Genomic DNA, 288,358 nt, shown 5'->3' on the forward strand with positions numbered 1-288,358 from the left:
ACTTCCTGGCCCATTCAACCAAGTATTTTGAAACAAAGAAGATAATCTAACTGGAAATGTACAAATTTCATGATTCAGGTATATTTATCCTATTGATACACTGGCATATATCTTTACTGGAAAGAGAGGAGAGACCAAGGCAGACAGTGTCTGCTCAAAGGGAATCTATATGTGGTCTCAGACAGGAGTCAGAATGCTGGGAATAGAACACACAGAAATAGAAAATACAACCTGGACAACACTGTAGAGCCTCAATGACATCTATTTCATGCGACAAAGAAGTAACGGAGATGGGATAAAACCTGACTTGTATCACCCTATCTAGACTTTCCTCTGTTGTTAAGGTGACTGAAAATCAGTCTTCCTCTACCCTGTGGAATCCTTCCACTGACATTTCACCAAGTAGATCATTCTATTGTTTGGGTTTTTTTGTTTGTTTGTTTGTTTTGTTTTGTTTTTTTAGCATCTCTGTTTATAGTTATGCCTTGTATGTGCTAATGCCTGCTTGGCTTTTGAAGCTAAAATCTATCTATTTATCTATCTATTAGTATTGCTCAGATGTTTTGGAGCAGCCATACTGAAGCTTCAGTACTCTACTTCCTACATTCTGGATTCCTCCACCTTTTCCTCACATCAAACAATCATGCCATTCTGTCTGTCTCTGCTTTGTCAGTTCCCATCCTGCCTATATAATGGAGATGTCAGTTGAGTACCATGATCCAGATATGCTCTGCCCAATAGAATAAGCAGTGAGTGGACAAATCAAGTCCATTAATTCTTAATCAGATGTAACCTGAAAGTACTCCTGCTTTCTGGCATACAGAATAAGCATCAATCAAGGAAATCTGCAAAACCTATTTCATGTAAATTGTTAAGTTTCCTCAAACCCATGTTTGCTGTCCAGAATGCCATTTTTACTTGATAAATATCATCCTCTTAATTTGTTCCTGTGTTTTCAATCTTCATTTCATCATCCATCAATCGACTACCTTTCCTAGCTTCATATTAAATGCAAAGTTTCTAAAAGTGCCATTGATTCATTAAAAATATTTATTGAACTATAGATATGATAGTAAGATGTTCATAGATTCTACTTTCAAAAAGATTATGCGCGATGGTGGATACACATAGGTTAATAAACTAGACTTAAAATCTCTTCAGTGCTCTACAAAAGGGATTAGATATCTGCTATTCAAGCAGGAAAGAAAGACAAACAAGAGGGGGTATTAGATGGCAGACTTTTATAAATGTTGCTTTCTTAATATATTTATAGTAAAATTTGTAGGAAGGTGTCTTTTTTATAGGAAATATATGAGTATTTATGAGTAAAAGCAAAAGTATTCAGGAGAAATGAAGCATCATATCTGCAACATATTCTTACTTGGTTGAAAAATGACAATGGTATATACATCTATGTACATATGAAGAGAATGATTTTTAAAAATTAACAACTGGGAAACAGGGTGAAGAGTACTAATCTTGCAACTTCTCTGTATGTTCCTCATAAGTTTCAAATTATTTTAAAATAGAGAGTTAAAAAAAAGAAGACATAACTGTTAGTCCAAGATGAAAAATTGGATAAAGATAGCATGTTGTTGCAAATTTAATAGAGTCAAATGTCCACAATTCTGTGCCATTAGCCACCTTTTCAATGAAAATTAATTTATATCACATTCACGTTACATTGTTCTAACATAGGGAAAAATGCCTATAGGAATATTGAAGGATCACTCTTCTTGATTTTTTACAAGATAAAATGAGAAAGTGATATAGAATTTGTCCAGAAATAAAGATTGGTAAAGAGTTAAAATTAGTATTTTGGAATTCAGCTTTGAGGAGAAAAGTAGCCTTTCATTTTCTAATATTGTATAAAAAGCCATCTTTTCTCTTCCCACCCCAAAATTTAAACCCATTTCTGATAGAAACCACAGAATGCTCAATCATATCATTGGATAAACTGTCATGTTTCATTAGATGAAATAATTTGCAGGACATTCTTACAAAATTGGAACATTTAAAAGGTATTTTTGCTCTGGGTGGAGTCATCTCTTTTGATGACTTTTACATCCTTTGAGGTTCTGATCCATTCTAACAAACAGACATATGCACAGAGAATAAACACAGGAAAGAGTAAAGTGGCTTATATTATTAGTATAGCTCACACCCCAAAATCTAATGACCCATGAAGCTGCAATGAATTTGGAGTCCGGAGACACAGAACCCAAGATTGATGCCATGGATGACTATCTGGGTGACTGTGTAGATCATTTCTGCTCTTAAAAGCTCTAGTTTCCCATTTGTAAGAGGAAGGTGCTGGACTTGATTTTCCATCTCTGACATTCTACGGTTCCATGAGCATTTAGCGCTGTTGAATCCTTTTTGTTATGACAGTAATTAGTGGTTCCTTTCCGAATTACTTGGAGCATTTCTGAAAGGTTTATAGCTTATTCCTGATGTAGATAAATGTTTTTAGAATATTTGGTTTTGCCTTTCATGAATAAAAAGGTGACTGAACAAAGCATGCATTCATCATTCCATTTATTGCCCCGAAACAACAAGTGTAATTTATAAACCAATAATACTTTAGGGAGTGTTATACACATGTATGAAAAGAATGCCTTAAATTAATGGGAGGCCAAGAAGACACTAATCCAGCATCCCCTGGAGGAAGAGGTAGGAACTCAACCAGAGAGGAAACTTAGATACATTTTATTAGATAGTATAGGTGGTACTATATTATTTTTACTGGAACACTAATAAAGAAAGAGAAAAGATCGATGACTCTGGGTTGGCCTCATCCCTGTTTTCAAAGATGTGGGAAAATGATCAGGATATCATAACAGTTTCCAGCTGGAACCAAAGCAAATGCTGGAATATATATTAGAGAACACATCTAAATATATATATAAAATCCACTTTTTAGAAACTGTTCACAGAAACATGATTTTTTGTTTGTTAAATTTAATAAAATTCCTGGTAAAGCTTTAGGAATTAGTGAAAACAGAGGAGGTCCATTTTAGAATGACCATGACCCACATGAGAGGACATCCTTTTAGAACTAATGGAGTTAATGAGAATTACTTGGTAACTTTCATCTGTGATTATGCAATGGTTTACTTTGTAAACTTGTTATTTAGTATGTAGCCTCATGAAAATGATTTCTTACTAAGAATGCCCTTCATTCTTGCATTGCACAAGCAAATCTCCAACACCTACTCAAGTGTGATTTATACTCCAACTTCCTCACATTCTTTGTCTCGTCACATAATTTCCCATGTTTATAGGCATAGCTAGAACTCTCTGAATGTCTTACCTCTCTTACTTATCCAGAGCATAAGTAAAAATCTAGTAAGACGCAAAAATTAAGTTTCTGAGCAAATAAAATAAATAAATGGCAGTAAGTTCATACACTGAAGTTTATATACATGGTACAAAAGACAGCCATGTATGATGTTCTGCAGAACCAATTTACTCTTAATTTACAAACATCATAATGAGTTTATAAAGATTAAATGAGCTAATATATGTAAGTTACTAGAATTTGCCTGATACATAGTAAGCATTCAATAATAATAAGTATTATTTATTTTCTATGTCAATAAAATACTAACAATAGCAAATTGAAAGGGACAGAGGAACTGCTATGAGTAGGTACACTCATAATAGAGATAGGTGACATTGTAAAGTAATGGAAAGAGCTATGCAATCAAAATCAGACATAAGAACTCAAAACAAAGCTATCATTATTCATTTGGTACAGATCCAAGCATATCTAAGCAGAGTCAGAGGCATCACTGTGATAGTACATTCTAGCAGTAATAGCTGTTAATAACACTAACTTTGAGTCATCAAGAACTGTTGAAATAATATTCAATATCCTCTGTCTAAGAAAGCATGCAAATCTGCAATAAAAATTTATAGACTTCCATCCAAACCGGTTATGATTTTAATGTTAATGTTTCACCCATAAACTCTCTGTAATCTAGAAAACCTATTTTCTAGACTCTTTGAATAATATATATCCAGAGTAAAGGTGTATGTCAATTATGTTCATTAATCTTAGTAATTTCTGGACATAGTTTTAGTGCCTAAGTAGACACCATATTTCTCAAGGACAAAAAAAAATATCTGGGCATATTATTCTCAAAGTGCATGACAGGAATGGGTGTTTAATTGCTGTTTCTCTCATATATAACAAAAGAGTGGAATCCTTTTCACCTGTTCACTGCTGGGATACTATAAGATCATCTAGGCTAGGAAAGAAAAGTATGGTCAGCATTCACTTTCTTACTTCAGGTTTGCTTCAATAAATGCATCTCTTAAGGGTCAGTTCACAAGAAGACATGCCCAAATGGGGATTCTATTCAAAGAGGTGAGTTGAGAATGGGATCTAAGAGGAAGGTTACAACATAAAAGATAGATATGGAGTAGATATCTAAGTCATGATGTTCTTTTAATGGAGACTGACTTCAGCTTGACTCACATGGAACCCCAGAGGTGGACTATGAAAGCTGGTTACTTTACCACTGTATCAGGCAATCATTACCTGCTGTTAATTGCAGCCTGGCAAGGGTGGGGCTGGGCAGTGACATCCCAGATGACGCTCCCAGGTAAGAGGTGGCTCCCATTCAGCAGAGGAGCAGTTATCAAAAAAAGGATGGAGCTATGAGCAGTGATCAACAGATACTGGAGTTCCTGGGGGATGAAAATACTTGTAGATGGGTACACTGTCAGGTAAAGGCAGTGTTAGTGGGATAAAAGTCCACTTCTTGTACTGCTCACAACAACTTACTTCTCACACTGAGTTCACATTATCCAGACACAACTAATCCAGGATTCTGACTGGTTACAATTTCTGGGAAAATCTATAAAGTGGAAAAAATTGTTAGTCCTAGTTGGCCCTAGGACCCCAAAACACTCATCTCTTCCATCCATCTAGGATGGGTGTGACGTCCTACATCCTCAACCAGCTTTGCTACTGGACTGGATGGGTCGGCTTGGGGTGTGATTCAGAGCCTCACCCTGGAGGGATGTGACTCCTTGATACCACATCCTCTTCATGCTATGGTTAAATACCATCCATTTACAGTACTCAGGAGTACTCAAGAGCACTAACACATGCTCCAGTAGAGTACCTGCATGCCAGGTGTACTTTTCTTCCTCCCATTACTCTACCTCCTCATGATGACTGGGTCAGATATTCCTTTTTGTTCTTGCCAGTCTTAGAGCTGTGGTTGCTTCAAGTTTAATGACATTCTTACTGCACTCTCTGGTGTAAGCATCTTGCCTCTGGATTCTAGGACCAGTAAAGGTAGAGACTTGATGCCTACAATCCCAAAGTGGGTCATTCAAGGTCATAATAAGCAGAGGCACCTTGCTTTCACCTCTTGGTTTCCAGACCAAGTGATTCCACCATTAGGGACATAGCACTGTATTAATAATGGCCATTGATTTCATAGGTGTTCTGGAGAATGGCACCCCATCCTCACAGGGTATCATTTTCAGCTACACTTATGACAGTTTATTCCATGGCTTTATCAAACTGGCAGTTTCTAGATGGTGTGGTATATGCTAGGAGAAATAGATCCAAAGATTGTGGCCTATCACTATACCTCCTTTGCCATTAAGTGGGCCCTTGGTCTGAAGGATTAATATGCAGGATTTCATGTTCTTTAAGTCCTCAGTTAGAGAGGGTAGCTGAAACACTGTGGGCAAGAAAAGTAAACCTATAAGTAACTAACTGTCCAACTTAGCTTGAAACGTTACGCTTTCCAAGCCTGGTTTCCAAGAATGGCTAACCTCCTTAAGGGATGATACCACATCAGAGGGATCTATTCGAGCCTAATTTCAGGTGTATCATTGCTGTTTTTTGCTAAACTTCTGCTGGATCCACCTGAAATAACCAATTTGGGGGTCTGCATGTATCCAGCATGTGGTGGACAATTCTAGTTGCATGGTCACTTGACGTCTCATGTTTAAATGCTCAGTTTCCACCAGGGCCCAGTAGCATACTAAGATCTATTTTTCTAATAGTATATACTTCTCTGCTGCTGATGACATGGCCTTGCTCTAGAATTTAAAGGGTCCATCAATGATTCTACTTTTGAAGCCTACCAGTGGCTTAACCACGCAAATATCTCCACTATAGTCATTTGGGTTCTTCTGGCTTATGGGTCATATAGCTCAAGTGGCAAATTTGCTTTGCAAAGTCTGGATCTACTGCACTATTCTCTTATTCTCTCTTACTCTTTGCTCAAAACTGACAATCTTCCATGCAACTCAATAACAAGATCAGAACGGGATTCCCACGTGTGAAATGTGTTCTTTCAGCACTCTGAGAAGCCTGCCAAATATTATGTGTCTTTCTTGGTACTAAAAGGTATAAGCTGAAAGTTGCCAATACTTTATAAGGGATACCTCAATGTGCCAAATATTACTGCACCCCTAGGAATGTCATTGACATATCAGGCCCCTTGGTAGGGTTTATGTCTCACCATCTGGAGTAAATGTGTCTTTTCCAAAAAAAACTAGCATATTTCTTGCTTCATGTTTGACAGGTTTAATTGACATGGTGTCATTGATACAATGGACTACTGCAACATTCTATAGAATGTCCAGTCAAGTCCTTTTAGATTGTAAAAGAGGGAGGGACAATTTATATCACCCTGGGAAAAGACACTGTCTTTTCTGTCCCATCTGATTACAAACTGCTTCTGATCCTTTTCTGATGAGTATTAAAAAGAACAAAGTCATTATATTCTGTTAAAAATCTTTGTAGATCACTATGGGCCAGGCTCCCTGTTGCCATTCTTCCCTCATCACCCATTACATTTTGCCCATTGGTTCTACTGGTTAATGCTGCCACCTGGTCCTTGCTATTCTAGATTCCTATGGTCTTATTGCTACCATGGAGGTCAATCATTCCTATATTGATTCCAGCCTGACAGAGGACAACATTCATTGAATTTCTCTAGCAGATCTAGAAATGCCCTGATTAGTGCATTTCTCAATCACCTTGGCATACAAAGGGTCCTCTGGCCCTTCAGGGGGATAGTCAACTGCTAGGTCTTCCAGTCTTATATACTAAAACCATTTTAGCATGCCCACTTCTCTGAGAATTAGATTCTTTACTTAGGAGTTTTCCACAGCAGTTCATGCATCTCTTCTGTAATTAATAAGCACCATTTCTTTTCCAAACTTCTCTCAAGGCCCGTGCAAAATGTTAAATCCTGTGCAGTGGGAGTGTATCCCATTTTCTTACACGTCCTGACATTTTTTGTATATCATCCCTTTTCTGCCATAGGAAAACTAGCATTTACCCACTGAATTATACTAAAATTTGATATTACTTCAGTATCTGATGGCCAAGAATAAAGGTAGTAATAAATATTCCTTTCCTCTTGGAAGGCCTGCTTTATTTGAGGCTGCTGCATAGTTCTCAAGCAAGGAGGATAAGGTTGTATATTTCAAAAAGGAGGATTGGTTTCAGGCCTAAGTGTTCAGGGCAATCAGCAGATTTAAGGGTTTTAAGTGCATCTACTTGTATATTTCTATCCTGAGTCTCAGGTTTCCATTTCTTCTCTATGATAGCCTTGATTTTAGTGGAGTTGACCTTCTTACACTGAAAACTCGCCCTTCTCTGAAATTCTGCCACTTGTAAGTCCTTTGCCTGGTCTTTAGCTCTGTCTGCTCTTTGACTTCAGGACAAGAATGTTTCCTTAAATGCTTTAAGTCGCTGTTTATTCAGACTGACTTGGTCATGTTTCTCTCATCAACAAATTAATAGCTCTAACTCAACCATTTCTAGTTTTTATAGTTACTATTTTCCCCTATCAAATGCCAGAGATGCACCAGCTAGTGCAACTTCTTCTACCTGTACCTCCTTCCAGGTCATTGCAGATGAAAATCTTAGCTATCAGATTTCTAAAGAATCCAGCAACTATCGCTATTCCCTGTAGGTCTCTCATTACCATCAGGCCATCAGGCTGATGAGTGATCCATCTCCGAGAACCCATTTTTAATCCTCTTCCCAACACCGTCCTTTGTATTAACTGCCTTAGGTTGAGGTTCCCAGAAAAAGAACCTGGAACATGTGAAATTCTAGTGGAAGTAATTGATCAAGGGTGTAGTCTGAGGAGAAGAGAAAATGAACTAAGCAAGGATGTGATCTTTGCTAGAGTCTAGTTTTAGTTTAATTATACTAGAAGCTCTGGAGTGTGAACTCTGCCGAGTGTGTCCTGCAGTGAGGTAAGGGCAGCCTTTTGCTTCCCATTTAGTCAGTCATTGGCTGCTGGCTGCTCAGAGAGGAGTGGATGTAACCTCTGGGGCAAGGTGTCTCTTGTTTCGACAAGGGCAATTTCTCAAAGAAGGAGTAATCATGACCTATTAACAGGAGATCTGGCAGGGACACTAATGAGACTTGCTACAATGTATAGTAGAAAAGTGGGAACTTGTAGTCTTCAAAAGATTTTTGAAGGCATTTATCCAAAGTTGATTCAGAATGTGTTCAAAGAAAGATTAATATAAAAATAACATTAGGACCTGATAAGCCTTGTATTCACTTTAATACAGATAAGTACAAAGTAGGTAAAAATAATTTTAAAGTATTTATTATTTGGATCAATTGGAGTTACTAACTCATCTATGTTTAGTTTCCATAAATAGGTTGTATTTTTCATATATAAAGCATATGCCAATGCATTGATGTCAACAAATTGTTCATTTAACAAAAGTTTATAGAGTACTTCCTATGTGCGAAGCACTAGTTAAAGAGCTGAATTTTTTTTTTAAGATTTTATTTATTTATTCATGAGAAGCACAGAGAGAGAGAGAGAGAGAGAGAGAGAGAGAGAGGCAGAGACACAGGCAGAGGGAGAAGCAGGCTCCATGCAGGGAGCCCGACGTAGGACTCGATCCCGGGTCTCCAGGATCACACCCTAGGCTGAAGGCAGCACTAAACCACTGAGCCACCTGGGCTGTCCTGAATTTTTTTTTAAGAGCTGAATTGTTAATCAATTTGCCCTTAGTCTTTTAGGAAATACTTTGGCATTTGTATCTATTTCTATGTATCATAAAAATTAGGTTATTTTAAAATTAATAAGTATGTCATAATTTTCATATTTTACCTTATTATGAATGTTTTATCTTTCAATATGTGTTGACTCTTTCAGTTGATCAGAGTAGGGCCAGTATTAACCCAGCAGGTATTAGGGTATAGCAAATTCAACTCTCTTAAAATCCTCTGCACTGAGTTCACCAAATATGAATTAAGTGCTTCTTATATGAAACTCATGTTTTCAGCATTATGAAGGAAGAATATGAATAATTCAGTCTTTCCCTCAAATGGGAGTTATAATCTAGGGATCTTATGGGAATTTTTACATAATCTATGCAAATGTGAATTAGAAAAAAATAAGCATTTCTGGGAAAAGTGATATGTGTCTGTAGGTAAAAATTCAAAACACACATTGCCACGAATATGTATCTGCATGCCTCAGGCCATAAGAGATTTGTTGTTTAGGGATAGAGCATAGAGACATTTGATATAACATCGATGAGTTACCTGAAAACTATAACTTTTAACTATTGGTTTTCTCTTTAATTGAGAAAAAAAAGAAAGAAATCTCTCCCTTTGTTCTTTTTACCAGAAGTTCATGTGATGCTGTTCCATTTTCAAACAGCATATATAGGTTAAGCCACAGACAAGGTAGCCATCACTTGAAAGAGAAGCTGAATAAATAAGTAGCTATAATTATACACATTGACTAAAGCCAGGCTACAAAAAATACTGTGTGGTAAATATGTGTTTTAATTACATGAACCGAAAACACTAACTATAAACCAAACCCCATATTTTGGGTATTAAGTATGTGGGTGAAGAGGGTGTTCTGTGATGTTCTATAGTGTGGGGATGATGTGGGAGCACATCTGAGGAAAGCTGCTACAGAATGTCAAAGAAAAATGGGCTGTAAAGAAAATAAAAGAGCCTTAATTAGGTATTAAGGTCTAAATGGCAACAATGCTGACAGAATCCTGTCAGAGAAAGGTTTCAGTGGGCCTGACAACATGGTGAGAAGTGACAGGCTTACGCACATTTTGGTCTTTCGTGAAACTGCTATTAGAATGGGATTTTATTATTTTATTGGGTGTTTGATCATTTCATTTCCATTATATATTTCTTCTTAACCAGATCATATATTTATCTATTCATGTATTATGCATGTTCTAATTCTTATGTTTAAATATATGTTAGAGAGGACAAATAGTCAGAATTTATATAGTCATATTTCATATATAAATAGTCCATCATTGATTTGTATTTGCTGAAAAAAAATAAACCTCATCTGTGTAATTCTAGCTGTTTAAGTTCTAGGCCACTCAGTACTATCTACTAAGACTCCAGTAATGGGATTACCACTGTGGCAGCTGAAGTGCCAAGGAGCTGGTAACATCATTGGGATCACTACATAGACCTAGTATGACAACATCCCAAGCAGGGCCTGGGATGAGATTTAGGAAGAGAGTTTTGGAATTCAAAATCCAAAGGTAGATTCATCCAATGACTGGCTGCTGTCTAGAACGAGTAGACTGTGTGGAATCCAGGCCACCAGCGGAGGTCACAGAAATGCCAGGTACAAGAGAGAGACAGATGAGGAAAGCTTTGCTCTCTTCACACTCAGTTTGAGGGCTGGCCAGCCACAGAATATGCTTCCTCATAGAAGGCTCTATCTTTGTTTTCACAGGTGCTTGACCCTTAGAAGATTTTAGAATCACCCACAAGTGGTTCTGTGTGAGGTCATTAAAAAATGTAACACCCTACTTTCTGTGTTCCCTAAGTGAGTTAACTTTTTCATTAAGAGAAACACAGTGGCCTGTTTTCATCTATAAAGCATAAGTTTTCTTTGAATATTATTCATAATGAGCATAATCCTTTGTTCATACAAAACCGAACTGCAGGGATTTTAGTTATTATAATATTATAAAATCACGTATGATCTCAGGCCTGTGTATTAAGACAGAAACTTATACCATCAGGGTTCCTTGGCTCTCAGGCCATTGGACTAAGACTGAATTACACCACCATTGACTTCCCTGGTTCTCCAGCTCATAGATAGCACATCTCAGGACTTTTCAGCCTGTATAATTATGAGCCACTCCTGTAATAAATATCTTTCTAGATAGACAAAGATCTCTCTCTCCATATTTATATTCATGAATATATACGTATATATATATGGAATGTATATATATATATATATATGGAATATATTATATATGGGATATATAATATATAATATATAAGGATAATATATAATATATATAATATATATTATATATTATATATATTTATTCCCCTTCTAAAGAGCCCTGACTAAAAAAAATGTCTGAAGAATTAAACATACACTTATTCTATGTCCTGGAAATTTCTCTTCTAGGTATTCATCTTTTAGAACTGACTACATGTTTCCATAAAAACATATCTTGTGTAAAGCATTTACACAAGAATGTTCATAGCAGTTCTATTCATAATATCCCCAAATGGAAACAACCCAAATATCCAAAATCAGAGAGTTAAATAAGCAAAATGTGATATATTCTACAATGAAATACTATGCAGCAATAAAAATGATCAAGATACTACTTCATATAACCACATGATGAATCTTAAAAATATTATGTTGAACAAAAGAATCTAGACACCAAATAAGACATACTGTAGGATTAGTTATTTAATGTTCAAGAATAAGCAAAACCCTGTGGAGTGATAGAGAGTTGAACACGGATGACTTGAGAGTAGGTAAAGATGGGAATGTACATGGAGGAAAGTTCCTGGGGAGCTGGCAATGTTCTATATCTTAATTTGGGTGGTGGTTCTAATTAATTTATTTTGACATTTCACTGTATGAAACAAATTATACCTTAATAAAAACAAATTCATGCCTGCCTCCTGTCAGAGAAATCCACAAATCCTCAGTTCTTAATGACCTCTCAACTTTCAGAGAAATTATAATAGGATTATAGGGTGAGAAAAGGCAGCGTTTTAATACATGACAGACATGTTTCCTAATATCTTTGCCATCCTCTCTTTGACACCTCATGGTAGACTTTCCATTTTCCTCAGAACATCAGGGTCCCTGTGAGTTGTGAATCTTCGGGGAACCAAACTGTCCAGCTCAGGTTAAGGGTTATAGCCCAAAGGGACCAAAAGTAAGGCACAATGTCACTGCCTAGTTCATTCAGAACAAGAAAAATGTGATAGTTATTTCTGAGACACACCTTCATGAAAGGTCATGAGTTACAAACACATCTAGCACAATGAGTACATGGAAGATAGATACGCATGGCATTTAGTCATCAACAAACAAGGTCATCTTGAGAGATGACAATTAAAGGATACTTAGTTTGCCTTGATCTGTGTTCAGGCAAGATTCTCAGTGTGGCTGAAATGGAGCCACAGGGACAGGTTCCAGTGTTTTGCATCATGGTTTCTGGCTTATGGATGCTCTGATATGGTCTAGTGGAGATCCATAGTCACGTTTCTGCTTGTAGGTGAGATCGGTAGGGAGATGGCATTGTTTCCTCGCCCTTAACCAAAGTGGAAGGAGGAACAGCATTGCCTCCTTGCCCTTTTACTAGATCCTGTGAGTGAACCCCTTTCCCCAACTTCTACCACCTTCCAGGATATATTCTTTACTCCAAAAAAACTAGAGCTTTTAGTTAATTGAAACTTAGGGGGGTTATTAATTAATTTGTTAATTAATTAATTAATTAGTTAATTTTGAAACTTAGTGTTTTTTAGATCTTCCTTTTGCCCCATACAGGCTCCTGGGCACAGACAGAGTTGAAGAAAATTTGTCTCACTCTAACTTGCTCTAAAATCTTTTCCTCTTATTTCTTCTAATCAGTTCCCATAATCTAACATGTGTGGTTACTTTATTCTCTCCCTTGTTCTCTCATGATTTTAACAAATACATATTGAGTGCCAACCACATGAAAGGAATTCTGTTGGAAATGCAGTAGAAACAGAATAGGCTACTCCTGTTCTCATGGAGCCCACAATAAGTTTAGACATATAGTTATAAATACACATGTGTCAGGAGGTGTTTAGGACTCTGAAAAAAATGAAAGGGATAGACGGCCAGGATCTAGTCTATTATACCTGGAGTGGTCAGGGAAGGCTCCATGGACTGAAAGAATAAGCCATCTCAACATACAATAGTAAATATGCAATGCCAAGGACAGCTGTTACTCCCCTGAGGCTCCTCCAAGCAGGTCTGGGGTAACTGCACATCCCTAAGGTAGTGTGTCCAGAGTATCCTGCATCTTCTACAGTCCTGTTGTTGAGGATCCCATTCTGAGGGTTTCCCTACATGGATGGTTTTCTTTTAACTGAAGTATAGCCTACCCACATAAAATGTACAGCTCATAAGTATACAGCGGGAGAAATTTTCATTTACATATGTAACTTATAGTCACCAGCCAGATCAAGACACAGAGCATTTCAAATCCCCAGAAAATTCTCTCATTCTCCTTTTCAATCAAAGCCATCCCCCTGAGATAACCACTACTTTGACATTTTTCAACATAGACAGTTTTGACTATTCTTGAATTTCTTACAAATGGTATCTTTCAGTATACACTAATTTGCCTCTGGCTTCTTTTCCTCAACATAATTTTTTTATTTACCTATTGATAATTTGTATCAATAGTATGTTCATTTTTACTAGTGATAGCGTTTCGTTTTGTAAAAATACATCATAATTTGTTTCTCTAATGTACTATTGATAGATATGTAGGTTGTTTCTGGGTTTTGGCTATCACAAATAGTGCTTCAATGAACATTCTTGCAAATATCCAACCATTTCTTATTTTCAGATGCATTATCCTTTTAATAATTTCAGATGCACTCCTTTTAATAATTCCTTTTCTAACCCTTTGATGATTTCTACCATGCACAGTCCACAATTGTCTTATTTATTTTGCTTTCACATTCATTAATTCATTCATATATTCCTCTATTTATTTTATAAATGTTTATGAACACTTCTATATGTCTAGAACTCTGCAGGGCACAAGGGATTCAAAACGAACATGTCACTGCACACAGAAGCCTCAAAATCTAGCAGGGAAACCAATATACAAATGGAATTTGCAAATATGTTACTGGAATAGTTACTAGGAAAATACTAGCACAGAAGACTGTGCATAGGGGGAAGAAAGAGAATGAGCAGGGCCCAGGTCCTGGACATTAACCAGAGAAGACTTGATAGGGAAGGCTTGAAAGAAAGAGGAACATTCCATCCAGGGTTTCCACACTCTGGATGGAGACCGTTTAGCAAACAGCTTCCTAGGCCCCCTCCTCAGGGTTCTCATCTTGTAGGTCAGAACCTGTACTTTAAACAAAGAGATGATGATGCAGGCAGTTTTAGTATCACACCTTAAAGTCAGCTTATGCTTTTATCCTCCATATTAACAGCAAGTGTTTAATGTACAAAGTAAAGGCATCCAATAAAATCTTACAAAATCCTGTTTAAATTCTTTCTTAAAATTGTATTTTTAGCATAAGCTTGGATTTGTAAGCAAAATCTCCACATCAGAATACATTTGGTGTTTGACCCAAGTGTATGAGTTAGAGCCATGGCTCAGGGAATCACTGTAATTAAGTTTTGCTACAGAGAAATGTCCAATCACCCACACTAAAGGATACAAGAAGAAAGGGACTATGTGTTTTTCAGTTTTCTCCCACATGGCCAGAAAAAAAAAAAAACCCTCAGGAGCAACGATTTTTTATGAGAAAACAAGGCTTTGTTATATCTCTCTGATGTGGAAGAAAACAAAGTCTGCATGTATTTCTTTTTCTGCTTTTCCACATGTAGGAACAGCAGTGAAGTTAAGACCAGGAAATAAAAGTAATATATTGTCTTTCCATTTCCCATAACAACCCATTACTAATTTTTCTTCAGTTAATGGGCTAATGGAGTTAATGCAGAGCCAAGAATCCAAACCTTGTCTGTATTTAGGAGGAGAAACTTGGGACTCTATTTTCCAGGGCAGGCATTCTCAAAGAGTGATCCAGATCAGCAACACTGGCATTGACTGGAAACTTATCAAAATTCTGGGTGGGCCCAGCAATCCGTGTTAAACCCTGCTGAAGTTTGCAATCCCGTAAATCGGAATGCTATCAGCACTCATGGAGTATGAATCATTAGAGAAACAAGTGGGGGATATGAGTGTTTCAAACAAGGAAGCATGGATGAAAATTAAAGACTTTTGAAGGCATGAAACTGGAAGTACAAATAAATATAACAGAAAACAAGATGAATAGAAAATTGTTATTTATATGTTTTTCTTCAAACTTTGGTTTCAAAGAGCAACTAATCCAGTTAATATTTATATTACATTGCTGTTTTAATTAAAATAAAGTAAATTTGTATTAAAAATTCTAAAAAGTATGTCCTCTATCTCAAATACATAATAGAAGACGGTGGGTGGTTTTGTTTTGTTTTGTTTGTAATCCCTCAGAATTCCTTCTCTTCTTTTCTTGTTTTCAAAACTGAATTTATACTTACTTATATATTAGCATAATCAGAGATGAAACGGTCTCTATTGGTCTTGTTTAGGCAAGATACATGAATTGACAACTTTGTCCTTCTACCCATTGATCTTTTAGCCCCTTATCTCAAACTTAGCATGCACTTTGATTTCTGCCACTAACTGTTGTATAAAAATTACTGTTTTTTACTTTAGTATCTTTCTCCATAGTTATAAAGTTTGAATTTCACTGTAGTTACTTAGAGTCAAATCCATGATTATATGGCTTTAATGCTCACTCCTGATCTCCTCACACACAAGGTCTTCAATAGTTAGTTTTCCATGTTGAGCTACCTCTTATGACTAAAATTTGCTTATTCAGCTTTATTTTGCCCCTGTTGGGGTCCCTTCTGGCAAATTTCTCAATTCCCAGGTATTAGAAAGTGTGCATGTGTGATAGATATGCCTCCAGGTACTTTCTATATCTGAACATGTCTCTTGCTCTCAAACTAAAATTAAAAATTTTACTAAGGCAGCCCAGGTGGTTCAGCAGTTTAGTACCGCCTTCAGCCCAGGGTATGATCCTGGAGTCCCAGGATCAAGTCCCGCATCGGGCTCCCTGCATGGAGCCTGCTTCTCCCTCTGCCTGTGTCTCTGCTTCTCTGTGTGTGTCTCTCATGAATAAATAAATAAAATCTTTTAAAAAATTAAAATAAAAAAATTAAAAGTTTACTAAGTTAGATTTCTTACCCTTTGTGTGTGTATTGATGCATGTATCTATCCACTTATCATCTATCATCTCTGTATCCACATTTAACATAATCTGTAATTGTATACTAATCTGTGCCATTATTTGTTAAACTGTGCCTTTCCCTTCCTAAATTGTGAAGGCCATAAGGTCAGGTAATGTGCCAGTTTCCACAGAAACTCTTTCAAAGATTTCATCAATAGAGAAGAATAAAGACAATAATAGGAAGGGGACATGAAGCTCAGGAAGATGGTCGATATCATTTACAATTGTTCATCCAATGTACAAAATAAAAATCTGTGGAAAGAAAGCAAAGAGAAAGGAGATGCAGGGCTAAAGGGTTAGTTATAGATGCAAAGTCCCTGAGTAGTCAAGAGAGCTGGAGAAAAATAATGGAAGGATTTTCTGAGGTAGGAGAGTAACTAGCTCATCCACTGAATCAGAAGAGATGGTGTGGCATTGAGACAGGTGAAAGCAGGATGGTAGAATTGTAGGTGGGAAGGTAAAATAGTTCTCTTCTGATTGCTCCCATTTTAATCAATAAAATAAGGCCAAGAGGCAATCAGCGTATTGACTCAGAGGAGGTATATTGAAAACGAGTAAGAAAAAGATGTGAAATAATTACCTGGGGACAAGAAGAATTAGCTGATGGAGGGGGGCATTGGCTATAGCACATTCTGGTAACCCTGAGACCTGCTTTATGTGAGTCATCATTGATTTGTGTCAATCTGACAGAGTTGTCCTGAAGCCACACACCCCTGCACCCTGGGAGGCATGGTAGAGGCAGAGTTGCATTAGTCATGGTTAGAATTGAGTCAGGAGATCATGACAGAAGAAGGAGAAATAAGGAAGCTGGGAATACACAAGGAGTGATTCTAACAATGTACCCTGGAATCGAAGTTAGAATAGGAAATGAATTTAAGAGAGGCCCGATAGAGAAAAAGTGGTTGGGGCAAGAGAAGGCAGGTATCATTGGTTTTGCATTATTAGTGGTAGGACTTGTGAAAGAAAGCTGGGGAGACAGAAGATGGTGATCAGAAGTGCATGCTGAACACTGAAATTCTTTTTTTTTTTTTTAATTTTTATTTTTTTACGATAGTCACAGAGAGAGAGAGAGAGAGAGGCAGAGACACAGGCAGAGGGAGAAGCAGGCTCCATGCACCGGGAGCCTGATGTGGGATTCGACCCCGGGTCTCCAGGATCGCGCCCTGGGCCAAAGGCAGGCGCTAAACCGCTGCGCCACCCAGGGATCCCTGAACACTGAAATTCTGAATGTAGTACAAAGGCTTGAGAGTAGGGCTGGGGTGTATGGGGGTGAAATGGAGAATACCACAGGGGAAGAGAACTCAAGGAACGGAAAGGACATGGTCCATACTTACAGCTTGATCTATTGCTCAAGAGCCTTAACTAATCTCTCCTTTCTGACTGAAACCTCTCTTCTACCATTTTGGATCTATGAACCCATTCAGTATCTGGCTTTGGAAGCCAGTCCTGAACATTGCAGTGGCACGACCACTTTCCCCTTGGTCGGTGGTCCCTTCTGGCAAACTTTGCAAATCCTCAGCTAACTCCAGGATCATCCTCCAGGGGTATTCAAGAACTTCTGAATTGTGTCTAAATACTCCTTGTTATCTGTCATTGCTCTGTTTAGTTTTAAATCATCCTTCTGCAGAAGCATCAGGCTATACAGAAGCCCCAGGATTGGCTGTGCTCTAGGATGACCTACAAAGGAAGCCCATCTATTCTGGGCATTCTCCTCATTCTAACAGTTTTCCAAAAGTCTCCAGAACCTGGGACACTAGGCTTACTTCTTAATATGTTTAAGAAGGAGAAATGAGTTTTGAGAATCCTTTAGTTTCCATAAAGCTTTACTTTCAAGACTATCTTTTACAAAAGAAAGTATAAAAGTCATCTTTGAAAGAAAGTTGATTTGTGGGATTTCTTTGTCCTCTGGGCAACTGGACACCCACATTCTCCTAGTTCCATTAACTTTGAAACTAAGTCTTAGACATAAGAGATAAAAAGAAATTAATGAATTAATTAAAATCTATTGGAGAATATTAGCAAATACTATCCCTGTTTTATTAATATTGAGACATTTTGGCATATTGGAAAGTGAACTGATGTCAAAATACATGACTGTTAGCTAGATTCGGAAAGTGACTTTCTGTATGACCTTGAGTAATTCACTACATTTCTCCCAGGTGCAGGTTCCTCATCTGGAAAATGAGGGTGTTGGCCTAGCTGAACTCTAAGGGACCTTCCAGCTCCAGCAATCTAGACCCTTAAATAAGGCTCAAAGGCAAAGGCAATATCATGATCTATTGATAAGTCAGGTTTTAAAAATGTTTTCACTAATCTTGGCTTTTATGTTATTCAAGGTCATTGGACAAAGAATGCAGTGTGCATAAAGACTGGTATTTCCGTTGCCCTAAAGAAAAGAGATAGATACATGTATCTAATGGGCACTACTGATTCTGAAATAATATAGTCAAAAGTATCATAGACTTTCAAAAACATATGGCTAATATTTTTCAAAGATTAATAAATTGGCCTTTATTTATAGCTTCTCATTAATCAACATTGATTTATATGAATTAAAGAAATCTGAGGGGAAAAAAGTAAAATGTTTAGATACATCTTCTTTCAAGTATTATTCTTAATAGTTTTCTTTTTATTCCCATATGGTGCCAAACTAGAAACCAATGATTTATTGTTTTACTCTTTGCAAAACAATGAAATGAACTTCCTCCATGTATCTAATTTGTGCACTAATTCCTTTTATTGCATTAGCAGAATCGTCAATTAAGGCATTTATCTGTATATCTGTATACTGTAGCACATGGGAAGTAACTTTCCACAGAGCAAAATGATACAGAGGAAGAAACTGAGGAATCGAGGTATCACAGCTCCTTATGACCTCTGCCAATAGTATCTGCGTGTACTTAGGCAAGTCACTGTTCACTCTGGGCCTTGGGTTCCTCATGTGATATCAACAGAGATTTGACTAAGTCCTTTCCCATTGTATTTTGTTGTAGCAACCCTAGTAGACCAATACAAATGCCTAAATCCTACGTGTGTGCAATTGATATGTCATTTTTAAGATACCTATAGATCTGTGTTCCTTTATTGTTTACCAGAGCTTGTTCTGTGTTTTAACTTCAGGGAAAGGAAGACAGTAAATTAAGCTCATCTAGAAGGAGAATAGAATCTGGAAGGAAAAAAAAAAAAAAAAAAGAATCCACTCCTTTCTTGACAAAGAATGACTGAGTTAAGAAAGGAGGAGAATTGGTCACATATGAGCTCAATCTTTCTGTTTTGGGACTTTGAGATAAAAAATTGGGGATGTGTTATTCAGGTTGAGCAAAAACATATAGGACACAGAATTTAACAAAAAAGACCCCAGATAGGGATTTCTAGAACCAACATGGGACATCCCTAATGCAGTTAGAATGAAACTGTGCTGCTTAGGGAATGAGTAGCTAGTTTGTATCCTTGCCTTGCCTCAACTCCCATGTGGCATGGATAGTAACTCGTAAGTCAATGGGTAGGTCATAGAGTCTTTTGTAGGGGTGGGTGGGAGGAGGATATTCAGGGAGATAAGATGAGGAAAGGGGTACATGAACCCCTGCATCGCTTGGGTGGTCTGGGTGTGACATGGAAGGGGATCATAGAACTTCAGAAGGTCTGAGAATTAGCAAAAAGCCAAGGAGAAGCTATATTAGCTGGAAAGAATCACTGGTCCCTACTGGAACAAGAAGGACAGACTCAAAATTCATAATCTTTTAGTGTCTGCAAAGACATAAGTAAGACCCAGAGAAGTTGGACTTCTCATTAAGGTCATGTGGCTATACACTTCTTCCCAGACTCTACCAGGGAAAGGACTGAGACAAAGTCCCAAATGATGTATAATCCATCCAGAAGCTGCTTTAGCTAAAGAAACTCCTAAAACAATGGAGTGGTGTTAAGACACTCAGATTCAAATAAACATTGTTCCCTATATCACCTCACCTACTGAGTGGGCTGGCTGAGGAAGAATACCACTGCAGTTTTAGAGAAATTAGGGCAATATATAGTCCTGTGCTCTTCACAGTTGTGCTGTGGTTAAGTTTACAGACTTGTGTCTATGTTAGCACAGCACATCAAAATCTTCAGGGCGTCGCATGCTTTCCCCATAATAGCACTTAGTGTCTGCTTTGTTTATACCTCTATTACAGGTTAGGGAAAGACAAAAGGAAAGTGGGATGCTGGGGTATAATTTCCATTTTTCAGGTAGAGGCCTAGAGACTTGGGAAACTTGGGGAGTTCCCTATAATTTCCTTGTGGTGACCTAGTAGTAAGTAGTGAATTTGCAATGTGTGCCCATGTGATGTTACCTATGGCAGATTGAGCACAGTGCCTGGGCAAGAGCAAGCCCTTAGGGCACAACAGCTTCATCCAACTTCAGCTCTACAATTTGGATAATGCCATACTGTTGAAAATTTAATGCAACTGTAATAGGTGAAAGGCTCCCCAGATTCTGATGGACCCAGGTTAAAGATGTTGCCATCTGCAAGAAGAATAATACCCCACCTTTTCTAGCTTACAAAGATGTTATGAAAACAAAACTAAACAAAACACCCAAAATATTAAAGTGTTTTAAGTAAGAAATACCACAGAAATTATTGCTAATAATCAAGCTTCGATCATTTTACTTTCAAACATCAGTTTTATTACATCACACATAAATCTAGATTCTCATGTAATTTTTGCTTAGTGTAGGGGACATTGGCAATCTTTAGATAAGATTCTTCCTTTCCTGTGCATTTTGGTCACAGTGAAATATATATAAGGATATATCAAATACTTGGCTAGATGTGTCATGTGATTTTAGGGGCACTTAGAATGTTTTTTTCTCCTCCAAATCTTTTGACAACCTTTATCTATACCCACTGATCCCTGATGTTCCTACAATTAAAAAAATTCCTTTTGAGACAAAATACTGTATAATTATACTTAGGTTAGATACTTAGAGTAGTCAAATTCATAGAGATAATAGATGACTTCCACGGGCTGGGGAAGGGGAGGGGATGAGGAGTTATAATTTATTTTTTTTTGAGGAGTTATAATTTAATGGGTACCTAAAGCAATCTACAAATTCAGTGCAATATCAAATTCCAGTGGCATTTTTCAATGGAAAAATAATTATAAAATTTGTATGGAATCACCAAAAGCCCTAAATAGACAAAGCAATATTGAGAAATAAGAACAAAACTGGAGATATTATACTCTCTGATCTTAAATCATATTATGAATCTATGGTAATTAAAACAGTAGAGTACTGGCTTAAACAGTAAAGTACTGGCTTAAGAATAGAATAGAAAGCCTAGAAGTAAACCCATGCATATGTAGTCAATTAATTTATTCCAAAGGAGCCCAGAATATACAATGAGGAAAGGACAGTTTCTTCAATAGATGCTGTTAGGATAATGGGACAGTTACATGCAAAAGAATGAAGCTTGACCACTATTTTACACAATACACACAAAATAATTCAAAATGAATTAAAGACTTAAACATAAGACCTGTAGCCTTAGAACTCTAGAAGAGAACAGGTGGTAAGCTCCTTCCTTGATATAGGTCTTGGTGATAATTTCTTTTAATCTGACACCAAAAGTAAGAGCAATAAAAGCAAAAGTAAATAAATGGGAGACTACAGCATACTAAAAAGCTTCTGTACAGTAAAAGAAATCATTGACAAAATGAAAAGGCAACCTACTAACTAGGAGAAAATATTTGCAAATCATGTATCTGGCAAGAGGTTAGGCATATATCTGATAAAATACATAAGGAACTCAATAACAAAGAACTAAATAATTCAATTTAAAAATGGGCAGAATATCTGAATAGATTTTTTCCAAAGACATATAGATAGCCAAAAGGTGCATGAAAAGATGCTCAAAATCACTAATCACAGGGTAAATGCAAATCAAAGCCACAATGAGATATCACCTCCTACCTGTTAGAATAGCTATTATCAAAAAGACAAGAAATAACAAGTGTTGGTGAGGATGTGGAGAAAAAGCAACATTTGTGCAGTGTTGGTAGGAATGTAAATTGCTGTAGCCACTAAGGGAAACAGTATGGAGTTGCCACAAAATATTAAAAAATAAAACTATCAGAGGATCCAGCAATTCCACTTTTGGGTGTTTATCCAAAGAAAATTAATATAGTAACTCAAAAAGATGTATATACCCCCATGTTCATTGCAGCATTACTTACAATAGCCAACATATGGAAACAAGCTAAGTGCCCATTGATGGTTGAATGGATAAAGAAATTATGAGTTACACACATACACACACACAGAAATATTATTCAGCCATAAAATAGAATGAAATCTTGCCATTTGTGACAACATGCATGGATCTAGAGGGCATTATTATTCTAAGTGAAATAAGTCAGGCAGAGAAAGACAAATACTGTATGATCTCTTCTTATGGAGAATCTTCAAAAAAAAAAGCTAAGCTCATAGACACAAAGAACAGAATGATCATTGCTAGAGGCAGGGAGTGAGGAAAGCGAGAAATGCCTAGAGGGAATATAAATTTATTACAGATAAGAAGAAAAAAATTCCACAAACATCTGCTTTTAATGTATTAGATTTTCCTTGATATACTGATCCATGGGATTTTAATATGATCCAAAATGTTCTAATTAAAATAAAAATACTTTTTAAATATTATGAATGTATTATAAAAGTAATACTTGATCATTATAGAAAGTAGAAAACAGATGAATAAAAGCAATAAAATCAGTTAATTAATCATAAATTCTATAGCCAGAGAGGACTTGTATCAATATTTTAAAATAAATATTATTTATGAAGCATAAGATCTATAAAAAAGGGGAAATGAATAATTATAAATTAACATATCCATAATCAAGAAATAGAATTTTTGTAATATATCCATGATCAAGAGATAAAAAAAGTAGTTGACAAGGGCTGGGGGGGTGGGAAAAATAGGAAGAGGTTGGTCAAAGGGTATAAACTTTTAGCTATAAGATGAATAAGGTCCAAAGATCTAATGTTAAACATGGTGTCTATAATTGATAACATTATATTATAAAATTGAAACCTGTTAGAGTAGAACTTAAATGTTATCACCTAAATAAATAAGTAAGTAAATGGTCAACGGGTAGAGTTGTGAGATATTTATTTATCTATTTATTTATTTTCAAGATTTTATTTATTCATGAGAGACACAGAGACACAGGCAGAGGGAGCAGCAGGCTCCCTGCAGAGGCCTGATGTGGGACTTGGGATCAAGGCCTGAGCCAAAGGCAGATGCTCAACCACTGAGCCACCCAGGTGTCCCTGGTTGTGGGATATTTAGAGTGTGCCTCCTGGTGATTGGTGAATGTTTGCATTGTAAAAGGATGTGTTAATTAACTAGATGAGAGCAATCCTTTCACAATCTATGTATATTGGGTCACTGCAATCTATGTATATTGGGTACACTTTGCATGTTTTGTGCATACACAATCTATGTATATTGGGTACACTTTGCATGTTTTACAGTTTTGTCAAGAAAAAAATGCTTTAGACAGTAAGCTTTATGTTCTTTGTATTTTACTACAATTAAACATTTTTTTTAAAAAAAGCAATTTCTTTTGCCTTTTTCCCTTGTTTTCTTGGGTAATATTTAAGTCTTACCAATCATTCACAGCTTATGTGAATGAATCATTATAACCTTACATTAGGGCAGAGGAACCCAGAAAGTGTTTATTTTCAGAGGAGGTAGGGGGGAAAGTACAGAGAAAGATGAGAGGAGGAGGAAGAAAATCAGAGAATGCCACAGAGAAAGGGGAGAGGACATAGGGCTGCGATGCTCACAGCTTCTCTGATTTTGCTACATTTATTTAATACATCATTATTGAATATTTTACACGTGCTAGACATTCTTCTGGGCTCTAGAAAAATATCAGTGAATAAAACAGACATAAATTCCTGCCCCTGAGGAGCTTAGGTTCTACTAAGGGGAGATTGACAAGAAGCATACTATACTAGTTAATATTGAAGGTGATAAGAGAAGAAAAAGAGAAAGATAAGGAAGATCAAGTAGATAGGAAGGATGGTCAAGGCAATCTTAGAGCAGTCGGAGTAAACCCTCCTGAGAAGGCAACAGCTGAGGAAAGAATTGAGGAGAATTTTTCTTATATTAGATAAATTACTAAAATCAGGAGAAGTGGGATGAGACTCAATCTCATCTGTGGGATGAGACTGGCTGCTTTGTGTCAGGGACAAATTCTGGTATTCATTTGAAACAATAGCAGCATTGCCACTAATCACTTGTCATGGGGGAATAGGCAAGCTTTTCTACAAAAGGGTGTCAATATGTCAGGTGTGTTTCCTCAGAACCTATGAGCAAGAGTGAGGCACTGGACTTCCAGGTCTGGCCCTCAGGAGATAAAAAACTAAATTAGCCAAAGGAAAAAAGAATGACCAGCCACACCACTGCCTGCTTTGTACAAGGCATTTTTTTTTCCAGAATTAAAAAAAAAATAAAAAATAAATAAAAAAGGAAAAGCAAAGACAAATTTGGGTGTCTGGCCAGCCGGGAGTCTGACATGCTTCTCTTGGGTGGTGCTTTTCCCCGCAGACAGACACTACGTGCAATTTTGTCTCAGCAGACACTGTCGCATAAGCAGAGCTGGCTCTGAGCTGCGGGGCTCGTGGCTCTCAGAGCCTCAGCAGACAAAGGGCAAAATGGGTTTCAAGGGTGGCAGCACATACAAGAGAGCTCTGGTTGCAGACACCAGATCCCAGCACGTCTGTAATCAGCCCTGAGCCTGGCAGTCTAAGGGGGAAAGCACAGTACAGAGAAGGGCAGCCCAGCTGTGGCAGCCAACTGAGGGTGACCACCCCCTGCCCAGCAGCTCACAGATGTGAACAGGTGCTCTCTCCACCAGTGTGTGCTTATTCTGGGCTCCAATTTACTGCCCCCTAACAAACAAGAAATCAATACCCACATCAGCTTCGTGCCATTGGAGTTCTGGAAAGCAATTTAGTTCTAGGAAATCTGAATGGTTTTGTGGCTGTGAATGCCAGCTACAGAGTCACTGTACAAAAAAGATTCAGAGTGTAGGGAGTGGGTCCTGGTAAAGTCAAATCCAGAGGAATAAGAGTCCCCACTGAAGCAAATGTCAGCTTTCTGCCAGGGTGGAAGTGTGATCTCTGAGCCTGCCCAGTGTTAGTAACCTGGGGAGGCTGCCCTGAGATAGTGGCCTAGAGTCAGAGGTGAGCTAGGACCTGGCTCTGAAGTCTAAACACTCAACAGTGAATGTTCCAGAGGAGAGGGAAGGAGCAGAAGAAAGAGGGGCAGGAGAGGGAATTTTGCATTTTCAGACTTGGGGAAAAAAATCAGAAATGGCATTCCCTAAATTTTTAAAAATGGCTAATTTGGGGGGAGGGATCAGATGGATTAAAGGAAATTTTTTTTCATTTATTTTGTATAATTCAAAAAGTAGTAGAAATATGGGTAATTTTTGCTCAGTATTTTTCAAAGAAAGCAACACACACACACATACACACACATACACATTCCTGTATCTTCCTAATCATTAAGTGGTATGTTCATTGTTCATTATGTTCCTAAATTTTAGGCCTATATTTGTAGCTCAAAGTTTGGTTTCTATTTTTAAAGCAAGCTTATTCTCTCTCCAAATAAAGACTAAACTAGGCATTTAGCTGGAATAGTTAGATTGGAATAGTAACAGAGTCAGAGGAGGCAACTAGGAACCTGTGCAAGGCAGGGAGCAAGAGGAGTTATCTGGAGGGAGAGACAGGGCAACTGAAGAGAAGGAGGCAGGGCCAGGAGAACCTAAGACCAACACTATTACTGTTTCTTCCACTCCTTTGCAGGCTAGTCATACCTGCTAAAGATCAGTAACCAAATCTGAAGATAGAATATGATAGGCCTATCTGGTTCCTAGAAACCTGTGTCCATCCTTTAAAATGACTCCATGTGAGGGACAGAAGGAGCTGCCTAACAGACATACTGTTTCATAATATTTCTTTATTGAGCATCTAGTGTGACCTTACTTTTGTGCAAGACACTGCACGGCAGCAAAGATAATAAAGAAGGAAATTCTTGCCCTTGTAAGTTGATTTATAAAAGTGGTACCCGCAAAATATTACTGATAATCACATTAGTAACGTGAAATCAGCCGTAGTGGAAATGTTTACAACCATAGAAATTGGCAAATGCTACAAGTCAGAGCTTGAACTCTTTTGTTGATTGTTGAGACATCAGAAAGTTACAGAGAAAGTGTTAATAATACAGTTAAACTTAAAACTATGTCATGTATGTAGCCATCCCATTGTGAATAGCCCAAAGAAACAGGGGAAACCTTCTTCCAGTATTTGAAAATAATTATACAACTAAACAAAAAGGTCACCCATCTCAAACAAATGAAGTTCCACATGCATCTTAGTTGATTGTCTACTGTCCAACTTAATTGTTACTGTAAAACCTGAGTGGCAAACCACAGCTTCTAGGCCAAATCCAGACCGTGTGGGGATTTTTTTTTTTTTTTTTTTTTTTTTTTGTATACAGCTTGAGAGCTAAGAATGCTTGTTGTTATTTCTGAAAATTAACTTTAAGAAAAGAATATTTCATGGCACACAAAAATTATAAGAAATTGTAATTTCAGCATCCACCCAGAAGATTTTATTGGAGAACCACCATGTGTGTTCATTTATGTATTGTCTATGGCTGCTTTCATGTTCCAGTACTTGTGACAAAGACCGTGCGCCCTGCAAAGCCTATAAGATTTACTATCTGGCCCTTCACAGAAGAAGTTTGCCAACCACTGCTATAAGATGAAAATATCAACACATATTTATGTCAGAACTACATTTAGAGAGCCAGTTGTTAAACATTTACCAGGGCACCACTGGGCCAAATGGTCAATAATCTAAAGATGGTAAAACAGGTCTTCAGGGGAGCAGGAGGAAAGAAGCATGCATGTGGATTGCAGGAATGTGGGTCTCTGCTTCTGTTTGGAACCAGTGGATGGCTGCATCTATTCTCACTACCCTGTACAACCCCACTTACTCCGTTCCCCAAGCAGCATGTGAAATCTGCAAGGCTTGGAACCAAAGTTGTCACTCATTTGCTCAGTATCAGGGACAAAGAGGACCCAAACACAGGCATTAAGCTCTTCTACCATAACCCGTAGCACATTTGGATGGAAAGATTTGCTCTCGTTTTAGTTGCATATTCCAAACAAAGGTGCTTTTTAGCTGGCAGAGGGCTTAACATCCTGTTTCCCAATGTAACGATTTTCATAACTTATGCTTCTATTGTTCTTGGATTAATACTGACCACATTTGAACAGGCAAATGGGTAACCAATTAGCTTGAATTCTTTACAGTCAGGATTTGCTATGTGTCTTGATACGCCTTTCTTAATCTTCCCTTTGAAACATGTTTTCTCATTTAGGCCAGAAGTAAATAGCACAAGTAACAGGCTGGTTTTCTCCCCCCTTCCTCTTTTCTCTCTCCTTGAAAAATAATGCTGAAGGAATTGTTTTGCAGTTGAAAATTAATGTAACCTATTATGTCCAGGAAATTTCTTCAATATATTACTTGCCAAGCCCCTCGGCCGTTGTGAAGAAAATAATTTTAATTTATCTCATTTTTCACCGCTGAGTCAATGATTGTTTAACCTAAAATGCCATTGTGACTAAGTGCTCAAACCCCATGGTCCTTGGCTATTTCGCGGGGACTCAGCTATTACATCCACGAGCCTGGGCCTTAGAAGCACCAAAATTGTCATATTAAAAGGGCCGCTGTCAACTTGCTTTTGTTTTTATTGTTTTTAATTTCTGCTTTTCCATTTTCTCTGCTATTTATAATGTTCTCTTTAAAAGTTCAAAAATAACATCTCTCTCCTTAGCCTCTTGGTTATTTTCCATTAGTGAACATTTCTTTTCCAGCTTCCAGTGCCTTTCCTAGGGCACAGAGCAATGTCATCAGCTTGGGTTAATTTGGCTGCTGTGACTATGATCCCCCTTGTGATTCCTATGCAGTTTTACCCACTAAAATCAGACTAGCATCCCAAGGGAATCCAGAACCATGGTGATCACAAAGAAAAGTCTTTGGAATCATCGTAAGTTTTGCTAGAAGTTTCCACTTCAAATAAAGTTCACTGAAGTTTTCAAATCCTCTTAAGGTGATACTACCTCATGCTTACCTTTTCCAAATCTACCTTTCTAGAAAGAAGCAAATTTGCTATCACTTTACATTTTCTATTAGAGATTTTTTTTTCCTTTGTGCTTGTCTGCCCATGTTGTTAACAATGGGGTTACATCTCAATCTAGGTTCCCCAGAGGGTACAGCCTGCGAAGAAGGCTTGTGTGTAATTATGCTATTTGGGGTATACAGACTCAGGGAAAAATAAGTAAAGGATCAGGACTAATAGAAGAGAGACGTGAAAAAAAAAAAAGAGTCAAATACAAGGATGTCATTGATAGAGACAACGGCTTGCTCAGTTCTGTGAAGGTGTATTTCAGGAACATTTCTGTGGGGGTCAGAGAGGAAGAGGAGTTTTTTGACAGTCCCGGATATATCCTGGTCATAGTGTACCCTGCGGGTTGTGACCCTAACTTCCCTGAACTTCTGGCATATGCATGCCTAGACTGCAAGCTGAGCGAGTTTCTATGGCTTCCCACATGTAGCCAACAGAGACTCTGGGGCCTGAGGCACGGTGGTCAGGTTTACCTCCGGGAAGCTTCTTGGAGATGGCAGATCTGGTCACCACAACACTGGCCAGAAAAAGAGACAGATGAGGCTGAGAGATTCTGAAGTGGTGAATAAGAGGCATCTAAGTACTTTAAATTAGGGAAGGTATTTTTGTCTATTCTTTACAGAAAGAAAAGACAGAGTTCCAGAGGATTGAAGCTGTCTGTCCAGGGACAATTATTGAGAGTGTCCTAGCTCTGCTCAGCTCACATTCTATTAGGCCACAATACATATGCTAGCATTTGTGCTTGATGGTGTCAGGTCCCAGGCTTTTCCTTTCAGCCTATGTAACATTCTAGAACCTGGAGGAAGATCTCCCTGTGTCATTCTGAAAGCCAAGAGGATGTTTGACCCTAAGTCATCCAAAGAGTATATCTCCTGGCCACAGCCTAAACAGAAATACATTTATGTCTCTATTATTCAAGATTCTTCCTAGGCAATAGGAAGTGAGGAAGTTTCAGTGTTTTGGAAAAAGGTCATTTACTTATTCAAGCCACTGGAGGGACTATTGATAAATTGATACTTGATTTCTGTGCAATGTTTCTTTGCGGCTCAAGTCTGCTTCTAAGGCTTGGAAAGGCCTCTTTTATTTACTGGAAGTGGATATTCAGTCAGCCAATATTTAGTGAAGTACACACTGTTTTCAAGGTATTAAGATAGGTTCTCTGGAAAATAACATGGTACTAAACTATCATCTTTCCCTCAGAGGGTTTTTAATCTAATGAAAAAACAAGGACCATAAAGCAAGACAGCTGTTGACTGTAGAAAGCATTCTAGTTAGAGGTAGTAAGTGCTACAGGAATTTGAATAGAGAGTAATTGGCTCTGGCTTGAGTACATAAGAAAGTTTAAGAAGAATGTGGCATGTACATTTGGCCGTGAAGGATGAGGGGCGTTTCAATGGTAAGAGGGCAGTGAGGGATTAATATGGCAGTGAGGGAAAGAAGAGCACCCCACACAAGGAGCTCTGTAATTGCATAAATATAACTAGACAAATTAGAGTACGGGGTGGCTGCAGGGGTAAAGACAAAACTGATACAGAGGTGCGGAAATAGTAAAATAACGAGCAATTGGAAATGTTTTTCTGGGGCCAACCCACATAAAGCTTGAATGCATGTTTTTTAAAATTTTGGGGAGAATTGAGGGATTATTTGTTCTTTGAAAACAACACTGGGATTTTATACCAATGAAAATGGAGGGGAAGCAGGAAAATTATTCATGGCATTTTAGAACTAGATGGAGGGAAGTCAAAGATATTACCTAGATCCTTTTTGTCTGGTGCCTTCTGATCAGAACAGGTGGCTAGAGGCAAACACCTGGGAATGCTCCTAACTGCCTCCCAACCATGTGGGAACATCATACCAGGGCTCACTGTCCCTAAGTAGCTCAGGTGCTCTAGTTCCAAGACTTCCTGCAGGGATGGTCTCATGAGTCTCTCCTATGCAGTAACAATTTAAGGACCAGCCTTTCTTCTTAGCAATTTATGGAAAGAACTCCATTCAAATGTAGATTTTCAGGATTACTACCAGTCTTTCCAGTCCACCATAATAACTTTTGACCTTCTTCACCTCTGCCAGCTGCTTGGATTTCATCCTAAGGTTGAGCAACCAGGAAGCAAATGGACCTTTCCTTTTGGAAGAGCTCTCCTCAAAGACACCAGAAAAAGAAAAAGTTTTGCAAAATTTTATCTAACTACTGAGCAGTGTGGGCCATGGACTGAATGGTATTGAGATATTAGTGAAAATCAGAGACTCTTCACTCAGGAAGAAGTTGATCAAAAGGATTGATGATACATGTAGCTTTGAACACCACAAACAATATGATAAAGTAACAGAGAACCACCCCACCGTAAAAGTGACTATTAGACAAAACTAAAAACTGGGTGAAAGAAGAGCAAGAAAGCAAAACCTGAAAGAATCACTGGAGCTAATTAGTGCAAGGAACCTTGTTTCTGCAGCCTTGGGCTGGACATGCCCTGCTAGTATGAGCAGGAAGACTGACAAAACACTTCAGAAATGCAACCCCATGACTACACCTGGGAATTCTGTGCTGGCCTGCATGGCTCTGCTCCTGGGGTCTCACAGCCCTCACTCCCCAGGTCGGTCACAACTCCCCAACTTTCCTTTTCATCACTTACTCTCATATAACAGTGCTTATAACAGTGCTTCCCCTGAGTGAACCCAATAGTCCCTTACTCATCCTATTTCCCTCTACACCTCATGGCTTCATTTTTCATTTCTTTGCCTGCTGAGCCCAGAAGAAATGAGGAGTAATGTTAACCAATTTATTGCCAGCCCTTCAATTTCTTTTCCTTCTGCAAAACCCAAACCTTGGGTCAATTCAACCATCTGCCTACACAGGAGCTTATGGAGAGCTGCTGGAGGAAATTCTATTCTTGTACAAAAATTATAACACTATAACAATGGTCATTTGGGAGGGGTGGGAGAGGACTATAAGTAAGTTAACTATAGGCTACTTAAAAGCATTTTCTATCTCAAGAATCCAAGTTAGTCTCCCTGGGAATAAATATAGTGAAATCTAGAAGGCAGGAGGCAGGACCTGGAGAGTGGGAGGGAAGAGTTAAGAGTCAACAATCAACTACTCTGAGTCATAAAATCAGAAAGGCATTGAACATTTAGAAGGAGAACTGGCCCCATAAAGAAAACAATGCCTCTTAGTAAGCATATTATCTGCAACAAAGCAAAACAAATTTTCAAGCGTCTTATTGAAACTGCTGGGGAGGGAAATCATGAAAAGTTTCTATTAAGCAAGGGATAGAGAATGGAAATTAATAACACAGTGCCTGTTATTACTAATTTAAGATGTATAGAATGCCACCGATATGACCTTTATTTATGGCAATGTTGTTTTTACTTTCTTTGGAGCAGCATAGCATAGTTGGGAAGCAGAAGAGCATGGTGGTTGAAAGCCGGGGTTTTGCAGCCAGACAGCCTGGGTTGAACTCTCAGCTCTACAGCTCATTAACTGTGTAAGCCCTGGGAAGTTCCTTAATCCCCCTAGACTCCAGTTTTCTCATTTAAGACTAAGAATTTCTGGGGCACCTGAGTGGCTCAGTCAGTTAAGCGTCTGCCTTCAGCTCAGGTCACGATGTCAGGGATGGACTTCTATGTCCAGCTCTCTGCTCAGTGGGGAGTCTGCTTCTACATCTTCCTCTGCCCCTCAGCCCCCACTCTTGCTCTCTCTGTGTCTTGCTCTCTGTCTCAAGTAAATAAATAAAATCTTTTAAGAAAAAAGACTATGAACTTCCATTATGATTCTTCAGCATTTGTATTGAGTTCACTATGAGTCTTGTATGTTCTAAGGATGTTACAAATTTCACATTTAATTTTCATAGCAGCCCTATTAGTTCTATTATTAGAACAGCGCTACTATTTCACAGATGAACAAACTGAGGCACAAGGGATAAAATAACTTGCACAAGGTCACACAGCTACAGAATGGCAGTGTCACATTTACATTTCAATCCACTGTTCCTACCCACTCTGCCTCCTGCAGAGGTCTCCCTGCTCAAAGGGCTACTGGAGAGGAGGATGTTAAATGAGTTCACTACTCACCCTGTGCCATCAGGCCATCACTGCATCATCTCCCCCTTGTCCTCTTAAACACTGTCAGGCTGGGCAGTAACTCTGAGTAGAACCATCCTGTAATGCTCATCTGAAAAGTTTATTGGGAAAATGAATGGGTGAGAGGAAGCAGGCGTGGTGGAAAGTGTGGTATTATTTCATATGTGATAAATCATAAGTATGGTTTTAATTGAGAATAAAGAGCAAGTGGAGACAAGCAGGACTTAACAACCAAGAGGCTAAGGGAGTAATTAATGGGGAAAAGTCCCAGAGGAAGGTGAAAATGTTGATTTAAGAATACACAAAAAAGTAGATAGAGCTCACCCTGTGAAGGTCTGAGAGCACCAAGGATGTGAAAAAATATAGATAAGTTTGGAGAAGAATGGAAGGTAAATTGAGTTATTTCACTCCTATTGACCTTTCATTACTTAGTAAATATTTGTTGAGCCAATGAATAACTTGCATGTTCCTGAAAGGAAAGTCTATGCCTTTTAACTTCTCAAGTATCTTGAACGTAGATTTGACACTTAATTAGTACCTTTGGATAAAGCTGCTGCTGCTTCTATAAATTGTCTCAGCCTAAACAATTAATTTGGTTGATTCCTTTAAAAACCATACTGACCCACAATCTTTAAGCACAAAATGATAGAGCCAGAAGGATCCTCAGAGACCTTCTAATAAGGTAGACACAAATAAGTGATTGTGTCTGCAGACTGCTTTGTTTGTTTTGCAGCCTCTTGTGTTACAAGGTTTTGAAATAGTTTCCACGTTTAAAAAATGAGAGCTTTCCTATGAAAATCTGTACTTCCTGCCTCTGTTGAGAAATTAGATTTTTTTTTTTTTTTGCGGCAATGACCTGAAGCTGAGGGACAACTACCCTTCTATACAGGGTGATTTGCCAGTTTCCTGAACCTCTTCTAAATCTTACACTGTTTCTTGATTATTTTCATCCTTCTGTCCAAACTCTATAGGCATTTGAGTTAGGAAACTGAGGCACAGGCAAGTGATGAAATACAGCTGGAACTTGGGTTTTCCTATTCATTACTGTCACTCTCCCATAGTTGATCCATTCTCTGATTTCTTTTGGGGATAATATTGTAGTGTGGTGATTTCATTAGGCCTGACTGTGACATGGGCAAGCCAGGGAATGTAAAAGAATCATAATCTAAAAGGAAATCTTTGATTATACAATGCATTAGTCAGATCCACACTTAGATGACCATGATCAGTTCTGGTCATTACATTATAAAATAAAATACTGAAACACTTGACAATGCAAAGAGAAAGAGATGAGCTTGATCTTCTGCTGTGATTATATTGTATTAATGACTTCCTATAATATTACTGTTTTTTGTACCCTATTAGAGAAAATAGAATATACTAATATAATGGGAAGGGAGTTAAGAGAGGAGCCATATTACTTTTCTAAATATTTTGAAAGCTAACAAAATGCTTTTCCCCCCACCCCAAAAGTAGGTACTGCCTTCCTAATCAGGGTGAAATGATTTATTAATCAATAAAATTGTAAGTTAGGGAATTATTTATTCAATAGACCAGACAAAATTATATCACTCAAAAATTGAGCTGAAGGCAAAAAAACAGAAAAAGTAATAAAGGAGTTAGTATACTCTTCCAATTGGACATTGTGCCCAATATAATTTCACATAATAACATAGTGTAGAGAGTAACATAGCTACCAAAGACACTAATTCCTCTCACAAAGAAGAAAATTACTAAAGTATGACAAGGACTCTTGTATCACCTCAAATTTTTTATTTTTCCCAGCTCATTAACTGCTGATTGGGATGGTAAATTTAAAATGAGATTCAGATTTTTAAATCTTATGTCTTTTGTTACAAAATGACAAACTGCACTGACCATTGAGCCGCTCTAGTATGATCTTGCCCAGTTTATATTCTATTCCAAATAACATATTTAAATTCAGGCCTCTGCAGATTCCAAATATAGATACTATTAATCCCTCTTAAGGAAAGATGGACATTATTTCACTTACTTTTGTGTTTCAGTCCTGTGCCATCCCCTCCCTAGATGTAGGGATATTGGTCAATTCCAGTCCTTAGATTAGGTGTTAAGTTCAGAAATGTTTCTATTTTATATTGAAAAATGTACAAAAAATATATAAAACTTGCATAAATATTTTCTATACATAAATCATATATAATGAAACTTGGGGACTTGCAGTTTCATCTCAGAGATGTGAAGAATGGGAAAGAGCATCATTTACATGCAACAAAAGAGCTGAAAGAACCACAAATGAATGACTTTTCCTAAACATACTAAAAAACTGAGTTCACAGGTCAAACAACAATCCAAAATTATTGAGAAAGACAGAAATTTGTAAAAAGAAATAGGACACATCCTCAATGGGGAAAAACTGATAGCTTTTTTCCCTAAGGTCAGGAAGAAGTCAGGGATGTCTACTCTCACTACTGTTACTTAACATAGTACTGGAGGTCCCAGGCAGGGCAATCAGACGACAAACAGAAACAAAAGTTATCCAATATAGGAGGGAAGAAATCAAACATTCACTATTTGCAGATGACATGATATTCTTTTTTTTAAAATAAATTTATTTTTTATTGGTGTTCAATTTGCCAACATATAGAATAACACCCAGTGCTCATCCCATCAAGTGCTCCCCTCAGTGCCCGTCACCCAGTCACCCCCCTGCCCCCCACCCACCTCCCTTTCTACCACCCCTATTTTGTTTCCTAGAGTTAGGAGTCTCTCATATTCTGTCTCCCTTTCTGATATTTCCCACTCATTTTTTTCTCCTTTCCCCTTTATTCCCTTTCACTATTTTTTATATTCCCCAAATGAATGAGACCATATAATGTTTGTCCTTCTCCAACTGACTTACTTCACTCAGCATAATACCTTCTAGTTCCATCCACGTCAAAGCAAATTGTGGGTATTTGTCGTTTCTAATGGCTGAGTAATATTCCATTGTATACATAGACCACATCTTCTTTATCCATTCATCTTTCGATGGACACCGAGGCTCCTTCCACAGTTTGGCTATTGTGGACATTGCTGCTATAAACATCGGGGTGCAGGTGTCCCGGCGTTTCATTGCATCTGTATCTTTGGGGTAAATCCCCAGCAGTGCAATTGCTAGGTCGTAGGTCAGATCTATTTTTAACTCTTTGAGGAACCTCCACACAGTTTTCCAGAGGAGCTGCACCCTGGGAAGTTCACATTCCCACCAACAGTGCAGGAGGGTTCCCCTTTCTCCACCTCCTCTCCAACATTTGTGGTTTCCTGTCTTATTAATTTTCTCCATTCTCACTGGTGTGAGGTGGTATCTCATTGTGGTTTTGATTTGTATTTCCCTGATGGCAAGTGATGCGGAGCATTTCCTCATGTGCTTGTTGGCCATGTCTATGTCTTCCTCTGTGAGATTTCTCTTCATGTCTTTTGCCCATTTCATGATTGGATTGTTTCTTTGCTGTTGAGTTTAATAACTTCTTTATAGATCTTGGATACCAGCCCTTTATCTGATAGGTCACTTGCAAGTAACTTCTCCCATTCTGTAGGTTGTCTTTTAGTTTTGTTGACTGTTTCTTTTGCTGTGCAAAAGCTTCTTATCTTGATGAAGTCCCAATAGTTCATTTTTGCTTTTGTTTCTCATGCCTTTGTGGATGTATCTTGCAAGAAGTTACTGTGGTCAAGTTCAAAAAGGGTGTTGCCTGTGTTCTCCTCCAGGATTTTGATGGAATCTTGTCTCACATTTAGATATTTCATCCATTTTGAGTTTATCTTTGTGTATGGTGCAAGAGAGTGGTCTAGTTTCATTCTTCTGCATGTGGATGTCCAGTTTTCCCAGCACCATTTATTGAAGAGACTGTCTTTTTTCCAGTGGATAGTCTTTCCTGCTTTGTCGAATATTAGTTGACCATAAAGTTGAGGGTCCACTTCTGGAGTCTCTATTCTGTTCTGTTGATCTATGTGTCTGTTTTTGTGCCAGTACCACACTGTCTTGATGACCATAGTTTTGTAGTACAACCTGAAATCTGGCATTGTGATGCCCCCAGCTATGGTTTTCTTTTTTAATATTCCCCTGGCTATTCGGAGTCTTTTCTGATTCCACACAAATCTTAAAATAATTTGTTCCAACTATCTGAAGAAAGTCCATGGTATTTTGATAGGGATTGCATTAAACATGTAAATTGCCTGACATGATATTCTATTTAGAAAACCTGAAAGAGTCCACCAAAAAATTACTAAAACTGATAACACAAATACAATAAAGTCTAAGGATACAAAAACAACCTACAGAAATCTGTTGCATTTCTCTATACTAATAATGAAGCAGCAGAAAAAAAAGTCAAGGAATTGATCCCATTTACATTTGGACCCACAACCATATCTAAGAATAAGCCTAATAAAGAGGTAAAAGATCAGTACTCTGAAAACTATAGAACACTTATGAAAGAAACTGAAGATTACACAAAGAAATGGTAAAACATTCCATGCTAATGGGCTGGGAGAACAAATATTGTTAAGATGTGTATGCTACCTAAAGCAATCTATAAACTTAATGCAATCCCTATCAAAATAGGGATTTTTCACAGAGCTAGAACAAATGATCCTCAAGTTTGTATGGAACCACAGAAGACCTTGAATAGCCAAAGCAATGTTGAAAATGAAAAGCAAAGATGAAGGCATCACAATGTAGGACATCAAGCTATGTTACAAAGCTGTAGCCATCAAGATAGTATGGTTCTAGCACAAAACCAGACACATAGATCAGTGAAACAGAATACAAAAACTGGAAATGGACCTACAACTATATGGTTAACTAATCTCTGACAAAGCAGGAAAGAATATCCAGTGGGAAAAAAGTCTCTTCAACAAATGGTTTTTGGCAAACTGGACAGCCACATGCAGAAGAATGAAATTGGGCCACTTTCTTACACCACACACAAAAATAAATTCAAAATGGATGAAAGGCCTAAATATGAGACAGGAAATCATCAAAATCCTAGAGGAGAACACAGGCAGAAATCTCTTTGACCTTGGCCTTAGCAACTTATTAGACATGTTGCCAGAGGCAAGGGAAACAAACAAGGCAAAAATGAACTATTGGGACTTAATCAAGATAAAAAGCTTCTGTATAGTAAAAGAAACAATCAACAAAACTAAAAGGCAACCTTCAGTTGGGAAAAGGTATCTGCAAAAGAAATAACTGATAAAAGTTTAGTATTCAGAATCTGTAAAGAACTTATCAAACTGAACACCCTAAAAACAAATGATCAAGTTAGAAATGGGCAGAAGACACAAATAGACATTTTTCCAAAGTAGACATACTAATGACTAATAGACACATGAAAAGATGTTCAGCATCCCCCATCGTCAGGGAAATGCAAATCAGAACTACAAGGATATACCACCTCAAACTTGTCAAAATGGCTAAAATTAACAACACAGGAAATGACAGATGTTGGCAAGAATGCAGAGAAAGGGTAACCTTATTACACTGTCAGTGGGAATGCAAAATGGTATAGCCATTCTGGAAAATAGTATGGAAGTTCCTCAAATGTTAAAAATAGACCTACCCTACAACCCAGCAATCGCACTATTAGGTATTTACCCAAATGATACAAAAATACTGATTTGAAGGGGCATATGCACCCCAATGTTTATAGCAACTTTACCAACAATAACCAAATTATGTAAAGAACCTAAATGTCCACTGACTGATGAATGGATAAATATATGTATATACATATATGCATACATATGTATATAATGGAATATTACTCAGCCATAAAAAAGAATGAAATCTTTCCATTTGCAAGGACATGGTTGGAGCTAGAGTGTATTATGTCAGTCAGACAAAGACAAATACCATATGATTTCACTCATATGTGGAATTTTAGAAACAGAACAGATGGCATGGGGAAAGAAAGAGACAAACCATAAAGCAGACTCTTAAATACAGAGAACAAACTGGGGGTTGTTGGAGGGGAGGGGGGCAGGGGGATGGGCTAATTGGGTGATAGGTATGAAGGAGGTACTTGTAGTGATAAGCATTGGGTATTATATGTAAATGATGAAACACTAAAGCCTACTCCTTAAACTAACATTATACTCTATGTTAACTAATTAGAATTTAAAAAATAACTTGAAACAAACAAAGAAACAAAAGAAACAGGACCCAAACATTTGCTTACGTGGAGTGTAAACCACCAAATGCCATATAAACTATTAAAAAGATTCAACTAGAAATTTTAATACATTGCTAAAGGTTAGCTGACAATGTAAAATTCCTGATGGAAGAACACATATGAAGGTTTGCACTCTCCTTTAGGCTTTCTTCCAGGAACCCCACCTTCCACTCACAGGTAGAATATGATAAATCCAGAGAAAGCCTTCCTTATGGGGCATTAGAATGGGTGTGTAAAAGAAAAACAAACCAAAAACCAACATACACACACAAAAAAACTATTAACTCAGAATTCTTTACCTAGTGTAACAATACTTTGAAAGAAAAGGAAAAATAAAGATTTCTTAAAAAAGTAGGAATTGCCAACAAAATTATTCTATAAGAAATGTTAAAGGAAGTTCAATAGGCAGGTCAGAAATTGGATCTATGTAAAAAGATGAAAGCATCAGAAATTGAATAAATAAAGAAAAAATAGTTTTATTCTTACTCTAATTACTCTAAAAGGTAATGGACAATTTAAAGTAAAAAATCAGCAACAGTTTATTGTCTATTTATAACACATACAAAAGTAAAATCCTTGATAATAATAACGTGGGGAATAGGGATCTAAGAATTAGAAATAAACAGGTTTAAGGTCCTTATACTATGAATGAAGCTATATTATGATCTAAATATAGATTCAGATTATTTTAAAGTCAATTTTGTAAGCCCATGGGCAATCATTAAAATTGTTTTTTTCTAAATAAAATTTAATAAATAAGTAAATAGAGATAATAGGATTTAAAAAAGCAAAAAGTTCAGTCATTGGGAACAAAAGAAAACAGAAAAAAAGGAACAAAAAGAAATACATAGAAAGATGGTATCCTATAATCCAATGTTATTGATAATCACGTTAAATATAAATTGTCTTCAACACCAGTTAAAAGACAGATATGATCAGTTTAGATCTTTTAAAAAAGCAAGATCTAATTATATGCTTTCTATAAGAAACCCATTTAAAGACATATATAGAGTAAAAGATGGAAAATGGAAAAATACATACAATAAAACACTAATGAAATGAGAAGCATCATATATTGACCAAGGGTTAGTTTTGCAAGAAGAAAAAAATCTGAAATATGCATAAATAAAATTACAGACTAATAAGGGTGCCTGGGTGGCTGAGTCTGTTAAGCATTTGCCTTTGGCTCAGGTCATGATCCCAGAGTCCTGGGATCAAGCCCCATGTTGGGCTCCCTGCTGAGTGGGGAGACTGCTTCTCCTTTTCCCTGCCCCTCACTTATGTTCTCTCTTGCTATCTCTCTTTCTCAATTCAGTCATGCAAGGTTGGTTTAACATCTGAAAATCAATCAATGTGATTCAACATATTAACATACAAAAAGGGAAAGAACATGTTATTATCTCAGTTATGCCAAAAAAGCATTTAACAATAATCAATTCCTGATAAATATACTCAGAAAACTATCAACCAATCAATCAATCCTCTATTTGGCACAGCACTTCTATGAAAGACTGGTATCTAACATCATAATTAATGGTGATAGGCTGTTTTTCTCCTAAGATAAAGAAAAATGCACATATGTCTATCTTTTATTCACCTTTGTGCTGGAGTTGCTATATGGCAAGACAAAGAAATAAGACATATCTAGACTGGATAAAAAGAAGCAAATCTGTATTCATGAGAGACATCATTATCATCTATGTCAAAAGCCTCCTTGAACTAAGGAAAAAAGCTACTAGGATTAATCTGTGAGTTTAGCAAAGTGGTAGAATTGAAAGATGATATTAGGGCACCTGGTTGGGCATCTGCCTTCCACTTGAGTCATGATTCTGGGGTCCTGGGATTAAGGCCCAGGCAGGCTCCCTGCTCAGTGGGGAGTCTGCTTATCCCTCTCCTTTTGCACCTCCCCCCAACTTGAGCTCTCTCTCTTTCTCAAATAAATAAAGTCTTTAAAAAAATTGTAAAACAGAAAGTGATATTCAAAGTGAATTATAATTCTACCTAGTGGCAATGAATAGACAGAAAATGAAATAAAAAACCATATCATAGCATTGAAACATATATAATACTTAGGGATAAATATTATTAGAATATATGAGTCTATACATTTTATTTTTTAATATGGCTAAAATTAAAATTTTAAATGGAGTTATATATCATATTTATGGGTCAGAAAACTCAATAATATTCAGATACCAATTCTCTCCAAAGTAATCTTTTGATTCGATGCAATCCTAATACAACTTTCAGTGGGCTTTTCTAAAGAAATTGGGAAACTGATTCTTGTATTCATATAGAAATACAAGGAACTACACCACCAAGAATATCTCTGAAAAGGAAGAATACTTGATGATGAACTCTGTTTCACAAATTATCCAAAGCTCCAAGAATCAAGGGAGTGTGGTATTGGTGCAATGATAGAAAAGTAAATCAATGGGACAGAATAGAGTCCAGCAAGAGACCAACACACACACGCACACACACACACACACACACACACTTATTTTCAATAAAGGCACAAAGGAAATTCATAAAGAAGGGATGGCCTTTTTAACAAATCAGTCTAGAACAACTGACTATCCATATGCAAAGAAAATGAGCCTTGATTAATACCTCCAACTAAATATAAAACTTCTTAGGTCATTGATATCAATGTAGAACTTACAATTATACAATCTCTAGAAGGAACTTTAGGGCAAAGTTTGTGACCTTGAGTAAGGTAAATATTTCCTTGATATGATACCTAAAGCAAGATCCATTTTTTAAAAAGGTAAAATAGAATTAGTAAAAAAAAAACAAAAAACAAAAAACTTCTCTTCAACAATACTGGGAAGAAAATGAAAAGATAAGTTACAAACTGGACGAAAAAATTTACAAACCATTTATATGATAAACGATTTGTATCCAGAATATTTAAAGAAAACTAAAATATTTACATATCTTCAAAAGATTAGAACAGATATTTATGTCATATGGTGCCAAATAAACTCCTGAAAAGATGTCCAACATCAATGAAAATTTAACTACAATAAGATACCACTGCATACATATTAGAATGGCTAAAATGGAAGACACTGAACATACCAAATGTTGCAAGGCCATGGAGAAATTAGAATTCACATGCTTTGCTCCTGGGAATCTTAAATGGTATAATCACCTTAGAAGGCAGTTTGACAATTACTTAAAATGTTAATCATACAGGTATTATATGATTCAGTCATCCTATTCTTAGGTATTTATGAAAGATAAATGATTACAGTGACCATGCAAAGACTTCTATCAAGAATTTTCAAAATAACTTTTTTGAAATAGCTCTAAACTGGAAATAACTCAAATATCCATTAATAGTTGAATGCAAAAATAAATTGTAGTATACGTATAAAATAGAATGTTACTCAACATTAAAAAGGAGTAAAGCTATTGATATCTGCAGCAAGACTAACTTTTTTTCAAAATGATTATGCAAGAGTAAAAGAAACCAGCCATAAAAGGGAATATATTGTATGATTCCATTTATTTATTTTTGTATGATTCAATTTATATAAAATACATAAAATTTAAATTTATCTATAATAACAGAAAGATGATCAGTGGTTGCATGGGGATGAAGGTTGGGGGAAGAGAAGGGTTAAAGGGACAGATTATAAAGGGTATTTGAGAAAAGTCTTGAGAGTGCTGACATGCTCATTATCTTGATCATGGTGATGTATTCATAGGTGCACATATACTTCAAAATATTAAATTCTATAAATATTTAAATATATACAGTTTACATAAATTATACTACACTAATTTTTTTAAACATTTTAAGTAGTCGTCAAACTGCCTTCAAAGGAATCTCCTGCTACCTATGTGGATGTCCTAGAAAATGAGAGAGAAAACATGAAATATATATTTATGAATATAAATTTATGAAGTATATATTATATAGAGAGATATGAAAATAAAGATGATGCACTCCCCTGTTGTTTCAGAGACCTTTTTGATTCAATGAGATGGAAAAGATGGTTATAAAGTTCATAAAGGTAGCCTATATAAGATCTTTTGAGATTTGCTATTTTTTTTCTCTTTTCATCTTGCTTCAGCCCTAGGGACCATAGACCTTGCACTCATTTTCTTGAAAAAAAATACTCAGGTTCTTTCACTTTCTAAAGATTCTCTCAAATTAGATGATATTGAAGGCTCTACCAAATATAAGAACTACTTTGAACATTTCTGGTAATAATATTATTCTAAAAGATTACTTTCCTCAGTAAGGCTGGTGAGATTGTGAGGTAATAATTCTTACCAATACCACTGATCACCAATAATAATAAAGCCACTGAGGGTGCTGCTGGTAATATTAATTACGCTAGTAATGACAATAATAAGAGTTGCAATTTATTGGAAAGCCAGAGCTGATTTCTAAGCACTTCAAATATGCCATCTGATTTTTATCCTCACAACAAGCTTCATTTGGAGATGAAGAAACCATGGTACCAAGAGATTAACATCTTGTCAAGGGGCACCCAGAGAGTTGTTTGTATCCTTGATGTCAGTTATATGGTAATTGTGTGTCAGTCAGGATATTGACAGGAAGGAGATAACATATCTAACATATTTAATTAAGGAGAAACTATTCATATTATTGTGGTCAGGGTTAAAGAAACCAACTAAGGATGATGAAACTCACAGTCTAGAAAATATGGGAAACTATTAGCCATCATAAATCCTGATGGGAAAAGTCTTTCCAAAGTCTAGAGAAAGCTTGGTGCTATAAGAGAGGGAACAACTAGCAGGCATTGTGACCCTAGACAGCAGCTGCAGCCAGAACCACAGTGAAGTAAGTAGGGAGTCCAAGAGGGGACTTGGTGGGATAAATATTGGGGTCGTTTCTTTTTCTTTCCTTTTATGCTGTGCTCTCCTTTGTGTTCCCCTTGTCAAAATGATCTAGCGGCCAGAGAGAGGGTCAGGCAGTTCAGGTGATGAGATCCTTAGCTATCACTCCCAGGCACAAAACAGGTCAGAGAAGAATGTATCTGGTAGTATCTTCTTCTTCACTTGCAATAGGAAGGCTTTCTCTACAATACAGGTGAATCTCAGAATCCTATGAGCTGCCATTTTTCCTCACATAGGAAACCTAAACTGTAATGTATTTTTCCTAAATGACACATGAAATGGGGGAATTAATTGACTTCCCATAAAGCTGCTACAGCCACCACCCCTGTATATGGCTAAAGGGGATAAGGTGATAATGACTTCCATTCTATGTCCTGTTTACCCTCAGACAGCACCTCAGCTTCTTGACTTTTTTTTTTTTTTTACATTTTTTATTTGATAAAATACCCAAAACTTTCCACATGGCCCAGGTCCCTTATGTTCCTGTGGCTATGGGTTTGTTAGTGTTTCCTCTTGCTTCTGGACATAGAAATGTTATGAGATTTTCTGGTGAATATCCTGGATTCTGGAAATAGTTCTTCTTGTCCAAGCTGTCCAATAGTAAAATGGTAAACAGGATCAATCATGCTAGTAAAATGAATCCATATCCGTCGATCTGTTCTATAATATAGGAAGCCCAAGCATTGAGTAATGTGTAGAATTTTCGAATCACTATGTTGTACACTTAAAACTAATATAACAGTGTATGTCAATTCTACTTCAATAAAAAACAAAGAAGCCCAAAATGTCCAAAGGATACTCTCAGATTCCAGTTTAATAGAAACATGAGGATTTTCCATATCCTGGCAAAATAACTTTTTCCTTGAGTAAAAGGACCCCCAAAGCCACAAGGCACAAGAATTTGCAGATAAAGTACCAAATTTCCTTTAGTGAATGAATAGATACAGTATGAGGGGAGCCAATCACCTTCACATATCTATTCCCGGAGATGCATAATATGGCTATGCAGGAAACGCTACATGTTGCCTTTTCATTGAAGTCATGTATCCTTTGGACAGCACTTAAATCTTACAAAGTGTTGTTTTCCAAATGAGGTGATAACTGAGCCTTCAGAATTTCATTTCATCATTTTATCAAGCCAGATAGCTCTGGGAAATGAGGCACTGCGTTGAGACAAACAGATTTCATGGATAAGTGCCTACTGCCATATTCTTTCCCCCATGAAATTAGTTCCTTGGTCTGACATGATGCTATGTAGATACCATAATGAACCACAAGATATTCTAGAAGTCCAAAAATAGTATTGATGACATAAGCATTGTAAACAGGAAAGACAAACCCGTATTCCAAATATGAATCTCTTCTCATGATGATAACTTGTTACTCAGTCCATGATTAGAAAAATCAATCTGCCACTGGGTGGCTGGCTGGTCCTTTTGTGGGAATGGTTCCATGTCAGGAACTCAGTATCAGTCACTGCTATTGACTCACTAACAATCAGCAATAGTGGCATTCAGATCACCCATATAAGAAAAAAGGCATATTTGGGGTATAAGAATGGACTCTATCCCTGCTGCAATTAGTGTTCTGTACTTTGACCTACTGAACAAATGGGATGGGTTATGGAAAAAACTCATTGACATGCTCAGGATGGATTCTTACATTCATAATTATCAAGAAACTTCTCTGTAATGGAAGCTCTCAGGAGGACATTTACAGAGATATAAGTATCATCATTTTTTCTTTCTAGTTTGCTGTGTTCATCTATTTATGTCTTCCCCGGACTTTTGGATTACTAGTTTTTGAAGCTTGCTCTTTCTAATTCCCTGATGAGCTGGTCAACTCCTTAGTCTCTGTTCATGAATGCGTATGGATCTATACCTCTAACCATCTCTCCTTTCATAAAAAGTGCAGAATCAGGGATCCCTGGGTGGCGCAGCGGTTTGGCGCCTGCCTTTGGCCCAGGGCGTGATCCTGGAGACCCGGGATCGAATCCCACGTCGGGCTCCCAGTGCATGGAGCCTGCTTCTCCCTCTGCCTGTGTCTCTGTGCCTCTCTCTCTCTCTCTCTGTGACTATCATAAATAAATAAAAATTAAAAAAATAAAATAAAATAAAAAGTGCAGAATCAGGTGTATTGTTTGAATAGCTGTCCAAAGGAAGAATTTTCTTCTACCACTGTCTTTCAGAGTCACCCCTTGATTGGAGCTCAAATACAAGAACCACTCACTTGTGCTGGTGACATTATACCATGAGGATCCATCTGTAAATTAGGCCTATGTTTTTTCCTTTTTTGTTAACTGGTCATAAAGGAACTCCCCGATGTGACCACTCGTGTAGTTGAACAGGAGGAGGTAAAGCAGGCAGTGATGTTCTCATCTGTTTTTCTTGGTGATAGCTCTGACCTTTCATCATAAAATGTGGATTGTTTGGTTACTGTAAAAACATGAATTCATAGGAGACTGGAGAAGACATTTTAATATAAAAGGGACTTATCTATGAAAGTCTTTATGAATGTTCCTTTATGCTTCATGAGGGCAACAAGAATTCCTTTGTTACCAAAACCTATATTAGCCTTTGAATTCATTGTATAATCTCAAAGTTTTTAAGGTTAGAAATAGAACAGTGAGCCCCCAGAAACATAACAGAGATCATAGCCCTGAAAATATCAATGCTCTATTTTTACCAAATATGACAAGAGCAAAACATAGATAAGGGTAAAAGCATGGAGAGGACAGTGAGTCCAAAGAGGTAAGCTTTTCCTCAATCAGAAGTTTGGAATCACAATATTCTGGAAAATGAGTTTGTACTTCTAGTGGATGTGCGGGCTAAGTAGACCTAATATTGATTGGATCTTCATTGTCATGGACTTCAATGATTCTTTAGAAATGCTCATGACTTCTATAGAGGCTCAACAAGGTCATTTTTATAACTGATATTTAAAATTATTTATGATCCTGAATAAAGCATTTTAATAAAAATTTAAACAAGGTTATTTGAATATAGATTTAAAGAGTTGAACTCAGAATCAAACTTATTCTGTGCATTGCAAAAAGTGGATGAGATGTAACAGCATTTCATTGTATTGTTAGTGCATTTTCAAAACCTTATTTAAATGTCCGTATGGAAAATGTCATGTCAAGAATATACTCCAACTCTCTCTACTGACTGGAAATATAGTAATTAAAACTTCAATCATTATAAAAATCATATAACTCTTCATGAGCATAACACTAAATTATTGTAACACTATAGAAAATACTTCTATTTCCAGCACCTATGATCATAGTGATGTTATCCTCAGTGACTTCACAAGAGAGGCTAAATTGCTAATGAGACCCAGTTGAGAGCTTTACAATAATCTTATCTGCCTTCTGGATTTTGATCATCTTTTTACCTAAAAATAATTCTTGGTAATAAGAAAGATAATGTGTGAGTATGTATGTATATATGTACAAATTCACCAATGAATTTGTACAAGCATTTACTGAATATCTCTTATTTTCAAGAAGAATTATAACATAGTGCATTCACATTGGTGACTGTGGAATTTCATTTTGAAGGAAATTAGGGGTAGTAACATGGTCAAGGCAGTGATGCATGTCTTTCTATAAGTTACCTTTTAACGGGAACAGCAGAAATTATGCTAAATCTCTAACACAAAGACTTCCTATTTATAATTTGCTGAATATCAGTTAAGAGTAACCATACTATATAACAATGTCAGTAATGGGGTCCATACTGCAATAGAGTTCAACTTTCCCTATGAATTACATTAACTCCATCATACATCCAGGAAATACAATATATCGTATATTTATAATCTGTTTTAAACCCTGTGTGGGAAGCTCCCCAGCATGTGAGTTCAATTTTTAGTGCAGTTTGGAGTTCAAAACTTTTCTTCATGCAAATTTTTATGCTATTTTTCTATCTTTCTTGACTAAATTATATTGAAAAAAATTAACCATTTCTGTGTACCTCAATGTCGTCATGAATACTAGTTATCCAAAAGAATAATGCTTATAGTAATTATATGCTTCCCAACAAAAAGCTCTGAATTACAATATTCTTGTCTGTTGTCTTCTCCCATATCCTCAGTTCTACTTTTTTTAAAAAATATTTTGAAAAAAAAAATTTTGTATCTCTATCTGTCCATTCTGCCTGCAACCTGTAGCTCTTAAAACACTTGGAATTTCTGGTGAAATAGCAAAAGCATGGGTTTGGGTATTGAGCAGCATAACCATTAAGAGGATGGCTTTGAGCAATGTTCTCAAACCTTCACTTCCTCATTTTTTTTAAGTTTCTTAACCTCTTTCACGATCAGCTTATTCATCTGTTAAACAAAATTACAAAACAAAACTTTATGTCACAGGACATTTTTGAGGATAAAATGAGATAACAGATATTAACACGTCTTAAATATGCTTGTGACATGGTAAAAACTTAGGAAACAGTAGCTGACATTGATATTATTATATTGAGACAACAGATATAAACTCCTTGTTATGGAGTAAGTGCTCAATAACTATTAGTTTCCTTTATGTTTTCTCAAAAAAGACTAAAAACAATTTACCTAAGAGTGCTTTACCATTTGTGTATATGGAATGAAGTACATGAGCTTTGTAATTCTCTTTTCCTTACTGATTTCGGGCCATCCTTACTTATTTCTGGGTTCAAAGAAAGTTATGCTTCTATAGTTTAGATGTCTGACGTCTTCCTGTAAGGCAATGGTGCTACTACATTTTATACCTAAGGAAACCAAAGAGTATAATTATCTGCCTCACTTTCCACTGCAGGTCAAGATTTAGTTAATTGACTCCAGTTCATTTTGCCCAGGGCACCTCCTCTGAGACAGACACCATGGTCACTAGTATTAGCTGATAGGAACTGTGGTTCTGTAGAGAGAAAAGAGGGATGAGGCTATCCCAGTCATAGAATTCCCAGTGACCACGAAACAGCCACTGGCTGGTAATAACTTCCTCTCCCCTCTGACTTGGAATGGATTGCAGGCACTGACCTAGAGGGGAAAGGCTTCATCTCCCAACATCAGCCAATCTCATCTCATTGCAAGGGAAAGGCCCCTCGAGACGTGCTCCTATCCATCATGTGGACAGCTTTGGCCAAAGTGCCCACTACATCACTGGCTTTAATAAAAAGTTGCTGGAGGCTGCAGTACTAGTGACAGATGTAAACTGCAGCATGGCCAGAGCCTACGAATTCTCCCAAGGTGGAAGTACACTTGAGGAGGAAGAAGAAGAAAAGGAAAGAGAAGACAAAAAGAGGAGTGAAAAATGATAAGGTAACCACTTTGGAATATCCATTGAAAGTGAATTTAATAAACTGAAGTAGACTCTAAAGGGGAAGGCTTTAGCCTAATAAGACAAAACCTGAGAAGAGAAATGACAAAAGTGTACAAAAGATACAATAAAGAAAGTGAATCAAGAAATCATGAAAATCATGATTTTCTGTTAAATCCAAGAATGTCAGAATTAAGGGAGCTATTGGGTATCCTAAAATTTGAAAGCAATAACTGTAGAAAAAATTTTGAAAAAGTAGTAACTTTGCAATTTGGCCAATTTGTAAATGTAAATATTTCTTAATGCATTTACAGAACTTTAATGTTGTGCACATAGTAACTTTTGAATAAAGTTTTGTTGAGTGAATGACTTATCAATTAGTCAAATGTCTATAAAAATGACAATCATTACTGTTTAAAGCTTGGTCAAGTCTCAAGGGCTCAATTTATACTGTTTTGCACCTGAATATATCTTCAGATTTTTTTCTAATTGATTTAATGTCACTATTTTCAGTAGCACAAATAACCAGGAAGTTTTCTCATGAAATATGTAAGTTGAAAACTAAGAATTTCTCCTAAGACACAACACACATGTGCACAAGTGTGCATGTAGACTCAGATAGCTAAGATACATCCAACCTAAATACAAGTATGCATCACATCTTATGATAGATGCTTCTAGGAGTGTACAAAATTCTTTCTTTTCTAGCATATCCTTGGTTGGGAGTGGATCAGTATGGAATTCACAGGAGACATGGCAACCCTCAAATCCTGGACCCGTGGAGGTCCTATGCAGAATGTTCTTACTGATGGTGAAAGACATCCCCCCATACCTCATTACCTTGCATGCATGAAATTGTACATGCTCAAGGCAAATGTAGGGCAAGAATCATTACTTTTTCTTCTTTTTGCAAATATTGAGTATATGCTGTGTGCTAGGCAAAAGGAATATAAATTTAGAATTATTCACTGTTAGATCCTCAGCACTAGAACAGTGTCTGGCTCATCATAGGTGCTTTATAAATTTTTATTAAATAAATGAATAAGACAATCCTTATCTTCAAAACTATAAAATAGTGTGGAATCTGATGTAATTATAGTTGTACAATGCAACAAAGATGCAAAAAATGTGTGTTTTTAAAAAATTTTCTCTAGCCTATCTAAATTTCCTGCTAAAACTTTACCTCCAGATAGTATGAAGAACAACTAAAACTTATTAATTATCTCAATCACTTCTGGCCTAATCATTCTCTTTCAGATATGGAAAGTCAATGAAATAGCGGACTTTTTTTGGCATCCTAGTACAAAAAAAAATGGTGCCTGTTATGTTTTAGATACTTGACACATGTATCCTGAATGAATGAATGTATCAGTGAATGAATCAGTGAATCAGTAAGTGAATACATAAAATGCAGCTTCGTTTGGAACCATGCTCAGTTTCTATTTATATATTTTCTTTCTCTTTCCCAGTCCTCCCCTAGATGTCATCCAGGTACACAGGAGAGGGGCTTAAGCTTTTGAGCTATGAAGTCTGTGACTTAAACCTCAGGTCCATGATTTCAGTTAATTGAGGGCCTCCTAATCTTATCTCACTACTTTGGTGAAATCTCAGCTCTATCTTAGCTGCAAAGCACTCTGATTCCTAGATTTAACTTCTACTCATATCCTAACCTAGATACCTACCTCTCCTTTACATGCTGGGTCCATTTTGCTTCTTGCTATGTTTGCACCATCAGTATCCTTCTGTGTCCTCTGTAAGATGTACAGGGAACTGTAGATCCTTTATACATCACACACGAGCCAAGAAAGTTTCAGGACATTAGATACTCCTTTCTCAGCCTAGCCATATTCTCCTGCTATTTGCTATTTGTTGGGGCAGTCCTGTTCTGGCAAGGCCTCTTGCACCACATTTTAAATCCTGAATTCCAAGTGATAAATGGAGAACAAATTCTGTCCTTTTAGCTTTTAATGATGTAAGCTAATTGACAAGAAAAAAAAATCATCCTCTTTATAAAAACTTGCCCCATGAAAGCAAAATCTTGAAAAGATGAATTTGCCAAATATACCAAATGGAAAAATTGGTTTCAACAAATTATTACATTTGCATCTTATAATCTTTAATGAAGCTTTTGAATGGCACTTAGGATTTCTTCAAATGTTAAAGAATCTTCAACACTGTGACCTTTCTCTAAGATTTTTAATAGAATCGTGTTCAACTTTAAAATTTTTATTTGATTATATTTAAGTTGACTTAAACATTTTATTTAAATATTTAATATTAACATTTAAATCCAAATGATAAGAATCAGATGTTAAAATTAATCCAATTCAAAGTAACTTTGCCTAATTTTAATAGTGGCTTAAATATATGTTTTTTGCTATTAATAAAATTGATAGCAGAGGTATTAAAAATGATATTAACCCATACAAAGATGACATATGAAAAGAAGATAACAGATGAGAGATATAAATATATATATAATATAAATATATATAAATAAATATATATATACCTGGAGTAGGGAGTCTGGGTTGGTAATCAGTCAACAGGCTAAAAAGTACAAATATTAAGGGAAAATCTATTTCTGGAATGATAAAATCTCCCTGTAAACCTAACAAAGCAGGTCCATTATGCAGGATTTATTATGTTGAAAACTACACATGCTGATAAAACACATAAACAATCTAAATAAATGTAGAAAAATAAATAAATAAATAAATAAATGAATAAATAAATAAAGAGACATACTGTGTTCATGGATTGGAAGACTTAACACAGTATGGACCAATTCTTCCCAGATTGATATAGAAGTTTAATTTAATTCCTACCAAAATTCCAGCAGAATTTTAGAGATATAGGCAAGATATCTAAAATTTATATGGAAAGACAAAGGAAATAGAATGCTATACCAACTTTGAAAAAGAAGGTTTAAAGTGAGAGGAATCAATAAACCTTTTTTCAATAGTTATTATACAGCTACAATAATCAAGACTATGTAGTATTGGTGGAAGGATTGGCACATGGATTAATGAACAAAACAGAGACTAACGCATATATACCCAACTGAGTTCTGACAAACATGAAAAAGCAATTCAGTGGATGAAAGATAGCTTTTCCAACAAATGGTGCAGGAGTGACTGGAGACCCATAGGCAGAAAAGAAAAGAACTTTGATGTAAACACCAGTCATATATAAAAAATAATTAAAAATGAGTGACAGAAAACACAAAACATAAAATAGCAAAATGTTAGAAAATGCATAGTTAGAATCTAGGGCAAATAAAAAGCTTATACATTTGATACCAAGAGAGAGAGACATACCAGAAAAATTGATAAATTGGACTTAACTGAAATACAAATATTAAGCTCTGTAAAGCATCCTAAGAGGATGAAAAAGCAAGTTACAAACTGGGAGAAAATATTTGCAAACCATATATCTGACAAGGGACTACTACAAAGACAAAGACTATTTTGCTGGTAGAAATATAACATGGTACAGCTACTCTGGAAAACAGTTGGGCAGTTTCTAAGACAAAACAAAACAAAGCAAACAAAACAAAACAAAACAAAACAAAACAAAACAAAAAACCAAAAAAACCTAAAAACCATATGTTGCCCAGCAATCGCACTCTTGTAAGATAAGTGAAACTGCATGTTGGCCAAGGACGGAAAGGAAAGTATAAGAATGTTTAGAGTGGCTTTATTTGCAAATCTCAAAAACTAGAAATAACTCAGATATACTTCAACAGGTGAATGTTAAACAATCTGTAACTGTTGTAGCATGGAAAACTACTAGCAATAAAAGGGAATGGAGTCTTGATACACTCCGCAAACTGAATGAGTCTCCAAATTATTATATTTATTGAAAAAGGTCAATTTCAAATGCTGAAATATTGCATGGTTTAATTTATATAATATTCTTGAAATGACAAAATTTTAGAAATGAGAATAAATTAGTGTTGCCAGGGATAAAGGTGGGAGGGGAAGTGGGTGTGGCTATAAAAGAGCATCATGATGGAACCTGCAGTGATGGAAATGTTCTGTATCTTGATTGCATCCAATGTGAATGTCCTGTTTTGATTCAGTACAAAACTTTTGCAAGATGTTACCACTGAGGGAAATAGTGTAAAGGGTACAATGATCTTTCTGGAATTTTTCTTAAAACTGCATGTGAGTTTACAATTATCCCAAATTAATTTTTTAATTGAAAAAATGAACAGAATTGCAGTGACCTGTGGGACAATATCACAATCTATATTGTGTAATAAGGATCTTAGCAAAGGAAGAGAGGGAAAATTGGCAGAAATCAAAAAAATAAAATACCGATGATAAATGAACTTCCAGACTCAACAGATTTTGAATACAAAATTTGCATGCTGCCCCATTCCCCACACACATGCATGCACACTTAGGCACATCATAGTTAAACTGATTTAAATCAAATATGAAGAGCTATCTTTAAAACTAGCCAGAGAAAAATGACATATTACCTATAGAACACTGGTAATTATGATACTTTGCTTCTCATAAAAAATAATGGAAAACACTGGAAAACAGAATGACATCTCTAAGGTATTGAAATGGAGGGGGAAAAACTTAATCTAGAATACTATCTGGAAAGAAAACAAAAATTATTTACAAATAAATGAAAAATAAAGATTTTCATAGAAATGAGTACTCATTGCCACAAATTTATAGTAAAATAAGCAATAAAAGAATGTTGATCACAAAATTAAAAGAAAACAATGTAGTCTGTTAACTAAAAAGAAGAGGAAATTAGAAGACAGAGACCAAAGCAGGGTGGAGGGGAGGGAGAAAAAAAAAAGAAAAAGAAAAGAAAAGCAGAAGGGATAAGTAAAAAAAGAAAGAGCAAAAAGAATACCTAAATAATATTAGGTATGAGTAGACTAAATATTCTACTTAAAAGGCAGAGATTTTCAGGCTGGATTAAAAAGCTGGGTTCAATTTGGCAGTCTAAAAGAGATGAAGATAGGTTGAAGATAAAACAATAAAAACATATAGCCAATGCAAATACTAAGCATAAGGAAGGTAGAATGACTACATAAATATAAGACAAAACAGCTGCTGAATACATATTATAAATAGTGATACTTTTAGTAATAAGAGTAAATTCACTAGGAAGACCACACAGTTAATATATTTATACAAAATAGCAGAGTCTCAAAAGGCATAAAGCAAAAAATAATGGGAGAAATAGACAAACACATGATTATATATGGGGATATCAATACACATTTTTTGGTAACTAGAAGAAAAGGTAAACAAAATATTAGTGGGATAATACATACAAAATGCATAAATACATACAAAAACTGCAAAATACGTATACTATACATACTAGTATACACAGAAGTTTCATCAAAGTAAACCAAATGATGAGTCAGGAAGTAAGTCTTAATCACTTAAAAAATATAAAAAATATTCACAATATATTTTCTGACACCAATGGATTATTAATTACAAACCAGTAATTATGTGGGACATCTGGGTGGCTCAGTGGTTGAGCATCTACCTTCAGCTCAGGGCATGATCCTTGGGTCTTGGGATAGAGTCCTGCATTGGGCTCCCTTTGAGGAGCCTGATTCTCCCTCTGCCTATGTCTCTGCTTTTCTCTCTGTGTCTCTCATGAATAAATAAATAAAATCTTTTTTTAAAAACTAGTAATGATGTAAAAAAAATATTTTAAAAAGTCCTAAAACTTTGGTAATTGGGCAACACTTTAAAGTGAACTATAGGTCAAAGAACAATAGCAAGGACATTTTAAAAATATTTCAAACTCAATTATATGAACAAAGCATATCAGTACGTGTGGTATTTGCTAAAGCAATACTTAGAAGAAAATTTTTAGCACTAAAATGAATATATTTAAATAAAAATGATTTTAAAATTAATAACCTTATTTTCAAATGTATGAAGTTAAAAATGGTAAGCAAATTAAAATTACATTAAGTAGAAGGAAGGACATAATAAAGATAAGGATTGAACAGAAACTAATGAAATAGAAATCAATCAATAAATGATATTAACAAAACTGAGTCAAAAGTTGAGTTTTTAAACAGATTACTGTTTAAAGAGATCAAGAAAATATAAATGACTAATTTCAAAAATTTCAAAAGAAAATATCATAACAGATCCATCTAAAATCAAATGGATGACAAAAAATATTATAAACAATTTTATGTCATAGATAAAAACAAATACAATCCTGAAAAACACAGCATTCCAAAAGTGACTCAGGTGGAAATAGAAAATTTGTCTTATCAAACACTTCCCACAAAACAACAACAACAACAAAAACTACTAGCACAAATGGGTTCACTGGTGAATTCTATCAAACAAGAAAAATAGATACCAATATTACATAAACCCCTTCACAAAAGAGATGGAGGAAAGTCACTTGTTCTGTGAGACCAGAATAATCCTGATACAAAAGCTGAGAGTCATATTACATGAAATGAAATTACAGGCAATATTCCTCATGAACATTGATATAAAAATCCTTAACAAAACATTAAAAATCTGAATCTAACAACAACAAACCATGGCCACAGCATCTAGCCCAGAAACTCAAGGTTTGTTTAATATTCAGAAAGCCATCAATACAGCTCAGAGTAGTAATAGGATAAAGGAGAAACTGTTTCCATTAAAACCCTGTCTCAAGATCTGAGTGGGAACTGAAAATATGATACAATTGAGCAGTAAAGCACAATACACCAGAGCCACCTACTTTGAGAGAGAAAGAGGTAGATCAGGTTTTTGGAGAGCTGGCCTGCCAGTAGCTGGCCAACAGAAGAAAGTCCTAAGGAGTAAAGGATATCCTCATGAGAATATTTAAAGATTGAGAAATCCTGGAAGACCTTTATTACTGTACTGTGTATGTTACACAAGGTAGAATAAGTCTATGAGTTAAGAGTGGGGATTTCCCCTCTTTATTGGCATTTCTTGCTACTACAGTGTAGCCCTTATACCAGTTGCCAGTTGAGGAGTCTGTGCCAGTGGAGAAGTTTCCTCTGGTGAAGATTAGAATCATAAGAGTATGAAATGCCTATAAAACAACCTAGGATTGGGCAGCCCGGGTGGTGCAGCGGTTTGGCGCCGCCTGCAGCCTGGAGTGTGATCCTGGAGACCCGGGATCAATTCCCGCATCGGGCTCTCTGCATGGAGCCTGCTTCTCCCTTTGCCTGTGTCTCTGCCTCAATCTCTCTGTGTCTATGAATAAATAAATAAAATCTTAAAAAAAAAAAAACAATCTCTAGGATTTTGTGCCATGGACCTCTAAACTGAGTTTACTTCATAGACTCTGAAGAACTTAAACCACACCGTCAACATCAAACATATGCAGTTAAACAAGCAATACAAAATAGAAACAAATGAACAAACCATAAAACTGGATATAAAGCTACAGTGCTTTGGGTTTTGTGAAGACCTAGGTTACCACATGGCTCATAACTCATTTGCAGCTGTATACAAAGTTCTCATGAGGAGATCTCAGTGTGTTTCATTAATTGGTATAAACCTCTCCTGCTTAAGAAAATTCAATAGTCCTTCATAGTTTTTTTTCCAAGATCCAATCCCTAACATTCAATATCTTTTTTAAAAAAAATACCCTAAATCCATGTTTCCATTATATTTCAGATTATGATTCTCATGGCTTACAAAATCAAATGCTTAAATGGAATAATCAGATAAAATAAGAGCAAATAGAGATAATTCTGCTTCTAGCCATAATGGAGTAACTGGTACCACACCAGCCCTCCTGCCATGAACATAAAACTGGACATAATACATGTCAATAATTTTCAGGAATTGGACTGCAGTTGATAAAACTCTGTTATCTCTGAGGGGAGGAAAACTTACTAAGTAAGTCCCATGATCACTCCTGCTTTCTACCTGGTGATGGTATCCTGACAGTGATACAGGGACCTGCAGGATGGGATCATTGAACTGTAAAAGTGAAGAGGAAAATTTAGGACTGTGACAGTGGCTAGATTTTAGGTGCCATGGAAAGAAAAATAAGGGAGATTCATGGAGGAGGGAAGAAGTTTAAGTGGAGGCTCCCCCATAAATGTTTGAGTAGGGGTTGGGCTGCACCTGTGTGAGTGGTTAAGAGGACCTAAGAAAATACCAGAGAGAAGCTGCTATGGGTTTAACAGTGGGCACAGGTATCGTAAGTCAAGAAATGGCTGTAAGCCTTTAAATTCTGGCTTTTCCAGAGAAATATTTTAATATCCTAGACATCCAGCTGCAAATTGAAAAATCCACACCTTAGAAGTAAATTCCATATACTCAAGGAGAGTCTGTTTATTCTAGAACTGTCCTAACATAGCTTAAAACCAAACACTAACATGATCTGCACAAAATACTATTTGAAAGTAATGAGCCAGGAACTGAACTGCCTGATAGAAAAGAACAAACACTCTTTAGATAAAGAAAACAAAATCCAGAGTCTCCAAATTGTTTAAGCCATGATATCCAGCATAAAATGAAAAATTATGAAATATGCAAAGAAACAGAAATATGTGAACCAGAGTTTAGGAAAAAATGAAAGCTGTCAGTGGACAGCAATCCCAAGCAGTCAGCTGTCTCAAATGTTGTATTTTGTAGACTGTGATGGTAAAGAGTTATTAGAACGATTATCTAGGACTTGAAGGCAAAGCAGGTCTTAATGAATGGGCACACTGGTAATCTTCGAATAGAAGTGAAAAGTTTAAAAAGAACTATATGATATAGGACAATACCTAAAATGAAGAATTCAGTCTATGGCTTAATAGGTTGGAGATATAATAAGTATAGAACAGTAAACTTGAAGATAGATCAATAGAAATTATTCATTCTAAAGATGAAAGAAAAAAATAAAGTCACCAGAGCTTCCCAAACGGATGGTGCAATACCAAACAATCTAACATGTGTAATTGAAGTCCCAAAAAGGAAAATTGGGAGAATGGAACTGAAAACAATACATTTAACAAAATTATAGCTGATTTTTTTCTGAATTTGATGAAACATATTGACTTCTACATCCAAGAGATGGAGAGGAACCCAAGCAGGATAAATGTAGAGAAAATCACATCTAGGCCTATCATGATCAAACTATTAGACACCAATAATAAAGTAAAAATTTGACTGCAGTATAGGGAAAGAAAGACTCATTACTCACAGAGCTTATAATATGAATTATGGTTCACTTTTTATCTGAAATATAAAACCAGAATTAAATAAAATTATATTTTTAAAGAGCTAAAAAGGAAAAGATAACTGTTCTCTCAGAATTCCTTACACAGCAAAAAATGAGTGAAATAAATACATTTCAAGTAAACAAAAGGCTAAGGTATTTGTTGCTAGCAGACATGAACTGCAGAAAAGGTAATAAATGTTTAAGCTAAATAAAAATGATACCAAATGGAAACTCCCACCTATCTATAGGAAAAAGGAAGAGAATCAGAAATATGAAGTCTGACAATAAATATAAATGCTTTTTATTTTATTCATCACAATTTCCTAAAAATATGTAGAGCAAGAATAATAATATTGTAAAGTATCTGTAACTTATGTAGAAATAAATAATATGACATCAAGAGCATAAAAGGCTACTTGTAAAGTAGGGGGTAAGTAAATGGAAACTTACTGTAGTAAGATTATTACATTCATGAAATGAGATGTTACAAATGGCAGGTGGCAAGTGGAAAGTGTTAAGTATGAAGTGGTACCAATATCGACTATAAATAGCTTTTACAAATTAATGATGCATATTTTTATCACTAGAATTCAGGGCAACAAACTACTGCCCACAGCCCAAATCTGGTTTGCTCCCTGTTTTTGTATGGTCCATAAGCTAAGAATGATATTTCAAATTGTTTTAAGTGGCCAGAAAATAAACCAGAAAACAAATAAAAGGAATGTGCAACAGAGACTGTATGCAGCCTCCAGAAAACTAAAATATTTACTATCCAGCCCTTTGAAGAAAAAGTTTGCAAACCTATGATCTAGAATTAAAAACCAGCTAAAAATTCAACAGAAAAAAACAAAACTGAATACTAGGAGAAAATCACTTAACCATAAAGAATTAACCAGAAATTAATTAGCCAAAAAGAATGAGTAACAGATAATAACAACCATGAAAAAACTCAGAAGGGACATATTGACATAAATTCAAATAATTAATAAGCACATTAAATATAACTATACTAAACACTCTAATAAAAAGGCAGAGACAGTCATATGATAAAAAAATTCAAGACCCAATTACATGCTATCTACAAGAAACCTATTTTAAATGTAAAGGCCCAGTGTATGTTAATAGAGAAAAAAAAAGAAAAACTATATATATCATGAAAATAATGATCATAATAAAGTTGGCATAGCTAAATTAATACCAGGCAAAGTAAACTACAAATCAGACTCTTAGAAATAAGAAGGGATATTTCATAATGATACATGAGACAACTGTTTCATCAGAAAGAAACAGCAATCACAATGTATATGTAACACACTGGGATTTGGATTTGGATGCAAAAATGTTATGATTACTAAGCAAACCAAAGAAGCCACATGTGTGGGTCCAATTTAAGCCACTAGTGACTTCTGTGGTCTACTTATACTGGCATCCTCATTCTTTCACTTTAGTTTATAGATCTCAGAGTTAGTTTTCTTTTCTTTTGGAAAACAATCCCTTTTGGACTACCTGAAGGATCACTCTCATTTAGCTGGTGCCAGACAAAATTCTCAAGATGTCATAAGGGAATAAGAGATTCAGCTATGTGGCTTCCCCCAACTCCAGCCTTTTGGTAGAATATTCTCAAATAATACAGAAAAGTGGAAAGAACAGTATAATTAGTAGGCATATCTACCACTTAAATTATACAGTTATTAATATTTTGACATATCTATGTTTTTTTCTGTTGTTATAAATAATGTTAATGTGTATTTCAAAAATCCTAACACTTTACTAATAAATACTTCGGCATGCCTCTACAAAAACTAAAGACATTCTCCTAAATAATTATAATATTACAATCACTTACCAAAATTAATGATAGTATCCTCATATAGTCTAATACTTAGTTCATATTCAAATTTCCCTTTTCATCACCAAAATATCTTTCTTTAATAGCTGTATCTCTCTTTTTTGTTTGTCAAATCAGAACCAGTCAACAGCTATCTGATCAACTAGATCTTAAAAATAGATCACAACTTACATCTATTTAAACCATTTAAAATAACTGTTACACATGATATGTTACAATATAAAAGAGAATCAAGAGACTTGAAGCCAAGCGAAAGCAGGATGTGGTTAGGTGCAAGGAGAGACCAAGGTAAAACAGTGACAATGAAATGTAAGCCCCACATGAAGATGTGCTACCAGAGCCCCAGCATCCACAACTGGAAATAATACAACTGCAAAACTGAGCTAAGAATAGAATCATTCACAAATACATATTCCATGAAAGTGGCACCAAGGTTACATGTGTAACTGTTTCTCACTTTATTGTCAAGCATTTGAATCTTTCCGAATGAGGACAGACATTTTTATAGCACTTTCTGTTTAGCATTGGACATCTGAAGTGGCACATAATACAAAAAAGGAGACTTTTGGCTATAAATTGTGTTTTGCAAAGCAAAAGCCGCATAATAATATCAAGGGTTTTTTTTTTTTCTTCCTATTTTCATTTTTCTTCTTTGCTCAAGAAAAAAACAAATCATTCTGGGAATGCATTACAAGTCAACAACAAAGTAATAGAAAATGCTGACATGTGGAAATCCTTTCACAGCAAATGAATCTAATTTCTCATATTCTTAGCCAGTTTTAACCTTAGGCTAGGTCTGGACAGGAGAGCTTCCAAGAGTCCATTCCACCTGTAAGAACCTTCAGGGTAGAGAAGGTACATGGCTGTGAAAGAAGTTACCATAACAATTATTTTATTCAGTTTCCTCCCTTGGAAATCTTGTCTCAGAGAGGTAAAATGGCAAGGTCATATCAGCACTTAGGATAGAGTATAAGCTAAGAAATTGCTGACTTATTATGCAGTGTGGGTTTTGGATTCCATTCCTGAAGGCCAGAATTGAGCTCCAGGGTTGGAGAAAGGAATTGTGAAGGCAAGTTCAAAGAGCCCTTTTCATGAATTCATCAAAAACAAACCAACAAGACAAAAAAACCCAGAGTATTTATCTACATTTTGAAACCAGAATCACAATCATGCCACCTTTGCACTGTGAGCACAAAAATACAAAACAGATCAAATAATTGGTTCTGGCCTTCTCTGTAACCTCAAAGATCCCAACACAAATCTCTCTTAAGAGACAAGGCCCCCTAGAAGACAGATAGAACTTCTCAAGTACCTTGAAGCAGACAAAAATGTCTTGATGAAGATGAAAATAAATATCCAATCACGACTTTCCCTTCTTGAATTCAAAGGAGTTGGGAATTGAGGCACAGACGTTATTGACCTAGGAGAAACCAAAAAAGGTGCTGAAAGTATCTAAGAGATTATAAAACCAAATCTTTCAGTCTGATGAATGTTTTCAAACCGTCAGAGACACATGATATCCAGTCTTATTTATGCTGTTTTTGTTTTTATTTAATAAAACATATATTTCATATGGGTACATTGGCAGATGTGTAGTGATTCACTTGTCTGTCCTAGTAGGCAATCATACTTCTCTGGATCACAATAAAGAAGAAAGTAAGAAGTATAATTCACTAAATACATACCAAAAATCATTCACTTACTAAAATTCATTCATTTTACACACAAGAAAGCCATTCAGATCATGAAAATCTTTCACTTAAATTCCCATACCTAAGTTCCTATTTTCTACTGCATCACAAATCAAAATCAAATTAAGATACAGGGCAGTGCCTTAATATTGACAAAAAGTTACAAGTGAGAGCAGACTGCATTATATATTTGAGTAACTCTTGTGGACATCACATTACTACAACATAATACATAATTTATGTTCTTTGTTTAAAAATAATTTTTAAAGAACTAAAATTTTTCTCATACTGCCAGACACTGATTTCAAATGTAAACTTCGATGAGGTGTGATAATTATCACCACAATCAAGATAGGTGAACACTTCCATCATGGGAAACCTTTGCCTTAATTCTTAACACCACAGATTAGGTCAGCCTGTCATGAACTTCCTATGAATAAAATTACATGTATCTATTCTGTTCTTGTCCAGCTTCTTTCATTCAGGTTAATTTGTTTGATGTCATCCATGTTGTTGCAGGTATCACTAATTTACTCTTTCCAATGTTGAGTAATACTTCATTGTGTGAATATATCAGGATATACTTATTGTATCTCCTGTTTATGGGCATTTTAATTGTTTTTGGGTTTTGGCTATGATGAGTAAGCCTCAAATCCATTCATAGGAAAGAAATGTTGTTAAGTTAATGAGCTAAGTGTCCATCTCAATAAATTAGAAAAAGAATGACAACACAACATAAATAAACTCAAGCAAACTAACTGCTAAAACTAATAACAGTTATATGAAATAGAGAGACATCATCATAAAAAAAGACTGAGTTAGCAAAGTAAAAGTTGGATTTTTACAAAAACGTAATTGACAAATACCAAGGGGAAAAAGAAAAAGAAGGGATAAAAATAGATATCAGGACTGAAAAAAAATCACCACAGATGCTGCTGACTATTAAACAAAGAATATTATGAAAAATGCCAACATTTTTAGAAATCCAGTTAAAATGGACAAATTTCTAGAAAAATAAACAGTATAGTGGAACAAAGAGTAGTTCTATGAATAGTCCTATGAGCATTAAAACAACTGACTCAGTAATTAAAAGCATTCTTCCAAAAGAAACTGTCTAGATGGTTTACAAGTAGTTTCCAACAAACATTTAAGAAAAAGTTCCAATCATACACACAATTCTTCAGAATATAGAAAACGATGGAATACTTCCCAACCTATTATAGAAGTCTCACATGACCTTGATGCCAAAATTAGACAGGGGGAATATAAAAGAAGACAATTATAGGAAAATTATATGAATGAAAATTTGTACGCAGAAATTTCAGGTACACTAAGCAAACTAAATGCAGAAAGAGAAACCTTGATACATATCATCACCAATGTGGGTTTAACAAGGAAGTTAATTGTGATTTTAACATTAGATAAGCATTCACCTTTATTAACACGTTATGGGAGAAAAATAAAACAGCTACCTCAATAGATGAAGAAAATGTTTTAAGTACAATTCAACATTCAGTCATGCTTAAAATACATAGGAAACGAGGAGTAGAAAGGAAGAATGAGAATTAACATAGTTTGATAAAGGTTACCTAAAAAACAGTCAACTCTATAACTCCTAGTAAAAGTGTGGAAAGCTTTCCTCTTGACCTTGAAGTTAAGAAAAACATGTCTACTTCTATTGCTTTTGTTCCACGCAAGTCTAGAGAGACCCTAGCCAACACATATGGCATACATTAATGGGTAGATGATAAATTGATGGATGACAGATAGATAAACAGAAAAATGTTATAAAATTGGAATTTGGGGGAAGAGAAAGTTGTCATTATTCACAAATGATATTCACAGATGATATAATGTCACTTGTAGAAAATCCAAAAGAAATTATTGGGATCAATACAATAATATAGCATGGTTAGTGGATATAAACTTACAATACAAAAATCAACTTTTAAAAATATCAATAAAATATTTAGATAAATAAAATTAAATTACTGTCTATACATATATGTCATTTTTATAGATTGAAACTTCAGTTACCTAGGAATAAGTCTAATGAAATATTTACAAGACCATTTATAAGAATACCTTAAAATGAGAGACATTAGCAAAAACGTAGATAAATGGAGAAATATGATATGATCATAGGTTAGAAGACTAATGCTATCTATGTGCTAATTTTATTCAAATTCAGTGCAGTCTCCAATCAAGGTTCCAACATGACTTTATTTTGGGCACATGAAAGGTTGATTTTGACATTTGCATGAAAAATGTAAAGGGCCAAGACATGGCAGAAGAATAATGTAGAAACATTTGATGTATAGTAGTTAAGATAGTGTGGAATTGTTGTATAGACAAATAATATAGCAAGCCCCATAAAAAAACATGCATTTATGACCTTTTGATTTTTGACAAAGTGACATAGTAGAGCAAGAAGAAAAACAGCACTTTCAATAAATATTGCTAGGAAAATTAAATATTTATATATGAAAAAATAAGATTCAGAAACTACTTATATTTCACATCATTAAAAAATAATTTCCATGTAGATTACAGACTTAACCATGTAAACTAAAACAATGAAGCCTTTAGAAAACAACATAAGAAGTCTTTTAGAAAATACTGTAAGATTTATTTATAACTTCAGGATGGAAAAACAGCTTAAAAAAGGATAACCAAATCACTAAAAAATTTGACTACAGGAAAGTTCAGAACTTTAGCTTACCAAAAGACACCTTTAAGAGAGTAAATGTTAAGCTACATAAAGTGAAAGAATATTTGTAATACATATAACTTGCAAAATGCTTACCCAGAATCTAGAAAGAATGTGTACAGATCAATAAAACAGAGATGGACAGACCAATAGAAAAATAGACAAAAGATTTCAAAAGACATTCAACAAATGATCTGAATGATCAATAAATATATGAAAGGGTATTCCAATTAAATAATAATAGAAGTGCAATTTAAATTATGATAAGATACCATTCACATTAGATAAAATGAAGAAATGTGAAAACACCAAGAATTGACTGGAATATATTACAATGGGAGGCTCATACATGGTAATAAGACTGAAAATTGCTATAACCTCTTTGGAAAACCATTTTTCAATATCTAACCTGTAAATCAGCAATTTATTCCACAAGTATACGTACTAGAATAATATGTATGCATGCATACCAGGTACATAAACAAAAATGTTCATTAAGAACAGTATTTTAATAGACAGAACTTGGAAACAATCAAAATGTTGATCAATGGTAATATGTATAAATTGTGATATGTTCATATGATGGAGCACTATACAGCAACAAAAAGAATTAAGTACAATTATATACAACAATAAGAAAAAATTCAAAAATCATAATGCAGACTGAAATTAGGCACAAATAAATCCTTAATCTCTGAACATTTTTATAAAATATTAAAGAAATTGACAAACAATAGCCCGGTTTTTTTTTGTTTTTTTTTTTTTAAGGCACAACTAAGCAGTCAAAATAAAGAAATAACGGTAAGGAAGTGATTACCATACAAGTCACAGTAGAAATTCTTTTCAGGAGGTTTGCTGGCATTGCTCTATGTTCTGAATGGCAGGAAAAGGGGCTTGTTATAGAAGACTGTGGTTATAATATTTTAACAAACTTTACATTTGTATTGTAAGCATTCTATAAATGTTTTATTTCATAACAAAAATGAACGACTAAAAATATAGGAAACATACAGTATGCTATGTAGTATTAGATATTCCCATTCAAATACTTAACTGAGAAAAGCTGTTTGCTTTTTCCAGAACCATTTATCCCATAGCATTATCTTCCTTAATGATAGGAAATAAATGAAGCTCCTCTCTGTTCCATTTTCAGATACACTATATTCTTGTAGATGTTGTGGAAAGAGAAAGGTTTTCATTATTTCTTGGCTTTTATTTGAAAGTTAAGTTGCACATAAAGTAGCCAAGAGACATTTGCAAACTGATCTCAAAAGGTAGGTCATGATTCAGACCCTTGCAGCCTTGATGGCGTGTCTTTAATTAACAAAGCAGAGGCTCTAATGGAGAGGCCTCGGAGTGCCACTGCAGTTAATGGTCTGTTAGCATTTCATTTTAAAGGCCTGGGGATAGAGGGCTTAACCCTGGAAAGGGGCCTTGGAAAACAAATTAGAAAACACCAAATGATTAGGCTCCTTAAAAATAGTTCCATGTAAACCAAAAAAAAAAAAAAGGCAAGAGAAGCTAAAGGTCTTCATTTACTTGTTTTGCATTTAGAAGTATAGCATCCTAATATCATGTTTCCCCCTTTCTAATATGGCCAGGCCTTAAAAATAAAATCTCTAAAACAAATCAGATTTTGGTAATGTGTCGTTATTTCAGCATCTGATAATAATAAACCCCTCTATAAGAATGATACTTAATTCCTTTTGAAGATTCTTATCATCTTTTGATCAAATACCATTTCATTACATTTGTATTTCAATTTACCTTTCCTTTTCAGTTTTAGAGAATTATTTTTGTGGGCACAAAAAAAATTAAAGGCCAGAATGCCATGATTCCCGTGTAGAATAGCCAATAGCTAAGCCACTTTTTCTAATGGAGTGTAATCAATCATCCAAGAAGAAAGCCTCACCAAAACAAAGATTATTTTGTTTCCTAGAGAAATGTTTCTCTCATAAGTTTGCACATATGTCTATGTTTAAGGGGTAAGTATCAAGCCCACCAAAAGCCATTCTTTTCCTTAAAATAAAAACAAGGAGTGATCCCGGAGTTCTGAGATGGGGTCCCATGTCAGGCTCTTTGCTGAGCTGGAGTCTGCTTCTCCCTCTCCCTTTGCCCCTCCTCCTGTTTCTTCTCTTGCTCACTCTCTCAAATAAACAAATAAAATCTTTATAAATTAAAAAAAAAAAAAAGGATAGATGTGGTTTCCAAGCAAAAGACCAGTAGCTATCCTGTACCTATGAAATATACACCTGAACATGTCTTTAGTGATGATATCAGATACCCCTTGGACCTCTTTTTTTTTAAGATTTTATTTGTTTATATATTTATGAGAGAGAGAGAGCACAAGTAGAGGGAGAAGGAGAAACAGCCTCCCTACTGAGCAGGGAACTTGACACAGGGCTCCACCTCAGGACACTAGGATAGTGACCTGAGCGGAAGGTTCCCACTTAACCGACTGAGCCACTCAGGTGCCCCCACACTTTCTATTTACATAGGCTCCACACCCGACCTGGAGCCCAACACCAGGTCTGAACTCACAATCCTGAGACCAAACAAGACTCCAAAACCAAGACATGGTTTGCCCAACGAACTGAGCCACCCAGGAGCCCTCATTTCTATTTCTTCTTTAATCAACTGAACTCTAGAAGAGCTAAAATCCTGGAAGAGACTGCCTGACAAGTCATGTTGACTTTTCAGAAGCAGAGATTTCTCAGGCAGTAAGTATGATTGACAGGACCTGTAGCCACTGGGAGTAATTACTCTATAGTAAGATCTAAATTGTTACCTTTGAATCTCTGGGTTTAGGCCACTTGTACTCCCCATGTTTATTACCTTTACAGCATTCTTTAGTAGTATTTTTGAATACCATAATTTGTCTCATTAGGCAAGGATGAGCCAAGAAAAATTTTGCTTTTTGCTCTGCCTTCCATAATTTGATGTGATGATTTTAGCACTACTTTAAGGTGACATATAGTGAAAACTGCTTCATCCTGTTGCCTTTCCCTACATAAACATACTCTCTATGCAAAACCAGATGATTCTATATTTGGTTCTGATAAGGAATACAAACCCTTTAAAATAGACTTTTTCTAGTTGCATGTTTCATGCAATACCCTGAACATAGTGGGCGACCTATGTCTATTGGTTTGGTGTCATTAGAACCTTTTTTATTATCCAAACCATATCTAAATAATCTAAAATGGAAGGTTTTATGTGTGGTGGTGGTGGTGGTGGGGTTGTTTTGGGAGGGTGTTTGCTTGTGTGTGTGTGTGTGTGTGTGTGTGTGTGGTTTCTCCCCTTCCCCCTGCTGGATTGATTCTTTAGAGTTTCTTGAACCCAACATATTCATTTATCAATGATGTCATAAAACAAACTGGAATATCAAAAAGTGAAGAGTCACAAAGGCAGGAATAGAGAGCAAAACATTAACCTTTGTGGTTGCTCTTAAATTGTACCGTGGCTAGCTGGGGCAGAGGAGACCATGTTCTGGGGAGGGGGGGGAAGTGCTCTCTAGGGCTGATGGATAAATCTCTAGGCTGCAATTTGAAGCCTATGGTGAAACCCTTTATCATGGAGCACCATCACAACAGTGGGTGAAAAAACATTAAGAAAAAAAAGCACAGCAAGGGATGCATATTTACATATTTTAATGAAAACAAATTATCTCTCCTGAAAGTAATTAATTGTGAAATTATTTAATTATGTGGCAGTAGTAAGGGAGAAACAGTGTTGGAGGTTTTCAGTAAATTCCAGTTTATAAGTAAACAGTTATTTGAGTCTGAATTCTTTATTAAGTAATTTTTTATTGAAATCTCAGGATGTCAAGCCATTTTTTTCCACTAGTGCAATACGAAAATGCAGCAATTATGCAATTAGAAAGAAATTGCTTTTGTGGATTTCTTTCGGTTTTGAAATATGCATTTGGAAAGTGGTGGAGAAAGGAGATACAACAGAATACCTGAGAAACATGGGCTTGACTTTGAAATATTTATTCAAGCAAAAACACTCATTGATTGCCATGTCAATTTCTCAGCATGCCTGCATAAAAATAAATATAGAAATATAGAATCTAATATCTGAAAGGAAACCTACAGATTATCTAATCCAGGTTCCTACACAATACTGAAATTTTTCCCACTACAATTCCATCAGTAAGTCACCAGTTTTTACTAACATAAAAATGTGTGGTTCAGAAATCACTGCCTTGTAATAGTTTTGCAAGAGCCCTACTGGTTACATTCTCCTTAAAATTTTGCCCATCAGATTAATTTCTGCTTTCTCACAGCACAGGATGTGTCTAATTACTATTCCACTTTTAGTCTATCAAATATTTGCACATGTTGTTTATTTTTGCCTTTGCATGTCTTTTCTGATTCAGACTCAACATTCCGGTTACTTTCAAGAATCTCAGATAAAGCATAACTCACTTACCAGCCACTTCTCTGGATGCTCTCATCTGAAAGAGCTTCATTGTGTGAATGAATATCTTTTGTGAAGTTTAGTTTTTCAAACTTGACAATATGTTCTAGAATGGAAGTGGCACCACAGATCTTCTCCAAAAAAGTCAACTATTCTTTTTCTTGTGTTCCTATAATATACTGAAGAGCCAACAAAGGATATTGATTAACCACAAGGAAGCCACCACTCAAGTGATCTCATCAGTGGTGTGAATATAGACAAATTACTTGACCTCTGTGTGTCAGTTTCCTCAGTAAAATGAAGGCAATTACAGTACCTACCTTATAAGATTGCACTGAAAATGTAATAAGCTACAGTTTGAAAATGCTTAGAACAATGCCTGACTTAGAGTAAATGTTTTGTAAGTGTCTACTTGTTCCCAAATTGTCCTCTGAACATGGAGGGCAAGGATAGGCCAAAGTAAGCCACAAAACAGCCTGGTAAGTGGTAAGTTAACCTCCTCCAACAGTGTTAATTAAGTATGTGGCTGAATCTAGGTCTTTATAGTTTTATTAAATTTCATAAGTTTGCTTTGGGTCAGTTGTTTTGTCCTTTAATTTTTTAGACATATTTGTTTAGCAGAGTGAGCCCTTTTCTTAGAAGAAATACTGGGCAGCACCACTATATAATAAATAACAGAAGAGCTGCTCTGTATATGACTGGAATAAAAGTTCAGACACCTAGCTGGAACTAAAGTGAACTTCACCCCATACATGCCCTGACAGCCCAGGAAGCATTTCTGGAGATACCGGATTCTGAAGAAACAACGGAGATATACTCTTTTAACTTCTTAATACATTTTGGTCCTAAAATGTTTTCCTGTATATGTGGTAACTGCTATGTTCTCCATAAATTTCATAATCAGAAAGATATCAATCTACCTTAACCACCAAATATAATGTAAGAGGATAAGTTCAAAGTATACAACATTGGCATCTTTCTTGCTTTCCGTTGAACCATTCACATTTTCATCTTTTATGAATCACATAATGAATTCTACTATCATCCAGTTCACCTTCCTGCACTTTTCCTCAAATGATATTGTGACTTTGCCAAATGCCTGCCAGAAATCAAGATATATCCCAACTATAGCCTCCTCTTTACCTGAATGGCTAGTAATCATCTCAAGAAAAAAAGTAAAGCTTATAAATTTTTTATTTACATTTACATTGTTTCCTAGGAATCCTTTTTTTTAAATCTCTGTGCTGAGAATCCTTCTGATAATTTATCCTTTTAAGAGCTTTATCAATGGTCTATGTTCAAATAAAGATTAATAAATTTGACATCATTGCCTGGTAAAAATTAGCTTTATATTCTGGATATCAAGAGATATTTTTTACCCCTTGGTTTAAACTGATACATTACCTGATCTTTAAAACTTTTACAGAAAATCAAAAGTGATTAATGATGTCTTTGAGTATTCCTACCCCCTAAGTTTTATTTTTTTTTTTATTTTTTTTTTTTCCCCCTAAGTTTTAGATATTAAGACCCACATTAGTTTCCTAGGGCTGCCATAACAAATTATCACAAACTTGATGGTTTTATTTTATTTATTTTTATTTATTTATTTATGATAGTCACAGAGAGAGAGAGAGAGGCAGAGACACAGGCAGAGGGAGAAGCAGGCTCCATGCACCGGGAGCCCAATGTGGGATTCGATTCTGGGTCTCCAGGATCGTGCCCTGAGCCAAAGGCGGGTGCTAAACCGCTGCACCACCCAGGGATCCCCAAATTGATGGTTTTAAATATAGATATTTATCCTCTTTTAGAGCCCAAAAGTTGGAAATCAAAGTCTTGGCAAAGTGGTGCTTTCCCAGAGCCCAAGGGAAGAATCTGTTCTTTGCCTTTTCCAGCTCTGGTGGCTCCATATTATTTTTGCTTGTTTGTTGCTGTATTAACTTTAATCTCTGCCTTCATCTTCATATGACTCTTCTTCTTTTGTGTGTATCTTATAAAAACACTTCTCATTGGATTTAAGGCCAATTCAGGCCTAATCCAGGATGGTATCCTTATCTCATGATCTTTAAATTTCATTACATCTACAAAGACCTCTTTTCCATATAAGGTAACATTCACAGATTATGGGGATTAGAATGTCACATATCATTTTATGCCCAAAGGCTTAAATTCATATATAATTGTTAATCTCCGTTATTTTTTTTCTCCTCTACCTAAGAATGGTGGCTTGTACAGAAAATAAGGTTGGAAGTTTAGAGGATGAAGATGAGAGTGATGGGAAGGGCACTTGAAACCATGATGTAAATTCCTCTAAAGGAAATAAAGCTATTTCTTCTGGAGAAGAAAAGACATAATGATGTGGCCGGGGGCAATAATAGTTCTCTTTATATATTTGGAAGGATGGCATGTAGGAGTTGGAATTGACTTCTATACAGTTCCTGAGGATTAGAATTAAAATTGATGTTTGGTTCTTACCAAAAGATAGATTACAGGCTCAAGTCAAGATACATGTTTCTAAAATAACTATCCATAGCTCCAGTGGATTGCCTTAAAAAGGTAGCAAATTTCCTATTACTGAGGCCATTCATGTATAGTCAGATATAAAAAATATAAAATCAATTAAAATTTCTAAATGGTTTTTAAAGTGATTCTTCTGTGATTTTCAAATCAGAATTGTATTAGAGTCATTTGGGAATCTTTTAAAACTTGACATGTTTTCTAAGAGTGAAATCTGAGTATGTGTGCCTAATCCCATATTACTTTTTGGTTTAGATTGATGGATTCCAAAGAGGAATCCCAAACCAGACTGAGAAGCACTGATTTAAATGATCTTTAAAGTCCCTTCCAGTCCTGAGATTTTGATTCCAAGAGATAGAAGAGAAGGACAAGGTATTCAATCAACAATAAATCTAAAACTGAATTGAAAAAATGAACAGAGATTCTTGGGCAAGATTGCCAGCAAATTCCACAGAGGCCATATTGTTCTGTGTATTGTTCTTCTAAGCCTGGATAATCATGCTCAATGATGTATATTCACTTTAAGAGGATTCTTCAAGTGGAAAATGTTCCTGAAAGGTTTAAACACCGTGAATGATCCTAAACTCATCATTGTGTCATGGGAGCAGGGGCCACTAAGAATGCAACTACAGAAGGAAAATAAAATGAGACAAGAGCTTGGGAATTTGATGCAGGTAAGATTGAGGTTATTACAGTCAGAGCTAACAATGTATTCTGGAGGAAAGAAGGACATTTTGTTATAGATCAATGTATGTTACTAACATTTGAGGAATAAACTTTAAAAATTAAATTAAGTAGATAAGGAAAGGGGAAAATGAAGAACATAGATGTAGGAGCCAGGTTCCAGAAAAATAGCAGATGTAGTCATTATCTTTCAGTGAGCATTCTAATATAAATGTGGCATGTCTATCATGTAGAATAGCATGCATTTTGCTATTTTTCTACATGTAGAAAATCATGTGTCCTTTGGATGTGAAAAGTATTACAACTGGTAAACCAGTACATATTTACTGAGTAGATCTTCAGTGGGCAACAACATCTTAAGGTCCTTTTGCTTGCAAGAGAATGAGAACATTAAAACCTTGCACTGATATAAAAACAAAAGAAAATGAAAATAATTTATTGACTGATATATATTGAGGAGTGTCATTATTCAGGTTTCAAGAAAAAGTTGATCTAGAAGCTAATTGATGATGTATCCAAGAAACAAGTCTAAAGTCATTTGTTTTCAATCTCTTTGTTCTGATATTCAAGGTGCTGGCTTCACCTCAAGGCTGGCTCTCCTTGTGGTTGCATCAGAATTTCTTCTACCAAACTAAGCTGCTTTCTTTCATGTTCATGTCAGTGGGAGAAAGGACTTCTCTTTTCCTTACTTGTACTGAAATATTTTAGGTCACATGTCCATCCCTGAACTGACCACCATGGCAAGGAGCATTGGATTGTCTTAGGCTAAGTAGGGCCAATGTTTGGAGTGAGGAGATAATATTCATCTCTCTTCAACCACAGGAAAATTCTTCTGCGGAAGGAGAAGAAAGACATAGAAGCCATGCAGGCAATGGGCAATGGAAAAGTGGCGGGTCAGATGAGAACTTGATAAAAGTTTGGAAATTTTCCTAGAGACATACTATTGATTTTTTTTTTTATTCTTAAAAACACAAAGTTGTACATGATACTCTACCCATAAAATATATTGAGAGTTATCATCTTCACTTACTTTTATTTTTTACTTTCAAAATGAAAACTCAATAGGCAAGAAGGAAAGCCATTTATAATTTATCAAAATGTGAACTCTCAGTGCCTATATTGTGTATAAGTAGTCCAAAGAGAATATAGCTTCTTTGCTGTTAAAAAGAGAGAGAGAGAGAGAGCGAGAGAGAGAGAGAGAGATGGTTACCTCAGAGAACACAGAGTAGAAGGGCATAGGAGGAGCAGGCAGGTTCAGACTCCCACCTATGCAAATCTGAGCAAAAATACACAGCCTCCCTGAGTCTGATTCATCAGCTCATTTAAAGTATGAATTTAAGAAAGTCTAACCATTCTCTCTTCCTTGTCAGTTGACACCATATGATCCTTCTCTTAATTTTACTGAAAAAATGATCTTGCTTTGGGAGCTAAACTTATTGGCAGGCACCTGAGAACCGGAAAAAGATATGTTGGAGGACAGAGTGTTCTAAATAACAAGAGATAATTGTTCAGGCAGCCTCAGAGCATGGACATTCAGTATAAGTGATTTTCTCTGCAGTACCACTTTTCTATCCTCGGTAGCTAGAGTCTCAGAAAAGGCAATCAGTTACCATGTGGTTAGCCAGACAAACCAAAATGTTGATCTTCTTTCAAGACACCATCTCTTTATACAGGCTTATCTTTTATTTGGAGTGGAAGTTGAATGGCACAACAAGGCATGGGCTCTCCCAGCAGAACAAGCTCCTGGAAGGCAGTCTAGCCACCTGTAAGTATGGGAGCATGCTCCACAGGGGTCTCCTTTTGGAGTAGACACTCAGGCTGCTTATCAAAATATCTTTTGATATTTCATTTTAGCTTTTCCCTCATAAATATAATTTTCTCCATTGGTTACATTTATAGTGGTAATTTAGGGCCCTTATGGATAGGCACTTCGGGCAAATGGCCTGATGGCCAGCTCCTTAATCATCGTCTGCAGCTAGCAGTTTTCACGGCACCTGCCTTGGCTTCTTGCCTTGGCTCTGAAATACATTCCTACTAACGTGAGCATGATTTATAAGGGGTCTCTCTTTAATAGGAGGAAGAATGTGGTATAATTGAGAGGACACTGGACTGAGGGTCAAAAGAGGTTGATTTGCTCCCAAACCTGCTACAAATTAGCTTTGTGGGTGTTAGATGAGTTATGATAACCACTGTCAGCCTCAGTTTCCTTATCTGTAAGGTGAGAGGGTTGGATTAGAGCATGAGCTCTAATTTCAATCTTTCCATTTAATTATGCTTCCTCTGCTTATTCATCATGACCCTCCCACTCCCCCCAACCCAAGACCATTATTTCTTACCTGTTAAAAAAAGAGAAGGGAAGACTATGAAAGCTCCTCATCTCCTGACCTAACTCACAGATATTTGTAAAAATAAATGACATATTTTTAAAAACATACACATTTAGAGCCAAGAGAATGTGTGCATATCTTTTTTTTTCTGGTTATTCCTCTCCACTCCCGTGTTGTTTCTACTTATGGATATAAACTTGAGGGGAGAAAAAAGGCATTCTTTTCAGCAAGTGTTCATTCTAGGCTCACATCTTTGCAGCTCTAGAGTTAAATCCTTTGGCAGCAGAAGCCAAATACTTTGGGTATAGTATCAGGCATGACAACACCAATATGATAGCAATAACTACCTGTCAATCTCAGTTTTATAGAGAAAGCATTTATATACAAGTGATTTTTAAACACTCTATTGTTTCTAGAGAGAATTGTGAGGTGTTAAGAATTTATCTTCATATGCATTATAATGAAAATTCCACAAAGGCAAGAATTATTATCTGCTTTGTTGACTGTTGTATCCCCAGCCCCTGGAATAGTGCCTGGCCCATATTCAACAAATATTGCTGAATGTTGGATATAATTCAGCACAGTTTAGAGAAGAGAGAGGTAAGTTTCTGGTAGGTTACCTATTCTTGACCCCACACTCCTTTCTTAGCTCAAAAGCAGCCAGGTTGAAGCTTCCCTAACTTAGCCATCCTAACACCCAAGATGCCCCTTAATAAGGATTAGCAATTTGCAGAAATATTAGATAGACTATTAAATAGACTATCTATTAAACATTAGATAGACTATTAACAGTTGACTATTAAAAACCATCAAACTGGCATATGGATTAGGAAAGAAATGGAACTGACTGGCAGAGCATAAAGAGAAGTTGGGGGAAATAAGAGTTACTTCTACATTGCCTTATGATTATTCTTCCTGGAGATATTTAGACTTTACTTATAAAAGCATTGGGATCTGGTATAAAGGATTAGGAGTGCAATTAAATTATCAAAATTTGAAAGCTCCAACTTCTTTGTACTATACAGGCACTGTTGAAATGTGTGATAGTGCAAATACATTTTTTAAATGTACAAAATGATCCAGATTTTTGTTTTTTGTTTTAGCTTTTGTACTTTTTGTATTGCTTTTCAGAACCATAATGGATGCTATTAAAGATATTAAAAATGCTTTAACTGTATATTTTCATCCTAAATTAAATTTCAGTCTTCTAATCATGAACATAGTTTATAGTAACCTGCATCTATACCACATTAAATTTTTTTCAACACCTGCTTATATGCCAGCCCTTATAGTGTTTGCTTTTCTATGTCTTGTCTACCACAATAATGCTGATAGGGGGCATCTGTCTTAATAGGCAAGAAGAACATCAATCTATGGCCCATCCTTGGGTCTGAAGTATCAGACGGGCTCTCCAGTCTCAGGAGGTTGGGAGGATGCAATATGCTCTTGCAATATGCAGTAAGTGCTCTTATATGATTTCTATCCCTTCAGAGTTCTTCACAGGCAACAGCAGGTCCAGGACTTGAGGTCAGCTCTATATGCATCAGCTCTTGTGAACTCCAACCCAACTCCTCTTTGGTGCCCACTAGACTCGACTTTGTTGATGAGTCTTGGAAGTAGTGTGGTTCATCAGAAGTAGGTTCTGGTACAGTCCCATATCTGCTGTTTCTCTACATAATGTCCCAGGCTTCCTTTAAGATTAGAATCTTCCTCTGAACACTAACCAAAAACTGAGTTCTTTAGAATGTCACCCTGTTCCATCCAGCATTCCTTCCTTAGAGTAGGCTAAGGAGTCATGCACTATGGCTATGAGCATGGGCCCTGGAACACAGTCAAGTGGGAACTTGGTAAGTAACTCATAGTCTCTGTCTTAGTTTCCTTTGTAAAATGGTATAATCAAAGTCTCTCCCCTGTAAGTTTGTAGTGAGGGCTAAGTGAAAATACTCACATGCATGCCATTTTTAAATATTAACAATAAAACATTTTGGGAGAGAGAGCCACTTTGTCCAATGCTTGCAGCAGAAATGAGACTTGTATGATCCTTGAGGGTTATAAGCTGGTTGAGGGATAATAAATGATGCATTATATATTAGAGATAAAAGTCCTCCAAATTACCATTTACTTAGATCACAATTACAATCCTGCCAAATAGAATCTCTCTATAAGTACATGGGAGAGCTATTCTTTTAAAATGACATGTAAAAAATAAATTTAAATAATTAAAATCTCCTGAGAACAACTCAAACCTTTGAGGGTTCAGCAGTCAGTATTTGATGTCCAAGCTACTTTGGGGTCATTATTGTGAATGTTTCATCAAGCACCTTCTTTTACACATGGCATATGTTCAATAAGTATTTGTTGGGAGAATGGCTAAGGTATGAATGGACATCAATAATCATTGTATTACTATAGATGAGTAAAGTGCTAGTAAAGAGAAAGTCAGATACTTCGCTGCCTGGAATACCACCATGAAAAGATTTCTGATCCCAAAGAATACCTTTTCTTTAGAGATGGTGGAGTGATTGCTTGGCAATCCAAAACTAAGACATTGCACAGCAAAGATATGAGCCCTCATGTGCTGCAAAGTAGGACTATCATATAAAACACAGATACCCAATTAAATTTTAATTTCAGATGATCAATGAATATTTTAGGATAAGTATGTGTCAAATATTGGATATTTTTATATAAGCATATTCCAAATATTGACATAGTTATCAAATAGGACACAATTATCCTAAAATGTTATTTACTGTTTATTTAAAATTCAAATTTAACTGAGCATCTTGTAGTTTTATTTGCTAAATCTGGTAACCTGCTCTAAAGCCCAATTACTACCCCATACACTATTTGTGTGGCCTCCCTCTGTGACCTGATATAGTCTGGCATGTTTTTGGATATATTGGGCTGCTAATTCTCTAAGACTTTATGCCTCCTTCTGCTTCCCATGATTGGGAAAGCCCAAATCTCGGCCATGTTTGTCACCTATCTCATTCTTCTTCACCCAGTGCTTATTTATGTCCTGGAAAATCTTTGACTTTCTCCCAAATTCTAGTCCTACAGGTTTACTTGTCATCAGGATGACTCACTGTTACCTCAAACTCATCTCATTTATAAACTAAACTCTTCTTTCTTACAACTCTTGTTCCTCCTCTGAATTCCCTATCTTTAAAAATGCAATAACCAATTCCCCGACAATCAGACTTGCCAAACCACAAAATAACTGCAATCTCTCCCCACCCGTCCTCACTGCAGCTACATCCAATCAATTCCTTGGTCTTGTTGCTTCTTTTTTCAAACATTTCCCTAGCCTATCCTTTGCACTGCCAAGAAGGTTCATACCACCTCATTTTTGAAACAATGTGATTGTTTCCTGATGGAGCCATCTCTCCCTCCTTCAGGCAATTAGGCCAAGCACATGCCCAGGTTAATGTCTCTAAAATACAAGATTTTCTGACAAGAGAAAGACAAATAGCCTGACATAAAATGAACAATGTTTATGCACAAGAAATTGGCAGTAGAGAAATTACAAATGACTGAGAGACATATGAAAAGATGCTCAAATTCACTAATGGTTTGGGGAAATGCAAATTAAACTAATAACAAGATATCACTTTATGACTAGGGAAAAATGGAAAGAACAAAAACAGCTAATGCTGAGAAGGATGAAGGAAAAACCTTTATTTCATATACTGCATATAAAATGTGAATGGGTAGTTTTTGAAACAATCTAGCATAATCCATAAAAATTGAAAATGCACAGATGTTTGAGCCAGGAATACCACTTATAGGAATCTATCTAATAAAATGAAATCCACTAGTACTTAAACACATGTACACACAGGTATTTGCTGTAGACAGCTTTGAAACAGGAAAACAATCCAAGAAACAAAAAATCCTTGAGGGGAAAAAAGGATACCAAGAAATAAGAAATGGTTGAATAACTTAAGGTCTATCCACACCATAGGATATTATACAGCTATTAGAATAAATTAGTGCATTAGCAGTGTAAGAGTTGATTAAGTGGGATTTTCATTAGTGGAAAAAGATACAGAAATACATATATGCAATCTCATTTTTAATAGTGACCCAAACCATTTATGTATTTGTATCTGTATAATGTACACATACATGCATATACACACACATATTCATATGTTCATATGAACAGGGAAGGGTACACCTCTTATGAGTTGTTCACATGAGTTACCTTGGGAGGGGAATAATGGGGTTGGATATGAATTGGCAGGGGCAGGGGCAGATGTGAAACATTAGTTTTATATCTCTTGTCATAATTTTTAATGGTCCTCCATTGCCAATAAAATAGTAAATATTTAGCCTCCACTAGTTGACCTCAGCCTATTTTCCTGGCCTTCTGTAGGACTATTTCTTATAAGGACTTTCCATATCAACCAAACTGATCTTTTTTACTCATCTCTTTCTTGATTCATCACACTCCCCACACTCACCCAGATAATTGACCCTCCTTCTTTTCCATTATTCCTTTAAGGAACCCCTCAAATTTAATTTGCTTTATGAAGAGCTTCCTATTCACTCTGACCTTCTTTTGGGTATCCTTTCCGTGACAATGACACTTCAGTTTTTAATGACCATTCCTTCAATATCTGCCTGAGCATCCCATCAGCTTGCCTGTGCAGGGAGCATACCCTTGACCACTGGGCCTAATGGACCTGCTCCAAGACAGACCAGCAGGACATAGTATCATCAGCCCTGCTCTTCTGACTCGTATTTAAGTCCAGCCTTCTAAGCCCAAAAGCTGTGTTCTTTTTTCTAAAGTATGTTTTCTTTTGTATGTGAAGGAATGTTAGCTACTGTCCCATCCTTCAAAGAGACACTGGTATTACCCTATCCCTGGACTTTGCTTTCTGTGTTTGATTTTCTAGGCTCCTGACCTTAGCTTTCTTCAGCAGTGAATTGGAGGCAGTGTTCTGTAGCTCCTGTGAATTCTTATCTCAACAGGGGTTAGATATATGTCATTGCATTAGTGAGGACCTGTCCCTTGCTGGGCACTGTGCTCAGCACATTATATATAATAATCCTACAAGCAGTGTTGCATTATTGGCTCCTAACAAATAACGTAGAAAGATTAGGTGAATTGTTCTGGGTCTGGTAGGTTAGGGGCAAAGCCAGGACTCTCAGCTTCCAAAATCTGTGCTCCTTTTCATGAGCCTCTACAGAGAAGATTGAGTTTTAGCGTCAGAGTTAGGACTTAGAAAAGGGTTGGAGAACAGGCTAGCATGGAAGAAAGAACCATAGCAAAGCAGAATGAGTACAGGACTCTTGGCAAATACATTCACAGCTGGCAGTAGTTCATACAAGGGCAATGATGGGAGTGAGGAGCCTAAAAATCACTATGGGAGGTTTTCCTTTTGCCCTACAGGTAGCCCACTCTGCAACTGGCTCAATATCCACTTGAAAGATCCATATATGGACATGCTTTATAAATATTTGTCTCCTATCCCTAACCTCCCTTTATGCCTATGTCTTGACACAATCAAATTTCTTTCTGGGTACTGTCTATCCAGCTGCCTCCCAAGTCTAGGTGCTTCCCCTAGAGTGAGAGTAAACTCATCCTGAAGACTATATATTAATGCTTGTCTGGTGCTTCAGATGCATACAAGACTGCTCATCAATCAGGCAAATGAGTGAAAAACAATGCCCTCAGCCAGAAGGGGTACATTCCAACCTGTTTGTAGGGCACCCCTGATTTTAACTCCCCTGGAAATTTCAGAGAGGAAAATTCGCAGCTGTTAGGCCCAGGCTTCCTTTCACTTTCCCGGTAGGTACAGTATCTATGAGCTGTGGTATTCACACATGCCCAGCGTGCTGCCAGCAGGGATCAAAGAAAGAGTCAGAAGAGGCAGAAATAGCAAAAATCCAATTCTGATGCCTTTACAGCTTGCAGTCATTTAGCATTTCATCTCCATGAATTTCCCAGGGTGCATTCCAGAGTTGTGTGTATTTAAGTTTTGACCCTTAGCTGCCCATTGTCCTATTCCCTTTCTGAGTATCCAAAAAGTCACACTATTAGTCAGAGGGGATACACATGGGGTAGTAAGAAGAAAATCAACTCAGTAACCTGACCAAATTGTTTTAAATAATTTCTGACTCAGAATGACCATATCTCTGCCCTTTTGCTGTCTACCCTACTGTACCCTCCACCCCTTTGGCAATTTCTGTTTCCATTCTGTCCTGATGGGGTCAAAATATCATAAAATCATCCATTCTAACAAGAGTTTTATCTGATTTTTCTTTTTTTTGAAATATCAAAGAAGTCAGTATGTGCTCAGAAACACTGTATATCAAGAGACTGGGTTCTCTGGTTCTCATTTGAACTTTCTGAGGTTCCTGCAACAGTAGCTTAAGTTCAGTCAGTTTGATGTTATGACTTTGAGTTTGGCGTTTAAGGCGCTATGAAATAAACATCAATACAATGCTGGTTCTTGTTTCATTTGAACTATTTAGCCCTCTAGGGCAGACTCAGGCAAATCTAGAAATTTGAGTTTCACCGATTACTGAACTTTAAAGAAGGACTGAAGTTATGGATTAAGGGAGTCTGACTTTCAAAAACCACTTCTAACTTAAAGTAAACAGCTCGGGCTCTTCATCAGCTTTTCCTGAGCCATCTCTGGTTAAAAGTTGGCCCCACTGGAAGTCAGTCTATAGCCTTTCTCTATTCTTCCAGAATTACAGGTTGCCATGGTTACAGTGGCTTCTGGAAATGAACTTCATAATTGCTGCATATTGCATATAAACAGCTGGATTCCCTCTTTCAATTTCACTCTGAAACAATGAAGGCCCAAGAAAATGTCCTTGTATTTGAATCATTGACATGCTAAAGATCATTATACCGGTAGTGAAGCATCATGGCATAGGGAAACTTGAAGAAATGATGAAGTCAAATTCCCCAGGCTCTGTACATGTAGATGAATGTAAAATGCATATGTGTGATTCCACATATACAGATTAAGAATCCTTGAAAAGCTGAAAGAGCCCCTCCTTTCAAAGATCCATTAATCCAATTCTTATTTTACAGGGTGTGAGACAGAACCCAGAGACTGAACATTTTCTGTGCCCATTTTCACAGCAAGACAGGTATAGAATGAAATTTACAGAATAGGTTGGTGCTGTGGATATGGCTTCAGTCAGATTCAGAAGGTGGGCTTGAGTTCTGGCTCAGCTACTAATCAGCTGTGTGGTCCACAAGTATCATCGAACCCAGCACTCAGTCTATGTCCTTATTTTAAGAGAGCTGGTTATAAAGTTTTCAAGGCATGTACTTGCTAATGTGGTCCCTCTATCAATAGTTGCTGAGAAGCCAAGGTTAGTGGCTGTATCTACCCTAAATATCTGCTGTACTGGCCCGCCATGGGCTTGTAAGATTCCCATACTGTATTCCCCTTTAGAGAGACACACTGATATGATTTTAAAAATAAAATCACTATGAGGATGGTGAAATATTAATGGTTGTTAATATCCTAGCAAAGATCAGTTGGTGAAGTTAATTAAACACATAGTGCAGTTTTGAGAACATGAGGCCCAGATGATAATGACGAAGGGGTTCTTTCTGGAGAGGAAGGTTGGTTGAAGAAGACAAGTGTCCTAGAGGCTTGTGGGGAACCCAGGTCAATGGAAAGTTCACCTGATTGATAGAGAAGAAAGAGGAGACAGATGGGGTGCAATAAGGAGGTGAAGAGACCTATTCCATAAAAGGAGGGTGTTTTCTATGTCTTAATATCCACTCATGTAGTTGTATCTCTCTGAGAAAGTCTTAAAATGTTCCCAAGGAAAGTTACATAGAGAATAATAATAATGCAGCTACAGTAATAATTCAAAAAAAAAAAAAAAAAGAGCAAATGACCACACACAACTCTTGATAGAGAACGATTTCCAAAAAAAAAAAAAAAAAAAAAAAAAAAGAACTATTTCTCTGTCCTACCTAGAGTTTGCACAGGTAACATCCTGGTTCTAAATGTCAAATCTCAGGGGACAGGCTTGTTACTCTCTAGAGCTGTGCAAACTGCCCTCTCCCTATGCCCTATTAAGGTTTGATCTTCCACAAGATGACCTTAACCACGTATAACAGTCAACAATAAGGAGAAGATTTAGCCCTCTTCTTGGAACTGGACTTTCTTTTCAGGTAAGAACTTGCTCCAGTTTTCTGAGGAGTCCTAAAAAAAAGGAATATGCAATGCTAGGCAGAGACTCCTCTGGATGACTTTGTCTCTTTTACAGAGCCCAAAATGTACTCATTTTAAGAAAACAACAATAAATAACACCAACTACTTAAATGTCCCCCCACTCTGACTCCCTGGCTCACAACTGGGGCTAAGAAAGACCACTGGGGGTCCCTTTACCTCTCCTCAGTTGGAAGCAGTCTTCTTGGTAATGGGTAACATGAGGTATAGCCCAATCCGCCTTTAATCTCACCTGGTTTCTTGAGGATTCAGGCCTTTTCCGAATCCTTATTTGCTATAGGTTTTGTCCTCTGACTTTGTTTTTCCTCTTTCTTCACCTATGTGTTTCCTGCTGTCCTATTACTGATATCTTTTCACTATCAAACCCTCCCCCTAACAGAGGCATGCTTTTTCCTCAGACAAATGTTCCCACATGCTTCGAGGTTCAGCATGTTTCATCAATTTCTTGAATTGTGCCTCCCCGAAAACACAAGATGTTCTTTGAGGGGAGCATCACAAAGGATTAGCACTTAATAACTATTTGTTGATTTTTTGATACTTTGATATTCCTCGGAATTTTGATACTCAGGTTGGCTGAATACAAACCACTCATTCATCAATTTTGTTGAGTATCTACTATGTGTTAGGATTTCTCATAAACAGTACCTTATTTCTTCAAAAGTTCCTTTTTTTCCAAGAATAAAGATTAACAAAAAATGAAAAACAGAAGAGAGAAGATTTTGTTAACAGAGAGAGTCTTAATTTCTACCATTACTGTTTGAGACCTTAGGCTTATGAATTCTCTCTATATTTTATTTCTGTTCATGTGTGGGAAAAGCCAGAGGAAAGTTTCTAGGTTTGTTGGGAGAAAGATGGGGGTTTTGGAGATGTTAAAATGGGTTTTTCTGGCCTCTACTTTCAAGGCTATCCTAAGGACCAGGAAGATCTATGGACATACAGCCTCTGGCTAAAACTGTTTTGCACAGTTTATTTTAGGAAAATAAAACTTGCCTCTGTCCAGAGATAAGTCGGAAAATTGCTGGGTGGGGGTGGATGTGAAGAGGAGTAGTGTTAGCAGAAAGAACTTTCCATGGCAGAACTCTACTTTGTTTTACGCAATCCTTATCCACTCACCCGGGGCTGTCATTCCTGCCTCTGTGCCCTCAAGAGCAACGCAGCCAGCACAGTGACATTTTAATAATAATACTTTGTACTTATACAGCACCTGTCAGCCAATGATCTCAAAGTACTTCTCCTGTGATTAACTCATTAATCCTCACAAGGATAAGTGACTTTCCCAAGGTCACAGAACAGTGAATGTCAGGGGCAGGCATGTGCCTTGAGTTCTCCCGCTCCTGCTCTGAAGACTATCCACCTGCCTGCCTGCCACAAAGCCGCCTGTCACATAATCCAGGTTTACCAAGCCACCACGAGTTTATAATTGCACGCTTGGGTCTTCTACTATATCACTGTGCTCAGTAAGTCTAGTAGTCAGACCATCTCTGTTTAGAAATCCTTCCATCCATGGCCAGAAATGCAGAAGTTCTTGGGTAGGGGTGGAAAGACTGTGATGCACCACCCTGTAGAGTGTTCCCCTTTGTGTCTTGGATTTTGTGGTTAGTGGCACACAGCTTACTCACACTAGTAGAGAGAGGCAGCTGGGGAGTGGCACCTGTGACTAGATCTTCTTAGCAAACAGCATGACAGGTAGGTGGTGAAGAATGAGGGTTAGAACTCAAGGTGTCTACATCCTGTCTTCCAGTGTAGATAACAACCAGCATGAGGGGCTTAGCATGGCATAGAAAGGATGTCCACAGATGGTAAGGGAACAGAAATAAGGGCTTCGGACAGCTGTTGATCTTTGAACACTGGGACAACCCCCCAAGAGGAATGTCTTCTGAGGCAGCACAACCTAGGTCATTGAGCTGGGCTTCACAGGCTGGGAGTTGTTGTAGGAATGTTGTTCTGGGTGCCCAGAACAAAGATTCATGCATATGAGCTTTGACACAAGCATATTTGCAAGAACTGGGGGATACCAAATTTGAAAATTTAAGTTCAAACAAATTGAAAACAGGAGCCTTTGAGAAAAGAGGAAATGCATTGGAGAACATCAGGTTTCTCCTAAGGTTTGATAGCTTAGGTCATAGTTGCAAGAAGCTTACCCAAAAGTACTAGGGACATCTGGGTCATATTAATAGGGAAGATGATTACTGCACGGAGGGTCAGAACATCTTAAGAATTTCCTGAATCACTGGGGACTGGCTCAAGAAAAAATGCAGCATAGCTCCCTTAGGTGGGGTAGGAGGGAAAACAGACACAGGATATAGTTTGTCACTCTCAGTCCTATTGGACATACAGATTATGTCCATGAGAAGGTAATTAATACAAAGAACTAAGTGCCTAGTAAGTGTGTTTAAAAACAGACTAGAAGATTTCAGAAGAAACAAAAGCTAACCAGGGTTAGTGCTATCAGAGAAGTTCTATGCAGTGAGTAAATTCTAAACAGGGCCCTCAAGAATAGATTGGCCGTATTAGAGGGAACGTAAAAGAGTGAAAGCAGAATTATAAATACGATGTATTGAGCTCCTACTATGTAGCAGATACTTAATGTTCATTAGCTTCTGCATCCACACAAAAACCAAATAACAAAGGTATTACTATCCCCTCTTAGAGCTGAGGAAGCAGCCTCAGAAAAACATTAAATAAGGAAATGTTACCGAGCAAGGAAGTAGCAGAAATAGTATTCAAACTCATCTATCCAATGCTGATTGAATAGTCATTCCCTTTTATCATATCTTTTCTCTCTTACTGTGAAATGCTGCGTAAGAGTAGACAGAATGCCAGGTATGCAGTGTGAAGGGAGACCCCGTAGTGCTGCCTAATCAGGGACATATTAAGAGAATAAAGACAATAAAGTTGAGGCTATACAGCATATGACCCTGAGTGCCAAGCCTAGGAATTTGGGCTCCATCTAACAACATACTGGGATCACAGATGGTTTTAAGGAAGGAAGTCTCCCGAGGGCTCTGGTAGAACATTGATCTAGCAGCAGCATGAACTGTAGCTGGGAGGTAGGGAAACCTGTGGGGAGGTTACTGAGCTTGTTTAGGTATGGGGTAGTACTGGACGGAGCCTCAAGCACCCTTGGTAAGAGGAGATAGATGTAAGAATAATTTTTTTAAAACACTAAAGGAAACATTGTAACCATCAAAAGTCACCCTCTGGGACCAAGGGAGGAAGAGATTCATGAGGGAGGGCCTCAGATCATGAAACCCTTAAGATGCCTGACTTGGGCCCCAGTGGCAATAAGCAAGCCTGCACACATGATGATCAGTTTTTCTCTTGAAAATGTCTGACAGCAGGGACCTCATGCCCTCCCTACCTTGGTTGTTCTCCTTAGGACCTGATCCCCATCTGCGGTCAGGAGCATCTACCTCTAACCACAAGTCTTCCCTGCTTTTATTTAAACATTCTTTTCCTCTAGTTAGAAGTTGGTCGATTGGGAGCTTTACTACCATGTTGAGTAATGATTTATAATCCAGTAGTCAGTGACTTATAAAGAAGAGGCTATAAGACCACATGGCCTCAAGGAATCTGCATGTGTCTGTGGAGGATGGATTCAGACCAGAATTGACTGTGGCAAAGAAGGTAGATTTTAGGCAAGGAACCTGAGATGGTATACAGTTATATGACATTTGTCACAAAGGGGCCTGCATATCAATTGTCCTAATTCTATATAAGGTTGACAATCCCTTTTTGTGGGCTATTAACCTGGCTAATTTCTGTCCACTTCTCCTTTGGAGAGAAAATAATGGCAATATTATATGAAAGCCCACTTCTCTGCTCTGTTTTCTCTGGGTTCTTGCAAGGTAGAAGGAATGAGAGCTAACAGGACCAGGGTGTGTGTATGTGTTGTGTTCAGTTCACCCTCCTCCACATACTCCTTTATCACAAGTTTAAACAACGAACTAGTTAATCACCATTATGCAAGCACTGTGGCTGTGGTGTTTCCATACTGGTGAGGGCTGGAATGAAAGATCCAGCTTCAGAGACGACAGCAGTGATGAAGCCACAGGTCCCCACTGTTAGTGGAAGGGGCCTGCCTGAGTTCATGGCCCAGGTGGAGTTTATGTTTGTGTCCTAGCATGAGTCCAGAAAGGATTTGAACTCTGGGTATCGAAGTCCTGACTTCAGCAAGCAACACCTGGCATTAGAATAATGCAGAGGGAATACTGGCAATGTATTGCAGTATTAGGTTGCAAAACTGTTCTCGTGGCCAAAAGAACCCTATTTTTCTTCTTCTATAACCTCTGTCCCCCATCTTCATAGAGAATTGGCAAGTAGGTGGAGCACTAGAAATGTCCCATTAACTACCCTTTATATTTTTTAATGAAAAAGTTCTAGAAATGGTGCTCCCTACAATAAAATCTGCTTAACTTATTATGGAGACAAAAGTTAGGAATGTTAAGCAGTTCTTAGGTCCACGGAAGAAAGATTAAGGAGGCTAGTGAAACTAGGAAGCCCATATCAAATCACAGGATGCATGGTGACGACCTCTCCCCTCTCCCTTCACTAAGACTGCAGCTTCCACTGGGGCTGAGGAGCTGTCACCAAAGTGTGCAATTGCCTCATTACCAGAGAGAGGAGCTGCACCCTGGGAACCTTCCCAGCCCCCTGAGGCACAGAGACCCAGGATAACAGCATGGCAATGCACCCCCTGCTGGCTTTTATTGTATGCTAATGTAATGGGGCCATCCGTCTGAAGGCTGTCTGTGCATAGAAACAGGATTTCTTTTTGTCTAGTTGGAAGTCATTTGAGATTCTAGCAAGCAGAAATGAGTGTGTGTTGCAGGAGGTAGGAAAGGAGAAGGACACAAAGTAGAGAGGAAGGATGTACTGGGAGTGGGTAAAATAAAGATTCTGTGAGGGAACATGAGAAAAACTCAGAGAATTTTCTGCATTAATGAAGTTTAACTTCAAAGTAGAACAAAATGCAGGGTAATGGACCAGCATATACTTCCCAATGCAGATCACCAAAACAAATCCACAGGGCCAGGGTCACACACAGCAGGGAAGCCCAAGGTCACCCTACTTCTGAAGAATGAGAAATTGAGCACAGGCACATCTCCAACCTGTGTTTTTCCTTAGGGAAGAATTTTGCCATTTCTGTGCTGCTTTCCTTCTTTCCAGAAAGGACACAATCGCTTAATGTAATGAAAAAAGGTTTCCATGCTGCCTTTGGAATACCTTTCTTTCACAGAGGCTTCTATTCACAGGAGTGGCATTTTAGACCTGATTGATTGTCAATTATGCAGAAAGAAAGGAACAAAGAGGGAGAGAAGAGGAGGAGAAAGGAATAAAGCAGGAAGGAAGGGATGGAGGGTGGAGGGAAGAAAGAAAGAAGGAAGGAAGGAAAGAAGAGAAGGAGAGAGGGAGGAGGAATACATTAGCCAAGCTGATCGCCACATGCCACACAATAACTGTGGTGTTAGTTTTACTCTTGGCAGTTTTACATAGACTTACCTTATCCCCAGATCATCTTAAGCAGAAGACAACAGAGGGAGTCAAATAAACTCCTCTACGGGAGAGGTTCCATGTCACTCTGTTCATCATTTCTTTTTCCATGGTCCTTTTCAGCTCCCAGACCATGAGGCTCACAGCCAGACTCATCTGCTTCCCAGTAGTTGGGTCCTTCAGATCCTTCTCCAGATGAGCATGGGGTTCTTAAAACAAGAAGCAGAGATTGCATTATCTCTTTCTTTTGTAACTTCATGAGTAACACGATGAAGGCTTGAGAACACGTCAGGTTTTCAGGACATCTCTGTGGAGTGATTATTTCCTCTAATATAGATTTTCTAAAAGACAACTCCATGTAATATCCAAGTTTTAGGTCTATCATAAAAAGTGGTATATAATCTTTATAATGATTGAAAAGTGTTCAGTGGCATTGCATCTTTTCACAGTAACCCCCTTCTGGTGTCAAATAGCATCAAAGCCATTTGATATCAGAGAAAGAGAGCTGGGAGACAGGCCCACCCTTTTACAGGTGAGAAGAGCCATCACCTTTCCTCTTAAAAATCCAACTCCATTCCCTGTGAGTTCACATAACCATTTTTGCTATATTTAGGCTCCAAATTCTTTTCAAACACACTCTTGGATCATCCTCCATGAGGCAGGGGCCACAGGAAAGTGGAATAATGAAACTGTGATACTGATTGGAAGCAGCTCTGGGATGTAGGTCCTGCTACTAAATGTCATCCCTTATCAATGCCTCGGTTTCTATCTGCAAAACAAGGAGGGCAAACTAGGTAAAATCAAATGACTTCCAGCCTTCACACCCTCATTTTAATCATCCAGCCCCACACCAGGAATTGGGTGGAAACTTCAATCCCTAGACACCTCCAGGGGCTTTGTGCATTAGCACCCAAGGTTTCTCTGATTCTCTGAAAGCTACCTTGTTTTACAGAAGATTTTAATCCTAATGTCCAAAAAGGTCAAAGAGAGTCAGTTTCTGAAATGAAAAGATTAATGTTGCCATGGATGGGAGAGAAACCAGAGGGAGATTTCTGCCCGAGCATGAGAATTCTATCTTGTGGGATTTTTTTTCTTCACAGCAAATAAGGTTTATGGATTGCAATGAGGAGTCTGTCGCATTAAAATAAGTCTTTTTACAGTATTTTCCCATTTAAGCCTCACATGGGCAGTATGCTGGATTGGGCCCGGAAAGGCAGACTCACTAGTTTTTCAATTTAGTTTGTTAATAGCCTGCCTTTCATAAAAGCATCAGGCACAATCACACCAATCCCTAAATCAATAGGATGATGCAGCAATGCCTCACAGAAATGATATTTTTGAAATAAATATATACCATTCAGCCAGGCCCGTTTGACATCAAATTTATATACTCAATAAGAAAGCACAATTAATGGTCCCGAACTGTATTTTCCTTCACCTATTTCACATTTCAAGAAGCACAGGATTTCTTAAGGAAAAAAAATAATAATAAAAGAAGAAAGAAAAAGAGCAAAAAAGCATTCCATTCATAAATGGAATGAAGGTATTAAAAAACAATGCTGGCTTGTTGGTGCCTCCCACAACCCATTCATCTTACCACCAATCTCATTTCTCTCTTCATTCTGGTTTTTGCACAGATGTTACTTCTTCAGAGAAAACTCTGACATCCCATTTAAAACAGCACCTCATTCTCTCTCTGTCCATTTACACTGCTTTTCATTGCATTTCATTACATTATATTTGTTAACTGTCATTCCTCCTCCCAACAAATGGAAGCTTCATCGGGGCAGGATCTTTGCTATTTTATTCAGGACTATATCCCTGGTGCCTATAAAAGTATCTGACTTCTGGTAAATTTCTAATGGAATTTCTTAAAGGATGGGTGAATGAATACAAATAAATTGATGAATGAACAAATACCTCATTTCCCTCCTAGGTATATTGATCATGAAACTGTGTGATCACATTCATACAGTTAAACAACCATAGAAGATATGTGTTACTTCCACTTACTCACTAAACCAATCAATCAATAACAACTTCTTAGTTTTGATGATATTTCCCTCTGGCGTGTGCACGGTATGTGTACACATGTTGGGGAGTATTCCATATTATTATAAATAATGCAAAGTAGCAATAAAACTATGCTGATTGGAGAACATTGCCACCATTACCAGGTTTACCTCTATCCTTCTTCTGTGTCCTGACATGCTAGGGAAAATTTTATCTCAACCTTTAGAGGTTTCCCATTTTTCTACCCCTCTAACATTTTTATCATTTATGCAAGTTTACCTGGTAGCAAAATTAGAGGTAAAGGAATTTTATGAAATATTGTTATGGGTTATTATGGGGAAACTTATGGTCTTTGAAATTTTTTTTTTCTTTTATGTGGCTCCTTTATTTTTTTATTTTTATTTTTATTTTTTATAATAAATTTATTTTTTATTGGTGTTCAATTTGCCAACATACAGAATAACACCCAGTGCTCATCCTGTCAAGTGCCCCCCTCAGTGCCCGTCACCCATTCCCCCCCACCCCCCACCCTCCTCCCCTTCCACCACCCCTAGTTCGTTTCCCAGAGTTAGGAGTCTTTATGTTCTGTCTCCCTTTCTGATATTTCCCACACATTTCTTCTCCCTTCCCTTATATTCCCTTTCACTATTATTTATATTCCCCAAATGAATGAGAACATATAATGTTTGTCCTTCTCCAATTGACTTACTTCACTCAGCCTAATACCCTCCAGTTCCATCCATGTCGAAGCAAATGGTGGGTATTCGTCGTTTCTAATGGCTGTGTAATATTCCATTGTATACATAAACATCTTCTTTATCCATTCATCTTTCGATGGACACCGAGGCTCCTTCCACAGTTTGGCTATTGTGGCCATTGCTGCTAGAAACATCGGGGTGCAGGTGTCCTGGCGTTTCATTGCATCTGTATCGTTGGGGTAAATCCCCAACAGTGTAATTGCTGGGTCGTAGGGCAGGTCTATTTTTAACTCTTTGAGGAAACTCCACACCTAATTAAGGACAGAAATCACATTTTAATTACTCTTTGTTGCTGAGTTTTATTTCATTGAATCCAATACATGGTAAGACTGAACTCTATGGGATCACAGACTATAGTTGGGTTTTGTTTGATGACTTCTGTAAAACACTTATTAAGGTGCCAGATCCAAATATATCTCAAGTAGAATTATCTTCCTACACTAGTATCAAGAGTATATTTTTTACCATGAGTGCATAGGTTTACTGTACTTGTATTCTGAAGAAGTTTGAGTTCATCCAACAAAAACCATCATTGTTGGACAGTAACAACTGGAGAAATTACAAAGAATTTCAGACTACAGTATGACAGAACTCCAAATTTGGGGGGGAAACAAATACTGTTCAGGAATAAATGTTTCAGCCAAGAACTAGCCTTAAGAGATTTCAGTAAATTGAAGAAGTCAAAATACTCCCTTAGCAATATTTGAACTGGTTATTAGACATTCTGTCCTAACCCTTATAGACATTCATTTTCTGAAGGAATCAGTCACTCTGAGGCAGGGAGAAGAAATCAGTGTCAAGACTGATCAGATCCAGGGATCCCTGGGTGACTTAGCAGTTTAGCGCCTGCCTTTGGCCAAGGGCATGATCCTGGAGTCCTGGGATCGAATCCTACATCGGGCTCCCTGCATGGAGCCTGTTTCTCCCTCTGCCTGTGTCTCTGCCCCCACCCACCCTCTCCGTGTCTCTCATGAATAAACAAAATATTAAAAAAAAAAAGACTGGTCAGATCCATAGAGAATTTCACTGGCAAATGCACAGATCCTGAGGATTGAGCTATGCCCTGTCCTGGGACTAAAGCCAGCTTTTAAACTTCCGGTGCAGGCTATCTGATTAAAAAAATAAAAATAAATAAATAAAAAATAAATAAAAGATTGAGGTATCTGAAGGAGCCTACCTTTCCCATGTGCCTTTTCCATGTACCACTGAGAAGTTACTGTGCTCGTAACTAAAAGGAAAGGACTGTTAATCATGTTTAGAGCATGCCACTGAAACAGTAGCAGAATAAACAGCTATGGAGGAAAAAATTGATGGCATCCAAGGGAGAATTTAAAGGGCTAATATCTACCTACTTTGTTGCAGGATATTCTGCCAAATTGTGGGGAAAAAAAAAAAAGTACATATGATGGTCTCTTCCTTCTAGGAGGGATCAACTATATGTAAACAAGTGCATCATAAATCAATGTGGAATATCACATTCAGAATTAGGGGAAGCCCAGGTTGTTTGTTCAAACAGGTTACAGAAAAGGGTGAATTTGAGCTGGACTGAAATGTATCATTGCCACAAGTATTTTTGAGTGGAATAAGGCTGATTGCCCTAAAGACAGATATTGGGTTTACTGTGCAACATCAGTCTAGTTCATTAACAATTGGTAGTTAAAAAAAAAATAATTGGCAGTTACTCTTACTGTGCCTATGTTTTGTGCTAGGCCTTGTACTAAGCAATGTAGAGTAATTATCTCATTTAATCATCACAACTTCTCTACAGATGTGGTAAATATCATTATTACTGTTTTCTTATAGATAAGGAAACTGAGGCACAGGAAGGATAATAACTTGTCCATGGTCCCACAGATGACAGAGTCAAGGCTCAAACCACAGTCCATCTGATGCTCAAAACATTGGACTCCAGTCTTCATTGTTAATAAAATCTAAGTCTAACAGAGTATTTATCATGATTTGGGTTATTGTTCTGAGCACTGTGAAAGTACAACTCATTCAAGACCACACTGTCATGCAAGTGCGGTTATTTCCTATTTTGCATATGAAGAATAGAAGCAGAGAGATAGGTAAATTTTACAAGGTCACATGGCTAGGAAGTTACAGAGCTGGGATTACAACCCCAGTAGCTGGTGTGAAGAGCCAAGTTCATAAGCTTTACATTCTAATTCCTCTCTAGTTTTATATTATGCCAAGTGTTCCCCATACATCTGCATATTCTATCCCATAGTCTAGTTTTAAGGTGCAGAGATGATAGTGATGATTAGTTTTTCACCATTCACCTGACTAGTTATTTTCATTTTGGACCAGAATTGTCTCTCTTGAGCATATAGAGAATGATCAGAGTGTCACAAAAGGTTCTCTTGGCTCAAGATCTTCTTTATGGACTCCAGTTAAGGTTTTGAATTTCCAGTCTTTGGATTCAATTTATTCTATAGGTCAGAATTTAAAGAAGAAATGTATTGGGGTGAACAGAGTGAACTTTACCAGAGATAAAACTGGTTGTGGTTAGCTGGAATGACTTTCCTTCAAAGAACGGACCACGTGATTGGTCAGTTAGGACAGAGAGAGGAGAATGAGGAGATGCAAAAGGGAGAATATGAAGTGGGCAGCTAGGCACTTAGCAGACATTAATCTGGGCCCTCAGCTCTGAGGAGAGAAAAAGAATCTACTAAAAGAGAAGAGAGAATCTCTCAGGGGAGAATATATAGAGAATAAAAATCCTTCTTGGCCTCTGCATCATTTCCCTTAGTCTGAACTTTGTTTCAGGAACTGTGGCCTAGACCCATAGGACAACAGAGAAATATCAGCCCTGATGCAGCCACATCCCCATATCTGCAGCAGGTAAAGACACAGAGAGAAGTCACCATTATGTAAAACAGGAGGCTGAAAAAGTGAATGGTACTGGCCAGTACTAATTATTTCTATTTTGGTGTGCAGGCAAATTGCTCCCTTCCCTCTGTGTGGGGTTTTTCTGTTGTGATCACCTCTCCTTTATATGCCTTGCCCACTCAGGGGACCTGATTTTAAGGCTCAGTTTTGTCAATTTTGGGTCATGTGTTCAGGCCAATTCACTTCACCTCCTGGGCCATTGCATCTTTACATACATGCTATTGTTGTAGCTTCTATTTGTCAAGCATGTAAATTATGAGTGCCAAATACACAAAGTACTTTCCCTACTTGGCTCTGGATAACATGCTGATCAACACTATGAGGCAAATGTTCTTAATCCCACTTAATGGGCAGGAAAATGGACATTCGGACACTCTGTAACTTACTTGTGATTAGAGAGCTTAGGGGAGTCAAGCCAGAATTTGAACTCAGGTCTGTTTGATTTCAGAACTGATGCATTTCAGCATACAGACTTCCTGTTTTCTTATATTGTATCTAATCTCTTGTTGCAGAATGAAAAAGCTAAAGGAAAGAAACGAGAAAGAGAATGAGGCAGGAGGAGGAAAGAAAGAAAGAAAGAAAGAAAGAAAGAAAGAAAGAAAGAAAGAAGAAAGAAAGAAAGAAAGAAAGAAAGAAAGAAGAAAGGAAGAAGGGAGGGAGGGAGAAGGAAGGAAGGAAAGAAAGAGGGAAGGAAGGAAGATTTTGTTTTTTTCAAAGGTTTATTTTGGGCATCAGTATGCTGGAGTCCCCAGGCTTTGACACAGACAGAAGTAGGAAAATATCCTTGGCACCAACCTACTAAGCAGATGAGAACAATTTCTACTCCATGGTCCCACATTCCTGATTCTCCCCAAGACCTGAAACTTTGTGTCTCTGATTTTGTTTGCTGGACTGCAGAGGTGAGTGTGGGATGGTGGAGTGGGGGTGGGAAGTAATATAATTTAGTTTAAATTGCAGTTTTAAGCAACACAGACACTTGGATATTATTTTTATGTACTAGAATATGCCACTCAGCATATTCATCTGGGCATACTTAAACCTAAACCCACCTCTTGAGGCTGCACTTGTAGTAAATAGCATTAAAATTTGGGTAGAGGATGGAAATCTGAGATTTGTGAGTTGTGGGTGTTTACTGGAAGACAACAAAGGCCACAGATCAACCCAACATGAATGCCATGTCCACTGCCCAGTGATGCCTGAGAATCAGGGAAACAGTCAAGAGGCCAGCTCATCTACTGGCCACACTAGTCCACCTGCCAACACGCTGCAACACACTCTGTTACCTGGAAATGGAGAAAATCTATAACAGAAAGGAGATGTAATGAGATGTTGGCTTTAATTCTGAAGAGGAGGGAAGCCCTGGTGGCGCAACGGTTTAGTGCCACCTGCAGCCTGGGGTATGATCCTGGGGACCCTGGATCGAGTCCCATGTCAGGCTCCCTGCATGGAGCCTGCTTCTCCCTCTGCCTGTGCCTCTGCCCCTCTCTGTTTCTATGAATAAATAAATAAAATCTTTTAAAAAAATTCTGAAGAGGAATTCAAAACGCATGAATTAAAGTTGCCCATAATTTAATCATAGAAGACATAGGTTCCAAGTCCATTTAGTGGACAAGAAGCTGCACATTCAGAATCACAGTTAATTTTCAGCTGGATTTCTTTCCTCTGTGGATATAGTATCTACCACTGGCATAACTCTTGACTCAAAATCAGCACCTGGAATATCTAAACTAGGTTTCCTACCTCTCTGCCCAATCCAGCCACAGTATGGAAGGAAAAGAGGATAAAAGGAATCTTCTCAATGACTATGGTTCTCTAATCACTGTTTCCAAGTCATTTATTCCAAACATCAGCCACACTGAAGCTGGGATATAGTGCAGTCAATCACCTTAAAGCTTAAGGGTTCCCTTCTATAAACACCTAGTATACAGGCAACGGATGCTCAAACCTTCCATTGGCCTGTACTGATTCTCAGCAGGCTCCCCATACGTGGTTTGTGTGAGTTCATATCAGTATGTAAAAGTTAATTAATAAACTGTCCAGCATCCATTTCTCAGGTTACCTGCTACTTCTCTCATCAAGATAAAGACCTTGTCCAAGTCTCTCAGCTTTGCCACCATATGGACACTCTCACTGGTCCTCATCATTCAATGACTCCTACAAATATCTGTATAGTACTTACACTCCTTAAATGACTTCAACACATAGTATCTGATCTCATCCACACAATATTCTCCCCTTCCTCCAAATCATTACTTTTTTCTCACTTTAGAGTTGAAGAAACAGAGATCCAGAAAGTGATCCAAACAGGAAAAAAGACAGAAAACAAAAAACAAACAAACAAACAAAAAAACCCAGCAGAGCTACAGCTTAAATTTAGGTTTCATGGCAGTGGACCCCTGGCTGTGGCCTATGGATTTAGGTCTGAACACCCAAAACTTTCTTCATCTACATCACTCCTCACTGTGCCACTACTGCATCAGGCAGGCCACTGTAGTCCTATAAGCCTTCCCTTTGAGTGTTCTGTTTAAAGATCTCAGTCAAGTACATTTTTGTTGTTGTATTCTACTTCTCAGTGGAGAAGTCTTTCAACTAACTTTCAGAACCAATAAATAATAAGTTCATTCACACCACAGTGCAATTGATACTATCTAAAATGCATATGACTTTTCAGAATATTTGAATTTTGAGATAAAATTAATTGGAGACTCCAAGAAATTAATTCCCAATAGTGGAATTTTAGACATTACAATAACTGGATTTGGGCTATTTGAGTCTATGAATACCAAGCCTTTTCAAGAACTTCTATCTACCAACCACTTCTTTATTTGTTTTATTATAAATTTATTTTTTATTGGTGTTCAATTTGCCAATGTATAGAATAACACCCAGTGCTCATCCCATCAAGTGCCCACCTCTGTGCCCGTCACCCAGTCACCCCCACCCCCCAACCACTTTCCCTTCCACCACCCCTAGTTCGTTTCCTAGAGTTAGGAGTCTTTCATGTTCTGTCTCCCTTTCTGATATTTTCCACTCATTTTTTCTCCTTTCCCCTTTATTCTCTTTCACTATTTTTTATATTCCCCAAATGAATGAGACCATATAATGTTTGTCCTTCTCCAATTGACTTATTTCACTCAGCATAATACCCTCCAGTTCCATCCACGTCGAAGCAAATGGTGGGTATTTGTCGTTTCTAATGGCTGAGTAATATTCCATTGTATACATAGACCACAGCTTCTTTATCCATTCATGTTTCGATGGACACTGAGGCTCCTTCCACAGTTTGGCTATTGTGGCCATTGCTGCTAGAAACATCGGGGTGCAGGTGTCCTGGCGTTTCATTGCATCTGTATCTTTGGGGTAAATCCCTAGCAGTGCAATTGCTGGGTCATAGGGCAGATCTATTTTTAACTCTTTGAGGAACCTCCACACAGTTTTCCAGAGTGGCTGCACCAGTTCACATTCCCACCAACAGTGCAGGAGGGTTCCCCTCATCCTCTCCAACATTTGTGGTTTCCTGCCTCTTCTTTAGATCTCCTTTTGCCTTAAGGTCATTGCAGCTAAAATTGGGGTTGGAAAACCAACTCTATGATTGGTAAAATGTGGAAGAAAAAGAATGATTTGTAAAAGCATCTTTGAGTTAAAAAGTTTTCTTGTACTACCTATTACAAGGCCTAAAACTCCACAATTAGTCATTTATTCCTTTAGGTCACACATTACTTTCCCCATATATATCTTTTAAAGTCGAAAAAGGTCTGAGAGTAAGACTTCATGAAGTTATTTTCAATGGCTAATACTTCATGATAAATGAGATAATCAGATACCTTCCACCATCACAAGAAAAGCCATAGCACATGCCTGACAAATGGTAAGTACTCAGTGACTGTAACTACTGTCATTTTATTATCAGAGAATTAGGGCCAAGTACCACATCTGCATTTTGGGCTACTATTAATGTAGAGGTATTGACATGTAACTCCTTAATTTTTCCTTCATCTCTGCATGATCAAGGACAAAATACTTAATAGCTCTGAAACTCATTTGCCCCACTTAAAAATGATATTAATAATTTTTACCGGGATCCCTGGGTGGCGCAGCGGTTTAGCGCCTGCCTTTGGCCCAGGGCGCGATCCTGGAGACCCGGGATCGAATCCCACGTCGGGCTCCCGGTGCATGGAGCCTGCTTTTCCCTCTGCCTATGTCTCTGCCTCTCTCTCTGTGACTATCATAAATAAATAAATTAATTAATTAATTAAAAAAAAAGATTTAAAAAAAATAATTTTTACCTCATTGGTAATTATAAAGAATAAGTAAAAAAATTAGTGCATGTAATAAAATATATATTTATCTAAAAATATAAGGATTCATTAAAAGCAAAGGCATCCACTATGCATTCAACGGTACAAACAGTACTGTTTGTACACCCACGTGCCAGCAATACCACAAATTCAGCTTCATCTTGAAAGAAAGAAAAATGATCATTTTCTTTTTTTGTTGTTATTGATCTTTTATATTTTTCAATAAAATATATATATTTAAAGTGTAAAACATGATGATTTGACATATATATATATATAATGAAATGATGACTGTTGTCAAGATACTTAACACATTCATCTCTGGGACAGACTCCTGGGTGGGTCAGCAGTTGAGCATCTGCCTTCTGTCCCGGGGCATGATCCTGGAGTCTCGGGATCCCTGCAAGGAGTCTGCTTCTCCCTCTGCCTATGTCTCTGGCTCTCTCTCTGTGTGTCTCTAGTGAATAAATAAATAAAATCTAAAAACAAACAAATTCATCTCTTCTCATAATTATAATTTTTTCTATCATTTTTTTTCATTTTATATGGCCAGAATATCTGAAACCTATTCTCATCAAATTCCAGTGTTCAACACATTATTATTAAGTGTCATCAGCATGATCTACATTAGGTGTCTATACTTATCTATAAAACTGCAACTTTGTACCCCTTTCCCAGCATTTCCCCCTTTTCCCCACCTCTCTTCCCCTGGTAATCACTTTTCTACTCTTCATCTCTTTGGCAGTAAAAAGTAAAAGGCAGCCTCTCAGGGATCTTTGAACATATAAATAGCTGCAAATGCCATTGTTTATCACTTCTTTGCCCACTGAACTGGATGTAGGTATCTGCCTGGGTGGTATCTCTACATAATCCCTTGAACTAACTTCCTATAAGGCTGTAGGCTGGGATATTTGATGCTTTAATAGTAGTATCTTTTGGCCAACTCTGGGAAATACATGTTGGGTGGAGTTCCTGACTCATGACTTTCCATCAGTAGGGTCTACATAATGCTGAATATAGTGTCAGTTCTAATTCTAGTTCTAAGGGGATAGAGTGGGAACCCCTTTTGTCTATTAAATTATCCCTTAATTTGGGGGATTAATACTTGATAACTATAGGTATTATGATTTTGAAATATTTCACTCTGTCCTAATGCATGTCTTCTGAACACAATAACAAAACCAAAAATGAAAGTTGGAGTGGGTTTGTTTGGACCTTAGAGACATGTGTAATGCTCCTCAAATAAGATTTTTACCTAGAATACTAGTTCTATGTGTCAAAACTGAGGCCTGAATCAGAATTCTGGGAGATACTATGTCTAGGAAAAGATCAACTCCAGAGACTTCTTGAAATTGATCTCAGTGAAAATCTATTCTACTTGAGAATGGGAAACAATTCCCCACTTAGACTGCTTTTGAAGCTTACAAGTATACCAGTAAGGGTGAGTGTATTTAGTGGCAATTGTGGCAAGAACCTCCTTTGCTCTTTAGAATGTGCTTCACATGACTAGACAAATGTGAGGAACCCTGGTCCCTCTTGTCCCAGGGACAAAACCCCAGAGGGCAGTCTCTGGGATGTTCTTGCCTCTAATACCTTCCCCACCAACAGACCAGAGTTGTCTGAGACAAACAATTGTGGCTACATGTGCTTTTGGCCTCTTTGATTTCTCAAGGGTTTTTTAAAAGATTTTATTTCTTTATTCATGAGAGACACACAGAGAGAGGCAAAGACATAGGGAGAGGGAGAAGCACGTTCCTTGAGGGAAGCCTGATGCCGGACTCTATCCCGGGACTCCAGGACCATGCCCTGAGTCAAAGGCAGATGCTCAACCACTGAGCCACCCAGATGTCCCCATTTCTCATGATTTTAAACTCTCTTGCTTTCATGTGACATTCCCAATCTCTATCCATGTTCTTTATAGCTTTTTGCCTTCCTTATCTTTTTTAAGGGTTTATTTATTTATTTAAGAGAGACCACGGGTGGGCAGAGGGGCAGAAGGAGAGGGACAAACAAGGAGGGGCTCGATCCCAGGACCCTGAGATCATGACCTGTGCTGAAGTCAGACACTTAACCAACTAGGTGTCCCATGCCTTATCCTCCTTAAATGATCCTTTCTTCTGGATATTTTTTAATAGATTATAAAAAATATTAAACTAATCTCTGCACCCAATGTAGGGCTAAAACCCACAACCCTGAGATCAAGAGTCACATGCTTTACCAAGTGAGCCAGCTAGGTGACCCATGGAATTCCTGATTAGCTTCAGAGAGCATTATCACTCCTGCCTCTGTCACATGGATTTTGGCCCCACACTCTCTGGCCATAGGGTAACCTATATCCCTACATCACTATCTCAGCCGGACTAGCTCTAAGATAAACACATGACTGCATCTCAAGGTCTCTACTTACCATATTCTTAAATTCCTTTTAAGTTCCCATGGCTTTTCATGAAGATTCTGATTGTTTTTAAAACACACACACACACACACACAACTGGAAAACGTAAATTTTACAAATTATCAAACATACTCATGTCTATAGAAGTAACTTTTTGGGCAGCACCGGTGGTTCAGCGGTTTAGTGCCACCTTCAGCTTGGGGTGTGATCCTGGAGCCCCGGGATCCAGTCCTGCGTCGGGCACCCTGCGTGAAGCCTGCTTCTCCCTCTGCCTGTGTCTCTGCCTCTCTCTCTCCCTGTGTCTCTCATGAATAAATAAATAAAATCTTTGGAAAAAAAAAAGAAGTAACATTTTTACATCTTTTAAAAAAATGTGGTAGGAGTATTGAGGTAGGGTAAAAGAATGAAGATCTCAACCCCCAGGCTTCAACTGAGGTTAAAAAAAAAAGTGCCTCTGAGCAGGAAATGAAGCCTTAGCTCCTAAAGATGAAATTTTCCACTCTCCCAATATTGTGAATAGCTGGCCCTGTGTAACATTTTCCTTCATGAACTAAAACTGCCTGTCACAAAAGTTTTTGATAGGCACTCACCCCTATTTGAATCTGGGCTGTAAATATTTGCCCAGACCCTAAAACTGATGCCCTAACTTTACAATGCACATATTGCATAAATATATGTTGATAAATAAACTTGCAAGCTGGTATATGCGTTGCATGTAAACTCTCTTTTTTTTAAGCAAAGATTTGAATTTTATAGACTGTAAAATATGGATATTGCTCTATTTATCTTGATGTACCTCTATGAAAAGGTGACTGCTGTGATTGGAAAGTCATGCCGTATAACTAAAATAAGGTACTTTATTTAGAATTTTAAGATATCCTCTGCCCAATATGTATAAACATAACTATCTTGAAAAATTAGTTGTTTATTGCATAAATATTTTCAAGTGCTCTAGCTATAATACAGAGTGGTTTATAAGCATTGTGAGATGGGAGATGCTGGTCACTGCTATAAATACAGGTTTCAAGGATTCTAGTTGGCCAGTGTAGGTTAAGAAGTCTAGTAATGAGCTCAGGTGCTATGGGGGAATAATACAATCAAATAGCAACAACAATAATAAACTCGATAAAATGTTAGAAAATTATTTTTATTTTAAGTACTTATACTAAGAAAACTTATTCTTCAAAGCACCAGATTGTGAATATTTTAGGCTTTGTGGCCAGGTGTGGACTTTGTTGCATATAGTTCTCCTTTTATATGTCTGTTATTTTTTTGACACTATACTTTTAAAAAGATAAAAGCCATTCTTAGCTCATAGGTCATGGTTTGCTTACCCTACCTCTAGAGCAAAGGTGTTAAGATTCTTTTAAACACAGAAAACTTTTATTTAACCCTTACGGTAACTACAGTAATCAAAATCAGCCCAAGTGGAGTGGCTGGAAGGCTGTTGGCAGTCCTAGGACTCCACCTACGCTAGTTTCTCTTCTTGGTCTTAGATAGCCCAGAGGCAACCCACACAGAGCATGAGTGCTCTTGGAGACAGCAGCTTAGATATCAGATATCTGTACCTCAGAGAATTCCCAAAACTTTCAGCAGTAACAAAAGTGTGCAAGTATCAAAAAATGCTCAGACCTTATATCAACAAGGAAGGAAGCACATAATAGGTTGACAGGTATCATGTGTACATTTTGTCTATGGAATTACTATGTTCAGTATCGCAAGTAAAAATCACTTTCTTTATCTCTCACAATACATCATGTCTTTAATAGAAATGCCTTTACAGTACTCATTTCCTTTTTTGTCCCAGTTCTACCAGAAGGAGCATACTTTTATCTCCTTACACCCAGAATATCTGTGCAAGACTCTGAATTGATTCCCTTGCAGGTTCCTTATAGACTCTACACTCTTTGCCCTAGCCAGCCTACCCTAGATAGGCTAAGTTTGCAATTACATTGATTTGATTCAGTCTCCCCATTCTTTCAATAACCTACATTCAATTCAATTCACTTGATCACTGATCAGATATTTATGATGCCTTGCATTTAATGTGCTAGAAACTGCAGGATCCTCAGATACATGTTAGAGTGTCTGCCTTCTAATAGAAGAGATAAGACAGTGACAGAATAACTGTGATAGAAGGTGGAATGTGACAAGAACCATTTGAGTAGTGCAAGCAAAGTTCAGTAAAGTGCTACAGAGAATTTCTGGCCAGTGAGATGCAGAAGATTTGAGAAGTCACTGAAGATTTACTAGGAGGTCACTACAGAAAGATGGAAGTGGCAGGAAATTGTGGTGAAGAGAAAGGCATGAGCAAATGCATGGTAGTAGGAAAGCATAGAGATCATTCTGGAAGTTGTGGCCATATAATTTTAGTAGTTAAGTGATGGAACAAACCTGGAGAAGGAGTTAAGCCACATCTGTAGAAAGCCTAGGATGCCAAGCCATGTTGTTTGAGTTGTACTCAGTGGAATTTGGAGAACAGCCTATGTGGTTTGAAGTCCCTATACCCTATGATTAGGTGAATGTATGGTTGGTTTGCATAGCCATGAATAGTGAAAGGGCTCTGAACTGATAGGGAACTCATGGATTTGAATTTCTGTGATAGCTGCCTCTGCTTCATTATTCTAGATTATCAATAAACCAAAGGAAAATAAATGAAATGATCGTTTACATTTCTACTGTGAAATGTGTGTATGGACTATGGAGTGATGGTGCTATATGCAAAGTGAGAAAGGGTTCTAGAAAATGACAAGAATAACTGGGGTGGATTTCCAAGAACAGATGAGATACAGTGGGGTTGTGTTCAGTAAAAATGGAAAATAAAAAAAAAATTTGTCTGTAACCTTTTCAATGTAATACTGCAGATCAAAGCTTCCTGCCACCCTCACATTAGATCATGAAATCCTAAGGGAAGGAAGCATATTTGCTTTGATTCTTGTTTGTATTCCCAGCACATAGCAGAGAGCCTGGCTCGTAACAACCACTCAGTAAATGTTGCTTGAATGAATGATCTCTCCAAACTCCATCAAAACCTCTGCTCCAGAGGAAAATCTGTAACCAAATGCATGCTAACGAATGAATGATTATCCATATGTTAAAAGGAATTTCCCTTGTAAGAAATGAATATGGAATAGCCCATTGCCAAATAAGTTCAATTTTAATGGCAGCACACATAGAAGAGAAAGAATATTTAGAAGAGCAATAATGGTCTACATAGCTGGATTCCCAATGGACTATTTCCCACCTTTTCTACATCTGGGGCCCCTTGATTCCCATCTAAAAGCCTAGATATTACAAGTACAACTGACTTTAACTAAGCTTACTCTGTCTTATGCTGCCACATGGCAAGAAAAGAACGTCTGAATCAGACCCTGTAGATAATCCTAATTTTTTTCCAGATTGTAAAGAAAGCCGTGTGCTACCATCCCCCTGAGGGAGTCACCAGGCTCTAAGTCCAGTGTCCTGATTACTTGGTCTCCCTATCTGCAAAAAACTTCTAACCTTTCATATGGGAATCCTTCCACAGATAAAACACTCACTCTGCTATATCAGGCTGTATTTGTGTTAAATTCTCTTCCTTCAGCATTTAGGAGATTTGACATGCCTTGTATTCATGGTTTCCACCTGGCTTCTCTGATTAATGCCTACTGCATACAGCTTAGACAAAATAATATTGTTGGTCAAAATGGCTATCAGAGTGGGAAGGGTTCTAGAAAATGGCAAGAATATCTTCTCAGAGTGGGAAGATGCTCTAATGGTTCAATTTCAAGTATATAAAACGTCTGTACCTAAATATAGTTTCTGCATTGATGTTAAATGTGTCATCATTGCTTCCACTTGAGCATGGTACACAGTCTCCATGCCACATTCTGAAACATTCTGAGCAGTTTTGAAGAGAAAACAGCAAGAATATAAAAATTGCAATAAATACAAATACCATTTGCTGCTTTAATCCAACTGTATCAACCTGTATACAGAGGCGAAATTTTATCAAAACACTATGAACTAATGAAAGTCTTGTCTATGTTGCATTTTTCACTGGCCACAAATAAATTAACCAACACCTTCCGTTTCTAGTGACAGAAACCCAACTCAAACCAGCATCAGCCAGAATTTTATGAAGAATGAGTTGCCTTTCATAACTGTCAAGTACAGTATGGTGTTGCTTCAGTACAAGCTGGCCAAGCAGCTCAGATAGCATCATCAGGGACCCAAGGCTCCTTCTCCAGTATTCTTAATACCTTCTGTGACACAGACATGTTGGTTTTCAGAACATCAAGATCCTAGCTGAGACACAGCACCTTCCTGGATAGAAGTATTAGTTTCCTATTGTTGCTGTAACAAATTACTATGAACTTGATGACTTAAAACAACACAAATTTATTATCTTTACAGTTCTGGGGGCAGACATCTGCAATAGATCCCATGGGGCTAAAATCAAGGTGCTGACAGGGCTGCATTCCTTTCTGAAGATTCTCAGGACTTTCTTGCCTTTTCCTGCTTCTAGAGGATGCTTGCATTCATTGGCTCACAATCGTATCACTCTGTGCTGTTCTTGTCACATCTTCTCTAACTCTTCTGCCTTCCTCTTTCACTTTTAAGAATGCTTGTGATTATATTAGACCCTCCATAAAATCCCACAGAATCTTCCCATCTTAAGACTTTCAACCTAATTCCATTTGCAAAGTTTCTTTAGCCATGTAAAGTAATATATTTACAGGTTCTGGAGATTCGGAGGGCCATTATTCTGCCTACCACAACAAGTTTGGCAAAAAAAAAAAAAAAAAAAAAATTCCTTGGAAGAACTTTGAGTGATCTGGCTTATTTGATGTGATAACCTCCAATCAACCTCTTTGCCTAGGAGGACTGTATACTCTGATTGGCTAGCTGGAGGTCACATGACACCATGTCTGCTAATGAGGGGCCAGGCTTGATGGTTTGGTTTTGAATCATACCACGTGGAACGGTTTCTCTGTGGGGGAAAAAAGGGAATTTCTTATTAGAGGTTACTTTTTGAGGGCCTCAAAAAGAGAGGTCCCAAAGAGAACACAAAAGGAAGGTAAAAATATAAAGAGTGCTACCGCCCCTCACAACCTCATCATGGGCTAGCTCTGACTCTTCTCATGTCAGCATGTAAATGGACCCTTGGTAAAGGACCTATTTCTCAAATGGGGTCTTTCCTTTCCCATTCATCTAGTCTCCTACTCCTTCCTTAGAACCAGTGACAGCTTTTCCTTCAGAACTCCCATTCCTTGTGCCTGCAAGGTGGCAAGATCTGCTCTGTCTCAGAGGAGAGGCAATTGTTCATGGGCAGAGCTATCCCTCCAAGGGCAGCAGCTCCTCTGCATTTGGGCATTAATTCATAATCAAACATTGATGAATCATCCTATTTTACTGAAAAGTACAGTCCTTAAGTCAACCACCTAATCTAAGGGAAGAAATTAAACTCTAAACCAACATAAACACATTACAAGTCATTAGTGTAATTAAAAAGGAATGTATAATTAAAACATTTGTGTATTTTAGCTCAAATTCATCTGCGGTCGGAAATTTTAATGAACTGTTCATCAAAGAAGTCTCGGGAGTCTGGGGATAAGTTTAGCATAACAAGAAACTGAATGTTTTCTTCCCTCTGCTTCAGGAGCCCCATTCCCTCTGGTTTCTAAAAAGCAACCTGTCATTGGTTCCACCAAACTAATAATGATTCTAAGTGGTTATGATTGCTTCTGTGTTTTAAACTGATGTTATCTTTTTATCCCTTAAGAATCATGTTTTTCATAATTACTTCTCTTTTGTCCTTTCCTTAAGACAAATGATTTTGTAATTAGCGATGAAGGAAGGAGTCGTCACTCCAAGACATCTGTCAAGTTGTCAGGAAGTATGTCTCCCTGTAGCTATATTTAAACTTTCTGTTTAATAGCCTCTTGCTTTATTTCACAAGAACATCTCTGTGGAATCATGCCTAGGATCCCCTAATGATCAGGTTCTATAAAACATAGAGCAATTAGACTGCAAGAAATATTGCTCCCCAGAATGTCCTTCCTATTCATAATGTGCACCTCTCCCTCCTAACACTCCCTTTCTTGGGACTCCCCACCCACATGGATGTTTCCTTCCTCACACTCTGGTGGGCTCTAGTTTTAGGCTCTAGCAGATGAGATGGTGGAGTGTGTCAACAATTAGCCTAACAATTTCTCCAACTTCAGCATTCAGTTGTAACAATGCTCTGTCTCCAAATGAATGGCAAGCCATTGAAAGAAACAAAATACATCTCCCTTGGAGGGAGCAAAGCCTTAACAGTGCTGTGTATTTCCCTGCACCCTACAGAGAAATGACATGCTTGCTCACATGTTTGTAGTTCTTCTGTATCACCTGCAGTAAGAAAGAGCATCCCGGTGACTCCTAAAGCCTCCTTGCTTAGAAACTGAATCCAGACTGACAGAAACATTCTGTGGAGTGCTGAGAAATATGGACAGTTCCTCTTACCATAGGATTCAAGGTTACTGTCAATCTACAATACCCATGCCATTCTGTCAGTAGCTAACACCCTAAATGTCACAGAAATCTCAAGATGCTCTAATCACTCTTTATTTTTCAATAGCCCATTTAACCCATGACTCTTGTTCTTCATAACAGAAAGCTGGTATAGGGAGGGGAGAGATTTTCGGAGAGCCATACACCAAGGATCAGATAGATCCAGAGATAGCAAAACTTAGTGAACTCCTAGACTGATTGTGACTTTTCACCTGGCCTGGACAGAGATGGAGACAGGACTGACCCATATTGAATGAAGGTTTGAATGTTTGGGTACTCTACCAGCCTTTCCCTCTCTCAAGACACCCATACTACTGGCCTGGATCCCAGGGACCTGCCTGCCAAACCCTTGAAATTAGCTGGAAATTATCAGGATAAAGTGGGAAAACTATTGCTTAAGCTACTTTTCCTTACAAGGGCATTTTCATTTAACAGTAGACTCTTAAAGATCAAAAAGGCTCCATGAAACAAAAAAGAACTGTTATAAATTAGAGGCATCAGAGGGGTTAGGGAGTTAAAATATTTGCTTTCTCATGAGGACCAGCATACTGGTCTTGGATCCCTTCTCAGTGCATCATGCAGTGCTTGCTTATTCTTTCAGCATGAGTATAGTCATGAGCATAGTGCAAGTTGTGGGCAGAGATATGACAAACTCTGTAGATGAAAGGATAAGGAAAATAATTAAATCAGTGTGTTTACTTTTCTGGTTAGTTTCCCAACCTATTCCTTCATGGAGCTCATGGATCACAATTATATTGAAGATGAAATAAAATCACAAGATACCTCTGAGCTTCCGATTCTCTTTTTCTATTCCAAATGCCACTCCTTCCTTATAGCTATTTCAATCTTCCTTACATTCTTTTCACTCCTATTTCATCTTTTTAGAAACCATTCTTCACATTAGTGTCAGACCTAAAATACTAGTTGTAGCACTGCTTTGTCTTTCTGCTGTCAAGAGGATAAAAAGGCTCCCCAACACCTATGTGTTAATGCATAGTTTCATGTCAACTGCCCTCACCGCATCCATCCTTGTTGTTCATCATTTCTCAGCAGTGGACTTTCTGATCTCATTAAATTGGGTACCTCCCTTTGCTCCACCCACTTCACCTGACTCCCTGTTGTCTCAACTTATTGGCAATATTGCAGAAAGTAGAAATATTGAGAAGATCTGAAAATACCATGTAGCAGCCACGTCAGCCCTAGTCTCTTACTTCTAGACTTCCACAAGAAAGAAATGAATTTCACCTGTATGACCTGTTAGTTACACATATTCAAGGACAGGTGATCCCTCTCCTTTATTTGTTCCTTGGTTTGTTTATTTATTTATTTGATGATGCAGTGAATACTCTAAAACTCTTTAATTTAAATGATGAAAACTCCCTTGGAGCCCTTATTTGGAAGGTGCTAACTATCCACCACTTCTAATGTTCATCTTTGGACTCCCTTTCCTCTTTGGCAGTGTTTTGCCTAACAAGTGCCTAAAGGGGAAAAATATTATATAAACATAAAATTGTATTCCTATTCCTATTATACCACTCATTTAGTCAGTAATATCTATGGTCCTGGGTGGTGCTTTCTGACTTTTATGTAAACTTGCAAACATTTAGAGGCATAGCTTGAGTGCAGAGAAGTAACCCAAAAAACTTTTCCTTAAATGTTTTTCAGACTATAGCACTCTAAAAGTTGTGGGTGGAATAAATGAATAAATAAACAAATCATAAACAGATAGTGAAAATCCTATATTAAAAAAAGAACAAGGACAGATATGACATATAAGAGAGTGAGCAAGTGAAAAGGTTTTACATAGGAAGCTCTAAAAATCTCACATACATTGACATCATGTGAACCAAAGAATATTTTTATTTATTTATTTTTTTAATTTATTTTTTATTGGTGTTCAATTTACTAACATACAGAATAACCCCCAGTGCCCGTCACCCATTCACTCCCACCCCCCGCCCTCCTCCCCTTCTACCACCCCTAGTTCGTTTCCCAGAGTTAGCAGTCTTTACGTTCTGTCTCCCTTTCTGATATTTCCCACACATTTCTTCCCCCTTCCCTTATATTCCCTTTCACTATTATTTATATTCCCCAAATGAATGAGAACATATAATGTTTGTCCTTCTCCGACTGGCTTACTTCACTCAGCATAATACCCTCCAGTTCCATCCACGTTGAAGCAAATGGTGGGTATTTGTCATTTCTAATAGCTGAGTAATATTCCATTGTATACATAAACCACATCTTCTTTATCCATTCATCTTTCGTTGGACACCGAGGCTCCTTCCACAGTTTGGCTATTGTGGCCACTGCTGCTATAAACATCGGGGTGCAGGTGTCCCGGCGTTTCATTGCATTTGTCTCTTTGGGGTAAATCCCCAACAGTGCAATTGCTGGGTCGTAGGGCAGGTATATTTTTAACTGTTTGAGGAACCTCCACACAGTTTTCCAGAGTGGCTGCACCAGTTCACATTCCCACCAACAGTGTATGAGGGTTCCCTTTTCTCCGCATCCTCTCCAACATTGGTTGTTTCCTGTCTTGTTAATTTTCCCCATTCTCACTGGTGTGAGGTGGTATCTCATTGTGGATTTGATTTGTATTTCCCTGATGGCAAGTGATGCAGAGCATTTTCTCATGTGCATGTTGGCCATGTCTATGTCTTCCTCTGTGAGATTTCTGAACCAAAGAATATTTTCTAAATGTTATAAGATTTTTTTAATTTATGATAGTCACACAGAGAGAGAGAGAGGCAGAGACACAGGCAGAGGGAGAAGCAGGCTCCATGCACCGGGAGCCCGACGTGGGATTCGATCCCGGGTCTCCAGGATCGCGCCCTGGGCCAAAGGCAGGCGCCAAACCGCTGCGCCACCCAGGGATCCCCCTAAATGTTATAAGATTTAAAAAAAATAACCTAGTGTCATCTTTGATCCTTACCACTCCCATTCCTTGAAGCAATATTTATTGATGAATTGGGGGGCTACTAGAGTTCATATTTGAAAAGTTCTACATATTAATGGGAAAATAGAAGAAACTGAGTAAAGGCGGAATTTTAGGGAGCAATACTCCAAAATGGAGGAAGGATCTTGGCCACCAAGAGAAACAAATGATGAGAGCAGAGACATCATGGTTGCAGGAAGAAGATCATGTAATCTGTACCCTATGAAGAAACCTGGCGCATAGTAGATTCTCAAACCATATGTAAGTAAAAGAAGACTAGAGAGAAACAGCCATGGTCAGCTTACTATGACATAGTAGCCAAGAAAAACTTTTCATGACTTAAAAGTGTGTTATGTAGAGAGAATCATTTAGCAGAAGGGAGAGACAGGCCAACAGAGGCCAGGGTCATCTCAGCAGCAACCTAACTGGACCAATGATCACCGACTAGATACAATGTCACCTCTAACACCTTAGCACCACCTAGCTCCTCTTTGGGGAAAAAGGAAACTTTATCATCCCCACTGTACAATGATGCAAAGTGTCCAAGTAACTTTCAAAATAGGGCCAGTCTCCTGTGCAGAAAAAGGAATAGCATCAAGCAAAAGGCTATGGAGGTGTGATGGGTGCCAAAAAAGATGTTTTCAGGTAGTGCCTTTTACACATTATTGCCTATTATGATTTATCTTTTAGATTGGATATGATCCTTATAAGGCTTTTCTTTAGTGTGAACCCCTCTGGGAGAAGTGATATATGAAGTGCCCAACATATTAATATGAAGATGCATATGAGGTCATATTTCCAAGAGGCTGGGAGGATTTTAGAAAAATAAGAATTTGAGGGGCTCAAGACCTAAACAGGTAAAGAGGCTGGGATCTTGCTATAAGATGACAATAGAGTCCATCACAAGTGACGTTCTTTGTTTATATGTCCAGAATCAATGTTAAAACTGCTTTTGCATTATTTTAATATCACTGTCCACAGATCCAACTTATGGCTTAATTTTTCACAATTTTCCTGTAACAAAATGAGAACAATGCACTATATACTCTGTTTCTCTCTGTCTCTCTCTTTCACACATGCACACACGTTCACTGACATACACACATACTTCCACTCACACGTGTACACATACACCAAACTTTGAGGTCTTTACTGGGATGACTGAATATTGAATGAAACCTCAATGAAATATCCTATAATCCAGATGCTAAGTCCTTGATGATCTTGAAATCTTTGATCTCACTGAAGATGCCATCATGGATATATTACTGATACTTGTTTGTTCATAGCCAGATCAATGATTTTTTTGGTGTTAGCATAAAAAGGAAAAGGAGAAAAGAAACTAGGAAAAAGAAAAGAAATATAAAGGTAATCAATATGATCAGATTAAATACAAAAAAGATCTTTCTAACCATTTTAACTATTTAGTAAAGGAAGAAATGGCTTTCAATTTGATGGATGGCCTATCATTTTATAAACACTGGTCATATCAAGGATGCTATAGAAAAGGGGTCCTCTTAAAGTTCCTCAGTTGGATACAGGGACCATGGATTTCTTCAGCCTTTTTCTATCTCCATGATTTTACTCTTCTATCATCCCATGTGAAGGATACTTCCTGATGTGAAAAGCTCTTGTACATATTGCCAGCTCTGCAGCCTCCATAAAACTCATACCTTTTCTGGATATGCATGTTCCCAGTTGTGCACACACATTCAAACTGAGGCTTTCAAAATTGTTGATGTCAGCAAGGTGAGTATTTAGGTGAACTGGATCTGTCAGAGAAAATATTTTCAAGATGTCTCTGGTGACCATGTTTTTCATTAAGGTTTTCAGTTACACTTGGTATAATTAATCCTAAGATTGTAATCTTATTCAGAAAAATAAAGTATCAGAGGATGCTGCTAAATAGATTTCCTGGCTATAAAAATACTACTCCAGAGACTAGGAAGCAAACATGATGGCTACTATTGTCTTTGCAATGACTCTTGAAATATGTTAATAAATACTGGGTTTCACAATCCCCAAGCAAATAAATATTTAATTGTAACAATGGGTATTTATCTAAAACCCCTGGGTCAAATCTCATGTATTATGATTTAGAAAATCATACATGTAATGATTTAACCCTTAAATATCTCCCACAATACATTGCCTTGGGGCCCAGAATGCAACCATTAAAATCCTATCCGGTTGCCAGTTAGACATGGTGAATTAAACAGACACATTTATCTTCTATTTGCTCTTGAAGATTTATATGGGGACATTAGAAGAAATAAGAGAAGAGAAAAGAAAAGAAAAAAGAAAAGAAAAAAGGGGGGAGGGAGGGAACAAAGGAGGGAGGAAGGAACAGAGTGACAAGAGTCAATGAAAGAAGCCAACAAACTTGAGGAACTAGAATGAGATAAGCAGGGGCTTACTGGCTGAACATCTCAGAGGAAGTTGATACCTGAATGTCTGCTAGTCAATAGCCAAATATTAGCAAAACCATTCATGGTATAAGCCTGGAAATGTTTAGAATTTAGATATGCTGGCATTTTGGATGATGAAGTACCAGTTAGGTCTTAAAACTGCACGATACATTGAAAGTCTTTATAGGGGCAATAAAAAAACCTAGGACTTAGATGTTAGTCGTCATCTTGGATAGCCAGGAAATTCAATGTACCAATGGGGTCAGAAGACTGCAAGTTTGTCTTCTGGAACAATGAGACCATAGAAGCTCTGATTTTTAGAAATCATAGCCTTAACTAAACATTGAGGTAAAATGTTGCATCAAAAACAGATTATTAATGAAAGCCTACATAACCAACTAATCACATCCTGGCCTACTCTTCTTTATCATCTTTGAGAATGTTAGGAAATTGAGCTTTTTACTTCTCAAGTCAGTCTGACACTCTGGCCTAGATGGAAATGCTGTCACCCCCTGATAAACCTAGAGTGACATCTGCCATTTGACACTCATTGCTCTTTAAAAAAAAAAAAAAAAAAAAAGATTTTATTTATTTATTCATGAGAGACACACAGAGCGAGGCAGAGACATAGGCAGAGGAAGAAGCAGGCTTCCTGGGGGAGCCCGATGCGATACTAGGTCCTAGGACCCCAGGATCACAACCTAAGCTAAAGGCAGATGCTCAACCACTGAGCCAGCCAGGTGCCCCTGACAGTCCCTGCTCTTGAACTCAGAAATCTAGATCAGAGCTTTATTCTTAATTATGAATATACCAGAAGTGATAACCAGGTGTTTGTGGAAGGTCTGAAAAATAAGAATGAAAGATCAAAAGGAAGAGATTAAATAAGACCAGAAGAAACAGAGACAATGTAAGGAGCAAAAGAAAACCTCCAATAATCTAAAAAGGGTTTTTTTCCTGAAAGAAAAGTGAAGACATCTATGAAATGAAAATTGGTTTCTTCACAAGAGGAATATTCAGAGAAAAATATGGGCTATAGTAAATTAAAAAAATGGAGCAGAAATGTGAACGCTCAACCCAAGGAATAGATATTAAAGAAACCTTCTTAGGGTACCTAGGTGGCTCAGTTGCTTGAGTGTCTGACTCGATTTGGGCTCAGGTCATGATCTCAGGGTCCTAGGATTGAGTTCTGTGTTGGACTCGGCCCTCAGTGGGAAGTCTACTTGAGTTATCTCTCTCTCCCTCTCCCTCTGCTCTTTTCTGCATGCACTCACACACTCTCTTTCTCTCTCAAATAAATAAATAAATCTGTAAAGAAATCTAAAAGGCAAAATAATAAGACAATGGGAAAATAAAAGAGAAAATATAAGAAAACTAAAACATTTGTGAGAGTTACAGTACAAAGAGTAATAGAAGTTATGATAATGGATGAGACAAAACTGAATAGAAATTATCTAAGAAATAATACAAGATAATTTCCCAGATTTAAAAGACATGTTTCCAGCTTAAAAAAAAAAAATGAGGCAACCAGGGGCACTTGGGTGGTTCAGTCCATTAAGCATCCAGCTCCCGATTTTGGCTTAAGTCATGATTTCAGGATCATGAGATGGAGTCTCATATTGGGCTCTGCTCTGCACAGTGGAGCTGGCTTAAGATTCTCCCTTTCCTTCTCTTTCTGCCCCTCTTCACTTCATGCATGCATACACTCTCTTTCCCTGTCTCTAAAAAAACAAAAAATGAGGCTACCAAATATCATGTAAAATGAATGAGAACAGAACCCTCAGCAAAGGGTGTCATTGTGAAAATCCAGAACTGGAGGGTTAAAGAGAAGATCCTAAATGGCTATAGACAATGAAAGGAGAGGGTTTGGAAACAGACTTACATTTCATTTCTAAAGAGGAGATATTTGAAGCTTAAAGAAAATAGAGAAAAGCTTTCAAATTTATAAAGAAGATAATCTTCTACTTAGAATCTAATATCCAGCCAAACAATCAAATATGAAGAGAAAATAAAGACATGTTCAGACATGCTGAGTTTCAAACTCAAAAAAATGTATGTTCTATTTATCCTTTCTTAGAAAGCTGCTATAACAGATTCCTATCTACGTAAGAAAGATGGAAACATATAATTCAGGACATGGGGCTTCACCAAAGGAAGAGGCAATGGAATTCTCCAGATGATGATGAAGGGAAATCCTAACTTTATAGATGTGTCTATCCTAGACTGAAGTAAGGAGAAAGAGGGCTACAGAATAGATGTCTCAAAAAAAAAAAAAAAAAGAAAGAAAGAAAGAAAGAAGAAAGAAAAAAAGAAAGAAAGAAAGAAAGAAAGAAAGAAAGAAAGAAAGAAAGAAAAAAAAAAAGAAAGAAAAAGTTCAACTGATGTTAATTCTAAGATACTTGTAACTATATTAGATATTATGTACTCTATTTGGGGTGAATCAGAAAACTAAACAAAAATAGAGACAATTATTAACTACCGAGAAAAGAAAAAGTTGGATGAAATGTACAGTGTAATCATAGTTCATGATTACAATGTCCATTATAATGTTAATAGACCAGAAGCATATAGCGTGGCTATTGTGCTACATAGGACTGAACGTACTCCGTCCAATCAGTTTGTGTTTATTGTGCTTTATTACTAGATGTCACAAGTATGTCTGTGTGTGTCTAATTCTTGTCTTTCCACTTAAACTAGAAGCTCGTTGGGGAAAAACAGCACCTTCCATTTCTCTAAATGCCCATAGTAGTGGGCCAATGTCTCAGTAAAAAAAAAGGCAAGGCAGTGGCCAAATCTTTAAATTACTAACATCTAGGTGTGAGGAAGAAAACAAGCTTAGAGTCAGTACATAAAAGGACTAAATAATAATCACCACAAATAAGATACTTGCAGTAATAATGTGAATATAAGAATCGGCTCTTTCCTGGGTACTGAAAAGTATTGGTTGCTGTGCTAAGTGCTTTATATGCCTTAACTCATTTAAACTTTAAAACAAAATTACAAGTCAAATATTGTTATGATTTCCATTTTACAGGAGAGAATATTGAATCACGACGAGTTTAAGTGTGACAGGGCCAAATGGGACAGCATATAAGCTCCTCCTTGCCCAACCAGACTGTGTGTCTTGAACTTCACTGGTAACACTGTCCAGAATGTTCTCATTTATCTCCATGTGTAGTCCTCTTCCAGAATCTATACTCAAAGGACAGGTACCTTGTCTCAGACATTCCTTTAACTCACATATTTCTAAGCAGAGCAACTCGCGTGGAGTGAGCTCTCAGCTCTTATGTATGAGCTGAACAAATGAGAAAGCTGTGATGGATGAGGAGGCCTGCTGCGTAGTCTTTGACATAACACAGACAGACGGAGTCGTGGGAGATTGGGGCAGACGTGGCTCCATATACCATTTACCATTAAATGATCCTAAATAACTGTTCCAAAATGCAAATTCTGGTCAAAATGTTTTATGTGATATAGGTGAAAACATATTTGGTACAATTTAAAACTTTTTCCAAAAATGAAATCAAAACAGTATTTACATATCTTTTTGTGTTAATTTATATTGCTAATGGCTTAGCTTTTGAGGATTTGAGTCAGTGTAACTCAGGATGATTTTAATAAGTATTTTTATATTAGGTACAACAAATAAGATGGTTTTGGCTCAGCCTCAAAAAACAAAGAAAACATTGAGGAAAATGCTGCTGTATTCAAACATTTCACATCATTTTGTTAATTTCTTACTTTGCCAATATCTAAAAAGTTGAGGAAAGACAGATTTCTTAAAGAGATAGACTGGATACTAGTTTTCTTAATTCAAGTCAGCAAATGAAACTGCACAGCTGAAAATTCTGGTTTGTTAAATTCTGATTAAATGGAGGTCTGTTTTTATTTTGTTTTGTTTTGTTTGTTTTTCTGTATCAGGACTTCACAAGCTTATCCAACAATCAATACATGCTTTTATTTTTGTCTTAACCAAGCTATGGGACTTTCAAATTATTGTCTGGGTTTTAGTCCCTCAGGTATGAGGCATTTCAGTCTGAAAAGACTTCTGAGCCCTTTGCTGTGTGTGTGTTAATTAGAGTTGGTTTCCTGATCTTTGCTGTCAGTTTCCTCTGCTCCACAATTTGAAAGACAGTGATGCTAAACCAATCCTCAAAGGTCTCTGGAGACCATTTCCAGTTGCATTACTGATTTATTTTTGTCTTGACCAGATGGCTCCAGGTTCCTATGACTGTACGGGAGTCCTTTTGATTACTCTATTTATCTCTCCCGGTGCTCAATTTAAGGGTCAAATCTCATGTAACACATTTGCCAGCAAGATAAACCATTCAAGCCCACTGCTGCTTGGACACCATACTTCTGACATATGCTCTGTGCCTCATTACACACCAAAGTTATTAGATTTAATACATATTTTTATAAACTCCATAACAATAGCAGGCAGCGTTTTTGTTGGTTTGTTTGCTGATCCCTCAGAACATGCAGCCAATGAAAGACCATGAGCCAGGAGGACTTTGCAGGAAGGAGGGGACTCTGTGGGTCCCCCAAGGCTCTCTCACTGAGGCCTTCCTTGCCTTTATGGAGGTGGCCATGAAAAAGATGAGCAGAACATTTTTAATGAAACCAATAAAAATGCAAAGGAAGATTTAATGTTTAAAGAAACAATAAATCAAAACTGACAACTGAAATGCAATATTTCACCATGAGATTGAGGAAATCAATTCATCCAAAGGGCACACTTGGCTTCTGTTAAAAAAAAAATCCCCACATACTCACACAATAAAAGCTATCATATCAGGCGAAGCTAAATAAGCTCTAGTTAATGGATTTTGAAACCTTGAAAAACATGCATGAAGCCAGACAATACAGAGACTCTCATGGCATTTGGATACACACACACACACACCCCCCACAATATGTACAATCCAAGAATCATATATTACTGGACTCCCTCTAAGCGGGGCAGGGAGGATATCAAAAAAGTGCCCTTTGTTCAAGATGCTCTATAGGCTCAGGTTTGCCTAATTGTCAGGTTATTTCCCTTTAAGACTTCTCATACTTTGAAAAATATAAGTGAATCCTAAAAATGGAAATAGTAACCCAGTTTCCATCCTCAGGAAGAAAACAAAGAGAATTAGATGCTTTGGGCCCATCTCATCAAGTTTATGTAAAGAGACCCCTAGGAAAATTAATTTTAACAAAAAGTATTCTTGCCTCATAAGGGTTCACAAGTCAATGAGAAGTGTCACCTGTACTATAAATTATAATACAATGTGGTTTATAACAATAGTGATAACAGAGGTTAAAATATGCAATAAAATGTGCCCAGGCATCTTAGAATGATTTAAAGACATGTGATTGATGTAGACCTTAAAGGATGAGATGGAAGATTGCAAGCTGATAAAATTTGGGGAACAGAAAAGAGAGTTAAGGGTAGAGAATGATTTCAATAGTGCAATTTAAGGGAGTTCTAGTTCAAGATGGCAACACAAGAAGATCCTGGACTTACCTCCTTCCAAGTATACACTGAATCTACAGCTATAGATGGAACAATTTCCTTCAACAAATAAACACACACCATAAAGAGTGGCAGAGCAATCCCTTCACATCAGGCAAGTGAGCAGGAAACCACACTGAAGTCAGTAGGAAAGGCTGAGACACAATCTCACCATAAACCCCATTCTTGTCATAGCAACCCCCACAATCAGGAGGGAACTCAAAACTCAGAACTTTTCCTGAAAGAATGAAAGGTTTATACCCATATTGGGTACCCTGATTTTAAAACTGGCACCTGAGAGACAAGCCCCCAAAACATCTATCTCTCTTTGAAAACTAAAGAGGTTCCATACCCATGAACCTGAAAAACAGACTCATCTGCCCTGGGACCCACAGAAAAGCAGCCCTTTGAAAAGCACCCAGACTTTATGTGAAAGAGACCTGTTTCCTAATTTTATTGCCCTAATTTGAGGGCAGAAGCCTGCTGGGGTAGTTTCCATAGACAAAGGCTGCTGGGTGCCATCTTCCTGCTCTCTATCTGCCTTGCTAAAACCAGTGGGCATCATCTATTTTTTTTTCTATTTTTTTATTTCTTTTTTTTTTCTTTTTCTTCTTTCCTTTTTCAAATTTTCTTCTCTTTTCACTATCTTTCTTTCTTTCTTTCTTTCTTTCTTTCTTTCTTTCTTTCTTTCTCTCTCTCTCTCTTTCTTTCTTTCTTTCTTTCTTTCTTTCTTTCTTTCTTTCTTTCTTTCTCTGCCATCTTTGTACTTTCCCTCCGCCTCCCTCCAGCTAGTAGGTGCCATCTACACACCCTCCCTTTGCTGCACTAGGTATTTTCAAGAAGGGAGCTTCTACAGATGTCTGGTGCCCCAGTTTTTATGTCTGGTGACCTGGTTCTTATGGCTATAACCCAGGGGCCACTAACTGATCACCTGTCTCTGGAGGTCAAGGGGGCTCATGTTTCTGGGTCCTATGGGACAATAACAAACAGAGATTCAGTTCTTGGCAGGTCACTACTCTCAGGGCACTGCACAGACAGGAGAATAAGACACATACTCAGTCTTTCTAAGAAAAAGGCCTATTTCCTTGGCCAGGAGCTTTGGGCTGTGGGGCAGGATCCTGGTTTAGCAAACTTAAAGGGGCCTAAGGAGCTACTCTAAGGGAATAGAGGCTGGTGGATACAGTGTTTGTGCCCTTCCTCTGCTTCTCTCCAATTTACCAGTATCTTCCAAGAAAAAGCTCACACCTTTCTCTGCTACCTTGATTATTGTAGCTGCTGCCAGGGGACACTGCTACACCTCCTGGGTCTGGCGGCCAGTGGCATTTATGCTTGTGGGTCCAAAAGGATTCTAACCAATGGAGAAGCTGTTCTTAAACAGCTACCACTTCCAGGACACAGCAAGAGGCAATAGATCCAGGAGCTCTAACTTTCTGTGAAAAAGGCTTAATTAGCTTATCATCATAGCTATAGTCTGAGGGAAGTCTTCTGATTAAACATACTTCTAAGAACTAACTTTGAACCTTTTCTGTGACCTTGGAGGCCAGGCAGTATCTTTGTACTCTCCCTCTGAAACATTTCAGAGCATCAGCATCTCTTGGAGGGAAGTTCTTATATGTGTCTGGTGCTACAGTTTTCTAATCTAGTGTCCTGTGGGGAGTGTGCGTGTGTGTATGTGTGTGTGTGTGTGTGTGTGTGTGTGTGGCTGATAGGGGATACCACTTGATTTGAAGGCTTTTGTGGCCAAGAGAGCTTGAATTCTTGGTTCCCTCAGGATGGTAACAACTAGAGAGACAGTTTTTGGCAGGCTATCACTCCCGGGCACTGCATAGACAGAAGATTCAAACACCCAGTCTTTCTATGAAAGAGGCTTACTTGCTAGTCTTAGAAACCTGGCCTTATGGGCAAGCTTCAAATTTGCCACACATCTAGAGGCTATGGTACTCTCAGGGAACATAAGCCAGAGGATGCCATCTTTGTGTTCTCCCTCTGCCTTGCAATAGCTTACCAGTATTTCCCAGAGAGGAACCTATACACTTTGTTTGGATCTCTGATTATTGTGACTGCTGCCTAGGGGACACCTCCAGATTGCCTGGCTCTGGTTTATGCTTACAGTCCCACTGGTATGTAGATATTGGCATCCTTTAAAAGCTGCTGCCTGAGGGTCTGGCTTCCTATCAGCCTGAACCTAGGTGCTGACTGAGATCCTCCCCTTTGAGACAATGACTGGTTTTGGCACACCATCAATGACTGGGAGCTATTAAAAATAAAATAGGCTACTTAAACAAACATGAAGGTTTGAGAGACAACCAAGAGCTAGGGAAAAGTTGAATGATAAGTTTTATCTCCTATACAAGGCCAATAGTTCAAGACTGGGAGAGGTAGTTCTTTCATCTAATTCATAGAGACAAATACAGACTCAGGCAAAATGAAGAAACAGAGGAACACATTATAAATTAAAGAATAAAATAAAACCCTAGAAAAAATCCTTAATGAAAGAGATAAATAATTTACCTGATAAAGAATTCAAAGTAATGGTCATAAAGATGCCCAGTGCATTTAGGAGAAGAGTGGATGAGTATAATGAGAACTTCAATAAAAAGAAAATATAAGAAAATATCAAACAGCAGTCTTAGAACAGGATACAAATAACCAAACTCAAAAATACACTAGAGAGGTTCAACAACAGATTAGATGAAGCAGAAGAAAGGACTGGAAACCAAGAAGACAGGACAGTGGAACTTGCCCAATCAGATCATTAAAAAGAAAAAAAAAAAAATGGGCAGAAGTGCAAATGTAGAAGAAAGCTGGGGTGGCTATATTTATATCAGTCAAAAGAGAAAGTAAACAAAGACTATAAGAAACAAAGAAGAGGATTACACAATGAAAAATGGGTCAATCCAACAAGAGGATATAATGTTTGTAAGTATTTACACACCCAGCATAGGAGCACCTAAATATGTAAAGCAAATAACAACAGACTTAAAGGCAGAAATAGCAACACAATAATAATAGGGGGCTTTGGTACTTACTTACATCAATGGATAGATTATCCAGAGAGAAATTATAATTTAAATGAAATTTTAAAATAAAATTGTTAAAAAATAGTTGCAATTAGGTAAAGACAGAAACAAAGCAGTGCAAAGAATATATGAAAGACAGGGGATTTGTGTTCAGAAGGTGATGTGAGAGACTAGAGGACAGAATGGTAGTATCCATAATAGATAATAATGGAACTGATGAAAATGTCTGTGTATGGGCTGTTTAGTCTCAGTACTATGCCAGATGGTTATCATGAATTTCACATACAATCCTCTCCCTCGCTCTTCAAGGCAGGTATTAACTTCATTTTACAGGTGAAGAAGCTGGGGCAATGCAATGTTATATTATTTGCCCAGTGTCCCAGGGTTTGTAAGTGGCAGAGCCAAGATTCCAAACCTCTGTGTGACTCTGTGACATGGGTACACTGTGGATCTCTGTACTGGTGCCAGACAGGACCTGAGCAGGAGGCTTTTGACTGACCAGTCAGCTAGTTTACCGCTGACTCAGCTCACTACCACACTCATGTATTTGCAGTGCCCCCATGTGCCCTCTCCCATATTGTCCAGTACCACTGCTATCACAAAACCTCCCATGATTTGTCCAACCCTTAACCCTGAGTTTTGTTAACTACAGCAATTGCAGTTCCATTTCCATACTCCATTATCTTCTTGCAGTATTCTGAAAGCGTTGGTTCATGTGTGTGTTTTATCTTCCTAAAGAAATGTCTACTTATTGGAGAAGAAATATTTTTCTGCCCTTTACTTATTTTTTTGTCTTCTACAGAATTAAGAAGTTAATTCCCCTATGCTGATTGATCGATTTTTCCTTAACATTCTTCTCAGCCCCACCCTAAATGCTTACCAAATGCCATACTGAATGCTTCCCTCAAAAACTAAGTCCTGGAACACAGGTTTTCTGCATGCAAGCCTGATGTAGACTCTGGAACATAAGTAATCTCACTTTTCACAGATATTACCAGATTCAGTGATATTGGGGAATTTGACAAGAGTCACACAATGCCAGTGTAAAGAGGAGAGGGTTAAGGTTTGAACATGAGTTAGTCCTCTAGAGCTAAGCAAGATCTCTTCCTGTATGGTCCAGTCTCCTCTTAGTACCTATTTCCATTGGATCCCTACTCTACTTGTTTTTTCTTGTACTTTGTAAACTTTTATTATCGCTACATTGCTTGGTTAAAACAAATAAATGAGTGTTTCTTCCAGTGATCTTTAATGTAGGTGCAAAAATGTAAATAGAGGGGATATATATCTTCTAAATATCTTGTTTTTCTGTTTCACAAAAACAAATTTTAACCATTTTGTAGAATACTTTTCAAGAATGCTTATTTTGCATTTTCATAGAGTTCTTGAATACACTTTAAAATATAGGGATCCCTGGGTGGCGCAGTGGTTTAGCGCCTGCCTTTGGCCCAGGGCGCGATCCTGGAGACCCAGGATCGAATCCCACGTCAGGCTCCCAGTGCATGGAGCCTGCTTCTCCCTCTGCCTGTGTCTCTGCCTCTCTCTCTCTCTCTGTGACTATCATAAATAAATAAAAATTAAAAAAAATTAAAAAAAAAATAAAAATAAAATAAAATATATTTTTAGGAGTGCCTGGGGGCTCAGTTGGTAAGTGCCTGCCTTCAGCATAGGTCATGATCTCAGGGTCCTGGGATAGGACTGAGACCTATATCAGGTTCCCTGATCAGTAGGGGGTCTGCTTGTCCCTCTGCCCCTACTCCCTACTAGTTCTCTCTCTTTCTTTTGCTCTATCTCAAATAAATAAATAAATAATCTTTAAAAAATACATTTTTATAGATATCAATTTTGTGCTATGAAGCAATATGTTCATTGTTTTTTACTTTTTTGTTTGTTTCTTCCTTCAATTACATGTCAGCTGTCACATACCCTTCTGTTATCAGAAATATATCTAAAAGCCCACTTCTAGGTCACTGCTTTTAATTCCTGTGGGAAGAGATGCTCGCAAAGCAAGCTTGTTAATGAAATCACAATGCCTGAATGACACCCAAGGGAATAAAATGTATAGGTTTAGTGCCTGGGCTTTGTCACAGCTGTTTTGGGAGCTTAAAGGCCTTTGCGACATCTTCCTTGTCCATGTCTTTGGTGAGCTGGCTGAAGTCAGATTCCTTGGACAGATATTATGGCAAATTCAAGTTCTGTGCAGAGTCTTCTGCAAAGTCTTTTTAGTGATAGCAACAAAGGAACACAAAATTATTTTGATTCTTAAATTCATTATCTAATTTTGGAGACTAAAAATACATAATAGATATATTACCAAAAAAGTAGATAAGCATCAAAAAAGACTTTACGGCCAGTTAAGTATGGAGCTAATGTACCTTTGAAGAAGTGAAAGATATATCTGGAACAGACACTCCTGGCTGGGTGAAACCATGGAGGTAAGAGTACAGAGGTCACACAGGGGTTCGTTAATAACTTAGGTGGGCTTGATGTCTGGCCAGCAGGAGATGTGATGATTTATTTCTGAGGGAGGATAAAAATCTTCAGTGCCCAGAGTTCCCTTGTGTTCGTATGTACTCAGAACGTCTTTGGGATTCTTATCGGCTGCTCCTAATTTAGACCTGTGACTGTCAGCTGTTTTGCAGAGCCAGGGCCTCTCTGAAGTCATCCTTATGAGGCTTTGTGAAAAATTTGGACAGCTTAGGACACACACATGTAGGGAAGGAAAAAAGAGAAAGAGAGAGAGATAAGAAAGTAGGTAGATTTTATTTTATTTTATTTTTTACAGTTGGCCTTTATTTTTTAAATAACCTTGTACTCCTTTTCAATTTCCCCTTAGAACCGTTTCTTCTCTGCTCGCTCCCTTTTTCTTCATTATTTTAATGGCTACATCTTTGCTCTGATGTGTCAATGGGAGTGGAAAATCCTGTGAAGCCAGGGCTTAATGAAACGCCAGCTGGAACAGAGGGATAAAGTTTCTTTGGAGCAGCTTCAAAGGGATGCGGGCTGGGCGAGCTCCGGGACAATGGCGCTCAGGCCAGAGGACGGGGACAGGCGGCCAGCTGGCCCTGGCTGGCCCTAACGAGGCGTAAAGGGATGGGGACCCACGTCACTGAGCCGTCAGGGGTGCAGGATGGGGGATTTCAAGTGTTCTTTCTCACACACAGGCTGTGTCCTTATATTTCACAACAAATGGTATTTTAATGATACGAGGGGCCAAAATGTGACTTCTGCTGGGAGAAACATGAGCTAATTTTGTTCAAATGCCTTGGCTTCCTGAAGCCTGCCGAGGACCTCCCCTCCCTTTCTCCCATTTTGAAATAAATTTTACATTTCTTTTTATAGGAGAATTAACACAGAAACTTTAGTTTTGATAGGGTTTGAGAGAGATTTATGAACACTCATTGGTCATTTTTGGTCAGGTGGCATTTCTCTTTTCTTTTTTTGTGAATAAAGCAGGCAAAGTGACTTGGAAATAGGCTATAAATCTAGAAGGCTCAAATGCCATGTCTAGTTGTGGGCCTCCTTTAGACCTCAGCTTTAGAGGTCCTTGTACCTTGAATGATATCAAATTTAATCAGCTGCAGTTTACACGTAGAAGGGATTTTTTAGAAAACAACAAGGTATCTTAGCCTCTACACAGTTCACTTATGTATATTAACATGCCTAGTATCAACCTGCTTTCTTACTCCTGGAATTTTGCTATTGAGGGCATGTATTTGATCAATTAGGTTGACTAACTTATTGAGTCGCTATTTTCAGAATTCTTAAAACTGTGTTTATAGTGGACTTTGTAAGCTGAGTCTTCCAAATTCTGACATACTTCAAGTCTAGAATAAGAATGGAAAAGATAATTTTCAGCCATTTCCCTTGCTTATGAGAACTTACAACAAGGGTTTGGGTTATGTTTTATGTTCCAAACAACTGAGAAATCAAGATTGATGAAGTCTGTGCTCCTCATGGCTTAGAAAATATACAATGTGATCCTTTGTTCAACTCCATAAGCAGGTATAAATCACCCACCATTTGCAGGTATTCAGCTACCTGCCAAGGAATAAACCCAAATAGGAGATTGCCCTGCCTTCAGGAGACTTTCCTACAGGCAAGAGAGATAGGAGTCTATGTATAAAATTCCATTTTTGCTAGTCAAAACAGCAGAACAGCAGAAACTTCATATGGTCTAATTTAATTTTATGGTAAATTCTTAAAAAGAATTGTGTAGAATACTGTGGCTTTTGGCCAAGGATTCCCAAAGGAGATGATGTTTGAATTTGACAGGTAAAGAGAGAAAGATATTCCAGAGGAAATTCCATAAAGCCTAAAGGAAAGAAGCAACATGGTATGTGAGGAAAACTATAAAAAAACAGCATAATGGCTTTCAATCAGTCAAAGAAGCAAAGAGGTTCTGGGGATGGTGCCAGCAAGATCAGTCAGACAAGAACAAGGAGGACTTTGGTGTCTGGCTTGGGCTTAATTCTATAGATTGGGAGGAAAGGGGATGTTTCAATGACTAAAGTGATCCAGTCAAGTATAGCATGTTGGGTACATCATTCTGCCTCTCCCATGGAAGACAGATTTCCTGAAGTGGTTATCCTCCACTTGCTCCACCCCTCACACACCTGTCCTCTGTACTTTGTCTTGCAGGCTATCACTATGGCCTATACTACCTAGGCCCCTTGCCATCTCAACGTTGGTAGGGGTTTACCCATGGAAAACACTGACAACAGTTTGAGGTCAGTCAGAAGGAGGGATAGTTTGTTATATTTATTCCCCTGGTCCCTCTATGCCTCCTTACATGTTCAGCCATGGTTGTTCTCCTCCATGGTCACACCTATCAGGCAGTCTTTCTTCTTTGGCACTGGCTCTGACCTGACTCCTTTAGGGGTGGTCATGACTTCCTGCTCTTGCTAGTTTGTGTCTTTCACCAAGTTCTTTTGGCTTCTTTACCTCACCACCCCCTTACCATTAAGAATGTTTCCTTTATTAAAGTCAATTAACTCCCCTGAGCTTAGCATCTCATTTATTGCCAGGACATTGATAGAGTGTTAAAGATGTCAATAGAAAGTTTCATTGGGAGAACACTGATAGCTCCCTTGACAGAGATGAGGTGTTAGACTGCACCTGTTTTATTCTAGAGGAATTCAGGACATAAAAATTATTGACCAATCAGTGACCCATCAGTATGAGGTCAATTTTAGAGGGGTAGTCAGAAGACTAGAAAAAGATCCTAAGAGGCAAGCAAAGGTCAATGCCATTGGGGCCACAGGAATGGGGCTAGAGATATTGCAGTGAATGCTGATCCTAACACAAAAATAGTTTGAGTCTGGTCTATTTGAAAGACTTACCATGCTGTGAGTATTCTAAAGTGCTCTACTCAGGTATAGGTCTAATATATAACTGTAATAATTACTACATTTCCTTTGGATATTTTTATGCTTAGATTAGTATGTTTTCATCCTACACAGAAGTAAATCGGATGCTTGTAAGTGGATAAGAGATAGTATATCTCCCAGTTCTTTGGTTTAACTAGAGCCACTCTTTTTTTTAAGACCTTATTTTGGGGTGCCTGGCTGGTTCAGTCAGTTAAACATCTGACTCTTGATTTCTGCTCAGGTCATGATCTTGGTGGTCGTGAGATTGACCCCCATATTTGGCTCTGTGCTTGGCATAGAATCTACTTAAGATTCTTTTTCTCCATTTCCCTCTGCCCCCTTTCTACTCTATTCTCTCTCTCTCTCTCTCTCTCTCTCTCTCAGGAAAAAAATAAAAGACCCTGTTTCTTCTCAAAATGTTCAGTCTTGTGTCTCTATCTACCCACTCTTGGCACTTACTGTTATTTACAGTTAAGGAGGGGAAAATAACACCAACTATACTGCACTATTTTGTCTTTGTTTCTGAGGTAGCTCTGACTTTTAGTGTCTTCTACAGGGTGGATGCTTCTCCTGAGTGATGATGAGGAGGCCATTTGGCAATGTGCTCAGGAGGAGCTGAAGGTAAAAATCAGATAACCTATAAGTAAATATTCCAGTATAATTCTCATCCATCTCATCTTTAATCTAGTATCTGTAATTTATAGAGCAAACAGTTGATGTCTGGATCATCAACCAAGCATTGACTTGACCTCACACTTCTTGGTGAAGCTACCACCATCTTGATTTTTTGTATATTTATACAAAAAATAATCAGATGCCTAAAAGGTCTGTACTTATAAAGGCTTCCTTTTCTTGCCTCAGTTATGGGTACTTTTGTAGGAGTCTATGGCCTACTTCTATGTGCTGGGGCCCTCCTAGGTCTTTATTCAAGCTTGGGATGCTTTGCTTAAGGCCAGAGCACCCAAAAGCAGTTTTCTTCAAGCTGTCATGATAGCAATAGTAGCTTACCCTTGGTCAAAGGTGCCTTAAGCTGTTGTGTCCTGCCAAGGTCAAAATACCTTATGGTTCACTTAAGTCCTTATACCATGTCCAAAGTAATAAAAGCCAATTTCACAACTCGAAATTCTACCTGGCTTAATATGAGCTGTTTAAAACTTTAAGATCAAAATGCCCTGTCTACCTATTCAAAGCTGAGGCTAAAAAGCTACAATCTTGGCCTCACCAGAATTCTCAGCCACTAAATGATTATTTGTTCTACTAGATCCAATTTTTATTACTCAATATTAGCAGACAATGCACAAAGACATCATGATTCTAAACTTAGTTCACTAGAAGTACAGCAATTCCTGTCCTACCACTACTGGCTTAACCAGTAAGTAAAAACTGTCAGAGGTTTCATATTATGTTTTGTGCATATTTCCACCACCATAATTGATATCATTTGTTTGATTATGATGCCATATTCTCATGCCTATGATAAAACAAGGTGACCACAGTAAGAATGTTAGGAATACCTAAGTTTCTGGTGTGAAAAGAAGGCATGTCTGCATTTACATTTATTGGACACTCTTAGTAAACTGCTGATAAAATTGCTAGTGAAAGATAGGCCCCATATCTAAGAGGAGTAAGGTCCACCAGAAATGTCTAATATTGCTCTTTGCATCTTGTGAGACGTCTATATAATATCATTTTTGCAATTGCTAGCATGAAAACTGATTGAACTTTAGAACCAGTTTCCAGCCTTTATTTCTGGGTTAATGTGTACAGGCAGAGGTGCTTTTGACCATGGTTTCACCAAGCTTGATGGAGTTTCATTCCTTCCTCACTGGAAGACTACCTATAGTTCTCAGAGGATACTTCCAATCCATACTATCCATTTTCCCACAGCTTCCTTTAATTTTGTTGGAAATGCGTGCCTTCTTACCTGAAAAATTCATATGGCACATTTTATTTTTATAACTTGTGGTTGTAGTGAAGGGATCCTCTAGGTAGGCGCCTTATATTTCTTTCAAGATGAAAAAGCATGGAGATATTTTCTAGGACTGCCATCTTAGTAGCCTCAACCATTAGGGAGGGAAGTTCTTAAGAAGTGTTTATTGAAACTGAATTCAGCACATACAACATCTCAGAGGCACTTGAGGATATATTTGAACACCAAAGATGTTCAGCCACATAGCAGAAGTGATCATCTGTATGAAATAATAAGCATTGTGCTTTCATAACAGGAAAAAAACCCTATTTCAGCTAGATGTGTTACTTGATGGATTCAGATCTATTTTTATTTGCACAGTCACTCCTGAGTGCCTACAATCTGGCTGGGACTGAGCTACACACACAGGAAAGCAGAGGAACAGTCAACATCCTTAAAATATAATAAACACACACACACTTGAAGCATATGACACAAAATTAGATATAATTAATTATGAAAGCTCCCCAAATGCAATAATAACATAGAATAAAATGATTCTTCATGTAACCAAGTTGCTACATAGGTGGGCTTTCAGGACTTCAGTCTCTTCAGCTGTTTTATGGCACATACCACCTCACGCATCTGACAGAAAACTAAGCTTAACTGTTAGAAACACACTCACATACACAATTGTGCAATCCATATTAGGGGAGGGTGTTATGGATTCCCCATACCACATCTATAAATCTTCCTCCTGCCTGAGAGTCTGTCAAGCCCAGATTAAGATATTTAACATTGCTAGGACTCTGCTCCAAATATAAGAGGCTTTGGTTCCTGTAGTAAGTGTTGGTTTCAGCTTTGGCTGCAACTTTCTCTTACAAGCTTATCTTCTACTAAACTCCATCATGAACCTTCTCCTGTCAGGAAGATAGCCTAGTTTGCTCTTATACATTGTTTTTGTCTTTGCTCTTGCTGTCATCTCTCAATTATGCATTCACACATATTTGCGGTGCCTCAAAAAGGCATAATATGGTGCCTCACACATATGTATGGTGTCCTGGGAAACATCAATGAATAGATGGACCAAAAGCCCTGTCCTTGTGGAGGTTACATTCTACTCTACAGGAATGACTGACTTCTTCTTGCCCTCCCCCATCCTGCCAATTTGTCAGACCAAGGTAGAGTCTTATCTTCTCTGTGAAAGAAAAATTTCTTTCCTCTGATATTTTGTATTTTCTAAAATGTAAATCACCTGTTCAATCTTTAGCAAGTCACTTCCACTGAGTGTGAGCCTTCCTGTATCTAGATATCACATCTACTTAGTTTGATGCAACAACCTAAATTTTCATGACCCTGCCATAATTCTTTGTCTCCTCTGTGTAGTACTTTTTAGGTACTCAGGACATTTTGACTGACTAATAATCATATATGCTATGCTTTCCTGTAATAGCCTATCACAGTTAAGAAACCATCTTAAGAAAAATCTTGTATTAGTATGGCATTTTAACCTTTGTATTAATGTATATTATTCTCGTACATTCTCAGTATAATCTCTTCATTTATAAGGTAAGTAGGGAAAAGGGTATTATTCTAATTTTAAATACAGTAGAGTTAAAGGAAATTCAGTCACTTGCTCAAAGTCACAGAGCAAATTAGTCCCCAAACTAAGAGTAGATTCAAAGTCTCTTGGGTCTTATCTTATGCCTAGTTCCCTCCACATTCCATAGGCCTCCAGTATTATGAAGCAACCTGCTAAGAAGCACAATCAATACTTTAGGCAGAGCAAAATGCAGTGTACAAGAACTTTCAATTACTTGTGAGGGGGGTGGGAGACAGAAGACTGCAACTGAAATCCGCAGGTAATTTAAAGTCTTCCGTGTAGTTCAGCATCCTCCTCCACAAAATGGAGACAAGTGGCTTAATATGACACACTCCTTCCTCTTCTCTCTGATCTTATATTTATGTATTTTTTAAAGATTTTATTTATTCATGAGAGACACAGAGAGAGAGGCAGAGATACAGGCAGAGGGACAAGCAGGCAGTGAGCCTGATGCAGGACTCAATCCCAGGACCCTGGGATCACTACCTGAGCCAAAGGCAGATGCTCAACCACTGAGCCACTCAGGTGCCCCTCTTATATTTATGTTTGTAAGGGACAATTCTAATCCCACTGCCCATTGCTACAGATCCATCTGTATGGAGCAGCTTACTTTGTGATCTTGAGGATGATTATAAAATTGTTTATATGGACTTCAAGTTACCTAAAGGGAAAATATGGCTAATAACTTCTTTCCTAATGCTTCATGAAATAATGGGGTTATACTGAAAATGTATGACATCATATTCATTAACATAAAGTGAAAACCACCATATAAATGAAAGCTCCAATCCAAAAGCCAGTCCCAACAAGGGTTATTTCCAACTACCGATGCAGATATGGATTTTTCTCCTCTAGATTAACAGAGTATAGCATTCATTCTAAGGAACTGGTGCTTATGTAAGCCTTGTACTAAATACAGTCTTGCCTTCCCCCTTAACAGAAAAACTATACAGTAATTCATTCATAAAGCCCTTCAATATTTTTAGTCATTTCTTTTACATGATCTCAGTAAATTCTAAATAAAACCCATTAAATATTAGTCCAGCTGGATACTATCTATAGTTCCCACTCCTCAAGGGCAGTGGTAATTTACCAGTCAGTTAGTAAGAGTCAGGTCAGGAACCTTAGTCCTTCAAACTGGAGGTGCTGACTTCTCTACAGGGCTGCACCTTGTTCATTCTTATGGAAAGTGCACTCCAGTGAGAGCCTATCCTGTGTACATTGTCTTTCTACAGTACACACCATTAACACATAAGGAGCTTCAAAATACTTGATTGAATAGATGAATTCATGATTCCCAATAGCATAATTTATCATTTGATAGAGAAAAATAAGTACTTTAACCTCCGTTGTGTGTTTGTTTTCTAACCATCTACTGTCTGTTTTACCTAAGTGCAAAGTATGAGTTTAAGACATGAAAATATGTGACATTTAGGTAATGGGCATAATAAAAATTCTTTACATGTGATTACCTCATTAGACCATACCTTTACACTATGATTTTGTATACCTCAAAGTGAAGGAATGTGTTATTGTAAAGGTTATTATTCCTATTGAAAGCATAGATGTGTTTAAGCAGCAATAATGGTTTTCTTTAATGTGTTGAGAGGAGGGGTAGCTTGGAGACCTGGAGGCTGTCTCCCAGCTTCACGACTGAGGAGCTGTGTGACATTTGTCAAACCAATTAACCTCTCTGTGTTTGAGAGTTTCCATGTTTTTAGGAGGTTAAAATAATACTTGTTTTCTATAGCTGTCTACACCCACAAAATGAAAGACATGTCTTAAGGGAGCTAAGGCAATTATTCAGATGATTCAGGCTAAAATCAATCCTGCCATGGAAGAAAAGGAAAAAAAAAGTGTGCATTTGGACCTCAGCTGTCCAGATTGCCCGTCGACATCAATCAAATTCAGAGAATAAATGGTTCAACCCTTTGCTTCCCTTAGCTTGTGTTTTAAAAGCACCTTTAGGGGCATATTAGCTTGTTAAGACCAATGAGTGAATCATTAATGGCTTCGGGTCACTTAACATACAACCAAGAATATTTGAAACACAAGAAAGCTCTGGGTTACTGGAATTCCTGGGTTTTAAAGGACAGTCATCTCCTAAAATCACCTTCTAAATTAGCATCAAAGGGGCAGGGGAGGAAAAAAGAACCCAGACACAGTTTTCTGTCTAATTATGTGCTTGACATTATGGCGGGTGTCTCATTCATCTGCTTACTTCATTCAGCTCTCCAAACAACAGTATTACGTAAGGAGTTACAGGAGGAAACTGAGGCTCGAAGAGAGTGAGGAGCCCCAAATCCCACAATCAATAACTGATACCCCGGGGCCTGGTACTTCATTCCCCAGGTGTGGGCCTGATATGATTCAATAAAATTCAGTAAAAATCAGTGAATCCCTGCAAAGTGTCAAGCATGATGCCAGGAGCTGAGCAGAGTAATGTAAATGAAGTATGGTCTTAGTATCATGGACTCTTACCTGCAAAAGGTAAGGGTCAACACACATTAACCTGACTAATATAGTATGAGCCATCAGCATGAAAATGCAAAGAGGCTGAGCCATGGGCTCCTAGAAATACCTCTAAGGAGCACAGTAGAAAAATATTGTCCCCGGGGCCTGGAATCCATTGTCCTCTTGCATTAAATCGAAGGTCAGGAGAAGAGTCTAGCCTAGGTGGTTCATTGTGCACAGCAGATAGAGCCTAACACTTAACAGCAACTTTGTAGTTTGAATACCAACGACACCTTTTACCATGTATTAAACATGGCACAAATTTCTGAACTTCTCTGAGCCCCCAGAGCCTGTCTTGGTAAAAGAGTAAGGGAAAAGGTTGCTTCATTGGACTGTTGTAATTAGACAGAAATCATAAATGGAGAATGCCTAGTATATTACCTAAACATGGATAATACTAAAAAAGATGCCATTATTGGTCTGATTTTTTTCTTCTTAAAAAGAAATCTGATGGGAAGCTAAAAAGTCCATTAAAGTCTATCAGGGATTAAAGAGTGGATTCTTAGTCTCTGTTGGCATTGTTGTTCTTTAATTAAATCATTCATGGAACAAACTACATAGATATTTATATTTTATTATATTTTATATGTAATATATTAATTTATAATTATATATAATAAATAATAAATCAAGTTATATTTAAATTTATTTATGTAATTTATATATATATTAAGTTAATTAAGCATTATGAGTCAGCCCCTGTTCTTGGCATATTGATTATTCATTACCTACCAAACAAATTCTGACATTCAAGATCATTTCTATATTGGTCCTGGTTTCTCCTTCCAAAAGTAAAATGGGTCATGTCAACTCAGCTACCATCTGAATTCCTCCGGGCTAAGGGTCTTCCTTTTGTTATTCTGAAGTTTCTGTGCCCACAAACCTCACTCTGGTGCATAAAGTAGCCTTAAATAATAGTGCTCACCAATTGCTTTTGATCAGCTGATCCCGGCACTTTCCACCCAAAAAAGAATGAGTGGAGTGTCAAGGTCAATTGAAGCCTCTTCCTCATAGACCAGAGTCTCTTCAAGATTTGAGAGCTGGGCCTTTTCCACTTAAAACTCTGACCGGTGCCTGAAATATAGTAAGCACCTCCATGTATTAATGGAGTGAGATGTATACTGGTTGGAAGAATGTCTGAATTCTAATTAAAATAACAATCAAGAGCCTATTTAAATAGGAGCAAAGATGTTAGAAATACAGAAAAACAGAAATAGAGTTGTTAAAGGACATTCCATTGGTTGTCCCTCTGCTTTGAAGTCTTTGTTAGTGGCAGAATTTATAAGTCAAGAAGATGTACATGGTTATCAGTTTCTCCTAAGAATTATTAGCCAGCCACCAGTAGAGCCCAACTGACCCAAGTATAGAATATTGGTATATAAAAGACACATGGCTTCCTTAATTAACAAACTGACCATGCAGATAACCTGGCCTGGCCCCATATATGAGAACCCAATCACAGGAAAGCAAGGCTGGATGTGTCCTGAATCCTCAGTTTAAATGAGACCCCTGGCACAGGAGTCATACTGGTTAAGCACTGTGAAATAAACAGGAAAAGATTTGCATCAGATCTTGGCCAGGATAAGTACAAAACCCTCATGACCTGATAGAGAACACAAATAGAAAGGATATTTTACTGGACAATGGTAAATCTTGGTTGTAGATGAGGAGATATTGATTGGTGATATTCCAGTTGGATATAGAGGCAAAAAGTGTTTGAAAAGTCCCCTCCTACACCATGTTGAAATTGGGGTGGTGACAAGGATCCCAGATTAGAGGCATGCTCCCTAAAGGCCCCAAGCTAAGAATTGCAATCAGAGGACACAGATGCTTAACATGCAGTGCTGCAGCCAGAAAAGAGGCTAATGAGATTCCAGGCTGCTTGTCCACAGGGCCAGCCATCACAGTGTCACCAGGCAGGGAGGCTGCTGTCCCTCTTACAACCACTCTTCTGAAACCACATGTGTGACATGGTATCTGATTCTCAGCAGCTTAATAGTGACATTGTCTACTTAGTCTAGCCAGACTGGAGCAGGGGGACAGGGTGCTGATTAACTGGCTGAAAGGAGATGTCTTCTTGGAAGGAAGCAGAGGGTCTGTGTGTGCATTAGCAAGCCACAGTCACAGGAGGCATGGGAAGGAGGCACATATGCAGGTCTCTGCAGCATGAACCAGGCTACTGAATTTGGACTGATGACAGTACGGTAGATATCTGAATTGTGCCACGCAGATGTTGTCTAAGTTTCACGAAGTGACCTAGCCAAAAAGAATAGCAAAATGTAGAAGATACTGTTCCCTCATTTCCTGGAGAATTGGATTTGGTTGCCATTTGGCTTAATAGTTTCACACACACACACACACACACACACACACACACACAAAAGAATAAGCAGAAAACCTAAATATACATATGTCTATTTCTATGGCTGATGAAAGAAGTTTGTGGTCTTGGCAGGCCACGATATACTGTTGATGGAACAAGATCATGGTCCATTAGGACAAAGAAAATGTGGGGCACCACTGCTCACTATGGAACAAAGACAACCTCTTAATCCTCTGGATTCTGAGTCCCATGATATGTCCTGTGAGCAACATTCACCTTTATGGGGACAGTCGAATGAAACAATAGATGTTAAACTTATTTTAAAACTTACAGATATTAAACACAAATGAGACACCTGTGTGTAAAACATTTGCATTCATTGTTTTGCTGGTCAATAGGTGTTCAAGAGAAGAAACTGATCAAGAACATCGGAGAGGAGGGGAGGCAGTGGTAATAAGTAAATTGTCCTCACAGGAACAACTCTATTCTTGAAAGGATGATTCAAAAATTTCCATAATTATTAGAAAGGAGGTTAGAGGCCTAAAAATTTGGAGAGGGCCTGTTGATATGCCTAGTGTGCACATGTGATTTAGCAAATCTACTTAACTAACCCTCTGTGCTAGTTAAAATTATTCTCTTTCAAAACTGCCAAAGTGTGTGGGCCACCCTTATTTATGCTCACAGAGATCTAAATGGTACAGGTGCATAAGGTGTGCATTAAACAACTTTCCTGCAATATTTACATAGATTTCAATGGAGAACAGCATCCCTTAGAATTGTTAATGTAGAGAATCAAATTCTGAGAATAATTCTAGAAGATTTTTTTCAGAGGTATTTGAAAAAATACAACCTGTATTCAACCCAAGTTGTATTAAAATCAGTTTATTGCAAGTCGGATCGTTTTTGTTTTTTTCTACATGCAACAAATGTGAAAAGTGGTTTACTACAAATCTTTTTCTCTAGAGGAGAGCTACTTGCATCCTCCCATGGAATCAATTTCTTTCTGTGCTTGTATCTCTAACATGGGGTTGGAAGAAGGTACTCTGGTATGCGGAAATTCAAGCTGGTAGCAAATAGGTAAGGGGTTACTTTGAGGGGTGGCTCGTCCTCTCATAGAGTTGTCTTGCAGTATAAAGAAAACCATTTCTAACTTCCAGCTAATAAAATGATTTCAACAGAAGTATTTCATTTTCCTTCAGTGGCCTCTCATCACTAAGCAAAGCTACTGATATTATTACAACACTGATATAGTAGGACCTAATTGAAGGCTGATGACATACATTTTGGCACTATATAAATTATTCTTAGTGAATTATGCGCTTCCCAAAATGCAAACTTAGAAAAATGTATTTGTTTTCATTTCCTATATATATAATACCTGTCAATATATATTCTTAACTGAGCTTTTATATTATGAAGTGTTCTACAGGGTGAGATCTTCCTCCATCTCAATCCCTGTCCGCCTTAAGTGTCCTCAACCTTCCACCGTTGGGAAAGGGGTGGCTGCATGTTATCTGGATGATTTCCACCGAGTGCTACCCAAGCCTCACTTCACTGCCCACTGCCAGTCATTTGTTTGTGGGGAGCAGGCTTGGCCATACTGTTCTTACAGCTAGATTGGAAACTTGAGAAGTAACAACAATGATGGCCTTTACTTTTCTCTACCGAAAGGTACTGCCAGAGAATGCCATTCCCCATATCATAGTTTGCAAAGAAAAGTGAATTAGTAGGTTTAATTTATGATAAAGGACTAACAATATCTTCAAAATTTCTTGGTCATATATATTAGTGAGCTTACTCCCTAAGGATTTCATTTATTTTGTGTGTACATCTCCTATATTCTTTCATCATTATTATACTCTTCTACTCGTTCATTTGCATGCATTTGGAGTTGTGACTTCCTCTCTTTTTTTCAGCTTTCTTCTGTTCTTCAGCTCAGGTTACCCTGCCTGCTAATTTGTAAAATCCCTTAGTGTCTACACAGGACTGAGCAGTAGGCTATAGGAAAACATCAAGGGTCAATTCTCTTTCTCCGTCGGCTATGGAGAAATGGAACTGCTAGAGGCCGTGAGATTTTAAGGAGTGCCCCGTTCACTTGAGCTACATTTCTGTTCTTCACTACAGATTTTATTATGTCAAATGGGAAAATAACTAGCTTGAATTCTTCTTTTCAGACTTTGATTGATTATTGGTAATTATAGTTTATAAAAAGGTTACTTTCTGTTAGATGCCATTTTGAACAGATTTGTACATTTGTGTGTGTGTGACTGTAAGAACCTGGTAGAAGGGAAGGTCAAATAAACATAAGACAAGAGATATAGAATCAGCAGCTTAGTCATGACATTAGGAGACTACATGGTAGGAAATACAGAAATTTATTTTGCAAATAATTTTTAGGAAAGCAATAACTCTGTCTAGATTCAATTTTTTCTGCTTGTTTTTCCTTTTTCTTCTCATCCTCATCTGAGGTTATTTCCCTAGCTCAGTCTATTGGCTGTACATGTATGGCAAGCCTTAATGAGGATGTTAAAGCAAGAACTGATGAGCCACCTTCTTCATTGCCCATCTTCATCATCAATGCTGCTGTCATTCCTCAGTGGGGGATAGTGAGACACAGATGTGTCAGTTATTTTGTTCTATATCAATATTATAAATTTTTCTCTTTTCCTGCTCAACCTACTCATAAATTATATCCCTGTGGTCATTTATGGGGATGAGCAAACAAGGAGATGAACGTATCAGCATAGACATCTTACCTTATGTCTGCATTTAAAACAAGTAAGCTTGATAGAACTGTGCACCAAAAGGAGTGGATTTTACTGTGTATGAGGTATAGCTCAGTTTTTTAAAAAGTAAGTATGTGTTTCTTTTCAATACATGTTAATAGAGGATCTCCTATTTGCTAAGATCTGGGTTCAGTTGTCAGGGTATGAGTTAGTATCTTTGTTCTCCTATGTTTTTACTCTTTATTCCTAATAGCTAGGATTTTCTGAAAGTAATTACTGACACAATGACAGAAATACCATTACTTTCCAATATTCATCAGTATGAACTTGAAACCCTAATGTTTTAGGTTCACCTTAAGTCTGACCTCTACCAATAAGCTTTCCCCGACCAAACTTTCCAAACAATTCTTTAAAGAGGAGGAAATAGTTTATATTTGGGCAGCACCTCCTAGTTAAAAAAATTGAAGTGTCACATGTTACCATAAAATTATTATATCTACTTTCATATGAGGAAAGTCAAAAGCCCAGAAAAGTTAGAGAACTTGTTCTACTATACAGCTCACTAGTAACCCCAATCCAGGGCTTCTACCTCCACTGTTCTACCACATATTATCACCTCCCAGATGTCCTATTCTTAATCTGACTTAGTCTGAGGCACTTGAGGACAGCACAATGTCTTTTCCTCTCACAAGAGAACTTTTATGATTAGAGGGCCTAAGAGTAGTCATTTCCTTTCCACCTATAGTGTGATCTGAATATGAAATGATGGTGGGGCCCCAAAGAAGGGCACTGTGAGATTATGAATATGAGTGTCCCCACACACTGGATATATGAATATAAATGTCTCCATACACTTTCTCTATTTCCTTTGCATATTCACTTAGCTTTTGTTCAGCTTCTTTAAATCAAGCTTTCTCTATTGAACATCCTTACTTCTATTTTTTCCTCTTTTAAGATCATCTTCTGGAAGTCTTCCAGTCTAATCATATCTCTCATTAACGAAAATTTCTCCTCCCCTGAAAAATTGTCTCTAAGGAAATCAGGTGATTGTATCCTGCCCCATCTTTTAATTTCTATTTATCTTTACTCACTCATTGTTTGCTGTTTATTTCATGAAGAGATTTGTGATATCTTTAATGTTATGGTTACATATTTTTCTGTTTCATATACACAATTAAAACTTAAACTCAGGTACTTTTTGATAACTTGATTATCTCTCACTTAGACTTCCCTTTTGTATTGTTCTGTGAAACTTTAAGCCAAATATTCATTTTTAAACAAAATTTCTGCTGAACCTATACATAACTGAGAATCTGTTTTCTTACTTGTAAGAACCTGAGCCCAACTGGATGGGTGATAAAAGCCATGCACTGAATGTTTCCCGACCTATCTAGAGTCAGATATTAATCCATTGATTCCATAAATCCATACTGAGCTCCAAGTTTGTGAAGACCCTGTGCTGGGTCCTGCTGTTATGAAAGATTCAATCCTGCCAAAATACAAGATATCAGTTATAAACACTCGTGATAAACTTTGACCAACTGATTCACAATCTTCCTCACAGAAACTTCCACATCCAGGTGTATATACAAACATTGGCAAATGTGCTATTTAAATAACTTTATCAATTTCTATTTCTTTTCTTAAATTCACATTTTAAAGTATGCTAGAATAATGGTGAAATCAAGGGCAAAACCACATTTTTCCATCCATTTTTAAAAGCATGGGTGTCCTCTGCTCCCCTCTACCAACACACCTTCATTCCAAACAACGCAGTCTGATTGCCTTTCAGTATAAATGCTCACATCCCCAAGGAGCAGGAGGAGCCAGAGAAGCAGCAGAAGAGAGAAGCAGCTGAGAGAAAGGCATTGGTACCCTAAGGGACAATTTTTATCTCAGGAGAACTGACCTTTTAGAGAAAGCAAATTGAATTATCTTTCTCATCCTTTACTTTTGCTGTGACATCATTAAAATGCACGTAACATACCAACACTCGTTGTTTTGTATTCATAACCTTAAACTAAAATTAATCAGTTGTCACAACGACTTAACACATTTGTTAATGGTTCCTAGCCAAAAATCTGTATTGTTACAAGAAAAGCAGCTTTATGTATACACCCTTGAGAAAAACAACAGAGGAGAATTAACTGGTGGACATTGAACATTCTTTTTTTTTTTTTTTTTGAACATTCTTTACTCCTGTTCAGAAAGTAGCCATCATCATTCTCTCCTCTGGTTTTTGAACTAGTGTGTCTGTTTTGATGTTTGACATGAAATTTGGTGCTTTGACAGGAAGAAACTCTTTTTGTTTAAGTCCAATTAAGATAAATTAGATCCTACAAAGTTTTAAAAAAGTACATGAATTTAGCTAATAAGCATTTATTAAAAAAAAAAAAAAAAAAAAAAAGCATTTATTAAGCTCCAGTTAGGAGCCCAGACATTACCATGGATCCATTATTCATGACATACATTGAGAATTTAAGGAACTGGTGAAGATTTATTTATGAATGACTCAAAGCTGCTGCCTTTGAAAAAGTCATATAGTCTTGTCAGGCAAAAGATGAATAAACAGTTAACTCACACCACCATGTTTACTCACACCAAGCTCTATGTTAAGTGCTTTAAACAAGGTAAGTATATTCCCAAAAGATGAGGTTTGGGAAACAAAGAAAGGATATCTCTAGGGACTCATCAAAGCTGGATCTTTCATGGGCCTATGCAGCCTATCTACTGTAAGTGGGAGCTGCCCTGGAGAAGATGATCTGAGAGATCATGCCAGGCAGAGGCAAAAGCAATGCCAAAGCCCCAAGAGGTGTGTTGAGGTGAAATGGCATTTTGCGGATAGTTCAAACCACTGGAGAGTTTTAGACAAGAGCAGGACCTGATCTAATTTCCATTTATAATGCAATCTCGCCATCAGAGAGAAAATTTTTTGGAGCTGAGCAAGACCAAAGAAGAAAAACAAAATTGGTTCATTTCTTTGTGCTCCTCTTGAAAGATGATGGTGATGTGGCTTCTGTGAAAAGAGTGAAGTTGAGGGTAGGAAGAAGTTGTTGAATTCAGCATATGTGAAGGAGGAAGAAGAATCAACATGATTAGCTGGATGACCAAGTATGTGTGAAGGGCATGCAGATGCAAGAAACATGTAGCCTCCACTCTCCAATACTTTATATTCTATTTGAGAAAACATAAAAAAATTTAAGCCTTGATATTTTTAAGCAATTTAGTGTTGTAGAAGTAGCTGTACTTTGTAATGAGCTAATATCCTGCAATACCATTTATTAGCTATAGCCTCGAAATAGTTACTTTCCATGTTATGACCACTAATGTATGTAAAATATGTAGTACAAAGAGATAATCTAAAAATATTAGTAAATATTACCATAAAATGACTGGTATACTATTAGGAAACAAACACTAATTATATGTTAAACAGTTAAAACAAAGTGGTTAATTAATTTAAGACTTTTTTCTTCTTTTATAAGTCTCCAAGGGAGAAAGAAGTCATTCTGTTATGCAATTAGGAAATTGAACAGATGTATTTATGTTTCAGAATATCTCAAGGCAATGGATTGCTCACCTCCCTAATCAATATTTGATTCCTAGGAGTCAATAAGTTCTTTCTTATGTCTGACCGTGATCCCTCCAATTTGTTTAAGCCCTTTTGCTTTCACTGGATTGGCTAAGATTTCTATTTGGTCTACCAAATGCAGTTATACTCTTTGTAGGGAGTGACTTATCAATATTATCTCAGGCATCTTGCTGTGCTGGGACTATGGCTATTTTCCTTTTCATAACTACTTGAAGAACATGCTAGCATATATCCTTAATACTTGTATGTTTTCTAAATATACCTCAGATAGTCACTACTATAGACAAGGAGGAAAAACAAAATAATTTATCTTTATTTTTCTGAAGTTTTCATTTCTGCTTCTAATTTAAAACTTCCTCTCAGAGAAATAGATATGGATGTTTGTTCTAAGCAACACATTCACCACGTAAGAATGAGGTGTTTCTAGTCAAGTTGCTCAATATCCTGAGTACACAGGAAGGTTTGCCTCATGTTCTAGACAGGAACCTGAGGCAAAAGAAAGACCTGACTTGTTTATATCACACAACACTTGGATGCCCATATTTAATTCATCAATTATCCAGAACATGCCTTGCCTAAGGAAATTGTAAGTTCTTTTTTTTTTTTTTTAATTTTTATTGCCTCAGCCTTTTCCTTTAGGGGAGATCTTCAGCTGGCCCACATTTTCTTAAATTTTTCTATTTCTGATCAATTTTTCCCAGGAAGGGATTTTTGTCTAATGTAGGTATGTATTTCAGACTGGGTACTACAACTCTCTGGGAGATTTTATTTTAGGCCCTCTCCATATCTGTGAAATGGAAGGTTGTTCCATTGTGAGGGATCTCAGGCACTAACAAGCAGGCAGTGAAGCTCATCAAGGGAGTAATAGGGGTCCTCCTCCCCACAGCCCTTTAAATGCTGCCATTGAGCCACAGGCTATTCTGTCTCTATATAAAGAAAGTGTACATCTGAATAATGACTCAGTTCTTCCCTCCAGCTGTTAATGTTGGCAACCCACAGAGTCTGAATTTAGAATCCAGTGCAAACTCTGAGGGTATATCCTTTAAGACAGATAACATGAATGCAGCAGCTGATGCTGTATCTGACCATATCTAGACTTGGAACCTGGATTTTGGCCTACTGAAAGCTGGGGGACTTTTGGTAAGCTACTCCGAGCTTTAGTACCCTCTTCTATAGTGTGGGAAGTATAGTCCGTATTTCATAGGGTTGCTGTAAGGATCAGATGAGTGTAGGGATAAAGTTCCCAGTCTAGCACAGTGCCCAGATTATAAGGCCTTATTAAGCCTTCTACTTTACTTCTTCTAAATCAGAATTTGTGAGCTTTGGCTAACTTTTCATTCTAGTTTCTGTCGAGGGTCTTAGTCCCTGAAGCATGGAACAGTACTTTGGGTGTGTGTGTTGGGGGGTGGAGTACGTAACAGAAAGTTATCACGGGTGGCTGCAATTCATCATAAATTCAATATGCCACAGCCTTTCTAGTAACCTGTAATTTATACAGCTGTGATCAATTATCGGGCTGCCTAAAGGAAAGATATTCAGATACCTACAGTTATGAAACATCCAACATAAATGTTTACTAGTGCACTCACATCTGTGTCTTCCTAAATTTTCAGTGGCTTCTAGGGATCCATAAATTCATTTAGTCTGCTCCTCTGGCTCTAGGCAGAGCTTTGCAGGCTTTGACCAATCTTCAGTCTAGATTGCATATGAGAGAGACATTGACTATGATGTATCACATCTGTGAATCTATCTCATGATAGACATGTGTATAAAAACACGGCTCTATAAATATCCCCTCAAAAAGGTCTGGCCCAAAAGCAAAATTAGAAGTATAGTAATGGCATTTGCTCAGAAACAAGATCAAAATGTTATCACAATGCTGAGCAACAGCTGAGACTTTCTTGTTAGACCAGAAGATTCCTTGAAGCTGCTTCAGATAAAATAAAATCAACAATAACTTCTTTTCCATACATCGTAACTATAAAATTAAGTTATAATTGTATTAAGTTATAAAACTAACCATCATGAAGCTTTCATTTCAATTCTCTATATTTGGTGGTTTTTGTCCAGGATTCACAGATACAAGGATTCACAAGTGAAAAGGAATGGTTGAAATATCAGGGGTAAAATACACATGTATTGAAAGTGAAGACATGATAACAAAAAATCTGCTCTTTCACTTCTATAGCTCTATGTTTCTGTCTGCAAGACTCTGGTGTGTGTGTGTGTGTGTAAGAGTGCATGCAATTGTGCACAAGTGTGCGTGGAGTGGCCATCTATTCACAACCACCATCCTGTAAACATTTGCTTTCTTAAGTCCACCCACCTCACTGGAATAAAATTATTTAAATTATTCAGCATCTAAAAGCACTAAAATGCACATGGGCCCAGTTGGCAGTTATTTTATGCCTATTAGGCCCTGCAGCCCACAATAAAGAAGGAGGGAGCTGGGCTTCTTCCAGCATCACAATGACACACTGTTCACACATCAAACATTATACAACAGAGGCAGTTGATGTTTATGGGTTCCTGTTTGCATGATGCCACTTTGGTAGCTCAGCTCTGAGGTTTCCTTTGAAGGGAGAGGGAATGGAATGTGTGGAAATGTTGATAGTAAATTCCACCCTCCCTCCTTAGCAGAACTAAAGGGTATAATTTCTAAAATGGCCTCATCTGAAATTTAGATAACATTTGACTCTTCTCATCCCTCTGTGAGACCTCTGTCCAGAGATAGAGGAATATTCACAGAATTCCCTGCTTTATTTCTCACATAGGGCTCTGAATAATACTCAACCTGAGCATGCTCATGTTTAATGCTTTTTTATGGAAGCAAATTTGCATTGGTAATAACCAGGATATGGATCTGTTATGTAGTTTTCTACTCTCCCTTACCCAAGGACAGATTTCTAAGGTCTCATTGAGAAATAAAGTTTAGAAGGAATGGGTGCAGGAGATGGGGCAATACAGTTTTCTCTGCATTTCTCCTTGGGTAAAGCCAAGGGTACTTGAATGCCTTTAGAGTTTATGCCCTTGGTATTGAATATATTAACGTTCAGTGTGTGTGTGTGTGTATGTGTGTGTGTGTGTGTGTGTGTGTGTGGTGTATATACATACTAAGGATATGGTGAGTATTTACTACCACATAGTCATTGATGCATTACAGTTTATAGAGTCAAACTCATCATTCATACAAGTAATATATTCGTACAAATTGGACAAAGTAAGAAGAGGAGCCACAAAAATGATTGAGGAGATGAATGAAGGCCCTAACATACGAGGTGAGATTAAAAGAATGCAGTGTGTATAGCTCCGTGAAGCTGCTGCTAAGGAACTATGGTATCACAGCCTCTGCCTCAGGGCTGTAAACCCCCAAAGAGGAATTTGCAGGCTAGTAAAAGGGGCATTACTGAGAAGGAAATGAGCAGAGAGGAGTTGTCTGCATATCTGGGAAAAAAGTTTGTTGGAGTAGAAGCTATTAGGCAGCAGAATTACCTCCTCAGGGAGACAGTGGAGTCTGTGACCCCATTATAGGAGACATAAAAGCCTGGTGGGATGGTCCAGTTCCCCAATATGCTGTAGGGAGGGCCTCCTTTCAGCCCCTTGATGACTCCAAAGGGCTGGAGGATGGAGTGCGACTCCTCCATTTCTTACCATTTATGGTTCCAGTTTGGTGCTGAGATGAATACTGAAGGCAGGATGCCCTACTACCCGGATCTGATGCCAAGGTTAGATTTTATAATCCTCTGATACATATTTAGGTATTATCATCAGACTCTTTTCTTAAACCTTTGATATATGTAAATGAAAGAAAACCTCTAGGTTGCTTTGGAAACAGCATCATTTGACGTACACTTTAATCTGGAGGCATTTCCCCAAATATTTTTTAAAATGTGCATGTATGTCCTGTGGGGAGTCGGGTAGAAAATGAACCTGTTTGAACTGCAATTCATCTCAAAGTTAACTGTTTTTATGCAGCCTATGTTCTGTGTGTGCATGCCAAATCTGCAGCCATGCTAATGGAATATTAATATATTCTTACTAGGCGGACAGATCGAGGTTTGAAAGGAAACAAAAAAAATGAAAAGAACAAATGAAAGAAATTGGAGCCAGTTGGATTGTGGGGTCGCAGCCACAACCCCCCAGGGGGAAGGACAGGGGGAAAGAGAGGCAGTGCTTTTCTCTTTATCTTGCGAGCAATTACTGGCAATTTGTTCTGGCCAGTAAAACTTCTGATATTATCATGGTTGCTGAGTAATTTATCATCAAAGTTTAATGTGAAAACAGGTGACTGTGTAATCACCAATCTAGGAACAGAAATAGAATCGTTATTATTTCTGCCTGAAGAGAGAGATTTTTTTTTCTGTCAATTGACTTAACGGCCAAAAGGCTGTTCATCATATCACCATGAATTATAAAACCTCTATTAAATATTCATAAAAGTTTTGAAATGAATGTGTGATAGAGATGAAAGCTGGGCTAATTTAAATACCTACCAGACCTGTCTTAATTACAGAGGTAAAATGAGATATAAAAATTATAGTGGCAAAGAAAAAAAACTTGAAACAGTTCATTCCATACATTATAGAAAATGCCTTCGCAAGCCACCGTACACAAAGCTCACTGGGCAGCACTGATTTCCATTTCCCTTAAAGCATTACTGAAATGCAGTTGGTGATGTCTTTCTTCCACAGGAAATAGAAGAGAAGCTTCTATGAAACTTTAGGCCAAATGATTTGTGCTGGCTCTCCGAAATGTAAATAAAAATCCTAACTGTAGAAGCACATCCATTTGCACCTGCTCAAGTCCTTAGGAGGAAGAAAAATAAAATCATGTGAAGCTGAATAGAAGTCAGGATGTGACCAAAAGAATGCAATAAAAATTTCCTCTAATTTTTCATACTATGATTGTGTGGATTTCATGGACTTGTGGAAATGACACATAATTTGTTTTGTTTTCTTTTGTTTTAAGCTTGGGCTATTATAGCCTCTGCTGCCATCTTAAGAGGGACATTCTCCAGAGGTGGTAGCGGAGTCCTTAGAGAATCATTCAGAAGCCAAGATATATTCATGTTCCCAAATAACCTCAATCATAATTTGCTAAGCAAAGGCATTTCCTGTTCTTCCGCAAATCAGGATAATAGGAATGCAGTTATAATTTTGATCTTCTATCTTCAGGCAAATATCAAACGTGACATTAAAGGCTATATTATTTGTAAATTGATCATTAGAACTAATTTGTAAGTATCTCAAAGTGATCCCATGCTCTCAACCATTTCTTTAACTGAACACAGATGTTTTTATGGGTATAAAGAGGAAAGGAGATGAGAATACTTTGGGGGGCATAGGTCTATGTTATATCATGATGGACTCTCAGTCTAAAAGTCAGGTACCAGCTGGCTTGACCTTGAACAAGATGCTTCACCTTACTGAGTCCCAGTGTTGACATCTGTAAAATGAGGGGATTAATTTGGTGGTGGCTAAAGACCCATCCAACTCTAAAATTCTGTGAGTCTACAATTATAAATAGGATGATAAGATGCTCTCTGGCTCTTAGGCTGCTACCCAGGAGAATGAATTCCAGTTTTAATTTCCTTTTTGGTGATAGGAAATCTGAAGACAGGCAAGGTTAAATGACCCACCCGGAGGCCCAGAGCAATCAGTGATGGAATCACAGCCTCAGCTCGCAGTCCTGGTTCCTGGCTTCCTGTTTTATCAGCTTATTGAGACTGAGTCTTTGAGGATGTTTGTTACCATCTTATTGGCTTATTCATATTGACATCAGGATGATACCTTTGATTCAGTGGAAATTCCTATTTTAAAAAATAATTCATAAGCAGATACTGCCTATTTAATGAAATTTGAGGTTCTTTAGCAAGCATATTATGTGTGAGTGTGTTTGTGTGTGTGTGTGTGTGGTGTGTGTACAACATATATTGCTTTGCATTTATTTAATGTTCTTTAATGCCCTATTACCACAAATAATCTGGAAAGGTTTACATTGAAAACACAGGAACAATATTAGTAAACTCCAAAGAGAACATTTTGGGCTTGGAAGTTGCTGAGAAGCATTAGAAACAGATGGTAAAAATATATATTACTCTCTTCTTTTACCTTCCTTCCTTCCTGTCTTCCTTATATTTTCAAATTTTAACTTAATTTAGTCAATTTCTTTTTTCTATTTTTAAAATTTCTTTCTTATTAGTCTGCCAACAGCCTTCCCAAGCATTGCTTAAGCATGTCTGATCACTTCTCTTAACCAAAGCATTCTATCTCTTGAAGCACCTCAGTAAGCTAGGAGCTGGCATCCAATAGTAGAGATGCCAAAAGTCAACTTGTAATGACAGTCAACTTTTAATGGCTTCCAAAGATAAATAAACCACACTCAGATCAGTCCTGAGCCAGAGTCATATATATATATGATGGAAGATAAGTTTAAGTTCAGCTTGAGGTTGAGATTTAGTTCCTAGGTCAGAGTGTTGTAAGGAAGGGCAGAGGAAGGAAAAGGACCAAAAAGTAGAAGCAGAGAAAAGAGAATGATGTCACTGAGACACAGAGACACATTAGGATAGACTCTGTGATGACAATGACGGCAATTGTGTACCGTGGTTGTAAACCGTGGCCATGGAGGCACCCTCAGTTTCCAAGTCTTATCTTCAGTTGCTCTATATGTCCTCTCATAATTATCAGAAATTTGATCCAATTTTTATTTCAGAAGAATCATCATCCTACACACATTTTCATACCCAGATAATATTTCAGAACCTAAATAAAATGTCTGAGGGTTGCTTGATATAAAGTTTAAGCTATCTATTGCATAAAAAACAACTCCAAAACTTAGCAGCTTGAACAACACATATTTTCTTATTTCTTATGATTTGTTGCTAGACTGAACTCACTTGAGCAGTTCCTCCAATCTCCATGACGTTGTTGATTTTACTGTTATTTGTGGGTTCAATTGTGCTGAATCTTACATGTGTCATGTTCACTACATGACACATGACTGGCAATTGGTGCTAGTTGTCCAGCCAGACAAACAAACAGAACTATGGTTCTCTTCCATACAGACTTTCCATGTAATTTGGCTTCTTACAGCATGGCAATGGGTTGCCAAGAGCATTAAAGCCCAGAAGCTTCTGTCCCTTTTAAGCCTTAAGCTCTGAGTTAGCTCAGTGCCACTTCTACCCCATTCCATTGGTGAAAGCAAGATACAAACTCAGCCCAGGTTCAAGCAGATGTGGGTTCAAGCCCACATCTACAGCATGTTATGCACAGTTCTTTTCTCTACAGTGGGCTCACTGACATAACTGGGGCGGGGGCGGGGGGGGACACCATGAACTTATGAGCTTCTCTATCCCAAGTGTTGGATGGAACCTGAAGAACTCAACTGATTCAACAACCCTCTCCCAGGCAAGATACCCACCAGAAGGCATGCCCATTCTAAAAGCACTCCAGAGCAAATGGGATTCCACTCTCTACAAATATGTTGTATTAACCAAAATAGCATTTAACTCATGGCTCATTTCCATTATTTCTTTCCTTTCTAGGGATGAAAAAAAACGTGGCTAATGCCCTTCTTAAAATGTCCTTCTTGTATTTGAAAACAGGATGGTTCTATATATATAATTTGGCTTAGAAAGATATAAATACTACACTTAGCAACAGGTTGCTAATTATTTTTCAAGTAATGACAACTTCATTTTTGTTTTTTTGTTTTTTTTTCCAAAACTCAACTTTTGGGAAGGCAGTCTCAGATCATGTAAAGATTTGACTTGTTTAACTTCTTCTACTTAAATGTCTATTTAATACTATTCAGTAATGTTTGTCAACTCTGAGTCAATCCTTTATTTTACCCACAAATTTCTAAGACATGTATAAACAACAGGCTGTCCTCTTCCTATAAAAAGTAATTTTTAGGGTCTCCTTTAAAACACTAGTTGGGGTTACTTTATCACAGAAATGATGACACTTAGCTGAGGGCTCAGAACATAAGGGTAGCCAAATTTATAGCCACTCATTTTTAACTACCTACTTCACCCACTGAGGTCTTTTATCAGCATGCTTAAGGTTGGCAGTCCAGCTTTAGCTCTGATGGAACCCACTAGATCCAGGAAATGAGACAGCTGATGTTGAGGAAACTTGATGTGAACATACACTATGTTTTGTGCTTGGATATAATGGCATATTTAAGCTGCAAACCACCATAGTCATATGCCATGTGCAAGCTGCAAATCACCATATTCTTTTACTATGTACAAGCTAAGATGTGAGGGCTTCATGTCCTTGAACTACAAATGACTATTTTTAGATTCTTTTGACCATTAGATTATTTGTTCTAACATTGAGCCCAAATCACTCTTGCTTTTGGTTTCCCTGTATTATCCTTAATTCTACCACTTAGGGAGATAACATTTTATTTTCTCACCTTCATACCTCTAATCTTCTATCTATTCTTACCTCATGATTTTGTCTCATATTTCATAAAGAAATTAGAAAACTTCCAGACAGGAACTTCTTTAGCTATCAAAGGCCAAAGCTTCTACCCAGGTGCAATTAAGTAAACCCATAGTCACTGCCTGCTTCACTGGGTCACTGGCAGTCCCTTGAGCCTGTAGCCCAATCTAGATATTGCCGCTCTTATCTGCTCCCCTTAAAGTAAAACAATTCAATTTTTCTATATCCACAGTACCAGATTCCTCACTTCTCATTCTGTCTTCAATCTATTCCACTCAATCTTTCACTACATCCAAAGTCAACTGTTGATGTTAGTAACATACTCCATCATGATAAATCCAAGGAATGCTTCTCTGTCCTTATTTAGAACTGTAGCAGCCTTTTACATGGTTCCGCACCCTTTCCTTTTTAGAATATTTTTTATAATGGTAGAGAAACTTTAGGGACATCATGTTCTCTTGGACATTTTCCTACTCTCCTGGAAACTACTGCTAGCTCCTGTTTATAGGCTCTTCATTTATTGCCTGACCTCTAAATGCCAGAGTGCTCCAGAGATCAATCCAAGGTCCACTTCTCTTTTAAAATTTAATTTTTATTTCTAGCAAAACATGAAGCTATAAAAAACTCAAATTGTACTATAAAACAACTAAAAGCAACATGTACTATCCCATGCCTCTCCCCAACTCCCAACTGCACTCCCCGGAAACATCTACTTTCAACTTGTAATAGTTTCTTATGGCAATTACTTCCATTTTTTAAACATTTATCTTACAACTTTTGATTTATCAATTTTATATATTATATATTTATATTCCCCCCCATGGAAGATAGTTATTTCACTCTCTTACTCAGTGTCCCTATTTATACTTCCTATCCTTCTCAAGAGTTATATTTAAAGAATGGTTATTTTTATCATTTAATTTGTTGTTGCTATTAAATAGTGTTGAGCCAAGTAGTATGACAGTATTCTATTTTGCTTTGTGTACCATTGCCTTTTCTGGCACCATTCACTTGCTCATTGTTCTATCATTACTTTGGCTTTCTATATCATTTCTCTTAGTTGTCCCCTTTCAAATTCTCCAGTGGGATGAATAAACAATTATTAATATTTCTTCCTTGAGAAGTTGCAGTTACACTTGCAGCCCTTCCCACTTGTAGACAGTGTCTGGTCTCAGCAGGAAATAGAGTAGCAGGGTTCCACACTTCATAAAATTTTACCCCCAACTCATCATGATATTGTAATATTCTTCACAATAGCAGTTGCATTTTGGAGCCCATTAAGACAATCAAATAAGAAATACTTATTATAAGCAATCTCAACTAAAGAGGGCTATATGGATTAGGTGATTGGGTCTATATATCAAGAGAGTCTAAAATTCACTCTATAAAATTTTTCCTTATAGAGCCTACATAAAAGTGGTACTATCCTTGTTTGGATAACTATATCTTTGTGTTTTTCTTTGTAATAAGTTTGAGATAAAAATTTACATGTTAAAATATTCAGAAATTACTTATGGTTTTGGTAGTGAGAACAGTAATGATATTGGACAAAATGAGGAACATTGGGAATCTATGGTTACCACAAAGGTAGGTGAAGTGTGCTTGCATGGCTTTGACTTTCTCAGTTCTCAGTTTAATGTGTAGACTCAGGTAGTTTAGATAAATAAAAAAATTAAAATGTGAATATATGAACAGTTATATGAGCAGATACAACTTGAACACTGGTGCCTTCCAGAAGAAAGAATAATGAGGTCACCATACAGAAGAGAAGGAAACCTGCCATTTTTGCACATGTATTTTGCTTGAAAACAACAACAACTCAGGACTAACACAGACCCTTCTCTTGCCTTTGCTCTACAATCATTATTCTTGCCATCAACCCAAAATGAAGCACTAACTTTATCATGTTTAGTTGTGTCATAAAAAGGACCAGGAGAGTGAAATGATATTTCATAGGAGTTCATTGGAGTCTTTATAATATGCTATTTTTTCTGAATATTTTTAATATGCATATGTAAACCAAGCATCTCTGGGTTCACAGAAAATGAACTATAAGAGCACTAGCTTGTGCTGTTACATATTAATATGTACTATAAATAATAGAGATCATTAACAAATATTATAAAGCATAAAAGTATATAAGATATGCCCTTTACCTTGTTATCGATTTTATATAGTCCCTCTGAATTTCTTTGTGACCTCACTTAGGCAGCACCAGGGCACAGGTGCTGAAATGTGGAAAAAACTTTCCTATCAGGAACTAGGGGTGCTTGAGGGCCACTGGAATTGATAGCTCTGGACCTCTTAGAAGGCTGGGAAGAGAATGGACTATCAAGCACAGATTCTTTAACTGCTAGCTCCTGTTTATTGCTGAGGGCTCTCCATTTTTCCCCTTCTCCCACCCAGTGATATGACCAGTGTATTTCTTGGTTACAGAGAGTTCTTTTCTCTCTTGCATGGAGCTGAACAAAAAGTAGAGAGTTTCCTGTTGTTGCCCTAATTTAGCACCCAAAACAAGAGATAAACTCTGAAAAAGACCATTATGCTCAGACATAGCCAAAGTAGATTGTAAATCACTGCAATAACTTGAAATTCATCAAACACACATAAGTATTTAAAGACAATTCTCTGTGCTAGCATGGGGATTAGGGAGGGGGAAATTCTGAATACTATGGGAAGACTAATGAGAAGTCAGAAAATCCCAGTCCCCATCCACTCCAATACTAATGATGAGAAATGACAAACACATGAAATAGTAGAGAAAGCCACACAGACTTACAATATCAAATGATGAACGAATGGTACTCACCAAAGAGACAGATGGTGAAGGCACAGTCAGCTGAGTTGGAGTTATCAAGCAGAGGGAAGCATAGCATGTGAGAGGAAGAATGATTGAAGCTGGGTCTTACACAAAGTATGGGCTTAACTGGAAGTCCGGAAGGGGAGCATTCTGGACAGAAAGACCTGGAAACAAATATTTAAGCAGGGAGTAGAGGCATATTTGATGAAGAGATGGAAGCAGAGTTTAAACAGTGAAATGGACAATGAGAAGTACAGAATCATACATCAGATGCGTTCCAACTAAATGACATTCAAAAGTTTGGATCTTGGTTTATAAGTGCTAACAAGGCACCAGAAGGTGATCGGGAATCCACTGTACAGGTGCTGGCTCTGAGGGGAAGAAATCATAGGCCCTACCTTGCTTGTGTTTGTCAAGGATCCATAAGAAGTGACCCATCCTTTGTGGTCACCCTATATATATCATCCTATACCTCTCACCCTTCACCTGGAGTCCATAGAACCATGGATGGTGGGAGTTAGGAGGGATGAGGATTTTAGAAGACAAAATGAATGTAAAGTAAGCATTCTGCTTTTCTGAGAGGATAGAAAAAGTCCTTATTTTGGGCGGATGTGAATACAGAAAATTTTCACACTAGTTTTGGGTGAGGTGAAAGAACATGACATTTTATTCCCAATGTCATTTTGGTGACTCCCTGAACTTAACTTTTTGTCTGTTCATATACTTTCTCCATGGTCATGGACTCAAAGAAGAGTTGGCAATGCTAAGGGTCTCTTTATGAGGGAAAAAATTCCTTTGGTGACAATACCCCCTGTGCATTTGTTATTGTATTGCTACCTTTTCAGTCTTTAATAAGTAAGGCAAGGTAAAAGACTTTTTTTTAGAGTCCACTTGGCCATCTAGTTAGCAATTAGCTAACTATTGTTCATTGAGTAACCATTAACTGCACTGCACTGGGTCAAGCACTTTGGAGGGATATATAAAAACTCTATCTCTGCCCTCAAACATCTCACTTAAGTATCTCAATTAATGATTTCAGCTTCTAATTCTTGGGAAGCTGAGATCATTAATTGAGATACTTAATTTTGTGGCATCATTTGAAAAATGTATATATTAGAAGTATTTTCAGGGTTGATAGAAAGAAAAGAGACTCTTTCCACTTGGAGAAGTCAGAAAAGGCATCATAAAAATTATTTAGAATATGAATGATAAAGGCTATGCTATGGAGTAAGCTTGGGAAGGGTCAGATTGTGGGCAGCAAGCGCACCAAGTTCAAAGGGAATCTGTGGCACTGGGCACTGAGGATGCTGGATATGTTGGGTTAGGAATCAGAACTAATTACATAGTAGTAGTCTCTATTTTTTAAGCACTTACTATTACTAAGCCCTGAGATGTATGGTTTTAATATACTGTCAATTTAATTTCCCCAATAAATATATTAATTAAAAAGTAATAATATTCTCTAACATTCATCACACCTTTAGATCCTCCAATCCCAGTCCTAAGTAATCACTATTTATAGTGGACATGGATATAGACTCTTGGCCCAGAGGATTCACCCAAACTGATAGTGATACTCCCTTTTCACTCCTGTCAGTAATTGGTTTGAGGATGAAAAGCCTAAGATAATTTGTGCCAATAATAAAAAGGCGATCATATTAGGAAGCTTTTAGCAACAAAAACTGTCAGGCAAAGCAAGGGAAGCTTGCCTCTCTTTCCTAGAAGACAAGAATGTGTGCTTTCCAGGTGATGCTAACAGCATCCTGGGATGAGAGAGGAAGCTTATGTGAGGTCAGAGCCTACACCTACTGGGGCCATGCAAAAGAACCTAGGAAAAGGAAGCTAAGCACTAGTTGTAGCAGGCATGCTGCTTATACTCAATTACCTGTCAGGGCATCAAACAATGTTTTTCATGATTTTTAAAAAGATTTTATTTATTTATTATTTATTTATTTCAGAGAGAGACAAAGAGAACAAGCAGGGCAGAGGGAGAGAGAAAAAGAAGCAGACTCCCCACTGAGCAGGGAACCTGATGCAGGGCTAAATCCCAGGACTTAGAGATCACTACTTGAGCAAAGGCAGATGCTTACCCAAGAGCTTACCCAGAGCTACCCAGGCGCCTCTCTTATACATGATTTAAGGTCATTGGAACCTTCTTGAAACCTGAAGCTAAAAGCATTCTAACACATAATTTAATTCTCATGGCAACTCAATGAAGCATAAACTAACACAATCCCCACTTACAGATGATGAAACCTGGGCAAAGAGATTGAAAAACTTGCCTAAAGGCATACAATTGTTAGATGTTGGAGCCAGGATTTTAAACAAGAGCATATGAATCCAGAGGTCATAATCTTATTCCCTATACTATCCCGTCTCAGGACCAATGTAAGCAACATCCTTCTAGTGATGAGTAAGTTCAGATCTAACACTATTTACTAATTATAAACCTAGTGATGTCAAAAACAATAATTTTATGCTTGACTTCTAGACTGCCACTTTTGAAGAAGATAATGACCACCAGAATGATGTCAGTAATGATGGTAATAGCTGATGTTTTGCATATTTAAAAAATATTTTATTTATTTGAGAAAGCGTGTGTGCATGAGCAGGGAGGAGGAGCAGACAGAGAGGGAGAAGCAAACTCCCTGCTGAGCAGGAAGCCCAACCAGGGCTTGATCCCAGGGCCCTGGGACCTTGACCTGAACTGAAAGCAGATGCTTAACCAATTGAGCCACCCAAGCACTGCTTTTTTCAAATTTTATAATGTTTATAATCCCTTTATAAAAGTTGATTTACTTAGTCTTTCCCAAAACCTTATAAGGTTATTATTCTCTCCATGTTAGAAATAAATATGCTGAGACACAGTAAAATTAATGCCTACATTCTCTGGCATCCAGAGCAATCATGTCCAGAGCACTGTGTCCAGAGTTTTTCAGTCATTATCTTGAATTGTTTCCATATCCCAATGACAATGAAAAAAAAATGTTATCGCCATTTTGTGGATAAGGAAACCTAAGCACTGAGTTTAGTAACTTGAAGAACACATAGCTTGTAAACATAAGAGTTAAATTCAAACCATTCTGTCCCTCTCCAAGTCTCCTCCTTTACTGCCTCAAGATTCCATGAATATGGATCATGAAGTACAGGAATCTTGGGAACCTGGGCTTTGGCCTTCTGGACTCTGCTTTGGAAAAAACCCACTTCTCAGCCTCACTTGGGATAGCAGGCACTCTGAGCTGTAGAAAGTGCATCTTCCACTGATCCTTACTTATATGGAGATCCCTGAAGGCTGGCTCTCAGAGGGAGAGCCCTGAACAGTTTTAATCAAATTGGACATGTGGGGAGATGAGCTTTCCTTGTGGTATTTCTATATTTCTTCCTCTGGCCCCAGGTTACACACAGAATCACAATGGCGCAAGTCAACATTTCTATGAAGGGAAGAAAAAGGTCAGTAGAATTGCTTCTGTATTTCCAAAGGTCTGTGGCTTAGACAAGTTTTTATTCTGCGCTCATCTGATCTGTGTCAGCTCACCTCCTCTGTGGATGTGCACTGCCAGGTTGGTGGCCAATATTTGCTTTCACAAGACTCTGTTTCTTAGTGAGCAGAGATTTAGTGCAGCAAAAGAAATTTGTGTTGCCGAACCCATGCTGACACTGTTTCCCATCTATAAACCTTTCAACCTGTTAGAATCTGGGGAATGAACCTCAAAAATTATCTGCCATGACTAATAAAGCTGGAATTTGCATCATTCTGGGGTCTTAATTATTCTTTGATTGTTTGGGAAATTTTCATGTAAAAGGGAAGATCATATCTTAAAGAGTAGAATCCTAGAGTAGTGCTAGAAGGAACCTTACAGATGATTCAGCCTTTCTTTTAATATTTTTTTAATTTTTTTATTTATTTATGATAGTCACAGAGAGAGAGAGAGAGAGAGAGAGAGAGAGAGGCAGAGACATAGGCAGAGGGAGAAGCAGGCTCCATGCACCGGGAGCCTGATGTGGGATTCGATCCCGGGTCTCCAGGATCGAGCCCTGGGCCAAAGGCAGGCACCAAACCGCTGCGCCACCCAGGGATCCCTGATTCAGCCTTTCACTCTAAATACAGACAAAATGAATCTCAGAGAAGTGAAGTGTCTTGTTTGAATCACTGAATTACACAGGCTATTTTAATCAGATATTAGCTAAGATTCAAGGACTAGCCATTGGTCATCCTCTTTCAAGTATATTATATTGTACTTTCTGTTGTTCTATAAATAATTATGTATATAATCCAAATACCTACTTGTTTGTTCGCTGAATAATATGATAGGCTTAGGTAACATGTGAAAGAGAGTGCATTGTCAATGAATTGAGTAGAATAAGAGCAAAGAGAAGGACAATAGGGCATACACAGTATGGTCAACCACAATTTGTTCTTTCTCTTTCTCTCATTCTCTCCTTGCCTGTCTGTCTCTCTTTCCTGCTCACTTTTACAAGAAATACCTCAATTATCTAAAAATCACTTATTCTGATGTTTTAACCTGAAGAACATAGTTGAATATTAAGGTTAAAACACCAATAATCATAAACTTTATATAATGAAATCAAACTTTCACGTATACCTAGCTAATTTTATTAGACCAACAAGTGAACTATCTTGGGTATCCTACCTGCTTATCAAAGCCCACTAGAGGTGTATGTTTAACTAGAGGTGCAGACAATATTAGCTACTAGCAAGAGGAGAAAAAAAATTTGAAGTAGTAGTGGGCAGTACAACACTTGTAAGAAAGCCCAATACAGGACCAAATTACCCTAAAATATAGGGTAGTCTCATGCAGTATGTGAAGATAGGCAGTCCCTTCCTCTGTAATAAGGTATTTTATGATTACATAAAAACTCATGTTTGTGACATTAAGCATGCATTACCAAGATTTAAACTGTGATGTTTGGGTTATGTTTAAGAAGGCAGGAAAGTAGCTTCTTCCCACTCGTCTCTAAAAAAAATTAAAAAATAAAAAGAGAGAGAGAGAGAGAGAGAGAATCACTGTCATTTACTTAGAAAAATTTAGGGATCCCTGGGTGGCGCAGCGGTTTAGCACCTGCCTTTGGCCCAGGGCGCGATCCTGGAGACCCGGGATCGAATCCTACATCAGGCTCCCGGTGCATGGAGCCTGCTTCTCCCTCTGCCTGTGTCTCTGCCTCTCTCTCTCTCTCTCTGTGTGACTATCATAAATAAATAAAAATTTAAAAAAAAAAGAAAAATTTAAACTTTTTCAGATTGCTGAATTTTTGGTTATTGCTGCACTGATATAACACTAAATAGTGTTGAGTCCTCAGAAAAATCAAAGGGCTGAAAAAGAAGATATCTGATGAGACTCTTTATCTCTTGGATATGGGGGAAAATGTATATTAAGGCTCTTTTATGGTTAAATTTAAGGAAGAACATAGTTCTTCTCCTACCTCCTCCTTCAGTGCAATTCTCTCCCCATCAGTCTCCACCTCCAATCCCTTTCTGTGCCCACTACATCAGCAGGTCCTGACTTGCCCAAACCCAGTGGTAGGAGTTTGGGAACATTGTATTAGAAAGGTGACTTTCTTTTTAGCAAAAATCTCTGATTTCTGAGAGAGATTTCCATTCTCCTGCTTTAGGACCACAAATAAATGTCATATTTTGAAAAAAAAAAAGTGTGAGTGTGTAACTCAAATGAATACAAATTAAGGACTCAGTTCATTACTATGTGAAATACAATGATGCTCTATTGATAAAATATTAAACTTATAATGTTTGTATTGGATTCTCCTGAAGTTTCTTGAGGTTGACTCCATAACTCAGTTATGCAGTTTTCTTAACCTCAAACTTAATTTTTGTGGGTGAAGAGAGAGAAGCCCTTAGGTTTTTTTTGAGTTTCCTGGAAGGACAGAAGCTTATGAAGATATTTAAATTCTCCAATTCATACCAGTGTCTAAATTCTCCAATTCACACTGGAAAAAAAAAAAAAGGTTAAGGCTTTAAGAGGATTCTGGGAAGATGGTGAAAAAGCACCAAGACAACAATTGGATTAGCAGAATCTAATGGACTACTTCAGAACTCTGGAGTTAATTGAAGCCTTCCAACTTCCAAGGGAAGCCTCTAGTGGTGATTGTTATTTCAGTCAATTTCAGCTCTAAACACAGGAGGAACTGTCCATCTCCCACCCTTCAGTCCGTTGGCAGGCAGCTGTGTACATGCTCCTGGAGCAGCCTGCACATCGTTTACAGGAGTCAAGGTGTGCAATAAGGATGTGGTCCTCCAAATAGCAGGGATTTGCATTCCAACTGCTGATTGTTACTTCTAGTGTGGAAGTTCCAGACAAAAGAGATGGGCAGCCATTGTTGCACTCCACTCCCATGGTTGTAAGCCTTTCATCTTCAGGCTAAAGCAATTTCTGGGGGATTTATAAGAAAGGCACCCTTTTTTTCCTCTTTCATTTTTCTCTTTTTGGGTGTCAGATATTAAAGAACAGGACACTGAAAATCAACCACATATATGAGGGAGATTCAGAAGTCACCACACATGTCCATAAGAAGGTGCAGTCTCAGAAAAGACCCAAGAAGACCTTAAGTTTACACTTCAAGCTAATGCTCTGCATAGAAACATAAAGACTACACCCATAGAAACAAACAAAACACAACACCCAATCTTGGGAAAGGGGAAGAATCAGACTTCTAGAGTTAACATATTATTAAATTCAAATGCTCAGTTTTCAACAACAAAAAAATCATAAGTCATACAAAGAAGCAGGGAAGTATAGCCCATTAAAAACAAAAAATAAACCAACATAAATGTCCCTGAGAAAGACCAAATAGTGTACCTACCAAACATTTTCCAGAATAGACTATATGGTATTTTATAAATTAAATCTTAGTAGAGTTTAAGATAGACTTCATTCAAAGTAACCCCTCTAGCTAAAATGGGATGACATTCACTAATGGAAGAAAAACTGGAAAATTTAAAATTTTATAGAAATTAAACAACATACTTAAAAAGAAATGAATCAAAGAAGAAATGATGGAAATTAGAAAGTACTTTAAAATGAAAATGAAAACACAATATATTAAAACTTACAGGGTAAAAAGAAGGCACTGCTAAGGGGGAAACTTATGGCTATAACTGCTTACATTAAAAAACAACCAAAAAAAAAACAAAAAACAAAAAACAAAAAGATCCTTGAATAAACTACCATCTCTACAACTCAGTAAACTCAAAAAAGAACAAACTAAATGCAAAACTAGCTAAAGAAAAGAAATTTATACTTCAAAAAAACTGAAAGCAGAGTCTTGAAGAGATATTTTATGCCTGTGTTCATAGCAGCATTATTCACAATAGCTAAATCATGGAAGTAACCTAAGTGCCCATCAACAGATTAAGGGATAAACAAAAAGGTATATATACAATGGGTTGTTATTCAGTCTTAAGAAGGAAGAAAATTTTGACATATGCTACACATGAATGAACTTTAAAGACACCATACTAAGTGAAATAAACCAATAGCAAATTACTATATAATTCTACTTACAGGATGCATGTACAGTAGTCAAAATCATAGAGACAGTAGAATGGTGGCTACTAGCAAATGAAAGGGAGAGGGAAATGGGAAGTTTGGTTTTTGGGTATGGAGTTTCACTGTTGCAAGATGAAGAGTCTGGAGATGAATGAGGATGATGGTTGCACAACAGTGTTCATAACTGTGCTTAATAGCACTGAGTTCTATACATTTAAAAATGGTTGATATGACAAATATTAGGTTATGTGTATTATATTCTAATCTCTTATTTTTTAAAAAGATTTCATTTATTTATTCATGAGACACACAGAGAGAGAGGCAGAGATAAGGACAGAGGGAGAAGCAGGCTCCCTGTGGGGAGCCTGATGTGGGACTTGATCCCTGGACAGGGATCAGGACTGAGACAAAGGCAGACGCTCAACTGCTGAGTCGCCCAGGTGTCCCCTGTACTATAATTTTTTAAAGTGAAAGAAAACCATTATTTAATTTTTTAAAAAAGTTTAAGCCTTTCTATTCTGGCTCCATCAAATGCCAGAGATAGAGGAAGTCTTAATCCAAACCTGCCATTTTATAGATGAGATCATTGAATGAAAAATAAGAAACCACTCAAAACAGAATCTATATGAACCATAATCTAGATGCTCAGTACTATAATGATTATTATAAAGTATATAATAGGCTTATAAGACATACTCTTACACTTATAAAACTTAAAAGTCTAGTTACTCATTGTTACTCCATTTAACCCAATAAATAACAGAGTATCTCATGGTATTGATAGTAAGGGTCATATAATATCATAGTATTAATGCAAAATATCATAAAACCTGCTTTTGTAAATAAAGTTTTATTGGAACACAGACATACTCAAGTATTTATGTATCATCTATGACTACTTTTTCATTATAACCATGAAGTTGAGTAGTTGCCATAGAGACTACATATCCCCCAAACCTAAAATATAGCACTTCACAAAAAAGTTTACCAACTCTGGCTTAGAGAAAAATTTCAGCAAAATTTTGAAAGGCCTTAGAGAAGAGCTGAAAACCAAGATAGGTATGAAATATTGGTGACTTTTGGAGAGAATAGAGAGAACATGCCTAAGAAGGAAACAAAATAAATGAAGTCATGGAGTAAAAAACAGATATGGGATAGAGATTTCTGGATGAGAAGGAGCAGGTTTCTAATGGACAGGAGGAGACAGGTCCTATGGAGCCAGATTACAGAGAGCCCTAAGTGGGCAGAAAAGTATGGACTATACAGGTGAGAAAAAAAAACCGGAAAGATTTGGGGTATGTGAATGACACGAGGAAAGTCATGTTTAGAGAAGTTTAGTCTGACTGAGATAGAAAGTGGGATATAGAGCTGAAAGCCACTCTGATCACTTCTCTACCAGAACTGGAGAGATTTGTGATTTCTAGTCCAAACTTTCATCTTAATAATGGTAAGATCATACTCCAGAGAGGGGAAAAGGTAAGATAATTTGCTATTATCTACTCTTCTGCAATTTATTGGAAACTACTGCATTTCTGATGTTCCATGGTCTGCTTTTGGGGTGGTTGGTCCCCAACTAAGAGGCCCTCTCTGTGATCTCATGGGAACTCATAATTGTTGGTTAATCGTCTCCAGGGAGGGCCATTTGGAGGAGATGAAATCATCATCATTTGACCATGTCTGATGTGAAATTCCTTTTAAAACAGATTAGTAAGGGAGGAGGAAGGAGAATGAAAGAATAAAAGAAAATGACAGTTTACTGTAGCTGTAGCAAGAGAGAAGCTGTCTCTCACATGGTGACATTGACCTCAAGCCAGCTCTTCAGGGAATGGAGAGAATAAATTACCAGGATATGATTTTAGAAGTGATATCCCAGTTGAGACAGGAGGTCTTTGCAATTAGAAGGTCATTTGTGTGGTTAACAATGTTGCCACAGCCCCAATACTGCTTTCTCTCCAGCCACGGTAGAGAAAATCATCCAAATAAGTGTGGGTTATTATTTTTTTAAAGGAAAGCTGAAGAGCATTTACTTAGTCCTTAGTGGTGTAGCAGGCAATGTGGAATATCTTTCATCTAAATGAAAAATTGGAAACATAACTTTTATGCCTAGATACTATCAGGGAAATCAAGATATTAATATACAGGCTGAGAGAAAATGAAGCTGAAATGAATTTTCTCCTTTTATTTAATGGCTGAGGTTGGGATTTTTTTTCCAGTGGAAAAGTAAACCACACGCAATTTCTTTTAGCTAATTGTAACCGAGGCTGTTCATAAACTTCTAATGTATTTCAGAGTACCTAACATTGTGCTGGAGTATAAAAAGTGCTTTCAAATGCCAGCACTTTGCTAGATGGTTTATAATCCTTACTCTGTTAGACCATTGGTCAAGCCAAGAGACATTTATGGAGTGGCTACTATGGAAAAGTGTCTCCCCCATGCATTATTTATTAAAGAATATGTGCATTTTAAACACTGTGAGCCCTGCTGAGGTAGAAAGATGTTGGACCAGATCTGCAAACCCTCAAATCCTCTATTGTCCATCTGACCCCTGTAAGGGTTTGAGAATCTGAGATGCTGAGCACAGATGCTGGGCTAATTTAAGTCATATTTCCTTCTATAGGGCTCTTCACTAACAGCCTACCAAGGTATCCCTGGCTCCTTCTCTCCTTAGCTCCTCCATGTCTATAACTTCTGGTGCAAAAGAAAGGCAAGAAAGTATGGACACAAGTCTTGTGACAGAGGAGACAGGGTGTCATAGTTGGGAACTGGGAGGATTATACTACCTTAGAGCCTGATTCTTAGAAGATATTTAATGTGATGGGATGACACACCTGTTCACCAACCCCAATGACCACTACATATGAAAGCCAATCTCCTAGTTTTCGCACACAGAGCCAATTTTGAGCACTGGGACAGTACTGCTCTGAACTATTCAGGCTTTCTCACTGGGCAATGAGCTTGACTACGGATGTACACCAGTGTCTGATGAGGCTATGACTAAGTACTAAATATGGATACAGAGAAGGAGAATGTCTCATCAGTGTCCCTAAAAGGCAGACAGGTAAATGGCTCTGGTACTTCAAAGACTAAAGACATACATGGCTAAGTTTGAAAGGAAAAAACAAATTAATATATACTCATTTATATAATGGCTTGGCTACAGAACTCATTAAATTTAATCACTACAAAACTCAGTGGCCCTTCCACTCTTCAGGTCATGACTGGTGGAGTTCAACAACGAGCTGGAAGAAAGCTTTTGTAGGAAAAGGACATGATTGCATATCTCTTACATCTAGAACTGGAATATGAACAGTGGAGGTGGGGATGAGCATGAACAAATGTCATCCCACTATCATATTTTGATTCACGTGATTCACATATTTCATAGCATCAAGTGTCTTTTAGAGCTTCTTAAAGCCTGGCGCACCCATGCTCTGTTATCTCTGTGGTAAATGACATGTTGGAATTTGTGTTTTCTTTCAAGAAGATCTGGATTCAAACCCAGTTTTGCTGCTTTCTCACCGTTTGACTTTGTGCCAGTTGCTTATCCTTTCCAAACTTAAGTATTCTCACAAGTCAGGTGAGACTATTATAATACTTAATATTAGGGTTGTGGGTATGAAGATCAAACAGGTTTAGTTAGATACATAAAGATGGCTCATTGTGAATGTTAATCCTTTCAATACCTTGGTAAGGGGGATCCTTGGGTGGCTCATCAGTTTAGCGCCTGCCTTCGGCCCAGGGCATGATCCTGGAGTTCCGGGATCAAGTCCCGCATTGGGCTCCCTTCATGGAGCCTGCTTCTCCCTCTTCCCGTGTCTGTGCCTCTCTCTCTCTCTCTCTCTCCTCTCATGAATAAATAAATAAAATATTTTTTAAAAAATACTCTGGTAGGGTAAGAAGCAGATGGTAGAGTGGCAAAATCACTTGACTTGCTGCTAGAAGACAGTTAACTTGTGTGTGGCCTTGGATAAAGCAGGGAGGTTCTCTGTGCCTCAAATCTCCTGGCTGAAAAATGAGAGGGGTCATTTTAGAAAAAGCATATGAATATCTTCAAAGAGGTATATACCACAGAAAGTAGCATAGAAAAGAAATTTTGTTAGAAAGGGAAAAGGCATCTTTCAAAATCTACCTGAAATTTTTGCTAAGATCAGGCCTTTACCTTAGGGAGATAAAAAAAAATGAATATATATATATATATATATATATATATATATATAGTCATTCAGTACATAGCCTAATAACAATGTGACTACAAACTATAAATAGTCCATATAAATAGTCCAAACAAATGTACCTTAATATTAAGGATAATGTCTATCTATAATTTATGAGCATATATCATGACCAAAACTGAGCTGGTGCTTTATACAAAGCATATTTTTTCTCTCAAAAGAGCCTGTATTCGGATGAGGAAAGAGAGTTGCAGATATGTTAAGTTTCCAGGTCCCACAAATCGGAAATAGAGGAAATGGAATTCTAATCCAGGTTTCTTTGGTTCAAATTGGAGTCTCCCCTACAGCAAGACATTTCTTGTATCCAAATCAGTGTTAGCCTTTCAATTTGATAGTGTTAAGAAACAACACCTATTCAATCAGTTCCTGCAGTCAGAATCTAAATCTTTCTTGGTATTCCTTTCAGAATTTGCTCCCAGCAGCACATAAAAGAAATCCCTCTCATTAATTTTTAACCATGGCCTGTTTAAAGTCCAAATGTTTTTATAACTTCAGATTTCACACTTATCAGAATTAATTCCACTTATCATTTTAATTGTGAAAAACCAAAACCATGTTTAAAGACACACTTCTGCCGTAATGGAGAATTGTTGAAACAACATGCTTTGCTTTGAAGGTAATCCCAAAAAGCAGTCCCAGAAATGGCTCACTCCACTGAAATGACTGTAGGCCTGCTAACTTGAGTGCTTTGACCATAAAGTGAACTTTTTTTAAGGCCTTCATACTGGTATGGATTTTAAAAAAATAGCCTCAGTGCCTCATTAAATTCCTTACCACCACCACTCTTAAATATATTCCATACCTAAGGTGTGAGATCACTGCATTGGTCGAATAGATACACCAACACAGAAAAGAGTAGAATAGAAGAACATATAGAATCTCTCTCATCTCTTTGGTTATGTTTCTAAATTACTTTGGGATCAATGCTTTTAATCAGCAGTATGTTTTTCTCCTAGAAAACCTAATCTGGAACCCCCCTGTTGAGAACCAGTTGCTGTGTATGTTGATGTGGAACTGAGGACTCAGAGCTTGACCCATTTGTCTTTTCTAGTTGTGAGAGGCAGATCAAAGAAAACATTCATGGTACCCAGAAGGATTTGCAGATGGAATTTAAAAACATTTATGAGATCATTCAGGGGTTTTCTTAGATGTTTTTAAGGAAGATTTCCTTGTATACCATATCATAAACTGTTATCGTCATTTTGTCACTTGAAATGGTTTACTTCTAAGGTCTCTTCCAATTCTAATCATCCCAGGTTTCATGGATGATTCCACCCAGAAAGTGAGGTGAGAAATCTTTAGTGATGGGCTTTCCTATACATAGTTTTATTTCATTGGGAGTATGCTAAAAGGCATATTGCATATTCTGAGGAAGGTGGAATTCAGGTAACTTTCTTCTTCATTATCTCCATACCAGCTCCTTCTAATGATGAATCCATGGAAGTCTTTTTAAAAAAAATATCTATCCATTTCTTTGTGTTTTCCTCAATTTCTTTCATCAGTGTTCTATAGTTTTCAGAGTACAAATCTTTTACCTCTTTAGTTAGGTTTATTCCTAGTTATCTTATCATTTTTGGCACAAGTATAAACAAGATCAATTCCTTTATTTCTTTTTCTGCTGCTTAAATGTTAGTATATAGAAATGCAACAGACTTTTGTGCATTGATTTTATATCCTGTGACTTTGCTGAATTCCTGTACCAGTTCTAGCAATTTTTTGGTGAAGTCTTTTAGGTTTTTTAAGTAGAATATCATGTCATTTGCAGAGAATGAAACTGACTTCTTTGCCAATTTGGATGCCTTTTACTTCTTTTTGTTGTCTGCTGAGGCTAGAACTTCCAGCACTAAGTTGAACAGTGGTAAGAGTGGACATCCCTGTCGTGTTCCTGACCTTAGGGGAAAAGCTCTCAGCTTTTTCCCCAGTGAGGGTATTTGCTGTGGGGCTTTCATATATGGCTCTTATTATGCTGAGGTATATTTCCTCTATGTCTGCATTGTGGAGTTTTGTTTTGTTTTTTTTTTTATCAAGAATGGATACTGTATTTTGTCAAATGCTTTTCCTGCATCTATTGAGAGGATCAGATGGTTCTTATCCTTTTCTTTTACTGATGTGGTGTATCATATTGATTGATTTGCAGATGTTGAACCACCCCTGCAGCCCAGGAATAAATCCCACTTGGTCATGGTGAATAATCCTTTTAATGTACTGTTGGATCCTATTAGCTAGTAGCTTGTTGAGAATTTTTGCATCCATGTTCATCAGGGATATTGATCTATAATTCTTCTTTTTAGTAGGATCTTTGGTTTTGATATCAAGGTAATGCTGGTTTTATACAGTGAATATGGAGGTTTTACTTCAATTTCTATTTTTGAAAGTTTCAGAAGAATAGATATTAATTCTTCTTTAAATGTTTGGTAGAATTCTGCTGGGAAGCCATGCATCCCTAGACTCTTGTTTGTTGGAAGATTTTTTATTACTGATTCAATTTCTTTTCTGGTTTTGAGTCTATTCAGGTTTTCCATTTCTTCCTGTTTCAGTTTTGGTAGGTTTATATGTTTCTAGGAATTTATCCATTTCTTCCAGATTATCTAATTTGTTGCCATACAATAATTGCTCAAAATATTCTCTTATAGTATATAGAAATTTGTATTTCTTTGATGTTAGTTGTGATCTTGGATTGGAAGAACAAATATTGTTAAAATGTCTATGCTACCCAAAGCAATCTACATGTCAGTGCAACCCCTATCAAAATACCACCAGCATTTTTTCACAGAGCTGGAACAAACAATTCTAAAATTTGTATGGAACGACAAAAGACCTTGAATAGCAAAAATAATGTTGAAAAAGAAAACCAAAACTGGAGGCATCACAATAACAGACTTTACGCTGTGTTACAAAGCTGAAATTATCAAAACAGTATGGTACCTGCATGAAAATAGACACATAGGTCAATGAAAAAGAATAGAGAATCCAGAAATGGATCCTCAACTCTATGGTCAACTAATCTTTGACAAAGCAGGAAAGAATGTCCAGTGGAAAAAAGACAGTCTTTTCAGTACATGGTGTTGGGAGTATTGGATAGCCACATGAATAAGAATGAAATTGGACCACTTTCTTACTTACACCAAACACAAAAATATGAAAGGCCTAAATGTGAGACAGGAATCTATCAAAATCCTAGAGGAGAATTTCTGATAAAAGTTTTATATGGAATAAGACAAAATCCTGAGGAAGACAGCACAATGGCATATAGATGCTATAGTACTAACCAGAGAACTCTTTGTAGTAGAGAGGAAAGTTGAGCAGACTTACTAAAGAGAAGGTGAAGTGACCTGATAAGTCCCACCTTGGCAGTGTTTCAACAGATTCATTTGTTCATATTTTGTTAATAATATTGTAAAATTATTATTGTTTGCCAATTTATAGTCAAAAATATAAAATATTGATAAACAAGTATATTTTTGATTCCTTATTCTATTTCTAAAAAGTGTGTATGTATATATATATATATATTTTTTCTTTTTCCTAAATGTCTTTCAAAAGAAGGCAGAGTCATTAGTAAACCCATACCTGCCTCATTTTTGCAAGGGAAGGAAACTTGGAGACAAAATTCTGCAAGCCCCTATGGGAATCAATAAAGTTTAAAAGATAAAATTAAACAATCTGATTAAAATTTTTATGAAGAGAAGTGAATTTTTATTGAGAACTAAATACACATTACCACTTCACTCTTTATTACCGATTCTCTTGCCATTTCTTTGTCTCCTTTTCTTGCACATAAAGTTATGAATATGATAGTACTAACTCAACAATTCATGAGGATTTAGTGCAACAAACATTGTAAATTAGTCAAAATGAAGAGAAAAAACCATCTGATTGTTTTTGTTGTGGTTGCTCAAATTCATGCTAAATGAATTTAACCACTTAAAACATCTACCTATCTAATCTCTCAATCCTCAGTTTCCTCATGTGTAAAACAGTTAACAACTCTTTCCTAGGATAACTGTGAGGAGTGATGAGATTACAAACATGAAGAAGAAACAACAGCTGACACATAATCAGTCCTGCATCCATGGTAGCAGCTATTGTATCTATAACTTACACATATTAAAATTCATGCTGGATAAAGGGAAAGAGGTAGGAGTCAGGCTATGACTTATTTTACATTGCTACCTTGGGTTTTGGAAAATGAAATACTATCATTAGTAACAAAATGACTTTACTACTGAATTCCTTAAGAAATACAAAGGCAACAGAGGCTAAAGTCAAGCTAAGTATACTACCAACTCTTTTTAAGAAAGGAAATAAAAGATAGATAGATAGATAGATAGATAGATAGATAGATAGATAGATAGACATGCAATATACATTTGACACGCTATCCCAAATCATTTTGCAAAAGTTTCTAATATACTTTGTCTTTTGTTCTCAGGAATGTGATACATATAAAAATTATATATTGGTATCTCCAATTATCAAGGTATCACATGTTTTTTTTAAAACATAATATGGAAAGCAGAATAAATTATAAAAGACATTTGTAAATTACATAGAAATTTCCTATCAAGAAATAAAAGAATACTTATATTACATAGTTCCTTCCAGTCTTTTTTATAGTTTCATTACTTGAATGAATACTCTCTATGAAATGTTGGTATCCCTAATTTTACTTAAATCATACTTTTAGCACATTGTAGAAATTGGAAAAAACAATAAATAACTATACAATTGCCCTTTTATTATCCCAACATTTTTTAAAAAATTCAGGTAATAGAAGCCCTTTTCACATGACTCTTGTTCTCAAACCCTCTTGCTAAGGAATTGGGGGATTAATTACATATCCGATGAGCACAAAATGAGGGTCCCTATATTGTGGTAGTCCTATGGGATGGAGAAATACAAACTATTTAGAGAAAAACACAACTTCAGCTAAATACAAAAAATAAAAGTTTTAGATTTAGGGTAGGGATACTTCTGAAGGTGAAAAGGAGGGAGGAATGGAGAAGGAAGCAAGAAAAGCAGAGTCATAAAACAGTGTTTTTCACACTGAGCGTTGTGATTTATCAGCATTTATCAAGAAAATGAGAATTAATAGAAGAGAAAATATTAGAGAGCATTGCATTGAATACTGGTAAATATTGTCTATGAAATTTTATTTGTTATATTATGTACTCTATCATGATGGAGATGCATTTCTGACTGTGAATATTTGGGGGGAGCAGAAATGTTTAAAAAACACTGTTAAATTACTAAAACTTTGGTCTTTGCATAGTTACTGCAGTCCACTGAGTCTAATACCTTAACTTTATAGAAGTTTCAGATCCAGAGAAGATTTATTTGCTCAAGGTTATAGAACACAGAGAGTCAGAACCTGATTCCACTCCACTGCCCTTTTCACACTACACTAAATATTAAGTTATGAATTGTACCTTTTTTCTCTCAAACTCACAATTTGTTCCATATCCAATCCTTGTTCATTTCCCTTTCAGATTATTTTTAGTTCTACTGAAAGCCTGTTGACTAATTGGAGTCACCTGTGTCTTGTTTGTCACACTGAATGAAGGATTTGGACAAAGCCATGGTATGGAGACAGAACTAAAATTATGGTTTCCGATTCAATGTCATTTGCATGTCTAGCCCTACAGTGTTTTTATAATCTTATCATAAATATAGTCAGTGTCAAATTGTGTGGTGATTATACAAAAAACAAAAATACTCTATGTGCCAAGAGAACATTCTCAGGTATTATGCCTTTAAGTTAAAATTTATCGAAATAAAATGAGCGGGGGTGAAGGGGGGGATTGACGCACAATGCAGTTTGCATTCTTCAGAAGCCTTGCTCGATAAGTACTGAGTTTTGATCGATTGATACAGTGTCATATTTGACTAAAGAGGTGGGAAGTTGCTACTGTCGCTTTGTGCTGGATGGCAGCAGAATGCACTATTGATTTTATATGTTGGATGGGTTGTCAGTGTATAGTGCATTGTTGATTTTGACTTTTATAGCCAACATGTTTCCTTTAATTGGATCATTTGTAAAAGAGAGGAGGGGACCTGTTCTCCTTTGACAGTGACTGATTACAATCATTTCATGTTTGTCAATATTTGATAAACCCACTGTTACCCAACAACATGGCTGCCTTTATGCATTTGTTCATTCTGGTTCCATTTCTATATTTACCCCAGCATTACTTGCGACTGATCTTCCCCAATTCTCACTCACAATTCACTGCTATATATACTCTTTCAGCAACAGACAGTCAATTTTTTCTTAAGTTTCCCAAACAAGTCCCTTCTGACAATAACAACCAATCTATTTCCCAACATTCTCTTTGGTCTCCAGCCCCTACGGATCCTCTTTCCTTTGACAATTGTTACAAACTGTCAAGTTATGCAAGATATTATAAATACCCACCATGAATCTAAGTAGTTGTCTTATGCTTTAAGCTCTCAGATCCTAATATTTCCTAGAGGAAAGAATAATCCATTGTTATCCATCATCTTTGCTCTCTCAATATTGGGATTATTCCATACCTGTGAATGATAGCCTATAAATTTGAATTGGGTGGAGACCATGGTCCTTATAATCTCATTTGTCCCTAGAAAGTACCATTTTATGTAATTAAGAGTAACTGGGAAATGGTGTTCTGTTCTTATAATGGTGTTATGTTCATTTATTTGACAGCTGCAAATTTTAACTTTTGTACTTTACAGAAAGAGAAAGGTTACCAATTTGGTTGCTGTCTGTGTTCTTTTATACAGTAAGAATCTTCCCATCCCCCGTTTTCACCTAAGTTCCTTAGACTCAGACTTGGAAATGTTTCTGAGGTAAGTAAAATGCTTTTGAGGTAAAAACATATATATGTATATTTGGAACAGGAATCTTAGTGGAAAAAAAGGCTAGATTGCAATTAAGAGGTCTGAATCACAGTTCTGTGGACCTTGAGCAAGTCATTCAACTTATCAGTGCCAGAATTTATTCACCTGTAAATTATGAAGGCTATATTAAATAGCTTTGAAGATCTCTTCTATGGTTCCTCACAATTCCATAGTTTCACTTTTGAGACTTCAGTGCTTCCTGACAGAAGCTTACAAGGCAACCTATGTATTTTTCAGAAAGAGTCTTTCAAAAGTAGGCAGATAATTCAGGAAAATTGAGGTATCCTACTGTTCACTCTCTGGACAAATGTTGCCAGACTGCCTCTACATGTTCTCCAAGTAATGATGGATGATAATACTGCTACCCTTTTTTTTCCTGTATTCTACAAATCATATGCCTTGTTGACAGGTTTTCCTATTTGTGACAAGGATGAGTGTTTCAGAGACCAATTCTTTTTAATTAGAGTATTCTGACAGCACTTGGTCAAATATAGCATATTGGTTATTTGCAGGTACAAATATTCACAGTAACTTCATTGACATGAAAAAACCAATACAGCTGGAATTAGTGAGATTCAAAGGAAGATATTGGCTGTATGGGAAAAAAATACAAAAATGCTTCTTTGTAGGCATTTTGTATTATATACAAGGAGACATTTTCATTTATTTAGGATATTTGGAAATCTAGAGTAATATTATTAGAACAAATGTTGTGCGAACTAGGATTTCATATACAATGTAACTATTGTCATATTTAAGATCTAAACCAACTTTATTAAAGATAGACTGGAGTCTGAACTGAGTGGGGGAACAAATTAGAAATAGTTTTATTTCCTTTTTCTGGTTATTACCTTCAATTTTGCTGTTAAATTTATCTTCTCATGTCTTAAAACATAGGAGGCTGCTTCTAGAATGAACAGGTCATTTTTTGTAGATAAAACTCAATTCTTTCCATTAGGGACCTCTGTAGTGGTAAATGGGGCCTGCTTCTGAATACCACTCTCTTTCTACTTCCTCTTTTTTTCTCCTTTAGTGGGTTGATTCCTAAGAAACTGATAGAGAAGATCAAGTATTTCTTACTTAATTGTGAACCTATAGAAAACCTATGTGTAGTGGGCATTCAAGTTGTGGTTCAGAGGGGTACGTGTTAAGTCTTATAAGAGATAAGTTTTCTGATGTGGAGAATGTCCTCTATGGCTTAGCTTCTCATTATTTCTTTTCATTCTTTTTTTTTTTTTTTTTTTTTATTTCTTTTCATTCTAAGTCTTGGTAATATACAAGGTATTTTACTGTTGGGGAATCCTCCAATATCAGAGGTGCCTTTTGAGTTAAATACATGCAAGTCCCTTCAAGCCTGTGTATGCTTGATGCATACAATTGTTCAAGGGAAATTTACTTTATACACCTTTGCTACTTCAGTGATATGAATGCATGGATGTCCCTTCTTTTTGTCTACAGATTCTAATTCTTTTTCACCTGCTCAAATAGTTCCAAGGTCAGATCAGCTAGAATGATGTCTTAATAGATGCTTAACCAGGTAATGAGAATCAGTTTTCTGGCAGATACCACCAAGCTCTACAAAGAATTGTATATTGATATTGAAACACTCCCCGCCCCCAACAGGGAGAGAAAAGAAAAAGTCATAACATTATCTTCCAAGATTGTTATCTCAAAGTTAAGTAAATTTTCTTGAATTCTTCATCTTCCTTATATATAGCCTGAGTTCTGAGAAAGAGAACTGAGCTCTAGAGGAACGTGCACTGCATCACGACTTTAGAATGGTATGTACTTGGGATTTGTTTTCAGCTCTGTGATTTTGATTTTAATCTAACAGGAGTGGAACATTCCATTCAATATCATTCTACATAATCTGGATTTGTGCTGCATTAAGAGACTCTGAATGTACTAAAAACTTCTCTTTGTTCTTGAAATGGCCAAATCACAGATTTATGAATAATCTGAGATTTAAACTGAAACCACTAGATAATTTTTTAGACAAAAAAACAAACATTATTTGCTTAGGTGCCAGAAATTTCACCCCCCATAGCTTTAGTACCATCAGTGCAAATGTCAAGATAGCAAAAAAGGCAAATGATATCTTAACATTATAATAAAAGCAGAGATCTGCCATCCATGCTTTGAGAGTCAGCTGCCTGTTATAACTACACTTGGCCAGGTCAGAGAAAGCCAAGGATTAGAAACCGTAGCATTTAATTATTCAAAGTTATATGAAACATTCCACTTATAGTTGGGTGGGTTGAAGAAAGCAAGTTTGGATGCCATGCCAATATCTAACACTCTATGGTCCTTACATTGTGCTGCATACTTTTAGAGAGAGAATGGTAAAGAGAATCCAAAAGAAGTACAAGAAATAATATTAACATTTCAGAAGACATAGGTCCCTCAGAACATTCCCAATACCATGTATGTCAAAATTCACAAAGGGGTGTTATAGAAAAATGTGTATCATATTCATTTATGTCAAAGAGAGAAAGAGTGTGGACCAGTAGAAGTCATGAAAGTGCAGAGAGAGAAGAAATTATTCCCAAGCAGGTCAGCTTCCAGACCTGGGGCACACTGTGTTTACTGCTGTTATATCTATAAAGGACACATCAGCCAAAGCCTGGTATTCAAAACACAAGGCAGGCAGGGAATTCTCTCCAGCCTTATTGTGCAATGTTGTTGGCTTTATTTTTCCCTTTCTTCTTTTTTCTGCTTTTAAGGGTTTCAGTCATTTTTATTCATTTCAACAGCAGGTGTGAAATAGTAGGCTGTCATCTGCCTTTTTGTACTGCTGTGGGCCAAAATTATAAATGGGTTGACATTAATGGCAGTCCAGAATTTAGTGCTGTATTGGTAGATGGTATTGAAAATGTTTTGATATGACAGATGGAATGCCCACTGCTGAAACTTTGGTTAGACTTTAGCTGGCTACATCTGGCAGAGACTTTTTTATGTTTTGCTGTTGGTATTCAGTTTTTAAGGCATTTCTTCATTTTTACACTCCATTCTTCTTTCTCTCTTTTCTCTGATGTTTAATTTTCTCTGTCTTTTTTCTTTGTCTCCAATTTTTGGCAGGACCAAGAGCTAATGGAGAGTAAGGATGGTCTCCCTCAACTAGAAAGAGCAGGGCTTGAGTAAGAAGAACTGAGACTTCTTATTCTTTATCAAACTTCCTCAAGAAGGAAATGCCCAAGGCATCAGATATCTTCTCCAATGTATGCAGGGTCCTACTCTACACACCACACACACACACACACACACACACACACACACACACACATCTGGTTAAAGTAAACATCAGGAGAGCTCTGGCAGGCAGAATTCTCTAAACTCGGCTGGATAGGTTACTTTGCAGAAAAATAACTGTGTTCCACATTTAAATAAGTTTGTGAAATGCTGGTTAAACAAAGATGAATGAATTTCTTTTCCATAGAACTCCTCAGAGTCTTTGAAGAATGATTTTCAATGCATATTTTCTTTCAGTCACTAAGGTCCCTAGGTTGTTACTTCTTAGGGTCTCTTAGTTAATTTTACTTATCCATGGAAAGATTTGTCCTGTTAGACCAGACAAATGTTGACCTTAACCACTTTATCCCAAAGACTATCTTCCTCACATTAGTTTCCGTAAGAGTTTCAGAGATACATCTTTTTTTTCCCCTTCCTTGTGAACTCTGTACTTGCTCACACACATTTTTCTCAATTGTGTAAGGTGGGCTGTGATACTAGGCTGCCGCAAGTGCAAAATTTCCTACTACCTAAGTTTTTAGAGACTTCAATTTGAAGTCACAGTATAGAGCTCATTTCTGAAAATTTAGGATGATAGCTTACTCCTGCCTTAAAAATAAGAGATAACTTTGCTTTTACTTTTTGAAATGTCTCTGTAAAATTTACTTTATTGTTTCTCTTGAAAATATCTTTTCCTGTATTGTTAGTAGCAAATACCTTTTTGTGTAAAATTTATCAGTTCTTTAAATATTTGTATCTTTCATTATGAAAAAAATGGAAATTGTTCTGACAATCCTAATGTCTATATCCAACATAGACTGGTTCACATGAAATAGGATAACACTTTGTTCTACAGGAGTGGAAAACATAAGGTAGATGGTTAGAAGGGAAATCGCCACTTAGATGCTTGAGAGAGGGGATATTAAGTATATAATAAGGAGGATGGAGACTATATGAAAATGTCAAATAGCACATCACCTGTAGAAAACAAAGAACTATGTGTAGTGTTCTGACACCACTGAAGAACAATTAGTTTATGTTAACTGTGAAGGAGTAAAGAATTCACAGAGATTGAATTTGAGCTGGACCCTGAGAATGAATAGACATGACCTGGGTGTAGAAGGGTATTTCAGGCAGCAGAAACAGCTAGAAGGAAAAAAACACCCAGAGGCATGAAGATATATTGTGTTTGGAAATTTTCAAGGAGTCTGGTTAGGATAAAATATCATGTATACAGGTAGAGTGGGGTTAAGCTTTGGAGTCCTAATCCTAAAAGCTGAATTCAGGCCACAATGTGAAGGCAATGGATTGCTGGGGAGATTGGGTTTTATTCTGCAGGTGGAGTTAAACTAAAATGAGTATAGAAGCAGGTAGGTCTCATGTGCAGATACATATCTGATTGAGGGTTCTGAAATGGAAACAATAAAAAATGAATTGAAACTAATTTATTGGAGCAAGAACAAGATGTTGAATGTCTGTAAATTATAGTAAACCTTGATTTATTTGTGACTTGGATAACTCTTTTACATTGCATTGTATTCTCTTTTGTCTTTAGATGTTTTCCCACAGTGTCCCTATATTTAATATGTAAGTTTTATGAAATTTTAGTCCTAATATGATGTATTTATATTGGAAATTTAGGAAGCCTCTCATGAATGTAAGCAATATACTGGATTCCGTGATGTCAGAAACATCTTGTATATCTCAGAATTTTCCAGAGCAGTTGGTTTATGTCATAAAAAACTAAACTAAAACACCATAGGGCAAAGGTAAAATAGTTGGATGAGCCCTCTGAGAATAAGAATCTCCAAATTGGTAGTGAACATCATATTTGGCATGTATATTGCTTGTGAGAATTATATAATACTCTGTCCAATTATCATGCAGAAAGGACACACAATTGGAAGAAGGAAGGAAATGAACTAATGGTGCAACAGAAAAACTTCAACTTATCTGAGAATTTTGTCACCAAAATGTGTATTATGAAGATGAGCATCTTGCAGCGAACCAAGTTTTCTGTAAATCTGAAAGCCACGCTAGTCTCAGTCCTCCTTAAGGCATACCTAGTAAAGGAGGATTATCATGCCTTATCTGTTTTACATCGGAAATCTTAGGCAACAAAAATAGGGAACCAAACAAAGGCTGTAAGTCATCATCTAATTCTATTAAGTTTCTTGACAATTGTTTCATCTTCAGTGATGGTATGTTGTTATTACTAGTATTTCTTTGAACTTTTGGGGGCTGGCATTTCTATGAAATTGTAACAGAAGGTGGAGACTGTACATTCAGTGAATATTCAGAATGCTATGGGAAAATAATGGAAAAACCATCTGCTTTGCATCATCTTTAAGGCTTCACAGAATATGACATTTGTACTGAATTTTAAAATATGAATTGAGTTTTTCCAGATGGACAAAGGGAGGGAATAGTGAATTTCTTGAAGGTTTAATGTGGTGTGTTCTAAAAAGAATGAATAATGGGGAGACTGGGTAACTCAGTCCATTAAGTGTCCAAATCTTGATCTCAGCTCAGGTCTTAATCTCAGGGTTGTGAGTTCAAGTCCTGTGTTGGGCTCCATGCTGGGCATGGAGCCTACCTAATAAAAATAAAAATAAAAATAAAAGTTTTATTTTATAAAAATAAATATAAAAATTAAAAAAAAGCAATGGAGCAGCTAAGCAAGGCTTAAAAAAATTAGGTGGGAGCCATGTTAAGACTAAGCACATCTGCCAACATGTCTGTTGGAATGTTTCTCTGGAAGCCATAAGATGGCCTTGGGGATTTTAACCACTGATGTGACATGGTAGCAAATTTTGTGTAGCATGTGGAACAGTTGCACATGACTATAGAAACTTTACTATTTGATATACACAATTATAAATATAGCACCATCGTTTATCTGGTAGAATGTTCTCTTATTCCAGACTTACTACAAGATAAAACAATAAAAGAACCACTTGACAATAACAAAACAAATCAATCATGATGCTAATTGTCATCGTCTATGGGTTCTTGAAGGGAAAATGATGACTTTAGAATATCTCTAAAATATGCATAACAATCTTTCAATACATTAAATTTGATTGAATTCAACATTTTTTTGAGTGTGTAACCATATGATGGGCATTGTGCTACAGGCCAGCAATAAAATACTGAAAAGGACACAGTCCTTACCACCAAATAATTTCAATCTATTGGTACAACCAGGTGAATGACTAGAAAATCTTCAACCCCGTATAGTAAAGCTATAATAAGGATGAATAAATGGAACCCCAGGGAGAGCTGTGTGTCCCTGTTTTCTTTACTTTTTTGTGGGGGAAGGGAGTTGGAAAAGTGAGACTTGAAGGGTTATTCTAAAGATTGGTAACACTAATAAGCTAATAATAAAAATTTAAATTGTATTAGTTTGTTAGGGGTGTCATATCAAAATACAATAGACTGGGTGGATTAAATAATAGAAATGTATTTTGTCACCATTCTGGAGGCTGCAAATCCAAAATTAAGATGTCCACAAGTATGGTTTCTCCTGAGGCTTCTTCTCTACTACGTTTACAGATGGCCATGTTTTCGTTTTGCCAACTTGTTTTTCTCTGTGCATTCCGAGTGTCTCCTCCTCTTCTTATAAGGACTTCTGTTCTCCTGATTAGGAGCCTACCTTTATGACCTCATTTAACCTTAATTACCTCTTTAAAAGCCATACCTCCAACTATAGTCACAATATGAGTTAAGGCTTCAACATATGAATTTTGTGGGAACACAATTCATTAACAAAAGAAATCAGATATTTCTTTCTTATGTCTCATTTCATTAAAGTTTAACTCAGTGACTGGACAGCTAAGTTGATAAACTAATTCAGGCAAAGATGTTAACAAGTAACACAAATTTAATGTATAATCTCTCCTGTCAGTATTTTCTAAAAAATGGGGTTCTTTACATTTGACTTCTAATGTGAGAGCTCCTGGCTTTAGGATAAACTGAGGCAGAAGGCAATTTAAGGCAAAGGATGGATTCTGATGATACCCCAAATTCACCTACCTTATGAGCAATCACCTGAGAGTTTATGCAAAGAGCCAGTCCCACAGTCACGTGCTGTTCTGACAGAAAAAATTACAACGCATGGGCTCCATGCTTCCTTGTTCTGGGATGTTGTGATGGCCTGCATACTATTTATCCAGAGATTTGCAATGGAAAAACATATACACAAATACACACATAGACATGAACAACACTAGCTGAAGACAGATTCTCTGTGCTTCTTTCCTAGGTGTTGGGTTGTCACATGCTCACAGAAAATACTCCTAGGCTAAATAGCTGGGTTGAGGGCTGGCTAGCTGTGGGTGGAAAGTCCTGTATATGGAGAAGGGTGGAGAGATAGAACCAGAATTCCTCACCTGCTAACAGATAGCAAGTGTCCCCCAGACTGATCTTAAGGGTCACTGAGGTTCTGGGAACCTGTTTGGGGTGTAGCGCAAAGGCTTGGTAGTTTGTATCAGAGCAGCATGTTTCCATTGATTTACCAGTTAGGGTTCTGGCTGCAATGTCATTTGAATAAAGACTAACATCTTCTCAATTGTAGATTATAAAACCAGGTTCTTAGGAATTGTGGATTGAATTAGGTAAACTTGCACTGAGAAGTAGTTAAGGGGACAAATGGAAATAGGAGTGGTCTCTTTTATGGATTGGCCCTCCCCTCTAGCAATTTAAAACCTGCCCATCAACCCTAGATGAACTTAGGACCCACTTCCACTAACATTGTGCCTCATCTCCATAGCCTCTGAATCTGCAGAATAGCTCTTAAACCCTGATGACCCACAAACTACTTAATTTCCAGTATAAATATGCCTACACAATTGGACATAGTTTTCTGTGAGGCAGGAGTCATATGTTTCTCTTTTTTAAAATATTTTATCTATTCATGAGAGACAGAGAAGGAGAGAGAGAGGCAGAGACATGGGCAGGGGGAGAAGCAGGCTCCATGCAGGGAGCCTGACGTGGGACTCAATCCCGGATTCCGGGATCATGCCCTGAGCCGAAGGCAGACACTCAACCGCTGAGCCACCCAGGCATTCCCATATGTTTATTTTATTGGCATCCCCACTGGGCATAATATTTTGCCTGACATGTGGTGATCCATTCATTTATACAGGCATTCAACATGTATTTATTAGGCACCTACTATTTGCCAGACACTCTTTTAGACTCTGGGTTTCCAGAGTTGAATAAAAAATTCAAGTTTCCCATTGTCACGGAACTTACCAGGAATGCTTGACTAATTGAGCTTTATGAGGTTTCCTGTGTGCTAATGTCAGTGCTGCATTCTATAAGATCTAACGTTTTCAATTTACAGCTAAGAAAGTAAGCGAAGGATAGCAAGACTTGCTTTTTGATGTTTGCACAATCCAATTCCTGCTTTCTTTCCTTTAGCACATGACAAAACGAAGGGGCCTCCCAGGGGCAGAAAGAATCCATCACAAGGGACCTGGAGTTATGTTGGAAAGAATTCCGACCAAAGAGATTTATGAGGCAGTATAGTCACTGCTCAGGGGAGGGGAAGGTAGTGCTATAGCTTAAGATGTTTAAAACCTGGCTGCAAGAGAAGCAGGAAAATGCACCACGGGGAACAATTCCCTGCCAGGTTCTGAGGGATGGAAAAATGACTTAATGGCACTTTCACTGTCTTAACTTAGGTGATTTTTTTTCTAGTAAGCAGACATCTTCTATAATTCCCTTTGTAAATAGACTCATGATATAGATGTGCCTTTTTCTTATGTGACTTATACAAACCATTATTGTTGCTATTGTTGGCTCACAAAGAGTTGGAAGTTCATGATTAAGTGATGAAATGGACTACAAAGGCTAAAGTGAAAATCATTTCTTCACTCAAGTCCTGGGTCAAATCATGCCCCATGCCCCATTCTAGAGGGCAAGAGACACTCCAAGGTTTTAAAACTCAAAGGCTCAAAGAGTAAAAAAAAAAAAAAAAAAAAAAAAAAAAAAAAGTGGAAGGGATACTACAAGTTATCTATTTGACATTTAATGTCAAAGGGCTGGAGGTTTTCATTAAAGCATCTATGGATAGAAGTAGGTCATTGGAGATGGAAGGACCATACTTATTACAGGGTCCCTGGACACCTGACTCCAGGTTTTTTTTCAACACTATAGCCCTCGTGTGCTTTTTCAATTCTGCTAGAACATCCTCCAGTGCTTCTAGTGCACAAGTCAATATCCCCAACAGCAGTTTGTACTAACAGCTCAGGTGCTGTTGGTACTTCTCAGCGTGGCTAGTCTGAGATGAAGCTGAAGTCCTTCCTCATTCAGAGAAAAGCAAAACAAAACAAGGAACAACAACAAAAGACTTTCCAAGACAAAGAGGCCAATACTATTTGCTAAATTAGTTTGAATTCCAACAAAATGCTTTGTGTATTCCACCCGTTTGGGCTTAGAATGAATTGCTTTGTGCACCATCTTTTTTTATGTGGATTTTCTGTGACCATTTCCTGTGTCTCTCTGGTGACCTCAGCATGGTAGAGGCTGGATAGGTACATAGTAGATTATGCGAAGAAAATTATTTTTGATCCTGGAGAAACTGACTAGAAATACAAAGCAATCTGGGTGAGAGTTCTGTGGGTGGATCTATCAAATCTTCAGGGAACACTAACATTTTCATGAAATCTAAATTGTTACAAATCATAGAGAAAAATACATTTTTACAGTTCACTTTAATATAGCAGGAATAAACCTTATACCATGCTTGGTAAAGAGCATGTGTGTATGCAAACACATATGCATTCACACACAGACAGCAGAATAATCACACCTATAAGCATAGCTGCAAAAATGCTAAGCAGAACTTTAGCAAATTAAATTCTGTACCATATAAGAAGAATGATATGTCATGGCCAAATAACATTTTCTCCAGGTGTGCAAGATGGGTTCAACTAGGGTGCCTAGGTGGCTCAGTACATGAAGTATCTGACTCTAGATTTCAGCTCAGGTCATGATCTCAGGGTTGTGAGACTGACTCAGGGTTGTGTCATGCTCCGCACTAGGTGGGGAGCCTAGTTAAGATTCTCTCTCCCTTAAAAAAAAAAAAAAAAAAAAAAAAAAGATTCTCTCTCCCTCACCACCTTCTCTAAAAAGAAAGAAAGAAAAGAAAAAAAAAAAAAAAGATGGAGGGATCCCTGGGTGGCGCAGCGGTTTGGCGCCTGCCTTTGGCCCAGGGCGCGATCCTGGAGACCCCGGATCGAATCCCACATCGGGCTCCCGGCGCATGGAGCCTGCTTCTCCCTCTGCCTGTGTCTCTGCCTCTCTCTCTCTCTCTGTGACTATCATACATAAATAAATTAAAAAAAAAAAAAAGATGGATTCACCTGGTAGCACAGGAATTAATATAATTTCTCCCACCAATAGGTCAAAAGGAAGACAAAAACCTAACAGATTAACCTAACAGATGCCAAAGTGCGTTTCACAAAGTTAAAATCTATTTGCTTTTAAAGTAAACAGACTAAGGTGAAAAAGAGGAAACTTCAGAATGAACTAAGAATACATATAAGAACTTGTTTTTGAAACTCTGCACACCTTATTTGACTACACAACTCCAGAGGCATTCCCAATAAATTCTGGGGGGAAAAATGGAGATGCCTGCTAGCTCTGCTATTATTCAACAAGTTTCCAAAGTTCTACCTGATGAAATAGGATAATAAAAACATAGAGCTATAAATACTGTAAAGGAAGTGACAAAATACCATTACTTACAGATTATAAGATTGTCTACTCCAAAAACTCAGTGAATCAAAGAAAAAATTATTGGGAGCTAACAATGAAATACAGTACGGTTTAGTTACAGAATAAATAAAGAACTCTAAAGCTTTCCAATACAGTTGCAATAACCACTTAGAACACATAAAGAAAAAGAGATTCCATTTGCCATGGCAACCAAAATAAAAAATATCAAGAAATAAGAAAAAAAATGTATTAGTTAAAGAAGTCTACAACACTTTACCTAGCTATATATTTACATACCTACATGCATGAGTTTGTGTATGTGCACAAGTAAATAGAGCAATGTCCTATGTTCTTATCTGAAAAGATACAATTCTGTGAGAAACTAATTCTTCTGAATTAAACCTTAATGATTTCAGTAAGTTTTCCAAATACTGAACTTGAAAAACCTATACTATATTTCTTCTAACAAAATAAATGATAGAGTAGCTCATTTCAAAAATAAAAAAAGAAAGACATACTTAGTTCTTTGTCTTATGAATTTTTACAATTCAAAAATTAAAACAGTATGATGCTGGTACAGAAATAGATCAATAAAAAAGAAAGAATGTCTAGAAACCAGCCATACTTCCTATCAGGATTTAGTACATGATACAGAGGCAATCTCAAAAAAGTAGGAAATCATTTTGTTTATAAATGCAAAATTAGGTTATACTTCACATATTATACCAAAACGAATTGCAAATAATTTATTTTTTTATTTTTTTATTTTTATTTTTTATTTATTTTTTTTTTATAATTTATTTTTTTAAAGATTATTTATTTATTTATTCATGAGAGACACACACAGAGAGAGGCAGAGACACAGGCAGAGGGAGAAGCAGGCTCCATGAAGGGAGCCCAATGTGGGACTCAATCCCAGGTCTCCAGGATCACGACCTGAGCTGAAAGCAGACGCTCCACTGCTGAGCCACCCAGGTGTCCTGAATTGCAAATAATTTAAACACAGACATACTTTTTAAACTTCAAATAATAGAAGAAATATTAGTGGATATTCATGTAATTTTAAAGTGTAGAAGTGCTTTTGTATATGATTCTAACATCAAAGAAGGAAAACAAACTGATATTTGGAAATACTGATATATTTACCAAATAAAATTTTAAAACATCTGTAGAAAGAAAGAAACTTAAAAAAAATGAAGATAAACTAGCACAACTATTTTCAATATATATAACAGTCAGGGTTAACATTTTTGTTACATAAAGCATGTTTCCTAATCAAGAAAGAAAGTAAAGGAGATATGAGATATAGACATGAATAGATAGCTCATTAAAGAAGATGTAAAAACCGTAAACTCTCTGAAGTATATAATAATTTCCCTCAGAACTTCCACTTCTATGATTTTTTTCTAAAAGAATATAGATGTACACATCTGCACTCACAGGCTTATTTAAGTTCAGGACGGCTTTGTTTGTATTAGCAAACAACTGTAGAATATCTGAATTCAATTCGCAAAAGGCCCATTGAACAAGAGATGCGTTGTCTTACCGTGGACTAAAATGTATATTTTAGAAGAAAAATTAGTGATATAAAAGTTGTCTGTGATTAATTTTTGAATAAAAGTGCATGTGGCAGAGTAACCTATTTAATGATAGACCTATTTAATGATATTTTTGTTAAAAGTTGTATATGTTCATAACTACATATATGCATATGCTTCTTAAAAATTATAGTTCATAATATTAACAGTGACTAGATCTCTGTGGAATTATTGAATTATAGGTGTTCTTTTTATTATCTTCATTGTTTAACTCTTATTGTTTTTAAATATATATATATTTCTTGTATATGATATATTCTTTTTTTCTTTAGAAAAGTGATTTTGGACAAAATATTGAAACCAAAGAATATTCTGTTTTTGTCAAACTTTCTGAATCCCTTCTCTAAACTACTACTCCCCTCCTCTAGTCAAATGCCTTGTAAAATTGCAAAAGGCTTAGCCTTGACCCTAGGCATTCACTGGGCTCCAACCCAATTTCCAAACAGTTCTACTACCCACAGCCATTATAGTATCTCTAAAAAATAACCAACCACAAAATCTGCTATTAGCTAAAAGTAGAAGAAGCAACTATATAAGCTAATCTTCATTATTCTAGAAATTAGATAGAACACGTTTTCTACTCATAAAAGAAAAGGAGTCAGTTCTTTCACCTGTGAATTACAAAGTGTACTTTGCATTAAAATCTAGGGATTCTAGACAAACTGTTCATCCAGATGAAAGGTATAGTATCCAATCCTTACTATACAGTTAGGAGTTCATGAATTATTGGAAGAGTTCATTGAAAAAAAGGAGACCACCAGTTGACCAACAAGTTGGCCCAGGAGAATCAAACACTCTTCACCTCCAATCCTTTGCTTGAAATGTACTTTCCATCCAACATTCCCACATTAGGTGCTAGTTGAAGGACTTAGCCTTGAGAGATGAAGGTGGTGTTGACACCCTCTGAACTAAATATGTGACTGAACCCAGGTAAGGCCTCTAAATAAACTTGAGGTTCTGGCTGGTGGGTGTGGAGATCTATTTATCTTGCAGCTGCCCCAAGACAAACCTCATATGTAAATTCTCCTGCTTATTAGAAGTGCCAGCTACCAATCAGGAGTGGCTTGCCTCTTCCATCTTTCCTTGCCCTCTGTGTACAGGAAGAAGTTTGCAAACTAACATAAAGGTATTTCAATTTCAATTTCTCTTAAAATTAGAAGATAAAAACAAATACAATAATAAGAAATAATAATAATATTCCATTATCAATCCAGCCTGGATTGCATTTGTCTTTTACCAACACAGTCATTATATATATTACATATATATATAGATTTTATATATGTATAAATACATAAAAATATATATATATTTAGAGAGAGAGAGAGAGAGAGAGACCTATGAAGAGAGAGAGACAGGGACCTATGAAGGAAAGTGCCTAGGATTCTCAAAAGTCATAATATAGTCCTAAGTGATTCACAGTCTGAGTAAAGTGCAGAGGTTCCAGAGGACTTCAAAACTATCTGAAGGCTAGGGGTGCCTGGGTGGCTCAGTTAAGCATCTGCCTTGGGCTCAGTTCCTGATCCTGGGTCTCGGGAACTGGGCTTAAATTCTGCTCCCTGCTCAGTGGAGAGACTGCTTCTCTCTTTCCTCTGCCCTTCCCCCCTCCTTGTGTGCTCTCTCTTTCTCAAATAAATTATAAAAAAATATTAAAAAAATTTAAATTTGACTACTAAAAGTCAAATATCAGAAGACAGTTTCAAAGTTAGTATTTTGGAAGCGGGAGATGTCTAAAGAAAAATAATGTATAAATTGCTCAGTAAAAATACAAACTTTTGTCAAAAGATGAGTGTCTGTGTGTGTTTCTGTGTATTTACATGCTGGGTCTCAATGTAAAGTGTATTTCATACTGTGGGTCATAGTCAAATAAAGTTTGCTAAAAGCACTATCAGGAGAAGACCCCATTCAGACTCAAGCCTTTGTCCTGCCCCAGAGGAAGAAAAGGCAGGCCAGGGGCGTGGGGGAGAAGGAAGAGGAGGAGATAAATGGCAAATGTCAGGGCTTCTTCTGAGCAAAACATCTGTTTAAAAAAAAAAATTAATCCAATGCCATTTTTCTTGAGAATAAAACCAAAGCAGAACCTGAAATGGCACTGACATTGGTGGCCCAAGTGTCCCCTACTGCTTTCTATTAAGTCTGAAAGAAGAGGAATAAAAGTTCCATGAGAGACTTCAGTTTCATTATGTTCCCTGCAGTCTAAAAAGCAATGGTAAGTGGCGTCAAGGTCTTTAAAGAAATCTGAACAATCACAACAGTTTCCAAAATGTTTACTTTGAAGGAAGGAACGTGTATTTTTCTCCACATGAAAACAACAACAAAAGAAGCCGTCATTCCCAAATCTGAGTGCACAGATGAAGAAATGTGGGAAATGGGCTGGCAAGGCCTTGACCCCTTCCCCTCGGGAGGACTGGGTCCCTGATGAAGCAGATAAGCCCTCACTTTCTCTGAAAACACCTGTCTTGTTTCACACTGGCTCCCATGTTGCACATAAAAACCTAAAATGTGTGTGTTGTGTTTTTAATTCACTATTTGAAATACATCTCTGATATTCTCTTTGGAATTCTTGTTCATGTTTTATAGTTTTTGTTTATAAGACAATGTAGTTTTCACATCCAGAGTGAAAGTCCCAGAGAGATGAGGCTATTTATGGCTGGCTTTCTTCAGTGCATGTGTGGGGGCTCAAGAAAATGATATTGAATGAAAATGAATGAATGCATGAGAATTCCATTAAAAATCACCACAAGAATTCTAAATTCCTTATATTCATTTATTCTAATTAGAATCTATCTAGGTCTCATTTTCCTGAATGAAATGGGGAGTAGTCTTTGATAATCTCTAGTTCTTCATCCTATTAAATGTAAGTCTCACTTCATACCACATGAAAAGTTTTATGAGATTGGGGCAGAGTGTGCCCTATATACATTTAAACTTGATTGTCTACAGCGTTATTTCTCAAAGAGTGGTCTGAGGACAGGTTTCAGTATCACCTGGAACACTTACTAGAATGGAGGTAGGGATCTACATTTGTAATAGGTAGTCTAGAGGATTGTTAAACAAAAAGTTAATTAATGCATCAGGACACAAATTTAGGGAAATCCTAGATAGCACTGGATCTGGGGGAAGAACAGCAGCACAGGAGGAAACAGGGGCATTGGGGTGCAAAGTAAACATGACTGGTCTTCCAAGTTAAAGTGAATGTATTTTCACATGCTAAAAGAATAGGGAGATGAGTCCATAGCAGGGCTGAGGGTATGCTGTCCCTGTATCTAGCTTGACAAAGTTCTCCTGTTATTTAGGACAGTCCAAGGAATAAATTACTGAGAGTTTGAAGAATATCACAGGCTTCGGAGTCAGACTGGTTATTTGCATGTAGCCCAGTCAGCCTCAGGTATACGGTGATATTCTAATACCGGCCTTACAAGGTTACAGAGAGAACTCCATTGAATCTATTAAAAGCATCTAGCAAAGGGCTGATGCTCCTGTTTTTTGTTTTTTGTTTTTTAATTTTATTTATGATAGTCACAGAGAGAGACAGAGAGAGAGGCAGAGACATAGGCAGAGGGAGAAGCAGGCTCCATGCACCGGGAGCCCAATGTGGGATCCGATCCCGGGTCCCCAGGATCGCGCCCCGGGCCAAAGGCAGGCACGAAACCGCTGTGCCACCCAGGGATCCCTGATGCTCCTGTTTTAGTGTCTACTTACATGTACTGCTATCTTCATTCATTTGTTTATGTATTTGGATGCATTTTCAATGTTAAAAATTGAGGTAATATAAATTATACCTAATACTTAGAACTCCACATAGTTTTACAAACATTATCTCCTTTATTCTTCATAATGCCCCAAGACAGAAAGATTATCATCCACATTTCATGGACAAGGGAATTGAAACATTAATAAGTGACAAACTTTCCCAATATTATCTGGATTTACAACTCACTATTTACAATGTATGAGGTTTTTTCTTTTCAATGTATGAGTTTTGAGTAGGATATGAAGATGCACGAAACAAAGGCTTCAGTTTTTAAGATTCTTTTAGGGCAAATGCAGGATATGTACACACAGGCAGTCCCTAACTTACAATTGTTTGACTTGATAATGGTGCAAAAGCAATACACATTCAGTAGAAAACATACTTTGACTTTTGAATTTTGATCTTTTTCCAGACTAGCAAAATACGGTATGATCCTCTCTTGTGATACTGGGCAGCTGCTCAGTCAGCCACATGATCACAAAGGTAAAGGACCAACACACTTACAATCATTATTTATCCACAAAACCATTCTGTTTTTCATTTTCTGTATTCAACAAATTACATGAGATATTCAACACTTCATTATCAAACAGGGTTTGTATTAGATGATTTTGCCCAACTGTAGTATAATGTAAGTATTCTGAGCATATTTTAAGATAGGCCAGGCAAGCGATGATATTCAGTAGGTTAGGTGCATTGAATGCATTTTTGGCTTACAATATTTTCGAACTACAATGGATTTATCAGGACACAATCACATCATAAGTCAAGGACATCTGTAGAATTAATGAAAAAACATTAATATGTTCCAAGGGTTATGAATAGAAAACTATAAAAGTTCTGGAGAGGAATAAGTCATTTTCAAATATAGTAATAAGGAAGATTTCAAGAGAGCGATACCTTTGAAATGTAGCCTTGAAAGATTTTTCTGGAAGGGTCTGGCAGGTAAAGCTGTAGGAAGGTCCATTAAAGGAAAGGGCACAGCAAAAATAAAGTTGCAGAGAGGGAAAAGCACAAGAATATGATGGGAAAAGAATAAAAAAGCCAAAAGTAAAAAATGCATGGGCAACAAGGTAAAGAAAAAGCAAAATGACATTCAGTAGAAATCCTGTAAATATTTATGAAATGAATACAGAGTTAATTCGAAGCCACTTGAGGAAGCCTTGAATGTCAGGCCAACGTTTAGACTTTTCTAGCAGGTACTAGGTAACCATTTCAGGTTTTTGAGTCAGAAATGACATGATGAGAGCATATCATAACTTTGGAGGAAGTTTCAGGTAGCCCAAAGAGGGGAGAGACAAGAGCAATGATGGAGAATAAAGGATGAAGGATTTTTCTTACACTTAGCATATAAAATTATTTATACACAAAAATGCAGATACATACATACACCCCTACATTACAGCCTCTAAACACAGGACCATACTTACATATTCACCCAAGAAGACAAGTATATTCTCCCCTCGGGAAAGTCAGACCAATGCACACCATTTTTTTTCATTTCCCCATTAATTTTAATTACAGAAATGGAACGTATTATGTTACCTTTAAAACTGCATATCATGGATGCATGCTGAGATCACTTTCAAACTGTATTTCAAATAATTCAATTTCTAAGGTCTGTGTTTAAAGGAGATAGGAAGGAACTGACACTATATAGTTTACATATCTGCATTTTAATATGAGTTTTCTTAAAGGACTCCCCTCTAACAAATTACATCTTTTGAATCCTTTAAATAAATACTTTTGGGGTTTGTGTCCTAGGGGAGGACACAAACCTGCTTAGCAAGAAAGACAAGAGACTAAAAGCACAAGGCCTTACTGTCAGCTTTGTAACCTTCCCCAGTGTTTGCAAAGTATTGGGCTATTTCTGAACCAATATTTTGGTAAGTTCCAACTGTCATCAGCTGGGAAATGTGTTGTTCACCTCCCTTCCCTCTTCCTGAACACCTTGTCCTGCAGCATAGATTTCTCCAGCACAGACAGAAAATACAAAATGCATAAGTCCTAGTAATCATACAGAGGAAGGGCTCCATTTGCATACCCTTCATAATTCAATTTAATTTTTTTTTTGTCAAGAGTTCTGAATGCTTTGTGTTTGCTTTAATCAGAATGTTGACATTTACACTGAAGCCAATTTCTCTTTTTCTCCTCCGTGTTTTGTTTAACCACGACAAGTGACAGCAAACTGGAAAGAACAGACTTTTTAAATTGGCTCCTTGCCCGGAATGCATCATTTCTCTTGTAGCTTTTCCCCCCTTCCTATGCATCGCAAGAGGAAATGTGAAAACATACTCTGCGAACACAAGAGTGAGGTGTTAGTGCTTTTAGATAAAGATTTGTGTTGTATTTTAAAACTAGATTGCTGTACAGTTTCAAGCTATTAGCAGGAGCCTATTACATTGTGGCTCTGAGTCCTTGGAGAGATATGCTTAGTATATTTCAGTAATTCAAGGCAAATAGGAAACTACATATGAAAATATTTAATAGCAAAAGCATCAACTGCTGAAGGCTGCAGGAAGCAATAAGCAAACATGGCACCTGCCATTAACTCTTTCCAACAATATTTTCTCTGATCTTTTCCTGTCATGCCCCAAATGGTGGAGGAAAGCACCAATGTGAAAATGAATCTCTGGATGTCAGCCATTCAGAAAAGCCTCAGTGTAGCAAACACCCTGTCTCCATAGCAGAACATGCTATTTTGGGGTTTCGCGCTTGATGTCGAGTAGTTCTATGAGAATGTAGCTCATATCTGAATTAGAATTTGTCTATATATTTGATCTGATGTTTTAAACCAAAGCTAAGTTTATAAATGGCTTTTATCAAACACAGAAAAAAATAGAACCAAAGACCCACCCAGTTGAAATAAAATGTGTCCCTTCATGAAATTTAATTATGCCTCAACAAAAGGACAGTACACAGGAAAAGACTGGGTTAAAAATAATGAAATAATAAATTTTTCTCATAAAGTGTAACTTGAAGAGACAGAAATCCCTTCAATATATCTCTGAAAATATGTCTTCTTCCTGTGTTATCAGAAATCTGATCTAAACAAATAAATTTCAGAGAATTAACTGAAAGGAATCAAAAGAAAGATCTAATGAGAGTGATGTACTCTTCCTGATGTTCTGCTTCTTACCTAATGTGTGAGATCCCACATGATGGCCATCAGAAAGTAGCCATGCAGAAAACAAGTCACCTGGACAGTAATCTTCAAACTCTGGATTATGATTTCTTTTTATTTTAATTGCTCATGGACATTGTATTCTTAACTATAAAAGCATAGAATATAATAGAAAATAACAGAAGATTTATATTTTAGAAAGCTAAGCATTGTTGCAGGAAACTTTTTTTTCCCAATTAGATCTGTGTGTATGTATATGTGAATTTGGTCACGATATAAAAAATATTTCTTACTGTTGGTTAGCAGTTGAAAAAAATTTCAAAAACACTAAAACTGCAAACATACTCAATTATACCTAACCCGTCCACTTGCTATTGTGCCTCAGAATACACCACTGCAATTTGTTGAAAATGAGAGGAAGTCTGTTCCTAAACACAAAATGTGACTTTACCAAATACTTCTCTTGACATCAGAGGTGCCTGGGAGAACATAAGATCACTTGATACTTTAGCTAAGACATGAAATAGTCCCTGGTATATACAAAAGCAGAAATAAGTGAATAACATTAATATGGAGGACAGATAAGAAAGGGAAGGTAACAGTAAAAGAAAATCACCCCAGATGATGCCATTTGCTGACAAGGAATCTGTTAAATGTCTGTGAAAGGGCTGTGAGGTTAATATGACTGGAATGAGAGAGGCCACAGTCAACTTAGAAATTTAGGATTTTGAGAAATTATTTTGGGCTAAGGGTATAATGAATATACTAGTTTCCTAGGGCTGTCATAACAAAGTACCATAGACTGGGTGGCTTAAAAGAACAGAAATTCATTCTCTTACGGTTTTGGAAGCTAGAAAAAAATCAAGGTGTCAGCAGGACCATACCCTCTCAAAAAGCTTTAGGGAAGAATTTGTTCCATGCCATTCTCTTAGCTTATGGTATTCCTGGCATTTCTTGGCTTACAGATGCATCAGTTTAATCTCCATGTCAAATGTCACAGGGCATTCACAATGTGTTCCTGTGTCTGTTTCTATTCTCTTCTTATGAGGATACTAGTCATATTGAGTTAAGGCCCATCCTAATGGCTTTAATCTTCATTTGATTACACCTGCAAAGTGCTTATTTCCAAATAAGGTCACATTCAAAGGTACCAGAAGCTAGAATGTCAACATACCTTTTCAAGGACACAATTCAACCCATAACCCATCCCCATAAACCCGAGGAAATGATTAAAATGTTTTCATACCTAACCATTTTCTGAGATAAGGAAGAGGAGGAGGAGGAAATGGAGGAGGAACAAATGGAGTAGAGAGAGTTGTATATCTACAAACAAAAATTAGCTATTAACATGAAAGTCATATACAAGGATGTGAAAAACAAAAGTATTCTGAGAATGGAAGTCTAGGTAATACAGAGCAAAACAAGAAAGACTGGGAAAAATATTTTATTTATTTTTAAAAATTTTATTTATTTATTCATGAGAGTCAGAGAGAGAGAGAGAGAGAGAGAATGGCAGATATATAGGCAGAGGGAGAAGCAGACTCCATGCAGGGAGCCCGATGTGGGACTCAATCCCAGGACTCCAGGATCACGCCCTGAGCCAAAGGCAGACACTCAACTGCTGAGCCACACAGGCATGCCTGGGAAAAATATTTTAAATAACATATTTGAAATCATCTGACTGCTTACACAGGAATGGAGAATTATTACAGCAAGACTTGAAAGAAGAAAGAAACCCAGAGAGCTGAGATTGGTATTTCAGGTTGCTTTTCTTCTCAGGGTACTTGCCACTTCTAGAAGAGGAATTGGGAGACCGAAAGGCTAAAATCTTGAAAATTGTTTATGACAGACTCATGGAGCTTAGGATTATTGGAATTCAAAGCCTATCAATAGAGTCCCTGGTAAGTTGTGCCCATCAACATTTTCAGTTGAATTTCCAAGTACTCTGACCCAGAAATAGGACGTGAACAGAATAATAATTGGGGATATTAGAGTTCTGCTTTTTTTTTTTTTTAAATAGCTATTTTCATTTATTTATTTATGATAGTCACACAGAGAGAGAGAGAGAGAGAGGCAGAGACACAGGCAGAGGGAGAAGCAGGCTCCATGCACCGGGAGCCCGATATATGGGATTCGATCCTGGGTCTCCAGGATCATGCCCTGGGCCAAAGGCAGGCGCTAAACCGCTGCGCCACCCAGGGATCCCTAGAGTTCAGCTTTAAATCATCTTAATACCTGGTTAGGTTAAGGCCCTGTAGGATTATTAGTCCTAGTACAACCTGCCAGAAGTAAATATAACACTCCATGGAAAAAAGGAAACATAATCCATGATTTCAATAATCTCTAAATTTTATAGGCATAGAACTGAGCACTCAAGGGAAAATAACCAGGTTTAAAAAAAATGCAAGAAAATGTGACTGAAAAATAAGAGAAACAATGTATAACAAAAGAGCCATAAATGATCAACGCAATGGAATTATTATACATAAACTTTAAAATGGTTAAATATAGTAGATTCAGGGATCCCTGGGTGGCGCAGCGGTTTGGCGCCTGCCTTTGGCCTAGGGCGCGATCCTGGAGACCCAGGATCGATTCCCACATCGGGCTCCCGGTGCATGGAGCCCGCTTCTCTCTGCCTGTGTCTCTGCCTCTCTTTCTCTCTCTATGACTATCATAAATAAATACAAATTAAAAAAAAATAAAATAAAATGGTTAAATATAGTAGATTCAAAGAAATAAAAGGAAAGATGAAGAACTTACTCAAACAAGAAAATATGAGAAGCAAATGTACATTTTAATTAAAAGAAATGGAAATTAATTAAGTATCCTATGGATGGAAGAGAAACCAGAGAACTAGAATAGATAACAAATGTTCAGAGACCAAAAAAATGTATGTTTTCATTAAAGGGTAAAACTCATTAGAGACATAAACATATACCAAAGAAAGTTCTAACAGAAGTGTAATTTGAGATCCAAAAGAGGAAGGAGGGGAAAAAAAAGTTTAAAGAGATCATGGTCAAGAATTTTCCAAATTGATTAAAAGAACACCAATCTACATATTCTACAAATACAACAAACACTAAACAGGATTAATAAGACAAAATTCTACTTAGATACATCACAGTAAAATGGCTGAAAAACAAACCTTAAAAGAGAATCTTAAAAGCATCAAGGGTGGAAAGAAAGGACATATTTTCTTCAAACGAGCAACAATAAACACTAAGATTAAAAAGAAATGTTGTCTACAGAACAATGGAAACTAGGAAGAAAAATGGAGTCATGTCATCAAAGTATTAAAACAAACAAATATAAAACCTGCTAAGCTAGAGCTCTACAACCAACTAAAACATATGTTAAGAATGCATAAATCTAATGGAATAAATATTCCACATGAGACAAAGATTTTCAAACTGAACAAAAAAAGTCCATCAAAGGTTGCCATTTTACAAACTACATATTAAAACCTAAATATGAAAATGTTAATATTAAAAGTGGAAAATTAGAGTATTGAAATATTAAAATATTAAAAGAACTGTTACTAATACTTATAGATGAAGTAATTTTTTAAAAGCATTACTAGAGATAAAGAATGATCTTTATTAATGATTATGTTATGCATGTGTGTGTGTATATATATATATATATATAGAGAGAGAGAGAGAGAGGGAGAGAGGAGAGAGAGAGAGGTTTAACATGACAAGTCACAGTAACTGAAAGAACAAATGATGAAAAATCAGAAAAAAACAGAATAGAAATTTGAAAAGAATATTAACAAAGCTCACCTAATGAGCATGTATAAAATATAAAAGCTGAAGAATAAAAATAAAATATTTTTAGAAACACTGGGGAAAATTCAATCAAAATTAACTATATACTAGGTGGCAAAGTGAGTCTCAACAAAATTCAAAGGATTAAAATCAGATTAAATTTATCCTTCTGACTACAGGGTAATTAAGATAGAAATTAATTTAAAAATAGATGGTTAAAATAAATAAATAAATAAGTGGGATCCCTGGGTGGCGCAGCGGTTTGGCGCCTGCCTTTGGCCCAGGGCGCGATCCTGGAGACCCGGGATCGAATCCCACGTCGGGCTCCCGGTGCATGGAGCCTGCTTCTCCCTCTGCCTGTGTCTTTGCCTCTCTCTCTCTCTCTGTATGACTGTCATAAATAAATAAAAATTTAAAAAATAAATAAATAAATAAATAAGTATTCATGTAATGGAAGTTTAGTAATATATTTCTAAGTAGTCCAAAATCAAAGACAAAGTCAATATGGATTTAGAAAATATCTTCAATTGAATGACAAAAATAGACATATCAAAACTTGTGAGATGCATCATAAGGCATGATTAGAAGAAATTTATAGCTTTCAGCTACTATGTTTGAAAGGGAAAAAGTAGCTAAAATCTAATAATTTAAGCATCCATCCTAGAAAATTAGTTAATTAAACTGAGAAAATATAGAATGAAACAAATATTAAAGATAGAATAGCAAGTAATAAAATGGAAAACAGAAAGGAAATACTGCCAACAAAAATGAAAGTTAATTCTTTAAAAATAAATTTCAAAAAAAACATGCCAGTGAAATAGATTAAGAAAGAAAGAAAATGCACAAATAAGCAGTCAGAAACTCAAAATTTACAACTATAAATCCTACAGAAATCACCAAATCATAAGAAGATATGATAAGCACTTTTAAACAAATTTGAGGGGTGCCTGAGTGGCTCAGTCAGTTAAACCGCCAACTCTAGGGTTAGGCTCAGGTCATGATCTGATGGGTCTAGATGGTGTGCAGTGGAGAGTCTGCTTGAGATTCTCTTCCTTTGCTTCTTCCTTGGGCACGCACATTGTCTTTCTCTCTCTCTCTCAAATAAATAAATAAATCTTTAAAAAAATTTTCAAAATTTAGAATAATACTTAGAAAAACACAGTGAATCAAAAGACAATCAGAAAGTATAAAATACTCTCATAATCACTGAAATAACAGAATCTGTAATTGAAAATCTTCCGCAAAGAATAATCCAGGCCCAAAGGTGCTGGGTGGCTCAGTCAGTGAAGCAGCTGTCCTTGGCTCGAGTCATGAACCCAAAGTCCTGGAATCAAGCCCTACATTAGGTTCCCTGCTCAGCAAGGAGTCTGTTTCTCCCTCTGCCCCTCATCTTGATCCTGCTCTCTTTCTCAAATAAATAAATAATCTTAAAAAGAAGAAGAAGAAGAAGAAGAAGAAGAAGAAGAAGAAGAAGAAGAAGAAGAATCATCCAGGCCTGGTTGACTTTACCTTGAATTCTATCAAAGATTTAAAATAGAAATAACATCAATCCTACAAAAAAATGAGTTTAAAGGGAAGACTTCAGTCATCAGGAAGTGAAGAACTTGAAAAATCCTTACCCAAATAAGCAATGATAAAAATAGAAAAACTTTATTTAGAAAGCCACCATATTTTAGAAATCAACCAAAGGCATACTACAAATTGAGAGATGTTTATTTAAGAACAGTAGGAGTCTCTGGAGTTTTAGCCTGAGATTGCTTCCTTCCATTAACTCCATCAACATAGAAATTCAACTCTGGTAGGGAACGCTGTGAAAAACAGCAGCTTTCCTGCTAAAAGAGGCTAACAGGAAATAGAACAGAATGAAGAAGAACCTCACATTCAGAGACATTGTTGAAAACAAAATTAATCTCATTGTCAAATAAGTGGAGAAGACCAATGTCCTTGCATGTGGCCTAAGGTTGGGGCAAGCAATACATTAATAGAAAAAGCCAGAATTTTAATATGGAGTGCTAGGAAATGAGAGCCATCAAAGGCCTTGAAAAACACTCATATATTTCTGGCAGATGGAAATCTCACACATGTGCAAGCCTGCAAAATCTCAAAAGAGACAGAAGATGGCCCTTGCTATTTATAAGTTGCTTGCTGAATGCAAGGGCTTGTGCATGTGTAGATGAGACACCACAAGGCCCTGCAGAAAGAAAAGCTGGAGAAGATTTGTAAGGTGCCTGAACACTGAATGAGTTCCAAATAACACTCAGTTCTCTAGGCAAAGTACTGAAGTCTTATTTGTTCAATGTGTTTGAGCACAACCCCTGACCAATCATTAGCTGACTACAAAACTATGTTTATCCATGAGTTACATCTAGGAAGTCAGGCTTAAAAATGAAAATGAGAACAAAAAGAGAATTTGGTGATTGAAGACTCTGAAATAAGTAGGATCTACAGAATGAGTCCAGGCAAATCGTTAAACAAACAAACAAAAGGCAACAAACAAAAAGGCAGGAACAATAAGAATTCTGAAAATGGGGAATCGGAATCTATAATTGCTATATTATAGAAAGTGTCCAGTCTTCATAAAAAAAAAGTATAAGACCTACAAAGAAACTGGTCTTTATATAGATTTTAATTTCTGACCTGTGTACTTTTCCTTCTCTTTGAAGAATTCTTTTAATATTTCTTGTAAGGCAGGTCTACTGGTGATAAATTCCTTTAGTTTTTGTTTGTCTGAAAAAGTCTTTATTACTCATTCACTTGTTAGATAATTTCACTGGATACAGAATTCTAGATGGTAGTTGTTTTTTTCTTTTTCTTTTAGTACTGGTATCATCATTTTACAAAGTTGAGTAAGTAGATAAGGCTCAGCTCCCTTTCTATTCCCTTATACTTTATAATATGTAAGTATTTTCTCTACATACATTTAAAACCACACTGGACAGTCTTAAAGTAGTTAACCATTTTCAGAAGTTTACTTACGATGTGTCTTCTTGTCATGGAGTTCTTTGGGATTATCCTCTGGGATTCCCTGAGTTTTTTCAATCTATAAATTTGTGTGGCTTACCAAATCTGTGAAAATTTCAGTCATTATTTCTTCAAATACTTCTTCAGTCATGCCATATTCCTCCTCTACTTCTAAAACTCTGTTGATATAACTGTTAGATCTTTTTTGAAATTTTCTGTTTTCATTGTTTCAAGTGTGTTTTTCCTTGTTGAAGAATTTTTGTAATGGTTGCTTTAAATTAAATCTTTGTCAGATCATTCTAATAACTCCATCATCTCAGCTTATTTTTTTCATTCGATGTGAGATATTCATCATTTTGGTATGACTAATGGGTTTTGATTAAAACTGAGACCTTCTTTGTATTGTGTTAGGAGATTATTTAGCCTTCTTCCTATTTCAACCTTTTTGTTTTATCTGGCTTTTCTTTTCTTTTCTTTTCTTTTCTTTTCTTTTCTTTTCTTTTCTTTTCTTTCTTTTCTTTTCTTTTCTTTCTCTTCTTTCTTTCTTTCTTTCTTTCTTTCTCTCTCTCTCTCTTTCTCTTTCTTTCTTTCTTTCTTTCTTTCTTTCTTTCTTTCTTTCTTTCTTTCTCTCTCTCTCTCTCTTTCTCTCTTTCTCTCTCTTTCTCTTTCTCTCTTTCTTTTTTCCACTCCAGCAGGGGAAGGGTGGTGCTTGCTGAATGTCTTCATTCTCTGCTAAGTCTCCTGTCATCATGAATTGAGGGGTATGTTATTAATTCTGCGTGGCAGAGGAAGTCCAGCCTCTTCATGTGGTCCCCAGTGATACCACTGGCAAGGGTGCTCGTTACCCGCCAGCCAAAGGGCATAAAAGATCAAGCTCCTTACTTGATCTTCACTGACACTACCCCAGCAGGAGATTTAAGGTTCCTTATTACAGTCTCATGAGATTGGAAACAGGGGTTTCCCACTCAGGCTTTGCTGATCTGGGTTCAACAATAGTTTTTGTTGATTTGTTTCTGTGGTATTTGGCTGGAGTAGAGCACTTAACTGCTTAAAAGTTTTCTTTCTTGCTAGGTTTCTCTTATTTTGGTCCTTTGGCTAAAGAGAGCAAGCTTTTGTTGCAACACGCAGGTGTGTTTGTGTGTCTATACCTGTTGGTATTATGATTTGTTAGTTTCTTCAGCTCTGAGTCTACGATGTATGAGGCAAAGATAGAAAATTGAGGCAACTCACTGTTCCATTGTTACTCAAGTCCTGAGTTCCTTAGCCTGTCTGTCTTATCCTCCCTACATTTCAGAACCATCTTATGTATACTGTATTTAAAATATCTACAGTTATTTGTCATACTTAGCAGGAATAAAAGGAAAAAGTATGTCTACTCCAGCTTCCTGGAATTAGAAATCCTCCTGGTCTTTTTGTTGTTGTTGTTGTTCCTCAAATAACCCAACCTTGCATCTCTCTCATGGATTTTTATTTGATACTCTCTCTGTCTAAAACTCTCACCTGCTTCTCCCTCTGCCTGTGTCTCTGCCTCTCTCTCTGTGTCTCTCATAAATAATAAAATCTTTAAAAAAATTTTTTTAAAAAGCTCTCTTTTCCACATCTTTTAAGGATGGACTTGTATCTCAGCTTAATGTCACCTTGGATGACCACAGTAGATGAAGCAATCTAACTCTGTCTTTTACAATGCTAGTCTCTATAACATCGCCCTGTTTAGTTTTATTTATACTGATTAAAATGATATTTTCTTGTTAGATTTCTTTTTCTATTTTGGTACCTATTTCTGGTCACTGGAATATAAATTCATGAAGGCAGAAGCCTGGTCTATGATGATACCTACTGTCTCTACATATTTCTAAAATAGTCCCTGGCACAGAGTAGCATTCAACAGAGATTTGTTATATTTGAATGAATGATACAATTGTTTTCATCTTACATTTTCCTGAGTTAGTCTCTCATTATGTTGAAGAAGAAATATATTTCCTCACATCAATAATAGGAACTCCTCTTTGCCTTTCTTGATAATCCAAAATTACTGGCAAGCAGGAGCAAAGGCCTGAGTGACAGGCTTATGGCTTTGTGGTTACATCCTGAGGATAATTAACTCTCCTAGGCCAGCTGTGACCCCTGCTGGGAGTCAGCCTGTGCCTAACATGATGACAGAACTGGCCCCAAATGAGGCCACTACACTTGAGGCTCTGTAGTGACTCCTGAGATTTTAATGAACCTAAGGCCCTGCCAAATATGAAAACTAAGGCAGAATTTAGGGACCGATTGATTCCCTAGAGAGCCCTGCAAATGATTTCAATTTTAGAGAGCAGATTCCACAGTCCCTCTTGCAAGTTTGAATGATTCCCAGAAGTGATAATATAGCCCTTTCATATTTCCTTACATTTTCTTCATATTTCTGTATTTCTCCATGTCTGAGTTCAACAAATAGAAACTTATTGTCTCAGTTTTAGGCTTTTCTCACCTTTTAAAATGCAAATACTTCAGGGAAGGGGAACAGCTGGTCAGTCATTTTGATCCGAATGTAATGAGTTTATTAGAGCCAGTCTGGAGAGGGAATTCAGATACAGTGCATACTATCTATTCCACAAACATGGCTCTCTTTTGAAGCTTGCCAGTACTGGAACATTTCCCTATAGGAGAAGTTCTCATACATGTAGCAATGTGGTAACTCTAACACATGCAGATGGAAGACATAGCATTGGACATGAGCAACTGGATCTCAGAAGACACTTCCACTATAGATAACTGAGTTATTTTTTGACAGGTGTAGGAACCCTAAATCTTCACCTCATTGGGTTTCACAGAATGAATGGCCAATGAGTTCAACGAAAATCTTGCTTAAAATCTTATCATTCTAGGTAGCAAAGTCCTATCATTTAAATATCAGATTCACTGCTGTACATAAAATAAAATGGACATTGCAGTTGAGAATGACATGGTAAGAGATAAAATTAAATTGCTTAGATACGGATAGCCATCCCAAAAAGGTGATATTTGAATTAAGATCCAAGGCTATTCCTAACAAGATACAGGAAGGCAAAGAAAATAGTAAATAGAAATCCATGAGGTAGAAACCAGTTTATTCTGTCAGAAGAATAAAATGAAAGATAAGAATATTGAAGGTAGGACTTTTTAGAGTTGTATGATCCTTAAGCTATATTTTCCAAAAATAAGTGCAAATGACTATTTGGAAGGATAACTGAACAGACAATAACAGAGGGGTAAAATCTTAATTATAAGAAGTCTCACTTTGGAGTTTTGTGAATGTCATTTCTGATATGAATATTATAAATCTTTGTGCTTAAAAATAATTATTTACATAATAACTCCTGAACAGAAAATCAGAATGCTAGCTGAAGGCAGGAGTTATATTTATGATCTTTGGCTCTGGAAATTTAAAATAGAGTGTAGATCTCTGCCTTAATCAATGAAAATGGGAAAACCTAATATTTGTGGGCAAGAAAATTAAAATACCAACAAAAATAACCTTGATTTAAAATTAACTCCCTTTTTTGTTTTTTAACTTTTAAGTCTTATTTCCTTGATAGGCGACCAGTTGAATGCTCTCCACCATGCTCTTAACCTGGAACTTTATCATAGGTATAAACCACAGATGGCTTCCCATATCACAACAGTGTAGAAACACTTGCCTCCAAGCCTTTTGATGGGGCACCGAAATGTAACTACATGAGACACTTCAGTTTATGGGGAAGGAGATAAGACAACAATGTGAAAACTTCTCTGTAATTAGCCTAACCAATTGATGGATGGCTGCTGAAGTATTTAAGCACCCTTTTCCATTTGCCAAGTATGGAAGAGGGAATAAACATTTGTCTAAATGCCTGACTGTCTGATAGAGCTTTTCCATCTTAATAAAAATATTGAGGTTCAAAAAATGGCAATTTTTAAATAGACAAAAACATACTTTTCCAAATTTATCATTATAAGATTTTTTGTTCAGACCTGAAAAATACCATGAAAATAAGGCCCACATTACAACTCCCATTTCTCTCTCCATCGGAGAGACTGGGTAAGTGGGAATAAATTCAGCCTGAGCTTTACAGAATCCAGGCATCCTATAAGTGTTAATACAGGGATGTAATATCAGGATACACAAGAGACTGTGCAAAGGCAGTGCAGGGAGGTCCTTCCATTCACTTGGCATATCTTGGGCTCTATGGTGGGTACTAGAAGCATGAGCATAAAGCCCAGAAACTGAGGATCAGGGATATTGATTCAACAGTGATGGGCCACAGAGGAATTGTGAAGCCAACACCAGACCATTGTTCCTTCTGTGGAGCTTTTACATGGTACACTAGATAAGTCACAATGTACAATATAGGAGACAAACTACTATCTTTTCCTCTCTCACTCTACCTTTTCTCCATCCCTCCACTTGGCCACAATGTATTCTGAGAGCCACCATTCTCATTGCATCAGACTGATTTCCATATTATTTGCGCGGACTCATTTTTTTGTTCTCATTACGTTCTCACATGTAATAAGTGTTTCCTTCATATTTTCACAATCATCCTAAAAAGTTAGTGTAATACAGTAGGTAAATAATTATTTGTGGTATTGGGTTAATTGTCTAAAATCGTACAGGAGGTGAGTAGCAAACTTGATCCGTACAGTTACTGGAAGTTCAGGATCTGTTTCCTGAAAGGCTTGAGTTCGTCTCCTTACCTAATTTCAGGCCAAGTTTAGGTAGCCTCTTTATACTTTAGTCTCTAATCTTTAAAATGAGTTTCAGGGCAGCCTGGGTGGCTCAGCGATTAGCCCTGCCTTCAGCCCAGGGCCTGATCCTAGAGACCTGGGATCAAGTCCCACGTCGGGCTCCTGCATGGAGCCTGCTTCTCACCCTGCCTGTGTCTCTGCCGCTTTCTCTCTCTCTGGGTGTCTCTTATGAATAAATAAATATCATCTTTAAAAAAATAAAATAAAAAATAAAATAAAAATAAAATAAAATAAAAAATAAAATAAAATAATAAGATAAAATAAAATAATAAAAAAATAAAATAAAAAATAAAATAAAATAAAATAAAAAATAAAATAAAATAAATAAAATAAAATAAAAAAATAAAATAAAATAAAATAAAATAAATAAAAAAATAAATAAAATAAAATAAAATAAAGTAAAATAAAATAAATAAAATAAAATAAAATAAAATAAAATAAAATAATAAAATAAAATAAAATAAATAAAATAAAATAAAATAAAATAAAATAATAAAATAAAATAAAATAAAATAAAATAAAATAAAATAAAATAAAATAAAATAAAATAAAATAATGGGTTTCAGTTAACAGCGGGGCACAAACGCAAACCCGCGACCTGGGCGAAAAACCGGGGATCTGGATGTAAAACCCCGGAGTCTAGACACAAACCAGGTTAGGAGGTAAAACCCAAGGTCCCAAACGTAAAACTGGAGCCTCAGGAGTAACACTCAGGGCCCCAATTCAAACTGGGATCCAGAGAGAAACAGGCCCGCCCGGCACAAAACTCACAAGGAAAACGGGGCGGCCCTGGCGCAGCGGCGGGGGGAGCCCCACCAGGGACGCCGCCTGGAGCCGGGACAGCAGCAGGACTGCGGGGCAGGGAGCCCCGCAGCAGCTCCGCCAGCAGCACCAGCCACTGCCACCTGGGGAGTCCCCCCCCCCGCCCCGCCTGGGGTCTCTCTCGGGCGCCAGCCCGGGTTTGCAGAGCTAGAGGCTTGGGGGCTCAGCCCTCAGGGGCAGGCCTTACAGCGGGGGAGCGCGAGTGAGCTCCGGGCCTTGCCACTCAGCGCCCCAGTTCCTCCTGCCCCCCGCAGGGCTCACCCCCCCCCCCCCCCCCCCGCCACCCCGGTGCCCGCTGCTACCTGCTCGCAGGCGCCCTCAGCCAGCCCGCAGCGGCTCCAGCCCGCTGGTTCTGCATCCGCGGAGGCCTCACTCGGGCGCGCTGGCAGAAGTGGGTCGGAGCCTTGGTCCCCGGAGCCGCCGCGGAGGGGACAGGGCCGAGGACGCCTCTCACGCTCGGGCAGGTGCTCTGACTCGTGCACCCGAGCTGGTAAAAGGGGTCAGGCCTTACTGAGAGGAGGAGCGTGGGGCATCCGCGGGCCTTGACCCCCCCCCCCCCCCCCGGAACTAAAGGTAGCATCGCGGTGCACTTGAACGGTGTACGAAGGGAATAATCTCGAGAGAAGAATCTCTGAGAAATGAGAAATCTCTATACCGTCATAGTTTGATCAAGTGCAAACTATCTTACAATAGGATCCTATGATGAGTCTTTTTCTGAAGGTTCTTAGATGAGCCAAAGGATATTTTTTTGATCTAGATTTCTTATAATAGGAAGCACTATTTATTGGTAAATAGAGCAAAACCGTGTAATAAGGACCAGTAGAATTTTAGCTGGTGGAGAGAGGGGGTTGGGCTGCCCTTTGAGAGCTGCTATCTGCAGCAGGAGCACTGTACCTCAAGGATTCAGGGACTAGCTCATTGGGGGTACTTGCCATGGGACAGCCTTTGCAGCTAACACGCATTCCCCCGTCCCTCCTCCCTCACTGCTGCCCTTGGAAGTAGATGTTAGCCTGCCTTAAAAGTCTTGAGGAAACAGGGTCGCCTGGGTGGCTCAGTCGCTTGAGTGTCTTCTTTGGGCTGGGGTTATGATCTTGAGGTCCTGGGGTGGAGCCCCATGATGGGTTCCTTGCTCAGTGGGGAGTTGGTTTCCCCCTCTATTGGTTCCCCTGCTTGTGCTCTCTTGCTTGCTCACTCTTCCTCTCAAAAAAAAAAAAAAAAAAAAAAAAAAAAAAAAAAAAAAAAATATATATATATATATATATATATATCTTCACCTAAATGCCCCATCTCATGGCCACTGTGAGAAGATACCCTGATGCATTTAGAAGTCACCCTCTCCTGCTGGGGCATGTGCCTTGTGTGGTTCCGTTTTTATGGATCCTGTTCCATTCCACCTATTTTGAAGTGTTGCATAATGAACACTTCTCTGTTACTGATGTGTATCCTTGCCTTAGTGTATTTGAAATCTTTTAAAAGGTAATACCTGGAGGATTATAAGATGGAAAGATGGGAACAAAACAGCTAAGAAAAGAGCTTAGCTGCACTTTCTGCTATGCTGGGAGCTCTTTCCAAATGAGCTGGTTGGTGAAGGTGGAGCAAAAGCCTTCTCTTTGAAGACTCTGCCTCTGGTGGAGAGAAAATTCACTCCTGTTTTTATCTTACAGATTTTGGTGTGTTCATATTTATTTAGGGAGGAGCTCTTAAACAAAAGCATTGTCAAATATCTAATGGGGGAAAATATATTGACATTCCTATTCTAAGTCAAGTGATGTATTTGATATCATTTTCTGTAGGATTATTACAAAGCAGGGTGTGTAGAGTGTGTGAAGTCAATTGACACATTATTTTGGCATTGTTTAATGTTTACATGAAACATGCCAACTATAAGAATAACTCCTTGTTTGAAAACATATTATTTTTTACTTGGTGGTACGCACTAAATTTTTTTTCAGATTACACAATATATTTATTGTGTATATTTGGAAAATGCAGAAAGAAAAAGTGATAAAAACTGCTTGAAAACTCAGCATCCACAGGTGACTTCTAAGAATATTTTGTTGCATTTCTTCCTCTGCCTATATGTCTATTATACTTGAATGCAATTTAGGTGATGATTTTCCCCCCCTAAATATTAGATCATGGGATAGTCCAATTTTATTTTAGCATTAGCACTATCTGGAAGCTATTTAGTGTAGTTGTAAAATGCACAAGAGCTGGATTTCAAATATGTTTTTTTCTAGACAGTAATTAATATTCTTATTAAGAAATTAGACAATGAAGTTAAGAAGGAGAAATTAAATATGTCTCATTCCATCACTTAGACATGAGGGCTGTTGTTTTTATTTGTTTGTTTATGTGTATATACATTCTCAGTCTTTCCATGCATATGTGGGTATTTTTGTTCTTTAATGGCACCATTTTATTATAAGACAATATATCATGAATAACTTTCTATACCAAATAATTGTATCATTTTCACTTTTTTTCTCTTAGAAGCATTTATTTTTAATAACAAAACAATGAAAACATCTTTCTTTCACTTAATAAGAAGTCTAATGGCATAAAAATTACTATTGAAGAAAAAAACATTCCCCTTACTTAGCTTATCAGAGAAAAAAATAAGCTAATATAAAATTCCACTATTCTGGTATTTTTCCCGTATATTATATACATAAATATTTTTCTCACAAAAAATGGGACTATAATATATACTATTTTGTTACCAGCCAGATACTAACAATAAGCATACTTAAAGTTAAAAATAAAATGTGATGCACTAATTAATATTCCCAAACTTTCTCTTGCTCTTAAAACCCCTATGATGGTATATGAAGCACGTAGAACATTTTACATAAAGCTTGGCACATAATAAACCTTCAATAAACACTGCATTTAGCTATTATCCACTGATAGTTAATAAAACACACAACAACTGATATCTAAAGATTTTTTCCAATTACTTCACTGCCATTAAAAAGAGAACTATATTTATATCATTATGAGGAATTACTGGGCTGGTAGGTTCTGGTTCTTAATAAAGGTAAAAAAAAAAAAAAAAGAAAGAAACATGAATATCCTTCATGTTTGATTCCATAGTTCCTCTACCTTGGGGCACTATGTCCAGTTAAGGAAATCAGAAAATATGTTTCTTTGTTTGTTTTTTTTTTTTTCCCAGACATCAGATTGGCTGAATGAGACCACACACACCCCAGGTCAGCTGCACATGAAATCTTCATTTTGAAGCCTTTTGAGTCTTGCAATTTTCAGTTTATGCCACCTCTTCACAGGGACTAATTCCAAATTCCTATGAGCTATAGTAAAGTCAGACAGACTTATATTTTTCTATCTCTAGTGCTTTCTCCACTTCAGGTGTTTTGGGATCTGGCCACCCAAGTTGGAGTTTTCTCTTGTGTTTAAGGATCTTATAAATTTTGTTCTGTGCCCTACTAGCCATATAAACTTTTTTCTTACAATCACTTAACCTTTTATCTCTGTAAATGTGTTTTCATTGAGCTTTAAAAATATCTTCCAGGAGGTGTTTGGCCTGAATCCAGTCCATGCAGATTCTTTGAAACAATTAGCAAATGAATCAGAATACTTATGAATGAGACAGTTCCTTCAGAAAGGCACTGACAACTATTCTAAGTAAAGGATATAAGAAGAAAGCATGGATGAATGCTTTTTAACTACAGAGAAATTCTTAACTTGATATAAAACCCTAAACTCCACAAAGCAGCAATAAAGTTGAAGATAGGAAAATTAAAAAAAAAAAAAAAAGTGTGATGAAAAGCACCACAGGCAAAATCAAAGATTAGAAAAAACACAACACACAGTACTCAAATTACAAAAGGCTAATTTCCCTATTATATGAAAAATATTCTCAATCAATAAATGAAAGGCCAATAGAAAAGTAGACAAACCATATATGTAATGAAAATAAATGTGTCTTTTAATGTATTAAATAATGATAAACATAACTTCATAGTAGAGGAATGCAAACTCTAACAGCTTTGAGATATCATGTTCAGTCTATTAGATTAGCAATGATGTAGCAACAACAACAAAAAAGGATAAAAAGTCAGGACATGCTGCACTAGTGAAGGTATAGGGGAATTCTCATTGCTTGTGAGCATAAATTGCTACAACCTATATGAAGAGAAAATTGGCAATAAGCTGTCAAAATTACAAATACACTTACTCTTTGAGGGAACAGTTGCATTGCTGGGGCTATATCCTGTAGGCACTTATTAATTGCAGTTTGCCTCTAATAGCAAAAACTTGTAACAATTTTAATGTGCATCAAGAAGACAAATTCAAAACAAATAATCACGGTAGACTTATACAAGGGAATAGTATGTAGTACTAATAAAAGGTAAAAATTTAAAAAGAGTCTCTGTACTGATGGAAATGATCTCTAAAATACCTCTTAACTGAAGAAAGGAAGGTGCAGAAGTATGTGAAAAATATTATAGCCAGTTATCTCTATCTAATAAGATAGTAAATAGAAGATTTTTTTATACACTTTTATATAACTACCTTTAAATTTGCATGACCTGTCACTGGAAGGATGCCCAACTACCTGAGATCTTTGGTTTTTGTGGTGGAGGGAACTGGTATTTGGCACATGAGTTCACATGGAGACTATTCACTGTACTTCTATTTGTATCTTTGACTTTTGACCCATTTTAATCTCTTGCCTACATAAAATGTTTTAATTAAGTTTAAAAATAAACACTAAGATGTCTATAGTTACTATTTTTAATTTTTTTTTAATTTTTATTTATTCATGATAGGCACACAGTGAGAGAGAGAGAGGCAGAGACACAGGCAGAGGGAGAAGCAGGCTCCATGCACCGGGAGCCTGACGTGGGATTCGATCCCGGATCTCCAGGATCGCGCCCTGGGCCAAAGGCAGGCGCCAAACCGCTGCGCCACCCAGGGATCCCTATTTTTAATTTTTTTAGTTAAAAATAATAACCCATGGCATTATTTTTATTACTATTCTGAAAAATGAGAAAAATAATGGATATAGAGAGAGGTCGGGCAAGCAAAAGAAAACATAAATCAGCCTTATAAGAATAAACAATGAAGATATCTATAGTTATTATTTTTTAAATTTTTTAGTTAAAAATAATAATCTACGGCATTATTTTGATGACTATTCTGATAAATGAATAAAATACTGGATACAGAGAGAGGGCAAGCAAAAGAGAACATAAATCAGCCTTATAAGACAGTCTTTAAAGAGTTAGTGGAAACAAATATTTATCAAAAGGTTATCTAAATTAAAATGAGAATTCCGTTTACCTACCTTCTGCAGAACATAGCTTCCCTGCATACTGAAGAGTCCAGGTTGTCTACACAGAGCATCTGAGGAGGCAAGTCCACGTCGGGTTAGGAGCTGGTGCCTGGATATCTCTCTGCCAGGTGACCTTGAACAATTTACTGAATTTTCCTAATTTTTCACTTTGGGTTCCTAATAGGAATCTTTCATATGGAGAACTTTAATAGGGAAAAACAATCACATATCATTTTAGGAAAGAAGACCTCTTCCTCATTTACCTGTTTCTTTGAGTAGAGGAGTCATCCATTAGGGTAATAAGCTAGAACACTTTCTAACACTCCATTCATTCACTCACTAATTTATTTGTCCATTCCTGGCATCTCTTTTCCTCCCTGGGCTCCTGAGGGCTGGGAAAATAATGCATGCAAGTCTTCATACAGGCATGCGGAGACTTAGAGCTTCTTTCCTTATTCTCCTTTTGAGTGGCACAGCAATACCAATGACACTGTCCCGATTCTATGACATTTTTCATCTCTCAGGTACCACGTGTAAGAGAAGCAGGTTCAGTCTCCTAGGGCCTCACTTATCACATCTAAATAACCAGTTAACTATTTTCCATTCTTTTTAAAACATTCTATTGAGGAATAATTTGGAACTTCTGACAAGTATAATGGCATATATTTAAAAATACTTTCTATCCTTATTGTCATCATTAATGAAGTAAGAGGGCAAAGAAGATACAACCCAGAGCAATAGTTTAGGAGCTCTTTGGAGCAAAAAAGCTATATACAAATGGAGGAGTAGGTGACAGTGCAGAAGGATAGGCTAGTAGATTTTCAAGGGAGCTACTCATTTCATCCAGAAAAGTGAGGAACATTGGCAAGTTGTATAGCTAGTGAATTGGGTATGGGGCCAGCACAAAGTCACAAATATCCAATCCTCTCTGATTCTGGAGGTGATATGAAGGCTCCAACGAAACAAGGGGCAGAAAAATGTTTTGCAAATATTATGCAGAATATGTCTTCTAAAAAGAAGAATCTGGAATGATGGGTGTTGCCAGTTAGGTTCCTTGGGAAACCCACTCTGAGAGATTGACATAATTAAAGTCCATTGGAGAATGCTCTCAGGAGCACACTTGTGGGAGAGGCAAAGGAAGGATGCAGGGTCAGGCAGCAGGAGAAGTTGGACTGCAGTGCAGTAGCAATAGAGGAGTAAGCAGAGTCTATGTGGTCTGGGATTGGACCCTGAAGAGTTATCCCAGATTAAGGCAAAGATGCCCGGTTTTTATCCCCTTAGTGTTTTCCTCTTAACTCCAGATAGTAAAAGAGAACTGTCCCCTAGGAAGACAGTGTGATCTTGGACAAAGCTGCTCTCTTCTGCCAAAAACTAATTATCGAAAAGGATAGACTGGGCTGAGAGCTCCTCACACTAATACTCTAGCATTTAGGACCTGGGGAAATTAACGCTTTAGTCCTGATGGTGGGCACCTGGTCAACTGCCACAGCATCCAGTACAAATGGGGGCTGACCAGGTTAAGGATGAGATTTTAGTCACCAACCACCATGTCTAACAAAAATTCAGTTCAGACCAAACATCTTTCTCTAAGAACAGTGTGGATAGACCCACTGCATCTCTTCTCTGAAAAAGAACACCATGCGACTGCTCTGAGTTATTCTTACAGTCATTTCCAGGATTTTTCCAGAATCTGATAGAGGAGAATTTGTGTTTGGCACTAGCATTAACCTATATTCCTGGCACAGGCCTTCATCCTCTCAAACACGCACCTGAGAACTCAAATGGCTCACAGTTGGAACTGCCTGCAATCTTACTAGTGATAACAAAATGGAAAGGTTCAAGCCAAGAAAATTTTAAAAAGACATACGGCATGACAGATGATGCCTCACACCAAGAATGCCAAGGGCAAGTTATTCCACCCTTACCTGAGGGCATTCAGATATGAAGAAAAGCATGTACAAATCACAGCTGAGCCCTTCCCAGTCAGCAGGACCAGAAACAGGGCTGGCTGTATGCAAAGGTGGAGAAAGTGACTGCCTTTTGAGGGCCCAGCAAAGCCTTATGTTTCCAAAGTGCTTCCTCCAGATGTAGTTTATTTCCTGAAATTCTACTATGCCTTCCTTATGACTCTGATTCCAGTTAAAAATATAACTTTTTTCGTAATCATCAGTCCTAAAAAGGTAGGGAGAGGGTGTTATGAAAAGTGAGTTTATTCTAATCATGCCATGAACTAGCTTGTGACCTTTAGTAAGACTATTCTCCTTGGGACTTAGGTTCTGTGGTTTGATGCAGTGTCTGTAGTTCCAAGGGCTTTGCTTTTCCTTAGTGCATGCGTGACTTCTGGTTATTGCTCGTTCCAGACCATCTTCATCATTATCACCACCTACTTTGAAAATTCTGTTTAGGTTCCATTGCTGTTAATGGATATCCAACAACTGTCGTAAACATGACAAGTACATGTCTTCTATCTTAAATGCAACAAAATTTTTGGATCATGGAAGTGGTATACTCAGTTCAGGAAAAGTCCTCTACCTGTTCCAGGAACCTTGCCATTAGATTTAGTGTTTATGTGTGTGTGTGTGTGTGTGTGTGTGTGTGTGTGTTGAGGGAAAGAGGATAGAATACCAGATCTCACCTCTACATGTGAATTCTATTCCCATTCTCTACAATCTCTCTACATATTCCACTTGTAGCTCCACTAAAGCAGCTGATCCAGAAACCCTCACGCAGACAGGAGGGCTGGTGGTCTCTTCAGGTTTTCTGCAGTTCCAGAGCGTGCTGCAAACTTGGCTACATTATGGTCCTTTCAGTTCCCTTTCTTATTTGCACCTCAGTATCCCAGTATAGTGACTGGTATGTATTAATTTGAATAGATGGTTAAATTAACAGATGAATGGGCAAAAAGAGTGAATGAAAGTGAAAGACAATTAGCCAGCTTCCCTGCAAGAAACAACAGCCATGGGATTCTAAGGAAAATTATTTACTGGACAGGATTAAGGAAATCAGCAAAGGGTGTTGAGGTCCCTGAGGACTAATAAGAGCAAGAAGCCACCGCCATTATTCATGCTGAAGGGGAAGGAAGAGAGCTGCTGGGCAGGGTCTGTGGAGAGAGGTACAGCCACTGCCAGACCCTGATGACAAAGCAGGGAGGGAGCAGAGGAAGACATGCCCTGGAGTCTTCTCCTTTTTTCCTTTCCTTTCTTGCTGGTGTCTCCTATTGGCCAAACCCAACTAGAAGCCAGAGGGAAAAAAGCAATACCCAGGATTTAATCTTTAGAGACCAGCCCCCATAGTCCTAGAAGATAGATAAAGGCGTGGTAAATGAGGGATATAAATGAAGAATGGCAGCACAAAGTATACAAGATGATTTTTCATGGAAGGGAAAATGCAAACAGGCATAATGTCTTAGAGGGAGAAGAAAGATTCATCAAGAGAAGGGGAAAAAGTATGTGAAGATGATAGAGGCAATGACAACTAATTCCAGTTATGTAGGATTTGGAAATGAATAGTCATGATGCCTTTAAAGAATTTTGGTTCTTTTTCAAACCAAGATTTTCTCAAGTAGTATTCTTTCTCTCTCTCTCTCTCTCTTTCTCTCTCTCTCTCTCTAGAGAATGCGAGCACACAAGCTGGAGGAGAGGGGCAGAGGGAGAAGGAGTGAGAGAACCTTAGGCAGGCTCCACCCTCAGCACAGAGCCCAACTCTGGGCTTGATCTCATGATGCTGGGCCGAAATTGAGAGTTGGACACTTAACCAACTGAGCCACCCACGTGTCCCCCAAGTAGTATTCTTTAGGACAAGTTGTATTCTCAAAATAGACAAGCTTAGATAGTGCACTTTTTAGAATAAATAATTTAAAGAATTATAATAATCATTTCCTAGCTACTTTATTGGTTTCAGGCACTGTGCTAAAAGCTTTATATAATGATCTAATTTCATTCTCACAAAATCTATGAGAGATAGTGTAATATTATCATCTTTATTTTATAGTTGAAGAAACTAAGGGTAATGGTAGAGCAACTTGCCCAAAGTTGTGTTGCTAGGAAATGAGAGAGAGAGAGAGAGACAGGTCTGTGTGACTTCAAAGCCCATTCTCGGGACACCTAAGTGGCTCAGTGGTTGAGCATCTGCCTTCGGCTCAGGGCATGATCCTGGGGTCCTGGGTTTGAGTCCCATATCAGGCTCCCTGCATGGAGCCTGCTTCTTGCTCTGCCTCACTCTATGTGTCTCTTATAAATAAATAAATAAATAAATAAATAAATAAATAAATAAATAAATAAATAAAATCTAAAAAAATAAATAAATAAAGCCCATTCTCCTGAGTACTGGTTAATTACTTTGCCATCCTGGTTTGTAAGTACATCCCATGCTTGGATTTTCTTAAACTTACATTTGAGCTAGGGGATTCAACTAGGTTTGTTCTTGCTGCCTACTATAGGCAATTAACAAGTAGTGTTTTGAAGTTCTGTTAGAGGGCCAAGAAGGAAATGTAAGTGATTCACATAACTGTTGAGAACAGCAATATAATCAATCAATTCAGAAAACCAAATTTATTGTTTATTACTCTAAGATGATGTAGAGATGGTGGTACACCAGATACTTTAGAATCCTATGTTGGATACAGAGTTAATTAGGACCTAAACTATACTAAGCCTTTAGAGCAAGGCTATGCAACAGGTGCTCAAACTGCAGGAAGGGGAAAAAGCTGTGAAGGGAGCTGAGGTGAGTAAATTTCCCTATTTGCCGGTATCATACAGAAGCGTGTCCTTTCCACGTTCAGCTTTCTCTTGCTGCCACAGGTAACCTCTTTTGTGTTTCCTGTATATTGCTCTATGCCTTTATGATGGGTATTAAAAGATAAACTAAGGCGTATTAAAATTTTAAGAGTTTCTTTAAGCAAAAATCTATTTGAATCAGGCAACATCCAATCTAGCAGATAGAAGGGAGCTCCACAGAACTTTACAAAATTAAAGATTTTTATAGCCAGAAGTGAGGAGGAACAAGGAAAGTATAGTAGGCAAAAGAACATGTGTTGGTTATTGCAAAGTTACTTTCCTTTAGGGGGTAGCAGGGGCCTGTCGGGCAGATTACCTTGCTACTGCTGATCATCTGATTCCAGAAAGACTGCTTGAAAAATTCCATTTCTGAAAGAGCCGGAACTATAATTAAGTTAAGTTGGGGTTTGGTGACGTGGGGCTTAGATAAAACAACTCCGTCTTGGGCCTTCTCTCTTGTTCTCAACACAGGACATATCACACTGTGTTCTAAATATTTACCTAGCTTTCTCTGTAATTAAAACATAAGCTTCTTGAAAACACAGCCTATGTCTTTTACTATCTTTGAATTTTTAACCCTGGCACTCTATTTTATCTTGAGGAGGGGATCTTTAATTGGATGGTGATGATTGGTTATAAGACTTTAAAACATCGAAATCACTGTTCAGTTTTAAGTTATTGAAGTTATGTCATTTAAAGCATAGTTGAAATCCTTCAACTTTCTTTGTGGACTGAATTTTTGTATGTCACATTATCATTTAAACACAGAGGAGAAACTAGCTATTTTTTAGGAACATTTTGGTGAATACTCTTGTAAGGGAAAGAATCACCTTGGAGTTTAAGAGAATTCTGATTTCTATACATCAGGTTTGCTTCAAGCAGTGAGGATCTGTATGTGGCAGGATGGAGAAAAGCTGGGAAGCATAGTTTTGGGGACTGGAATAGAATTTAATATGTATTTTAAAATACAAATTGCATCTTCACATGGTGAAGTCCATGTTGCGATGATGGAAAGCCAATCTGTATTTTTGTAGCCAGGTTTCCACTACAATAATCTTAAAACCACTATAAAATGGAGGTGCCGATAACCATGTGGAAATAACAGGAAGAAAAAAAAATCACACATAACTTCTCATTTTCTTGATAATGACTTCCTTATTTTTCTGAGTTTATTCCACCTCCACTTGGCTTGAATAATATTAAATATGAATGTTTTAGGGAAGAGGGTTTTGTTTTGTTTTCTTATTTTCTCCACTGTCTCACCAGACAACAGAAGTGAAGTGGTGGAAGGCAGAGGGCCGGTTTGTAGGGGAATGGAGTCAGGATGGCCAGGATGGGTAGGGAGGGTTAGTTAGAAAGAAGACCAATAATAATAACGTTCAAGTCTAATGGAACAGACAAGCAACACTGATAGAAGAAAATATCTGCATCAGTTGTTTTTGGGCTTTGTGTGTGTGTGTGGGGGGGTGTTTTTGTTTTTATTTTAGGAGTGGGAGTTTGATATATAATTATTCTCTGATTCATTCACTGAATTCATCAATTACTGAATAATCGTTTGTTTGGGGCACTGGGGATAGAGAAGTGAACAACACTCGGGCATGGTCTTTTAATGTTTACTACCAGCCTACGAAGGGAAATTCCTCCTTTCTGGTAGGTGCTGGATGTCATTCTTCAGCATTGTCTAATTAATTTATTCAGCAATTTTGTCTGTGAGTCCCCATATATGACTTAGGAAAGGTGAGGTGGGGTAAGAGATGAGCTGCCACTGGGATAAATCCTGGAAAGAAGGGCACATGCACCCAACCAAGTACCATAGCAGGAGTTAGGAGTTCCCTAAATCCAAGACATGGCATGGAGACTTCCTGGGAGAAACATATACATCCTGACTGATGTTCAAATTTAATTTGCCTGATGATCTATTCATATTTGATGGGTGGGGAAACAGAATCACCATCTTCTTATAGTATAAAGTCATTTTATTAATATTATATAATTCTTTTTGAATACTAATGATTAGTGTATTATATTAAATTATGTTTGTAGAAATTACTGGCTCACGCACCTTTATCACAGTTCCAGATCTTTTATAAAGACATGAGGAAACCACAACATTCCTCTTCCCTGTTTTCTCTTGTGGTTAGACCTGCAGTCTCAATCAAAAGAAAAAATTCTGGAACGGTATACACCTCGAAGCACTGAGAATCTGACATGCTCACAGTGACAAGCTTAAGTTTGCTATTATACTTTTCGTACCTAGCTAAATCCACTGCCCTCTTTCCGACACCTGCCCCGATAACATTCTGCTGAGTATTTTCTATTTTCACAGCGTCCACCGGCCTCCTCATGCTCACTGACAAGCACCTCAGACACTGGAGCTGATCTTGCTCTTTCTTGCCCCTTCAGGCCCTATTCCCAAATTTCTCCAAAGTACAGTTACTCTGAACACCGACTGAGCTGCTGCCACACCAGCAAACATTTTCTTCCCAGCTATCAGAGGCTCCAGTCCTGTTTTTTCTCCAACTGGTGACAAATGTTATAACGATAAGACCCTTCTGTTCACTACATTTGACTTTACCTTGACTCTTAAAATATCCATCAAGAATTACATTTTTTTTTTTTTTTTAATGAGAGTGACTTGATGCCTCATTGTTCTTAAAGGAGGTAATGTTGATTCCTGAGCCAATGGGAACTGAGTAATGGTGCGGAGGAGAGGATGCAGTCAGAGCTCATTAAAATTATTATGCATTTGAAGCGTTTCTTCCTGAGGATGATTGGATATCTCCAGTTGACAAGGAATCCGTGCAGGGTTCATTTTCTGCTGTCTTTGTTCTAGCTGTTCCTAGTCTCCTGACATTTCTCCAATAGGATATAATTCCAAAGCTCTTATGTTTGATCATATTTGTTCCCATATATACCCAGTTCTTAAATTCCCCCAGAGAGGTTGATCTGAGTTCAAAGTGAAATATGGATGACTTAACCATATTCCCTATTGCTCTCAAATTAATGCTACTGGCTGCCAAACAACACAAGGCTTTTCTGGTGATATCACAGAATCAGATTCTATTCTAGAGGAGACCATAAGAATCATTGCCTCCAATAGCAACATTTTTATATAACGAGAAAACTGAGGCCTACATGCTAGAGTATTAGACCACGGTTATATAGCTACTTAGAGGTATCACCAGAAAGATAAGCACCTGACCCCTAAACTGAGCCTTCTCCTACCTCATAGTTCTATTTCTTTCTGTTCATTTTACTTTTTATCATTTTAAATTCAAACTGTCACGTACACTTGTAACAAAAGCAGAAGGAGGGCAAAACATATACTTAGGATTCAACTGAGAAATGTTAACTTATGCCTCATGTGACTCACATGTGAAGAGTGTTTTATTGTATGCCTGGTGTGGTGTAATTAAGATCACAGTCTGTATGGTCAGGCGGCCAGGGATCGCAGCCTAGCTCCACCAGTGAATAGCTCTGTAAACCTTGGGTAAGGTGCTCACCTTTCCTGTTTGTTCATCTGTGAAATGGGGATAATAATAATACTTCTCTCATGGGTTATTGCCAAAACAATGTGAGTTAATCCACATAAAGAATGAGAACACTGTTTGGCATATGGTAAGAGCTAGATAAGAATTGATTGTTATTACTACCTGATAAATACTTTTCACGTTGAGAAAACTCTAAATGGAAAATGTCATAAAGAACTGAAAATATCACAATTACATTCTATTTCTGTCTTCATCCTGGCAATTATCTGCCTTGTACTCTTCAACTGTTATTTCTCTTTACCTAGATTTGAATACTGTTTTAATCTGTTTATGTACTTCAGGACCAAGCCTACTCTCCCATAAAGTGCATGCTCAGGAGATGTGTGGTGAATCAGAGACTGCACCTGGGGAGATGCTAGATATGTATGATTTAAGGATAATAGAACAAAGCTTGAATACAAAATAGTATATTCATCACTTTTCGGCATTACGTTTCTTTTATTATGATATTGGAAGATCATTCATTCAACAAGTAACTATTAAATATCTAGCATGTGCTAGGCATTCTTTTATATCAATGAACAATGCAGATCAAAATCTCTGCCCTCATCATGCTTATATTCTAGTAAGGGAAGATACACAACAAAATAAATGAGTAAATTAGAGATGTGCTATAAGAGAAAATAAAGAAGAGGTGTGGAGAATCTTAGAAGACTTGGGCTTAGCCAGGATGGGAAAGGTGGGCTTCCTTGCAGAAGTGTCAATTAAGCAGTCTTGCAAGGAGCCTAGGAAAGGGGCAATGTAGGGCAAGAGAAGAAAGTGAGCAGGCCTGGAGGAAAGAGTTTGGTGTATTCAAAGATAAGCAAGGAATCCAAGTGGCTGAAACTCAGCCAGTAGGGATACGAGTGGTCTGTGCTCTGAGATACCAAAGGGTACCAGGGGCCCAGGTCATGTTGGGACTCAAAGGACATTGCTAGGCAAATGAGTTGTTTTGAGGGGATAAGTAATATGATCTGACTTACATATAACAGAATCACTCTAGGGGCTGTCTTGAAAATATACTATACTAAGGACTTTGTGAGCAACAGCTCATTTACTTACATAACAGCCGTACAAGGATTATTTTTTTTCCAAAATGAAAACTGAGGTTTACAGAGACTTAGAGTGGCAGATCAGTGATTCGAAATCAGAGATGCCCACTTCCAAATTCTGTATTCTTAACCATTAATTCTTGTTTGTCTCCTATATTCTGTTAAACCTTAGTCGCATTATGGCTGTAGAGGAGCTTTTGCTCTTTATTTTCCAGAAATCTCCTTTTCCTTGTTTCCCTTAGTATTTGTGAATTACAGATCTGTGTGCTTCCCCCATGTACAATATGAACCTGGGGAAAACCTGTGTGGAAACCAGATGTCAGGTCTCCAGGCTTATGTGTTAGCCTGACAAACTGAGATGAATCACCTGAGTTGATCCCGAATATGGATACACGTGGAGAGGACAGGCTGAGACAAAGTGAGGACTGAGGGACACATCAAATTAATCTTCTCTGATGAGGACATCTCTGATGAGAGCCTCATCTTAGAAATAGGTTGTTCTCCAAAATCAGTTACTTGCTTGTAACTTAGAGGAGAGTATCCACTAGACAAGGTGTTAGGTGTTTGCACAGAAGCAGTCTGTTAATAACACCTCTGTGTTGTAGTGGCCTTCACTGTAGCTTCTTGAGTCACTCCTCCCTCACTCCAAGAGTCTCTTGTTAAATCAAGTAAATTGTTGTGCTTTTCAGTATTTTTTAAGATCTTTTATGTATTCATTTGAGAGACAGAGATGGAGAGCAGAAACAGGGGTGAGGGGCAGAAGGAGAGGGAGAAGCAGGCTCCCCACTGATCAGGGAGCCCAACGTGAGGCTTGATCCCAGGCCCCGAGATCATGGCCTGAGCCAAAATCAAGAGTCAGACCCTTAACTGACTGAGCCACTCAGATGTCCCTCAGTATTTTTTCTACAAATACATTTCCTATTTTTTCTTCTACCTCTAGTCTTCTATAGGTGTTATTATTCTTACCTATACTCATTTAAAAATCACCCATTTTTTTTCTCCCAGCCTCTTCTCACTTTAATTCCTCCCCTTAACATGTTCCTCACTACAATAGATGATTATCTATTGCCAACAGGATTAAGTATGAATCCAGTGTTAACATTCTAATCTATGTCTCCTGGCTTATTATCTACTTCTTACAATATTCTTGTCAAATTTAATTGTTCATTTCATCCCCAAAGAAAATGATACTTTTCCACTTTTATGATTTTGCCCATTTTTTTTACTATAAAATTTTTCCTACATCTATCCACTATCAAAATCTTTTTGCAAAAGCAATACCTCATAACCACCTCTTTCATTGTTTTAGTTAGAGCAGGCTTATACTGCAGGCAAAAATATCAGTTGCTAAACACAATTTATTCCTCATTCATGAGAAATCTGTTGTGAGTCTGGGCCACTCTTCAGGGCACTGTCCTTGTGATGGCCCAGTATCCAGGGAAGAACTTATTTAAATGGCACCTCCGTAGCAACAAGGATTTCCACAATTGCCTTGACAGAGAAAATCTCACATGGATAACTATATACTCTGGCCTGAAAGTGACACACATCAATTCTACCCATAGCCCACTGACCAGAGCTAGCCACTTGGCTCCACCCAGATAATGTGGAGTCATCTCAGAAATGAGTCCTCTCATGTATTTAGAAGAAGAGAAGACCAAATATACCAAATATAGGTAAGCACTAGGCTTCTGTTCCATCCATAGAGGCTTTCTATGTCTCCTTAAACAATAATAATGGAGTTATTTGTGAATACGTCCCTTACTAATAGGAAGGTGGGACCTTTTAGTTGAATTTAGATGTATCTCAAGGAGGTGTATCTAAAAGATCATTAGGAAGGCTCCAGTTTTTCTTACCTGATCAGATATGCAGTAACATCCCTAGAGATGGCAGTTTATGTTTCTAAACTCCATTCTCATACCTGTTACCTGTATATGTTTGTGGCTTTAGAAACTGATAAGGAAATACGATTAATACTTGGTTTTCCAGAGATTCCCAGAGATATTTTGTTAATTGGAGATCTTCCATATAGTCTCTCATGAAAATAAGAACTTAAGATACTTTTTACTGTGTTTTGCCTCAAATATGAGTTGTGAAAGAGCCTAGTTCTTTATGATATGGTAGACAGAGTTTCTTAAGATAGAATCCCAAATATTCCCAGAAATAGTATAGAAAATGGGAAAGCTATCATAAATAACAACTTGGGAGACAACATTTCTAACTCCAGAGTTCTTTCCTATATGGAGTGAACTGAGAAGCAGCTTTCCTCTGACTGGTCTAGAAGTTATGAATCCAGCTAGATTAGTTTTGGAACCCACTGTGCTGAGAGCATTTCTGGCAATGTAGGGTTTTGAATATGAGAAATTAATAGGACAATATTTAGCCCAGATACTCCAGACAGAATTTCTGATAGAAGCTTCCTTGTCCTTGTATCTTGAACAGAATTCCAGATAAGCTGATGTGGTTTCCAGAGCTCAAAATTTTTGAGATTGGTATTGGATTTGGGCCATTAGACCAAAGACCACTTGCCCTAAACTCTGTCCAATTAACTAAACTATGAATCCTGAAGTCAATTTTGCATTTTGAGAGAAATCTTCAAGCAAAATGTCAACAGGGTTTAAATAGCAAGTATTTACTCAATAAGGATTCTCCAAGATGCTCTGAAACAGTAATATAGAGTTTGAAATGTAGTCTTAGACTCTTCAGTTGTCACTTTCACTTTATTGCATCTCATAGAAACAGTGGGTGTGATCTCTAGAATGCAAATAAGATTCCTTGTGTCTATACCATTGAATTTTACATATTTTGAGATAATAGCTTTTTTTACAAGATGTATTTATTTATTAGAGAGAAAGAGAATGAGCAGGGAAAGGGAAGAAGGAGAAGATCCTCAAGCAGTCTCCCCTCTGAGCCTAGAGCTTGGCATGGAGCTTGATCCCATTACCCATGAGAGCATGACCTGAACCAAAATCAAGAGTCTGACACTCAAGTGAGTCACACTGGTGCCCAAGATCATAGCTTCTTTTTTTAAAAAAAGATTTTTATTTATTTACTCATGAGAGACACAAAGATTGAGAGGCAGAGACACAGAAGAGGGAGAAGCAGGCTCCATGCAGGGAACCCGAAGCAGGACTCAATCCTGGGACCCCCGGATCACACCCTCAGCCAAAGGCAGATGCTCAACTGCTGAGCCAGCCAGGTGTCCCAAGATCATAGCTTCTTTAAAGAACTGTTAAGCTCTCTTCAGATCTTAGGGGTCATCTGAGAAGATGTTATGGATCTTCTACCTAGAAATATGCAGACACAATTTGAATACATTTTTAAGAGTTTATAATCAACTGTAGCACCAACTGAGGCCCAGGGAACTAAGATTAAAGACATTAGCATCCACCAACAGCTAGTTCCAAGATTCAGTCTCCTGATGATATATTCAGAAATAAACCTATACTCCATATAGCTACACTGAACTTAATGCAGTACTGCTCTTTCCTATACTCCTCTAAAGATTCCAGAGGAATAGACAGTAGCATTCCCAAATCTCTGCTTTACCCAACTTCTCACAACTAATGCCCACAATCTATAGACTCATGGCCATTTCAATTCATTGATTCAGACTTAACTGAATCGGAAAATCCTCTAATGAGATTTAGTTAAATTCCCTTGCTATACTTATGACTGCTGCTCTCCTATATCTTTTTTTTTCAAATTTGTTTTTTTCTGCCAATCATTTCTTGCCTTCTGATGACTTGATATTTTAGCTCTCAGATCCCTCTAAAAAACTGTTTTGTTCTGCCTCAGTTTTTAATATTGGGCCTTTGCTTTGGTTTCAACTTCTTTTATCTTATACCCTATATTGAGCTTCAGTTCTCCAGATATGCAGTCCAGTGATGAGATCCAGCTAATTGGTCCTCCAACAAGGATGTGTTGGCCAAGATATAATGATACCAAGCTGTTTATTGTGCCCTAAACACATCTCTACACCTTTGCTTCATATTAATTCTGTTTTGAATGCCTCTCCCACTGCCCTTGTTTTCAGAATCATACTCTTTCCCCTCTTAATAACTTTCTGGAGTAGCTAGAGTATTTAATCCAAAGAATTTTTCCTGAGATTAAATCATCAAAATTAGTTTGGCTTTACCCTATTATTTTATAATCTCTGTACACCCTGATCATAGCACTTGCTGTGTCATATTTAAATAACCTCTATATGGGTCTGTCATTCTTCTAGATGATGACATCCCATGTAGATGAATCATGACTATTCTTCTTTCTGTCTCCTGCACTGATGATGATACTGTGCACTTCTAGGTGCATCTGAGTGTTTAGAACAAAACAATGTAATAGGCAGCTGGACACTTCCAGGCATCTGTTTCCTATACCCCCAGATTTGCTTCTCTATCTACCAATCTATGCTCCTTGATGATGATGTCCCAATTGGTGATAGAGATATTATGATCCCTTATACACCGTGCCTTTTGTGGTCAGCACTTTCTTCAGAGAACATCTTTATAACTTGAAAAGTTACCTCAGTCATGAATAATTGAGAGTGGCTGCCTTGAGTATATGATGGAAAAGGCTCAGAAGAAGGAAGAGTTGAGATTGGTCAATAATATCACCTGGGGCCTGTAAAGTGTAAACCAACAAGCCACATGCCAATATTAATCCTCCCACAAAGTGAAAGAGTTTTATGATAATCTCAACAGTAATTTCTGTTCATCTTATTTTGCTGCTGTGAAGAGCCCAAACTATCCTATGTGAACATTATCTTCAGTCAGGACATCAATGAGACAGTGTTAGTGCTAGCAGAACAAAAGGAGGAACATGGTGAGGCCACAGGTAAGGGGGGTTCTGCAGATCTCCACAAGTACTGGGCTTATCTCCATAAATCTTCACCATCACCAGGGAAGACTGGGGGCAGAGAGAACTATCCCTGCGTTGCACAGTTCTGGAAGTACCATTCTATCTACCGTAAAGGTGGTAGTTAGAAAACAACAAGGTGTTTCCAAATAGCTGCTTTAATGTAATAAGGTAGAAGGAATGTTAGTTGGGGACTTCCCAAATACCCTGGATTAGAAATCTGTCATAGGACCTGTTGTTCTTCTTATTCTCCACAATCATCTTTATAAATCCAGTCTCATCCCATCATATCTCACCAATCCTCAGAAGGTCAAGTATTCACTAAATATTTGCTATGTTTAAATCTCTAGTCCATGGTATAAGAGTATATTTTTAAAGACAAGTCATATAGTTTTTGTCTGAAATTGCCTACAGTCTCATTATAATGTTGACACATACAAATAAAACCATTACTATAACATAGTGGCAGTATACAGTGAATTTATAGTTTTTAAGGCACAAACTCTTATTGCTATGAGAATTCCAAGGAAGAAGGAGACCATGTAATAAATAGGGAAGGTTCTGGGAAACTAGGTGGTGTTTGACCTGCAACTACAATATGAATGAGCATTGGCCTGATATAGACTACAATACTCCATTGTGAGATTTTAAAGGCATATAGACCTATATAACTGGGTTCAAATTCTGGCTCTGCTCTGAAACTTTAAACAAAGAACCAAAGCTTATTTTCATCTGCAAATAGTTCTAATAATAATATAGAGAAATGTACTGTAAAAACAAATGGGTTAGCATATGTAAGATATATAACATAGTTTTTGACAAATAGCTCCTTGTCTTTTTTTTCTTTTCTTTTTTTTCTTTTTTTTTTTTTTTTATAACCTGTGGGGAAATAAGTCTCTCATTAGCCTGAGGATATCCCTGGGAGTAAGAAAATATTAATTTACATTGACAATGAAGTGTAATTATTGATATTAGATTTTTTTCTTCACAGAAGAAGAGATGGTAAGGGAGAAGAGTATATTGGCATTGAGCATCCAAAAGGGATGGAAAACAATAAGGAGACAAAATGACACGGATAAGGAGAGAAGACTGACCTTCCAGTCTTGCCTGTGGCCAGCATTTCTTAAAGAATGGATGGTTGTGACATTAGAGAAAAGGGGGTTAGAGCATTTCTACCAGGAATAGAGCCCACAGTGCTTAGGTAGGTAGGGGACTGATTGGACTGGAGTGTTAGGAAGCATATTTGAACCAAAATATTTCAGTAGAAATAAAGAAACAAATAAAATAGCCCTAACTCTAGACAAGACACATGAGTTACTAAAGTGAATGGTTACCCAATAAAGCCAAGGGGCTGGAGGTGGGGGAATTTGGTATAGTAAGGAAATTTTAAATCTCACTGGAAGGTTGAATAGTTTGCCCAATATATTTACAAAGCCAGGTCATGCAATGGTCACCTAAAATCAAGGCCTAAAATTCTAGCAATTCCATATCAGAAAAATAAAAATGAGAAACATAATCCTTGAGAGGGAAAAGAGAAGGGAAGGGAAGGGGAGGGAAGGGGAGGGGAGGGAAAGGAAGGGAAGGGAAGGGAAGGGAAGGGAAGGGAAGGGAAGGGAAGGGAAGGGAAGGGAAGGGAGGGGAGGGGAGGGGAGGGGAAGGGAAGGAAGGGGGAGCAAAAGAAAAGAAAAGGAGGAAGGAAAGCAGTGAGAAAGGAAGAAGTATAGGAGAAAGGAAGGGAGAAAAATTTTTCTGGGCAATGACACTTGCCAACATGGTTGCAAATTTTCCTCTCAAGAAAGTTGACTTAGTACATCTAGAGAACTTTTTTTCCAGCATCTGAGTACTGTGGCCAGTAAGCATCTCTCACCATGAAAGGAATTCTTGCCCTCACTCCTACAGATATCACAAACTAATTTTCTTTTTTTTTTTTAAGATTTTATTTATTTATTCATGAGAATACACAGAGAGGAGAGAGAGAGAGGCAGAGACACAGGCAGAGGGAGAAGCAGGCTCCATGCAGGGAGCCCGACGTGGGACTCGATCCTGGGACTCCAGGATCATGCCCTGGGCTGAAGGCAGCACTAAACCGCTGAGCCACCTGGGCTGCCCACAAACTAATTTTCTATACAGCTAGGAACATAAACAAGGAGAGAATGTCTCTCATCTCTTAAGACCTGTACTGTTGTCAGTGCTCTGGGAACCAGGATGGTCATTTGTGATGAAGGCTCATGGAAACTTCCTGGCAGGTCTGAGGTATTGAAGAACACAGGTATTGATGTATGGACAAGGGGAGATCAGCTCTTGTTGGAAGACTTACCTGCACTAAACCACCAAGTGTTAGAATTTGGCATTTACCTCTCAGGCTTGGCCACAGTGGAATTTCTCAATCAGGAAATGGCAGTTGTACAGGGTTACTGGGTGATGATTTTGAATGGTGTGCCCATTAATAATATAAACAGTGGCTCAAAAGGGGGCAACAGGCATGTGTCTGGGTCAGCCTGGATCTGCACATATAGCAGATGCTGATAAGCTTGATGGAACAGGGACCTTTGGTCCTTGTGTAGGTTCATGCTCTGACAGTGAGGAAGAGAGAAGAAGTGATTAATCTAGCTGGTCTGCTCTTATGGATTGCCTGTCTTTAGCTGTTTCAGATGACTCCTCCTCAATAGATGCTTTGTGAGTGCTTACTCTATGATAGATATGATGCAAGGCTTTGGGATACAGAGTGAGACAGAATAGATAAGATCCCTATCCTTTATGACTTTATCAGCTTTATAGTTTGGTTTATTTGTTGCTTATAATTAGCACTGTAAGCAACTACCCTTTCTGAAATGTTTTGTTTTCCAAAACTTAATTTTATTCCTATGGTTTTCTGCATGGCATTTTTCACAGTTTGAAATAAATAGGCAAGTGACTGTATCAAGTGCCTGAGTCCCTGGTACAGCCTATATTTCCTGAGGGCAAGCCCTGAATCTTTTCTGTATCCCCCAGACCAGCACATACAAATTCCCTTCTTTAAGTAAATGAGGAAGTATTTCATTTGAGTCTCTAATTAAAACTCAGCCCTCCCCCACACAGAATTTAATACAGCTGTATCTAAAAACACACAGTCTGGGAGCAAGAGTGCCTGGATTTGAATTCTGAACACTTCAGTGCCTCGGTTTTCTCATTTGTAAGAAAGAAAGAAAGAAGAAAAAGCAAGAAAAAAAGAAAGAAAGAAAGAAAGAAAGAAAGAAAGAAAGAAAGAAAGAAAGAAAAGAAGGAAGGTAGGAAGGAAGGAAGGAAGGAAGGAAGAAAGAAAGAAAGAAAGAAAGAAAGAAAGAAGAAAGAAAGAAAGAAAGAAAGAAAGAAAGAAAGAAAGAAAGAAAGAAAGAAAGAAAAAGAAAAAGAAAAGTGATGCCTACTTCATAAGCTGTTTCCAACATGCAATTACTTAATACATGGAAAGAACTTGGAAGTGTGGATGGCACCTAGTCAGGCCCATATAAGTGATTGCTACTAATATTATATTATTATGATTTGCATGGCATCCCTTCTATTTTTTTTCTAAGATATTATTTATTTATTCATGACAGACAGAGAGAGAGGCAGAGACACAGGAAGAGGGAGAAGCAGGCTGCACGCAGGGAGCCCGATGCAGGACTCCATCCCAGGACTCCAGGATCACACTCTGAGCCAAAGGCAGATTCTCAACTGCTGAGCCACTCAGGCGTCCCGATATCCCCTCTCTTATACAAGCTTACACACACAGGACTTGTGATGCATGTTATCTATACATTTAATTTCTTTCAGGGAAGTCTGATTCAAATAACCTGTTCTCTTATCTCCTTAAATATATATAATTTTATATGTGTGCCAGTGTGTGGTTGAGAAAACGTGGCAAAGGTAACCATGTAACATAGCAACAGTGCCTTCCTCTTCTAGATTATATTGCATTTTCTGTACAAATATTGAACAACTTCTGACTATATGAGTATCTATAGACTATATATATATATTTTTTTTTTAGACTATATTTTTTTGAAAAAGTAGGAGAGTTATAAAAAAATAACAAGTCACTAATGGTAGTTTTACATATAATTTCTGTTAGGAACTGACCACTGCTCTGGAGTTACCACAACTATAGCCACATAATCCTCTCCATTTTGTGGATGGAGACAATGAGGCACTCAAGGGGTCACAATAGATGAATTGGTTCTTAAAATTCTATTTTTTTCTGCAACATCAAAAGGTGCCTGTACTTCCTTTCAAAAAGTAAAAACTGCAGAGAACTGAAAACATGGCCATAGGACAAAACAGATTATTACTATGGTCTTGCTCCAAATCACATCAAAATGAATTTAATTGCAGTCTCCAACAATCAGATTTCATTTGGCACAGAAGTGGTCCTGTCACTTTTGTGATTTTAACAAACACTAATTACAATTTTGTAGATAGTGAATGATAATGGAAAGTTATGATGTTTCATTGTTTTATTAAATATATTATGAAATTCTCTATGTTTAAATGTCTAGCTCTATTTCTGCAATCCAGGAGAAAGGGTCAGATTTTATATTTCAACTCCCCATCCCACAAAAATAATATAATATATCCTTGGGGCCAGTATGTACTTAAAGAAATGCAAATCTGAATTTAGATATAAGGTATTCCAGCCTATTTTCTACCTGAAACTTTTCTAATTTATACTAATATTTCAAGATCATTCAACTGCTTAAAACACATTAAAAGCTTATACTTATATTGAACTTATCATATGCTGAGCAATATTCTGAGGACTGTACATATACTGTGCCATTTAACCATGTGATCCTCATGATGTCCCTCTGTAGTTGATATGGCTATTACTAGTATTTTGTGGATAAGGGAAGGAAAGACACAGAACAGTTAATTAACATTGCCAAAGTCACACAGCTCCTAAGTGGCAGAGCTCAGAAACAAACTCTGGCTAGCTGGCTTTAGAGTCTGTGCTATATAACTGTGTTTTACTACTTCTTAAAATGAAGATCAACGTAATCATCAACTATATTCTGATAATCATTTTCAGCATATTTTACTTTAGAAAAGTGTTTTTAAAAGTTAACCTGAGGCAGTTTTCAAATAAGCTGTAAATTGGATTTTTTGGTTGACAAGCTTATGTTTCTGGAACAGTTGAGTTAAATTCAGTTTACTGCCCCTTATTGTGTTCTCCCAGCCTCAGTGATCTCTCTTTCTCATAAAATTTGCCTTAATTTTCCCTGAAGATTTTCTTAGGCTTCTCCCTTCACTAGAAATCTTCAGGTATAGATTTCAGAACTCTGAATTAATTTCAGCATTAGCCTACAACCTAAATGATAAATAAATTCAAGGGTGCATGTGATTAAGTTCCAACATAGCACAATGAGAGACTTCTCTGTCCAGAAAAAGGAAAGATGACATAGTCTGCATTCTCTGAGAGTGCTTTTTAGAGGAATTTGGATATACACAGGAGCCTGAAGAGTGGATAGAATCTAGCATCTGGAAGAGTGAGAGAGGATGCTATGTATAGAGGCAGATCCAAGGTCACAGACTGTTCTTCGTGGACACTGAAATGACCTTGGACAGCTGAAGTTGATGGCCACTGTTGGAAAGCAGTGGATAACTCTAGCCTATTCTCTCCCCTCTGTTCTCTAACCTACTATTTCTCTCCACAACACAATCTAGAATCTCACAATGTGCATCCTACAGTTAACTTGTATTTTAGCACCAAGAACACTGTTAACTTATGCCATGGCCTAGTTTTCAAAATTGAAAAAATAAATAAACAAATTCTGGGTTGCAGAATTAAAGATCTTTATACACTGAGCCAAGCAATGTAGTACTACTTTTGAATTTTTGTGGAGATGGGCAGTGGTAGTAGTAAATCCATCCTTGGCACATACTAGCTATCAAAGCTCACATCTCTGAATTCTGAGAATAAATGGATGACTACAATAGGTAGAGGCTGACAAAGTGTATAATGCATACTAAGAAATTCTGTTTTCTATAGTACAGAGAAGCCTTGAGTCATCTTGAAGATGGATCTACATGCCAATTGATTTTCTGAAACATTCCCATGACATGTGGGTATTTCTGGTGGTCCATTATTTTCCATATCATCACTGGATTTGAATTGGGGTCTTTTAGATACTCTGGGTACTGAGAGTAAAGGAACTTGACAGCTTAATTCATTATAATAATTTATGTGTTTAATCTTTCTTTTTAAATGGGCCTCGAGGTTCTGCAACTGGTGTATATATACAGTATTTATAAATACGATTAATATGGTGTCCACTTTCTAGAGTAGGATCAAACACAACAAGAAAAAAAAAACCATTAAGTCAAGCAAAAGCAGCTGGCTGGATTCTGTTTATGAGTAATTGAGGCTTTGTTGCCTTCATTCAATAGATACGTAGTGTCAAAAAATCATGAAACCTTTGGGACTCAGCTGGCCCAGATTTGCCCTGTTAGATAGGTGACTATCTGTCCAGAAGGAATAGTCTAGAGTTCCAGCCATTCAGGTGTGATAAACTCTTTTAGATAGAGCTGACATTCCTTCAGTTATTAAAGGGGTATTTTGTACTCTTTACATATATGGGGTTGAGGCAGTGCTGTGGTAGATGAATGCAATTATACATTGTACCATCATCCTTTCTTTTGAGATGCTTGAAATTTAGAGTTTGAAGTGTATTAGGAATGGAGTGTATACCCTGCTATATCACCCCAAATCAATAGGATAAAGTAGCATTATCAGTTCCCAAAATAACTAGAAAAGTCATTTCACATATTGAAAGGGCTGTGGATGCTGACTTATAGAAGGAGCCAAACACCAGGTGATAGAGAGCTGCCATCAAATCTGTTTTGGTGCAATATGAGTAAAGCCCCAGACTCTGTGCCACCAACATCCGGAACATGGAGAGGCATCTTTTGTCCTGAAACAGAAGTGTCTATTTCAAAATTTCCTGGTTCTCTACAAAGCTGAGTTTTAAGCCTCATATAGTGTACAAGGACCATTGTAGAGGAAAAGAGTGTGGAAAGAGCAGAATGAGGAGGGAAAGGGGTTAGTGATGGAAGCTGGGCAAATCACACTTTTCATCTCCATCAATCCGATTTCCTCCAACATCTGGTCATCTTCAAGGGGAAGAAAAGCTTCACAAAAAGCCTTGAAGTATGTGCAATCAAATGTCAACATGCAGCTAATGCTTCACAAAGTATATTTAGTAGATAAAAAGAAAAATTTTAATGCCATCATGGATAACCATGAAAAATACATTCGTAACCTTGCAAAATATAAAATAGGTATATAGAAAGATATATAGATAAAAATATGAGCAAGTTACTCTGACTTGTTAAGTGGATAGACATAAATGTGAGCATTTTACTTGTTAGCCATCATTTCAGAAATAAGGAACATCTAGACTTAACAAATGAATCCATTAGAATGAAGATATGGATTAAGTGGCTACCTATAAATGTAAATTTTGAAGGGATATAATAGATACCCAACAAATACCTAAAAAAAAACCCTCTAGTTATAAGGCAAATAGCACTTTTTTCTGACCAGTGAGCTTTCTGCTATACTACAATGGTGAGGTAACATCTACGGTGGGGGGGGGGGGGGGGGAGGCGGTTAATGAAACAAGAATAATTTGACTTGACCTGAGAGTGGCAAAGATTCATAAGGGATAGTGACTCATGGCCTTTAAAATCATAAAGAAATGGTCCTTTATTACAGGAAGATAGGTGGTTACTGGTTATCCAATCACCAATCCAGAGCAATTAAATCTAATCTTGCCTGAAAACAAGGTGAAGAACTGGTTGAACTTTCAAGGTCCTACCTAGTTCTGTGAGATTGTGAGGTGGAAAGAATGAAAATGTATGACCTTCATGAAAATCCCTGTTTCTTTTCCCACTTTTCACTGGCATTGGGATCCTGAGGGAGTATAGGACACATGTTCTAGCAGAAGTCATGCTGATGGCATTTCTATGGAATTTTTTTTCTCCTTCTCACAGAATCAGAGATCACTCCCTTTTGTTTCCTAGAGGCCTTGTAGCATTGTTTCCCAAATCCTTTCCTACAGTGTCCAGTCAAGTTTTAAATAAACCAAGAAACAGGGCATCCTGAGGGGCCTCTGAAGAGCTCTATTGTAATCTAATACATCTTCTATTTAGAATATTTTTCTCAAAACAAACCCATTGCAAAAGAAAACCATCCCATTCCTTTTACCAATCTCCCCTGAATTGCTCACTAACTTCTTCTGCATTGATGACCCTGGCTACCAAAGGAATCTAATCATGTTGATGGTATTGTCACCATCCAGTTCACAAGTGGAGTTTTATCCATTTTGATTTTTCAACCATCTTCTTCAGGTGGCTTCTTTGGCACCATTTCTCTGAGCATTTGGATTCCTGCAACATGGCCAATGCCACATGGTAACCCTGGACTGCGAGCTGGATGGATTAAGGGAGGTATGAGGGAAGAGATGCTACACCTGGCGTCAACCGATTCTCAGTTTTCAGACAGATGACACACTGCAGACTCTGCCTTTTCCTGACCCACAGGGACTATTGCTTTTGCTGAGAACCTGCATCTCTTTAAATAAATATTTTGTAATAAGTAAGAGAAAAAAATCAGTCCTATTAATTTCTTTGTGCTCAGATGAACCTAGCTGATCATTACTGCCTGTGTGCTGTGTATGTATGTGTGTGGAGTTATAGTTATATATAGTTATATATTTTGTTTCTTACTAAAGGAACGGTTGAATAGAACTATCTGGTTTAAAGGATGAGCCTGACTGATTACTGTAATTCATAGGGCCTTAATTAGCTGCACAAACCATTAGCTACAATTAGACTATTATAAAACACTTGATGCGCTATGTCAACCACGGGGCCTCATTTATTCTTGTGGCAGGGATCAGGAGGGGGGAGGGCAGGCACACTATACCGCCAAGCATGCTAATAAAGAATGATTTTTGATTTAAGATGTTGCCGATAGTGCCTCAAAATTAATCTCAATAGCTGTCTAATTTGTGTCGGTGGATGGTATATTTATTGTAAAATGACACCAAAGCTAAATGAGTTACCTGAAGCAGGAGTGTTAATGTCAGTGCCTGGAGATTCAACTCCATATGCTGGGATACTGCGAGACGCTGGTGCCGAGTGCTCCCAGCGGACCACTTGGCCTCATCTGTCTCAGAAAGCTCAGCAACCTGACTCCCACTTTATGATCCTTAAATAATAATAATAAAAAGAGAAAGAGAATGAAATGGACAGACACTATCTAGAACAGGAAGAGACAGAGAGGAGAGAAAAGGAGAGAGAGAGGGAAAAAAGCCCAAGCAGAGAGGCATTGTAACAATATGCCTTTCCTAGGGCAAAGTTTAGCTCTAGATAATTATGGAAATGAAGAAGATAGCAGAGCCCAAGGTGTCCTTCAGGAGGTCTTCCATTAAAGAAGAAGAAATGAAAGGCCATGTAGTGGGTAATAGTCTCCCAGGAGGCAGAAGTGGAACAGGAAACATCCTCTTCCACTCTAAGACTATTTGATGGTAATAATTCACATTTACAAGAGCTTTGAAGCTTCAAACCTCATTTCTGTTCCTTAGAGCTTCCCAGCAAGTGTGGGAGACAGTTGTGATGAGGAAGCTTTGATTTGGGGAACTGAGGGAAGTGCACAGCCACAGTCACATGGGAAGTTGCAAACAGCAGCGGGATTAGAATTCAGATTTCTTAAATCAGTGCTCTTCACAGAATATATTCTCAAGGTGGTTCCCAAACCTGGTATATCTTCAAAATTCTTTAAAAAAAATACATGAATAAAAAGTTTTCACAGCCTCCGTCAGATTTTCTGGATTAAAAACTGGAAGCAACAATAAAGCTGAGCAATTTCTATTTCTAGAAATTTCCCCCTCATAATTCTGATGATCAGATTTGGAAACCACTGCCTAGGCCAGTGGTTCTTAAACATGAGCATGCCTCAGATTCAATCTGCTGCTGGATCCCACACCAAACATTTCCAATTCAGAAGTTGTGGGGGGTCTACAAATTTACATTTCTAATAAGATTCCAGGTAATGGTCAAGTTGCTGGTCTGAGCACCAGATTTCAAGATGTTTCTCAACACTAGCTTTTGGAATCATCCAGGAATCTTTAAAAACTCTAATGACTAAACTTGCCTCCATCCAATTAAGTTAGAAACTGGGGTAGAATTCAGGTATCTGTTTTATAAAGCTCTCCACTGACTCCAGTGTGTAGCCAAGTTGAGAACTGCCTTTATACTAAACCATCTTTAGTTAATACAATTCAGTGAGCTCCTGTTATGGACAAGGCATGTATTGATGTCTTCTACATAAGGACCCATATTATAAATTACTCCTTAAGTTTAGTTATAGGGATTTTTAAAAGTTTTGTTGATTAATAAATATACTTTCTTCTGACAGAAAATAAAAATGATAAAACTCAAAAAGCAGCCTTAGCCCCTGAATTGGCCTTTTGAGGCAAAATAATTAGTGGGCTTTTTTTTCCATACTTTGGTCAGTGGTACACTTGAATTAGAATATCCTCTGGGAATTTCAAAATGCAGATTAATAGGCTATATCTCAAACTATGTGAATCAGAATTTGTCATGTGTGACCTCAAAGTCTGCATTTTGAGAAGCACATTGGTTTAAATACCAAATGCTCCAATTTGATGAACTCACGTTCTGAAAACATCTTCTCGTTTTGTATCTTGGAGATGCCTTTTTAAAAGTCAAGTTTATCTTACAGGTATCCCCAGAGATGTTCGTTTTCTGTGAATCATGGACCTTTTAAGTAATTCAGACTGGAGTTACTTATTGCCATATGTTACAGAGTAGTCATTGGATCTGGGATCTGGCTAGCTGCTATAACAAACAGACCCCAAAATTTATAATAATTCAAACACAATAAAGATTATTTTATGCTATCTTCATAGTTTAAGCAGGTATTGCTAGTCAGTGTGAAATTTCCCTCCAGTGATGATTCAGTAACCAAGGTTCCTTACAACTTATATTACCATCCCTAGTGAGCCTCCGTATTATCTTCCTTTAGTCAGAGGGAGAGCAGGAAAGCAGAGAGTATGAAGGGGCCATACCCACTTATAACCATTGGCCCAGAATTGGCACCAACACTTCTATTCATATTCCATAGGCTAAATGCAATCACATACCACACTCAACTACAGGAGGGACCAGAGAGTGTGTTCAAGAAGATAAGAAAATAGATTTTTGATGAGCAGTTTTCACTTATGGCTACAGTCAACCCCTTGGAAGACATCATAAGCTACTGGAGAGAATGAGGCAAATACACCAAAAGAGACTGAGTCAAAAAAAAGGAGAGAAAGACAATTAATTCAGACATAATGGGGCAGCCTGGGTAGCTCAGTGGTTTAGCGCCACCTTCAGCCCAGGGCCTGATCCTGGAGACCCGGGATCGAGTCCCGCATCGGGCTCCCTGCATGGAGCCTGCTTCTCCCTGTGTCTGCCTGTGTCTCTGCCTCTGTGTGTGTGTGTGTGTGTGTCTCATGAATAAATAAATAATATCTTTAAAAAAAATTCAGACATAATGTTTTTACTGTAGAAAGTTATGCCTAGGGGTGCCTGGGTAACTCAGTCATTTAAGTGTCTGACTTGATTTTGGCTCAGGTCATGATCTCAAGGTCAGGAGATTGAGCCTTGAAACCTGCTTAAGATTTCCTCTGTCCTTCCCCACCACCTTCCCCACTTGCACTCTTTTTTTTTTTTTATTCCTCTATTAAAAAAAAAAAAAAAAAAAAAAGTTATCCCTAAAGTTAAATTTACCTTTGAACTTGACAGTCACTTTGAACTATATTCCTTTTTTTCTTATGTAACCTAGGTTACTTTATTTTTTTAAGATTTTATTTATTTAAGAGAGAAAGAGTGAAAGCAAGTAAAAGCAGAGAGAGGGGCAAAAGGAGAGGGAGAAGAAGACTCTTCACTGAGCAGGGACCCACCCCACCCCCAACATGGGGCCCAATCCCAGGACCCTGAGATTATGACCTGAGCCAAAGGCAGATACTTAACCAACTAAGCCACCCAGGTACCCCCAACTAGGTTACTTTTCTGTCACTAAAATGATAACTGATAAAGTAGGAGAAGGGAATAATTAGTTTTCTGGGAAGATGACATAGAATAAAACTCAATGATATAGTAGTCATTCTTTAACATTTCTTTTTCTGTAAGTCTGCTGATAATGATGGTGTATGTTTATACACTGCTGATAATGATGATGTATCCTTTGCCCTCGGTGAGGTCAGAGACAGTATGCCCCAAAGCCAAGAAGAAGCTATCCTGAATTTCCTAGGATCTCACAGGCAATTCTGGTCACAGCACTTAAAATAAATGTAGCAGAACCAGAGTGGTTTCAAGAAATTGACATGGAGACCATTAAGAGGAGTTTGAGGGAATTATTGTTTGATAAAGACTGAGATATATAAGGAATGCTTGGATAGGAAAGAGAAACACATGGAGAAGGGCAGCATGTTTGGAGGCCATAAAGTCACGAAAGGAATGCCTAGCAGTTCACTTGTGATTCAGAAATATGTAATGGATGATACCGTGTGCCAGACACCAAAGCAAATGTTGGAAGGTACAATGATGACTCCTACTCAGGCCCTGGCCTCAAAAGCCTCCCTTTTCCCAGGGAAGATGCTATGGTGTTCCAGAGCACAGAATATGATGTTTTTTTCAGATATTTGGACTTGACTTTTGAAATCTAGCTCTAACCTCATTGGTTAACAAACTTTTTTTTTTAAGATTTTATTTAAGAGAGAGCGCAAGCAAGGTCGGGGGGAGGGGAGTGCAGCAGAAGGAGAGGGAGAAGCAGGCTTCCTGCTGAGCAGGGAACTGGATGCTGGGCTGGATCCTGGGACCCTGGAATGATGACCTGAGTGGAAAAGGCAGATGTTTCACCAACTGAGCCACCCCAAGTGCCCCATTGGTTAACAAACTTAAGAAGTTATTTAACTGTCATGAAAAGATACTTTTTTCATCTGTAAAATTGGGGATAAAAGTAAATATATCATATGACACATGCTGATCCTTACAATAGGACTGAATTTTATTTTAAAATAAAATAAAATTGGGATACTTATTTACTTACTTAAAATAAGTTACATACTTATTTTAAGTATGGCAATAACCCTTGAAGCCTGGGGTTGATATAACTTACTAAACAAGGATAGAGATAAACTGATGAGATGTGGTATTCAAAATGACGGATGAGAGGGCAGGGAATAGATCAACATTGCTTTTCACATTTTACAAATGGATGGATTCTTAAGAAAAACAATGTGTCTTGTCTTATCATAACACTTTAATGATGTTCCTTGATAAAAGACATTTTTGGGAACAATTGTCAATAAAAGTCACAAAAAGAAATTTAGATTTTAGTAGTGTGTCACTAAACACATTTATAAAATTTATTAAACCATATCCAGATCCCCTTTTTTCTCAAGAAAAAAAAAAAGGTCTGTGATAGAGATAAGTGTAGACTGGACCCTCTGATGTATATTAATCTCATCAGGTCCAGTGAAGACCCATGTGACCTTTAAATAGGGATCTTTTTCTTTTAATCCAATCCACTTAATAGATGTATCAGGCATAATCTGCCTCTTTCCTACATTCTCTATGAATATTTTGAGTTACATTATATAATGAGGAGCATATATTTATATAAAATAAAATATGTATGGACTGTGTATTATATTTTAACCTTTGTTTAATCTACATACCCAAGAGTAGCAAAAACCATCACTGGAGATCCAATTCTGGTCTTGGCACATTAGCCTGGTTTGGGAGGATCTCTATGTTGTGAAATAGTGGGACAGCTCTTTGTGTATCTGCTAGAGACAGTTTTCATGAAAAGATTCCAAACCAGTGAGTTAAGGGAATAAAGTTAATCAACAGATATATGATACATTTAATCACTTTAGTCATTATAAATGGAGATGAATGTGAGTTTGAGACATAGAATTGCTACTAGAATGGGATTGGAAAGTATCTTTGAGGAGATAATTCAAAGAAATCAAAACTGGAAAGGACTTTAGAAGTTGCCTAGTCTGCTACCCTGTTTTATAACTGAATAAACTGAGGCTTAGAGAGAACACTGAGGGGCTCTTCCTCAGTGGCAAAACAACACAATAAGTCAACACTGAAGTCATGATGATCTGCAATGGAGAGTGACTTAGATATGATAACCTCAGTTTATATACATCTAGTACTTAGTACTTTTCAAATATGAAAGTCAACTTACTTAAAGAAATCCCAATTGTAGATGTCCTTTCCATTTTATGAACGAATTTTCACATATGTCACAGAAGTTTAGTGATTCTTACAATAACATAAACAAATATGTATAAATCATAATTTACAAAAAACATATTAAAGGGTACATTTTTTTTTAATTCATGAGAGACAGAGAGAGAGAGAGAGGCAGAGACACAGGCAGAGGGAGAAGCAGGCCCCATGCAGGGAGCCCAACGCAGGACTCCATCCCGGGTCTCCAGTATCACACTTAAAGGGTAATTTTTGTTTGTTTTACAAATTAACACATGACACATTTTTTAAAAAAAATAGCAAACAGACCTCAAATATGCAGAGAATTTAGTTACATAAGAATTTTTAGCAATTCTGTAAAATTTAGATAATCTCTGGAATGGAGGAATCAATTTATATTCTGTGAGGCAAACAAGAAGAAGCTTCTGATACAAAATTGTCGCTCTCTTGCTAATCTTTCAAGTACGAAAGTCACCATACTTAAAGAAATCCCAATTCTGTAATATTTCCTTTCTCCTCTAACCTCCCAAATGGAAAAAAAACACTAAACAAGATAGTGGAACGTGTCAAATCAGCCTTAATTTTTGGCCTCTGCTCAGACACAATGGCACCACTCAATAATTACAACTAAGAACATAATCCCAACTTCACGAGATAACATTTAGAAATAATACTGCACTGGAAGAGGCCGTCTCAGCTATAAATCCAGGTTTATCGAAGGCCACCCCACAACCATCACACAACGTGGGAGCCTCTGTCGATGAACTGCAGAGATATTGCCAAAGATGCGGAATTATCAGGATTCTTCTGTGCAGTGCCAGTCGATCTGCCACTTTTAAGTTCTAATACCTGCGACTGCTAAGCAAAGAAAAGGGCAGGTAGAAAGACTGCAGGGGGAAAATAATGCTGGTGTTCTTTGTTTGCAGGACTGGGCTCAATGCTCCTAAGTGCCTTTAATGCAATATTTTTACTCCTTCTTGTTCTGAAAGAAAAAAAGATCCCTTGGATCCAAATTTATCACAATCGAAATAAAAAATGTAAAAGATCAGTATAAAACATTTAACAGCAACAGTTAATAATGTATATGATAACATATTGCACTAATATATTGACAAATGTGGCAATAAAGTATTAATGTGATTATGTATCATCAAAGATACCAGCCATTCATCCTCTCTTCTGTTTCAGTTTAAAAACAAAGCAAATCCTAAGACTATAAAGTGGAGATAGAATCTCCAAGTGTGATTTCAATTAAGCACATCTCTGAGAAACTCTACCCACAAGCTCCTAAAGAGGCAGGTTGTCAGTTTGATTATGACAAAGTGCCGTTAAGAGTGGTGACAAAAGCCACAAGAAAATGACTTCTATATTTCAATCCAAATCTGAAATCAGATCTGGCCGGCCTTGGGCAAAACTAAGATGTCAGTAAAGTTTGTTTTCACAGGCTCTTCTCCCTACTTAGGGCCTATTTTCTCCATCCCCAGGGTCATAGTGTGTGATGGTCAGTTTTATGTATCAACTTAGCTGGGCTCTGGACTCCTTAAACAATCAAGCACTAATCAGGATGTTCCTGTGAAAATATTTTGAAGATATGATTAAGTTCATCGACTGACTTTAAGTAAGGGAGATTATTCTAATAATCCGGGTGGATCTCTTTCTATTAGTTGTAAGGCTTTAACTTCATAACTGAAACTCTCCGAGAAAGAAAAGGAAATGTCAGGCGAATGTGAAATGTTACCAGTGGTCTGTAGCTTCAGCTCATGCTTAAGAATTTCAGCCTGCCCTTCTTGTCATCCTGCTCTACAGATGTGATATTTGCCTAGCCAGCCCTCATCATCAATAACCCAATTCTTTATAAAGATCTCAAATATATATTCCCACTGCTTCTATTTCTCTAGTTCAGCTTTCTGGATACACAATGTTTGAAAGACTAATTGTTACATTTAACTGCCAAAAAAGCCTTTAGTTATAAGGAATTAATTTATTCCCAGTTACTTTGATATCTGGGCTTTTTATGAAATCAAAACTTTGTTATGTGCAAAATATAATTGCAAGCATCCATGAACAAGTAACGGGTAATGGAAAGAAGTTATAAGCATTACATCGTTCTACCTCCAATTTAGGTCCTGCAGCCCTCTAATTTGTTTATAGGTCAGGCTAGACCTGAAACCCTATTTTTTAAAGGGATTTCCAATATTTTATCAATTTCATTTTCTTTCTGGGATTTTGTTTTTATGAAGGTACATACTTAAGGGTTCTGAAATATACAATGCCATTTGGAATTATCTTACTTGTTTATTCCTTTAGATTTTAGCCGGGATGGCAATGTCCTAGTAGTCAGGCCCTTGACCCATGGAAAAAAAAAAAAAACTATATATAACCATATGAACTATCCAAATAACAGAATAACACTATGTAGTTTGATTTTAAGATATGAATTAGAACTATCTATGGTAGATCGTTGTTTCAAATTCTTCAATCCCTCTGTAGAGAATTGAATATCCATATTCTTTGCCATGTGACTTTGGAGTACCTTCCATCACAGAGGCAGAGTGTGGTTTTCCTTCTGTTGGTGGTGATTAGATAATGTAACTTACTTTGACATATGGAAAGTTAGCAGGTTTGACAAGAGCAGAGACATTAAATGGGCTTTTATGATTTACTGTTTTCTCTCATGCTTCTGAGGTCCACTATGAGAATATGTCCTAGGTCACTTTTAGAACAAGGAGAATAGAATAGAATAGAATATATGCAGGAGTTCTGTATTTACTCTGCTTCTTGGAGCCAAGTCTAAATGAATCTGGTTGAGTCCAGCCAAGCCCAGTTGAGGTCAGGTATAACAGGAAGAAAAATAAATATTTTTTATTGTAAGCCACTAAGATTTTAGTGTTGTTTGTTACGTATTTTTCAGCAGCCATCTTGACTAAAGGACTGTGCCTATATAATCCACTTTTCTTCATGACTATAAATTAGATAAATTTTTTTTAGTTTTGTGTCCTTGTTTTGTTTTTGCAGAGTTTTAGTCAAATTTGGTCCCTAAGACCATTTTAAAGTAAAGTTTTGGAAATATAAGAGATAATATAAATAAATATAATTTTAAATATTAAATGATAAATGACAAAATAGATTAGATCAAATCATTTTTTGGAAATTAATCCTAAATGCATTGAAATTTTAAGTTAGACAGATTGACCTCATTGATTTCCTTGTAGTAAACAATATCCAGTTGACAATTTAAGCATCTCATTAGTTTGATCAAAGTTCACCCAATGGTATAAAATCTTATGTATAACCTCATCTGATACACTTTTCTTTAGCCATTTTCCTACCTAGATTCTTGCCTAAAATGGTACTTTCTTATGCTCTTTGTAGGAAGACACATTGGTTTGCTGATTTTTTAGGGTAATTTGACAGGAGCTGTCAAAATGTAAAGTGCACATGAACTTTGAATTAGCAACACCACTAAAAATGTATTCTATAGGTATATTCAAGGAAGGTACCAAAATCATAGCATCCATCAAGATGAAACTAAATCAGTTATAATAACACATATGTTGGAACATCTTGTGGTCCACAAAAGGAACAAGATCTGTATGTAGTGCTATGGGAAGGTTACCTAGATACAGTGTTAGGAAAAAGCAACACATGGAAAGCATGGGAACAGTATGACTTCTTTAGTGTGTGCATATATTTAATATATATGTATAGAATATTGTGCATCAACTTTTCACTCTAAAGAGCTGCACAATCTCATTTGTGACTGTTGCTGGAGAGAATCATGCTTTTTTTCCATTTCACATCTTTCTGGACTAATATTGAATCTTTCCTTTTTCCTCCCTCCCTCTCTTTCTTCATTTCTTCTTTTCTTTATATGGATGTTGTTTAGCAAAAGGGAATTAATAATACTTCTGCTGTTGTTGTTGTTGCATGTCTGCTTATACTTGGTCTATTTTAAAGCATGAATACATAAAATAAGTAAAAAGTCCTCTTATTTTGGAGACTTATTTCAAGTCACTTCCTCTGTGCAGAAAGTCAACAAAATAAGCAAAGCAAAAGATCTCCTTTTCATGTTCTCTCTACCATCACTATCTGTCACTGATTACCGTATCATGCCTATTATTTTGTAGATGGCATCTTGGGGCTAACAGGACTTTATTCATAGGATTTAGAAAACATTAGGAAACGGTTCTGAATTAACTGACAATTGTTTAACCTGGAAAATGTTTCCTATTTCCTGAACTTTAATATTTTCACCTAAAAAAGAAAAAAAATTAGAACAATGGCAAGCAAAGTTTTAACAACATAGTACAAAATTAAGGAATCTAAGATGTATTGAATGTCTATTATATTCCAGATACTTCCACATGTATGAACTAATTTAATGCCCTTAATAAACTTTCATCTGCTATTTGTAGATAACCATGTTGAAGCTTGGTAACTATCAAAAGTCAATCATCAGACTGAAGCTTAATAACTGTTAAAAGTCAATCAGCAAGCATGGACCTGGGACAGGGTTCAACCCTACATCTGTTTGAATCTTATGTGCGTGTTTGTTTTTTTCCCCTCTATTTCCACCACCTTTTTCATTATAATATAATAGGTTTTGCCCCTATTTAATGTGATTTATGGCATGAATAAATGGTTTAGGTAGAATTTGGAGATAAAAATAGGGACCCTGAAGTCAAATAGACATGAAGATATAGTTGCCTCCTTTGGCCACTTACCTTTAATATCTACTGTGAGTGATGGTTAGTGTCCAGACAATATACTCAATAACCTACCACTTTGAAGTATATTATGTGTTTTAAGTATAGCATCTGGCTAATTCACCATCATTAAAAAAAAAAAAAAAAAGTCAATCATGGACTGATCCTTAGGCTAAGCATTTCTTTCCACTCCCATGTTAAAATATTCTTTTCTACAGACAGTTTGATGGTTAAATTGCCTCCAAACATGAGGCACGGCATGTCCAGCTACCCTATCAGTTTAGCCATTAACTTTCACTTAGACTAAAAGAGATAATTTAAAGCTTTATCGTCTAACAAGTTATATGTTTATTTCAGCCATGTTGATGGGACCTTGAAAATTTCAAGGGCTTGGTGAGAAATAACCTTGTACTTCCACAGCAACAGTTTTTTCTGGAAGTTCTAAAACTTCAAGTTTCAAAAGTTTATTGAATCCAGAAAACAATAAAATCTAATCCCAAAAGGAGAGTGTGGGTTATAGAAAGACCAATTAATAACAAACATTTGTTTCTTCTAGCATTTTCAGAATGGTGATACATAGAGTGGAGAAGACAGAAAATGGAACAGAGAAAACTGGACTTAGTGTCAGAAATCAGAAACTTTTGTCAGGGCTCCATCATTTATTTTGCTATGTGATATTGGGAAAATATCCACCTTCCTTATTCCCAATTTGGGTATAATGGCAGCTTTTCATCTTTCAGAAAATATTGCTTAGAGAACAAATAATAATAATACTTAAGATCTGATCGATTGTCTTTGCAAAGTGCTATCATAAACATTGCTCTTAGGGCAGATTCATTTCTGTTTTATTTTTTAACTTCTGCTTCAGGAGAACTGTGACTTAGAGATTGAAAGATTTGCCCAAAATTTCACCAGAATTAGTGATGTAGATAGATGTAAACTCCAAATATGTTTCCTCACACTCGGTACTTGCCACATAGTCCATCCTTTTTCTCACCAAATAGATTGCATTTCAGTCTTCTGAATATGCTTTCAGTAGATTTATTTCCCTCCTGAGTTCTTCAATCAAAAGTGAGTGGGGGAGAGTTTTAATCCAAGGATTCCATAGAATTAGTTGGTGTCTATTTTTTATCTGTTTGTTCTTTGTCAGAATATCAATATCATGAAGCATAATGCAACCCATACACTACGCGGGCAAGTCACCCCATCGTTAGTCATCCATAGTTCCAGTTATTGCTTTGTTCTTTCTGACATGGGTGCTTCCCTGAAAAGATATGGAACCAATAGTTTATAGCTTTAAAGAAAGACCTTTTGCCAGTTCTTTATTTCACTCTTGAAATGGCCTGCAGATTGTTGCTTTATTCCAAGGAGCCAACAAGAGATCTCTACCAACATAGGGATGACTGGAATAATTTGTGGTCTCTTTTCTCTATGTTGGGAAGATGAATAGGGCTTGTCAGGAGTTAAAAGAGAAAAATGCTAGGCAAGAACAACTTATTTAGCTTGGTAAATGAAGGGGATAGAAGTAACTTATATATACATTTTAAATATGTAAATACTTATTATCAAAGTGAAGGAGGCACATTTTTTACCATATTCACTGAATCTGTTGCAATTTTAATTCAAATTTTTATTGAAGAGGACTAAAATTCTCAAGAAATTTTATTAGCAATAGGAAAATTATAATATATTACAGTAATGTTGGAAATTTGATAGCAAAGATGCAAATGTCTCCTGTAAGAGGGGTGCTCTGTATACACTCTACCCTCTTTGTGTTTTAGCTGCAAAAGGTATCCAGAAATTCTTTAGCTAGTGTCATCTTTTTATCATATGAGAAAATAGAGATCAGAAGAGGTTAACTGATGTACCCAGGATCCTAGTAGGCAATGTGATCAGTGTACCCTTGCCTTATCCCTCCAGGAAGCTTAATTTTGGTGTTAGATATAAATTTGAATTTTCTCACTTATGGCATCTTGAGCAAGCTATTTAATATCTTGTCACCTCAATTTTCTACATCTTTAAAATTAGTACAATATGAATACCTACCTCATAGACATTTTAAATAAGGGAAAATGTGTGATAAGTGCTTATTATAGGATGTGACACCTAATAAGGGCTTGCTGCATGGTTGCTGTTAGGATTTATCTGTTTCTCTGACTGTCCCAAGCCAACTTAGATAATTCATCTAGCTTCTCACTGCATTCAGTGCATACAACCACTTTATTTATTTACTTTTATTATTTTTTCTTTCTGCCTTCTCTTTATTCAAAATTGATTCCCTAATGTTAGTATCAACAAGTACTTTTCATAAACAGTATTTTTTTTTTTTTTATTCATAGACACAGAGAGAGAGAGAGAGGCAGAGACACAGGCAGAGGGAGAAGCAGGCTCCACACAGGGAGCCTGATGTGGGACTCGATCCCGGGTCTCCAGGATCATACCCCAGGCTACAGGCGGCGCCAAACCGCTGCGCCACCGGGGCTGCCCATAAACAGTATTTTTAAGTACAATTACTATGAAATGTCACAAATATTTACAAAACACTAATTACATAGTCCAATTGGAAAGGACACATACATAACCTTTTATTTTTTTAATTTTAAGATTTTTTAAAAATTTTATTTTGTTTTAGTGTTAACAAGTGTATGTTAATACAGTGCAACATTGGTTTCTGGTGTAGAATTCAGTCATTTGTCAATTACCTACAAAACCCAGTGCTCATCACAAAAAGTGTCCACTTTAATACTCATCACTCATCTAGCTTGTCCTCCCTTCTTACCTCCCTCCATCAGTTTGTTCTCTATCATTAAGAGTCTCTTATAGTTTCTCTCTCTCCTTTGTTTTTCCTCTTCCTATGTGTTTGTTTTCTTTATTAAATTCCACATATGGGCAGCCCGGGTGGCGCAGCGGTTTAGCACCGCCTTCAGCCCAGGGCATGGTCCTGGGGACCCAGGATCAAGTTCCATGTCGGGCTCCCTGCATGGAGCCTGCTTCTCCATCTGCTTGTGTCTCTGCCTCTCTCTGTGTCTCTCATGAATAAAAAAATAAATAAAAATAAATGTTTTTTTAAAAAATTCCACATATCAGTGAAATCATAGGATATTTGTCTTTCTCTGACTTATTTTACTTAGCATAATACATTCAAACTCCATCCATGTCATTTCAAATGGTGAGATTACATTCTTTTTTGACGGTTGAGTAATATTCTATTATTCTATTATATGTATGTATGTACACACACACACACACACCTCACTTGTTCTTTACACACACACACACACCTCACTTGTTCTTTATCCATTCATCAGTCAAGGGATTTTTTGGTTCTCTGTTCTCTCCATAATTTGGCTATTGTTGATAATGCTGCAATAAACATTGGGGTGCATGTGTCCCTTCAAATCTGTATTTATATATACTATCCCTTGGGTAAATACCTAGTAGTGCAATTGATAAATTTTTATAGTTGTATTTTTAACTTTTTGAGGACCCTCCATACTGTTCTCCAGAGTGGCTGTACCACTTTGCATTCCCACCAAGAGAGTTCCTTCCCCTTTCTCCACATCCTCGCCAGCACTTGTTGTTTCTTGTGTTGTTAATTTTAGCCATTTTGACAGGTGTGAGGTAATTTCTCATTATGGTTTTGATTTGTATTTCCCTGATGAACGATGTTGAGCATCTTTTTATGTGTCTGTTAGCCATCTGGATGTCTTTTGCCGATTTCTTTAGTGGATTATTTGTTTTTTGGATGTTGAGCTGGATTAATTCTTTGTAGATTTTGGATGCTAACCCTTTATCAGATATGTCATTTGCAAATATCTTCTCCCATTCCAAAGGTTGCCTTTTAGTTTTGTAGATTGTTTCCTTTGCTGTGCAGAAGCTTTTATCTTGAAGTCCCAATAGTTCATTTTTGCATTTGTTTCCCTTGCTTCCTGTGATGTATCTAGTGAGAAGTTGCTACGGCCAAGGTCAAAGAGGTTTCTGCCTGTGTTCTCTAAGATTTTGATGGTTTCCTGCCCCATATTTAGTTCTCACATCATTTTGAATTGATTGTTGTGTGTAATGTGAGAAAGTGGTCTAGTTTCATTCTTCTGCATATTGCTGTCCAGTTTCCCCAACCCCATTTGTTAAACAAACTGTCTTTTTCTCCATTGGATTTGTTTTTCTTTTCCAGAATTGCTTTGGCTATTTGGGGTCTTTTGTGGTTCCATACAAATTTTAGGGTTGTTTGTTCCACTTCTGTGAAAACTGCTGGTAGTATTTTGATAGGGATTGCATTAAATGTGGAGATTGCTTTGGGTAGTATAAACATTTTAACAATGTTTGTTCTTCCAATCCATGAGCATGGAATGTTTTTCCATTTCTTGTGCCCTCTTCAGTTTATTTTTTTAAAGATTTTTTATTTATTCATTCATGATGGACATAGAGAGAGGCAGAGACACAGGCAGAGGGAGAAGCAGGCTCCATGCCGGGAGCCCGACTCGATCCCGGGACTCCAGGATCGCGCCCTGGGCCAAAGGCAGGTGCTAAACCGCTGAGCCACCCAGGGATCCTCCCCCGCCCCCCCCCCCCCCCCCCCAGCTTCAGTTTCTTTCGTAAGTGTCCTACAGTTTTCAGAGTACAGATCTTTTGCCTCTTTAGTTAGGCTTATTCCTAGGTATCTTACTGTTTTTGGTGCAATTTCAAGTGGGATTGATTCCTTGATTTCTTTTCCTGCACTTCCTTATTGTGTATAGAAATGCAGCAGATTTCTGCACTTTGATCTTATATCCTGAAACTTTGCTAAGTTCATGTATTAGTTCTAGCAATTTTTTTTTGTTGGAATCTTTCAGGTTTCTAGATAGAGTATCATGTTGTCTGTAGAGAGTGAAAGTTTAACTTCTTCCTTGCGGATATGATGCCTTTTACTTTTTTGTGTGTCTGATTGCTGAGGCTAAGACTTCCAGTACTATGTTAAATGGTAATAATAAAAGTGAACATCCTTGACTTCTTCTTGACTGTAGGGAAAATGCTTTCAATTTTTCCCTATTGAGGATGATATTAGCTGTGGGTCTTTCATATATGGCCTTTATGATGTTGAGGTATGTTCTATCTATCTCTACTTTATTGAGAGTTTTTATCAACAATGGATGCTGTATTTTGTCAAATGCTTTTTCTGCATCTATTGACAGGATCATTTTGTTCTTATCCTTTCTTTTATTAATGTGATATATCACATGTTGATTGGTTTGTGAATATTGAACTACCCCTGCTGCCCAGGAATAAATCCCACTTGGTCATGGTGAATAATCCTTTTAATGTACTATTGAATTTGATTTGCTAGTGCTTTATTGAGAATTTCTGTATCCATATTCATCAGGGATGTTGGCCTGTAATTTTCCTTTTTAGTTGGATCTATGTGGTTTTGGAATCAAAATAATGCTAGCTTTGAAGAACAAGTTTGGAAGTTTTCCTTCCATCACTATTTTTTGGAACAGTTTGAGAAGAATAGGTATCAACTGTTCTTTACATGTCTGGTAGAATTTCCCTGGGAAGCCATCTCATCCAAGACTTTTTTGGGGATTTTTTGATTACTGATTCAATTTCTTTGTTATCTATGGGTCAGTTCAAATTTTCTATTTCTTCCTTTCTCAATTTTGGTAGTTTGTAAATTTCCAGGAATTTTTCCATTTCTTCCAGATTGCCCAGTTTGTTGGCATATAATTTTTCATAGTATTCTCTTATAATTGTTTGTATTTATGTAGTGTTGGTTATGATCTCTCCTCTTTCATTCATGATTTGATCTATTTGGGCCCTTTCTCTTTTCTTATTGATAAATTTGGCTGGTATTTTTCAATTTTATTTATTCTTGTGAAAAACCAGCTCTTAGTTTAGTTGATCTGTTCTACTGTTTTTGTTTTTGTTATTGTTGTTTCTCTATTGTTTATTTCTGCTCTAATCTTTGTTATTTCCCTTATTCTGCTAGCTTTGGCTTTATTTGCTATTCCTTTTCTAGCTCCTTTAGATGCAGGGTTAGATTGTATATTTCAGACTTCTCTTGCTTCTTGAGGCAGGCCTGTACACCAATATACTTTCTTCATAGGGCTGCCTTTGCTACATCACAAAGCATTTGTACTGTTGTGTTTTCATTTTCATTTGCTTCCATGTACTTTTTTTACTGCGTCTTTAATATCCTGGCTAACCCATTCATTCTTTAGTAGGATGTTCTTTTTTTGGTTTTAAGATTTTATTTTATAATAGGGAGAGAGAGACCAAGCATGAGGCAGGGAGCAGAGGGTTGAGGGAGTAGCAGACTCCCTGCTGAGCAGGGAGCCTAAGGTAAATCTCAATCACTGGACCCTGAGATCATGACCTGAGCCAAAGTCAGCCACTGAGCTATCCAGGCAGCCCTAGTAGGATGTTCTTTAACCTCCATGTATTTGTGGTCTTTCCATTTTTTTTTTCTTGTGGTTGACTTTAAGTTTCATAGTGTTGTGGTCTGAAAATATGCATGGTATGCTCTCAATCTTTTTGTACTTGTTGAGAGCTGATTTGTGACCCAGTGTGTGATCTCTTCCGAGAATGTTCCATGTGCACTCAAAAAGAATGTTATTCTGCTGCTTTAGGATAAAATGTTCTGAATGTGTCTGTTATGTCCATCTGGTCCAGTGTGTCATTCATTGGAAGCCATTGTTCCCTTATTGATTTTCTACACAGGTGATCTGTCCATTGCTGTAACTGGGGTGTTAAAGTTCCCTATTATTATTGTATAATTATCCAGGAGTTTCTTTATGTTTATTATTAATTGATTTATATATGTGGATGCTCCCAAGTTGAGGTATAAATATGCACAACTGCTAGATCTTCTTGGTGGATAGAACCTTAATTATGATATAGTGCCCTTCTTCATCTCTTGTTATAGACTTTGTTTTAAAATCTAGTTTGTCTGATATAAGTATGGCTTCTCTGGCTTTCTTTTGACATCCATTAGCATGATAGATGGTTCTCTACCATCTTTACTTTCAATCTGCAAGTGTATTTAGGTCTAAAATGAGTCTCTTGTAGACAGCATATAGATGGTTCTTGTTTTTTTTTTTTTTTTTTTTAATCCATTCTGATAGCCTATGTCTTTTGATTGGAGTGTTTAGTCCATTAACATTCAAAGTGATGATTGAAAGATATGAATTTAGGGCCATTGTGTTGCCTATAGAGTTGAAGTTTCTGGTGGTATTCTCTGGTCCTTTCTAGGGTTTTGCTTTTGGGTTTTTTTTCCCTCCATTCCAAGAGTCCCCTTTAATATTTTTTGCAGAGCTGGTTTGTGGGTCATGAACTCCTTAAGTTTTTGTTTGTCCAAAAAAAAGTTTTTTGTTTGTCTGAGAAACTATTTCTCTTATTTTGAATGACAGCTTTGTTGAATAAAGTATTCTTGGCTTCATATTTTTTCCCATTCAGAATGTTGGATGGACCTACCACTTCTCTGGCTTGCTAAGTTTCTGTGGACAGATCCGCTATGAATCTGATCTGTCTTCCCTTATAGGTTAAGGACTTTTCCCCCTCTTGCTGCTTTCAGAGTTCTTCTTTCCTGTCTCTGTATTTTGTGAATTTGACTATGATATGCTTTGGTGATGGTTGGCTTTTGTTGAATTTGATGGGAGTTTTCTGTGCTTAGATTTTGATGCCTGTATCTTTCCCCAGATTAGGGAAGTTTTCAACTATAATATGCTCAAATAATTTTCTGCTCCTTTTCTCTCTCTTCATCTTCTGGGACTCCTATGATATAGGAATGTTATTCTGTTTAAATAAGTCACTGAGTTCCCTAAGTTTACCTTCATGATCCATTACCTTTGTTTCCCTCTTCTTTTTAGCTTCATTATTTTCCATAATTTTATTTTCTATATCACTGATTTGTTCCTCTGCTTCGTCCACCCTCATTTTTATGGCATCCATTCAAGTTGGCATCTCAGTTATAGCATTTTTAATTTTGGCCTGACTAGATTTTAGTTCTTTTATCTCTGTAGTAAGGGATTCTCTAGTGTCTTCTATACTTTTTTCAAGCCCAGCTAGTATCCTTATAATTGTTGTTTTAAATTCTAGTTGAGAAATCTTATTTATATCTGTATTGATTAAATCTCTGGCTGTCATTTCTTCCTGTTTTTTTTCTTTTGGGGTAAATTCCTCTGATCATTTTGGAGGTAGAGAAAGCAAGATACAACAAATTAAAAATTAACAAATTAACAAAATAAAATTAAAAGTACATGAAGGAAGCTAGATCCTAGATGTGTTTTGGGTCTGCTTGTTACTAAAACTTGACAGAACAAGGGTAAAATAACAAAAAGAAACAGAAAAGAAAAAAATTAAAAATTAGAAAATATACATAAAATAAAAAATAAAAAATTATTATTCTTTTTGTATCCAAAACAAAATAAAACAAACAAACAAAAAACCTCACAAAGACAAAACTAAAAAAAGCAAAAGAATTAACAACAACAACAACAAAAGATCCCTAAAGGACACTAGATCCTGTTTCCCTTAGAAATCAGTCTTTACAGCACTGTGATCAGTAGACTTGGTATGGGCAAGGGGTTTGTGCTCATCTTCTGGGGGAGGGATCTGCTGCTCTGATTCTCAGGTGGAACTTGCCATAGTGGATATGTGTGCCTGCAGGGCAAGGGGGAGTGGGGTTTGGTGTAGCAGCTCTATTCTCTATGTTTTGGTGGTTCCCTGGGGTGATCAAGCTGGTGGGCATGGGGAGAAACTGGCTATATTCCACTTTCTCATCTCCAGAGTGGGAAGTGTGTACCACCCCTCTCAGACCTGCAATGACCCCTCTTCTGTCCCTGGTTTCTGTCAGATTCCCACTTTATCCTGCCTGTGTCAGAGCTGTCTACCTGCCCAAAGGTGCATTATTCCAGTGTTTTATCTCAGGCATGGTTGTATTTCAAAAACCCCACATTTCAGAGACCTGCACAGAGTGGACCCACAGTGACCCTCCAGAGGAGGTTCATCTGCACACGGCAGGTGCTGGCTTGTCCCAGAATGCAATCCCCTGTCAGAGTTTATGGTAAATCGCAACACATAACCAGCACCAAGGTTTGATGCCCTTAACCGGCATATTTGTTCCTATTCTGGTGAGCAGAACAGCTGGATGGTGCTGGCGGGGGAAGAGGCCCTATCACTTCTCCTAAATTAACTCCAAACGGGAACCACTCCCCACCATGTGATCCTGAGGATTCTCAGGCTGGGATTTCACCCACCGCTTCCACCAGAGCACTGCTCAGCTCCCAGGGCAAGAATCTGGCGATGTCCCAGACCTCTGAAACTTAAGACTATTCTCCACTGTTTATAGAAAACTGGTGAGATTGTAACCTCTCACCTTTTTCCCATCAGTGGTTTTGGGGAATGGTTTCCTAGTGTAGTCCCCTGTACGTGTTTTCACTCTTTCTTTTCTATTCTTTTTTTATATTTTTTCTTTTCTTTCTTTCTTTCTTTCTTTTCTTTCTTTCTTTTCTTTCTTTCTTTCTTTCTTTCTTTCTTTCTTTCTTTCTTTCTTTCTTTCCTTTCTTTCTTTCTTTCTTTCTTTCTTTCTTTCTTTCTTTTGTTCTTCTTTCGTTCTTTCTTTCTTTCTTTCTTTCTTTGTGTTTTCTCTCTACTCCTCTCTTGCTATTCCCTCCGCGATCAGGGCTTACTCCCCTAGGCAATGTTCAGTACTCTTCTCCCACAAATCTATTATCTGAAGTTCCTATTTTTCACAGGTCATTTTTTCAGTTTGTAGGTGTGCAACTTTGTTCTCTAAGACCTCTGATTGATTTCTTGGGTGTTCACGATGATTTTGATATTTAGCTAGCTGTATTTGAGAGAGGAGGCAGCTTGGGCTGACCCAACTCCTCCACCATATTACCTCTCTCTCCCAACCATTTTATTTGCCATCTTTTCATATTACCAGTGTTTGTGTCCTCAATATCCGAGAGGTAGGTGGTCACCTACAGTCAGGGACCCTCTTTTCTTTGCATGCTGAATAAATAGTAACATTCTGGAGTTGAATGCATGGATGTAGTAATGATGCAATGAAAGACTCAATTTCAGATTCAAAAAATATTTTTGTACATAAATCAATTAATGCAAAGTGGTATATTTGCCTCTGAGTCCATATTTTTAATATAATTTTATATTGCATCTTTTTACCTCAGAAGATTGGCATATGGTAGCCCCCTAATTAATGTAAACTGAATGAAGAAATCAATTAATGCATGGCATCCATAAGATCTTGTACCATGAAGCTATCTTTAGGAAATAACTCTAGGCAATAAATATTCTTTTGTTAAATGTTTTAATATTTTTTTCATTATGATAAATGTATTCTTTAATCCTCATCCTCTCTTTCCCCCATCCTCAATCCACCTCTTCTCTGGTAACCATCAGTTTGTTCTTTATAGTTAAGAGTCTGTTTCCTGGTTTGTCTCTGTCTCTTTTTTTCCTTTTGCTCATTTGTTTTGTTTCTTAAATTCCACAGAAGAGTGAGATCATATGATATCTGTCTTTTTCTGACTGACTTATTTCACTTAGCATTATATTCTTTACCTCTATCCATGTCATTGCCAAGGGCAAGATTTCATTCATTTTTATGGATGAATAATATTTTATCAAATACATATTCCATATATCCTTTATACATTCATATATTGATGGGCACTTGGGCTGCCTCCATAGTTTGGCCATTGTAAATAATACTGCAGTTAAACATAAGGATGCATGTATCCCTTTGAATTACTGTTTTTGTACTCGTTGAATAAATACCTAGTAGTGTGGTTATTGGGTTATATGGTAGTTATATTTTTAATTTTTTGAGGAACTTCCATACTATTTTCCACAATGGCTACACCAGTTTATATTCCTACTAACAGTGCAAGAGGATTCCTTTTTCTCATATCCTTGCCAACACTGGTTTCTTGTGTTTTTGATTTTAGCCATTCTGACAGGTGTGAGGTAATGTCTCATTGTGGTTTGATTTGCATTTCCCTGATGATGAGTGATATTGAACATCTTTTCATGTTGTCTGTTGGCCATCTGGATGTCTTCTTTGGAGAAATATCTGTTCATGTCTTTTGCCCATTTTTTAAATTGGATTTTTGGTTTTTTAGATTGAGTTCTATCAGTTTATTATATATTTTGGATACCAACCCTTTATCAGATATGTCATTTGCAAATATCTTCTCCTATCGCGTAGATTGCCTTTTAGTTTTGTTGATTGTTTCCTTCACTGCGAAGAAACATTATTTTGATGTAGTCCCAGTAGTTTGTTTTGGCTTTTATTTCCCTTGCCTCAGGAGACATATCTAAAGAAATGTTACTATGGCCATTGTCAGAGAAGTAATCTTCTCTACCTGTGCTCTCTTCTAGGATTTTTATGGTTTCAGGTCTCACGTAGGTCTTTAATGAATTTTGAGTTTATTTTGTATTTTGTATACAAAAATACTGAAACTGAAAGTGGTTCAGTTTTATTATTTTGCATGTGGCTGACCAGTTTTCCCAACACCTTTGGTTGAAGAGACTGTCTTTTTCCCATTGTATATTCATTCCTCCTTTGTCAAAGATTCATTGACCATATAATTGTGGGTTTATTTCTGGATTTTCTGTTCTACTCCATTGATTTATATGTCTGTTTTATGCTAGTACCCTACTGTTTTAATTACTACCACTTGGTAATATAATTTGAAATCTGGAATTGTGATAACTCCAGTTTTGTTTTTCTTTTTCAAAATTGCTTTGGCTGCTCAAGGTCTTTTGTTATTTCATACACATTTTAGGATTGTTTGTTCTAGTTCTGTGAAAAATGATGTTGGTATTTTGATAGGGATTGCATTAAATCTGTGGATTGCTTTTGGTAATATAGACATTTTAACAATAATTTGTTTTTCCAACCCATGAGCATGTAGTATCTTTCCATTTCTTTGCATTGTTTTGAATTTCTTTCATGAGTGTTTTATAGTTTTCAGGGTATAAGTCTTTCATCTCTTTGGTCAAATTTATTCCTAGATATTTTGTTGATTTTGGTACAATTGTAAATAAGATTGTTTTCTTAATTTCATTTTCTGCTGTTTCATTATTAGTGTAGAGGAATGCAACAGATTTCTGTACATTGATTTTGTATCCTGCAACTTTACTGAATTCATTCATCAGTTCTAGTAGTTTTTTGGTAGAGTTGTTAGGGTTTTCTGTGTACAGTATCATGTCATCTGCAAAAAGAATTTTATTTCTTCCTTACCAATGTGGATGCCTTGTATTTCTTTATGTTGTCTGATTGCTATGGCTAGGACTTCCAGTACTATGTTGAATAAAAGTGGTGAGAGTGGACATTTGCTTGTCTTGTTCCTGACCTTAGGGGAAAAGATCTCCAATTTTCACCATTGAATATGATGTTGTCTGTGGGTTTCTCATATAAGGCCTCTAGAGGTATATTCCCTCTAGACCTACTTTGTTGAGGGTTTTTATTATGAATGGATATTGTACTTTGTCAAATGCTTTTTCTACATCTATTGAAATGATCTTTATGGTTTTTATCCTTTCACTTGTTGATGTAATGTGTCACATCAGTTGTTTTGTAAATATTGAAACACCCTTGTATCCTGGGAATACAGGATGATTGTGGTGAATGGTCTTTTTAAGGTATTGTTGGATTCAGTTTGCTAGTATTTTGTTGAATATTTTTACATTTATATTCTTGAGAAATATTGGCCAGTAGTTCTCTTATTTTGTGGCGTCTTTATCTGTTTTTGGTATCAGGGTGATACTGGTCTCATAGAATGAATTTGTATGTTTTCCTTCCTCTTGTATTTTTTGGAATAGTTTGAGAAGAATAGAAATTAACTCTTCTTCAAATGTTTGGTAGACTTCTTCTGTGAGCCAATGTGCTCCTGCAATTATGTTTTGGGGAGTTTTCTGATTACTGATTCCATTTTATTGCTGATAATTGGTCTGTTCAACTTTCCTATTTCTTCATGATTTAGTTTTGGTACATTATATGTTTATAGGAATTTATTCATTTCTTCTAAGTTGTCTAATTTGTGACATATAAGTTTTAACAATATTCTTTTACAATTATTTTTATTTTCATGGTGTTGGTTGTTATTTTTCCTCTTTCATTAGTGATTTTGTTTGTGTCCTCCCTATCTCTTTTTTTTAAGATTTTATTTATTTATTTATTCATGAAAGACAGAGAGAGAGAGAGGCAGAGACACAGGCAGAAGAAGCAGGAAAAAAAAAATAAAAGAAGAAGAAGAAGAAGCAGGCTCCACGCAGGGAGCCTGACACAGGACTCGAATCTGGGACTCCAGGATCACGCCCTGGGCCGAAGGCAAGCACTAAACTGCTGAGCCACCCAGGGAGTCCCCTCTCTCTCTCTTTTTTATAAATCTTGCTAGAAGCTTATCAATTTTGTTGATGCTTTCAAAGAACTACTTTCTGGTTTCATTGATTTGTTCTATTGTTTTTGTTATTGTTGTTTTTGTTTTGTTATTGTTGTTGCTGTTTTGGAGTGTGTTTTAGTTTCTATTAGACAATAAATATTCTTGAGCAGAAAGATAAATCTAAAGATAAATCAGTGTATCCTATGAACTTAATCTATTCCAATGCTATTTTAGAGAATTTCAGCAAATGGCTAGTACATAAAGGTTAAGACAAAATAATTAAGCAACACTTTGCTTTAAAACATTCAATTTAATTGAGTGTTACTGTAACTATAGTTCTCTCTCTTTTTTTTAAAAGATTTTATTTATTTATTCATGATAATCACACAGAGAGAGAGAGGCAGAGACACAGGCAGAGGGAGAAGCATGCTCCATGCAGGGAGCCCGACGGGACTCGATCCCGGGTCCCCAGGATCGCGCCATGGGCCAAAAGCAGGCGCCAAACCACTGTGCCACCAAGGGATCCCTGTAACTATAGTTCTCAATCCGTGGATCCTAACTGAAGAAATCCAAGTGGCCAAAATTCTCCTATGAGGAATATGTCGGAAGTTTTTGACAGATTTCAGAGGGCCTTGGGTTATCATCATCCATTGCACATTTCATGCTAGTGAATAGTTATATTAGACATAGTATTTAAACTTATTTAATTCTGTTCATTATTTAATCCTTCATTATTGATGACATTGCCATACAAAGCTACAAAACTCCTTTTTAGCACAGAAAATGTGTATGGACACAGAAATTGAAAGCATCTTTTCTTTTTTATTTATGTTCCTTGACACACACTTTGTTCTTTGCTACCACCGTTTTGCCACTATGGCCAGCAGTTGATTGAAACAAGCACATTTTCTCTCCACACTGTTGGGTTGAACCACAATTCTTCACATTTTATTTAAAAAAAATTTTTTTTAAACTTTTATTTATTTATGATAGGCACACAGTGAGAGAGAGAGAGAGGCAGAGACACAGGCAGAGGGAGAAGCAGGCTCCATGCACCGGGAGCCCGACGTGGGATTCGATCCCGGGTCTCCAGGACCACGCCCTGGGCCAAAGGCAGGTGCCAAACCGCTGCGCCACCCAGGGATCCCAATTCTTCACATTTTAAATATTTTTAATATGCCATATCATTACCATTCATATTCATAATAGAAGACTAGTGATAGAATTTGAAAAAAACTGAATATGTCTAGGAATATATCTCTACTGTTAGATGTGCCAACTGGCAATACAACTTTAGAAAAAGTACCTAATTTTCAAAGATTTCCCGGGTAGGGAGATCCTCTGTTGAAAGATGTCTACTCTTAAGAAGGTTAATGCTTTAAGCCATTATCAAACATTAACATCCCAGCCAAAACGGTTTTAGGCAGTGCTTTCCAAAGTGGGAACATCCGGAGAAGACCAAAGTCCTGTGAAGAGCAAAACAGAGTAAACACCACTGATGGGGACACTAGCTAGGGCAAAGCCTTCTGAATGCTGGATGGATGATGATCAAGATTGTCCTTGGCCTCTCAAAAGGGGGATGTATGAATTACATCTTAACTATAAACTTTAAAAACACAAAGTCTTCTGTTTTCTGGGATTAGCCTTTATAGGTTTCTAAATCAGAACTTCAATTTCATCTCCACAGCAAAATAAGAAAAAAAATTTTTTGAGAAAGAACTGAGATAGTCATACTTTTTGAGAAAAAAATTTTTGAGGAAGAACTGAGATAGTCATCTTTAGTCATACAAGTAACTAAATTTGCCAGGTCTACATTTTCAGAATGGATGGAAATGGGAGAATAAAATCAACTAAACTAAGTTAGCCAAAGAACACTTTGTTTTAATAGATATAAAATATTACTTAGCTGAATTATCTGAATAATTACTTCTCTGTGTTTTTCACTTAACTTTCCAATAAAGAAGAGGCCTTAGGATGGGTACACTTAGGGTCTCAATGATCCAGTTTGGATGTCTTCCTTAATCAAATTTTCTTGATAATCACTCAAGTATCCAGCTCCTTTTGGCCGTAGATACTGCCTCTGCACTTCTCTGGTATACACCTATCATACTAGAGGTCTTTTCTATAGATTCTGTTCTCATGGAGGGAAATATAAGGTGAATCCTATCTACTAGTTTATGGAGACTTTTTCAGAGACTTTTTAGAGCAGACCTACCTCTTAGTTGAAGCCTGTCTGAACTCCTCAGATCAACATTAAACTTCTCATATTGAGACAGCCTAGCTATATTACAGAATAGAGAATATGAAGGTCTCCCTGACAAACAGAACCATCACACTCTTGTTGAGAGAGATACACAGTTGAGGGCAGGAACTGGACAGTTGTTCATCCCTACAATAGAGAGAACTTTTTAGAGAACTTTTTAAAGAGAAAGTCAAGTTGTTGGAGTGACTAAGTATCCCTGGCCACAGAGATATTGCAGTAACTCTGACAACAGAGATATTTATGAGATATCTGTTGCTGTCCCACCAGCCCTTATGGAAGATATCCATTACTCCTGAATGTGACATGGTCTTAGAACTCTACTGGTGTGGAAGCACTGAAGGCTGCTGTAGCATATGCACCACACAGGGGCTGCTATCTTGAGAGGTGGTAATAATTGCTTTGCATGTAGCTTTGATTTAGTTCTGTCCTCAGCCATTGTCATCTCCTCTGTCTACTCCATTAAAAACCCATATTTTATTCATCTTTACAGTACATGATGCTTTGCATACTTATTTTTAAAACTGTAAATATTCAGTGGATTTTTGGCAAAATAAATCTCCTAATGGACAAGACACCATACTCTTGTTCAAATAAGGAAACTGAGACTGAAACTTCACTTATATGGAGTTCTGAGTTGAGTTCTACAAGCATTACGTGCTCAATAAAAGTGACTTGATAAAAATTGCCTTATATGGCTTTGATTTGCTACAAGAGGCTTCAACTCCTATCTCATTTGTCAGTGCCATGCAGATTACTTACTACACAATTCCAGGTGACACAATTCTCAAAGACCATGAGGTCAGCAGTACTTCCTGGAATTACCACTGACTGTAAAATATACTATCCCTGTACTTCTGGAAGTAAAGGACACCAAGGCAGTTACTGGAAAGTAATAACCTCCTGGTTTCTTAATGAAAGACATCCATTAGATTCTCTTGAAGCTTCATTAATATATAAGATTCCCTGTTTTTTTTCAAGATGCTCCATCTACATGTAAGACCCTAGAACAGTGGTATCTGTAACAAGACATGTGCATGGTAGCAGATACACATATCAGGAGGGATGCAGAAAATAGAACTTATCTTTGTAATCATTTCACCTGACAAAAAGAAGGAAAATAAGCTGTGCAAATATTTACTATACAAATTGCCACTTGTTCCTTTACTCCATCCGTATAGCAGATGGTCACATGTCATATAGAGTAGGTGATGTGTCCTTAGAGAAAAATGGAATTTTGCAACTCAGCAGGGATGATGGTGACCTCCTCAGTGCTTTACCTTTACTACCTTTCATCATACTGTGATGGATTATAGTTCACATAATCATATGGTTATTTGGATTTAGAAGTGTTACTTTTGATTATTAATTAAACTAAGTTTCACCAAATGGATAAAGATTAAAATAATTCCAGAAAAGTAGCTTCAGACTGAAAATAGTATCAATGATGCATGTACTAACTGAAATCTTCATGCCTAGTGAATAATCTTCATCAGATATGTATAAAGGAATAGGAAGAAGAAGTTAATCAAATATGATTTTAAAAATGGGTCCAAACTTTAAAATTATCAATGACTATTTAAAATATGGATTTATTTCTAATATCTTTAACAAAGAGCCTTACTCTAAGTATATCTTGTTCCTTCAGAGACTAACAATTGATCATAAACATGAAAACAAATCATCTATGATAGGAAATCAGATCTCTATAATTTTTCAGAAGTATTTTTAAAAACTCCTTTACAAAATATATTTTGAAGAAATACTTGTAAATAATAAATATATAAATGAATAAATAAATGTATACAAATAAATATACATATATTGGAACTACATGTTCACAAATGTTTTAAAAGACTCCATTTTGCTTTCAAACCAAACTTAAATTCTCTCTCCCTTATGTGTGATAAGACATATTTAACAAACATTACCTGAACTACTTTTAATCCAGGTTGCCCCCTCTGTAATAATGTTCTGTTATGACTTTTTAATCTTGCACATTAAGGACTTTTCATTAAAGTGAGCTCAGGTTAGCATTTTCTAACCTGCTCTAAAATGTTAACATGAGCCACAGTGGGCTACCAGCACAATAATCTTCCAATTGTCCCAAGCTCCAAATAGCCCATCGAAGCTCTATTTGTTCCAGTCTATTGGTTAAGTATGTATTTGCGTGGTTTTTAAAAACATTTAGTTATTTACCTAGGAGGTCTGAACAGCTGGTCTACTAGGTAAAGGCATTAGGAGATGGTTGAATGTTAGACCCATTCGATTTAAATACATTTTTTATAATGAAAAAAATTTAAAAGACAAAACCTCTTACCTTTAGTTCTATTTTCCTTTAACATGTAAACATAAATTGTAGCACATGCTCGGCATAGTAAAGTCTGTTCTAAGAAGTTCATATAGAAAATCATATTTGCTCATGCTGGGGGTCAGTTACCATATTCAAGGTGTAAGATTTCAATAATATTTCATTATTTTCTTTTCTTTTAATATCAAAAGTAGACTATATTGTGAAGTCATTCCAAACCTATAGACACTACTTTTTGACTTTAGTATGTTTAATTACTATTTATATATATATATATGGGTATATATATTCATATATATCCATATATATACTGATAAAACTAAGACAATCTAATAACCAATATGAATTTTATATATTTAATGTGCTCAGCCAAGATATTCACTTTGGATCTCTATTCTTCCAGCCATCATTTTTTTTTTTATTTTTTTTATTTTTTTTTATTTTTTTAAATTTTTTTTTTTTTTTTTTTTTTTTTTTTTTTTTATGATAGTTACAGAGAGAGAGAGAGAGAGAGGCAGAGACACAGGCAGAGGGAGAAGCAGGCTCCATGCACCGGGAGCCCGATGTGGGATTCGATCCCGGGTCTCCAGGATCACGCCCTGGGCCAAAGGCAGGCGCCAAACCGCTGCGCCACCAGGGATCCCCAGCCATCATTTTTTAACTCCTGAAAGAATTTAGATTTTTCTGTTAATGCATACACACACCTCCACACAAACTCAACACTGCATACTCTAAAGTCATGATGTTGAACTAATCCTGGAATATTGTCAAAAAGAAACAGGAGGAACCAGTCCCCTGAACAAAGTATTCCTTCAGGACCTGAGTAAGCTACATACCATGCTAAAAATGCTTTAGCTATGCTGAAAAAATAAGAATAAATGGGTATATATATAATAATCTGGATTTAAAGAACTCTGATTTTTACAATCTTTCAGAAAAACAATAAATATTTCATGTATTTTATTTCATCTCCTTAAATGTAAACTTCTTGTAGACAGTGACAATCCTTTTAGCTCATCCTAAACATATTAATCAAGACCAAGGGCACCACATAAACTTGTACTAATATTTAAAAGTTATAAATCGGATTAACAAAATATTTAATAAATTGTTATTACTTACCTTGACAAGTATACCTTCATAACAACCTGGAAGGCTAAATAGGATTTAAAATTTTTACTCCTCAGAGATCTGTCTAAGCATGAAGATGCAGGGAAAGAGGGTTTCTCATCCCACCCGCCTTTTCTTCCCATCCTCAGTCTCACGCTGAAAAAGATCTCCCAATCTGTATGCCTGCCCTCTTAGAAACTTCCTCTTAAATCCCCCTTGGCTACCTTTCAAGTCTAGAGGTTTGCACACCAAAGATACTATCCAGGACCTGAGAATAGCCCTGGGAAAAAGCCTGTGTAGTGCCTAGAAGTAGATTTAGGGCCATTTAGAAAGGAAATCACAGGGTCTCCAAATCTAGAGCAGGGTCTAGATGGGAGAGCAGACTCTAATGGGCATGTCACTTTAAACCAATGAATTCCTGTCCTTGCCCGGGTCTTTACTATTTATTCATATCCCTCATGGTATTTAGTATAGAGTCTTGTGCTGCTTAGTAAATATTGATTAATTGATGGTTATTTGGTTGATGATAAGTGAATTTTATAGTTTATTTATTCACTATAACCATCACTCTGGAAAATGAAACCCATGATATAAATATTGTATTGATTAACCTCTCTGCAATCCTCTAATAAAACAAATAATTCACTTTATCTCATTGCTACATGTTAGCCTAAAATCATAATTTCTTTTTAGAATAGACATAAAATTTTCATGCACTAAGTATAGAAAGTAACTCAAAAATCTCCTGAATTTCAAGCTTATGGCTAGCTAGACACTTTGGGAACTTTAGAATATCGGTAATACTGCATCACCACTTAGTTGTCCAGAAGAATAAGTAAGGAGCCCACCACTCAGTGCCTGATGGTTTATCTGGAAGTAGCTGTTACCATATTGATTGTAATGTCAGTGCTTTTACATCTCTTTATAAAGATGGATCCTAAGGAGATAAAAGTATCCTTTAGACCATGAATTTAAAGTTACTGAATTTCATCATATGTTTAAAAAAAAAAAATTCAAACTTGATCATCTCTTCTCTGTTTGGTCTAGCAGCTGCCTTGGACATTTTGCAAAAACATTTTTTAAAATATGATTTGCAATTTTAGACACTGGATCTTTTCTATAGAATCACAAACAGTTTTTGAGTTCGATTCTCTGTGCTCTAGCTTTTACTCAATCTTGGTCAAAGCCCAGGATGAGAGAGGGAGATGTGTGAAAAATGAAAACTCAGACTCCTCTTCTGCAAAGTTAAAATGAATAAATCCAACAGCAAAAGTATGTCAATTTGAATTTAATGTCTTTTGATCAATAGTTGCATTTTAATGTTTCATACAATTAGCACATTATAGATATGTCATAGATAAATTAAAATTTATTAATATCCATTTCTAGGAATCCCAAATAATTAGCAACCTCATGCATGGTGAATTCTAATTCTGTTTACCTTTGTATTTCTAAGTCTGGTACTAAGGCATAGGACCAGTCAATAAACCACTAGTATAGACTGTAGATTGCCTAAAAGATGCCATATAGAGAATTAAACTATCACCATAAGTGATTTAAACAGAATGGGAACTTAAAAATTTGATAGAAATAAAGCATAAATAAATTAAATGAGAGACAAACAACAATATTTGATTGTTGCTGTAGGTCAACTAGGTAATATTTGGTTTTCACCACAGTAAGTTGTTATGCTTCAGGTTGTACTATGACATGTCAGGGTACCTAACAAAAATGTCCAATATAACAGCATTTAAGTAAAAACCCAAATTCTGATTATATGTTAGAGTATCAATATTCTTATTGAGTCTCATACCTGTGTGAAATTGAAAACTTGTATAAATTTTTTTTAAAGATTTTATTTATTTGAGAGAGAGAGAGAGAGAGTACAAGTGGAGGGAAGGGGCAGAGGGAGAAGGAGAAGCAAATTCCCTGCTGCGCAGGGTGTAGGCTCCATCCCAGGACCCTGAAATCATGACTTGAGCTGAAGGCACGTGCTGAACTAACTGAGCCACCCAGGTGCCCCAAAACTTATATAAATTTTAGGTACTTGAATTTTCTAATAGATTTAATACTGGTATAACCTCTTCCTTCTACATAGTGAGGCTTTTTTTTCCCCCAGTTTTTAGGTATGTATAAGTGTGATAGATTTGTCACCTATTTTTCTTTACTAAAGAATATTAGCAACATTCACTTCATAGATAACATTGTTTAAGTCTCTAATGCTATGCAAGGTAAAATATCCTAAGGTTGAAAAAAACAATTATTCTCAGACCTTTTAAAAAAATGTGTAAGTGCTGTTGGTTTTAGATGTTTTATTGGCACATGTCAATTCTCCCCTGTTTATGTGTTTTTGCATGCATTCCACATTCCCCACCATCCTCTGCAACACAATAGCTAAAGGGTTTCCTACAATCCCTGACTTCTGAAAGACACATTCTTTTCTTTCTTTTCCCTATCAGCTCAAGAAGCTCAAACATTTGACCATGTTCACACATTTCCCCCAGGGATGCCACAAGAAGCAGGAGGATGAGATGGTTTTGTCTTTGTTGCTGCAAGTGTGGCAAATCCCTTTCTGGCAAAGAAAATGAGTGGAAAGATAAGTGAAATGTCAGGATAACTTGCTGCTTAACTCAGGTCATCTGTTGAGAGAAAAAGAGAGAGAGAGTGAGTGAGTGAGAGAGAGAGGGCGATAGAAGGAAAACATACACATTCATAAGCTTTGAGCCTTTCTTGAGGTTTATATAAATCCATATATAGTATTTCCTTTGCTTAGTTAAAGCTGTTAGTGATAATATGCACTTTCTGCATTTGAATGAAACAACTCAATCTTTATTTGGCTTCTATACAGAATATATTTTGTAGTTTTCCAGGTCATAGAGAGTTTACTTGGTGGAGCTGAAAGTGGACCTCACTTGATCTTGAATCAAGACTGACTGTCGGCCTTTGACATATCAACATACAAGTTGGCGATCTCTCATCTAGATGGTGAGATATGGTTTCAGAAGAGAGCAGGGCATGCAGCACTGTACTCTAGCTCAATTCTATTATACACCTCTTCTTTGGAATGAAAAGAACTAAAAAACTATCTGCTGTGGTGTTTCCAAGAGTGTCCTTTTCTCAACACTGGTTCCAGGAAACACTAATTTCCTAAAGCCTTAAATAATTTGATCATTTATTCTGTGGATGAACTTTTCCTCTTATGTATATGATCTTCTAGTATTAAAATTAAGCATATTAAGCACATAGTTCCATTTTCTATACAAAAATAGGCAAAGAATGATGTTCCATATGTGGTCCTGGGCATAAGTAAATTAGGTGGAGACAATGAGATGGTATTTCTGGCTTATCAAAGGTCTCATTGACAAAATTTCTTTACCCACCGATATCCAAAGTTCATGTCATTAAACTTTGGGTTATGACACTATCTGGAAAAGACCAATCCTATTAAAATATAATCTCATTACTCAACAATTAACTTGTAACTGCCTTCAACATGCATGAGCCAATTAGCATGGTTACATTTAAAATACAGATATTTATCTAGGATGATCTATAAAAGGAAGGAAGTTAAGTCTGTCTACCCCACACTGGACATATTGAGAGACCCAGAATATACCAGCCAGAATACAGGGGAAATGTTGAGGTGAATAGAAATGGTAGGAGGTAGGGAGATAAAGGGGGAGCATCTTAGGGGAAGCATCTTGCTTTTTCCAGGGGAGTGAAGGTGACTCAGCTTCCCAGGGGTCTTAGAAGTGACCTCAGTGTAGGTTCCATAACTGTGGGCGTTGGGACAATACTACTCTGAGGGACCTGCCTTTTCTAAGGGTAAGCACTACAGAGGCACCAACTACAGCAAAGGAGATACCAAGTGACCAGAGGCAATAGCATTATCATGCAAAGCTTATGGAGATGAGGCATTCACAATAATGTGAATGTAGAACTTAAAGAATATTGGGGGGGAAAGTATTGAACATTCTACACTCAGTATTCTGTTGAAAAACAAATGGAACCTAGAATAGAAAGAGGCTAGACTTCAGCAATCGTATCAAGGTGGATCTCTCCATACAAAATATAACTTTAAAAGGGGTCTAGTATGTATTAGCATACATGGAGAATTGGATACAATTCCTTTCTGGTTAAAGCTCACGTTCTGATAGATAAGACAGACAAATACACGTAGATAACCCTTCCTCCATGTGCAATAGTGAAAAAGGACTGTAGATTCAGGGTGAAAAAAAAAAAAGAGGAAATAAAAAAATAATAGAAAAAGTATTTTACATAGGACTATTCAGAAAAGATTCATTGAGGAGTTGACAAGTTAAAAACCAAAGAAGGGTAAACATAGAGAGCTTCTGAGTTCCTGACTTGAAGTGAGGTTTTTTTTTTGTTGTTGTTTTTTTTGTTTTTGTTTTTTTTAAGTGAGCTTGACAGAGGGAGGAATGGAAAGAGCAATACATTTAAAGAGCAGCAGGGAGAGAGTGAGTACGTCAGGCAAGGTTGAAGGAAGGGCTAAGAGGTTTGGAGTCACACTAAATACAATGTCATTGCAGCCATTAAAGGATATGACAAGATCAGATTTACAATAAAAAATAAACACTTTTCTGAGAACCCAGGACAGAACAAGGAAGCAGAGAGGGGCCAGATAGAGCTATGGTTGTCATCCAAGGGAGATGGCATATCCAGCCCAAATGTGGTAGAAGTGGAGACAGGACTGACTGGTAAGATTAGATATTTGCAAATAAACCAAAGGGGAGGTGACAGAGAATGAGGGGACAGGCAAAAGAGGTTGGGGAAAATTATGAGCTTAGTTTATACATGTTTAGATAGAGATGTAAGCTAGGCAGCTGTGTGTGGAATTTGGGAGAAAAGACAGTAATATAGATAGTCTTTTGTTTGTGTGTTTAAGTCCCTTTGAAATTTCTTCTGAATGCCTGTGGCCTTGAAGAAGCAGTTTTTGCTATCACTTAACTCATTCACAAATTCATTCATTAGTTCCACAAAGATGAAATATTATTCAAAGCATTGAGCCAGGTGCTGTGAGGGTATGAAAATGAGTAATGTACACATAGAGGTTAGGCTACACTGGGAGAGAGAGCATGCCTGGCTCCAGGACCTGTGTGGGCTTCAAAGTCACATGGTCCTGGGTCCAACATTACTTTGTCCAATAACTAGGCTTGGACCATGTGCTTAACTGCATGTCTCTCATCTCTAAAAATAAGGCCCCAGACAACTTAGTTCGTGGTACTTTGGGAAATGTTGATGTGGTAAACTTGCGAGACTAGTAGCCAACCCATAACCAGTTTTTAATAAATCACAGTGTTGTTTGTAGTAACATTGACTTATATTAAATTTAGGGTGTGACAAATGAATATCGACACTAGCAAACTGGAAGTTAGCCAGAAGAAAAAAGGTCAGGATGCCAAAGAATCTTCAAGCACAGCATATCAAAGAACCCCAAAGAGACTGGATATTCAGCTTTGAAGAAAGGGTTTCAGGGATATTTCATGACTGCATTAAAGTGAAATTCTGATACAAAAGAGATTAGATGCTCTCATTTTGAAAGCAAAATTAAGCTGGATGGTTTTCTTTATTGGTTAGTGAATTCCCTAGTACAGCAGTGTTCAAACCGAGCCTAAAAGAACTTTAATTGAAGGGAAAATAGAGAGCCAAATACTCATAAAGGTGAGGCTGAAACAGATGGCCATTTGGTTCTTTTACTTTAATTCTAGTGCCACTTCTATCAGTGAATTTATAATCTACTAGAGTATTTAAGACATAGGAGAAATGAACTGTCTTGCAAAGCAGCAAGGGGTATGGTGTTTCAGAAAATTTTCTTTCAAATGCAGCAAAACTCTTTTTTCAAGGAATTCTTTCAAAAACTCAATGTGCTAAATGTGAGCCCTTTTGGTAAAGTCTGGCCCATGCCAGATATTTAGTCATATTCGAATTGTGATTTAACTTTCAGTGTTGTAGTATTGTCTCCTTGACTAGACTTTTATATTCAGGAAAACTTAAATGGACAAGTCAATCAGCCAAGTTCTTTGAATTTAATATTTGGATATGTCACCTAACAAACAATATTTGCCCCTCCAGTTCCTAAGGCAGATTACTAAAAGTAAATCATCGTAATTAGATTTATAGCCATGATAACTACTTATGAAGTTAATAGAAAATAACATTCACATTGAGTTAATTCAGGATATATACCTCTCACTTTGTATTTAGTTACAGACTGACTGCAGAAATAAATCAAGTTGGGGTGTGTTTTTAATGTGGATACAAGCTATGAACAAATTCCCTGTCAGTTTTGTGGAAGGTTTTCCCAATTCCATGCTGCAACAACTTACAAGAAGACCAACTTATAATGAAGTCCCAGTGCTACCTCCTCTTGTCCTCTAGGAATTCAGATCCTGGGCAGAGGCCATTATCTTCTGGAACTATCACCCAACATTCAGAATGGAAGGTTCAGGGCACATGAATAATGCCACATGAGGAAGGGAGTATCTATGTTCCCAAGCTTACCAATTCCCATATGTCTGCCTATCTACCTGTTGTGGCAGGGCTGCAGCAAGAAGCCAATTATTTCAGAAAGCTTTTGTTTTGCAGTAAGGAGGGTTCGCTGACTGCTGCACATTATTTCCTCGTTCTAGATATAATGGCCACCTGGTTAGTTGTGTCTGCAAATATCAACCCACAGCAAACAACTCTAATCTACAACTCTATCACTGTTAAGCAAAAAAGAGATTAAGGCTCATGTTGGACTTGATTTGAGAGTAATTATGATTTAACCTACTGGAAGTCTTCATGTTAGGACCATTTGACCTGCTTCCATGGTATAGAAAGAAAAAGCTTCTTGTATTATGAGTACTCGACCAGTGGACAGACCTCACTAACAGAGATCCATGTGGGATCTTGATGGTACAAGAGAAAAGGTTGCTGCTAAAATAACATCTTATAGAAAGAATGCTCATAGGGAAGGGGATGGAGTCTCAGAATCCTGGAGAAGAACTGTAACTAATTTGAAAATATTTTTAATATTATAAATGTCCCAAATTGTTTTTAGCCACTGAATTTATCAGGCCCCAGTTAAGAAAACCAAATGCACACCAATGATTTCAACAATAGATTCCTGTGTCACAAGTTAGTTAAAGAAATGTTGGAGAGAGACTGCAAAGATAAAAAGGGATCACTGAGGTTACACAGAAGTAGGTACTGCAGGAAGCAGCTTCTACTCCTAGGCCCCAGGAGAAGAGTTTGGAGTCAGTAGAGAACTGGAGGAAGACAGCGCTGGAAGGCTTCTGAGGAGAGAATACCACTCCGCTGCTGCCTCAGAAGTTGGAATGTGGGCCCCTCTCCAGCTAGGACATAGTCCTTTGAGGAGGCACACTGGGGCTTGTATGGGAAATGGAGATGAAATTTCTCAAGTTGAATTCAATCGCTGTTTGGAACCAAGAAGAGTGGCCAGAGTAAGAAGATCTATGAACAAAAATACATGCAAGAGCCTCTCCCTCCTCCAGCCTTCATGTTACCTTCTAGGTATCACTTGGGAGAATAAGAAGATGTGTTTAGTACTGAGAGACAATAGCTGAATAAGCAGCATAGTCACAGCATTAAATTTACTCTGAAACTTCATATAACACTTCCTTGGATATCTTCTAACATGGGCACTTCACCTTACAAAGCAGAGAAATATAAAGTGACTGGTTCAAGGATTCCAAACTTGAGCCCCAATCTCCTCACACCAGCCTACAGCTCTTTCCTCTCAGGTAAACATCCTTTCAGAAGTCTTTTGTTCAGTGTGAATTAATGTGATAAGGTTCAAGAAGAAACAGTCCACCTTGCATTTTGTGAGCAGATGTCAAGTCCTTAAAGCCTTCTGCCTCTTTTGCAGGCCCCCCATGCTCACTAATCTAGTGCCTTCCATCCTGCTAACAGTCAGTAAAAACTTGCCTTCTCTTTTGAGAAATTAAAAAAAAAAAATACATGATTCTGAAATAGTCATCAATGTGCTTTCATACATGTCACCATTTGGATTGTTGAGGCAGGCAGGCTGAGAGCTAGCTTCTTGCCCATTCGGTTTGATAAGTTGGGAACTTGGGTCTCTAACACTCTGGCCACTTACATGAATCACTTAAAAAGTACATGAGAAAGAGATGGAGAGTAAATAGCCTATCAGAGGATCAATCCATACATTTAGTTCTCATGCCATTGTACTAAAATTATTCTTTTGTTTTTGACATTCTATTTAAAAAGTCTATTAAATCATAATGCTCAAAGTAGAAAAAAATATCCCCCTGTGCTCTTGTGTAAAGTATAGAAAAGTACAAAACGTGTTTAAGATGTCTGACTGGATTTTCTTTTTCCATTTCTGGTAGAAAATTATATCCAAAAAAGTTTAGAGATACTGAAGAGAACTTACCAGAAAAAAGAACGGGGGACAGGTTGGAAAAGAAGCATGTGAGTCCATGTAGTGTTTTTCTAAAATCTGTTTGTCCTTTCATTCAGGTTAGTACTATTTACATATTCACTAATTTTACAATGGAGACCTTTTAAACATATCAATGGGTCAATAAAACCAGGATGTTAATGGGGTCATATTTAACTCCATCTTGATGGGAGGATGGTGTATTATATTGCTATAATAGTTGGTACTGAAGAGATTATAAATATTGATTGGACTTTTAGCATGTTGATCAAACAGGTAAGGAAGTATGGTAGACTTGGGTACAGCTTGAATCTATTCAAAGTAAGGAATTAAATGGGATAAGCTTTCTGGTTCCTTTGATTCAGACCATCTCTATTGCTATTTTCTTTCCCTTCCTCTGCTCCCTGAGATGTTGTTTCCTATGTCTGGGCCTTTCCAACCTTTCTCTTCTGCCTGGAATGTCTCCACAACACGCTAGTTAACAACAAATGCACTTTTTTGAAGGCCCACTTCAGCCCAGTTCCTTTACCATGCCCTCCCATAAAATCCACTGTTTACCATAATTCATTATTCTCTCCCTTCTTAGAAATCCTTAGGAATGATACACTTGGCCATTCATTGATTGTATTATCTCAGGGTGCTTTAATGCATCTTGCTCCCAGACAATGAGCTCCGCAGGGAAGGTTTTCATCTCATCTTTACCATCCATTCACCTCCACTGCACCAGCTGACCAGAGAGTAAACCACAGGTATATACTGAATGCTTCCTTGCTCAGATACATCAAATTACAATTTCCAAAACGCTTTTACAAATATTATTTTTCTGAATAATGTGGGAACCATGGGACCTAGATACTGTCACTTTTTTTTATAATTAAAGACACTGAGACTATGATTGGCTAAGGGACTATCTCATAGTGTAAGTCAGCAAGTGAAGAGCTAGGACTAGATACTAGAGTCTCCAAAAATAAGTTCAAAGGTCTTTTGGTTGTGAATTTTAAGATATGTTTCTCCATACTTCATCCTGGGAGAAATTAATTGAATCAATTCTAAATGAAAGGTGCGTGGGGAGTAAAACAAGGCTGTAATCTTTCTTAAAGTGTGGTTTTACATATCTATTTTACCAGAATATTCTAGATTATTTTGTTTAAAATTCAGATGATCAAGGCCCCACTGTAACTTGGTGAATCAGATCTCTTGGTGCAAGCCCAAGAATCAAAATATATTTCAAAGTTTACTGATACAGAAAACTGAACAATTGAGGCAAACTGTCTAGGTGGTTATATTTTGTTACCTTAATGAGTTCAAAGAATGAAAGAACACTTTCCTTTGCAACTAACTCTATCACTTAGAACAAACTCTGAATTTTTAGTTTCCTAATATTCTATCTCCTTCATCACTTGCAGTGTCACTTTCATGGAGTGGATATAAAATAGGTATAAAACCTCCATAAAACATCCATCAATACATTTAACTGTAGCTGTCAACCCCTGGGGTATGTTTAAAGGTGAGATGTTGGGGCAGAAAGCCATGGGTAGCAGAATATCGTATTTTGCCGGCACCATTGACAGGCAAAGATCATTTCATTTTCAGAGCATGTACTCACTTTTAATGGACACTGTTCTCTGTTTTCTCTCAGTATGCATGTGTGCAAAGGCAATTTGGTACAAAAGTAGCAGTGTTACTAGAAATAGAGTTCCTGAGACATGGATACTTTTCTCTTTCAGAACAATTTCAGAGCAAAATCTTTGCCACCATTGTGGATGCTTGAAAAGTGTGCTTTTTTTCGACTGGAAGTAGATCGGGGTGCATGGGATAGAATACTTGTAGAATGACAAGAGTTCAGGATAGCCCACTACAATGCAAAGGGAAAACAGCAGGACAGAGAAAGATCGAGACTGTAACAGGGGTCTTTGTGCATCTTGAGTATCTCAGCATAGGGTAATTCATCAACAACACTCTACGTGAATGCATTTGCAAATCTCTCCTATGTCATCTTTCTTTATATCTGTATATATATATACACACACACACACACATACATGTGTAAATGTGATTTTTTTATTTGTTTCAAAAGTTACAATTTCTTCAACAACTATTAACTGAGTGCCTTTAGAGAGAGCCCACAGATATACAATTTCCTTCATGTTTAGCCTCTTCTCTTTCATTTATTCCCCCTTTCCTGTTTTGTTTCTGAGTCATATGACATGCTGTATGGACGAAAGCAGGTTGTATTGGACTTAATAACTCATTCTAGTTCCAGCCATGTGTACCATGCTTATTATTTGGGAGGGTTCCACCCACTAACAGCTCTGGCTTCAGAATATATTGTTTTCAGAGCTCTTCTGACATCACTCAGGCGTGCTGATTGTACACCAACAAATATGTCTGGGCTTGATAAGGCTAAATTGCATATAAGCTCAAGTTCTCCTTTGCTATTATGTTTAAACAAAAATAACCATGTTATTTCCAGAGCCAGTCAGACCACGAGAAAAGCTATCAGCTCTTGCCAAATATCAAAGGATAGATTGGTAAGAACAGAGGGGGAAAAAGACAAAACTTATTTTCCTTCTTAGAACATGTAAAGCAAAAAGAGTCCAACTGGAAAGCTAGAGGCATTGTTTGATGGACTGGGCTGGGGCTAGAGCCAGCTTCCCCATGCCTTCATTCCCTCCAGTCAGAAAGCAGCACTTTCTAAAACAGGCAATACTGACTGTATTAATCAGGGTTCTCCAGAGAAACAGAACCAATGGGATCACACACACACACACACAGACACACACACACACACATTTATACATTATAATACATAATACATATATGTGTATGATGAATGTATATATGTATGTGTACATTTATATGGAGAGAGAAAGATTGAGAGAGAGAAAGTTTCATTAATAAGGAATAGGATCCCATGATTATAGAAGCTGAGAGGTACTTAAGATCTGCAGTCAGGAAATTGAAGATCCAGGAGAGCTGATGGTACAGTTCTAATTTAAGTCTGAAAGCCTGAGGACCAGGAAAACCAATGATGGAGGTTCCAGTCTAAAAACTAGTAGGCTTGAGATCCAGAAAGAGCTAATGTTTCTGTCTGAGTTCAAAGGCCAGAAAAGACCAAGATCCCAGCTCAGTCAAGCAGAAAAAGTTCCTTCTTATTTAGACTTTTTGCTCTATTCAGATCTTCACTTGGCTGGATAAAGCCCACCCACGTTATGGAGAGCAATTTGAATTGCTTTGCTTACTGATTCAAATGTTAATCTAATCTAAAAAACACACTCATGTACATACCCGGAATGATATTGGCCAAATGTTTGGGCTGTCCATGGCCCAATCAAACTGACCCATGAAATTAACCATCACACTGACCTTGAATTCAAGGACTCTAGCAGACCAGGGACTTGAACGTCATGGGGTCTAAACCTCCATTCAGGACACTTATTCCTTCCTTCACCTCCTCAATTGTCATCCAGATTTTGCATGTGCATCTCAAATTATACTTTCTCTGGGTGGCCCACTCTGTTGTTAGAAATTTATACTGAAACATTTATTAGTATCTGACAGGTCACTTTCGTATGCTTACATATTTGAGCAAGTTCTTCCTCAGCTTGAATGCTTTTTAAGGAGGTCTTTCCCTTTGAGTCTTCTCTTATGTTATCAGACATACACAAAGGCTTCTGCCCCCAGGAAGTTTACTCTAGTAAGAAAAGGCTTACAGAACAATCACAAAACAGGGAAAAGCTAGTAAATGTACAAATATGTGCCAACAGCTAATGGAGGAGGGTGCAAGGCATAACGATCAGAATTCCTACATCTAGTTCTTGCTGTAAGCAAACTGACTAGAACTAATCAATCGTGCTATGGACCAGTATAGTTTCTTATATTGTACTAGACACTGTACAGAAACATGAATTCTGAACCTGTATGATTACAACACAGGTGGAGAGGCAGAGAAAGGACATGTTACAAATGTAGCAAAAGGTACCAAGCAATACATGAGAAGCATTCCATGGGTGGTCAAGCTGAAAGAGCTCAGAGGAGGAAGTAATCTTTGGAAGTAGGTGGTTGAGAAAGGCTTTGTGCTTTAGAATGGGTATTGTTTATCTGCTCCTGAAGGGAAGGTGAGAGTTCCCAGGAAAAGAAAGGAGTCTGTGTAAAGGAATGAAGGTGGGAATGAGCATTTCTATTCAGAAATTGTTGGTTGAGTGGTCACACTCACAGAGATGCAGGCTCCTGACCTTTCCGAGGTAAATTACTCACAATTAGAAAATGCCTTAGGCCTGGACACCATCGGGCTCCATAAGATTAGGAGAAAATCCTGAAGAAGTTTGTTGGCTCTAGGGATTTAAGGTATTTATTTACCCAGGCTGTAGGAGCTGTTCAGACAGATATGAAACTTGCCTGCACACATCTGTCCCCCTAATGGGCTGCATCGAGTCCCCGGTGGCTACCTCTTGGGATGAACAGAAATTTCAGTCTCTCTCCACACCAATTTTCACACCCCGGCTGCCAAGAAGGGGGGCAATTAATGTTGCTTCTGACAGTTATTCCAGTTTGGGTCCAGGCCCCTGGGATGAAAAAAAATCTCACTGGGATAACTAAGGGATGTATCTAGACTTGCAGTAAAAAGTGGCTTAAAAATTGAATTTAAATTTTTTAAAAGGCTGCTAAGCAATGGTATCTTAGAGAATCTTTACCATTAGAAAAGTTATATCTCTGTTTATCTTTTAATTTGTTTTAAAATAAATATTAGATGTATAACATGTGCCCAGGCATGTGCTAGCTGCTGTAGTGTGGATACAAGAAAAAAAAAAAAAAGAAAAGAAAAGAAAAAAGAAGAAGAAGAAGATACAGAGTCTGGCTATAGTGAATTAGATGTCCAGTTGGAGGAACAAGTTACAGATGATGGTGCAGCATCTCAAACCAGGTAGTTGCTGTAAAAGCCTTTGTTGAATAAATCAGTAAGATACAAAAGAAACACAGGAAAATAAAACTATTGAAAAGGTAATAAAAATCCACAACAATTTATTTAATACCAAACTGTTGACATTCCCTCCCATGCTGTCTGATTTTTCCTGGTACTAGTTCTCTTTGATTACATGAAACTTTAAGATAGTAAAAATATTGTGCACACTTTCTGCCCACTGCAGAACCTCCATGCATGCAGTTTTTGCTATGAGAAATAAGTAAGTACAATTAGTTTGTACCTCACGTCTAGTTATCACTCAGCTGAGCTGGCTGCTGAAGCTTTACATTTTCACGTAACACTCCTGTACATATCTCCTTTTTTAATTATTTCTACAGGTTTTAATTTGTAAACTGTCATGTGAGATTTGGGGTTGCATTTTGCCAGAGTAACTGATATGATTGCAGAAGCAAATTACCGTTTTACCTGAAGCTTTTTTCAGACACAGAATTATTACATATTTCTAGTGTTGGGGGGGCACTCTGGAACAAGCTTCTAAGCAAACACAACAATTCTGGTCTCCTGAAAATTGATATATTCAATTAAATGCTCACAATCTGGTTAGCTTTCAATAAATACCATTTAAAACTGAAAGCCTCACTGTTATAAGCATGACACCAGGTAATGAAGCTTGTATCAGTGTTGCTCTCAAGATTTTCATCCAGTAATATGCAGCTTCAAAACTCTTATCTTTGAGCTCCAAAAGCAATTTGACTCACATTATAGGTCTCTTGCAATAAATATCATCATTATTTTAACTTGATACTCCTTGTAGTAAAATCTTTTAATTTAGGTCCCACCAAATTGAGAGGAGGTGGAACTGAAATTTGAATTAAAAAAAAAATTCCTTTTTTTTTTTATAGAGTAATGAAGGAGTGTGACATAGTTATAAAAAACCTCCATAAAAACAAGAAGGAACAAAGTATTTTAAGAAATGTTAATAGTTAATAAGCTCTGAAAATCCAAAACAAGTTGCAAACACATATATAATGAAAAATTACTTTTAGCAATAATTATGAATATAGATTTACCATAAATACAACACACATGCATATGTATATATGTATATACATGTGTATATAAGTGTGTGTTTTATGTATATTTACTTACAAGTAATGACTTTTATGTGATCCATCCATATGTACTAAATAATACTAATGATCTCTATGTTGGAAAGATTAAGGTCCAGTTATCATAAGTACTTGAAAGTAATAGAATTGAATCAAACTGCCCACAGATCTGACTTCATTAATTCACAATGTCTTGCCCTCTAACGAGAGTGAATTGATGTTTTCGTTCTAGTGTATTTAATCAAATAGTGGAGGACCAAGAAGAAGGAGAGGGTGGAGGAGAAAGGAATGCAGGCAACTTTTACTTAATATTTTAACTGAGAAGTCACAGCTGTCAATTCTCATTGACATTTTCCCATGCTCTGCTTAATTAATGCCTTTATTGCCATAAACTGAGTGTTTCTGCTTGCAAAGTAAAAACTGGGAAAGAAAGCCCTTTAATCTGACCTTCTGCCTCTTCCAAGAAGATGTTAACTAGCAAGTTTAGCTAGCTCTCTTTTCTGATCACGATCTGCTAAGCATTTGAGCATGTAAATGCCTATTCTGGGTAAGATATCATGAAAGACCTTGAATTTCCTACCATGGAATTAGCACCAAAGAGGAACCATGAGGAGTGTCTAGCAGGGCCATAGAACAATTTCAGTGTCATTTTAACAAGGCATCTCTGGCTACAATGTGGTGAGAAGAATGGATTGGAGTGTGTCGGAGTGTCTGGCATAAGCATAAGTAAGTTCTCTAATGGTCCAGAATAAAACAGTGAACTGAACCAGGAAAGGACTTTGAGGATGATGGTGAAAAAACATATTTGATCTAGATTTAAGATATATAACTAAGAAAGTTATGCTTGAGTATCTACTGGGCTTGAGGTTTAGGAAATTATTTGTGATGTTCCTGAGTGCTCTACCTTGAGACACTACATAGACATCAATGTCGTACTTACGTGAGGAATTAGGGGGACATGCAAACTTGTTGGGAACACTACTCAAACCCTCTTTCCCAGCAAGATTGCATTGTTAACTCGAGTCAAGCTCAAGTACAGAATTTGAGTACTGAGGAGTTATTATTTGCTAGAGACTGTGTAATTGCTTTTAAAGCAACAGTGTACAGAAAATGGTAAAAATGAAAAGAATTAGAGAAATTCATTGGAGAGGTGTTACAGTCAGGAGGAGCTTCACTCGAGCCGAGTTACAAGTTAGTTCTCTTAGAAGTGACGAGTGGCCTCCTAGTTAAAGATGGGACTCATAAGCAAAGGCACTGGGAAGCAGAAGAGAGATCAGAATATTTTTTAAAGATTTTATTTATTTATTCATGATAGACATAGACACACACACAGAGAGGGAGAGAGAGAGGCAGAGACACAGGCAGAGGGAGAACCAGATTCCATGCAGGGAGCCCAACATGGGACTGGATCCCAGGACTCCAGGATCATGCCCTGAGCTGAAGGCAGACGCTTAACTGCTGAGCCACCCAGGCATCCCAAGAGAAATTAAGATATTAGAATATGGTACACCTGGGCATGGAATCTGGCCATTACTCTGGGTGCTTTGCAGAGGCTTTGGTTATGAATAGCAGTTCTTTTAATGGAACTGGGACAATGGTACTGTTACTATGGTTGTTTCATAGAGCACCCATGCCAGTTAGAGGAAAAGCTAGGTTGGGTTTTTTCAACAGAGAGATTGGTAAGTCAGTGAACAGAGAAGAAAGGCATGAGGTTGTATAATTATGATATATGTACTTTTTGGTATGTAGATTATATTCCAGTAGAAAGATGAAAAAAAAAAAGTATCCCGGTGAGGATGATAAATTACATGGTCTTTCAGGAAGGCAGGGACCAGAACTTACAGATCACCATATAGTTTAGCACTTAATGGAATAGGCTAATTCTCCTAACGAACTAGCATGTTCCCTCACCATTTCTAACCTCTTCAATGCCCTATAATGTCCGGCATGGTTCAAATCGTACTCTGTGGCTGGAGTTCAGTAAATGCCTATTGAATTGAATTTCACTAGTAAAGAAAAAAAAAAAAAACCTAGAAAAATAAGAAAGATGACAAGATAGAACTATACTAAAAACAAATTAATTTACACATTAACCCAGGGAGCTACTTTTTTAAAGGGCTGAATTCTGGAATTTTGCTATGATGTCCATGGGACAACAGTTTGCTTCTTATTCCATCCATGTCTCTCTACTTACATCAACAGTACTAGAAATGTCTCAAAAAAAGTGCATTTTGTGAGTTTCCAATGACTTACTTGCTCACTCATCTCATTATCTGGCAGGCCGTTTGTCTTTCTTTTTTTCTTCCATCTAACAAATGTAAAACCTCCAGGGTTTTCTATACATATCCTTTTTGAAAATGTTTGTTTCTGTTTGTATGTGGGTGTGTGTTTCTCTAAAATACAGCCAGAACCCATTAGAATATGCTGTCAGAGTCAGTGGTAGGATTTTGTGTCATTTCCCTTTCGACTTGAAAAATAGCATTTTAAAAAAAATATTTTTCATACACGACATTTTTCTCCCTATTCACTTTGATAGCACCACCTGCTTCGGGAAATATATATTTTCCACAAACCACTCAAATGAACTAATCCATTTTCACTATGTGTCCTTTTTGGCAAAATATCTACAGAATTTGCTTTCATAAAGATAAATTCTGTTGCTTTGCTTCTGTCTTATTTTTTTTCTCTCTCTCTCTTTATGAAAGGAAAATGATTCCTTGTTTTCTTCCTTGCAGGGGAATGCATACAGAAATGAAATTCCAGAAACAATTAAAACCAATGAGTAAAACTCTGGTTTTGGACAAATTTATTTTAACCTCTCTGTTTTTCCTTCTCATTTGTAAAAATGACAATTTTTGAGCAGGTGTCTTCCAAGTTTTATTTGCCAAAGATTCTGTGATTTTTGTCATGATATTTTACCTGGAATTAGAGGTAAATATAATGTGAGTTTCTCGGTGTACTGTGTGATACATCAGGTATCATGATTTATAGAATTAGTAGTACTTGGTAGCAGTTTTCTCATGTGGGGAAAAAAAAAGAGGTTGTAATCATCTTTGGAATTATATGTTAGTTGCCTAAAAAGAGCAAGGGACCAAGAAAAGGAAGGCAGAATGGGGCCAAGTAGACTCTGTTTCTTACAGACCACTCAAAGGGATTAGCCATCAAGAACTCCTCTTTGACAGGATGTACAGATATGTTCCCCATGAGCCTGCTTCCCAACACTAGAAGTTTGCCCAGAAACACCCTAGTTGACGTGTCAGGATGTTAAAATGAAAAGAGGCTTGTGTCTCAGTGTGAGCTTAATGTCTCTGAGCTTTAAGGTCTGTATTTAAGAAAGTGGCAAATCTCTACTTAACAGCTGAGATTCAGGAAGATCAATATCAATGAAACTATATGATACACATACGCAAGCATGTGTACACACATATATACACATATATACACACATGTATGTACACATAAATACATATATATCTGTTGATATATATAAATTTGAGTGCATATCTTTTGACAAAGGTAGCTAGACCAGACATCCTCTATCAGAATAAAACAGGAATTGTAAGATCTGGACCGATCTAGACTGAGCCTATAATATTAGACTTGAAGAGTCCACTTTCAGAATCACCTCACGTTACAGAGCTCAGCATCTGCTGGCATTTGAATGCTTTTAATTCTGGAATCTCAACCAATGTTTTGAAAAAGTCAGTTATGTGCGCATCTTTGAATCTAACCTAATCATGCAGGTATTCTGTGTTGTGATGACTTGGTCAGCAGGGCCTCTGAAAGTGTTTCAGTTTCCTGGGAGTGGTGGTGGGGAAGAAAAGGGAGAGGAAAATAGAGAGATGGAAAATGTGCATTGAGCATTCATTATGTGCTAAGCCTGTTGAATGCACTGCCTTTTAAAGATATCATTACCTCAGGAGGTAGATATTATTGTTGAACCCACTGGAGGAATGCAGAACTATAAATAATAAATGACTTGCTCAAGGTCACATAAGTACTGAATGCCAGATCCAGGATTCAAACACAGGCAGTTTTACTGCAAAACCTGAGGCATCAACCACTTCCCCAAATAGCTTCTCTTCTCTCGATTTCCTGAGCCAAATTCATTGCAAGGGAGAGTGACTTCTAATCAGGATTTTAAAGCTAATTTCGACATGGGTACCATTAATCCCTTCATTGGACAACTTCATGCCCACTCGCTCACTCAATGTTTTTGGCAGCCTGTGAAGTAGGGCCCCAGCTGTGGTACAATGCAACTGTTCAGTGATAGGGCTCTGTGTGAATTGTGATGATGGTACATTTAAGAGTGCACTGGGCCAGGCACTAGAAGGCCTGGGCTCTCTTTAATCCATTGCTGCAGTGAGCTACTTTCATGAGGTTAAACAAGTCATCTCGTCTCTCTTAGGTTTAGTTTCTCATTTGCAGAACATGGATAATATCTGTCCTATTGTTGTTTTTATTTTTATTTTTATTTTTTTTTTTTCGTTTGTATACCACAAGTTTTATTAATGTAATTTTAAGGCCAATTAAACTAATTTTATTCAGAGTAAGTCTACATTAAATTACAAGATTAACAATCTCTAGAAATAATGAATGTAAAATTTAAGAAGTAGAAATCTATTTGGTCTTTTATAGACCACATATTATAGAATTGACAAATGAAAATTTACAAATATAGAAATAGTGATACTTCAAGGGTGAGGATTTTCACATGGAAACCCCAAAGATGTCCTATTTTAAACACGCATGTTTCAAAAACTATTGTTGTTTTTAAATGAGATATTTCAAAGAAGTCACAGAGAATGCTCATAATCAAAGAGAGCAATTCCTATTAGTTACAATCCCTGTTTTCACAAACAGGATGACATGTGGCCAGAGAAATAATTGCCAGATAGAATATCAGTGCTAAATAACAGTATAAGCATAAAATGAAAGGGGGCAAAGGATGACAAAGACCAGTTTGTTTGGATTTTTAGTCCAACACTTTGACACCACCACATGCTAATCCCTGAAGCCTGTTTTATTTCTATGGGTTTAAGTAGAAAATTCACAAAATCTATGTCCCTATCAACTTTTTGCAGTCACTTTCCTTCTCAAAATAGTTAAGAAATGTTAGGAAATGTAATCCCGTGTGTCTGTCCAAAGCAGCATGGTTTTAATTCTTATATGCGGGAAGCCCATGGTGCTGCTAACCAGAGATGAGCCTGGTACCATTTCTTGATCCTCACACTCCTTTGTTTAGCTTGTACTCACATTAGTTCCATTCTGAGAGGAAGAAGCCATTGCTACTTGCTGTTCTTGAATGTCCCTGGAAGCAGGATTTTCCCAAGAGCTTTCCTTTGAAGAAAAGCAGAACAGGAGGCGGGTTTTCGAAGTGACTACCACATGGAAGAATCACAGCCTCTGGGGAAAGAAAGGTCTCACCACATGCTATTATTAGAACAGAGCTCTGAGTTTGTAAAAGCAAAGTGAGACTCCACTTGCACATGCATGCACACTGGAGGTGCCTGGATGCCAGTGAGTGGAAGGACTCACCGACGCCTCCTCAGATGGCATCTGTCTTCCTCCGTTCACTAGGAAGGTGTGCCATCACACTCTGCTCTGTGCCGAGCTCGAGAAGGAAATCGTGTCAGAGCAGGCAGTGGCTGTGATGCCAAAGGCAGGAGCAGGAGTGCCTCTTGGGGTGAAATTCCACTGACATGAAACAGGAGAATGGTAAGGTAATCAAAGAGAGTACTGGGCCAGGCATCCCAACTGGATGGGCAGCCGGGACCACCAGTTTCTTATCCAAGGGACAAATGGTCAAACAAAGTCCCTGGGTCTGTTGATTCATCTGGAAAATGAACACAGTGGACTTAACACGGCACTAAAGTTCCTTTCTAGGGCTAAAATGGTAAGTTCACACATCTATTCACTATATATCAGTCTTGAGACATTCAAACGTATCTACCAGTAGAGCCATGGAGACCTGCGGATACAATACTTATGAACCCAATATGCCTCTTTATTTTACCATTTGTACCGTTTTAATGTCAGGGAAAGTACCTGCCAAATTTAGAGTTCTAAAACTCTTTAGTCCATAATGTATCAAATGTGCATATATTGTATTTCAATAGAGATGGTTTTATCCCTCTTCTTATTCTTTACTTCACAACACTTGGATCCCCTGAGTACCCTCAACTACAGGTTCATACTTGTCTCTCTGAGCTTCACATCTTACTATAAAAACCCTCTATCCTTGTTCTCGTTAACAGTCTCTTTTGTATCAATTTAACTTATATTGACAAATTATAGTGTATAAGTGCTTCCTAAAGGTCTGAAAGTGTTAATTAACACAATTCCTGTGGTAATAATAGACACAATAATATATGTTTTTAAATTAAACTTTGTTTGAATTCTGTGTCTGCTACCAAATAGCTGAGTGACTCTTAGAAAGTTACCTAACCTCTCTGGATTTCAGTTTCCTTTTTTATAAAATAGTGATAATGGAAGGACTTAAGTCATAGAAGATTTTGAAATACGTATATGCACATAAACATAGGCATCCATAAATCAAAGCACCACATCTTTATGCCCCTCTTTTTTCATCTTTCTACACCTGGAAGCACATACATTTTCCTAGACACATTCGGTAAATAGCAAACTCAATAATCATAGATATGATGCATAGTATAAACCACAAGTTACATAGCATCAGTTATCGTTAGTAATGCTAACTATGATGCACATACTTAACCAAAAAAAGAAAAAAGTGATATTAAAGGCCAAAGAAACTGAGAAAGTGGCAAGCAAGCAAACACTAATCAAAATTGCCATTGATTGAATAAAATGTCAATATCCAGAGAAATATCCAAGCATCAAAAATATCACCAGAAATATCCAAGCATCAAAAATATCATGCACTTAAATCTAAGGAAATGAGATAGGCCAAACTGGGATGTTTTTGGGCAGACTAGAAAAGAATTATTCACAGATTCTCAGAGCTAGAAGAGGTTGCTCAGAAGTCACCTGGATTCAGCCTCCAGCCATCAGGAGGGAGTTGACCTGAATGGCAATGATTCATTATTATTAACCAGGTTATGCATTTTATCTGTTGTAGACATTTTATGTTGATTGTCAACTTACTGAAAAGACCACTAGAAAAATCTACTGATGAAGCAAATGTAAATTTATTAGACTTACTAAAGCAAAAGCAAGCACTATCTTGACAGTCTTAACACTAGCACTATATTCACCAAAACCATCATCTTTTAGACATTCAAAGGCCTTTCTGGATAAGAGACTTGAATTTGAACCTTTCAGAGAGGGAGGAATTTGTAATTCTAAAATAAAAAAAAATACAGCTTTATATGCTCTTAATGTTTAAGTGTTATATGTTTGCCAAGTGATAAAGAGGGGCAAAATAATCACCTTTTGGATGATTTTCCAAAGAATCACTCCGAGATCAATGCTTAATGCTTCATAGTATAAGACAGATACATATTTTTTAAAAGATACAGAAATACTCCAGGTGGGCCATTTCAGACCCTTCCCAAACAGAAGCTGAACCCCTATCCGTCCATCTGATTATTATGGAAACTACAAGAAGAACAATACTTTTAGCATCAACTTTTCTTCTCATCTGTTGTTGCACTAAAATTGGAAGTATGTACTGAACCCATGATGAAATTTTTTTTTTAAGATTTTATTTATTTATTCATGAGACATACCAAGAGAGACAGAGACATAGGCAGAAGGGGAAGCAGGCTCCCTGCAGGGAGCCCAATGTGAGACTCCATCCAGAACCTGGGATCACGCTCTGAGCCAAAGGCAGAAGCTCAACAGCTGAGCCACCTGGGCATCCCCCATGATGGAATTTAATACCATTATGAGGCATCAATATACAGCATTATCATTGATTTTTTAAAAAATAGATCATTCTTGCTGTATTCAGATGGGTGTTGTACTGAGAGGACATGATAAATGAGAGGACATATGCTTAATTCTTAAGATGCCACGATCCTCAAAATATGTTTCATACCTCTATGGAAATGGATTCAGAATTGTGTTATGGTACAGAAGAAAGAACTATCCTGTTACTCTCCCTTCAGAAGTAAGTAAATAAACAAACAAATAAATATATTTATCCAAGTTCTTTAGATTTATTTGTAAAATGACTCCTAAGTGTTTCTCAAAAAATAAATCCACCTACTAGATGAAGATTTATTAGCATAGAGGGTGGTACTCTAGCAAATGTGACACAATTTTCCCGGAGTAAGGTTATCTAAATGTTCTACATAAGAACAGCATTTTTGGAAATTGCACATGAATTTCCACAGCAATTTTGTTGAGATTTCCTTTGGTTTATATGTAAGTACAAGTATAATTGTTAGGTATCAGTCTTACCTTCTACTATAATAAAAAAATTTTTTTTTTGGTAGCTTCCATCTTAGAAACTAGAACATGAGTTTTCCTATGAGAATGATTGCATATTATACGTCTCTAAAAATATCTACCATACCATATGACATAGGTAAAAACTTATTGAGTACTTCTTAATTGGCTACTTGATAACCTAGCTCCTCTAAACTAGTGGTTGTTACCCCTGGATTCACACTATTGCATCACCAGATTCTTATTTAAATGGTTTTGAATGGTTCCCAGGCATCAGTATTTTTTTTAAGATTTATGTATTTATTTGAGAGAAGTGGGGGAGGAAAGGAGAGAGGGAGAAAGCATGAGAGCAGGGGGGTGGATGGGCAGAAGGAGAGAATCTCAAGCAGACTCCCTACCCAGCATAGAGCCCTACATGGGCCTCTATCTCATGACTCTGTGATCTGACCTGAGCCAAAATCAAGAGTAGGTCACATAACTTACTGAGCCACCCAGGCACCCCTTGTTTCACCTTCCTTTAAACATGCTTTCTCAATGTCTTCATGTCCCCATTGCTTAGCACCTGGCCTGACTCATTGTGAGAACTGAAGAGTATTTATTAAATTAAATAACAAAAGAAGGAATGAATGCATTTTTTGTTTTGGAATTCAGGTAACTGAAGCCTCCTGTCTTCCCTTAATACACATTATCCCTGGAAACTTCATATCCAAATATAATTAGAGATGGAAATAAGAACTACTCTGGGCGTATGGCACAGGTATGCACTGGTCTTTCTTTCCAGTTCTTAATCTTTAACCTATCTTTTTCTCATTTCTACCTTTGTAAAAAAAAATCTGATTTTGCCCTTCGACATATGTATTGATATTCAGCCTCTTAGCCTTGGATTTTTATTTTTCCACATGTATTTAGCTCATCTACAAGGAACTGCATTGGTTAGAGTATGTCTCTATTACAATTTGAAACTAAAGCCAACAGGGCCTTCTTGGTTTAATATTATAAGGAGATTCTAACACTTAGAAATTCTGGAAAACTAAGCACTTTTTCTTAACTGGCACCCTTAAAATTTGTAATAATAGCATATTCTTATGAATTCCAGGATCAGAAGCTTCAGAGAAACTACTTGGATAATTCCAGACACTCAGAAATTATCAAAATATCTCTCTGACGTTGCCATAGATTTACCTTTTCTTTCCACATTCAATCACTTTATTTATAAAGAGAAAGTTCACATTATAGGAATGGGAAAAGTTTAGCCTATTCCTAGACTAAAAAGATAAAATACTATTTAATACTGTTTAAAACTTGTGAAATCTCATTTTTCACCACGTGGAAAGTATTCTCTTATCTAAATTTATTTTAATAATCTAGATATTTGGGGCCTCTAATTAATTTACATACAGGCTTTCTTTTTCTTTATAGAAACAACCAGAACTGACATTGAGCCATATACACAGGTATGGCTTTATGGAATGCTTATGATCAACATCCATTTTGACTGGTTGAATATCCCTTATGATTATTAAGTATTTTGAGTATCACTCCTATAAATACCAATCAACAGGTATCTATTAAACATCACAGTGTGTAGAATACTGAGCTAGTCTCAGAAGTAAATATAAACTGATTTAAGGCCTAGCAGCTATCCTTGATGAGATTACCAATTAGAAGTGAATAATGGATCTAAACACATGTGCACAAACCACATGTGTGTGAGTACACACACATATACACTATGCAGTGAAAGACATGAAGAAATATATGTATCATCTAAATGAATGTAAAAGCAGTCAGTTCAGTGACATTCTAACATAAAAATACTTTCTGAGCCCCTACTAAGTACATGGCAGTTAGGATAGTGGTGTAGAGAAACCTGAATGGTGAGACCCAGTCCCTCTTATCATGGAACTCAGCACATGATAGGATAATAAGAGGGCATTGGTTACAGAATAACCACAGGCTGGAGTGTCTAGGACAGAGGAGTGAATGGCAAAAAACTTTAGTTGGGTCTTGAGAATGGGGGGGGGGTGGGGGTGGAATTGCATGAAAAGACAGTTATGCCAAAAGACTTCCAGGCAAAGAACAGCTTAGTCAAAGGAGTTAAAATAAGAAACTGTAAGGCTTGGATGGATGAAGTGACTGTATAGATGACTTCAGGGGATCTAGTTTGTTATGACGTAAGAGATGATAATACAAAGGGAAGCCAGTGTATGGATTGTAGATGGTCCTAGAAATGAGGCTGAGTTGTAGTTGTAAAGGAAAACCTCTAGAAACGGGGCCAAACTTGAGATTAAAAAAAAGAAATCCCTTTGAAAACAATGACCATCAATGGTAGACTGGTTTAATAATTTATGGTGCAGTCTTAAAATGGAATGCTACAGATCTATAAAAAAAAAAGACAACTATAAAAAATGAAAAAAAAATATCATGGTAAAATTAAATGAATGAAAAATAATGATTAAAAACTTCTCACAATAAATTTTAAGTGAACAAAAGCACACTGCAGAACTTGGAATTTGTAAAAAAAAAAAATCATTTCTAAAAGGTTGTGCAAAAGTTAGCTTTAGCATCTTTTTCACTAGAATAGAGTCCTAGAACTCTTCACAGAATGATCCCTGAAGTCGGCATGATGAGCTCCAGATGGCAAAAGTGGAGAGATAGCAATAACTGCTGTGAGACTTTCAAGTCTGGTTTTAGGATATTTGGCACATCACTGAATGTGCTAATGTATAACTCAATGTTTAAATTGTCATTTGCTATCCTTAATTTTTAAGGACAAAATGAGGATCTGAAGCAGGAGATTTTAGAAGGAATATGTGGAGTTGACAGACAAAGAAAGAGAACATTAGCCTGGCATGGATAACTTATGTATCACAAGTTACATATTTTAAGTAAATGTTCACTGGATCATTTAACTTGGCATTTATAACTTGTGTCAAAAATAGAAACTTTGTTCAGTGTGCAAGGTATGAGACTTATCATCTTCTATGGAGAGATAGAGAAAATCTCATCTAGGCAAGAGCAGAAATCTGCCAAACTTCTTTGACTTTGAGAAGGTTACAGACAAGGTTGACAGTGTCAATGCATACAGCATGATTTATCATGAGCTTCAGAAGGCCCTCAATAAAGTTCCACATGACAGCCGTCCATTGAAGGCAAGAGCTAAGGAGATCCAGGGTAGAGCATGGGAGTGAATAAAGAACTAGTTAAAAAAAAAAAAAATCTGAGGACAGAAACGCTGCTGACATGTTGAGCTACATTGCCTTCCAGATAAGTTTGATAATAGCTGAGCTTTTTATATAATTGTGTTAGTTTTTGGAGTTGAGAGCAGCATCTCAAAATGTTTATTGTGATAGAATTGCAGAAACCAGAAAAACTAGGTGCTTAATAGCCTAGATAAGATTAATTTCAAGTTAAACTGCCCCTAGCCTGGTTATGTTTTTACAGATTGCCGCAGTATTTGATCAGGAAAGAGGCAGAAAATAAACACTCCCAGTGAACCAGCAAGTTGGCTTTTTAAACACTAGAAATAACTTCAACAGCTAAGATGGAGCTAATGAACCTCAAGATACGATGGAACATACATTAGGCTAGGAAGCAGGATACCTGAGTTTCGTCCACCGGTGAGCACTTCAACAAGCCACTTCACCTTTCAAGGCCAACTTTTAATCTATAAATGAACAAATTAGAGCAAATAATTTCTGAGGTTTCCTTTAAAAATAACGTTATATGATACTGTGATGATGACGATAATATAAAAGGTTGAGTATTTATTTACCTTGAGTGACCAGGGGTTGTAGGGATGTTTGGATAATTTCATTTGACACTTAGAGCAGAAAGAGACCCCTTCCAGTCCCAAATCCATATAAACTGCACATAATAGAAATAATAGTGAAAGAAATGCCAAGCATTTTCTGTAAATTAAAGTTGTTTTTACTAAATTATTGGGCCATATTTTTTGGATGTGTGCTCTCAAACAAATTAATACTACTTGCAAGGAGGAAAAAAAAGGAGATGCAAGTGTCTCAAATATATTGGATACATAAAAGCTGGAGTATGCATAATCGTCTTGCAAGAGTTCTTAAATCTCTGTATATAAACTGTTTAAAAGTAAATTAAAATTATTCCTTAATGAAATACAAATCTGAAGTCACTTGAATAACTAATCATTTTATGACCCATGCAGTGAATTTTTAATGCCTACTTCTACCTGATTATTTTAGATATGTCTGTGTTGTAAATTAAAAGCTACATAAATCATTAATGTGTTGATACAGATCAGTGAACTGCTTACACTATATGTGATTCCTTAGGACATACAATGTCTGATTCACCTCCCTCCCTTTCAATTATATAACTGCCAGGCACTTTTCCTCTGTTCATCTTCTGCAAGGTCTTATTTGGTAGAACTGCATGCCAAAGCTTTTATCACCTTCCCAGCATAGTCTGATGCTTGCAATCAAAGGGGTCTCACAGTGTAAAAATGAATAGGTCCAAAACCTAAGAATGTAGGGATAGAATTCTATGAAGAGATAGACTTTTTTCCTTCTTTTTAAAAAAATCTGTGTTCCCAGGAAACCGTAGCAAGAAGACATAACCTCTGTACTTTTCTTACATCAGTGTACCTTCTTTACCTTCCTTAAAAATGTCATGCTCTTTCTGTATCTTGAGTTACAGAGTTCCTGTTTGTAGGAGAACCCTCATTTTATCCCTCCATCAGTCCAAGCCGGCTTAAGATCTGCACCATCTGTGATGCTGATTACAGCCAGCCATAATTAAAAGAAGTTCAATCTGCTTTGGAGTAATAGTGAATGAAGTTTATAAAGTCTCCACTATGAGAAATGATTTCTTTGAGATGCTATAGAGAGATAAAGATGAGCAAGATATGGCCACTGTAGTATAATGGTGACCAGCAAAATACACGAAAAAAAAAATAGTCAAAAAGTGGTATACACCATGGGGGAATATCAAAGAAACTTCCATAGGTATTTAATTAAGCAAGAATTCATATACTTCCATAGGTATTTAATTAAGCAAGAATTCATATTGAATTCAAAAGACTGGTAAGAAATAGCCAAAGATATATGGGGGGGGGGGGGGGACAAAAACCAAAAAGGAAAAACAAAAACCATGTTCAGGTTAAGGCAAAAAGTCAGACAGTCAAATGTGACTCTAGTACAGGGATTATAAATTTTAAAAAATAGAGTTTAAATTTTTAAAAATTTGTCTGAAATATACTAAAATGTCCCAGATACTGGGATTTATAATTTTTTAAATTTGAAATGTAAAATGATCACTCACATTTTTGAATAGAGGACTAATTTGAGCAACCATGAATAGTAAGTGAAATGGATTAGGCCAAATGGTAAGACCACTTAGACTTAGAAGCAAATCATCCATTCCATTTTCACTCAACAGTTGTCTGTTA

General features: G+C 37.1%; 4 long non-coding RNA genes across 5 annotated transcripts; 2 read left to right on the forward strand and 2 right to left on the reverse strand.

The window, feature by feature from the left end:
* Nucleotides 1-61,341: 61,341 nt before the first annotated feature.
* LOC144315155 (uncharacterized) lies at nucleotides 61,342-88,347 on the reverse strand. The gene is made up of 3 exons (XR_013380922.1): nucleotides 88,128-88,347; nucleotides 68,894-69,060; nucleotides 61,342-61,478 (listed from the first exon to the last, which is right to left on the reverse strand). It is a non-coding gene; the product is annotated as an uncharacterized LOC144315155 (long non-coding RNA).
* Nucleotides 88,348-109,354: 21,007 nt separating this feature from the next.
* On the reverse strand, nucleotides 109,355-181,890 carry LOC144315668 (uncharacterized). Of its 2 annotated transcripts, XR_013381409.1 has the most exons (4): nucleotides 181,769-181,890; nucleotides 123,241-123,561; nucleotides 111,620-111,718; nucleotides 109,355-109,685 (listed from the first exon to the last, which is right to left on the reverse strand). It is a non-coding gene; the product is annotated as an uncharacterized LOC144315668 (long non-coding RNA). The 2 variants fall into 2 exon arrangements; XR_013381408.1 differs by having other exon boundaries at nucleotides 109,355-111,718.
* On the forward strand, nucleotides 169,393-176,536 carry LOC144315667 (uncharacterized). Its single transcript, XR_013381407.1, has 4 exons — nucleotides 169,393-169,487; nucleotides 170,669-170,734; nucleotides 172,503-172,566; nucleotides 175,901-176,536. It is a non-coding gene; the product is annotated as an uncharacterized LOC144315667 (long non-coding RNA).
* A 4,231-nt stretch (nucleotides 181,891-186,121) lies between the features above and the next one.
* On the forward strand, nucleotides 186,122-230,582 carry LOC144315156 (uncharacterized). Its single transcript, XR_013380923.1, has 3 exons — nucleotides 186,122-186,193; nucleotides 187,503-187,573; nucleotides 230,388-230,582. It is a non-coding gene; the product is annotated as an uncharacterized LOC144315156 (long non-coding RNA).
* The last annotated feature ends 57,776 nt before the right edge of the window (nucleotides 230,583-288,358 follow it).

Source organism: Canis aureus, chromosome 6, assembly GCF_053574225.1.
Source record: "Canis aureus isolate CA01 chromosome 6, VMU_Caureus_v.1.0, whole genome shotgun sequence".
Lineage (NCBI taxonomy): Eukaryota > Metazoa > Chordata > Mammalia > Carnivora > Canidae > Canis > Canis aureus.